The sequence below is a fragment of the Cyrtonyx montezumae genome, unplaced genomic scaffold, assembly GCF_038088225.1.
Source record: "Cyrtonyx montezumae isolate F1298 unplaced genomic scaffold, pur_monq_1.0 scaffold_25, whole genome shotgun sequence".
NCBI classification, from domain to species: Eukaryota; Metazoa; Chordata; class Aves; order Galliformes; family Odontophoridae; genus Cyrtonyx; species Cyrtonyx montezumae.
In genome coordinates, this window is record NW_027071992.1 from 7,065,470 (window position 1) to 7,353,827 (window position 288,358).

General features: G+C 39.5%; 11 protein-coding genes across 14 annotated transcripts; 7 read left to right on the forward strand and 4 right to left on the reverse strand.

Moving 5' to 3' along the window:
* Positions 1-759: 759 nt before the first annotated feature.
* Positions 760-21,689, reverse strand: DDX4 (DEAD-box helicase 4). Its single transcript, XM_065739736.1, has 15 exons — positions 21,618-21,689; positions 20,874-21,000; positions 18,550-18,582; positions 15,138-15,224; positions 14,434-14,517; positions 13,751-13,893; positions 12,895-13,047; positions 11,559-11,713; positions 9,162-9,291; positions 7,933-8,099; positions 5,097-5,242; positions 4,271-4,370; positions 3,083-3,353; positions 2,849-2,929; positions 760-846 (listed from the first exon to the last, which is right to left on the reverse strand). The coding sequence occupies exons 1-15, from the start codon at positions 21,687-21,689 to the stop codon at positions 760-762; spliced, it is 1,836 nt and encodes a 611-aa protein (XP_065595808.1).
* A 3,743-nt stretch (positions 21,690-25,432) lies between these two features.
* Positions 25,433-69,550, forward strand: SLC38A9 (solute carrier family 38 member 9). Its single transcript, XM_065739874.1, has 15 exons — positions 25,433-25,464; positions 31,498-31,644; positions 37,989-38,121; positions 39,976-40,097; positions 40,230-40,293; positions 40,405-40,498; positions 41,298-41,468; positions 44,952-45,011; positions 47,035-47,232; positions 49,300-49,407; positions 51,581-51,687; positions 57,986-58,099; positions 59,314-59,462; positions 66,766-66,855; positions 68,928-69,550. The coding sequence occupies exons 2-15, from the start codon at positions 31,541-31,543 to the stop codon at positions 69,091-69,093; spliced, it is 1,680 nt and encodes a 559-aa protein (XP_065595946.1). The 5' UTR covers positions 25,433-25,464; positions 31,498-31,540; the 3' UTR covers positions 69,094-69,550.
* A 21,793-nt stretch (positions 69,551-91,343) lies between these two features.
* On the forward strand, positions 91,344-141,891 carry PLPP1 (phospholipid phosphatase 1). Of its 2 annotated transcripts, none has more exons than XM_065739882.1 (6): positions 91,344-91,629; positions 105,272-105,426; positions 115,211-115,491; positions 128,891-128,948; positions 140,750-140,926; positions 141,544-141,891. In XM_065739882.1, exons 1-6 carry the CDS (start codon positions 91,572-91,574, stop codon positions 141,667-141,669), a joined length of 855 nt encoding a protein of 284 aa, XP_065595954.1. In that variant the 5' UTR covers positions 91,344-91,571; the 3' UTR covers positions 141,670-141,891. The 2 variants fall into 2 exon arrangements, with proteins under 2 accessions (XP_065595954.1, XP_065595955.1); XM_065739883.1 differs by lacking the exon at positions 105,272-105,426 and adding an exon at positions 111,715-111,866.
* Positions 141,892-141,910: 19 nt separating this feature from the next.
* MTREX (Mtr4 exosome RNA helicase) lies at positions 141,911-182,649 on the reverse strand. Its single transcript, XM_065739888.1, has 27 exons — positions 182,513-182,649; positions 182,227-182,358; positions 181,377-181,443; positions 178,028-178,090; positions 177,082-177,194; positions 176,275-176,449; positions 175,940-176,030; positions 175,266-175,390; positions 172,387-172,485; positions 170,584-170,686; positions 170,296-170,427; positions 169,134-169,213; positions 168,377-168,487; positions 167,542-167,643; positions 166,249-166,374; positions 156,895-157,045; positions 154,873-155,045; positions 154,514-154,582; positions 150,380-150,508; positions 148,962-149,072; positions 148,450-148,638; positions 147,101-147,264; positions 145,666-145,771; positions 144,744-144,800; positions 144,270-144,432; positions 142,470-142,574; positions 141,911-142,112 (listed from the first exon to the last, which is right to left on the reverse strand). Exons 1-27 carry the CDS (start codon positions 182,611-182,613, stop codon positions 142,060-142,062), a joined length of 3,090 nt encoding a protein of 1,029 aa, XP_065595960.1. The 5' UTR covers positions 182,614-182,649; the 3' UTR covers positions 141,911-142,059.
* Positions 182,650-182,758: 109 nt separating this feature from the next.
* Positions 182,759-207,352, forward strand: DHX29 (DExH-box helicase 29). 2 transcript variants are annotated; one of them, XM_065739884.1, is made up of 27 exons: positions 182,759-182,953; positions 184,672-184,751; positions 185,506-185,619; positions 185,979-186,108; positions 186,470-186,612; positions 187,014-187,139; positions 187,580-187,706; positions 187,986-188,147; positions 188,814-188,979; positions 190,001-190,124; positions 190,528-191,124; positions 191,883-192,026; positions 193,398-193,574; positions 194,240-194,380; positions 195,210-195,354; positions 195,578-195,698; positions 196,413-196,497; positions 197,506-197,594; positions 198,191-198,319; positions 199,146-199,221; positions 199,937-200,161; positions 200,983-201,119; positions 201,483-201,576; positions 202,757-203,059; positions 203,621-203,752; positions 204,700-204,796; positions 205,547-207,352. In XM_065739884.1, exons 1-27 carry the CDS (start codon positions 182,764-182,766, stop codon positions 205,600-205,602), a joined length of 4,110 nt encoding a protein of 1,369 aa, XP_065595956.1. In that variant the 5' UTR covers positions 182,759-182,763; the 3' UTR covers positions 205,603-207,352. The 2 variants fall into 2 exon arrangements, with proteins under 2 accessions (XP_065595956.1, XP_065595957.1); XM_065739885.1 differs by lacking the exon at positions 205,547-207,352 and having other exon boundaries at positions 203,700-203,752; positions 204,700-204,782.
* Positions 207,353-211,996: 4,644 nt separating this feature from the next.
* Positions 211,997-213,240, forward strand: CCNO (cyclin O). Its single transcript, XM_065740131.1, has 3 exons — positions 211,997-212,413; positions 212,486-212,671; positions 212,749-213,240. Exons 1-3 carry the CDS (start codon positions 211,997-211,999, stop codon positions 213,238-213,240), a joined length of 1,095 nt encoding a protein of 364 aa, XP_065596203.1.
* Positions 213,241-214,764: 1,524 nt separating this feature from the next.
* Positions 214,765-215,974, forward strand: MCIDAS (multiciliate differentiation and DNA synthesis associated cell cycle protein). Its single transcript, XM_065740132.1, has 4 exons — positions 214,765-215,002; positions 215,061-215,245; positions 215,352-215,462; positions 215,594-215,974. The coding sequence occupies exons 1-4, from the start codon at positions 214,765-214,767 to the stop codon at positions 215,972-215,974; spliced, it is 915 nt and encodes a 304-aa protein (XP_065596204.1).
* A 20,831-nt stretch (positions 215,975-236,805) lies between these two features.
* GPX8 (glutathione peroxidase 8 (putative)) lies at positions 236,806-240,687 on the reverse strand. 2 transcript variants are annotated; one of them, XM_065739862.1, is made up of 3 exons: positions 240,475-240,687; positions 239,633-239,894; positions 236,806-237,073 (listed from the first exon to the last, which is right to left on the reverse strand). In XM_065739862.1, the coding sequence occupies exons 1-3, from the start codon at positions 240,679-240,681 to the stop codon at positions 236,910-236,912; spliced, it is 633 nt and encodes a 210-aa protein (XP_065595934.1). In that variant the 5' UTR covers positions 240,682-240,687; the 3' UTR covers positions 236,806-236,909. The 2 variants fall into 2 exon arrangements, with proteins under 2 accessions (XP_065595934.1, XP_065595935.1); XM_065739863.1 differs by lacking the exon at positions 239,633-239,894 and having other exon boundaries at positions 236,937-237,073.
* Positions 240,688-242,335: 1,648 nt separating this feature from the next.
* Positions 242,336-261,330, forward strand: CDC20B (cell division cycle 20B). The gene is given in 11 exon segments (XM_065740133.1): positions 242,336-242,362; positions 242,513-242,726; positions 243,755-243,876; positions 246,727-246,811; positions 249,483-249,593; positions 251,253-251,449; positions 252,194-252,288; positions 255,747-255,975; positions 257,088-257,213; positions 257,939-258,056; positions 261,194-261,330. Coding segments are annotated over 11 exon segments (1,461 nt in total).
* A 5,309-nt stretch (positions 261,331-266,639) lies between these two features.
* On the reverse strand, positions 266,640-271,022 carry GZMA (granzyme A). Its single transcript, XM_065739889.1, has 5 exons — positions 270,943-271,022; positions 270,058-270,199; positions 268,670-268,808; positions 267,683-267,955; positions 266,640-267,231 (listed from the first exon to the last, which is right to left on the reverse strand). Exons 1-5 carry the CDS (start codon positions 271,001-271,003, stop codon positions 267,073-267,075), a joined length of 774 nt encoding a protein of 257 aa, XP_065595961.1. The 5' UTR covers positions 271,004-271,022; the 3' UTR covers positions 266,640-267,072.
* A 3,943-nt stretch (positions 271,023-274,965) lies between these two features.
* Positions 274,966-280,690, forward strand: LOC136050672 (granzyme K-like). The gene is given in 8 exon segments (XM_065739708.1): positions 274,966-274,995; positions 274,997-275,027; positions 275,119-275,260; positions 276,439-276,461; positions 277,581-277,726; positions 279,551-279,630; positions 279,632-279,831; positions 280,539-280,690. Coding segments are annotated over 8 exon segments (804 nt in total).
* Positions 280,691-288,358: the final 7,668 nt, after the last annotated feature.

Genomic DNA, 288,358 nt, shown 5'->3' on the forward strand with positions numbered 1-288,358 from the left:
AGGGGAAATGGCCACAAACTGAGGCATAGGGAGTTACACACAAATGTGTGTGGGAACTTCTTCCCAGTGCAGTGGCGGAGCAGTGGCACAGCTGCACAGAGAGGTGGTGGAGTCTCCTTCTCTGGAGACGTTCCAGACCCGCCTGGACGCCTACCTGTGCAACCTGGGCTAGGGAGCTGCTTTGGCAGGGGGTTGGACTCCATTATCTCTAGAGGTCCCTTCCAACCACTACAATTCTGTAATTCCTCCAGAACTCATATGCATTCTTGCAGCTAGCAAGTCAAGAAAACCAAATTTCAGACCTGACGGTCATAATAGATACAGAAATCCTCAAGAATTGTCAAGAAAATGTCCGGGGCATTAAACACATACACCGCTTCCAAGTTGCAATTTAACTGAATTTTATTAACGAAGTATTAAGGTCAAGTGATATGCTATTTTTCATTTGCAAGCAAGAAACGGATGACAACATACTCGTTAATAGCAACACATTACTTACAGCAACATACGAGCAACAGCAAACATCTTCTGACTGAAACATTGAACACTTTGTATCAGGCTTTTTTCCCTGAAATTGGCTTTTGCCTTCCTACACTGAACAAACAATGGGTTAACTTTTCATTGTATCTTATGATGCTTTCCAAAAAGTAGCTTGTAAACAAACACAAAGCACTTCATAAAGCTTAACAGTAATTAAACATTAACTGCAATGGTTCTTTAATCCACAACAGAATACAACAGTTTAGAACTGCATTTTCTTTACTCCCATGACTCAAGCTCAAATGCTTTTTCAGAGTATGACACCCTCTTTTGTTCTAGGTTCATTCCTCTGCTGCCTGCGTTATTCTAGGAAAGAGAACAGGTATTAGTTTAGAATTGTTAACAGTATCAAGCTTTTAACAACAAAAGCTGCTACAAAACAACAGGCACTCATAACTCTCAATGTTACCTGAACATTATTTATTAAAACTAAGGATGAAGTTTTCCATGACTGTTTTAAGACTCCAGGTTAAAATGAACACGCTTTCAGCAACATCAGTTTTTATCAGGTATGTGAGTAATCCTTTTCGAAGTTTAAAGCTCAACTTTTTCCCCTACATAACACAAATTGGTTCACACACTGTCAAGGAAAAGCCTTCTTTTTCTTAAGGATGACTGCCTACACTATCTTCCCAATAAAATCCTCTTCCCTCAGAGAAGCCTAGTCAACTGCAAGACTGTTCAAAAATTGCCAGATAAAAGCCTCCAACAGACTGCAGGTCCAAATTAATCATTTTATTATCAAATGACCTTTTCACTCATTCTACTTCAAAGAAAAAGTGAATAGTACATACAGATGAAGATGTTATCTTTCTTCCCCAGGATAAAGGACATCAGCATCCTTACAATGCCTGTGTTACTACAGAAGCCTGCTCCAACTGACAGTTATATTGGCACTGTAACAAAATACTAGATACAGGTCTACATCACGGTGAGAAAAGCAGTGGGGGAAAAAAATAGAATTACTAGGTTATTTCAAGAAAAAAAATGCTGACAGGAACGTGCTATTTCTTGGAATTATTTCTTGGAATTACTGTTTTCAGGCGGGCTCAAAGCAGGCATTAGAATTTGACAATCTCCAACTCCAGAGTTCATGCACTGCACATGTTATGATTAAGAGGGCAGCATTCTCAAGCCGTATCAGTAAGTATGCTTCCTCTGAAGCTTCTCTACTCACAAGAGGGTGGAATAAAAATCTCAGGTTTTTTTTAATTCAGACACTGCAAAGGTCATGAAAGACTGACTTTAGATCTAGAAATTACAAGTTTCAGGAAGTACTGGGAAAATCTAAACGTCTATGAGCATATGGAAGTCAATCAGAAAAACTGATGAGATCTGCATTTGGAAGCATAGTGTCCTTGAATGTAATGACATATAATTACAGACTAAGGCTTCAACCATAAGAAGTTAACTAGTGTTCCAAAGAAGACCCAAAGTAATAAATAAATAAATAAATAAACCATTCAGATCTGACCAAGGAATTGGACGGGCAGATGGATACACCCAAAATAACACATTTTCACCCATTACGTGGGGCAAAAATATGAATCATGAGATCTGAAATATGAATCAGGGAGATCTGAACTTAGAATTCTAGCTTCAGACATTTCATTAACACAAAACGAGTAATTTCTCTTGAGGTCTCTGACAGTGTATCAGTATTTGGAGTGCAACTGAGATGAAATAAAATTTCTTATGAAAACAAGAAATCAAGGAACAGATTTTGTTGACATCAAAACAGAAGTAATAACTGAAGTAGTAAGAATTATCAAACATCAATTTAAAAAAAAATTCAAGTATGCATAGAACAGCAGATTTGACAGAGTTATGCCATAGAGACTGCCTCATTTACTCAAGTTGTATTTTAATATCTGGTAGCAGCAACATCAAGAAGCTGTAAGGCTCCTTGCCATAAGCACTGCAAAAAATTTTGACATTAACCAGATTAGGGCATTCATTTAGCTACAATTACCTTATGTTGTCACCAAATGAGTTATTTAACTTAGTGAAATGAATATGCAGTACAGGAATTTTTGAAACTACAGCCTTTATGCATATTTGCACAAACATTTACGTTCATTTTTGATACTGCAGATAAAGACTAACGCAGCTAGTGAGGCTATGATGCAAACATTCAAACTTAAGTTATCCAAACTGAGATTCAGGAACATTAAGAATTTTTTAAGATGCAGAACTAAGATAAGGGACTCCAGTCCAAAACTTTCATCAGTACATACTTTGGAGATAAAGTGCTAACCACACTTTCATTCTGACAAAGAATTCCAACAGCAAACACTTCCAGACTTACCCTTCGGGTACAAAACAATCCAGCAACATTTGGTCTTTGGCTAGCCACTTCTTCCAGCCAAACTGGAACTTCCTGCTGAGCCTACAATTAGAAAGGGAAATACACAAACCTTGACTACTTTGCCAATTAATGTTAGAAGTTAAACAACCATGATAAAGTTAGAATTCTTATTTAGTACACTAAAGTGAGATCCTAAAGAAACAAAGAGGTTGAGCACTAAGATTTAGAGCTTACTTCTGAAAGCACTTTAAGTAGAGATTGTGCAAGACGGCCATCTGAGTGACAATCAAAGAATGAAACTGCTTTGCCAGTATGTCCACAACGACCAGTTCTTCCAATTCGATGTACATAATCTTCAATGGTGTCAGGGAGATCAAAATTAATAACCTGCTGAACATTTTCAATATCCAAGCCTCTTGCTGCTATCGAAGTTGCCACAAGAATTTCACATTTTCCAGAACGGAAATCATTGAGAGCTATCTCTCTCTCTCTCTGTTCCCTGTTGCTGCCAAGAGAACAATAATTAGAATATCTCTGCAATATGCAGTACTAATATGCAAGTTAAAAGTCTCACATACAGAAGCAGTTCTTGAATAAACAGTCATGCTCCCCATTTAAGTTTCCTGAATTTTTAAACAGATCAGCAGTAAGACTTGTCTGTTTTTACTTGAAACTTCAGAGACCTGCATTTTTTCAGAGAATAATACATATTAGGACTACTTCAACAGTGTACCTATGGTCTACTTCAAGGTAAAATAATCTCAAAGCTAAGCACAGAAAGGTAAATAGGGAAAGAAGGGTGCCAGGACAATTTCAAGAGGGTTTTTTCAAGAGGGTTTAGAGAAGGTGAGAGGACAAAAGGATGCACAACAAAAATGATTAGACTGCAAGAGAACAGGAGAAAAATCTTTTTACACCAATTTCTATAAAAATACTATTTAAAAGTCCATCATGCATTGAAGGCAGAAACAACAGCATCAGAAACCTCTCTGGTACACAACTTAAACACTTCGGGGAATCTTGTAATACAGACAGAAAGATCCACAACTGCCACTTCATTAATATAATCTCACCACTAATACCAAGAAGTCTTTTTTTGTTTATATGCGTGTCTCTGTCATTCATGTTACAACAGCTGAGTCTACTGAATTTATTAAATACAATTTTCTTGTTTAGCAGCAGATGTAAGATTTTCTCTTCTCACTAAGCATCTGAAATGTGATCAACCACAAAGATACATACTCATCGAAAAAAGTGATCAAACATCTTTAGAAATGAGACATTTTCAACAGGATAGAGCTGCTGAAAATTACGAGGCAAACTAAACCAATACAAGCTTATTTCAAGACAAGCTTCTCCTCATACATTTTACTACTGACTTTCACTTACTAAACACTTCAACAACTTCTACTTAATACTCACCCATGAATGCTGGTGGATGGCAAGTTCATCTGACAAAGAAAGGCAGCAAGGAAATCTGCTTTTTTCTTTGTGTCCACAAATACGATGGTTCGCTCACCACCTACATTGAATAGAGTACAGATCTACTGGAGTAAATTCACTATTCAGAGCTGCAGTTAAGAACATCTAATCAGAGAAATGGTTTCAAATTAAGTCTTTATGGCATGGCTCTAACTCCTTGCCTGTTCTGAACAAATTCAGTCCATCTATTTCTGGATCAACACAGAAACCCAGGTGAATAGTCACACACTACATTTTTCTCCTCATTAAATAAGGTGGAAGATCAATTTTGATCTGTGGTAAGCCCCAGCACGTTGCCTCTTCCTACAGCACATAGCTAGACATGGGACACCATTCTGAGTGCTGAAAACCAAGGTATACACATCAAACTCCTCTACAGTTCTGAGCATTAGAAGGTAAGAAACATGGAGAGCATAATCAACAAAATTCTAGCCTCTGAAGAAAATACAAGCCCAAAGGTTTGCTTATATTTAATAGACCTACACCCTGGTGAATATTATCAGGTGCTAAAGAAGTTACTAATTGTCTCTGCAAAGAAATTAACCATCTTGGAATTTTCATCGCTTTTACTCCAAGGTGAGACCTTGACTAATACCCATAACATGAACTTCTCTAAAACCTATGACTCCCTGGGAAATGCTTTAAGCTTCCATCAGTAGTCTTGTATGCAAGAGAACACAACCATGACTTGATCAACAGCAAGAGCTCAAGTTTAAAAGTAAGTGACTATCTCTTCTGAAATACAATTAGTAATAAGGAAAGTTACCTGTGCATTGTAGAATTTCTAATAGTTTATCCCTCTTGGAGAGCCGGGGAACCTGGAGAATATTTTGCTGAACATCACTGCAGGCTCCACAGGTATTTCCAATAACAACAAATATATAGTTAGTTTTCAAAAATGCAGAAGCCAGCCTTGAAGAGAAACAAACAAACACTATTAAGCATTATTAAGCACTATTAATACGCCTTATTTCTGCTTTAAGATCAAGCAGCCATCCCAACAGTTACTCATACAATTTGTCAGCAGGCAGAGAATATAATGTTCTTCCTTTCCAAAAAAAAAAAAAACCTGAAAACTTTGTATTGTTTCCTAAGCAGTACAAAAAGTGATTTCTGCACAGACGTAGTCACACTTTTTTCAAAATATGAATACTGCCTCTCTTAGTCATCTCAAGAAGTTCTACATAAATGACTGAAATATGTTCCTGACACATATGCCCAAAGAACCTTTCTTGGGGTACTATTTCATCACTGTCTGGAAGGAATAAGGGAAAATCCTACACAACCCAGAACTCAAAATTAGTCTTCCAAGAGACAGCACCATTCTTTCTGACTGTTGAACAAAAGTGCCACTTAAAAACATACAGCTTATCCCACTGCATCTATTTAACAGACCCCTTAGTTGAAACACAGCTTTTGCTCTGGTCTCAGATTTTCATCTGAGAGATCAAATTTGGCAAAATCAGTATCACCAAGGAATGCCCTGTAATAGTTGAGAATTTTTATTGAATTGTGTTAACCTATGAGCGTGCTTTATACCCAGTGTACACAATGCACGCAGATTCCACTGCGCTAGAATTTGTATCACAAACAAGTTAACCTTTAACTGAAAATGGCAGCCTCAACTAAACTTTAGATTAGACTCCTAAAAAACATCAAGCCTTAAAGATGTTAAAGACCTGACTTAAGGACTTGAATCTCACACCTAATTTTACAGCGGTAATCACCACTTACAGTGTTTTTCATAGCAAACGCACGGATTACTAGACGCATCTGGTCTTACGTAATTGTAACGTATTGTAATGTCAGAGAAACAGTTTTAAATTGAAAGTCAAGGGTAGTTTAAGGTATCTGAAAAATAACCAATAAATAATAAGCCAGAAGGGAAAGAAGACACCTTACACTTTAATGAAAGATATAAAGCCTGAAATTGCTAAGCGAAATGTCTCATGTCAGCTAGGAAAACCACGGCGCTCAACTCTCCTACATAACAGAAGTCAGATCAAAGTCTGTCACAGCTCAAGAACAAAACTAAGCAGTATGTTTAAACTAAATCTGACTACACAATAAAAAGCCTGAAGAGAAATACTGGAGAATCTGAAATGAGAGAAGACAAAGAAAGCATCACATTCTACACTACCTGAAGTGGTTTTGACAGCAGAATAAGGAAAAATCATCAGCTTTTCTGACTCCAGAACATGAAAAAAGAAACCAACTCCGGAAAAAAAAACCCACCGTTTCACTCTCTGAAATGAGAGTATCACCTTTAGGCATTTTATTTTCAAGAGGCTGTAATAACATTATGACATTTCCAAACTGTGATTAAAGCACTCATGTAAAGTCTTCTACTAGCACCTGAAAACTCTGTAAAACTCACAGTACCAACGTAGGCTTGTTTTCTTCCATCAAGAGGAAGCAGTCAGTACGTACCTCACATACACTGAACTGAAGGCAATTTCCATGCTGATGCTGGTAGTTAACGTATTCTCAACTCATCCTACGTTAATCAATTGACTGAGGAAACAAAGCCACACCAGACAACATAAGACTGCCTGAAGTGACTTCAATCCTACTTGACAAATTGCAGTCCATCTCACCAGAAGTCATATTAACTGATCACGTGGCAGAAGGCAGTCCATCCCCATTAGATGGAGGACAGCAAACTACCGAAGATATCCTTCTCATTTCCCAAGAATAGCCTCTGGGCTTGTTGAAAGGACAGAACAAAGCTCTCAGGATCTGACCCACTGAAGTATTACACCTGAACAGTCTGATCAGTTTACATACTATCAAATTATAATATGCTTACTGGTTTTTTTGTTTGTTTTTATCATTAACACAAGAGCTGCCACAATTATGTCATCTGCTCAACTAAAGTTTAGACTCCTCTGATTTAAAACAGGATCTTTAGATGCTAGCCTCTTTAAAAGTGGAAATACTGAAAAATATTCATCTGCCTACAGGGAAAGGGATGCTTTGTTCTGTTACTTCTAGGCTCAACAGCACCATTTCCATTTGCCTTTGCTGGAAAATAAAACAACGCGTAGTGAGTGGCAGAGATGTAAGATGCATCTAAAATCCATTATTGAAAGTTTCAGAACTACTGAAACCAAACAGCATTCATACATGTAAAGAAGGATGCTATATGAGTAAGGCTGGTAAGCTGAAAAATAGTTGAGCTGCCTGTTTAAATTATGCCCAGTACCTAAGACTACCGGTGCTGCTTGATGAAGAGCAAGATGACTGCTTTAAAGCTCAAACAAAAGTATGAAGCAGCACAGACAAGAAAAAAAAAATCAAGGGCGCTATGAGGACCTTGGCAGAAGTAGAATTCATGAGCTTTTAAACTTCACAGAATTCTCGCTTGAGAATCTTATGAAAAAGTAAGCAATTCATCATTCATCTAAGTTAGATATACATATGTAGATTCGCTGCTGAGAAAACAAAAGGCAAGTGTTCAGCAAGGAATATTAACAGCACAGCTTTTCAGTACACCCTAGCAAGTTCGTAAGACTTAAGAAAAAAAAGAGTATCCTTAACCCTTCAGGCATTTAAACCTATACAAGTGTACTTTCAGATATTCCCATCTTTGTTTAGCTCACCTTTGAACTCCTTCAGGAAAAGTAGCACTAAACATTAGTGTTTGACGTCTGTCTTTAGATGGCATGTCTGGATAAGAAATCAGCTTCTTCATTTCTAATCCAAAACCCATATCAAGCATGCGGTCTGCCTCATCTAGCACCAAATACTTCAAATCCACCAAACTAATCTGTAAATATTTCCATGAAAGAAAAATTGCATCATTTCACCGATAGTATACACAAAACTGTCAAAATCCATCTTCTAAGTATTTCTTTCTAGTTTAAGTTAATTGGCAAATAAAAACCCAGGTACTTCTCAAATATAGTATCTTGTTTGTACCTTGGTCTCTAACATTATTAATCTGCATCAATTCTAATCATAAGCTGAAACCAAAATGCTTCAGAACTTGGTTCCAGAATGCAAATCAAGATGGCAGCGCCTACTGTAGGTCAACTGTAATTCAGCACAACTGTTCTCAAATCACATCCAAGTCTTAGAAAGGTTCCCTCATATAACCCTAACACATTCTCGATAACTGCTTGTTCTAGAAAATGTAGATGTCATTATCCTTTACGTGCTTCCTGACATAAGTATACACTGTTGACAAAGATTAACTGTGACTTAGAAGCTCAACTACCAGAAAAAGCCAATCTCCAGTTTATTACCAACAACATTCTTTACAAACCTTACTTGTCCAGCAGAACATCAGTGAGGCACCAATATATAACAATTTCAATTTGAATCTATAATGCCTCAAATACAACATCACACCTAAAATTTACTGTATTTTGAATGAAACTAGCATCAAAAAGTTTAAAGAATGATAGTATAGTACCATACATAAAAACTACTGTAACAGAAAAAGAATATGACATGAAGAGAAAATATGCTATGAGATTCTCCACGAAAGTTAACTAACACAAAACATTTCACATATTTAACTGTAAAATTTAATTGTCAAGAACTTTACAGCCAATTTGATCTAAAATGGTATTCTCCATGTAACCTAACAAGGATTGAAGACTGGATGCACCACACTTCCAAAAGCATCAGGGTATTCAGTTACTCCAAGAAAAGCTCACTTGCACTTCAAGAGCATGTTCAAAGGCAACATACTGACTGGTTTTCATGGCTGCATTTCTGCTTCTAATAAATCTGAATAACGAACATCATTGTACCACATTAGCACCAGCGTACATAAGAGGCTAAAAGAGCTTACAACAACTCAGACTAAGTTTTAAAAGCTTACCTTCTCATTTTCAATAACGTCAAGAAGCCTTCCTGGAGTGGCACATAATATATTACAGCCTTGCATTATTTGATGGATTGAATGGCCTGTTTGCGTACCTCCATAGATCACAACAGGCCTTATATGAGTTCTATTGTACAGAAAAAACAATTATCTACATATGTAAACTACATAATTACATGAAAATATGCAAATATAGTCAGATTTACCAGAAACCAATTCAAATGCTTTAATCCCTTTATCATATTACTCAGTGTTTATGAAAGAGCAGAATCCAAAACCAAAGATTCAATTGCTGCAAGCTTGAGGTTCCCATTCAGACTACATACTAGAGGATGTTTTGGATATCAGTTATCACAGTAACTTTGTGTCTCTACCATATTCTTCCCTCTCCCTTCAACAGAGGTACAACACAGCATAAGAACTGAAATAGTGTTAGATACTGCTCCCTTTATACTGTAGACTCATCAGAAAAAAAAGAGAGGATCAGAAAATATATTAAAGCTTCAGAGGTAAGCTTTGCATATCAATGGTATAATGCAGACCATTCACAAGGGAAGATTTCTGAAAAGCAAAGAGTGCTACTCAAGCATGGAGCTGCAAACATGTTCCATCACCGAACCAATTCAGTACTCTCCCAAATTAGACTTTTTGGTTATATCTATCAAGAAAGCTAAATCAGATTTTTTTCCTCTGTAGAAAAAACACACCTATTAACAAGAACTACCTTGTTAAAGCTTCTATGTGTATACAGTAAGAATTTTCATACTTGAATTCTAACTTTACATTCCTGAAGATACTAATTCAGCTTCATACACAACAAGGTTCAATCAGATAAAACTAAGCTTTTTTCTGTGTACCTGGAGCTGTTAAAAAAAATCTTGGTCATAAATATAAACAGGACAGCCTGGTAATATTTCAGCTTATGTCTATTATCAGATAATTGTCCTATTTTATATTCCTATAAGTGATCTAAAGCAAAGTGCAGGGAATACCTCAGAGGCAACAGGTTCATAACCTGATACTGTTTAACTGGCTGTACACTGTATTTTGCTTCTACTATTGAAAGACACCTGCAGCAGAAACTACCTGAATTCAAAAGTGAGTTTATTGGAAAGTACTCTTTGTGTAGTTTAAAACAGCACTACCCAGTACAACTATCTACACAAGTAGAACAGTTTTCAATAGTAGGAAGCTATTCTTGGTAATCTGAGTATTAAACAGCCATACAAGTATGACTACCTCCCAAGATCAAAGAACAGTCTTCAAGTGTAAGTTCACTTGAACAACCAGTGAAAAGCCTAATTTAGCCCCTCATATTTTCGTATTGAAAGTGATGTTCTCCATTCCACTTTTAAGTGAAACAGAGACAACATCTTTACTTATTTTCAAGCATACATGAAAACCTAAGATTTCCAGTGACCTTTTTGCTGCAAATACAAATGTACTGTTATAAAACATCCACAGGCCCACCAAGTTAAAACATTTTTAGTTCTGCTTCTTCAAAACAAAAGATAGCTTTCCTGAACTGCAAAATATTTGTTCATGACCAGCAACACTGGAAAGTGTACTACAAACCATCACTGAAAATTAATTAAAGCACATAACACATATCTCTGTTTTCACCAAGATGAAAATAAAAGCAAACAAGCAATAAAACGAAGTAGATTTAAGTTATTTCATTTGTTTCTTCACTAAAGATGATGTGATGGGAAGACAAAACATTTAAACTCCTAAGCATACAGAATCATACAATCACTAAGGTTGTAGAGACCAATAAGAATACCTAGTCCAACCATCAATCTGTGAATTCTTCAGATGATAGCATTCAATGTCATATCGACCCTTTCCATGAACATCTCCAGTGATGACTCCACCACCTCCCTGGGCAGCCTGTTCCAATACTTCACCACTCTTTCTGATAAGAAATTTTTCCTAATATCCACCATGAGCCTCCTCTGAAACAATTTAAGGCCACTACCTCTTGTGCTATGGCTAGTCACCAGGAAAAAGAGGCCAATCTCCACCTCTCTACAACCTCCCTTCAGGTAGCTGTAGAGAGCAGTAAGATCTCTCCTGACCCTCCACTACTCCAGACCGAACAATCTCAGTTACCTCAGCCACTTCTCCTAAGACTTACACTCCAGACTCCTCACCAGCTTCGTTGCCTTTCTCTGGACGTGCTCCAGGGCCTCAATGTCTTTCTTACACAGTTAAAAATATATTAAAATATAAAATACATTAAATACATAAAACCCCATATAGTAATAAACTTGCTAACCAGTATCACCCACCTAAACTCCAGTGTTTGTAGTAATTTAACTGGCACAGAAAATTTTGAAAGTTTGTGAGGAAATATTATTGCTGATAAAGTAAAAAGCAAGTGCAGAAACTTACCCATACACAAACTTCCTTGCTACTAAGAAGATCTGATTTATCAGTTCTCTAGTTGGTGCAACAATAATGCACTGTGGTTCTTGTTGCTTTCTGAAGGCACTTGCAGTTACACCATTTTTCATCATCTGGTCCACAATTGGTAGAAGAAAAGCTGCCTAAAAAACAGCATCGATGTGATCTGTTTAGATTTAAAGCATTAATTAGTCACACTAAAGCTGTGTATCAGTCTTAAAAATAGAATGGTATAAAACATTATAAACCTCAAGAAAAACACTGCAAAAAGGTTGAGCCCAACACATCACCGATGGTCAAAACTTTCTCCCTGATTAACAAGTATGAAAACATTTCTCTAGTCCTTAAGATTTCGGTACTTCAGGAACATCACCAATACTACCTTATTTCTGAGTTCTTCAGGCAGTTCCACACATCATCCTGACATAGAGTAATAGTTAAGCATCCTAGGATCAAATACTGTCCTGAAACACATACTTTAAAGGCTTTACATTATTGTCAGTAGATTTTTAAGTTAACAATGTATTATAAGCCTCTGGATGACTACAACAGCTGATCAATTTGTGACATATGCATCAGCATTCTTCCTTCCAAATAAGTTTAGTGACACCCAAAATATAATCTTTGTAGTCCTTCAAAAAAGCACTCAGAATACTTGTAACCTAAGGTTTGCACATTTCACCTTCTACTTTCCACAAACAGAAGATTTGTTTTTCAAAACAGTAACTAATAACATATATTGAAGCTGGAATTTCACACAACAGTAAACTCCAAAATGGTATGCTTAATGACCAAATACACAGAACTGCCTGTGGTTAGATTCGTGTACATTCAACAGTTTAACAATTTCAGACAACTGTCAGCTTCTTAACTCTAGTCACTGTATGATTATAATGAATCTCCTAAAGCTAAGTCAGGTGCAAATCAGACTTAGTCACACTAAGGACAACAAACCACAGCAACATACAGTTGTAATCCAACATAAGATAAAAAAAAAAACATCTCTCAACATACTATTCTTTTCCTAATAAACAGCTCCCACAGTGGCCTATCTTCAGTACCTCTGCGTTCTCAATGACTGCTTTAGTCATAAGATCACTCAGGATTCAAAAAGAAACTAAACTGAGAATGACTCTCAAGCCACCCTAAGTTTAACGTTACACTTGTCATTTCAGTACAAGTTAAACCATTTGACAAAATAAAACTGCATTACATGCTTACCATGTCATGTAACAGCTAATTTGAAAGACATTTCTGAGGCATCTAACTAAAATTTCAAAATCACACATTTACAGTACAAATGAATGCTGCAAAAAATTCTTACTGTTTTTCCTGATCCTGTCTGGGCACATGACATTAAATCCCGCCCTGCTTGTATAACAGGAATGCTGTACTTTTGCACTGGAGTAAGTCTGGAATACCCAGTTTTAGAGATATTATTCCTTAAAGTCTGAGAAAAGTTGGCTTCCTCAAAAGACTGCACAAGAAAAATAAAAAAAGTATTTTATAGTATCAAACCTATTTTACAGTATACAACCGTGCACATTTCAAAACATGAGACACTTACTGTAGTATACAGACACTAAAAAGGCAACTGAAGAGAAGTCCCACCGGTCGACCACATTAGCAAAGTTCCTACCACTGTAAGTCTCAAAATACTTCTCCAACCTACTCATGTTCCTGAAGTATTGAAGCGGGAAAGGACTTCAAATGGACTAATTCACTTTGAGAGAAAACTGCATAGAAGTCATACATTACATCTGGATTCAAGCAGGAAACACACACCATGGTACGCTATGAAGATTGAGCACAACTCCGTTTTGTTTCCTGTAGTAGATTAACTCTGATGTACACTTAATGCCCGAGCTAAAACTGCTCAAGGGGGCTAAAGAAATACCCCTAATCTGGGAGCAAAAAGCACCATACAGTAACTTTGGTGAAAATACACTCTCACTTCCCAAATCACCCACCCACAATCCTCTCACCCCTCCCTCTGCCCTGCTTCCTTATCCTTTCTCCTAGAAGGAAGGAGAGCCTCCCCCCCCCCTTTTTTTTTTTAAGGAAAAAAAAAAGTTAGCCACCTTGTGTTATGTGGAGGCAAAATTATGTATTACTTTTTAAACGTCAGGAAACCACAGAATCACACTCAACACAATACTTGAGAATAAATGATCACTAACCACTAACGGTGCTGGAGTGTCAGTTCCTGATACCTCAACAGTGCATTTGTCATACTTGTCAAAATTAATCCCTGACTGATAACACGCAAAGATGGATTCTTCATCCTCAGGTGGAGGAGGGGGCACGTAAGTCACCCCTGGACCTTAAGAACATAAGAATAAACAGTGAAAAGAAAATTTAGATTGCTCTAAGTATTGCACTACTGAAGTCACCAGTATCTGCTTTCACTTTACTGACACTGGGGCACAGAGTATACTCTCAAGCACACAACTATGCTTAGAAATTCCCCCCTCCAATACCCAACTGTAAATCTCTTACAAACCTTGCCACTCTTAGATCTTAAACTAAGTTGCTGTATTTGACTGTAGTAAATTGCTGAACCACTAGGTTAAACTGACTAACAATTAAGCGCTCATCAAGTGTTACTAAGAATCATACAACCTAAGTTCATCATTCATCATTAAAGTATTAATAATTCCAACACTGATGCTAAATCAGTTCAGCAAAAATCTGTTCACAACAGCATGTAAGCAAGCCATGTAACTGTTGCAACAGGTCTTTAATACACACTGGAGGAAAAACTAAGCTAACAGCACTTAGCTAAGCTCTAAAGGTAATGAACTGCTATGAATTAGCACTGAGAAAATCCAAGACATTGATGATGCTACTAAAAACATCTCACCTGCAGGACATCTAAGTGATCCTCTTCCCCTTCCGGAAAAAGGGTTGCCACACAGACAACTGTTTCTTTCCCCACTGTTAACGCCTGTAAGAAATACAATGCATGGTATAGTTTGGTATACAACCAACATTAGCTCTATTAAGTATTATGCTCAAAGGTAGTATTACAGAATCACAAAATATCCAGAGCTGGAAGGGATCCAACAAGGATCAAATCCCCAGACTCCACACAGTACTACCCAAAATTCCAACTCTTTGATTGATTACACTGTCCAAACGCACCTTGAACATGAGCAATACTGTGTTATGTCCACTGCCTTGGGGGACGCTGTTCCAGTGCCTGAATGTCCACCCCCTGACCAAGAGCCTTTTCCTAACACCCAGCCTGACCATCCACTGACACAGCTCTGTGCCATTCGCTTGGGTCCTGCTGCCTTCACAGGTCAGCATCCACCCCTCTGCTTCCCCTTGTGAAGAGAAATGCCCTATACTACTTATGACAAAATCCATGGTGCAATATCCCCAGGAGATTCTTTACAACTTTTACCTTATTCCCAGTGATATGATCTTGCAAAAAAGGTACTCATAACACATCTGAAGAATGCTATTTCACAGCCTTGTACTTTTAGTTCTCAGAGAGTAATCAGATCAGAAAGAATGACTTAAAGGTACAGATCCACGCAAACCAGTCAATATAAATCTTACTCTCTCTTCGTCCAAAGATGCCAGGAGCTCTTCTAAAACGTTGCTCTTGCATGCCACGATCACTTCCAAAGTTCATCTCTTGAAAATCTGCAGTACATCATAGCACACAAGACCTTAGCTTGTCCTATTTTGCAAGTACACATCAAGTGACCTTTACTTGATTATTCTGTGAAGTCCCTGCTATATTATACATTTTATTGGAATTAACAGAACTACATGATTTGCATAAACATGAAGAATGAAGGTTTGTTAGTTTGTTTTTTTTTTGCCAAAAACACAAAGCGAAGTCTAATGCCCTCTTGTAGTACTGCTTCTTGCCAGAAGGAAACACTAAATCTCTGCAAGTTAAACCCCCTGGCCAGGGGAGAAAATACTCCCTGGGACTGGCTGGACACCAGGCGGTAACAAATTGCACTGTGAATCACTTCTTCGTAAATATTTATGTATTATTATCTTTACTATTATTTCTCTGTTCCTTCTCTGCCGCCTTAGTAATTAGTTTATCTCAACCTATGAGTTCTATCTCTCTTCTTTTTCTCCAGTTATCTTCTCCATCCCACTGGCAGATGAGAGTAAGGGAAAGACTGTGTGATCTTTAGCTTATGATTCTTCTAGATGAGACCAACAAGTTCTCCTTTAATGTCTGTAGCTCCTTCACCAATGCTCAGTGCATGCTAACTCATAAATGCCCACCACCTGAATTTTGTAAAACAAAATTTGCATTTTAAAGGAGATAGGCTAAGTATTCAACCAAATGCAAAACAACAATTGCATTTTAAAGGAGATAGGCTAAGTATAAGCACTCTTAACTATTACAGACCTTAAATATAGGTTTAATTACTTTCTCTAGTGTTAGTATTAGCCCTCAAGTTGTAAACACTCATTTGGGTCTGATACAGTCAAAATGAGTATAGAAATAAGGAAAACAATTTATGAAATTCAGAGAGTCACAGAATAAAACACTCCAGGAAGTAACCTCTGTTTCCGAATCTCCATCCTCTACCACGCCCACTCACTGGTTCATCTTCATTGTTCTGACACACAACAGAATCTACAAGTAGGAAAATAAATCAATAACCAAAATCATCTCTGTCTTCAGGGTAGCTGGTTGTTTTATCCTGTTAATTAACTCCACACTAAAATTAGAGAATCATTCAGGCTGAATAAGACCTCATGTCTTTGATCTGCTCCCCCACTCAAAAACAATCAACATGTAATTCTCACCACGGTGCTCAAAACTTTGTTCAGGCAGACCTTGAAAACCTCTCAGCCCAAAGTCCCTCAGCTTCTACTGCCTCCCTGGGGCCCTGGCCAGGGACATTACTAGGAAGCTCCCTGGATTTGCATATACCTTTGATTATTACCTGCTTCCTGTAGCCCAGGTTGGCAGCAGTGAAACTGATGGGAGAAGCCCAAGAGTGATCAAAAGGTACCTAAGGGCATGGGGGCAGATAGTTGAAGGGGCACAACTCGGGTGGTGTATCCCTCAACTCCTTTAGTAGCAGGGAAGAATACTGAGAGGAACAGGTAAACCAACACGATCAACACATGGCTAAGGGGCTTGTGCCACGAAAGGAATTTTTTTTCAGTCATGGAGTGGATTTTATGGCACCAGGCCTGCTGCATAAGACAGGGTTTCACCTGTCTCAAAGAGGGAAAAGGATTCTAGCTCAGGAGTTGGCAGGGATTGTTAAAAGGGCTTTCAACTAAATTTTAATGGGGAAGAAGATGAGTTATTAACATTCCTTGGGAAACTGCTTTTGAAGGCATTTATGTCTCAGCATTGGCTACTCTAAGTACCACCTCCCAGGTGCACAGGAACCAGGCAATTCCACCATGTCAGAAGTCAAGCAGATGGGGTAGAATGCCAGCCTAGCTCAACAGGAAACTTCTTCTACAGCTTTGGCAGAAAAGAAAGCACACGGCTGCTGGAAGCAAAAACGAGCTACTTGTGATGAGTACAAGAACGCTGTTCACGTTTCCAGGGAGAAGATTTATACAGCCAAAGCTATTAAGAGTTGAAGCTGGTAAATACTGTGGTAAAAAACAAGAAGGTTTTGTTTTTTTAAATACATTAACAACAAAAAGAAGACCAGAGTGAACACAGGTTTGTTACTTGATAAGAATGGTAACCTCACAAACAGAAAGACAAAGCAAGAGACATTTAGTGCCTTCTCTGCCTCTGTCTTCAACACTGATTATGAATTTCACTGAAGTTAAAATATCCACGTACAGTTTCAACAAAGAAAATTTAGATTGCTCAAAGTATTGCACTACTGAAGTCACCAGTATCTCCTTTCACTTTACAGGAAACAAAGATATTCCATAAATGAATTCTACTGAATTTAGTTTTATGCTACAAGACCTAAAACTCACTTGCAGATGAAATAAGACTTTTGGAAGGCCATTTCATAATGCATTCTCACATTTGCTCATGGATTGCTCACTGAAGAGATACTACCAAAAAGTACATTAGTTCCTACAAAACTACAAGAAGAATTCATTATACTATAAATTGTCTCTATCTTACAACAATGAAATTATCAATGTTAAAAATATAATTCATTTGTCCATGGTAGTTCATTCATACTTCATCGTTCTTTAAGGAACTTTTCAAGCTAATCAACTTAAAAATAATTTATTTGATGTTCACTAAAAGGTCTGCAACGTAAGTCTTTTCAAACAAACCTCAAATAAGGAAGAATTAGAAAACAAAATTATTCATATAGAGTTAAGGAATTCATTATTTGTCCTTCCACAATTCAGAAGTACAAGACAGCCAAATAATGCCAGAATCAACTGTAAACACACTCAAGGTAAGTAGACATTAAGAAAGATGTTTTCAACCAACACATTTAATACATGCTAGAAAGTCATTATCTGTTAAATACTTCAACATGATTTCCTGCATACAGAAATCATGACATTCTATTTACCAACCTCAACTTAGTAAAACGCATCAAGTCTGCCTTTTGTAGATAGCATGCTGAAAGTGACATCTTAAATGAATAACCTAGTGCTTCCTTAGCATTTTGCTGTAACAACTAATCATCACTTACATGCTTAGACTATAGCAAATTAATTTCTAACAGCTGTGTCTCAAGCAGGTAACAATTACCATTAGGAAGAAGATAAAATTCATGCCATAGAGGAATTCTACAGAAGTCCATTCCAAATTTAACCACCTTTATTCAGCTGAGAACAACAGTATTGCCCAAAAATGAAGTTACTCTGTTAAACAGAGTTTAATAGTACATGGTTGACAATTCACAATTCAATGTTATACTGTTTAGGAGGTAAAAATTTGCACAAATCACTACCTTCTGTTTTAGGAACTGAATTCCAGCAATCTTAAGAGAATGAGGAGTCAAAAGCAAATTAAAATTGACATGTAATTTATGAAGATGCTTACCTTTTCCAGATTCTATTCCTTCATTGCTTTCTCCTGTTAAACAAAGCAGTCAAAAGTTAGCTTCTTTTAGATAATACTCAAGAGAAGTTTTAAGAACTTTAATGAAAAATACCCCAAACACTTCGAAAACTCAGCAGTATATCCTGATATGATTGGCAGATTGCACTTAAGTATTTAGCTAAGCACTGAAAATTTAATCATGAAAAGACAAAATATACCAAAAAGATGTTTTTTAAATCTTGAAACCTATCCTCAAATTTATTAAAACCGAAAGCACAAATGCATATTTTTCAAACTGTTGACACAACTGTGTTTAGCCAACGTATTTAAATGCATTATATATTATAAATGTTTATCTCATTTAAGTAAGCAGTCAAATCCACAAAAAATGCTAAATTAGCATGTCACTCTTTATCTTCACATTCTGGGACAAATTTTCCTTTCAGTTCCATACATGACTTGATTTCACTTTGCAGTCATTTTAGCATTTTCCCCTGACTTAGCCACCTTTCTTCAGAAAAGTAAACTACAACCCCATCATCAGCGTCCACACTTTTAAGGAACTCCTGGAACTGGCAATTATTCAGACCCTCAAACATAGTAAAATTCATGGCTTTGATGACAATTTGCATGACATTATCCTTTCCTAAAGCTTTTGCACATAGATTATCCTCATGTGTGACATAGTGATATTTCATCAAGCATGAGTTACCAGTGGTAACTGCACCATGTCCTATTACTTTTTAAGTCCCTCTTTTTTACCATCCATCTCCAGGACGGGTGGCCACTACATCAGTGGTGACACCAGACTTGTTGACAAAGGTTAAAGAAAACTGCCCATGGATTGGGCATGCCTGCTGTAATGCATGATTTTTCCATGGCTCTTATTCTCTTCTAATGCAAAACCTACTAATATACCAGAATACCCAATTTCTGCTGCAGCAAGGGATAGAATTTCTGAAGTTATAGAAAGGACATTCTGTCAGTTTTTAGCCAGATTAGGAAGCAGGTTTTGCTTATGGACCATCACTCCAAGAAAGTGCTGGGACAAACTGTTTCTAGCAACACCAGCAAGGCTTGCTATAACAGAAACTTCTGTTCAAGTTTAAAAAGGTAGAATCTTCATGAAACTTGGTGGAAACATACAAAATGAAAATTACATCAATGTCTTGTCTTGTTTAGGTTAATGCTTCAACAGCTTCTTGTGATCTTTTCTTTCTCTCAGTACAACTGTCAGGAAGTACCTTGATAGGACTGCTCAATACTCATGTAGTATTTAATCATTTTCAGTACTGTTTAACAGTGTTTTCTGCATTTGTAGAAACGGCTACCCAGCTGTCATCTATTCACTTCAAATTATACACTGTATTCAACACCAACTATGGTAAACAAAGGAGTGAGAGACAAAAGAAAATCTTACTCCTTACGTTACCTGTATAATTTGATGTTGCTTATTGCAGGGATGGGGAACACGTGAAAATACTAGAAAAAACTAGAGTACCACGTTACATCTTCTCAACTTTTCAAGTCATCAACTTCCTCAGATGTCATTAAAACCGTAAGTACTTCATAGATTCATAGAATCATAGGGGTTGGAAAGGCACCTCAAGAGACCATCAAGTCCAACCCCCCTGCCAAAGCAGGTTCCCTACACTAGGTTGCACAGGTAGGCACGTTCAGGCGGGTCTTGAATATCTCCAGAGAAGGAGACCCCACAAGCCCCCCTGTGCAGTCTGTGCCAGTGCTCCGTCACCCTCACCGTAAAGAAGTTCTTGCTCACATTTGTGTGGAACCTCCTGTGCTGCAGTTTCTGTCCGTTCCCCCTTGTCCTGTCTACACACACTGCTGAAAAGAGTCTGGCCTCGACACTTTGTCCCCACACCTCAGATATTTATAAACCTGGATCAGGTCCCCTTTCAGTCTTCTTCTCTCAAGGCTGAACAGACCCAGTTCACTCCGCCTTTCTTCATAGGGGAGATCCTCCAGGCCCTTCACCATCTTTGTGGCCTTCCGCTGGACTCTTTCCAAGAGATCCCTGTCTTTTTTATACTGGGGAGCCCAGAACTGGACACAGTACTCCAGATGAGGCCTCACCAGGGCAGAGTAGAGGGAGAGGATCTCCTCCTTTGACCTGCTGGCCACGCTCTTTTTAATGCATCCCAGAATGCCATTGGCCCTCTTGGCCACAAGAGCACACTGCTGGCTCAAGATCAACCTGTCGTCCACCAGGACATCCAGGTCCCTCTCTAAAGAGCTCCTCTCCAGCAGCTCATCCCCCAGCCTGTACTGGTGCATGCAATTATACCTCCCTACTTTCTGCATACCATGTAAGCCTTTATTCTGATTAAAGCCAAAAAAGGGGCTGTTTGGTCTACCTGAGAAGCGAGACAAGGGGCTGTTTGATCTGCTGGAGAAGTAGAAGGAAAGGCTGTTTGGTCTGCCAGAGCTAGCCTAAAAAAGAAAAGGATGTTACCTTCAGGCCAAGCAAAATATACATAAACTAAAGGTGTTGTTAACTAAAGTTGTTAAGTCTTCCATTTGAAATAAATTGCCTTTGGCACCCATGTGCAGTCTTTCAAATCCTGCTGTTCAAAGTTTCTTAAACATCAGTACACTGAAGTGCATAATGCTCATAAACAAATGCCACCAAAACCAAGCTATACACAACTGATACGAAGACAGATTTATCTTGCCTCCTGCCAGATTTGTGGAGGCATCAACCTCCGTTTGCTAACCAGCATTTAATACCCTTTAAAATCAGGTGTAGCCCAAAGTAACAGTGCAATTTTTTGAGGAATTTTTCTTTCCCAACTTAGGCTTAGATAAGCTTCAGGCTGCTAGTAGCAGAAATAAAACTATTTCCATCAGTTTCACAACTGCACTTCTAGAGCTTTTCTACAGCATGCTTACAATATTTTTAGGACGCCAGTCCCTTTTAGTTTACTCGAAGATTCAGACACAGTTCAGCATACCACCTATTTTCAAGCTGTACCATTGCCCATCGTAGCGTTTTACCTCCATCAAAGCTCCACTCCGCGCTGCACCATGCTCCCCAGGGCACTACTCACCATCCACGCCCGCCCCTCGGAGCGCTGCTGGGATGCCGCTGCCGCCCCCTTCTCGTCGCAGCACTCCGCCATAGCGAATGCCACCAGCTCACCTGCAGGACCGGGAGCAATTAGAAGCACCTCCCACCCACACGCGACGGAGCCCTTCCCGGCACGCAACGCCCTTATCCTCACGTCCAGCTCCACTGTGGTTCATGATCCGGCGCGGCGCGGCGCGCCCCTGTCGGCCCCGGCCCCAGCCGCCGTCACCCTCCTCTCCAGAAAACATGGCGCTGCATCCCGAGACGTCTTCTATAGCCGCGACCGCGTGCACCGGCCGCTCCAACACCGCGAGCCGACGCAGCGCGAGCTGCCACAAGGCGCATGCGCGGCAGCGGTCGGGGCCGCTACGGGAGCGGGGTGAGATGGTGGCACCTGGGAGACCTTGCTGCTCTCAAAGGGAGCTGACCAAGAGGCCACTTCTCTGCTTTTGTGTGTTCCGGTTGTAGTCACAGCATCAGCAGGTGGTGTTTCCATTGCTTTTCAAACTCATGTGATAGCATGTGGCCAGACTTGTGACTTAAACGACCAATATCCAAAAGCCACAGAGCACTCTCTAAGGCGCTAAAGATGAGCATGAAGGAAGGACAGCAGGAAGCAGAGTTTGGTGTGGCTTGGATTGCTCATAACTGAGAGTCAGGGTGACAAGTGGTTCATAGGTTCACAAGGTTGGAAAGGACCTACAAGATCATCTAGTCCAACCATCCTCCTATCACTATCCCTACCCACTGAACTACTAAATCAAATCCCTTAGCACCTCATCTAAACGCTTCTTGAACAGCGCTAGGGACGGTGCCTCAACCACCTCCCTAGGCAGGCCATTCCAGTGCCTGACCACTCTTTCAGAGACAAAATGTTCCCTCAGGTCTAATCTAAATCTTCCCCGGTGTAACTTGTGGCCATTCCCTCTCGTCCTGTCATTATTTATCAGGGAGAAGAGGCCTACCCCCTCCTCACCACAACCCCCCTTCAGGAAGTGGTAGAGTGCAATAAGGTCTCCTCTGAGCCTCCTCTTCTCCAGACTAAACAATCCCAGCTCCCTCAGCCGCTCCTCAGAAGACTTGTGCTCCAGACCCCTCACCAGTTTTGTTGCCCTTCTCTGAACACGCTCCAGGGCCTCAATGTCCTTCTTGTAGTGAGGGGCCCAAAACTGAACACAGTACTCAAGGTGCGGCCGCTCAAGAGCTGAGTACAGGGGGATGATCACCTCCCTGCTCCTGCTGGCTACACTATTTCTAATATAGGCCAGGATGCCGTTGGCCTTCTTGGCCACCTGGGCACACTGCCGGCTCATGTTAAGCCGAGCATCAACCAACACCCCCAGGTCCTTTTCCTCTCTACATTCTTCAAGCCGTTCTGCCCCAAGCCTATAGCATTGCATGGGGTTATTGTGGCCAAAGTGCAGGACCCAGCACTTGGTCTTATTGAACCTCATCCCATTGAGCTCAGCCCAGCTGTTCAGCCTATCCAAATCCCTCTGTAGGGCCTCCCTACCCTCAGGCAGTTTGACACATCCTCCCAACTTGGTGTCATCTGCAAACTTTCTGAGGGTACACTCAATCCCCTCATCTAGGTCATCAATAAAGATATTAAACAAGATGGGCCCCAAAATTGACCCTTGGGGGACACCACTCGTAACAGGATGCCAGCTGGACTTAACTCCATTAACCACTACCCTCTGGGCACAGCCCTCCAGCCAGTTCTCCACCCAGAGAAGAGTGAACCTGTCCACACCACGGGCTGCCAGTTTCCCCAGGAGAATACTGTGGGACAGTGTCAAAGGCCTTGCTGAAGTCCAGATAGACTACATCAACAGCCTTTCCCTCATCTACCTGTCTGGTCACCCAGTCATAGAAGGAGATGAGGTTGGACAAGCACGACCTGCCCTTGGTGAACCCATGCTAGCTGGGTCTGATCCCCTGGTTGCCATGCACATGTCGTGTGATCTCCTTCAAGATCATCTGCTCCATAACTTTACCTGATACCGAGGTCAGGCTGACAGGCCTGTAGTTCCCTGGGTCTTCCTTACGGCCTTTCTTGTAGATGGGAGGTGCTTAGTTTGCAGTCTCGTTTCCTCCTGCAGTCTGAAATTTAGATTATGCAGCAGTTTCCTTGAAGGAGCAGTCCTGCTGCTTGGCCTTACTATCTGCTTTGGGCTGTGTTTGAGGATGTACAGATTAGGATATGTGCTGAGCATGTTTTGAAATATCTTTCTCATGTGGAAAAGCTGTCTCAGTGCTGGAACAAAGAAAGTAACCTTACCAACCCACGATTTTTTATGAGCTGCAGTGCTACAACTGTTCTTGAGCAACCTATTATAGGGAGCATACTTTCACAGGTGGTTGGATCTGATGGTCCCCAGAGGTCCCTTCCAACCTCTACAATGAAACTTTAATTATGGCAAACTCAAGTTATAGCAGTCCTGTGACCACTGAAAATCATACAACTGTGCTTTTTGTTCCAATAAAGGAATTAGGGAATAGGTTTCAAGACAGAAAGGAAGGAAGAAAGTCATTGATGTTTTGGTGTATTTTTGACTCCACTTTCAGTCAACATAAATACATTACCTGCAGACTCTCAAAGGGTACATATAGTGCTGCAATCAGATATTCAACTGAAAAAAAAAATTGATTGTGGCTCTTTACCAGACTTTCTAAGGGACGTAGAAAAACATTCTCAACTTCACAACCACTCATCATTCATGCCACCACTTTTTGGCAGTACGCACATTTGTGGACAACTGTTTTCAAGGATGAAACAAAGGAAGAGCAAAATTCCATCAAAACCCACACCTTGAGAACTAACAACTGCAGCCACTGCCATGCAACTGTGCTGGTGCCCTCATTTCACAAAAACAAGGCCAAATATCCCACTAGTTGTACCTTTTCACTGCTCTCTGTTTTTCTACATTTTAAATGCATATGTAAGTTTTGTTACTTGTATTCATTAACTATATTTTATATGTGACTCAAGACAATTCCTCTTCACTGAATCGTCCAGGCAAGCCAAAACACTCTAGCCAGTGCCTCTGAAGTGCTGACATTGCTGATAGAAAAAAGAGGGGGAAGGGAAGGGAAGGGAAGGGAAGGGAAGGGAAGGGAAGGGAAGGGAAGGGAAGGGAAGGGAAGGGAAGGGAAGGGAAGGGAAGGGAAGGGAAGGGAAGGGAAGGGAAGGGAAGGGAAGGGAAGGGAAGGGAAGGGAAGGGAAGGGAAGGGAAGGGAAGGGAAGGGAAGGGAAGGGAAGGGAAGGGAAGGGAAGGGAAGGGAAGGGAAGGGAAGAAGGGAAGAGAAGAGAAGAGAAGAGAAGAGAAGAGAAGAGAAGAGAAGAGAAGAGAAGAGAAGAGAAGAGAAGAGAAGAGAAGAGAAGAGAAGAGAAGAGAAGAGAAGAGAAGAGAAGAGAAGAGAAGAGAAGAGAAAAGAGAGAAGAGAAAAGAGAGAAGAGAAAAGGAGAAAAGGAGAAAAGGGAGAAAAAAAAGGAAAAGGAAAAGGAAAAGGAAAAGGAAAAGGAAAAGGAAAAGGAAAAGGAAAAGGAAAAGGAAAAGGAAAAGGAAAAGGAAAAGGAAAAGGAAAAGGAAAGAAAGAAAAGAAGAAAGTCAAAGCGCGCGGCTTTGCACCGTTGCAAAAGTTGCAAAGCGGAGGGAAAAGGCGAGAGGTGCGACGGAGCAGCTCCCCGCCTCCAGCATCCCTATCCCAGGCCTGCGGCGCGGGGCGGCGCCGCGCGGCTCGCTGGGAAGCGTAGTCCCGGGCTCTGCGCTCGGGGTCGCTTCCTGTTGTCGGCGCCGAGCGCTGCCGGAGCCGCGCTGCCGCAGGTAGGAGGCCGCGCCGGCACGGAGGTCCCGGCGGCAGCGCAGCGGAGCAGTCCGTGTGGAGGGTCGGGGTGCCGCCGCCCGCGGGCGCTCACCGGCGGCGGGCACGGCCGGGAAGCCCCGTGCGCCGCGGGCCGCTTCGCTCCGCCGGCCGGGGCTGGCCGAGCCGCGCCCTGCGTGCCGCCGACAGAGCGGGGTCCGCGCGCCGGGGGAAGGCCGGCCCGAGCTAGTTGCCGAGTCCCGCCGGCTGCCGGCCTGAGTCTTCCATGCGGGGTAACCGAGCGGAACGGGGGAGCTCGGCTTCCATGCGAGTCGCGGGGGAGCTTGGCTTAGTTCTGACAGCCCGCAGCCCTGCTCCCGTTAAAAATGGTGGCGAAAACTCAGCCGGTGAGATGTTTAGCTTCTTCACGTTCTGGTAATTGTTTCTTTAGAATCTGCACAAACGTGTATGTGCGCACAAATGATGGACTTTTTATCTGTCGAAGGTGATTTCCTTTAATTTCTTCTAAATTTTGCTTAGACACCGTCTGTTCACAGCCATATGCCTGTTGATTCAGCATGAGGTGCTTACAGAGGTTGCTCCGAAAGAACTGCCTCCCATTTATTTCCATGGAGACTACAACAGATGAGTACAATAACACTGTTTGAGAGAGGAAGTTCCCAGCTACGGAAGACAATTTTTTTCAACAGTCACCACATGTAGATGTGCATTTTTGCTTATGATGAACAAGGGTCTGCATCCCACATTCATAAAAATCTGCACCAGCAGAGGTGACGCACTATCACTGTCACCACTGCTGAAATGGAGCACCCACTGCCTCACTGTGCTCACATCCACTGCTTGGGCACCAGGATCATTCAGCAAGTGCCAATGAATGACAGTGAATGCCATTTTTTCCACATGGAAGAATTCGCTGCCACATCTTTGCTTCTGATACTTTCTTCCATGGCAGGCACCATGATGTCAGAATGCCCCCTCTGCTGCCATCCATCACACAGCAACAAAATGTAAAGGAATGTTGGTGGTAAGGTTCATCCACTACTGCCATACCACCACCACCTGCATCTGACATCATGGGCCAAGATCATAAAATAGGAGGCATTACTTTTGGAACCCCCCTTGTAGCAGCTTAGCAGCACAGCTTGTATGTACAAGCAATGTTACCAAAGCAGACATTAACACTGTTTTTATGTTTTAATTATTTTCAGCCATTACAGTCCTATGAAAACATTGACAAGCTGATTCTTGGCAAGTTGTCTCTGTTTTAAGGAGCTCTGAATATATACCATTACTTTTACTTCTTCAGCCCCTTCTAACCTAGGGATACTTACCCCGTAAAAAGGAACCTGGAAGCTCTTCTGTTCTTTGAAGTTCCCATTTTTCAGTGTGGAGCCTGCTTATTTCTCACAGTGTCTTTGTGTATATCCTGCAGTGTACTTGAGACTTAATTCAACCTTTCATCAGTTTAGAATTTAGGAGATGTTCACCTTGCAGCACTTCTTTAATCATTTTTCTTGTTTCAACTAAGTACTTCAATTAATAGATTGTAGTACTTAAAACATGAATGTGAGATGTAGTTTTAATTTAAATAAGAAGAGAAATAAACTGCGTCCACAGGCTTCCTTGCCACATTTTCATTGGAGAAATCTAGTTGATTGATATCTGTAGTTAGAAGTACCACAACAAATCGCAAAACATAGAGAACTGCTGTTGCACATAAGCTTAACAATCTCGGGTGCAACTTTTGTGTGTAAGACTGTTGTTGTGATTAAGCGAGTTAAAGAGAAACAAATTACATTTATTTGATCATCTGTTGTAACATGCATGACTTCACAACTGAAGCACGGCTTTATATGTGGTGGTTTGTTAGTTGAGTATCTTCCTACACTAAGAAATTATCCCACAACCACTGTTAGCATAGCACATCAGCTTTGCATTTAGTAACATGGAGCTGTTGTGTGAACAGATGTCAGAAGTATATGTTCTGTTTTTCCAGCACCCATTTCCAACTGCAAAGACACTGGATGGCACACTGGAGGCTGTCGTAGTGGCTCCCCTCCCTGCCTTTTTCCCCTCACCCTCCCAGGAGAGAGCTCTGCTGAAGAAGAGTCCTACAAACAAATTCTGCATGGTCTGAGCTCGTGGGATAACCAGAATAACTGACTAACAATGCAGTTCTGTGCCTGATGTGGTGTAAACCTGTTTGGTAATCCCTTTCCACGGCCTAGGCAGAAAGTGTGCTCTGATGTCCAGATGGGTGTCTCATTTTAAGTTGTTGACACATGTACCTGTAGCAGAATTGAGTGCTGGTGTAGATTCACAGTACAAACAATTTGTACTGTGTGTTTGTGGTCCAGCTAGGATGAGAGTTCTCAATCTGATTCATTCTTTTCACTTCTTGAAGCTTTTCAGGCTTTGTAACTAGGAAAGAAGGAGAACCTGGGAGGTGGAGAAAACATAAATTTGTAGGAGTAAACCATTAATGAAGGCTTATCTCGGTTTTGAATACTACCTGGAAGCCATCCAGAGTGTAGCCTGGTGTGAGACGTGGAAAAGCATCTCGTGTACCTGTAGGTATTGTTTCACAGTTTCTTCACCAGCAACAGAATACCTGGATTAGTAAATCCTTATTTGCTTGTTACCTGTTTCTGTCTTTCTGATACAGTGCTTCAGATGTTTGTGGGAAAATTATAAACAGGACAAGAGGGCTTCCTATGACAGCTACATCACATGCAATCAGTGAAAGTTATATTCAGAAAAGGGAGGATGGGGTGGAAGGTCTCTGCAGACTTAACACCATTCAAGATGTCATTATTGGTGTTTGAATATGTAGATCATTAGATCTTAATGATGGGACTGTGTTGGTAGCATATGGCTGTTGTGATTTGAAGATCATGTACAGAATTTTGACAGTCATGTTTTTTGAAAATAAGTCTCCAAAACTGGGTTAGCTTAGGTCAGATTCCTACTATAAAAGCTTAAGGTATCTACAACTCCAGCAAAGTAAGCTGGTGAGAAGAAGTTGTAGTGGAAACTGTCAGGCAATTAGACTGGATATTCCAACCATCTTAATCCCATGTATTAAAAATGTTTAGTGGCAATTCAATCCAGGCAAGAAGGAGTAGGCATTAGATGAAAAGATAGTTAATCAGGTTAATTCCTGTGTATTTTTTTCTTTTGCCTGTGGTTGTCTTTTAAGCTGCATTGATTCTGGCTACCATTTTCATATCACACAGTTTTGATGTTAAACAGTTTTCGTATCTGCATCTATTTCACAGAATCACAGAATTATAGGGGTTGGAAGAGACCTCTAGAGATCATCTAGGCCAACTCCCCTATCTTTATAAAGTAATCAATTGGCTGGTCATGAGCTTCACTTATGTGTTCTGAACAATAAGCTAGACTCTTGAAAAGACTTTATTTTTAAGTAGGCCTGTATGAGACAAATAAATGATGCTGTAACTCCAAACTGTGCTTTCAAGACTAAGTGGATGCCATATCTTGGAAGGGCTATTTTTCTTTATATTCAAAAATATGGGTTCTCTGTAGCCATAGTGTAGATAAAGTCTTACCAGTAATCATTGTTTTTTGCATTTTTCAGATTGAATTGCAAAGCACAAATACATTATTTTCATAGGCTTTAAGGAAATGGTGCAGTGATACTTAATCCACACCATAAACAGAGTCCTCAGGAAGGACAAGATTGCAGTCACATCTCAGTCACTCCGTCATTGGGAAGTTCTGACTAAATTCACTGCTGAGTTGTTGAGGTTTGAATTTATTTCCAATACCATTCCATCCATTAGAAATTTAAATATTATTCTGTGTTGTTTTGGCTAAATCTAGAAAGCGATTTAAACTCAAAAGCAGTTGCAAAATGTGGGAGGAGGAATTTCAGTTTCTGAGGTAAAGGTGTACCTGTTTTGGAAAAGTATGCAGGATGTTAAACTGGAAAACACAATAGGACAGAATAAATAAAAACAGTTAATAGTGGATTATTGGTCTTCCTCTTGAGTCTCTTGGTAAGGTTTTACACAGAAAGAAATAAGCTGTAAGCTGTAGAGATGACCATTAAGCTCAACAAAAAAAAATAATCCATAAAGACTATTTTCTTGAGGTGCCATCAGAGGGATGCAGAAGGGCTTAGGAATGGCAGAACGAGTGGATAGTGGTAGCAGTAGGTGAAGTCTAATCCCATGGTTTTCTCTCAAAAGTGTTGAGCTGGTGGAAGAAATGCATTGAGTTAAACTGGGAGTATGGAGGTCATAATGATAATTGGTAGGGAGAGAAGAGGTGGCCTAGAGCTATAGAAGACTGTATAGGAGAAATCAGTAGACGATAAATGATCAAGAGGGAAGCTATAAATGGGATTTAGAAAGAAACAGTGTCACGTGAAAGGAAGTTAGAATACTGCTGTCAATTAAGGAATCTCTTTGTAAACGGTGGCTGTTAAAGGCAAGATGGAAAGCGGTTCTGACAGTGTGTAGGAGAGGCAGAAAATAGAGAAGAAATGAGCATAAATGCAAAGGTGAGAGTCACCAGAAGACTATAAAACAAAAAGAAAACTTAAGACATTCCAACTGAGGCCAAAGAACTAATAATGATGATGGAGAAGGAAAGGACTGGAGTAAAGGAGAGTGTGACAGCGAAAAATGAAGGGAAAGAAAAAGGTAGTGCTATCATGGACTGCAAAGAGGGTTTGTATAATTGTCTTGTTATAACTGATCACTTGTTGTGATCTATTGCAGAAATGAGCAAGATGAAATCATGCCTTTAAACTTAAAAAAACTTTTTTATATAATGAGTTGTAGTGTCATGGATGCTGGAGGCATAAGGGAAGTGGCAGCCTTAAGAGATGAAATGGCATAGTGTCTAAACCTTCGCACAAGCATGCATGTATGTTCAGGTAGACAACAAACCTCAAGCTCAAAACTGATCTAGATTTGAAACACCTCATTCTATTGTACCATTCAGTGCCATCCTTTTTTATCTTTTGGTATCTCTAGTTCCAATTTATCTTTCCATCAGCCTGTCTAACATACAAAATATCAGGAAATTGCACTGGAAAAGCAGATACCTCTACCATTTTTGTTTGAAAAATATGTCCTGGCAGAGGAATTCTTCAGCAGGTAGGAGAGTGAGAGCTGTTAAGCCATTATGTTCAGCTGAATGTTAGACTGCAGCAAGTCCCATGTGAGGACTGTGATTCAGTTGAAGAAAATATTCCATTTGCTTAAAAGTGATCTATTTCCTGTTGTTTGGCTTGGAGAGTTCTGAATGCATGCAATAGATAATTATTAGTGCATTATTAAGCCAGTTGTTGTCTTTAATTCAAACAACCTGGACATGATACACTGCTATACTTCAATCTTTATTCTTATTCTGGGAAATACACTGGAAAATTGTATATGTATTTGTTGTAAAGTTTAAAGAAGTAATTCATTGTAACAGTGGTCTCTAATAATTCAGAGAAATTGTTCTTAGCTGTTCTGTTGCTGATTGCAGATGCTGCTCTTCTAAAAATCACAGGGGTGTTAGGGTGGAATAGTGAAGACTGGAAGGGAGTCTTATGCTGTGAAAGCCATAGGATACTTACCCTTAAAAATACTTAACGTTACTTTCCACATAGTGAATTTGTTTTTAGCTCTGGTAGCTCAAAAAAAAAAAAAAAAAAAAAAAAAAGAAAAAACCAAGATTTTATGCCTCACTTTTTACAGACTTTTTTTCATTTTCAGTGTAAAAGCATCGTCCATCACAGTGCTTTAATTTATATTGGCTGTTGCTGTAGTAGAAGAATATAAGGACAACAATTTACTGAACACTTAAGTGTGGAAGTTGTTTTGAAATTGTTAGGCCTGCTGTACTTGACCATTGATGTTTACATTATGAAATGAGAATTCCCAGCAGCAAATTGAAGGGGTTTTCTGCTTTCACGTCAAGGGCTTATGAAGCTGTGGAGCTCTGCCAGTATGAAATTCATAGCAGATATGTAGCTCACTTAAATGCATTTGTCTTGTTTTCTTCCTTTTATTCAGAGTAACTGTCAGAATCTGAAAGAAAGAAGCATACTCATCAGGTATGGAGGAAGATATCAAACCTCTCTTAATTCCTGTGGGAGGTGATGAAAGTAATTATGGAATCATGAATATACAGTTTGATCCAGAAGATTTTAAATGCAAAAGGTAAGAGGAATGCTGTGCACACAGATTGATTCCATAATGGTTTGCTGTCTGATCTTTGCTTCCAGCAACAATTCTATGAAGTCAGAAAACTAATACTTGGAAACTAGGGTCTAAGTGCAAACAGTTCCTATTTTGTCTCTATGCTATGTTTTCTGTAACCACCAGATGAAGAAATGTGCTTATTATTTTGTATATAAGATGAAGAATTTCCTGCAGACATCATTTAAAGGAGTGTGGTCCAATTAGAATTCAGCTCTTCAAACTCTGAATGAATAGTGCATATACCAAATTGTGATGATGTTTATTTAGCACAACAAAGTGAAATGTTGAAACTGTGAGAAAGCTTGCCAGATGCAGTAGGTGAATGGCTGTCGACATGTGTGAATGGCTGCATGTGCATCCTGAAAGTGAAATGGGGAAGAATTTATTATTTGTTTGTATTGAGAAAATATTTTGTAGTGTGGTTTGTCTTTTTTTTTTTTTTTTAGAGCAAATATGAAGAATAGAGCAGTTTCCTCTTTTTGCTTTGGCTGCAAAATAATATTTATCTAGCTAAGCAGTAATTCTGTATGTTCTCATACATTTAATAGCTCTATTCGTTGAAGGAGCTCAGAGTGAGAGGATTCCTCTGCTTTTGCAGTTAAGATTATTTTGAGCTGTTGTTTGTTGTTAAATCAGAACTGAGATCAGAACGGGAACTGCCTTTCTTATGTTAACTGGAGACGCCAGCTCCAGTTTTTTACATAAAAGAATAGCCCTATGCTTTAGGACCGTGGTTTTACTACTTTGCTTCATTTTTTTTTTCTATTTCCATTAAGCATAATATTTCAGTATTGCAGTCTTACAGTAGAAGCTGAAGATGGCACTGTTGTATACAAACTCCTTTTACTTCAATTTCAGCTAGAGTTCAGGAGGTTAGCAAATTCCTTTTGTCTCAGCCTGGACCTGTAGCTTTAGAAAGCCTTAACAGACTATACATACATTTGCTAGGGCAGAATAACTTCTCATCTATGTGAGGGAAACGGGAGGAAGACTGAAGACAAAGGTAGGAGTTAGCGTGGGCATGTGCAGAACAGTGTATATAAAGATTAGATAACAGTAGAGTTGGGAAAAGGAGTTGTGCAAACCAGATTTTTAGTTCCTCTCCTTCCTGAGGAATGCCTGAGCCCCTCATGGCTCCTCTGACAGTGAAAGACTGCTAATTTTTATGCATGTTTTGGGGAGCTCCTTGTGTTGAAAATTGTGTTTGTTGTTTTAGAAACAAGCAATGAGTTCCAAGCGCTACAGTGATGCAGAAGTAATGGGAGAAGTTTGCTCCCTTGCGTTACATCAAAAAGCCAAGATCCACTTTCAAAAGTGAAGTTATGTATTGGTTCCTTATTGTGTTTTTTATTTTCCATGTGATTTCTTAAATTTGACGATTCAACTTCATAAAATGTCATAGCACACATGGTGTTCAGTTCTCTCTCCAAAAGCAGTAAATCTTCTTGGATTATGTTTTCACCTCCACAACCTCCAGCTTTGCAGATCCATTATGTATGTCCTTATTATTCCTCCCTTAAGTTATTTCTTCTATTTAGAACATCCTAGTCTTTTGTCTTAGAAGCATGCAGAGGCACAAAGACGAGGGGCATCAGACTTGGGATATCAGAAGGATCTGGAAATCATTGTGGTGCCAAAAAGGTTGAACTCACATCTTTGCGTTATCAGAAGAGGTAGCACATTTCTGGTTGGATATTGGTAAAGGCTTCTCCAAAAGAATGGTTGAGCATTGTAACAGGCTGCCTGGGGAAGCTTTGGAATCACCATCTCAGGAGGTGTTCAGAAAACATATAGATGATGGTTTAGTGGGAAGCACTGGTCATAGATGGATGGACTAGATGGTCTTGGAGATCTTTTCCAACCTGAATGATGCTATGATTCTATGATCTTTAGAACAAGAATGAGGAAGAAGCAGACCATCAGGATCTGCCTTCTGACATGGTCAGAACAATACTGGGGACACAGTGGTCATGGGAATGTGACTGGAAAGGCTTGCTGTTTTGATCTTTAGGAAGATGTAGCCAAAGGGAGAGAGGTTTATCATCCGAAAAGATCAAATGGTGCAAATGCAATAATAGTATGTGATGTGCTCTGCTTAGTTGCTCCTTTTTCTGACTTGATGTTCAGATACTATTATCAGACAATTTCAGAGTCACTATTAGTTTTGAGATTGCCCTGTTTTATGTGACCTGTTTGTATTCAGTTTATCCTTTTTTAATGCTGTTCTGTTCCTTTGCACAGCAGCTTTGGTTTCTGCATTCATGCTTTTACTTCTCCTAATCCACATGAATATTTTACTCCATTGCTTGGTTTTCATTTCTCTGTATCACTAACATTTCTGCTAATTCCTAATCTTACTACTTCCTCACAAGAACCCTTTATGAACCTTCTTACATGTTGTGAGAGAGGTATAGAATATCTTTACTTTTGACAGAGTAAAGGCAATATGCTTGAGATGTGGTGTGACAAAGCTTGTGATTCTTTATTTGCTAGACTAGTGTGCATCCTGCAAAGGATTATTTTGGTTCTTCTTCAGTCACTTATTTTCAGACAGTTGTATGGTCATGCTCTGATCATTCTAAATACAGTGGTAGATATGACCCTGTAGGATTCACCATAAGCATATGACTTAAAATTTTACAATTCAGACAGCTTGCATGGTAGAAGTTAAGTCACCGAGTTGTTTGGAACTGGTTTCTTCAAAGTAAATACAATAACGTCTGTAGTGATCTTATGCAGATAGGCAGAAGAAATAGCAACCTATGAATCTGTAGTCACTACCTGTATCTGTAGTTTGCCTAACCACTTTTACCCCTTACTTTAATTTCCATGACAGTGAAGCAGTTCATTTCTTAGTTTCTTCTATGCACTATTCAGTAATCCTGTAACAATTTGATGACTCAATAAAACAGCAGAGGAACTTGCTAGTTTTATTTCTGTACAGTAATCCTTTCAAACTCCTGAAAATTAGCTAACAGATGTGGGGTTTGTTAATTTAATCTGTGTAATAAGCTTCTTTTGGTCATTTTGGAGGGGAAGAAATGAATTGTGTTATTCCTGTTATTCAGTTACGAAAAGTTTGTTGTTATTAATACCATCACGTAGATCTAAAACACATGCAGTGGCATAAAAAATTACATTGTAAGGGCTTAGTCCTCTGAAATCTACCTTTTGATCAAACAACCAGAAACAGTTGTTTGCTATTTAAAAATATTTCAGAAAGGTAAGGTAGGTATTTGCATACTGCTTCACTGCTCTGCAACATAAAATACATTTCTGAAAATACCCAGAAATGAATTGTGTCACTTTACAGGTGCTAGCGGCTATGAGATTATACGTAGTTTGCAAAACAAAGGTACTTGTTCTGTTCTTCCCCTAACCTTCCAAAATCCAACATTTCAGGTTTACATAGCTTAATTCTTGGAAACAGCTCTAATTACTAGCGTCTTTTTTCATTTTCTTTGCTACCCAAATTCATAACGTGAGGAAGTTTGGAAGCACTAGATTTTCATTAACTGTGTTCCTTTGTGAGAGAAATAACTAGCAGATGGGCATAGTTTCAGGTTTGCAGGGAATGGATTTTGAAGTACATGTGCAGGGGGTAATGTATGGGAGGTATGGACCTCCTGTATGTTGTCTCTTCTCACACTGTTGTGGAAAACAGCTGTGTTTCACTGGTGTGCTTGTCCTGATAAAAAAAGAAACATTGGTTTTCATGCTGACTATTGAAATACAAGTTGTAATTGTGTTTGTTGGTGTGGATATGATACATCTGTGGACACTGTCATCTGTCTCAGTGCACAGTAATTGCACTGTTCTGCATTAATGGTCACACACTTTTCTCATGTAACCGCTCCCCCTCCCTCAAATCACATTGTCCCACATTCTTCTCGTGTTTGTTTTGCCACCTGATAGTGAGATTATAAATCAGGAAGTTTTCTAGGAATCTGTTGCAACTGCAGATGCTTGAATGTACAGACTGCTTGGCTACTAAACTTAAGATCTCTAAGAGATTTTTGTAAGTGCAGCCCAAATGCGTCCTACCTCCTTTGGGCTTTGAAAATCTTAAGGTACACTCTGAGAGCTTCTTGGACATGCCTCATTATGCCCTACAGCCAGTCTTTGATCTGAGTATGACAGGGGACTGGGTAATGGCCTTGATCCTAAACAAGAGTGCTACCTACACCCAGTGAGATCAAAGAGGAAGATTATATCCCAGTCTGCCTACCTAACTTGCAAGCATTTTCAAGGAGACCTGCAGCAACTGTAAAACTGATGTCAGATCAGTCTGTTTTATCGTAGTCACGTACTCAGTAAGACTGGATGTGCAGTGGTATCCTGAGGGGAAAATAAGAAATAATGAATTACTGGTTTAGATTGTTATCAGTCTCAGATGATGCACACCAGAAGGCAGTGACAGGGGAAGTCACTCATTAGTGACTTATGTGGTTAATGTGGACATAAGTCCACATTAACCACATACTCCTCTAAGCAGAAAGCAGCAGCCTATACAGAATTTCTTTGGGGTTATTTTTTTTGTTTCCATCACCCACATGTTTAATCCTAATCATGCTATTCTGTTTTACAGTGGTCTACAAATTGCTCATTCAATCCAGACTATGTTCAAAATACAGAAGAAAATTAAATTTAAAGAATTTCCTACCTACTGAAAGCTACATTTTTGCAGTACATCCCCATAAAATAGGACGTTGTATTCATGTTTTCTGTTGAGGCAAAGCAAGATAATCTGTGGCTTTAACTTGAGTTCCCTTAGAAAATAATCTCCTATTGTATTCCAATCTGGAATAACTTCCTTTAGTGGCTGTGTCAACAGTTGTTGAACACTGGTGAAAAAAATAATTGTCATAGGTCTGTCTGCTTTAAAGCAGAATGTAGACTTAGTCTCAGTGTAACTTTTTCACAGTATCAGTGAAAGATTTAGGGAATGTACTAATAATACTAACTTGACTTGGAGCAAGAATAGTCTTCATGAAGCTCTCTGTTCTGTGCAGCAACTGCGTAATTAGCGAAGTGTAATTACAGTGTTATTTTGGGTTTTAATAAAAAAAAATAGCTCACTTGGGGCATTCAGACATACTGTGTTTCCTGTTTTCATAGCAATAATCTTTATTTTACAGATCTTCTAATTAAATATTTTTTCAGCACTGTTCAATGATTGGATCAACCCAGTAAATTTGGAGCTAAAAAAAATTAAGTCCTTTAAAGCTGACAATCCATAAGTATTTTTGTTCGTGAAGTAACACCCGTGGAATTAGGTAGTTATGTGCACTTCAGGCTCAATCATTAAAAACTATTCCTTAAAATTTCTTTCTTATTAGTTAGATGTAGAACGTAAATCTTAATTGTTTATAGGAACATTCTAGAAGTCCATACACAAAATCAGCGTTTTCCCCTTCATTTTCTGAAGCCTTTTCAAAAAAAAAAAGAGAAAAGATAAAAAAAAGCCAGTGCGGAATGCTTTAAGAGCTGTAAGTGTGTTAATTGCTCCTTGTGTAGGTACAGGTAGAGAAAACTTTGGTGGGGGTGGGTGCATTCTCCTTTGGTGGCTGTGGCCATACCTGCAGTATCTGTATAACTAGAGAAGAGGGAAAGGGAGGCCACCTGCCTGTTCTATACATCCGTTCAAGAGGGTATGCCTGAACTGTGGGGCATCTGTTGTTGGGAGTCTTGATCTCTGTAATTACTGTAAATTTGGAAGAAAATCTGAAGGTGATTCAGAACTGAAAATGGACATATACTGTTCAGAGGCAAATTCTAGTCCCGGTGTCTTTGGCTTAAAAATAATATGATCACATTGACTTATTTGGGCTTGGTTCCATGTGCATTAACGTGATTTTATGCAGTTTTTGGCTCAGTTTATTAGTTCCCAGCCTCTTTTTAGCCGATTCTCATTACCTCTGCTCATTTCTCTTTTTCTCTTTCTGTATTACTCGCACCATCTGTTTCTAGCTCTATTCCTCATTGCTGGTTCTGGCAACACAAGTTATAAATGCTGCTATGCTTGGCCAAGCTCATTAACGCTGGATTTCTATGTGACTCATTGCTGAGAACTAACAGACTGGATATTAGGTCTGAATTTTGATGTTAGGTTGCTGTGCAGAATCTGAGCAATGTAGATTATATATTGATTTGATAGTTTCTCTCACAGTGTTTGTTTTGTGTCAGTGAACGGCAGACATGACCTGAGTTATTCTAAGCTGTTCTCTGAATTATGTTATCTCTCACAGTACAGGATTGCTAAAAGTTTCCCTTTATTTTCATTTTTCATCCCTCTCCTTTAGGCCATTTCATGTGGAGCCTACAAACATAGTCAGCACCAATGATGACATGCAAAGAGTCTCTGACGAAGCTTCAGCAATGAATAAGCGGATTCATTACTATAGCAGACTCACATCTCCTGCAGACAAGGCATTGGTGAGACAAAAGACAGGGCCAGATTAACTGAATGCTGGGTCTTCCACAGCCTAGGTATATAAAAGAAGTACAAACAATGGTGGAAGGGAAATATATCTGTAGTTTGCTTTGAAGTAGATATCTCCTAGCTAAATGCCTTAACAAGGTTTCCTGTTATCACAAGTCATGATCAAATTCTTATGTCTTTACCATCTGTGAAAATATACAGTTTTAATTTTGGAAGAGTGGTCCCTCGGTATCAGGGAAAGTTATGGAGCAGATGATCTTGAGGGAGATCACACAACACGTGCATGGCAACCAGGGGATCAGACCCAACCAGCACAGGTTCACCAAGGGCAGGTCGTGCTTGTCCAACTTCATCTCCTTCTATGACTGGGTGACCAGACTGGTAGATGAGGGAAAGGCTGTTGATGTAGTCTATCTGGACTTCAGCAAGGCCTTTGACACGGTCTCCCACAGTATTCCCCGTGGTGTGGACAGGTTCACTCTTCTCTGGGTGGAGAACTGGCTGGAGGGCTGTGCCCAGAGGGTAGTGGTTAATGGAGTTAAGTCCAGCTGGTGTCCTGTTACGAGTGGTGTCCCCCAAGGGTCAGTTTTGGGGCCCATCTTGTTTAATATCTTTATTGATGACCTAGATGAGGGGATTGAGTGTACCCTCAGAAAGTTTGCAGATGACACCAAGTTGGGAGGATGTGTCAATCTGCCTGAGGGTAGGGAGGCCCTTCAGAGGGATCTGGATAGGCTGAATAGCTGGGCTGAGCTCAATGGGATGAGGTTCAATAAGACCAAGTGCTGGGTCCTGCACTTTGGCCACAATAACCCCATGCAATGCTATAGGCTTGGGGCAGAATGGCTTGAAGAATGCATAGAGGAAAAGGACCTGGGGGTGTTGGTTGATGCTCGGCTTAACATGAGCCGGCAGTGTGCCCAGGTGGCCAAGAAGGCCAACGGCATCCTGGCCTGTATTAGAAATAGTGTAGCCAGCAGGAGCAGGGAGGTGATCATCCCCCTGTACTCAGCTCTGGTACGGCCGCACCTCGAGTACTGTGTTCAGTTTTGGGCCCCTCACTACAAGAAGGACATTGAGGCCCTGGAGCGTGTTCAGAGAAGGGCAACAAAACTGGTGAGGGGCCTGGAGCACAAGTCTTATGAGGAGCGGCTGAGGGAGTTGGGATTGTTTAGACTGAGAAGAGGAGGCTCAGAGGAGACCTTACTGTAGTCTACCACTTACTGAAGGGGGGTTGTGGTGAGGAGGGGGTGGGCCTCTTCTCCCTGATAAATAATGACAGGACGAGAGGGAACGGCCACAAGTTGCGCCGGGGAAGATTTAGATTAGACCTGAGGAAACACTTTTTCTCTGAAAGAGTGGTCAGGCACTGGAATGGCCTGCCTAGGGAGGTGGTTGAGGCACCATCCCTAGCGCTGTTCAAGAAGCGTTTAGATGAGGTGCTAAAGGATTTTATTTAGTAGTTGGGTAGGGATAGTGATAGGAGGATGGTTGGACTAGATGATCTTGTAGGTCCTTTCCAACGTAATGAACCTATGAACGTAGGCTGCTCAGACATGTACTTATCTCCTCTGTAAGAAGGATTTAAGCACCGATCATCTGCAGTGATTGAGTTTTGTATGTTACCAGTCTCTTTCAAAAGAAAATCTGTTTTTCTGCTGCTTAGCTAAGAATCCAGTAGATTTAATGCTCTTAATGCTCTAAAAATAAAAAATGTCCACCTTTTTCTTTTTTGCAAAGTATGCTTTTTATGGAAAGATTGTGTTTTACAACAGTTGACTTGTTGTATTTGGGGTAATGCTTATTGTGATGCTACTAATAATTGTTCCTTTGTATTCATTTTTTAGGTTGCTCCTGATCATGTACTTCCAGCTCCCGATGAAATCTATGTATATAGTCCATTAGGAACTGCTTTTAAAGTTGACAGTTGCACAGATGGCTATGGTAAAAACTCCAGTATAGTGACAATGTATGTCAAGCACCTTCTCATACAGTAGCCATAAAATGCATTTTTTTAGTGTTCCATATTTTATTTAAGAAAATATTATGGAATAGAAGTATTTATTAAATCATTCTCTGACTAACTAACTTTTCTTCCTAGATTTGTGATATGGAATACAATGATGGGTACATCTATATTAAGTATCCCATGGGGAATAAAACAGGTAAGAATACGGAAAATATATTACGAAAATGTTTTTGGCAACATGGCTTGCTCTTCATTTTTCTGTAGTGTTATTGATACAGATAGTGTGTTTTTTTTTCCCGCTAAACAGGCAGGATTTACTTCTGGAATCATTCTGATCATACTGATGGGCATTTTGACACTTTATTGCTGTTACAGAGTTGTGAAATCACGGAAAATGATACGTAAGCTTTGTAATGCAAATATTTCCACAAAGTGTGAAATACAGAGCTCTAATATTTGAGCATTTGTTGTATGCCTGTACTACCCAAATATTTGTCTATTAAAAATACACTGGTTCTGATTAGAAAGGAATGAAGTACTTTACTATCATTTAGCCATCTGAGAGCTGCAGTTCTGCTGTCTCTAAAATACACACAACTGAAGGCACTTATGTACTCCGCATTTTGTGATGGATGCAATTTATGTATTATTGTGTCACTGACAGTATATCTACTTTGAATGTACTTCTGTTGTTGAAAACTCGTGTCTCCTTCAAATGAAGGCAGTTAAGATTTACTGCTCCAATTTGCAACAGCTCATTTCCAAGTATTGTGGAAGACCAGTTCATGGTATGGCGTACTCTACTGTAACTCCTACAGAAAGATTTAGCTGCAAACAGAAGCATGCATTTTTTTTGTTCTTACTGCCACTGCTTCTAGAAGTACTCAAAGTAGTAGTATTACTGCAGTTCTTCAGGCTAAAGCCTCTAACTCTTCAGGCTGCCTGTGTGGAATAAGCAACATTAATGATGTAGTCTATTTGGAGAACAGTGTTCTGAGTGTTATACTTAAAATTTAATAGCAATTTTCTTAGCCCTTGGGAACCCTATGAATTTGTGTCAGAATTCAGAAGAATTATTCTGAAGAATTCTGTAGAATTATGAAGAATTCTAGTGATCCTAATATAATAAAACATTTTGTTTAGATTTCTAATCTGTTTTTGTTTGTTTGTTTGTTTGTTTTTGGTTTTAATCTTCTTCAGCTTTAATAGACACCTCGAACTGGGAATTCCCAGATGTTTGCAAGTATTACTTTGGATCTTTTGGTCAATGGTCAAGCCTCTTATTTTCAATGGTATCTCTTGTTGGAGCCATGGTTGTTTATTGGGTGCTTATGTCCAACTTTCTGTTCAACACAGGAAAGTTTATATACAGTAAGTATTAATCTTCAGTTAAATAGCTGTCTTATTTAAAGACTTTGATTGAAGGATTGTCAGAAAGGATTGTCCCATATACTCAGTCTTGCTTTTGTTATATTCTGTGTAAAGTCAAGTGAATATAAGCAAGTGTAGAGTTATGAGCATAGTCACTTTGATATTTTTAAAGCCATTTTCTCAAAATTGTGTTTCTCATGAATGACAATGTACTAGTTAGCAGGCTTGGAAGCGAGTACAGGCTTCTTGATGTAGTTTAAAAAATGTTTTTTCATTGGTGAACTGTAAAAAAAAGTAATTCCCTAACTCAATCCTAACTTCTTGTTTTTTCCACTTCATATGTTCACCCCCTCGTTTGTGCCGATATAACTATTCAAAATAATCCCGGTTTACAAAAAAGATTCCACTTAAGTATTGTAGAATCATAGAATTGCTCAGGTTGGAAAAGGCCTTCATGATCATCGAGTTCAACCATAACCAAGCCATACTGCTTTAACTCTAACAACCCACAGCTAAATCATGTCCCTGAGCACCACACCCAGACAGATTTTAAACACATCCAGGGATGGTGACTCAACCACCTCCATGGAGAGCCTAGTCTAGTGCTTAGCAACCATTTCTGTAAAGAAGTTTTCCCTAATATCCAATCTAAACCTCACCTGGCACAGCTTGAGGCCATTTCCCCTTGTCCTGTCACCTGTCACCAGTGAGAAGAGACTAACCAACCCCACTCCCACTGCAATTACCTTTCAGATATTCAAGAGAGCAATAATATCTCCCCTCAGCCTCCTCTTCATCAGGCTAAACAGCCCTGGTTCCTTCAGCCACTCCTCACAGGGCATATTCTCCAGGCCCTTCACAAGCCTTGCTGCCCTTCTTTGGACCTGCTCCAGCATCTTAGTGTCCTTTCTGTACTGCAGTGCCCAAAACTGAACCCAGTACTCAAGGTGGGGCCTCACCAGTGATAAGTACAGGGAGAGGATTACTTCCCTAACCCTTATCACCACACCATTCTTGATACAAGTCAGGATGCCATTGCCCTTCTTGGCCACCTGAGAACACGGCTGGTTCATATTCAGCCGATTGCCCATCAAGGTCCCTTTCTGTCAGGCAAAAAAAAAAAGTTTAATTCTAGATTTCAGTAAATTAAGCATATACATATGTATATAGCCATGTAGACTCCTAGTGGAGTTATTATGATCAATAGCATAGTGAAAGAATAATTTTTAGTCTGGCAGTAACTAATATTCATTAGTTTCACATGCAGAGACTTTTGTGGTTACAATCGACGTGTGTAGAGTTGTGGGAATAAAGGATGGAATTGTGAGTTTTGCAAATATGCATAGTGTTGAACAGCATGACTGAGTTTTAAGACTTTCTGTTACAAATGTAATTAACAAATCTCTTTTGAGGCATATAACAGCAGAGATGCTTATGCCCCCTAAGCAAAGTTTTAATTAAGAGTACTCACCATCCCTGAAGGACACACATTACTTTATTGAATAATGAATGCTGACTTGCATTACTGGCACAGGCTGCCCAGAGAAGTTGTGGAGTCTCCTTCTCTGGAGATGTTCAAAACCCACCTGAACACCTACCTGTGCAGCCTGAGCTAGGGAGCCTGTTAATCACTGGACTCGATGATCTCTAGAGATCCCTTCCCACCCCTACAATTATATGATTCTGTGATATGTTCTTAAGGCCATTTCATAATTCAATTTGTTTTTCTTAATAAGGTTGGCATTTGTTATGGTTCTATGATTTTTGTTGTATTATTAATATTCCACATCATAACATCATGTGGAGTACTGGGAGTTACTTTCTTGCCTTCAAGAAAGCCTCACTTCAGTATCATCCCCCCTTCCCAACACTCCAGTAACATGTCACTGAAGGCAAGAGCACAAATATTAATAATATTAATAATATTAATAATACAACAAAAATCATAGAACCATAACAGCATTTTAATCTTAAGTTATTCTAAGCCATAAAATGTGTATTCTATTAAGTAAATTAGAGAATGATCACATAGGTCCTTTTCTAGGAAAAGAAATTCTGCTATTTCACAAGCATGGCATGTTATTTTCTCACCTATATTGAAAGTTTTTTACTCAAGTTATTTGCTCTGTGGCAGTCACACTCATTTGATTTTTGTGTTAAATTTATTTATGTTGATTTAATTAATAATTTAAATAAGTTTTAGGTTTAGTCCAGTGACATGTTCCAGTAATGCATTTCCAAGTTATCTTAGGGCAGGGTACTGCACATTCAGATTACCTTTTTTTTGTTTTTAACCCTGGTGACCCACTTTTGACTTCTGTTCATGTTTTCAAAGCAGAAATTCACAAATGCAATTGGTAGTTTTAAAGCACCTTTATGTATGGAGGAAACATAATTAGTCTGTCTGTAACTAATTTTAAAATGATCTAATTCTGTAAGAGTTACAATATCATTTGATGGCTTCACACTGGATACTTTCTTTAAGTAGCATCACAAAACACTAGCAAAGTGATGAGGTGATAGATGTTTTTAATTGCATCTTCTTTTTGTTTTGTGTATTGAAGTGATATCAGTAAGTATGAAACTCAGTAGTGATTCAGGGCGTAATAAATAAAAGAAAGTAACATAAAATACAGTTTTCTTACCATGAGAGTTTTTGCTTTCTGCATGAGAAATGAGCTGCTCTTAATTGCTTTAAAAATTGGAAGCCTTTTACCCTATCTGATTTTCTTTGTGCATAATACACCCACACGCAGCAGAAGCAAATTTTAACCAAAGATATACTGATTAAATTTCCAGCCTGATGGGCATTTTCTACATGCATCTGCATTTACATAGATATAAGGAGATTGAGCACTCTTCTGCTGGCCAAGTTGGAGGAACCTGAAAATATCTTTACTTGCAGTAAAGTAGCACAGGAAAACAGTTGAAATAAAATACTATGAGAGATGACTGTAGACACTGAGACTTAAACCTTTTTCCAGAAATATCCTTATTTAAAGAACAATATGGAAAAAAAAGCATCCTTCAGGATCTGAAAAAAAGATGGGAAAAAATGAGTAGGGGAAGCTTTTTCCATATAATATTTTATGGACTTATGGACTAAGGTCGTAGTTGAGTGCACCTTTTTCTTTTTTTTACTGACTTGAAAGAAGCACATTTTTAAGATTTATCTCCTCAGTAATCGACTGTGCAGCTCTGCAGACAAAGGAGCTAGGACATGTACAAGTGTGCTGGAGGAACATGAATGAGTAGTTGGAAGGGTGTGCTTGGGTACTTTGTAGATGGATAGAGAACTGCTGAGAACGAACTAGTACAATGATCCTTAAAAATACCCATCTGAAAGTGGGGAGTGCTAATTGCATCTCTGATGTAGTTTTTTTCAAAATGTTTCCTTAAAATTTTTGTTAAGTAAACAGGTAAAAGCCTAATAGAAGGATCAGAACATTGTTAATAAGACTTTTTTTTTTATTTTCTTTTCAGACTTTGTTCATGATATCAATGTAACAGATATTGTTCCAGGAACAAATGGAAGTAACAAAGGTAAGAAGCACATAGTAGTTTAGAGGGGAGGGAGTTTCAAGCCAGTTTTCAGGAATATATTTTAACCCCTTTTCAGTTATAAAATGTATAAACTAAGTTCTGACTACATTTTTAAAAAACTAATGTTTTCTGTCTGGTTTTTGCTTCCACAATTAACCACACTTGGAAAGATTAATGACTGAAGATAAAACAACAGTGGAGGAGCAGGGCAAGGCGTAAGAAACAAATCACAAGTTAGTGTATACCCAGCTAGGTAAGCCACAAATGTTAGATCACTTAGCAGTTGTGTGATGAGGAGTTGCCTTAAGGAATTTCAACTTTTGCACCCTGAAACTGAGGCACAGAAAGTCTGTTTGCTGTTGAAAATTCTTAGCTGGGGCATCCTTGTTCCTCAATAACTCCGCAAGATTGATTGATTGATTGATTTTTTTGATCGCTGAACACAGAAAGAAACAGGTGTCCAGCACAACTAAGGCAAGAAACTGCATTCAAGAGCGAAGATCTGTTGAGAGTTTTCGAGTGGGCAGAATATAACACAGTGAAAGCAGATAATCACCTTCAGATCCTTCTGTCTTTATGTACTAAATAGCTTGATCTGTAGTTCCATTTTATGAAGCAGAAAATTTTATTTATTCTAAGCTCTCACAGGGATATGGAAACATTTCAGAACCAACCACACAGCTGTGTCATGCTAGCTGTAATCATATTTCTGGAGAGCAGCTATTCGGAGTCAGGCAAAGGAACTGAGAAGTAATTCAGAAAACCAGTTCATTTGCGTTTAAGCTGGTGTTGAATTCTGTTTCTCCTTAAGTCCTCATCAAGGCACCTGAAGCAGCTGATGTGTTTTTTTCTCTTATGCTCTCTCCTGCTTCTCCTTTTTCATCCCATTTTCTGTCAGTAGAAGGTGTAACGTAAAGTTAGAAAACCGTATTCCACTATTCCACAGCATCCTCCACTTTCTGGAAGATTCAGTGCAGATGCTACACAGAGTTAAGAGCTGCCAGATTGTCAGATGACTCTTGACAGGTTATTTGGGGGTAGCAAGGAGACAGCAAAAAAAAAAAAGCATTTTTCAAGGTCTGTGAAATGATCCTCTTATAAGTAATGCAGTGGAAGTAAGAATACTGAAAGTTACATAATGGTCTCAAGAAACTAGAACGCTTCATACACCTTTGCCTTTGTAACAAAATATTTATGAGGGCAGTGTGGGAGGCAGGCTACAAAACACTGTGGGATGGCAAGATTAGAAAGGAGAAATTATGAGAACTGTAAGGCAGGTTCATATTTCAACACATAACTTTGTAGATGTGTGTTAGAAAGAAACACCAATATTAAACAAAAGCAGACATGCATATTTTGTCCAGGGTATCTTTTTTGCCTGTTTGGTTTTGTTGACATTTGTTTTTCACAGAATTGTGCGTATGTTTCTTAAATTACTTCTGTTGTCTAGAAGTGACTTACTTACAACCTGATATGTCACCAAGAGGACAGTATCTTTGCTTTGGTACACAAGTTTTAGACTATGACTACCTGCCACTGGTAGTCATAGCTTTCTTGTCATGCTGTTTGTTTATTCCCAGAGCAACATGTGGTAATGCAGGTTCTTTTGTAGATAGATGTGTTTGTATTTGCTCATATGATATTAAGAGTCCAAGGACAGATCACAGTGCTAAGGATGCAGTCAAATGTAGAGGTGTGTTGCTCTGTCTGAATTCAGGCAGATGTGTGCAGGCACAGGATATAGTTCCAGGTAGGTGATCTTGAATCTGTGTGTTAAAACTCAGGCTACAAACAGATGAGTGTCTCTGTTTTGCTCAGCTTATAGTACAAGGTGCATAGCAGGGAAGTTGTAGCACTGAGCAGCTGATAACAAACAGAAAATAAGACATGAGTTGTTGAACTTTGCTTTTGGCTCTTGTCCCTAGAGGTAAAGCACACTCCAGAAATTATGGGCTCTTAGCTGTGAAAATTATGTGCAAGTGAAATCCTTTTCATCTGGGTATATTTTTATTTTCCTTTCTAGTCATTTGTCCAAATGCTGCTAGTGATCACCCACCACAGAATGGGAGTGTGATGTTCTCTTCTGGCAACAGTACAGGTTTTCAGCTCTTCGAGGAGTGGTGGAGCAAATCACAAACAGTGCCATTTTACTTGATCGCTGTTCTTCTACCCTTGCTAAATCTGAAGTCTCCATCCTTCTTTGCAAAGTTTAATGTCCTAGGTAGGTAATGAAGTACTATTAAAGCACTGATTTATTGTGATTAAAGTATGTAGAAAACAGTGAAAGATACTCTAGTGAGTAGCTTGCCAGCAGCATCCTATCTTAGGCAGTTCATAGGTTGATTTGTTAATCATCTTCAGACTTTTCCCCCTGCTTTGCTTGAGCCTTGTGGTTAGGAGGAAATATTTTTTCCCTTCACTCCCTTGATAATCCTGTATAATAAGTTCCAGTGTAATTGCAACAAATTTTCCCAAACTGTGGGACATCCTGCAATGCAGTGTGTGATGTGTACTGCTTTGGTACAACCAGTCAGATATACCCTTCCTCATCTGGTAAATATTTTAACACAGGCAGTTATTTCCAAAGAGTAATTACTTCAGACCTGAAATAATTTGCTACTGGTCAGTGTATTAATTGGCAACACCATCAGTCAGTCAGTCCTTGTAACTTGCTGCCACGCTTTGCTTCAGCTCAGCTTCTGGCCTATTCTGTGCTACAAGTACAGAAACTGTGACTTCTCCTTGCTTTTGTGCATTGAGATTGAAGAACAAAGCAGATGGGATTGGTAAAGTAGATAAAGTGCATAAGTGATGAGTGTGGGCAGTGACTTTTCATGATGTTGGAAGGCATAGCATTGAAGCCTGTCCTGAAGAGGATGGGGAAGAAACAGATGTGAGGCACAGAACTGTTTGCAAAAGATGGAGGTGTATTGTAAATAAGGTAATAATCATTATTTAGCCATAGCAACACTGAATTAAGAGCTTGTCACTGCTACTGCTGGATCTAGTAAGTGGTGATACAATAGGAATTTGAGTTAAGTGATAGGGCTTCTTCGTAAAAAGTAACCTGTTAATACAGAATACCAATTTGAGGGTTAAGAAAATAATTTTCAGTTGAGACATGGCCGTAAATATATGTACTTTTAAAATAAGCACTGCATCACAGGCAGCTATTTTTCACTTGAGAGCTACCCTGGGTATTAAAGTATGAATTTTCTCATAACTCCAGTCACTTATTATCTAATGCAGAGATGTTCAAAGCTGCTTTAGCTTCTATAAGCCTTGTAAATTTTTCAGACAAGAATTGGAAGGGTATTTTTGATGTGCTAAAATGATTCTTGGTAGAAAACTCTTGCTTGCCTTCATGCTTATGGAAACCTAAGTTGTGTGGAAACTATGGAGAATTTCAGCTGTTAAGTATACCCTAAAGAGCAGAACCTTTTCTCTACTTGGTCCTTGACTGTATTTTTGTAATTTATCACAGAGATAATACAGTATTATTGACCTGGAGGTTGCATCACAATAGCCTTAACTACTGGTGCAAGGTTTCCTTCAAATTTTGAGTAGTTATTATTCTGCCTTTCTTCTACCCCTCTCTTTTAAGTGTCAAAAACCAAGTTCATACTCTGTCTAACAGGCAGCCACAGTGAGGCATTTATACTGTCTGTAGTCTTATTCATAATCCTTTAGCAGTGCAGATTGTTGCTGGATGACACTGGACCAATGAGATGGAGTTCAAATCCTGCATTATGACCAAAGTTCTCCGAGGTTGTGATCATGACAAAGTTTAAAGCAGCAGTCATCAAATGTGGTTATCAAACTTTTATCTGCCAGTATAAAGTTGACAGCTGTAGTAAGCATTAATTCATCTCTCCCTGGTCTATTCAGTCAAGGACTGAATGAGTGGACATTGAGATAGCTCTGCTATCTGTGGCCAGCTAAGTCTCATGTCAGATTAGAATCCTGACAGCTGAATCTGGAATCCATCTGTTATGGTCTAGAGGAATCCCCACCTAACCAACAAGAGGGATTGCTGGTTCACTGTGACTAGTGCAGCATTTGGAGAACATTGGAACATGCTTGCATTCAATGCAAGTGCACTGCTCTTTCTCTCTGACTTAGAAAAAAAGAAAAGAAACAAAAAAGAAAATTTATAACTATTTTGTATTTTTAAGAATGAATACCACCTATAAGGGTTTCAGCTAAAGGTAACTAGTTGAATGGAGCAAGAAAAAGCACTGCAAGAATACTTTCTATTGCCTCTTGGTATTTGTTTGGTCTTTTCTAGGTACAGTTTCAGTTATCTACTTAGTTCTTTTGGTTACTGTAAAGGCTGCTCACCTGGGAATCCACTTAGAATTCATCTGGTTTACAGAGAATGAATTTTTTGTACCAGGTAAGATAGTTAAGATATAGTAATGAAACATATATGATGGGCTTAAGACTTTCTAAAATGATTTATAAATGTCTGTCTTGTGCACCTTTTAAAATCTTTTTGAGGTAAGCAGAGTAAGGGGATGCTGTATGAAGTTGCATCTAGAGGTTCAGGAATCTTCACTTTCTAACAGCTGTTAGCTTTCCAGTATATTTCTTTTCTTTCTTGAATGTTGTGTTGCTTTTCCGCCCCCCTCTTTCACAGTAACATTACAGATCACCTATATATGTATAAAGAGTTGTACTGAATGAACAGATAGTCTAAAGAAACCAGTTTCTTGGTTTATGAGACCTCTGAAGAGAGATCAGGACTGGGTCTTAAGCTCTTTTTCCCCACTCTTTACAGGAGTTGTGTCTTCTAATGTTATCATAGAATCATAGAATGATTGAGAGTTGGAAGGAACTTTAAAGTCCAGCCAGTTCCTGCTCTGCTGTCACGGGCAGTGCTGCCACCCACTAGATCAGGTTGCCCTATACTGAAGTGAATCACTCCTCTGATTTACAGCATTACATTTGTAAGAAGTCAGTGGTTAGACTATTTTGGCAACATTACTAACACTGTTAGAAGATAGACAAAGCATGTAGGTGATGCATACAAATCCAGCTAGAGCAGGTTGTTGTAGAGATGGGGAAGACAATGCTGAGAGAAATTCTGAATCTGGTTCAATTTTTACTACTGACATTAAAGTAGTGGATGGAAAGCAAGTCCAGAGCTTGACTGCACCTGAATTCTGTTGATAGCACATTGTGCGAGTTAGATACTGAAAATACAGTGAATCCAGCCTTATGGAAAATCTGTTCTGTCAACCTTGTTGAGCTGTTAGTTAATTGCTTGAAGTGTTTTTAACTTGCTCACTTCATAGCAGTTTAGAGGAGACTGGTTTAGATACATTTGCATAAAGGTCTTTGTGATCTGTAGAGATTTTTGAGCATCTGATGAGTGTTTTGGTATAGTACTGGTTGTTTTCCAGAAGCTGAACTAACTCTGGGATCTCCAATTCCTGTAACTCTCTCAAGTATATATATCCTTTTACAGTACCAACAGAGATGGTGCTTTAGTCATGTTATGGCACTGGTAAACTCTTAGATCAGTTGCAGCACTTCCAGGAAGAGTACTGTGGACATGACCACAGAATTGCACAGGTTGGAAGGGACCTCCATAAATCACTGAGTCCAGCCCCTCTGCTAAAGCTGTTTCCCTGCAGGAGGTTGTACATGTAGGCATCCAGATGAATCTTGATTATCTCCAAAGAAGGAGACTCCACAACGTCTTGGGCAGCCTGTTCCAGTGCTCTGTCACCCTCACTGTAAAGAAGTTCTTCCATCTATTTGTGTGGAACTTTCAATGTTCCAGTTTTGACTGTTTGGGACTCTTTGTTCTGTCATGATACAACACTGAAAAGAGTGGCCTTGTCCAATTACTTCCTACACTTCAGGTATTCATAAACATTGATCAGATCCTCTCTCAGTTTTGTCTTCTCTAGGCTGAACAGACCCTTCAGGTATTCAGCATAACATAATCCTTCAAGTATTCAAAGAAACAACACAGTGCTGTTTCCATGGAGACCCAAGAGGGAAAAAAAAGGCACCATGGATGCTGCAAAGAGTTAGAGAAGGGGCCTGTACCCTGGTTTTGATGCAGCATGTCATTAACATCTGCATATGGTAGTTTTATTCTAGAAGCATAACCAACTTGCTAATCGTCATCATATTCAAAAACAAAGGAAGCTCACAAAGCATATAATAGCTTTCCGCTCATTTCCATTTTTGGGGAACAGAACATCTACAGCTGCAGTGGAACCAGTTCCTGCCTCAGAAATGCTCTGCATTTACACTGTTGAGAAGCAGAAAAGAAAAGCTTGTGTTTTAAGTCCTAGATTGATCTGATAGTCTTTAGTGGCTGGGGTCATGATAGAAATCTTCCTGAAGACTGTGTAATATAGTAACCACTAGCTTCACACGTTTTTTACTTCCTTATTAAATATTTGTGTTGGCTATGGTCAAGGACAGATCATCCCTTTTTAACATGATTGTTCTTGTTTTTACCAGTTGACTCCACCGCAGTGTATGTCATTTGCATATTGACATTGTTTGATTCACAAAAGCAAGATACTAACACTTTTTCTCCCCTCTAGAATTTAGAGTTCTGTTCCCTCAGCTCACAGGGGTTCTAACACTTGCCTTCTTCATCCATAATTGTGTCATCACTCTTCTACAAAATAACAAGAATCAAGAAAACAACGTAAGTAATTCCACAAGGCTTTGCTGATTTGAAACTTAATGTAGTTATAATGCAACACTTTTCAACACGTTACATGCAACACTTATCTTTTTCTTGTCTGTTTCTCTTGAAATTAATCCAGAGACTGTAATTGCTTCAGAATACATAAATAAGTTTTGTGATCTGATAAGAAACCAGTTATACATTCTGGCTATCAATGAGTAACAGATGAATGACAAATTTATTCAAATGAAAGTCTTGAGGAACATCCAAAGCTTATTTGTGATCAGGCTGGCATTAAGTGGCCAGATTACACAGAAGCAGCAGAAAAACTGGCAAGGTTGCTGTAGAAAAGGTCATAGATTTTGAAACAAAAAAGAGGAGAAAATCAAGCACAGAACTGATTCAGAGTCCTGAGCAATAATATTGTGTTCTTGATAATGTCTCTTAGGAGAGTTCCTTCAGTAGATTTGTGTCACAACTGAAGTTAAGGTTTGTAGAGAAAGCTGACCCTGTTTAGGAAATCCTCAGAGCTGAAGTCTGGATTGAGAACTTGTGTGGTACCTAGTCTATGGGCTGGACTTTTAACCGGTGTTTTGTATTGCTTATCAAGTTGAAACTGCACTCTTTCTTCATGTCTTCCAGTCTTAAAAAGTGAGTAAGCATGGTGTTAAGTGTTAAGAGTTTCAGATACGTTTAGTTGATTTCTTTTTCTCACTTACATTTTGGATTTTCTGTCCAGCTTCTTTAAAATCTTGGCTGGAAAGTTAACTGTAATAACATAAAAATATTTTTAAGTATTAGATGGGTCAAAAACTAGTACATCATTTTGATTACTCACTTCAAGTGCAGTTTATAGACCAACACGTGTGAAATGACATGACTTATTGCTTTGATAAGTCTTCACAGTTAGATTTTTAGTCCCTGTGAGACAAGATAGCTATGCCCCTCTGAAAAAGAGTTGTGAATCCTTTAGGAAGGCTTCTTGTATTTTACAGCTATTTTTGAAAGTAGTCTAACAACTAAAGAGTAGGTTAGCAATTATCTAGAGAAAGGAAATATGTATATTATTCTCAGTGAGTTATAAGAAAACCTTACAGTACACAAGAGGGCAATATTATGTTTTTCTTAGCTGTGGATTTTATGTTCAAAGGCACTGTCATTTCTGCAGTCAACTTTGTATGCAGGGAAAGTCTGCTGCCTCCTTGCTGCTTTAAAACCTTTCTTGTGGCTTCACCTCTTCCATTTATATTGGAGGAAGCAATAAGAACTGTGAAGAGCGGCACCTGGAATATTCTCCAGCTTGCTATTCTTGTGTTAAAGAGGAAGAAACTGTTGCCTGCTTTTGAATCAGGTTTTCTGAACACCCTCCCTAGGATTTCAGTTGGGTTTTGAGGTCAGCATGCATCTCAGCAGTAATCAGTCCTCAGTAATACTTGCACTGCAGAAGTGTGTTTAAACTGATCAGAAAGAATACCTTTTCTTGTAGCGTAAAAAGCTTGTAATAGGAAGCCAGATCTGTGCATTGTTCTACTAGGAGTTACATTTGGCTAGGGATTTTTTTGCCTTTTTTTTCAGTTTGTAACCCTACAGAAGCTTTTCACCTAGGTCTGCAAAGTGCTTTGCAAATATTCATGAAGTACTGACACTGCTTAAGAGCTATTTTGTGATTTTTTCACTGATCTGCTGGACTTGTTGGAAAGCAGAAAGTTTATGTGTGTATATGGACCTCAACCTCTGTGATTGGTCACAAATAGGGGGTAACTTCTTCCTGTGTTTTTGTATTGACAAGATGCATTCTTATGCCAGTATCTCACAAGGATCAAATGGAGACTGCTGCTTAATGAATGGATCCAGCTATTAGTATATCATATCCATGAGTGTTCTGTGAAAAGACATAGACCTTGAGAAGCTGCAAAAGTACAACTTGCTAAAACTAGTGGTCATAAGAACTACTTTGGAGAGGTGGAAAAAGAGTAAGAAAAACAATATGTGCCTTTTACGGAGTCATAAATCCAAAACAATAGCAGTTTCCATTCTAGTCAAAGGCATGTGTCAGTGCCCAAAGTTTAAAACACACATGGGAAGAGGATTCCTCCAGCTACTATTCCTGTACAGTGCTGTGGGTGTGAGAGGAGCAGTGAACTGAAGTAAGCCAAGTGTCAGCAGCACATCCTGGAGAAGCCCTGTGAGCATAGTTTTTCATTTACAGCTCTGTGTTGAGTAATCCCCCCAGGTAAATGCTCGCTGCTCCTGTCTCCCACTGTTTCCATCTTGTATATATATCATTAAGTTTGTGCAACTGCACAGTGAACTGCATTGGAAACTGAGTGCACACAAAACTAATAATCCCGAGAGAGATTATTTGTTGGGTTTCTTTGTTTTTGTATCTGGTTCACTTCTGTGAACTGGTTCCCTGAGCGACCAGGGAAACCAGTTGTTTGTACAAGCCCAGTGCAGGAGCTACAGGTATGTATAGGGGACATGCTCTTTGTGCAAGTGCTGTCTCCTAACAATTGTTTGTGGACATACCTGGGGAAAGGCTAGGCACAGGAGAGTGCTTTTTATCCAGATAGTATCTTTGGAAGGCACAGAGCTTAGGGTTCTGCATATTTTCTGCAGTATTGGAACACTGTTTATTCCCCAAGAACAGAGTGAGCTTGCATGATAATACTCTACCATCAGTTTCTCTTTCCAGCCAAGATTATGCACAGCATTATGAGTCTTTGTGAAGTACTTTTGTCATCCTGTTGTATGTTATCACTTGAACAGGTTAAGTCTGTTTATAAGCTATAGATTGGAATCTAGATAAAGTATTACAGAATTAGCATCTGCCTTTTGAGAAGTGAACAATCTGAAATGCATCAGTTAAAAGGTGCTGTTTCTAATATAGTAATCATTACTACACAGTGATGCAGGATTCTCTATCTTAAAACTGGCTGCAAACTAGTTTTCACTGTATTACTGAGGAAAAAATAAGCTGTTTTCTCCAGGTCTCGTGACAGGGAAAAGAAGGCCTGAAAGTTGTCTTCTCTTTTCACCTTCACAGAGAAAATACCTGTGGAGCCACGGAGCTTTCACTGAGCTGCACACAGCCTGTAATTGGGTATTCATCCATGGCTTATAATATAATGTCTTGTACTATGAAAGCTCTCCTTAATAGCTTCACCTCATCTGTCAGAGTTTTCTTTCTTTTAGGAAGCCATTTTCTGGGTCTCTTCTGTGACTGCTGCCAGCCCTTAGTCCCCCAGTTTTCTGTGAATCCAGAGACACTTTTAACGCATCGTTCTGTGTATCTTGACCAGAAAAACTCCTAGTCAGCAGTAACTGCAGCTGAAGTATTGCCCAGGTTCCACCTCTGCAGCTGCTTGTTATTTCAGGTGTACACAAGGAGGGCTTGGCAGGTGGCAAGCTGTCTGTCCTTATGGACTGTGACCTGCTTATTATCTGTGACACTTCCCTTCCTCTCTGATCCCCCATGTACTTCTTTCTTTCAACCATCTGTCCCACAGTTAATTTTGAGATTATAAACTCTAGTTGCAAAGACAGCTGTATTTATGTTTAGGCAGCTTCCACCTGAGTGGAAAAGAAAAGCTATCAATATCTTAATATTAAATTTAAAATAGACAGATGAGATTATTGCTCTGTTATTTAAAAATAATCCTTTTATCTCTACCCATGTGTCCTTTAGTTTTATCTGTATTTATGCTGTCTAAACAGTATTTATAGTCAAGGTCTTTAGAGAGTGAACTCAGGTATCCTGAATAGTAGTCAGAAGGTGTTGCTGTCACATAAACATGCTTGTATGAAGATAACCCTCTTAGTGGCTTTTTCCATACTAAGAAGCAGATATTTGCAATGCAGTTGATGTGTGTGAGGAAAGATAAAATCTGTTTTTTGATCACCACTATAACTTTTTTTATTGCTTACAGAAATCGAACTTTGAATACTGTTTGTGTTGTGACTGCACCTGGAGTCAAGGCTATATTGTGTCATACACTATAAAAGTACATTATAAAAATTATCACAGCATTTAGTTTTAGGTTATATTAAAGCAAGCATTCTTTAGAAACTCTAGGAGCACAAACTAGTTAACATGACAGGTAATAGCACACCTGCTAGTGACTCTTAATCAAGTGTAGTCCAGAGAAATGAATTTGCCTAGATTTGTTTTCAGATCACATGGCCTAACAACTGCAAGTACTTGTCACAGCAAAAATTATTTGATATTTGTTTATAGAGATTGTATGTAAGCCAAGTACAAATAGCAACTGATAGTAACTGTGCTATCTTTATGCATGGGGAATGAACATAAAATAGCAAGTTTAAAGCAACTTTAAACAAATTCTGTGATAATGTGCCTTTAGAAGGTCTTTGGTGAATTTTGGAAAATTGTCCAAGCACTGTTTTCAAGAGATGAGGATCCATATCTATCTGCAAAGCCACCCTGGCTGTGAACGTGTCTAGCACCTGCAATTAATGGAAGTTACTCACAAATAGCTGTAAGAAATCAGGATGACTATGTTTAGTAATTTAAAAACAACTTCTTATGATTGGCTCTGGTGCTACTGAAGTTGTAGTTGGTATCTAAAAGCCTGTACACTTTCCTCTGTCAACGTGAAGAAGCTCTGGGAATAATTTAAATAGAACTGTATTATTCAGCCTCTGCTGAAGCTTGCAGTCCTTACTCAGCAACAAGCATGAGAACAGTAGAGGCTACAGAAGCATCTTCCAGCTGTGTAGATCTGACCAGCAACAGAAAGAGGTTGCAGATGTTGGGGGGACAGTGCCCCTTATGCCCCCGTATGGGGTAAGGAGTATGCATTACCCTGTGTTGCAAGCTGATGATAAAAAAAGGCTTTGATCTGACAAAATGAACATGAGAACTGGTTTTCTTCTGAATGTTTCTCAGAACAACTGTGTGTGTATTTTCACTGGGCACTGCCTGCCTTCAAAAGATTACACAAGGGTGTAAGATACACTTCTTTCCTTAAGGAACGAGTGTGGAGAAACACTGGGAGAAGCATTTCCGAGCAGAAATGTGAGTGAGAAATGCTTCCTGAGCTGGCTGGATGCCATAAAATCCTGGTCTGCAAGCCATATGGCCCTAATAATTCCGTGCTGTGCCTAGGTTAATAAGATTTGCTAATCAGTCATAGGAAAATAGGGCCATATATTGAAACATAAGTGATAATCCTCTAAGATGCTGATAGTTAGCAGCAGCTGAACAAATGGTTTGCTGTAAGATAATGACAGTCTTGTAGTGTAGCATATGCTTATACAGAATACAGTTCATTAATTACTAAAAAAAATAAAAATGTTGTTATTTCTAAAAAAGAAAAGGAGTTTGTGAAGAGAAAATTCCAGGTACACTGCTATAAAGTCAGTGCACTGTGCATGTGAATTCTGCAATTTCATGAAGTACTTGAGTAAATTTGCTCCTTGTATTCCAGTACTAAATATTGCTAACACATTTGAATGCATTTTTTGTATCTTACTAGGTAAACCAGAAATACTGTCAAATTTTTCAGAAGTTAACTTATGTTAACTTAAATATGGATTTATCTCCTTAATTCTAAAACTGTCTTCAGAAATTGTCTGACTATTATTTAGTGCACTTACCTGGAGCATTTATAGAAATTTAAGTAATGAAGCAGATGGGCAAATTTAAAGAGAAAAGGCATTATGTCATAAAATAATAAGCTAAAGAACATATATACCTCTGTGCCTACCCGTGCTTTTGGTTTATTGTGGTTGCATTTGTATTTTTTAATTAACTGTGAACCGGGTGCTTCCATTATCATAGTATTCATACAGATATCCAATGTATTTGTTTCTATTTTGCAGTGCATCATCCTCCGTTATATCTGGGTAGGCCTATCTCTTTAAATGTAGAATTTTAATGCCAATTAGGGTGTTTACGAGCTTTGTATTTGACAACCTTCTCTGCTCCCCGAGGCTCTAATAGCAACAGGTGAACGTAAGAAAGGAGTGTTTTCAGTTTGTATGTTTTAATGACTCATGGTTTTTACATCCAGCAATAGTGTGCTACTTATATTGGAATATCTTTTTCTTGTATACTTTGCATATCTAGATAAATGTGTGATACTTGTCAGTCTCCTCTTTGAGCTACCTTGCACTTTCTGGTCTGATTCAGGACCAGATTTGAAGTCTCTGTTCAAGCAATAGTAAGGGACAGTAAAAATAGTAAAAAAATATTGTAAAATAATAATTAAAATATAAAATATAAAAGCAACAGCAGTGAATGCAATAGAAATCTATCGAGTTTTGGCCAAAATAAGGTTTTATTTTTCCTTAGGTGAGAGACCTCTCCATTGCTTACTTCCTGGTGGGATTAACATATTTGTATGTTGGAGTGATAATTTTTGCATCTTTTCCTTCACCACCACTATCCAAAGAATGTATTGAACAGGTAAGATATTTACTGCAGTACATGTTCATCCTTGACCTTTAATTGTGTTTTAAAAAAAGAATTGCTTCTGCTGCTTGCTTCATGATTCACCCTGGCAGGCGCATCTGTTCTTCACTCTGGTCAGTTGGCTGATGCTTCATGGGCACTACCACAAGCAGATGAGTAATGCTTTTGTTATCTCATTAGCATTCGTGTCTGGTTGCCAGTAGTTCTCTCAAAACAAACATTAAATAAATCCTCTGTGAAAGTGAAGACCAAAAGGAGCAATTCGGATTTGGATTTTTAGCTTATTCATTTCCAAAAAGTATCACGTTTATATTTAATTGTGTTTGCAATGACAAATCCTGCCCACTGGGGCAAGTTTCAAGTAGTCTGAAAAAAAAAAAATACAGCCACCACAAAACATAAAAGGAAATGCAAGCATATTCATACTTGGGTCCTTGCTATGGATCAGTTTGCAGTCTAGTAATGTGGTGGGCCTTCCCTACAAAGTTATTTGGGTAACACATAGCACCTCTGTAAAGGCTATTGAACTCTTCCCTGCCTATAGGCAGGGCTGATTCTCACAACCTTGACTACTTCAAAGATAGAAATTGTAAACTGATGATGCATTTTATGCAAAGTGATCCACATCACCTGCATAGTAGGAAGCAATAAAGAAGCTTTTAAAGGTTTCCTCTGACTATAGATTAGTTAGAACTGGAACGACTGCTTCACCAGGAAATGATTTTTTTTAAGCCTATTAGTAACTTAATGGGATAAAATCCATAGTTAATAGATGACAGCAGTTTTTCTTACGGTTTACAGTGTTATTTTTCTTATGATAATGATTCAATTTTACTGAATAAATATCTTTTTTTTTTTTCACTTTTAGATATGATATGACAGGTAATAAGAGCACATGAATTAATTTGTCTAAGAAGTCAGGTAGCTGCCCCATAGACTTGATTATTTTTGAGTGCTGAGATCAGAACATAATTCTTTACTGTTAACATTGAAAGTGACATCATGTCTTTAATAGTAAAAAAAAAAAAGGTGGTATTTGGTTATGTAACAATTTCAAAAGGAAGAAAGGGTATTTTATGTTATGGGGTTGATCTACATTTAGAGTTGCTTGCCTTTTACCATCTTCTTTCTTGAACAGAGCTATTAAAAATCAGCACATAAATGTAATCGAGACATATTGGTAAATGTAACATTATTCGTCTGCTTAGAATTTTCTAGATAACTTTCCCAGCGACGACATCATGTCTTTTATTGCAAGAATATTTCTGCTGTTCCAGATGATTACTGTGTACCCTCTGTTGGGCTATCTGGCACGGGTACAGCTATTAAGACAGGTTTTTGGAAATGCTTACCCAAGGTAAGAAAGGCTGTTCTTTGACTAGAGAGCTTGGCACACTGTGCTTAACTAGCCTTTTGTATGTGGTCAGAAAGTTGGCTGAGCTTTCAGGAGTTTCCTTTGATGCCTTAGTACATTTCAAAAGCTAATTTCAAAATGTTTGCAGAGGCAAAGGTTGAATAGGCATGGAGAGGAAACGAGTCTGTGACCAGGGCTGCTACAGCTTGGCCGTGCGGAACGGGAGGGAGCCGTGTCTTTTGTTTTAGCTCCTTATTTTGTCAGTCCAGTTCCTTTGTCGTGAATTTATATAACAAAAAAAGAAGCTGTGTGGGAAAATATTACTTTACTCCAGAAGATTTTTACCAAGTGGTCTTTCAGTTTTGAAGGCTATGCACCTTGCATTAACCATTCAGGGTTCAGTATAAATTTTGATCGTGCATAGCTAGTAATCATCCATCTGTTTTTAAAGGAGCTCATAGCTAACTGAGTTGTTAGCCATGTTACCTTGACTGCTGTTATGCTTATAAAAATAGCTTTTCAGATGCTAATTTCAGAGATGTGCCACACCCTTGCACTTGTACCCTGACTGAACTCCGGGGAAGAGCTGACCCAGAACTCAGTTTTAGTTCTGTTAGTTTGTTGTTCTGTTGTTGCTGTTGCTGTTTTAAATATAACCTAGGACATTTATATTTGGAGTATTGTCTGAATTTGTCACAGCTGAGAAGTTGGTATTTTTCTTTGAGTTTCTTATTTTATGTTGTGAATTACTGCTGATGGAGCTTAGGAAAAAATATCACAGGAAGCCATGTGTATTTCTTCTGTGGCATCAGCAGTAGCATGCAGGTCTGGGAAGATACTGTTAAAAGCTTTAGGTTTCTTCTGGGTCTTAAAATAGGTATGGAAAGGTCTAGAAACTGGATGTCTAAATTAGGACGCGAAATAAATGCCTGCTTTTTTTTATGCTAAATTGTACTCAATTCAAAGTAGAGGAGATTTTTAGGAACTGCTGCAAGCTACTATTGGAAACAAGGCCATTGATTTAAGTGCTAAACGTGGATTTCACAGCCATTGGGAAATAGCCTATGCTTAGTATTACGTAAATCTACCTCTTCCTATCTCTTCTCCCAGGTCACTCCCTGAATGGTTCTACATTTCCTTTCTGGCCTCTCGTAAAATCTTCATACAAGGCTCTGCTTAGGTTAGCTCAAGCTTGCTGTTTTTAAGCTTTTGTGGTGTGACCGATGTGATAATGCAAATTCTTTGTTCCTGTCTCCGGGAAGTCCTGTGGGTAGCTTCAGTCTCTCTTTTTTCTTAAAGGTCTCCGTAGGGGGAGGTATTTAACATTTCTAAGAAGTCAGAAATCGTTTCCAGGAAGGCACTTGTTCTCTTGTTCACCTATGGAGACAAGACAGTACATTCTTACTGTATGTGTCTCTCTTTGGTATCTCTTTTTTAGGGAGAATTTACTATTCTGTTACTATTACTACTTTCTACCATCAAGTAGTCTGGAAAAAATTAGAACTGTGGTCCCAATGTTGTGAGAGCCTGTGAATGCAGTGCTCTACCTGTCATCATCACCTTACTGATGAACTTCTACTATGGTCATTGCAGAGCTTTCGTGGGCCCTCTGAATCAGAGAATCACCAAGATTATCCAGTCCAACCATCCACCTGCCACCGTGTCCCCACTAAGCTATATCCCTCAGTAAAACATCTACATGTTTCTTGAGCACCTCCAGCAATGGTGACTCAGCCACCTCCCTGGGCTGCCTTTCCCGGTTCCTCACCACTCTTGGAGAAGAAATGTTTCCATTTTTGCTAGAATTTCGTGTTACTGCTTCCAGAAGGACTTGGAAGATGTTTTCATATTCCTGTGATCTCCCTGCTTTTCTGTTATGCTGAGAGAACTATGTTTAAAAAGAGGTTTGGGAGAGCTGATGTGTGGGGACACAAAATGATAGCTCTTACTGATGTTAAACTGATAGCTCACTGTAAATCCCACTGATCCACCCTGAAAAACTTAGCTGGAAATGCTAGGTTGTTTGCTTTTACATAGGAAAATGATAGATTATATGTACCTGGCTTTTACCAAAATATTCATTGTCAATGGCTATCAGTTTCCAGGTGGAAAAGAAGACTGATCGACGAAAGAAAAACTCTAGCTCTTAGGTGTGTACATAAGGTGTGTGTTATGTAGGGGAATATTCCCAGTCACTTAACTGGTGAAAATTGTTTGTCACCAAGGAATCAGAAAAATGAAGCAGGATTAAAAACCAGAGCAGGTGACTTTCTGTGCCATTTGTCTAAAAAGATTTAATACAAATTAAAACCGCAAAAATCTTGGGGTTTTGTGACTGATTCTATAGTTTATGTGATTTTTTTCTACATTTTCCTGTATTTATTTCCAAGCTGTGGATGTTCCCTGATGGTATATCCATCCACATGTATATACAATGCGTCTGTTAGTGTGCCAGATTCATGCTGATGGTGCATCTGAAGATCTGTGTTGGCCACCTAGCCTCATTTAACTCTGCTGTGATTTAATATGCTAAGTTAGACATATTTCCGTAGTTGTATCCTTCCTTTATTAAATTTCCTTTGCAGCTGACAGAATATAATAAATTACATTGTCTGTAATTGTCCTGTTTTCTCAAAAAAAAAAAAAAAATCCCACAAAATACAAAACCTATTCTTATTTGAGATCAGGGTTACTGCATGTGGATGTGCTGCAGATTTCACAATGAACTGGAAGCTCCCTGATCTTAAAATCCAAAATTCTTGAACTCTGGATGGCTGCATCTAAATCTGGCTGTTGACTGAGCAGCCTGATGGCACCCTTGCTTCAGGGCTGCAAAATAGTTTTTATTTTCTAGTGGTGGCTTTATTGCAATTATATCAATTCAGTTATTTGCTTTAATTTCTTTTCTATTTGTCTGTCACTGGTTATGATGAAGCATCAAGGTATTCGTTTACTAATTTGTAGATTTTAGTCTTGACCATTGGTCTAATCTAATTTCTACCAGAAACAGCCTCCTTTTTGTGTCTTAGCTTTTGTTAGCAGGGTGTGAGTTATGACTAGATTATAATGAGGAACCTTTTAGTCAGCTTTAGAGGTGCTTGTCTGAAGACTAACCCCCATGTCTCTGTCCCACATTCTTTAGATATCTTGCAGTGCTACTTTTTTTTTTCTGCTAATGCTTAGCCGTGGGAGTATGCTAATAACCTGTGGTTTACATGACAAAGAAACTCATCCTCCTGAAACTTCAAAGCTTAGGCCGAGGACAGGTACCTTTTGATTCTGCCGGGTTTCCCACAGGATATACTGAGCAGTGACAGCTTGCTTTTCTGAAGCATAGGGGTAAATAAATAGCATCATATGTCACAGAATCACAGAATTGCAGGGGTTGGAAGGGATCACAAGAGGTCATTGAGTCCAATGCCCCAGCTGAAGCAGGTATCCTACAGTAGATCGCATAGGTAGGGGTCATCCAACAATAAGCCTGTGACACTGTTTTCTAAAAGCCAGACTGGTCTAAATTCTACCTTTTGAAAAAGTATCAACCTTACCTTTGGAGAGCTAAAATACACATTGACTCTAAATTGGAGGACACTGCTTGTCTACCAGTTTCAGACACCTGTGCCACTACTAGTCTTAAATACATGTGTAGATCTGCTAGACACAGTGGTCTGATGACAGGCACCATCACAAAGCCTTGAGCCTTCCTGTGCTTCCCACAAAAGATTTAGTGACAGTAGAACACATCCTTATTTCATCTTTTATTGAACAAAAGATACGTCAGTGTACAAACAGCAACACAGAAAGGAACATACTGGGAGAAAATCCAAGGAAATCTTTCTTCTCCCTCGTGCTGTAAAAGAAAGCCAAAATGCTGTGATTTGGGAAATTACTTTGTTTTCTAAAGTGAGATGTATTTACAATGGAATCGTTTAATGAGTGACTTATGTCTAGAGGCATGTGGTTTATCTGCTGCCGCTGATGTGATTCTGGATCTTCCTGCATGTATAGGAAGATAATTTTTTTTAGTGTTACTTTTGGCTTGTGGCTACAGTGATAGTTGTGACAGAGAATTCCCTTGATTAATTATATGCTGTGCATAAAATACTTTGTACATTCATCAAATTTTAGGGTTTTTTTTTAAAACCTTTCTTGCTCTGAGAGGTTAAATGAACTGATGGACATACTGTCCTCCCTTCACTCCATGGCAGCCCAGCAGACCTGCCAGTTCTCTGACAGATGTGTGTCTTCTGATGCAATGAGTTTCTGCTGTTTGCATGCACATTTAGTAATCTGCTCTTCATCTAGCTTCTTCTTTGTGTCTAAACTACAGTAATTCATAGTCTTTTGACTGGTGTCACTTGAGTGAGACTTCTGGGAAGAAAATGCAGGTTTTAGATTCAGTAACCTTTCAAAAATCTTTACTTAAATTATCATTGTTTTGCTTTCTTTCCTTGCTTTCTTTATTATTTAAATGTGTGCGTTCCTGTTGTGACTGCACTGAGTGCAGCACTTTTAATTTCTGTGCTTCTGACCTGTCAGGATTTTTAACCAGTTTCTAATTTAGTTTCTTTAATATTACCTGCCATAGGGTTTGTCTTCACTTTTTTTTGTGTGTGTGTGTGTGTGTGATTCGTACTTCTAGGATGCTAAAGTTAGTGAAATAGATATGGACACCATTATTGACAAGGTTAACTGCAGCCACCACTTCCCCAGGGAAGGAATTGATGCAGTGTATCTACTGAATTTTTTTCCTATAGTTCTAAAAAAAACAGAAGCAGTGTTATTATACTGCCGAAAAATACTGCTAATACTGCTTTTCTGACTGCCTTGTGTGATCTGTGGTGGCCATTAAGTGTGCTGCAAGCTACTGGTGGACTGAGGCTGTGCCACTTAGAGCCTGTTGAAACATAACTGGCTATGGGGAATGTTTGTCCTTTCTGGTGTGTGCCTGCATAAACTTTGGAATCTTATTTAAAAAAATGTACTGTCTGAAGTAATACAGCTATTGGTAGCTGTAAATGTCAGATCCTTACTTGAAGAAAAGTATTGTTCTCAAAATGTCAGTGTCTTTCTCAGCACTTAAAATGTGACTTAACCTGTGAGTATTTCTACAGATAAAAAACCCAAACATACAGGTGTGGAGGGGGTGTTTTGCTGTGATTTAAATACACAGTCCGTTTTATTGGAGAACTGGAAACATGGTTATAATGTGAGCTGTTACTGAAATGGTAGAAAGGGGTGCAGAAATGTTCCAAGGAGAGATAGTGTCACCTTTTCCCTTGAAGTGACTGGATTAAAATCCTTTCCAGGCTTTTTGGTTTTGTTACTTTTCTAGAGGTTGCTGCTTAATTGTGGTAAGAACTGTGAAACGGTCTCTGCAAGCACTGCATTGTTTTGGAGGTTGCAGCGTTTTCAGGCAGTTGTTTTCACTTGAGTAAAAACACATCCTTCCTTGCCCTGACGTTTTTTCCCAGATGAAGAACTGGAATAATGCTTCATTTCAAAGTACACATGCACACACACGCACCCGCACACACATACGTTTGCGCTTGAAGTTGTAAGAAGCTTGAATTAATTTTTAAAAGAGCAATAACTTTGAACTACAAAATCATGTCTGTTTTAAAGCATGTCAAATTGAAATATCCCCAGCTTTCGTCAGTTTTCTTGCAAAAAAAAATCAGTAACAAAGCACAACTTGAAAAACATTTCCTAATTGTATGGCCTGCAGTCTGTTTAATCTTGCTCGCTGAGAATTTATCTCATTGAAAAGGAAATAAAAGAACTGCCACCATTTTCTGTGTTCATAAGCTTTTGACTTCATTTGTGTTATCTCACAGTGAGATTTATCATCTGCCATGTGTGCGAGGTGAGAGAAAGAAAATGTTAACAAAAAGTTTTGTGAACTCTGTAGTTAATTAGATTTTTTTTAAGGAATTTTTGAGGAGCAGTGGACATTTATTCCATCTTTTATTTGTAGTCTGACTGTAGGAAGTTGATGCTATCCTGGGGGTTTTAACAGGCTTATATGGGACGATGTTTCTCTTAAAATGTCAGCTGTTGTGTTCCCATTGCTGACTTCAGTCTCTGAAGTGTACCTCTTTGTGCACTGCTGTTCAAACGCCACACAGAGAGTTAAGGATGTTATTTCTGTTTTGAGATCCTTTTTTAGAGCAAATCTTAGAAATTGTGTGCATCTTCGATTATGTCTTTGCTTGTGAATTACCACCATTCCCCTACACGTGAACGACACTCTGCCGCTCCAGTCTCTCTTCCACACCTGGGAGGCAGCAGCCAGTCTTTCAAGCAATGAAGGTGGTGACCTTTACCATTTCAGCTGTAACCTACTTGAGAAGATTGTTCTTTAGTGACTTTCTGTTAGCACAGATACTTTCTATGGTTCAGATAGTTAGCATCAGCTTACAAGTTTGATTATTTTAAGAAATCAAACCATTCTGAATCAGCAGAAACTCTTAAGTGTGTCTGTGCTTCCTGTGTGCACATTCTTCTTTCCCTTCATAGAAGCAGCTGTGTGACCAAAATATCCCAGAGTTTTTTCTTATATTTCCTGACTTCACCTCATGCTGGAATATGCCAGTATTTTATATCCTTCAAAGAAAAGTGATACTCTCCTGAGTGTTAGCTATATGCATAACGCCTGCACTAAGGTAGTGTCACGCATTAAAAGCTGCTTGTGGACAGCAGAAAACTCCAGTTTCTTCATACTTACGGCAAAAAGGAAATCAACAGGAAATTATTTGTAGAAACAAAATAGATTTTAAAGAGTCTAGTAGAAGCAGTGTGCATGTCCTATATTAAATTAGGTCCAACATCTCAAGCATTTGTTCTGTATCAAAATACATTAGAGCTAAGCATTAAGGTGCTTGTTTGTTTGTTTGTTGTACTATTTTGTGTAATGTTTTCCATTCAGTGATTTATCTCTACTTTTTGTTTCCATAGCTCACTCTGAGCAATCTCTGAACAAGCGAATTCTTTCTTGTGGGTTTCTTCAGAATTTGAATATTTATCTGAAATACTTGAATGCTGAGTGCCATATATGATGTTTTCAGAAGAACTGCCTGATTACAGATACTTACTCCTTAAGAATATTTCAAATCAAAACAGTAGATATTTAGAATTTTGTGTTCTGAATTTTCAGTAAATTTTATTTTTACTGTGAAATTAATTAGCTTTCATAGCATGAGTCATGCAAATTAAAATACCATCCATGTACTTGTTAAATATTGGTTTAAATTAAAGGTAATGGTGTGGCATAGATTTTAATACCTTTTTTCTCACTTCCCTGTAGTGTTTTCCATGTGCTTGTTCTGAACATAGCAATTGTAGGAGCTGGAGTAGCAATGGCAAGATTTTATCCAAATATCGGAGGTATCATAAGGTAAACACTGCTTTGCACATTAAACTTGCCTATGATGTTGATGTATTTATGTCTTAATTTTGAAAAAAAGCCAAGAGCATAAGTAATTGTAACTTTATATTTTGTGGTCTCAAGCTTTTGTAAGTTGTACAAAGCAGATTTAGAACTGTGAGCAATCTGCATCTGCTTTTTTAAAGAGCTCTGGTATCCATAATTGTACCTTTGTATCTGTGGTGACTGGGATGATTCCCCAAGTTTTGTTAGAGCTATACCTGGTCACCATGTAACTATGCACATCAAAGAATATTATGTCAGCATAAAAGTTCCTTGCTTATTGTGTGATTTCTCTTAATTTTTATGTTAAGACAGTTTGAAGCAAATTTGAAAGTCTATGATAAAAATCAAAGAATGCAAATAACTTAAAAGGAAAAAGAAACATAAAAATTGTACTTCTGAATTCCGTATGTTTATCACATGAATTTAATATGTATTTCTGTAATTCTCCAATGAAGAAAGAATGAAAGGCAGAGAGAGCTGGGCTTGTTCATTCTGGAGAAGACTTAAGGGAGACTTCTTTGTTACCTTATGTTTCTTAAAGGAGCTGATAAACAAGAGGGAGATGAACTTTTTACATGGTCTCATAGTGACAGGACAAGGGAAAACAGCTTTGAACTAAAAGAGGGGAAATTTAGGTGAGATATCAGGAGGAAATTCTTTACTCATACAGCGGTGAGGCCCTTGCACAGCCTCCCCAGAGAAGCTGTGGTGCCCCCTTCCCTCCCTGGAGGTGTTCAAGGCCAGGCAGGATGGGGCTCCAGGCAGCCTGAGCTGTTGAGGGGGAGCCTGCTCATGGCAGGAGTTGGGACTGGGAGGATTTAAGGTCCTTTCCGATCCAAACCATTCTGTCATTCTGTATACATAGTCATTGTCATTCATTCCTCGTTTGCATTTTTCCTACAGCAACCAGGAGATGGAGATGTTTAAAAATACAGAAATTTGCAGTTATAAAACTAGTATGACAGGCTCAGGTTGGTTAGTATAACAAAATAACTTACTTTTGCTCACTAGCTGATCTTTGAGGTATCCCTTTTTTTCATTTTTCTTTCGTTTTTAATTCTCATTTTAGTGAAAATGTTCTGATTCCAGTGATAGAGACACTTTGGTTATTAACTGAAAATAAATATCGTGTAGTACATGTCTCTGTTTGCAAACTGATCTTGACTTCTGCTGACGCATTCACTGTGCGTGGCAATTAAGCATTTGGAACAGTGCATTTCTATCTGATAAGTTTTCTACATACAATCAAACATATATTTACAAGTTTTGTTTTGCAGGTTTACTTTATGTAGCAGTATTTCCACTGCCTAAAGGGCATGATCAAATCTTTGAAATAAAATATGTTGCTAGTTAATAATTTACATTTGGCTGCACTATTGCTTAGTAGGTGAAAATTCACAGCAGAGGAAAAGAATGATAAAGGTTTGATAGGTGAGGGAATGGTTAGACAAAGTTAAATGTTTCAGTTGCTGAGATTGATTGTGCTTCCAGAAGGGCATTTAGTTATTTTTGGGTCTGGAGAATAACATTTCCATCTCATTAAGTTATTTAAAATAAAAGTTGCAGATGCAGGAGCATTTCTAAATTCATACGTTAACATGCATTCTCAGGTGGCTGGGAATCAGTGAGATTTGCAGTTTCGTAAGTAAAAGATGCTTAACAAAGTATGCACTGTTGGTATTTTTATGTTGTGAGTCAACGAATTTCCCCAGAAAAAGCAAAAACACCCGTATCGAGCCTGTCCCCAGAATCATGTGGGAATGTGACTGGACCATCAGGAGCATGTCAGAGTGCAGGTATGGAGAGTCAGGAGACTGAGAGACACATCATTAAGTGCCACTGCAGGGCAACAGCAAACAGAAGTCAGTGTTTAATAACGTCAGATAGCCATTGTGTGATCAGACTGTTCACTAGTTTGAGTGGGGAAAAAAAAAAAAAGACAACAAAAACATGAGTTAACACAAAGCATTTTGTTCTCTTCCCCTCCCCCCCCCTTTTGTTCCCCTCTTCTCTCCTTCTCTCCCCCCTTTCTTCAGATACTCCGGAGCAACGTGTGGTCTGGCCTTTGTATTTGTGTATCCATCGCTCATCTACGTGATCTCCCTGCATCGTGCTGGGCAGCTGACGTGGCCAGCACTGATCATTCACATCTTTATAATCCTCCTTGGACTGGCTAATCTGATTGCACAATTCCTATTATGAAAAAAACCTTCTCCCTGTGGCAGTCACAAGTGGTTCTGTGACATTTGGCCACAGCCTTGAGCAACATTATCACACATGATAATGTGATCTTCTTGAGAAAAGCTGCACCTTTGAAATTAAATTCGAAACACATCTTTCAGGCACTTGAAAGAAAACCTGTTTTGTTCCACTAAAAACGCAATTTTGAGATATGTGAAGAAGTACAAATATGAGTGGGGTGGTTCTGTTGTTGCTGAATATACATCAAGGCTCAAATATTTTAATTTTTTACAACTCGTTTGTCAAAACACTTTCAGCCTTAAGCTGTAGAACTCCTCTTTCCTCTAAGAGGACTGTCGTTCCCTTAAATCTAAACATGCTTTTACTATTGTTCACTAGCTGTTTGAAATGTTCTTCTGTTGCAAATCTTTTACTGTTTTGTTTGGAAAATGGAAAAAATATTTTCTTCCTTTTTTTTTTTTTTAAGAAAGTTTTAAAGAAAACATATTCAAAATGCGCTCTTAATTTTGAATATGCTATTAAACTGTTTTGGCAACATTGCTCCTGTAAAAAAATTCCAACTACAAGAAACAATAAACTCATATCCCAGTGTTTTATTCAGAACCAGTATATATGCACATTATTTATGATCGCAAAATGAAAAACATCAGAAGGATTGAAAAAGAAAATTAGAATAAGACTCAATTAAAATCAGAATTCCAAGCTTGACCTCATTTCAACTCTTTTAACTAAGTGAAGTTGTCTTGTCAGGAGTTATTATGTAGTTCTATGGATGCAATATTCTTTGCAGGCTTGTTTCTTACTCCCATGTAGTGTTTTAATCTAGTGAACTCTCTCCGTGCTCTTCACCAACATTCACTGCTGTAGATATTTCAGACCTGAACAGAGAAATCACAGGCAAAGCTAGCGTGCTTTCAAGTTGTGCAGTAAAGGAAATAATATCTGTTTTAGCTGATTCTTAAAAGAAACTGGAAGAATCTGTGAAAAGAGGTGGAGTCTTGTTATTACAATTTTGTTATTATTGTTGACTTTTTTTCTTTTTAACTTCTTGTTTACCAACCAAGAGAGTGTACATGTGTATGTAAGCACCTTCCTTTACCCGAGAGTCTGAGTCCTAAACTTAAGTACATGTTGATTAGGTTGGTGGACATTAGTGGCAAAAGAGAGAATAAAAACTTCTCATTGTACAGAGTTTCAGTGTATTAAAAGAGTCAACAAATGTTGAATAATTAAGAGAAGTGTAAACAGTACTCAGCTCAGAAGTGAAAGAGTAAAAGGGTTGGAGAGTAATACGATGTTTGTGAAGGAAGAGTTGAATTGGGAAAGGCATTTCAGGGTAAGAGTTCCTTTTGTTATCAGAAAGATAATGAAAATCATAACCTAGATAATCTGTCATGTTTCTCCAGGGAATAATGTGAATTTTCGTAGTGGTGATGCAGATCCATTTGTCTAACATGGATTCTTTAAGCTTTACAAAGGACACCGTCTTCCATAAGTGCCCTTTGATTTGCATGAAGTAACATGTAATTATTTCAGATTCTCTTCTTTTTGTCTGTTGGACAGTTTTCTGCCTTTAAATCAAAATTGAAGAGTGCACCCACTGTCTGTTCTGTACTGGAATTATTTACACAATCCTGGTAATCTTCCTTATGTATTCGTACTGTCTAATACATGATTTCCCTGTTGTATGTGGCTTATCAGTCCACCCTTTTCACTGCCTCACCATGAGTTCACCTGCTGCTGCTGACACCATTAGCACTGGCCTGCACATTTGCTCTGCAGGAACTGGGTCTGACTTTTTCTGTGAAATTTCAGTTAAGCTTCTTACTTGAATGTCTAGGCAGTCATCACTGTATGTAACTTGGTGACGTGCTCCTTTGACATTCTCACTAGTCTGTTTCACAAATTAAAACCTTTTTTGTTTTTTTTCCTACTTAACAAACCCTTCCTTCTGACTAATTTTGCATTTTTACAGTTCCTCAACTTTAATGTTGCTAAACCTCTGGAGTTACTTGGTATGGAAGAGAACTCAAACACCAAAATGAGAGTAAAAAAATGTAGAATCTCAGGCATCGTTGTCCTGATCCACAAGAAGCTCAAGTGCTTATTTATTTTAGATAACAGTGCTTAATCTTGGTACAAACCTGGATGACTGCAGCTACTTCCTTTGATTATATTCTTCCATGTTCCATCCAGATTTACTTCCATGAGTTAAATCCTTGCTATTGAGGTTAATAGTAAATGTCTGTTGATACCAGCAAGACTGATTTCCATTATGGTCTAGTAGTTCAGCAGATATTCTTAAGTAAGAGTTCACATTGATGCATCTTAATTGTGTCTTCTGTTTGTCTCTTTTACAATCATCTAATTTGATTAAAATTCAGAAGGAAATTATCTGTACCTTCCTGAAAGCCTGTTTTAGATCCGGGTTGCACAGAGGTTCTTGCTGCGCTTTAATACCTTAATTTTTAATTATAGGTTAATAAGTATTAAAGTGATAGGAAATAATTTATTAGACTTATCTGAAGTGAAATACATTTTATTATGAAAAGTATATATGTTTTTCACTTTACTGCATGCAGCTGGGATATTCACAAATGTCAGAGTCAGTTTGGGAGTAAGCAGAATGAAATTTTGATTTTTTTTCTCCTTTGACAGCATGTCATAAGTTAAAAAGTAAGATTTTAAAATTTGACAGCAAGTTTACTCACTTAAGAAGAAAAAAGCAGAGATAGATTGCAATGTCTCTTTTCATGCAGGCACAGAAAGCTGCAGATTTTATCCTGTGTACCCATGTGACCTGCAGTGATGGCCACTAATTCTAGTTCCTTGTGTTTTCTATTCCAGCAAATCATTGTGTGCTTTAACAGATCAGAAAAAAATACTGACTTGATGGTGCATTCTGTTTTATTATTATCTTTCCATAGAAGATGAATAAACTTTGATGGAAATATTAATTCTGTCTTTACGTTTGAATTTGCTGGGATAGGCTGAGAAGTGAAAGCTGTCTGTCAGCTCTGGCAAGCACAAAGCCTTAAGAGTCTAAAGCATTCTTCACAGTGCTACTAGGCTTTGTGTTTGGCAGCATCCCTACTTCATTGCACTCTGAAAATCCAGCCCTCCGTATTGATGTGGTGACTCTGTGACGCAGACTCAAGTTTTCATTGCGTGAGGTTCAGGCAGCTGCGATCACGTGGCTGATATCATCAAGCTCAAATCCAGATCTCAAGCAATAGAAGAAATTAACCCAGCATGACCTTTAGGCATTGCCAAAGCCAGCAGTAAACAGGGAAATTCCCAGAAAGCTCCAAGAGCAGTTGTGAATATGTGTGTGTACAGTGGGGGCTGAGTGATTACATGTGTTCTGAACACCTTGAGCAAGAATTAGTGTTACAGTGGAAAATCCACATTAAACAGAAATGGTTTTACTTTCCAAGGGCAAGGACAGATGGCAGGGCTTTAGGTCTGCCTTTTGCCACGATGAAAGAGAAAATTACCTTCTCTATATCCAAGCTTATACAAACCTTCTCTATAATGGCCTAGCATTATCTGTTCCGCTTGTTTAGTGTTGCCCTGGTCCAGATTATTCCTTGTCTAGAAGCCTTCAAAATCTCTCCTTTACTTACTAGCTTTCACTTTTGTCTCGCTTGTGCCAATCACAGCTGTATCTGCTTCTGCAAGTCCATTTTTTCCTGTTCTATTTGTATTCATGTGTGCCTGGATGCCAGTAAATATATTAAATCCAGTAGTTCAAACAATTTTTGCAGCAAAAATGAGCATTCAGGATTCAAATGCTGCATTGTTTAGACAGGGGTTTAGGGGAAGCATGTTACATAACCTTTTCTCTTAGAGAAGTTCAAATGTTTAGGCTTCATATAATGAAAAATATGTAAGGATAATGGCATTTGATTGCAATGCCAAAGGCCTTATTGGTTTTACAGCTTGCCCTTTCAGCTCGTGGATTGCTCCCTTCTCTGCCTTCTAGGTTTCTGCACAAGAGTTAGCTTTCAATTACATGGTCATATCACCTTTTTCAGAAAGCATCGTCAAGAGTGCAAAGGTTGCAGTGCTGACAAGTTTTCTGTCAGGCCTGGTGTCTCATAGCTTTGAGTACTGGCAATTTTTAACATGCAAGAGTGTGCTGTCAGCCCTGAAGTTAGAAAATTCCTCTGTGACCCTCATTCACAAATGCCCCCCAAACCAAGTGTAGCACAGCGGTGCTGAGACACAGTGGGGCTGTAACTGAATGAATGCAGAATCCGCTGCAGGAAGGAGAGACTCCTGAAAAGTTTATGATGATCTAATCTTTGAGATAGAGTCTGCGTTCTGGGAAGTGCCAGGGATTCCTGTGTCCTTCCCAATTACTGCTATGATGGCAATGCCCTGCTGTAGCACAGGGAAGTGAGATACAGTGACCTCTGGAGAGCACGGTTTTGCTTTTCAGGACATTTTACTTCCTAATAGGAAATAAGATATTAGTAACACTCAAAGCATCAAGGAATTTGTTTTAGCTGATTGTACCATTCCTCACTGGATGTATGGTGTAAGATCTTCCCTCTTAGTTGGTATTCTGTGAGGCTGGAGCTATGATCAGCATATTTAATTTATCCTGCAGCTGAGAACACCATTAAACTTTCCTTGGAAAGGAGCAGGACTCAGTTTGCCAGATCCTCTTGCCTCTCACTCCTGTAATTTCAGATGGTGGAACCAGAGCTACGTAACTGTTGCTTTGTGGTTTGTGTTTCCAAAAATCAACAGAGAGATATGAGGGGGGCAGGAAGGGTCTTCTACTTTTTCTGGACTAACCTAGTGGTGGTATTTCCCCTATATCTCATTTTTGTAATTTTGAAGTGGATTAAACAGTCCAGATGAAAAATGCAGCTTTATATAAAACATTTTTCAATCCCTTCTTAGTATGTTTATGTTTCAGCTTGGCTAAAGCTCACTGAATTATTTCCAATAGTCCAAAGACTGTTTAAAAACTGCTGTCCATGTGTTTCTTTTCATCATTGTTTGAATGGTCTTTTTTCAATTCCATGGACCTTGTTCACTTCTGACATTTAATTAAACTGTTAGAGGAAGTTGAGATTAGTCAGGTCATTTCAAATCAACACAGCAGAATCATTCAGCTGCAGTATGAGGGGCGAAGAAATGCCTACACATTTGAGTTCCAGGCTAGATAGTAAATGCCACACCAAACAGAGACATTGTCCCAGCAAAATTAGTCTGTGTTAGAAAATTACCACAAAGGACTCAAATTACAGACCAGTTGCAGGGGCAGAGAGGAGAATGCTTTGCATTGAAACTTAATTTTTCTATTTCTACCTTTGTTGAGTCCCTAGTTGTCTTCATACAAGACTTATAATAAGGAGCCTAGGTACCCTGTATGAAATTATCATAAGCAACTTCAGAGAGATCTCCTTACCCTCCTGTGAAGAGTTCAAGCATTCTGGGCTGCTACATGTTGGATACGGGTTGCTGGGGCTTTGAGGATAATTCCTGTTTCTTTGTGCTGGTGTTGTGCATTGGAGAAGGCTGTGTTCACATGTTATTTCTTCTAGTGGAGTGCAATGCTCTTTAGACTTAACCTATCTCGGTCTTTCAGTTTGAGAGGGAGAATTTACTCCTCCCATGTTACAGAAGTACAGCTACTTACAGGTGCAGCCACGTGAACAACGAGCAAAAGATCATGCCCTGCCTCTGCTGAAGTTACTGCAAGCCTTTTACTCTTGCCTAGGAAATTGCTATCTTCTTTTTGTAACTACATTTACTAAATTATGTCTTTGTGGTTCTACCAACACCCTAAGTAGATTTTCAGTGTTGCTTCAGGTTCAAATGTTATCTTCTCTGCCCTTGGTATGACATAAACAAGAGGAGTGAGAGGTGAGGTGTAACCTCTGATCCAGGTAGCTGTAATTTGCTATTCTGAGAGGTTGGTTTGGAATTTTTTTTTTTTATTATTTAAATATCTGAAGTCTGGCCTGAAACTATATACTCCAGAAGAAGAAAGCAAGTTAATTAAAGACAGCAGAAAGTAGTCTTTGCACTGAGTGTGTTTATATATAAGTACTTCTTTTCTGCAGGTAGGCAGTTACCTCATCATAGCAATTGCAATCAATGATGGGCTAGATCTCCAGAAATAAATTCTTACCTACAACGTGCATTTTTTTTCCTTTCCTGTCTTGTTTCGTAAGTAACTCAGATGCCCTAATGAACCCCTTTCAGACAGGTTTGTTCACCCGATTTGCATCTGGGTAATAAATTTCCATTTAGTGGCATCAAAGGAGCACGTCCATTACCACAGGCTCTCACACCTTCCCTGGGAGCTTATGAGACCTGAGACCATTCTAGTTCCTTACACAGCGACATCTTCCTTGATCTCCATCTGCACTGAGATGTCAATACTTATCTCCTAAGCCAGACTGCAAGAAAGCTTCAGCCACAGGGTAATAAATTTGTTAAACACCTGGCTTCTGTGGTTTTATTGTGAGGGCATTAATACTGTTTTCTTTAGCTTTTGTCTTCACCCCATGTGTTCAGGCTGAAAAAGGCTACTGAACAGCATAATGTTTTAACATAGTGTATGCTTCTCAGAGCACCCTGACTCAAGTCCGTAAGAATTAATCTGATAAAATGATCTGTGCTGAATCAGGGACAGAACCTCATCAACTCCTTTTTATCCAGAGTATGAAAAGTCTGGAAAAAATTCACTGAAAAGTATGCTCCATAAGAAAGTAAAGTACAAAAACGAAGCTTTAAAAGTCATCAAAACAAAATTTCCTGGCAAAGGCAGCCTAGACCTTTGGCTTATTTGGGCCTACTGCCATCAATAGGAATCCTTTCCTTTCAATGGGCACTGATTCAGGCCTTGAAGAAATTGCTCCTGAAAAGATTCTAGCAGTGTCAAGATGATTCCATCAGTGACAGCAGTATTGGGCTTTCCGTGCAAGAAGGTGAGTGTACTTCAGCAGCTTTGATTCAGGTGAGGTCAGACCTGCAGTCTAAATCACATGTTGCATTGTGTGGCATAACAGGTTTCATGCTTAAAAAGGTGCTGGAAAAGTGAATACCAGACTCAAACACGGTATAAGTGAGAAGTACATTTCTAATTTTCAATGTGGATTTGTCGCACTTTTTTTTTTCTTGTAAAGATAATCTACACAGGAAGAACTGTAATACCTTTAACCCACTCTGAGCTGGATAATTCATCCCCGGGTGTATCTTGCCTTTCTCTGACTCTTTGGGCAAAAAGTACGTAAGAACTCTGGGATCCCCTGTGTGCTTGTTCAGTTATAGTTATCACCAGCATTACTCTGTGGAGTGTTCAAGTGTAGTACTTGAACCACTCTAAAGCTGCTGCTTTAGTGCCTGAAGTACACACTGCATCCGTTTGTCACAAAGTTTGGCCCTGCCAGTCTGTGAACAGTTGCCCCATGCTTCCACCTTGATGTTCAGTCTACCAAGAGGATGAGTATATGACAGCTAACAGGAACAATAAAGCATCATGCAACAGCTGTAAGGATTTTGGTTTGAGTTACTCATTAGCTATGCTAACTTGAATGAGTTCAAGAGGCATGCTTTCTGCTGACAGTAAAAGAGGAGAGAGCAATCACAGGTTTGCTGGTGTCATACAGGTATGCACAGCTGCATCTGCTCCAGGCCACATCCAGTTTCTAGCCATTCACAGCTGAGGGAGGTGCCCTGAAACTGGCAAGTTGCATCATCACTGCTAAGCTTGATATAACTGAGGATTGCTTTGCTGTTCTTACTTGAGGAACTCTCAAAAGCGTTAAAATGTGTTGTGATGTCCTACTGATTCACGCCAAAGCTGTAGAAGAAATAATACAAAATGGTCAATAGAAAGTCAGAAATAAAACTCCCCAACTCCACTCAGGCATTAGAAAGCAGGCATTCTTAATTTCATTATATGTACCAGGTGACTTGGGCAACCAAGTCCAGGTTATTTACGCATTTATGCAGTTAAAATATACATACACAATACATTTCCCAAGAACAGCATACATATTCATTTTTTTCCAAGAACTCATTAATATTGCTAATGTCCTTCGAGCATGCACTGTGTGGCTTTCTGGTGGTCTTTATCCCCTTTATTCCATTTTCTCTTAATTTGGCAAACTTCTATTTCTCATTATGCCATGATGAACAACTTTTTATCTTATGACACTGTAACTAAATTCATATTAAACCTAAGAAGAATCCTTGCATCTGATGGATACAAAGCTCCTAGTACATACCAAATTGATAATGAGTCCTCTTTTGGTGTCAAAATGAATGTAAAAATGGCATGCAATGGCCAAAGCTGCTTAAGGACATGTGAAGTTCCACCCAGAAACCTAAAGACACAGAGGAAAGCATTGCGTAGTTGTTTCCATCCTTAGAACTCAGAGGAGTATTAGTAGGATAGTTCTGAGTTTCACTGAGCAGATACTGCAGGCAGATACTCAAAAGCAGTCAGCTTGTTATCCCTAATCAATGGTGCTCCATGGGAGCCAGATTAACACTGTACAGCTGCAAGTAAATGACCTCCGCCCAGAATTTATTTGAAAGTCTTCAGTTAACTTTCAAACATGCAAATACATCAGTGCGTTGGTGTAGCTGATGCAAAAGCCTGTGCAACCTCTTAACTTTCCTTATTCAACTATAAACCTCATGAAACAAATGGAGAATTTTACTTAGTAAAAGCTGTAAGCAATAACTATGAAAAGCCATTCTTAACACCTTGCTTCTATGCTTTTCAATGTTCATCTTCTACAGTATATATGTATTTTTGCTAAGAGTAAAACAATCTCTGAATCTTTCACAAAAGCAGTCCTGTTAGCAGGCCCACCTTACAGTTCTAAGGACATTAAATGGCATTAAATGAACTCAAATAATTCAAACTTAATAGTTCTTTTTTTTTTTTTTCTGCTGCAAGACATCTTATTACAGAAACTGCATTTAAGAGTGTTGCTTTTTTTGCCTTGAAGAGATTTTGGAGAAAGTCTCCTTTTTCAGTTTCAAGATGACCAAATAGTTCCAGTAATTCTTGATGTCCTTGCCAGTTTATTATTAGTGCAGTTGGCTACAAACCAGCTGCCTGATGTCAGTTTCATCATAAAGAATGACAAAGCTAGACATCGGTCCCAAGAGAAGCTGAAGGAGGACAATCAAACACAATTATAAATCTGTGTAAGAGACTTCAAGGTTTCTGGCAGAAGTTTTACCGCTTTTTATAGCAATACTTATTCAACAGGTTTTCTTTCCCTTTCACAGGCATGTGCCTATTGCATTGTTCTCTGTTTTCTCTTTTGTTTAATGTATCATGTAATGGAATATGTGAATATTCTAACTGCACAGAAATGAACATGTAACTGTGAAGAAAAAAGTGTGTTTTCCAAGGCAGCAGCAGCAATTTTTCCTGCTATTGTATTGCACAGGAGCGTGACTGCACTCACCCAGTCATCTCCAGACATCAGTAAAGCTTATGGATCCAGTCAGCTGTTAGTGTGAGAGCCATCCATGTCCCTCCTCCATCTGTCAGTAGCTCTCTTACTGACTCGTTTTTGCAATGAAGTATTTCTAAGAGTAATGTTTTAAAAAGATTGTTCCAAAGAAAAGGGCAAATTGCAAGATATCTATCTGGATTATTGGAGGACTGAAATAGATTCTGAACTTCTCAGTTTAGAATTTAAAAAAGATGTTTAAAAAGATGTTGGAATTGCTGTTAATTACTATGAATGTTTTTTACTGCCGTGCCATCTGAGAGAAATTACTGGAGTGAGAGTTATGTCCCTAAGAGCAAGATTTATGGAAACTGTCGTTGCTAAAAAATGGACTGTGATCTAGCCAGCAGTAGCTCTGTAGGGAAGGAAATGCTGTCGGAAATGCTGCAATAAGAAAATTCACCTTAGTCTTAGCTGCAGGGACATTCCCAGTCATTCTCATTACAAACAAGAAAAGCTGTTGCATTTGCCCTATTTGCATTTAAAGTCCAACTGGGAAGCATACTGTGCTTATCTGAGCTGTCTCTGGGATCCAGTAAAGCATAATCTGATAATCAGTACTTCTCCACAAAAGATATCTGCACTTCTGCATTCAAAGAAGTGTTTTGAAGAGAACTTTAATCTCAGCAACTGTTTTCATCTCATTTTCCATTGCCTGAACTGTATCTTTACTGTCATCTGTGCTACTCTGCCGGTGATAAAAAGTTTCCAACCTTCAGGCTATATGAATATGTAAAACATTCCAACAGATTCAAATACCATCTTGCCTCAGTGCAGATCTACAAAGGTGGTTTTCCAGCATGCATTAGGCAACACCTAACCGTGAAAAATTCACTCAATTTCAGCTGACAAGGATCGTGCTCTGGGAAAAACTCAAACTTGATTCCTTAAAACCAAACTATCAGTTCAATTATATTGTCTTCAGGATATAATTTCCTGTGTACATACTTCCACATGGTATGAAGTAGGCAAATTTGTAGAGGACAGAAGTTTTATTAGAAAGGCACATAGAGCCTTATACTCTCTTCTGTTCAGTGTAACTACGTCAACAGTTTATGATTCAGGCTGGTTCTGTGACTATTTAGGCAGGGGGACCCATGGACCCACACCTCAGGAAAGGGAAAGGGGGAAAAGGGAAAGGGCAGGAAGATGGGAGCTGGGCCTAAAAACAAAACAGCAGCAATGATCTGAGCAGAAACAAACCAATTAACTAAATTAGATATTGGAATGCAAGATAACACAATGTAATACATTGTAATTGGAATTGAAGCTAATAAATCAAATTAAATGAGAGAGAGAGTGTCCAAAACTGTCCAAATGCCTGACTAATGCTGAAGGAGAGACAGCAAGGAGCACACACACTGCAGAGATGAGCAGAAAGGGAAAAAAAGGGGATATCTTACAACCTACAAATAATTTTAACTTTTCCTCTGAGTGGAAAATGGAAACAGAACAGTGAACAGTCCTCTGAGGTATGTACTTCTTCCTTCTTCTCTTCTGAGACAGGCATACCTTATCGATGGACCATGGAGCTGGAGCATTAACTCTTTAAATCCCAGTGCACTACATGATGCTATGGTGTGGAATGCCGATAACAAAAAATCATTAAACCACGACAAACTACTAGTACATTAATCAGAAAGGAGAAAAAGCATAGTGAAGGGAGGGGAAGAAAAAAGAAAGAAAAGGAGACTTGCTATTTATTGCATGTGGCAATGGCATCTGATAATTGGAGAAGGGCCCAAATTTTGCATTGCAGTCTGTTTTGTTGCTTTATGCAATTTCAGAAGGTTTGCGTATGATTGTTTCTGTTCAAGCTCAATGCTGCTAATACTTAATTATTGACTCTACTTTGTTTACTGGCTGTACTGAGTCTCTTGTAGATGGGTCAGTGATTCCAAAGGCTGCAGTGTCTGTTAGCAGTAAAGCTGCTAATAGAAAAAGAAAATGGAAACAACAAAATGGAGAAATTCCCATGGAACATTAAGCAAATTGTAAGCAAGGATTAAGTAAGTTGTCTTGCTTCTGGCATCTTTGAATCCTTTCATATCCATATGGGTGAGACTGTTGCTTTTAATTCCCCGTACCTTCCTCCCTTCCTCTCCCCATGTTTTCCTGTGCCTGAAAGAGGCTGTCAGACACTGCAAGGAGGATCCATGGGAAAGGTCACATAGTATTAAGGACATAATAGCTTTGTATCTGGTACTTAAAAAAAAGATTAATAGAACTCTGCCATCTGGAAGGGGACACAGTTGTCTACATGGAACTGGGACATTTGTTTTACATCTATTTGTACTGACAGAAGCTCCAGCAGCACAGTGGTCACCTAACTGAACTAGGGCATTGGTTCAATAGTGACTCAGAGGGAAGCATGCCAGCAGCACCACTGAAAGTGCATTACATATAATAGGAAATTTGGACAGCTACTTGTTATAAGGCTGTTTTGGAAATGCATGACTCACTATGTTTCTGGAGTCCAAACCTTTCTCAGCATGTTTTTTTAGATACTCTCTCATGCTTAAAAAAATAATAAAAAAAAAAGCCTGAAGGACTGATGCTGAGTTAGTTTATCAGAGATCTTCCTATTGGAATACTGTAATCTGTGTCACCTTCCTGTTACAAAAACAGAATTCAGTCCACAATCGTCTTCCACTGCGAAATATTCACAATAATTTTGTAACTGACACTTATCTAATATAATGTGGATTAATGGAGCCTTTTACCTCAGCTGATACAGTCATTGGCAAGTCTGATGCTTTCAGGTGAGGCTCCTCCACTTCTTTGAACCACCATGCATACAGCAATCCTTCACCCTTGTATTTAAAAATGTTCCTTACAAGACTGAGCACTAACAACACAGGTGCTCTTCATTAATGGAATGTGCCAGGGATGCCTCTGTGTTTCCTTCACTTCCTTTCTTCTCCTGCTGACAGCTCTGTTAGTCTCCTGAGCTGCACCTCCATCTCCACAGCCTTTGAATCTGTGGACAACTTTGAACTGATGGCCAAAGGTCCTTCCCTCTAACACATATGAGAGTTTCTCTACAGCATTTTGGCTTTTTTTCTCTACTGCTCACCATAAAACCTACTGCTGAACTGAATTACAAATTAAACACTTTTATTTAATGTGACAAATACAGCTACCTGTGCACCTATTTTTATGAGATTGATTGTTTTCCAAATGATCAGAGAACAAGAAAAGTCAATGATACATTTCAGCTGGAAGCACTCTAGAGAAAAGGGAGGCTTCCCATGTTGTGAACATGTGTTTTACAAATCATTTCTTCAAACAAGCCCCAGCAATGAGTAAAATTAAAGAAATGTGTTTAAAAAGGGTCTGCACTGTAGACATAGAGTGCAGTACCCATTATGGTTCAGATTATTGAAGTTTTAAATGACTAATAGACTTTATAGAACTTGGTACTTAAGTGTATTCTCAGTGTGTGTGTGGTCACCTGTGACCTAACCCTACACTCATCTGGAGTCAACTCCAAAGCCACAAGAAGAGCTAAGCACCCACCTCACACATGAGGGCAAAGAAGATGCAAAAAACAAGAGTTCTCTGCCCTCTTTTGACCAGTTAATCCTGGCCTAGCTTATCTCTCCCTAACAAGACCCAGCAGTTATATTGTGTCCTACCCACATTTGTCAGTAGAAACACACAGTAGGGATTTGGGAGACCTGGGGAGCTGATTTCCCCCTTCTTTTCCATAACACGTGTAGCAGAATTACAGCAAACTCTGCGTCCTCTCAGAGATTTCCTTACTCACCAGCCTTCTGGGACCACTGATTTCAATTGTGCTAAAATGTGATTAAACCGATAGGGTTCTTTTCCACATAGTGTTGATTGATAAACAAGTCTCATTAACAAACAAACAAACAGATTTTTTTTTAAGCAAGGGTAGTACAAAAGGCTTAATAGAAAGCAAACAACACCATGGGCATGGGCATACTTAGCAGATACAATATAACAGTTGTACAGTGCACTGTGTCACACATAAATCCAGAGAAGCGAACATATTTTGTAGATGTGCATTCAGCTGGCTACGCCATGCCCCCTCGCACTCTCATTTCTAGCTTTCCTTTTAGCTTTTATTCTGAAAGCAAAGTAACATAGTGGTGAAATGCAACTGCATTTATGAGTCATTCCTGTTGACTCATAGTTGGCTTTTTAATTTTTTTTTTTTAAGACTACAGGTAACTGGGCTGTAAAAAACAGGTTCAGTTGTGGATGCCTTTGCCAGCCTGTCATGGTTGCTCCAACATGTTTATTTATCACATGCTTCACAGACTCTTAAGCAAACAAAGACCAGGCTTATAACAAATGACTGCAACACCTATCCTCTGCCAAGTGCTGAGTCTGGGATGGGATACTCCCCTGTGGCCTATTTTTAGCAACTGTGTGGCCTGCTTTTTATGCTTTTAATTGCTTCAGTCATACAAGGTACTTAGGCAGTGAGCCAGGTTTTGCCCTGTTGATTCATGTAAAGATTCTATGAGGAGGCAGTTCTGCTTTTGCATTTCTTTCCAGACAACCAATACTGTACAAGATAGCTACCACACTGGCTTACACTTGCATTGATCTGCATAATTTATGAGTTCTACAGGAAGCTGTTTGCAGGAAGATACATCATGGCTGCTTATTGTTCGTGTTGACGCAGTATTAACTTGGCGGATCTTATCTAAAATAATTTGTGTTTACATCTGAAGTCTAGCAGTTGTGTTCATCCTATGATTAACTGAATGAAAACTACTATCTAAGCCCCAAACATATAATTATTAGTTGTAAATTTTACATTAATACCAGTTGCATTAGAGAAAGGAAAATCTGTACCGTAAGTTTATATCCATGACATGTATATCCGAGACTTCTGTCATTTCTGCCTTGTTTACCTTCACAATATCCAGCTGCAGTACAGCAGTGTTATCTTCCCCACCTGAGAGAGGGAAACAGAGGCACACTGTGTATGTAAGCACGTGGTGTGTATAAGCACGAAGCCTGTATTCCTGTTCAAGACCAAACTCCTTGAAAGCCCATGGCATGTGGTGCCTGTAAGCACGTGGTGTGTGTAAGCTCATGGCTTGTATTCCGATAAAAGACCCAACTCCTTTAAAGTCCACATCTCCTGTTTATTGACTTAAACTCTGACACAAGCTAGTATATGCACCAGGAAGGGCAATTCAAAAACACTGCAGTACCTTTTGTGCCTGCAAATGATCCCTTCCCTCCCAGCCAGCTCTTATTCCCTGTGGTATTACACACTGAAGTCCTCATTGCAACTTGGCTAAAAAAATACAGATGGAGAGACATTAATAATTTATCCAGGTTCCCCAGAAGTCTTGGGAAGTGCTAGCTTGAAGAATTGCAATAATCTTCCTCACTTCTGGGTAACACAAAGCACAGCAAGGATCAGTATAATGTATCACTACTATAGTCTTTAATAGCGAGGGTGGTAATCTTTGGGTATCATGCCACATTTTCTTCTTTTTTCACAACATCTGAAGGTATGGATTTCTTTAGGATAATTTCTCTTTTCCCTTCCAAAAACTTTAAAAGGCTAAAAAGTTAAAATAACATTGGCTGGTTTTAGTTTAGTACACCACACGTTGTTTCTATCATGTGAGAATTGCTTAACTGCAGTATGCTTCAGCAGCACAACTTATTACAAACCTTGGAAGTCATTTCAGGAGCCCAAGGACCTTGTGGACCTTGGACCAAGTTTCAGCAGGCTGCTCAGATGTGCAGTAACATTGCAGATGTCTAGAAACTTGTTCTTGCACATTTATCTGGTAACGCAAACGTCCCAGTGCTAGTATTAACACTAGAGAATTATGTGGATTTGAAACAATCCCTGGAAGAGTTGGGTCCCATAAAAGTTATTCTGACAGATACAGTTCTTTCTCCTCTCTTGTGCCAAGTGTCTGCTCTGACTATGGGAGCCCGAGCTCAAGAAAGACTCTTGCCTGCTTTCAGTGCTTCTGGTGCTCCAGACACTACGGCATCCCTGCCCAGTGCTGACTTCACTGTTATTTTTATCACTATTATTCTTGCTGGGAAAGAAGCACAGTGTCATAGGGAAAGATAAAATAGGAGATAGAAGGATATTTGTATGCTTTCATCTGCTCAGACTATTCATACAGTACAGGTTTATTCCTCGTCTCTCAGGAATTATGCCTCAAGGAGACCAGCAGCAAAATTGAGGCTCGTTTTGCTTCTGTGGAAAATAATACTTTCTTTCTCTCTCCCTGCTCTGATGCAATTGCTGTGAGCGTGTACAGCACATAGCACAATTGGCTCCAATCTTGCTGAGGCCTGTTGGTATTAGTGTAATAAAAGTAAACACCAAGTGGTCAGAGCTTAATTCGAATCTGGACATTCTGTGCTCTGGCAGTAGATTACGGGACCGTTGACTTGTACTTCAAGACTCTGAATCTACTGTTGGCAAAAAGGATGAATCCATGTAAAGGGACAAGACAGCAAAGCGAAATTCCACATTTCCTACCCTGTGTGTAGGACGCAAACTAAGAGGAAGTGATTTCAGTAACTGAACTCTCTGCACGTTGGAAAAGCTCCAGTTGTGGCTTTCTGTGAACTCTGATGACTATTTCAAGGAGTTGAGTATCATTTATAGAGGATGGGGACACAAAAGCTCTCATTAGATAATGATAGTGTTAAAACTCAAATCCTAATAATTCTTTGAAGAGCAATACTAAATAATAAATATTGCAATTATCTGTTGATTTCTTCTCCTCCACCATTAATTTTGTTTTGAGCAGGAACTGATCCTGATTATGATCTGGGAAGAATAATTCAGGGATGCAAGAAATAAACACGTTCCACAATTGATGCTGAAGTGTGTTTCTTTTTGCATTATTTGACTCCACCAGCTTGAGGTTTTTGGTGATGGTTTGCCTATTGTTATTTCACCTTCAAAGCCTGCTTGTAATTTATTTCTGTAGTTGCAGTAGTTTATGTGCTAGGCTATTGTAATTGTGTTGCATTAGCTCAGGAAATTATGTTCAAGGTTTATGATGTCTTAAGAAAACAACAACAAAATGTTATATATATATTTTTTTGTTTGATAGCACTAGGAAAAAAAAATCAACAAATCAGTGGATCTCAAGCAAAAGCAATGCTGTTAACAGCACAATGCCATTACTAGAAATGTTGCAAAATGCCCCCTGCAGACCTATTCCCATAGCCATGCTGGCTGTATTAGCCTTGTCTTAGGTTTGGCTCATAATTTTGCCTGAATTTGAGTATTGTGGTAACATCTACAGGCAAAACACATTGTGTTAGGTAACGCACATAGCAAGGGACCGTTGCTGTTCTGAAGATTTCCAGTATAAATAAGAACATGCAGGGCTGGAAGGGCAGCATTGGGCTGCCTACCCACCTAGCAGGAGTAAAACAACTAGCCTGGGAAAAACAAAAAACAAAAAACAAACAAACAAAAAAAACCAACACCTCAACTCTGCTTCTCCGTGCATCTCTCTGGTTTTGTTTCTTCCTGAACTTTAGAGCATATGGCTCTGGGATTGCTGCCTGTTTAATGCATGGAATGTAAGAGGTGTGACTGCTGTGGCCAAGCAGGGATGAACAACAGGAGCAGATACTTCCACAGCTGCACTCTAAATGTGTAACTTTGGTCAGCCAGTGAAACATGAGATGTACCTGGTAGAGCTGCACTGACGTATTTCCCTTCAAGCTTATTTTCTTGTGTCTGTTGAAGTTGGTGTGTGGATATGCGAAGATAAAAGAAACCAGCCACAGGAGGCTGAGTGTAATGGGTCAAAATGGATCACTTCTAATACTTAGTTGCAAAATTCTTTACTGTGCAACCAGTGTGTCCTGTTGAAGTTAATCTCCTGAGATTCCTAATCCCGCTTCTGATTTGGTTGCTGGTTTAAAAGTGGAGTATGATCAGGAAGAGAAGAGGGAAGGAAAAGCAGTAGCTGGAGGACACAAGTCCTGCAGCCTCTAAATCACTCTGACTTGCAATATTATTAAGATTTTTTTTAATAAAAGTTTCACTCAGCCACGGACATTTTATGAGTGCCCTGAGGACGTTCTTCCCTTCAGAATCTATTATTGCTCCAGAGCAACATTTGAAATTGAAACAAACAATAAAAATCCAATAAAGAGCAAACAGGGACAGTTGCTTAGGTCAACTGGTAATGGTGTAGCTGACGTCCCCACAGCTGAATTTTCTTTCTTTTTAAAGTGGTATGTGTGAGTGCAAGCTTGCCATGGGAAACGGTCCCTTACTTGTACTAACCTCAGCCCATGCCCAGAAATGATTTGGAAGCATGCTACATAGTTCCAAGCAACACTGTGTGTGAGATAACAAATAAATAGTGTGGAAATAATCTGCCAGTACCTGTTTTGTGTATGCTTAATTAACCCGCTTAATTAACTTATGTAAGGCACAGCCTGAAGTGTTTTCATGGAATATACTATATGATCTTCTGAGGCTGTATGGTATATGTTACTAAAATATGTATAAACAAAGGTAGGTAATTGGGATTTAATTAATTTTAGTTCATTACACAAGCATGAATGTTAATTTTCTATTATCAGATTGTTGTGTTAGTTCTATGGCTAATATTTATAAATAACTCATAATTTCTGTAAGAACAGGTCTCATCACTCTTACAGAAATGCTGTTCATGAGAGTTCAGTATAAAGCTGAGTGTGCAGAATCCTACAAGGATCCTAACTTGCTCAGGAATGAAGGAGCAGAGCACCACAGGTATCAATCCCATCAATCCCATGTCACTGACCTGCAAGTTGGAGATTTTAGTGAGTGCAGGTCAAAAGAGGTGCTGGGGGTGAGGTATCCAAACTGGCATCGCCTGTGTTTAATGGGAAAAGTATTAAGGGAGAGAATGCAGGGGACTCCTCTTGCTTTATTCATTAGGAATACAAAGGTTCTTTATTGCTCACAGCTCCCTGATTAAAAAAACGAACATGAGACATAGGAGCAAAGAGAAGAAAACAATTGAATGATCAGACCAAACAAAAGATGTGAGGTTAAGACATGTTGATGGAGTCTAAATTCTGCTTTCTGGCAACTGACTTCAGGGGTCATGGTCTCAGAACTAACCATGTGCCTTTTCATGAGGGCCAAATCCCACTTCCTTGACAAATGACATAGGAGAATTCAAGGTGGCCACCTCAGCACACTTCTTCCTTGCTTCTCTTCTGCAGGCCTTATTCAAGAGTGTCATTTTGGCAATTAAATTAGAAATAACCACACAAAATTATGTCAGTTTAACACAGTATTACTAAGAAGTCTAAACTATTTCATCCCTGCTAATTATGTTTTGCAGTGTTACGCTACAACCCATGGGCTTTGAGCTTAACTAAAACCTGTTTTGGATTATGTCCATCCAGCCCAATACTGCCCAACAGCACCAAGCAGCAGAAGTTTAAGGAATTCAGGAAGAAGTCTATCTGGTACTTGTTTCCAGCACACCTTTCCAAATGTAGGAAATCAGAAGTTCTAACACTTCCTAAACTACAGAGATCCACTGTTCAGCAGTGGGCCCATCCTCTAAAAAAGCTCACCTCATGCCTTTTGGCCCCTATGTGATGTTGTGCCCCACGGCAACCTGAGGCAAGGAATTCCACAATATTCCCATCTTAACAAGAAGGGTTCAACACCTTGCTTAGTTTCTCACTAGTTCTCATCGGATGCAGATTAGTGAATACTTCCTATGTTTTCATCTTCTTCACACATCTCATGATATTTAGTTCTGTTCCTATAAAGCCTTGTACAGGTTACCTTATAAAGCCTTTTCCCCTCCCATGTCTTCCTTTCCGTGTTGAAAATTCCTATTTGTATGTTTATATTTCTTATATACAGTTGTACAAATATTCTAATAATCTTTTTTTTTTTTTTTTTTCCCTTCACTTGAGTTTTTTTTCTATTTCAACTAAATGCATTTTGACGTGGGATTGCCAGTATTGAGGAATGTGCTGTAATGACAAGTGTGCGGGTTGCCATCAGTTTCTTCCCTGGCAGCTCCCACATGCCAGTTGAGGCGGTGATCTCAGTCGAGCACCGACCCGATAGCTCCCCAGAACTACCCAGGACGATCCTGCAATCTCGTTCCTTCCTGAGTGATAGCAGCTCGTTTAGGGCTCTTGACTCCTGCCACAGATCAAGCTGCAGAGAAATAAGCCTTGGAAAGTCCCCTCATTTACCACAGTTACTGATCTATATGAATGTTAATTGCACTTAAGGGTCCTGTTGGGCCGGTGCTACTCAATTAGCATACAAATACCTCTAGAGGCTAATGACGAACTTCCTGAGGGTTTAATCCTAGCAAAATCTTGGCAAAACTTCTAAGGAGGATGGGAAAAATACTGAAGATCTGTTATTTCTGGAAGAAATAGAAAAAAAAATCAAAGAAATTAACAGGGCTTTCACTTGGCTTTAGGGTTTTCTCAATTATAGGAAGAGGGAAATAAAACAACGAAATAAGCTTACCATACAAGAAGTGAGAGGTTAAAATATTTCAGTGAGTCTAAATTCAAGAGAATAATACTAAACTATTTAATGAAGGCATGAAATATTGCTTATAGCCTTTGTCTGTCGCCTTCGTTTTACTCATAGCCCAGCTCAAAAATGTTTTTTAGCATAAACCTTGTCAAACATATGAGCAGATCTGCTCTGACACCAGTGCCTTACAGTCGACAGAATGGTAGACATCCAGGAGCTTTGCTGCTAGGGACAGGCATGTGCTACTCTGAGCATTGTTGTTGAGAGATATATTTTATATTAAAGGTAATTAAGCTTTTTTTATTATTTTACTTCTACACAGCTGCATACCCAAGGATAAAGTATTTGCACTAACACAACCTGTCCAATAATTTTGACTGGAAGGGTTTGTATTGGTGTGTTTCCATCACTGATACTAACCACAGAGGAAGGCCCAGAAAAGCCTTCTGAATGCTTGGTAGAGTGCAAGGTTGACCTGATCCCTACACTCTGCTTGGCTGGGGATTTCCAGGACATCTGCCAGCCCAGTGATGGGAATATGGTTGCGACAGCAAGGAACATATCCCTTGTGCAATGGAAAGTTTGGAGAGGAACTCTGTGACCAGTTTTGTCCCTGAATTGTCAGAAGATTTGCTCTTCCCTCAGGCAAACTATCAGGGGTGAAACAGATGTAGTAACTGCAAGGCAGTTAAAAACGATGAGTTCCTTTGCTTGGGAACGCTGTGTTGCTACAGCTCAATTTCCAGGTGTTTTAAGTGTCCTGACTGTAGCACACCATCTTCTGGGAAGCGTTCCACTTTAATTAGCCAGTGCAATCTCTTTGGTCTCTAATTTACTGCACAGGGGTGTGGGTTGTGAGAGCTGTTTGGTATTCAGTCTCAGCAAGATTAGCATGATGCTTTGGGGCTGAAGAAAGCAACTACAGCAGTTGTGCATGGAACTGTTGCATTAATTCCCTGCCCTCCCCCCCCCCCCCGCCAAAAAAAAAAAAAAAAAAAAAAAAGCTCTTGCTATTTTGGGTAAGTTTTCTCCTGCTACTTTCAGGATCAGCAGATCTCACAGATGATCCCTCTGTGTGAAGGGCAGGCTGAACACTTCCCTTCAGGAGCATTCACAAACAGACACAGGTCTTGCCACTGTCTGACTGTGCTACAGCCTATGGTGATCTGTATTTCCAGACAACTCTTCTGCCTTGTGAGATTACCGTAGAGCACCTGCAAAAGAAAATGATAGATTAGATGTTAGGTGTGAAATGATGCACTCAGAGGAGGTGTAGATGCTCCATCCCTGGAGGCATTCAAGGTAGTATGGAGCAGCCTGATCTGGTGAGGGGCAGCCATGCCCATGATAGAGGGGTTGGAACTGGGTGCACTTCAAGGTCCCCTCCAACTTAAGCCATTTTTGATTGACTGATTCTGTGACTCCTGTCAATAATGTGGAAAAACTTGCACTTGTGGAAAAACAAAGGAATTTGTAATTTCCAAAGACACACAACATGACTTGCGGCTCGCATGCTTCTTGGATGTTGAGGTGAAATCAGGAAGTCTTTCCTATGTTGCTGTATAGAACTTTATGTATAGAATCTCCACGGAGAGCTGCTTATGTAACATATTCAGATGGTGTGCTTGAGCTGTAGGTACGGCGCGCTGAGGGGCATTTCCGTCTCCAGTGCTCATTCCTCTCTCTGATGCCCCAAACCTGTTGCTCAACCTATGACCTCAAGAGAAGCCATCTACAGACCTTGGTGCTGGAAAGGGCATAAGACGTTGCGCCCGATGCTGGGAGCATGGATCGCCCCAAGCAGGAGCAGCAACGGTGGGAACAACCGAGTGTGGGCATCAGGACATTTGTAACCTGGGTCGCTGTTATTTTCAGAACGAAAGCTTTCTGTAAGGAAAGAAGCGTCGAGCTGGGCCGGAGACCGGGGTTTCCCCATAGCCACTTCATTTGCGCACTTTCCCGCCGGCAGGCGACGAGGCTCCGGCGCTGGGACCCCGCCGTGCCCCCGTGTGGCCGTGCCCTCGCTCATCCCCTCGTAGCCGGCCGCCGCCTCTCCCAGCGTCGGGAGAAGGGCCGCGCCGCACCGGCAAAGGCGAGGCGAGGCGGGGCCAGGCAGGACGCGCACGCCCGAGCCGCAAAGCCCGCCCCCGGCGGAGCCGCCGTGTGGGGCGGAGCGAGGCGGGCGCCATCGGCGGGCCGGGCCGGGCCGGGTGGGGCGTCCCCGCGGCGTGCGGAGGTCGGGCGGTGCTCCTCCGCGCCCGCCGCCCCTCCCTCCGACCTCCCCCCCCCCGCCCGCCTTAAAGCGCGGTGGGCGCCGCAGTGGAGGCAGTAGCGCAGTGCGGGTGTAGGGCGGCGGGGGGCGGGCGCCATCGGCTCGGGCGCGGCTGAGCTTCCCTGCCCGCCTCCGCTCCGCTCCCGCCCCTCGGGCTCGGGCTGTCACCGCGTGAGGAGGAGCCGCCACCGCCAGCATGTTTGACAGGACGCGACTGCCCTTCGTGGCGCTGGACGTGGTCTGCGTGGTGCTGGGTAGGTCGGCGGGAGGGGCGGGGGCGCTCCGTGCCCCGCAGCGCTGCGTCCCGCACGGCCCCGCGCTGACCGCATGCACGGCGCTCCCTCCCGCTGCCTCTGTTTGCTCCGCTCCTCTCCTCCTCCTCCTCACTTCACTGCCACCGGAGAGCACGCGCAGCAATCTTGTCCCTGGCTCTTGTCGCGGCGGGGTCGGGTGTGACAGCGCGCGGGGCTGGCTGAGGGCTCGGCAGCTCCTGCCTGTTGTTCTCCTCTGTTGCTTGCCGCACCTCCCAGGCTGGCTCCTGGCGGAGCTCCCTGTGGGGAGGGGAGAAAGGGGTCCGCGGGCTGAGAGCGGCTGCGCTGGGTGGCTCAGTGCTGCCGACGAGTAAGAGCCGGGGGCGGCAGTGGGGAACTCCTCGTGCTGCTGTCAGAAGTGGCACAGTAGGTGTTTTGCGGCGAAGATCCGCGGCACTTCAAGCTCTGGGTTGTGCTGGCGGGTTGAGGTCTGAAGTGAAACGTATTGGTCAGGGCTGTGCTCTCGCCGCTGAGCAGCCGGCGTGGGGCATGGCGAAGAGCCGGTCCGAGCAGCAGCGCCCTGTTCGCTTTTCTCTGTCAGCCTCTCTTCTCCTTCTCTTAGATCTGTGCCCTGTCAGTTGTCATTCTCTTCTCTGTAATCACACGGCGTAAGCAGTGACATTATTGATCAGCCTAGGGGATTTGTAGCGCTGTGACTCTGCTGGACCTTTGGGTGTTTGGAACCAGGGAAGCATCTTTGTGTCCGGCAGACTGCTTCTTGGTGACTTGGAGGGAGCATTCATAAGGTGTTTTTTTTTTTTTTTTGCTGTTGTCCTTAATCGTTACTTTATAATCAAGAGTTCTGCACTTCGGTGATAAAGCTGGGCATGCTCTTGTCGTGTTCAGCAGACAGGTCTGGCTCATCTATGTCTTGCTTGGAGATATCTGTAGCATCAGTATAAAACACAAGCCATGTTATTGCTTGCTTAGGCTGGTGATAGGTTCTAGATGCAAGTTGTTAGCCTTCCCTACTGAAGGAAGTAGATGGCATTTGATATCAAAATCCATGGTTGACAGGGTGGTTTTTTTTTTTTTTGCTCTACACTTCCTTGGTAAGGGAAGATGTATAATATAAGGGAAGTGCATAATAGGAAACTCCTTGACATTTGTGACTTCAAACATGACAAATTAAACAGTTTTAGTGAAGTTCCATTTGAGACAAAGTAATAGGAATGAAGGAATTTGATGGATGCTAGATAAAGGACCAAGTTCTTGTTTCTTCCTCTTCTCCTTGGCTCCTTAGAACCTTCTTGGGATCCTTAGAACATGGGGTTTAATCTGTGTGTAGAAGGGGGAGCTGTTTTAATTTTTCAGTTTAAGAAAACTGGTTCCTTTTTGTCCTACTTTGCCCTTCCCCCTACTCATGCATTTTGATTATCTGATCAACTGGCCTAGGTAACTGCCCAGATAAAGTATCTTGCGTCTAACCTAATACATTATATCTCTACTGAAGAGACCGTGAAGCCTCCAAGACAAAACTTCTGTAACTGTGTAGTAAACTAGCTTCAGTTAAGGACTGAGTTCTGTCTTGGTGTAATAGCCTTCTGTGCTTTGAAGAGGGCTCCCAGTGCTGTGCTTGTGACCTACTAAAGTGACTTACTAGTGACTACTGACTTAAGGTGACTTACTAAAGTGCAATTTGACTTGCCTCTTTTTTTTCCCTGTCCCATTCTTGCTTTCTCTCTATCAGTGAAGATAGGTAAGAGAACAGACTGTTGCCTTGGTATTGCAGGGCAGGAAAAAAAAAAGAGTATTGCTTCAAGTAATGGTGACCTGACTTGTGAGGTCACTGTGAGTGTGGATGACTGGCTGTATGTTGTGTGACTTGTTGTTCTTCCAGCCATTCCTCGTGCAGGTTAATTTTCCCAACCTCTCAGAATGTAAGTGTTGCAGAAGGGGAGGAAGAGATGAAGAACCTCCTGGTGAGATTTTGTGTGGTTATTTTTAAATTATTTGAAAGGTCTGGCAAGTGCTGAAGAAGGAGTAGGGGGAAGAAATAAAATTGCAAAGTTTAGGTCACGAAAGAGCAGGCAGGTTAGAGTCTCCAGGTTAATTTAGTGTCAAGCCATTGGATTTAGGTTTCAGGCAACTAAACTGACCCAGAGTTGCTCTTAACTGGTCTTAAAGGAAGCTTCCTCCCTGTCCACCTTCCTACCTGGTATGGGGGAGAGAGTTCTGGGATGGTGATATTGAACGTTCTGATAAGAATAGCTTATTTTCTCTTAATAAGCGTGAAACCATTATCTACTGTAAAAGAACCAAACAGGCTGCAGACTTCTGCAGTGCTTGCTGTTAGGAGCCAGAGCAGTGAGGAGGCTGTGTGCTGCATGGCTGTGCACAGGTCTGCAGTGGTGCTGGGAGAAGTTCCCTTACTCTGTGTGGTCCTCTAGACAGCAGTCAGCAACTATTCCCTTCTCTGGAAAGCATAATGGCCAGGGTCACAGAGTTCCTTCTTCCTGAATGGTGAGGTTTACTGATTGTTCCTCCTTATTTTGTTGATGGAAAGGCATTTCATATGGCATAGCATAAATGTCTGGGACTTGGATTTAAACAGTAAAGCTGTTTTAAACTGATACTGAGGGTAGGGCTTTCTCTTGTTTATAAGCTGCTATCTATCTGTGTGATCATATAATAAGAATGAATTAATTCTGCTTACTGATGTCTTCAACAGGGCTATTATTTGACTGAATTAGGCTCCTTCTTATGGCAGCTGGAAAATACCTTTACAGATAGGAATCATCCCAGAATGAGTATTAAGTATGTTTACTTTTAGACCAAACCCATTAAGAATAAATCAGGCTAGTATTGGAAAAATGTAATCTATTTAATTTAGAACTAAGTTCTGCAGAATGTGACTAGGAAGTAAGGAAAACATTCTCTTTGAAGCTAGATTCTAGGACGACTCAGTTCAGGTCTGTGTTTGGTGCAGTTCTTATTTAACTTCATTGCAAGGATCAGGTTCGACAGAACTGTTTCCCATCCTCTTTTCTGATTTGTCAGTGATGCTGTAGCTATTGTTAGCAAGGAGTGTGCTTGTCACTGTGATTCTTGCTGAAGAATTCTTGCAAGAATATGTTCAACATGAAATTAGGAAACATTATTTTTTAATTAATAAATAGTTCAGGGATTCACTCTTCTGATCCTTCTGCAGTAGGCTTGAAATAGTGATGAACTACTTAAGTATTCAGTAGTGGTTTCAAGATGCCAGCTGAAAGCTTACCTGCTGCCTGTTTTGCAGTGGGATTGCCTGCTTCTCAAGTATTTAAGTTCTCTGAACTGCAAATAGTAAATGCAAAAAGAGAAGGGATCTTTAGGCTGGAGATGGTGGTAAGAGAAGGGAACTTCTATTCTTCTGAAGAAAAACATATGAACAAAAATAAAATACAAACTGCTTACATGGCTTTCACTAATCCTTGACTGTTTAGATTACAGGGATATGCTGTAATACAGGGCAGTGTGGTAAATACCAAATGTGTATAGGACAGGCATATTTTGTTTCGCAGTATGTGCTGTAGGGGAGTGAGGTGGGTGACCCACTCTCTGCTACCTATACCATGTTCTTGATTTAAGTACTGTTATTCTTTTCTGAGACCATTTGTTGATGAAGGAAGGCAACCTTGTGCAAGACTGTAGGCTTGTTCAGTGAAGAAAGGTCTGCTTCTGTGTGGGTTAGAACTTCCTGATAGATTGCCCTAATTCCAATAAAGCCACCTCCTCCCTTGCTTCTGACTCACAGATACATGGGTCACCACTCTTATTTTCCACATTGTGTATATGCTTAACCTTGTGTTGTTTTTTTTACTCTAGTGTGTGAATTCATAGTTAAGCTGTAACAGTTTCATGTCAAAGAGCAGCTTGTCTTCGAGTGATGCTGTCCACTAAGTACCACAGGATGTTAATCAGTAGGACTTGTTATTGGAAACACACTTGTCACCTGAAACTCATAAAGCCTTCGTTCTCACACAGAGCTTTCTTGAACTTGTAAGACTGAATTTTCCAATCGAGGCACTGTTCCTTGCTACTTGATATGGAGACCCTCTCTTGCTAGGAATCCTATGGAAGAGCTAGTTAATGAACACTTCAAAGTCAGTAGTCAGGTTCTTGCTTTGCCAGGTATTGCTACTAAGTGTTATCTTGTCCTCTGGCCACCCCCTGTTCCCACAAGAGAAGTTCTTGCACTTGCTGTGTAAATCTCAATTCACCTTCCAGTGACTTTCTGTGAACCAAATCTCAAACTTAGCATTGCACTCTTCATTCTTGGCAGAACATAGGAAAACGCTTCTCGGCAAATGCTCAAGTCCTGGTGTGTTTTATCTGAAACAGGTGGAAGGGTGTTTGCAATGTGCTAGTATAACAATTGTGGCCTTTGTTCAAGGGCGCAGGAGAAAAGGTATTCCTGTTTCTGTGTTCTATAGAAAATGAAGTACTGCACTACAGCTAGATGGTAAAATAGTGCATCCCTCATTGTAGAAGTGATCCTGCCTCATCTTTATAGCTGCTCTGATGGAAGCTTGAGCCTGTGCTGACTCAACACAGTGGCATGACTTTGAGCTTATGGGATCCAAGACTTCATGCTAAAGAGAAGAACCTTTGTTTGGCACCTGCAAAATCATAGCCCTGGTCTAAGGGGGCAAAATGCTGAATGACTGTTGATGCTTAGTAGTATGTAGGAGCACTATCATGCTGACCAGACACCAAAGATCAGGTAAAACTGTGATAGCCTACTGTCTGTGAACATTCCTGAAGCCATGGAAAGGGGGTTGCATGACAGTGATGTGAATCTGATAGGTACTAGATACTGAGAGAACTCGCACTCAGCAGCCTTCTGACTAACTTAGATTTATGCCAGATGACTGAACACTGCTTTCAGAGCTAAACCAGGAGGATTTAAAATCTTATTGGTTGTAAAAATATACTACCCCTAGGAAGGTGGCTGTGAACCCTGTTGGGGGTTCATTGGTGGGGGCCTAGTTACTGCTATGTCTGTTCTTGAATGGGTGGTAGGCACTTTTCCCTATTCTTTATCCCCCCCCCCCCCCCCCCTTTTTACCCCTTACCACAGAGGAAGTCTGTCCTTTCTGGGGACTAATCACATAAAACAGATCTTGAGGGGTGGCTTTAAGATGTTAGCTAGCCCTCCCTGGTATTGAGGAAAGGGATCAGGTGCCGAAGAGCTGTGACTCTTCTTAGGGAGGGCTGAAGTATGAGCTGTAGCGAACCAGATCTTTGCCTAGTCTTTTCCCTAAGCATAGAAGTGATTATGTATCAAATTTCAGCATCTGTGTTCTGCCTTCCTCTTTGAATGAGTTGGATTTTTCTCTTTTATAGAGGAAAAAGAATGCATAATAACTTGGTCCTTTTGTCGCTGACAGTTGGTCTGTTACTGATTCTTAGATAACTGAGTACTGGGATGTTAAAGAATACATATAAAAGAATATAGGTACATATGCATCTATAACTATAGCTTCCTTACTTTCAGGTATCTAAAGGGCAGTGGATTCAGGTTACCTGAAGCTGTGATGGGGCTGTTTTGGCAGCTAGTGAGGTGAGAGAATAGCTTCAGTCAGGAACTGTTCTCTATTAAATAACCCCAGAATGACTTCGCAGTCAGCTTATCCCACGTGCATTTACTTGGTGTTTCTTGAGTGAGCTCTGCAGCGTTTTCCTGAGTCAGTTCCAAAGTCTTCAGTGAGTCTATACTGTGGTGGTAGTAACCAGTTGAAATATTCCAGCCCAGTGTGGTGGCTGGCTCCAGAGCTAATGAGATTTCTGGGGAATGGAAGTACAATTATTTCTGCTTGTGTGCTTGCTTCCCATCACTTCTTTAATGCTAGGATTCTAATCATTAGACCTGGAAAATGCAACTGCTAATAATTAATGCGTGGGAACTTAGATCACAGATAAAACAGTGGTGACTTTTTGCTAGAACTGGGAGGCTACTCCTGTTCCATTATATGAGCTTTGGAAGATTTCTCTGCACTGTGACAATATTAATCATTCAAGAATCAAGAGCGGTATTATATATAAGTAGCTACAAGTTCCGGTTAAATGAATATTGTGTTCTCCTGAATCAATACAAAGCAAGTGCTCTGATAACCCAAAAGTACATGGAATGCTATTTGATGCTTTTCCCTTCTTAATTTTTAGTTCTAGCTTAATACATATTTTGTTCTTTAAGTGGCTGCGTGCTCTATGAACATTAAGAGTATCATGGAAGGAAGAAAACCCAACTTAATGACAAAAAGCCCACTGTCCAGAAATGTTCATTTTAAGCAAAATGGCATGAAACAGTGTGTATGTGTGAAGTCCTGGTAGATGACAAAGAATACATTTTATGGGAATTTCAAGTCCCTTTGTAGCTCTGCCATTGTAGAACTGTAGTTTGTTAAAGCATGTTTAAACATTATGTTTGTAAGCCTCAGTGAGGAAAAGAGCATTTATATTCCAAACAAATAATTTCCCGTTTTTCTAGAGTTTGAATGATATTTTAGATCAGGATGTATGTGGAAATCATCTGAAAGCCTCTTGTTGTTCACCACCTTAAAACAAAGATTAAAATGGAAGAATCCTTTAAACTCCAGGAGTTGTAACTAACCCTGGTCTTAAATGACACTTGAAGTTCATGTCAACTGCAACTTAAAAAAATGAAAATAAAAATTTCTTCCCTGTCTTGCTAGTGGCCAAATTTGAAATTTCAGTTTCCTTTGCTATATTGTGTTCACTGTAAGTGTATTACTTCAGGTAGATTGTTTGTAGAAGATTGTGATTTTAGGGAGTGTGTATGTGGTTTTATATCTGTGGGCTTTTGAATTTTCTATGCAATACAGTTATACCCTACAATAGGGCACATAATACAGTGATGAATATTTAATTTCACCTCAGTAGGAAGGGTTACAGTGGGAGAACTCGTTCTCCCTTCTGTCTGCAGCCAGCTCACTTCGAGTACTGCAATACAGGAAGCTACTGGTGTTTCCATTCCCATTCCTTTCCCACTCTTACCTTAATCTTTTTTTCAGTTTTAGTGATTAATCTGTTGGTCTTTATTCTTTGTCAGGTGTCAGTTGCAACAGAAACTAGCCTTTCCCTGCTGGGTGAACTACTGATGAATTCTGTGGTTGTCTCTGGGCTTCCTTAGCTTGGTCCTCCTCCACCTGCTGATCAGAGGCAGAGCCCAGGGCACAGCCCTTGCTTGTGTCCTCCAACAGGATCACTTGAGCTGTTTGGTTTTCTCTGCACTGGATAGAGCAGTGAAGAGATGAGAGAGTAATATATCCTAGCTCTTATTTTGTACTTGTACTTCACTGAAAGCTCACAGTGAAGACAGCTGTGGGTTTTTGCACTCCCAACAGGTGCTTCTAAAAGTTTTTTTTTTAAGTTGACTGTACCATCTTCTTTGAGAGTGAAATGTAAATAAGAGAACACAGTTCAGTTGTTTAAAGAAAAGTCAGGTGGACAAATATTGTGTAATGCAGATAAATGAATTAATATTGCCATGCAGTACTAAACAGTTGAATGCAGGGAAACTGTTGATTCTACTGTAGCTTACTGCTAGTAATTGACTGGACTGCTTTTAGGTTGCCGTAGCTCAGAGTGAAATTTCCTTTGCCTTCTGCCTCCACCACCATTGCCATTTCTTAACTAAAGCACAAGGCACAGGGAGGTAGTCCCTTAATTAAATTATTACTAGCTGACCCAGGCTGCTCATCTGGCTTTTCTGTGAGACAATTTGCATATAAGAAAATAATTCAAAATGTGTCCATCCAGTTGCAGGTTTATTTCTGATAACACTGCAGAAATTCAAATGTAGTTTGGTCTTTACAGTGTGTCTTCCTTGATTACTGAAGTCTAGCACAGCTTCTGGTGTCACCAGAATAATTGGTGTGTGGGTGTTAAAAATATTTTTCATTCTTTGCATTAAAAATTTAAGATTAAATCTGCTGGGAAGGCTTCTTACACCTCACAAGGAGGCTACTCTTGGATCTCCTATAATGAATATAACTTATTTGCTTTCTTTTGTCTATCCCTCACGTTTGTCTAAACGCTTATTTTTCTTTATTTTCCTCCTTTCTCTAGTAGCTTTCTATATTCCTGTTGCATTGTCCCTTTAGAACTCTTGACTATGTATCTCTTAACTGTTCACTGAAGAAACTTTTTTCAGAACTATTGCTTTTCTGCAGAGAATAGTTTCTTTTGTTTCTTTTACAGGTGCTCCAAAATTCACTCTAGTAGCATGAGGTTGACCTGTCTCTAAATCCCTTACATACCTCCTTGCTTTAGACTGTATATTCCAAAATGAGCAGGAATGCAAACATATCTGTCCTGGCTGAAAATAAAAGCACAAAAACATATGTTGGCATGGGAAAAAGTCTAATCTCTCCCTTGTTTGCAATAGTGGTTAACAACTATAGAGGTTCATTTCAGAATGACGCCTACCTGTGCAGCCTGGTCTAGGGAGCTGCTTTGGCTGGGGGGTTGGACTCTTCCAACCCCTACAGTTCTGTGATTTATGTGGTTGTGGGGTTATCTGACATAGAATTACTGTGGTAACTTTTGTTATTAAGTAGCTGATAACAAATCAGTTTTGAAGATAGCATTTGCAATGTTCTGTGGAGATTTTTCCAGTGCACCCTGAATTCCTATTTGACACTTCATTCCCCCAGTTCAGATGTAAATTGGGGATTTTTTTTTCAGAAGCCGAAGCTTCACCATCAGAATAGAGTGATCCTATTTTCAGAATAACTGAAGATAAATATGAAAACTAGTCTTGCATTATTTCAGTACAGTTTCTTTTAAATATCATTTTTGAGCTCAGTATAGCAAGACTAGAACTTAGTTAATAATCAAGTTAGAATATTCTCATTTTCCATAATTACTTGAAGGTAACTTCAAGTCTTCTGTGTCATGGAGAACTAGAGTCCACAATTTGCAGAAGCTTTTAAGATGTCACAGATCCTAAAATGAAGATTATCTTCATCCTGTGATAAGCAGGCCGTCAGGTTAATTAAAGGATGTTTACAAAAAGTAGTTAATTACTCTCCTTCCCAATTTTAAGTACTTCAAAGTACCTTCTAGCTAGAGATGATATCTCATTAGGTGCTTAAGCTGATCAGAGACTATGGGTAGCCTTCATTCCATAGTCTTTCATGGGTATTTGTTTCTATTTTGTACCTTATACTGGTTTTAAGCTCAGCACTGTGCTGGATTAGTAAGATCAATGTTAGATGGATTTTCATTTTTTTTAAATTATTATTATTTTTGAGTGGGGAGGCAGGTTAGTGTCAAATGCTGTCAGTGTTATGGTAGCAGGGTAGCTGGTTAGGACAGTCTAGGCTGCCTTGAGTTGCTCTTAAAAACATGACCAGAAACTTATGGAACTTCAAGAACAACACTCTTGATTCTGAATGAGATAATACAGTATATACTGAGAGCAAAATCACACAGTATTTTCCATTTCTGAAGCTGTTTCCTGTCACATGGTATTCTTTCAAATATTGATCTTAAATATTATGGCAACTGTCAGCTGTAACAGAAGCTATCTCATATATAAATGCTAGAATATTTTTTGTATGTTTAAATAAAGATACCTGAATGTGAGTCAGCAGTGTGCCCTTGCTGCTAAGAGAGCTAATGGTGTTCTTGGCTGCATTAGGTGAAGTACTGCCAGCAGGTCAACAAAGGGGATCCTTCCCCTGTACTTGGCATTGGTGAGGATGCATCTGGAGTCCTGTGTCCAGTTCTGATCCCCAGTACCTGGACACACTGAAATGAGTCCAGTGGAGGTCTGTCTAAGATGATGCGGGATACGGAGCACCTCATCTGCAAGATGGTGAGGGGTACCTCTTCTACAGGGAGAAACTGAGAAAGCTGGGACTGCTTTTTCTGGAGAGGGGGAGGCTCAGATCAATCTCACTGGTGTCTATAAATACCTGAAGGAGGGGTACCAAGAGGACAGAGCCAGGCTATTTTTAGTGGTGCTCAGTGCCAGGACAAGAGGTAGTGGGCACAGACTCCCACCCTTTTCAACATTCTTCCTTCCTTGTAGGCTTTTTTCATCTCATATTGTTTCACCAGATATGGATCAATAAATGCAAGATCCTTAAATACTACTTATATTACTCTGTGTTGTCTATATGTTCCCTTGTAAACTAGGCTGCAAGTGGCTTTAAGCTAGAGCTTGTATCTTCTTGTGAGTTCTGTGTAGTCCAGCATAACTATTTTGGGTGGCTTAGCTTTGTACTATTGCCTTGTTCTTAGCAGGTCTAGTCATAAATGTAAAAGCTGTTTCTCTCCTTTATCTCCTGCTTGGTCATTCCAAAGTCTTGGGAGTCTTGCCACCCTCAGTGTCCATCCTGTGTTCTTTGCTACTCAAGTCCATTTGTTTCAAGCTTTTTTTAATACTATTCTGTCACAGTCAAAGGCTTCAAATTTCTAAGGTACTTTCTCCTGTTCAACTTCTGGGGTTAGTTTGTATGTCAGAACTAGAACAGTGATTCAAAAGTGCTGTAGTTCCTTGCTACTATTAAAACATCCTAAAATCTGTTGGTCACTGGCAGATGACTAGTTCAACTTAAGTTTCCCTTTCCCATTAAGTGAACTTTAATGGGAAAGGGAAACTTCAATTCTGAGGCTGAAGCATGTGGAGTTTCAAGAAGCAATTGTTCCCCATATTTCAGGGGAGATAGGTAGTATCTTTAGAAGTCACAATGGTTCAGTTGTCTTAACTTGATCAGAAGTACACCCTTGGAAGTTATTCCTTCTTCCTAGGAAAGGAGAAAGAAGAGGTACCTTGTGAAGAAGGTAAGGTATGAGCATTGGTCTACAAGATTGCCATTCAGCTTTTTAATCTTTCATTTAATTGTGGTCATCCTTTCCTCCAGTTAAATAAAGCTAATGGATCTGAACACATGCACATTCATTAAAGTTCAGTGTGCAGTCAGCTTGCTTAAAGGTCATGGAGAAGTTTGGCACCTGTAACGGTAGTACTGGTCTGTTATGTACATTAATATTACTTTCTATTGTGAAAACTTTTTAGGACTGTTTGTCTGTGGCGTGTCTTCCTATAAGATAACCAGCAGTAAAAATACTGCTACTATTTTGACATTGGAAAATAATATTTAATAGAAAGTTAACCAAAGTCTATTAACCCCCTGCTGGAAAATGCATATTATTTAGATTGCAGTGATAATTTTAACAGTAGTGTAAGAAATGATTATTGGCAGCTAGTGTTAAATGTATAACCAGCTTCTTCATGTTCTTTTACTTTGGAGTGCATGGATGAATTTTGCAGTTGCTTTATGAAACTGTCCTCATCTGACTCACTGGTTTTGCTCCCCATTTTTTCAACTTCCCAGTCTTAATTTAAACCTCCTTTTCTTATTTTCAACTCTAAATTATGTACTTTATTTGCTTTTAATAATGTAGCCAAGTAACTTTGTTTTAACAAAAATATGCATCCTTTTTGGATAACTTTGTTATGCATAGCTTCTCGCAAACTAGTGTTATTTTTCTTCGTTCAATTTGTTTATGAGAAGGTTATTTCATGGTAAGAAAAGGAAACTTATATAGTTTACTCATAATTTAGTGAAAACTGGCCTCTTAAATAAAAATTGAGCACAACAGGGTCAGAGGCTTTCCTTCCTTGGAAAAAAACAAAGTGCCCTCAAGCTTCTTTCTTAACTAGGTTACAGAATGAGTAATTCTCTCCTGTTGCAGTTGCACAACAAAAAGCCTCTTTATATTCAAATGAAAAGTTACTTTGCTGGTAGGCTTAAAATGTTGCTTGTCAAACTCTTAAGGTACTTTCTTTTTTACTCAGTTAATGGCTGTCTTCCAATTCCTAAATAAATCTTTCGGGGGGGGAGGGGGGGAGCATGACCCAGAACTGTGAACCTGTGTACATTAATGCCAAGAAACCTGAAATCTGTGAGTTAAGAACTGTGTGATATTTGCAAGGGCTGATGTGTCTTCCAGCTTCTGACTAGGACACTTGGAGAACATATTTTGGCAGATGACAGAATGAAATAGAGTACTCCATCTCCCATTGGGATGGGCTGAAAGAAAAGCCAAGCAAAACACAACAGAATCTTTTTGTAAAAAAGCAGGCAATGCTGGTTTAAAAAAAAAAAATTGAGCTAGAAATGTCATGGACAGGTACTTGGGATGGGACGGAGGGAACCTGTAAACCTCTTGGTGTTGTAGCAGCTTTTTTTGTGGGGAAAAAAAGCGTGTCTTGAGTAGTCACCTTCTGAAGAGCACCAGTTCCATTAACGGATAACATGAGGATGTGATTGTTTCCATGCGTGATCTACTTGGTAGTATTTTGGCAACCTGTTAGAGAAGGTAATGCTATTGCCTATTTTGTATAGCACTGGCAACCCCCCCCAGTCCTGACCCTAGATATGGAGTACCAGAGATGAAAACCAGGAATTTGGTCTGCTACTTAACATGCTACTTAACATTAGTGTGATCTTACCTTGGAGAGCTGAAAACTAGCTCCACGCTTGCTAACACACAGCAGCCTCATTTGATCCTATCTGACTGAATTTTGAGTTCTTCAGCATGGCTGCCTTCTTCTCAAAGGCCTGAGAATCTTGATCAAGGGAAAAGAGGAAAGAGGAAATGAAATGGCAAACTTGGATTTTCCAAGCTCATTGCTCCTGCAAATGTCTATTCTCAAGTTGATTCTCACTTTGAGAGAAACAGGGTCTGGGCAAACGTATTTAAGAAGCCACTGTTGGCTTATTTAGGGCATTATGACAGTGTAATGGAGTGAACTTTGAGAAAAGGAAGTATATTGGTATGTTGGGTGGTATATGTTCAGAGAGCTATCATTTGGTCCATAGTTTCTGTTTTCATGTTAACTTACTGGTATTTGCATGCAGAAATCTTTTGAAGTGTATGAAAGCTGAGTAAATGCAGCTTTTAAAACTAAAAGTCATTGCCAGTCCTAAGTGTCCCTGTTTCCTTTTGGTGCTTCTGAGGCTCTCATGTTCTTCTTACCTGCATGAAACATACTTGCATGAAATCTTCCTCTACCTTACCCAAAAGAGAGATAGGGGGGGAAAAAAAAGCACACACAAACCCCACAAAAAATACGAACTGTATGTATCTTTTTTTTCCCTTGTTTCTTGTAAACACTGGCCAGATTAGTTTGTAGTACTGGGCTGGTAATTCAGATACAAGACAACGTCATGGGTTGGTGAAGGAGGCAGCATGAAAGGGCATATAGAAGGCAGCCTGCCCTCAATAGCTGGCTGGTCAGGTGAGTGGCAAATACAGTTCTTAAGGATAATCTTGGTTCAGTATGGGGGAGCTCTCCTTTCTGATGAAAGGACTTTGAACTCTACACTAAAATTCTGCATCTGGTGGGTAATACCAGAATCTTTCTGAGACTAACTTAAACATATTATATATTTCTACAAAAAAGGTTTGGTGAATGTGTATTGTTGCATGATCTTTTTCTGTGACCTGGGAAATTTGAGTTTTGCATGTTTGGTATCTTCCGTACATGTTTAAAAATGTTTTTTTTATTTAACCACATTGTTTTTTGTTTTTGTTGTTTTTGTTTTTTTCCTTCCCCCAACAGCTGGCTTACCCCTTGGTGTTCTAAACTTGGCCAAAATAAAACCGTATCAGAGAGGCTTTTTCTGTAATGATGACAGCATCAAGTATCCGTTCCATGACAGTACCGTCACATCCACTGTCCTCTACACAGTGGGGTTCACCTTGCCCATTTTATCTGTAAGTAGCTAATATATAGGGAGCATTGGTAATGTGAGTAAAATGAATACCTTCCAAGATGAAAACACTGTGATTTTACTAAGTTGAAGCCAATAGAGAGTTTATAAAGGAAAATCCTAAGTATATGGGATCTTATTCATAAATAGCCATATGCAAATGAAAGATGCAGTTAGCTACTTCTCTGTGCAATTGTCTGCACAGAAAATCTTGTAATAATCTGTAACTGCTAGTAACTCCAATCTTATTTGCTTCAGGAACAACAACAACAAAAAAGTGAGGGTTTGCTGTAACAGTGAGCCTAGTTCATTATCTTTGGGGGAGAAAAATACTGCAGACTTCCAGAGTTCTGAGTTGTGATCAGTCTTTTGTTTGCAATGAGTTTGTGTGAATGTTTGTGGTGGTAAGATTTCCACTTCATTGGAGTACAGATATGTAATTAATGAGTCTTGCTTCCATATACTTTTACTGAAAGTAATATAATTTGAAAACTGTGGATTATATTTAAAAAGTGTGATCAGACTGGGAACAGGAAAATCAGATGTTCAAACTGATTTATTGTATTGGACAGTCTCATTGGAGGCTTGAGACTTGATTCCAAAGCTGTTTATGTTTTTGGAAGTAGTATGTTAATCAACATCTTAAGCAAGGGGAGGGCTGACTCACAAAAGTAAATTGGGAGTAGCTCTGATTATCTACATCTAGTCCAAGTCTTATCCTGGCAATAAGACTTTTGTGAAGGGATCTGACTTATAAAGAAATTAACCAATAACAGCATTAAATGTTAAGCAAGGAGAAACTGATAAATTGCACTTCTGTGCAGTCTTTGTCCTAATATCAGACTTGAACAGGACACTTATTCTTTAGATGGACTTAACCTCAGCTTTGTCCCTTCACAGCATAAACAGAAGAACTTGTGGTAAGAAAACTATGTATGTAGTCTTTTTCATAGGAGGATTTGATCTTTTCAGTTTATAGCTATACTAATGAAGTTTACATTAGATTATAGGATCAAGTGGTTGTGGCTTTGCTATCTTTCTTCTTTTTCTCAGCCCATTGAGACAAATCCTTTATTTCTCTTCTCTTTCTCTAGAGGAAGACTATCCAGTGCTCATGCATAGACTCAGAAACCTGATCAAGATTAGGAACATGAAAAGAGTAGACTTTTACTTTTCTCTAAATATTCTGTAGAAATACAGTCAGTCAGAAATTGTAACAGCTTGAGTGGAATTCTAAACCATTGGATTGGATGAGTCAGACTATACTGGACAAGAGAAGCATGTGATGTAACTTTAATAAATATTTAGTCTTATCAGTTAAGTTTAACTCTTGGTTTTTGATAGATCAGTATTATTATTTTTCTTTAGACTCTGTTGCCAGTGCGGGTAGCTGATTTACAGCCCCCATGTTCCGTTGCACTATGCAAATTCCAACTTTTTTCATTTTTGAGATAAGAGTGTACTTTAGGAGTCTTGTCATCATGTAAAACTGATAAATTAAAACAAATTATATTTGCACATGGTTTGAATGCTATTGCAGAAACAAGTTCAGTTGTTGGTTAGCTAATTAGGTTTTCCAATTTTCTCATATCTGCGCTATTACAATAGTTGCAACAGCCATAAGAAAGTTTTCTCCCCCCTTGTCATTTCAATGTATGAGTAATTTAACTTCTATGTGCATAACTCTGAAAATACTAATGCACAAATATCCTTATGTTCCCTTGTCCTTACTGTAGTTTTCCAAGAGAAAACTGAAAGACCTTGATCTTCCACTGAATCAAAGAATTGTCAGCCAGAATCATCAATGAATTATATGCTGCATAACACTAGCTATCATGACTTGATCCCTGGTATTACCCTACTGGTAACCTTTTCCCAACCTTATAATTTTTCTTAGCATAGCTGTTGTCATATTCCTTTTAGGCAGCTTCCTCACCATGTTACAATTGACTTGGAAAATGAAGTATGTATAAAAGATGCTTTTTAGTATTATTCTATGAGAAGTATTTGATAGAGAGCCTTTAATGATTCTTTGCAATCTCTGCTTTATACTTAAAAGATATTATTGTTTTACTTTCATGTGAAACTCTGAACCCAATTGATTCTTTTTTTAGTAGTTTTGTAGTATGCCAGACTTCCCTTTGAAATTGTAGCTTTTTTTGAGGAAAAACTGATATCTACAGAGAAAGCAGGGCTTTTCCTTTAATGTAGTGTGTTAATGTGCAAGCATGCAAGATGAGTAGTTTCTGGTGGTTTTTTTTGTGTTCCCTCAGTGATCCACTGTTGAGTCTCTACTCCTTTTTACTTTAGAAACAAATTTTATATCTTTTAGGTGGATCAGTCTCCTGACTAGGAAGCATAACAGCTCTATACCTTTTAACATTTGTTCTGTGGTTCTATTTGAGAAGATCATGATGTTAATGATAACTCTGTTATGAAGACAGTGTCACTTAATCTTCAGCCATTTCTAGTCATCCTCCTCTGCAGGTTTCGTACTTTGGAAATTGCTGCCATAAAGGGAAAGCTTGTTCCTGTTTCATGTGTATTTAAAGGAAGAAATTAGATTAAATATGCTGTATGGATCACTTTCTGAGGGAACAGCTACTGATGTTGGACAGTACTTTAACCAAAAAGACCTTGAAAACCAGTATGATCAGGGTGCTCCAGGCTAGGTAGTATCTTGGACTAGATATGTAGTAAATAACTATGGTTGTGTGACTAGGTTTAAGTTTCATCATGTTAAATCAGTCTGATCAATCTTCTGGTTGTAACCTCATTAAAAAACTTATCAAGATTGAAGCTTTTTACTTCAAGTTTTCATGGAGGCACTGAATGTGCTGGAACAAATGCACTTCTTAAATCAGCTACATGGGCAGAAGAAACTGAAAATAATACTTTGTGAAGTTAATTGTATAAGCTTTTTTAACTACATTGTATTTCCAACCAGAACCCTTCAAATTAGTTCCAGGTAGGTATCTAGAACTTCTAAGGCTGTCCTCAATGAAATAGTGCTGTCCTATGCAAATTTTACTGGCTTTGTTTTTTGAAAAAGAGATTTTTGTGCTAAATAGGATTTCTTTTCCAAATACTTAGTGATCTTCAGCTGTAGAAGAGCTTCCTTAAGGCTCTGTGGAGAATTCATCCTGTAGATTGGTACCTAGATCTGGTTTTTCAGTAGTCCACTCAAACTGGAAAGTACCAGTGACTGTTTAATACTCGATGCTACGTATTTTGTCTCAGTAATGTTGCTTGAATTTCTCAGAATCCAGAAAAATCAGTGGGTTTTTTGGTGTAGAAGGAAGTTTGGGTGCTGGAGTGAATGAAATAGAAGTTCTTTAACCATGCTTTTTATTCTGGTAGTCTAAGAGTCTGGTAAACTCAAGTGGTGGAACATTTAAACTGATGAAAATGTTTCTCGGGCACTCAACTGAGGGAAAATAAGTTAAAATGTCTTCTCTTTCATAGCTTAATTTTGTTGGTTCCTACTTGCTTAAAGAGCAAAACAAACACAAACTTTTGAGTTCTTCAGTTAAGATAACGTACACAGAGCAGTTGATATAGGATGATGCTGCAAGCAGATACTGACTAATTACTTCATAAACTCAGTATTGCTGAAGAGTGAGCACACATTTCAGACACTTTTTCTTTGCAAGGAAGAATGCACTTTCAAAACATAACAATGCAAATATAACCCAAGCTCTCTGGAAGTTTGCTTTCTTCATGCTAATGAAAAACTGTAACACCGAAGTGGGGAGGAAATAATAAGTCAGCTTGATTTTTCATTAAGCATATTTTTAACAAGAGTAGTACATAGCTGGTGACCTGACGCTAGTGACAACACCTGACTTAGGAGAACAGATGGTAGGTTTTGATAGCCATCCAGAAAAGTTCCTGGGTACCCTGCTCTAGGTGTCCTTCCTCAGGAGTTGAACCACATGGACCCAGAGGTCCCTCAGACATTGTGATCTATGGTTTTTAGTCTGAACTCAGTTTGTGAGAACCACTTTACTGTGTTTGAATCCAATCAAAAAGAGTAAACCTGTAAAAATCACTCAGTGAAAATGAGCCTTTTCTTTAAATCTCATGCCTTTTTAGATCTAAAAAAAGTGTTGAATCTTTGTATTAGTATGTGTGCAGAGCAAAAACAAAATTTTCACTCCATCATTTGTCATGTTGGCAATCAGCAGGTTCACTCATGTCACACAATGTTGCTAATTACCAAACAGCTGATGATATGTACAGGTATGCTGTTGTAATACCAGCATGGGGGAGGGCAGAAATGAGGGCTGAGTTGTGGTGCCTTCCAAATCCATTTTGTCCTTATTATTAGGATGAATTGACAGGGTTCTTTTTTTCTGACAGAAAGGCTATATTTGCACTGCACAGTACAGACAGGCTCTCAGGGCTCTCTGCTGGCAGGTATCTGAATGGTTCGGTGTTTTGGGGAAGCTTGGGCTTGGCTCAGCTCTTATGCTCCTGTCCTTTTTCTGCTCCACTAGAGTGATGGCTTCTAGCACTAGGTCAGTCAGTCTCTGGCATGGAACTGGAAATAACCCCTTTTCACAGTTCCAGATTTTCTGTTCCCTGGAAGTAGCAGGAGGATCTGCATGCTATTGAATTCTGTAATTGTAGTACAGGACATGGTTGATTGTGATGTGCTCAAGTATCCAAGCTGGGTACTACCAGGAGCTGTGAACTACAGAGCTGTGGCCTGTGTTGCATCACACTCATCAGGGATCACTTCAAGGAGGTTTTCATCTTATGACTCATTAGCTTGTTGTTTATTGTTCTGTTTTTAAAGTGAAGTGTTTATTTAAAAGAGTTTATTTAAAAGAGTCTCTTCAATGTGATGTAAAGAGCAGGATGTGAAGCAAATCACTGGTGTAGCTAAAGTGCTCCTCATCTGTGCCTGGCCCAGGAGTCAGTCTTAATTTGGAGGACTGTGCTGGGGGAAATTAAAAGAAAGAATTTTGAAAAGGATCTTAAGTCTTTATTTTTATAAAATCTTGCTGTGTAATTTAGTGTACCCCAGCACTTCCTACCACTCAATTCTTTTACTACTTGATCACCGTGTTTCTTATATCCTTTTTTTTTTTCCCCTGTTGTTGTTGTTCTTTTTATATTTACATTAGTTTGTAGATACTTGGAGGTGATTTATCTTTATATAGAAAGAAAGAGCTGGACTGATTCCTCAGAACCTGTTACGGCAGATCTGACTACAGAACCATCTTTCTGGCAGGCAGAAAGGAGGCTGCTTTTCATCCTTGTGATAAGGATGCTAGATTGGTAGATAAGGAACACTTATTTCTTTAACTCTAAGCTGTATGCATTTTGTATGTGATACTACTGAGTTCTGAGCAAGTGCTCTTAAGCACTAAGTTTAGCTATGTTGTACATCCCTAAGTTACAAAAGACTGTTTTGTAGAATGTTCTTGGTAGCCTCATACTTCTTTTCTTTCTGAGGTTATTCATGCCTGTAGAGTCTGTGTGTCAAGTCTGGAAGATCAGGCTTAAAAAATGCAACTCTACTTGTTTGTGGGAATTTTTTACTCTATTTTGAGCTTCTTGTGAACTTTGCTTTCAAATGACTGGTTTTAGTTAGTATTGCAGGTCTCCTGAGCTGCAGACCATTTCATCTTCATCTTGTGCTTAGGATGAGTCGGAAGCTTCTTTTGTGGAAGATGGGAATAAAATTTCCAGGCCTGAGGCTGCTGGACTTGTGTAGTGACCACATTACATTGTTCCTTGGGCCTATCCAGTGTGTGTGTGAAGTGAGGAGGCTTTGTGCATGTACAAGCAGTCAACCTTTGCCCTCTTCCTAAAAATTCCTTCTGCTCTTTCACTCCCTGAGGAGCACCTATTTTCTGCTTTTTATGAAGTGCAGTTTTTGCTGTCCTAATTTCTAAAGATGGACAGAGAAGATGGAAAGGGACAGCTGTTGCTTGCTGCAATATTAATGAATAGTGGATAATTGTTGCAGTAGCAGCAAATTGAGTACTCAGTGTTTGCCACGGAACTGTTTACTCATTCATGGTTTCAGAATGCTTTCAGGCTTGATGTGCCATAAATGCAAAGGTGAAAGAAATTCTATTCTCCTTCCTTGTGTATATGATTTCCCAGTCTTTCATGGGAGCTGCAAAGACAAGAAGGCACTCATTGGGCAAAGTGCATAACCTTCTGACTTGCTGCATGCCTCTTTCTCTTTATGCACTTCTCTTTGCATATGTGGGGGTGTAATAATCACTGGAGATTAAATGTTGCTTTTGTAATGTATTTTTTTCCTTTTTGCTAGCTGGCTTGCCTTTTGCAATTCTCAATTCAAGACGTATCCCCTTCCAGAGAGGAGTTTTCTGTAGTGATGAATCCATCCGGTATCCATACAAAGAGGACACCATTTCTTATAAGTTGTTAGCAGGAATAATTGTTCCTTTCAGTATAATTGTTGTAAGTTAAACTTTTTTTCATTGCATTTGATTTCAATGGGGGTGGGAAGGAGGGGGAATCTGTTAATACGGATCTCTAAAACTGTATTCTGTAGGACTTCTGAGCTTCAAAATAATGCCCTTAAACTAGGTGTTAAAGCAGCAGTAATGGTGTTCTAAAAAAGATAATTTAAAACATTTTCTGTGATTTGAAGCCAGTCAAATAGAATTGGAGAAGCAGAAAAAGATCATGAAACTATGATGATAGTCGTTTTTAGTGACTCAATTCTGTATGTTTTGAGATTTTTTTGTGTTGATTTAGTTATTTAAAGCACATCTGTCTTACTGTCTCAAGCATTCCTGTTTTGGGACTGCTCTTTTCAGAAGACAATTTAGGATAACGTATTAGTCAACTTTCCTATCTGCTGCAGTCATTGGAAGTTCTTCTGTATGTGGAATTATAACACAAGTATGAACTTCTTGAATAAGCTAATAATAATAACACTTAACATTCTGACATCAATCAGAACTGACCACAGACAACCTTAGAATAATAGGCATGAGTAGCCAGGGAAGTTTATCCTGAACTTGCACCTTCGCACAGTCCATTTATATTTCACTTAATGCTAGGGTTTACTTTCATTCTATCCCTTTTATGATTCAACTGAGTTTCAGTTGAAAATAAGGTTGTCTTCTCCTTCCTTTCACTTTCATACTAGACCAATGAACTGGAAGTATTCCCTCTGCAATGCTACTGTCTGTGCAGGGCATGAGGCAATTTAGGATCTCCCTGTTTGATTGCAGCTCCTAGATTAGTTTGAACTGATTCAAGCATATTTAAATTCTGTCCTTTTAGACTTTAATGGTATACTGCCAGGTAAGCTAATCTAATAGCTCCTTCTTGGAAAAAAAGGAAGGTCTCACTGTCTTTTGCAACCTACAATGTCTTGTTTGAGACGTATAAGCTCTTGGGATTCCTTAAACCTGAATGAATATAGCTTTTAACCTTTATGATAGGTTGAAAAGTCTCTTGGAAGGTAAGAGAAGTACCAGTGTTGATGCACAAAGTGGCATGAACATGTCATTGGTTGAGGGTGAAGCTGTACCTCACCAGTTAACCATTCTGTATTTTATATCTTGTGTGACTGCATTTAAATTTACACAGTGACCCTTCAGCTGAGGTTTCATCTGCAGTCCAGATCTATCAGAAAGCTTTTACGCTCAGCTTGACATATCTTTTTGCTGATTGTCATCAGAGTTGATCACACTACAATTTGAGTAGAACTGAAACTTTCATGTGAGGCAAGGTCTTTAGATGTATAAGAATTTATCCAGGTATATATCAGAAACTGGGAAAGAAGCAGCTTAATGTAAAGCAGAATATCGGGTAACAGCTTTCCTGGGCTAATAGGGTACAATAAGGGGATACTGTGTCAATCTGACTCTTTGTATGAATACTGAATACTGTAGACAGGGATTTTTAACTAGGTTCCAACATGTTGACATGAAGCTTGTGTGCTCCTGGATGGAATTTTTTCCTTATCTGTAGAAATGTGAGGACTGGGAAGCAGAACTGGCTTGTCTTGTTGTTTTTTGAGGGATGTAAGGGGGAAGCCTATAGTTCAAGCTCTTAAAAGAAATACAGCAGAAACTTTTTTTCCCTGTTTGCTCAGTTAACTGGCAAGAGGTCTGTGCTGGAAGATCTTGCCTTTTAAGGTAGGACTATTTCTTTCAGTCTGTGCTCACACTAGTAGCTGGTATTTTGCAAGAGCAGCCGTACTTGGTCACAGCTGAGGTCCATCTAGCTTAAATATTTAATTTCATCAATGGTTTAAACAGAAGTAGGAAGGAAGAGAAGAATAGAGCAAAGTACTTTCCTACCAGTTGTAGCTGAGCACCTGTGTGAGTCAGAACAAGGGTTCAAAGAACTTAGAAAATTTTAAAGAATGTATTTCCTTTTATTCAATCTCCATATGAGTCTGTACACATTGGCTAATGAAACTGCCTTAAGAACATTAGGGATCTTCTTTTAATGGTGAAATAAAAGCATTCTTTCCAGAAAATGAAGTCAGATGCCAGAAAATGATGAAGTCAGATGCAAATGGTAGTGTCTTATCCTCGTTGCTTTTGCAGACCATTGAAGATGGATACTGTGAGTCCGATCAAGTAGCTATAGGGACGTCACTTTTTTGTTACCTCACCTGAGATGAGTTACTTTCTTTAAGCTTTTCAGCCATGTTCTTTTAAAGGGATTAATTGTGGCTGTGATACGTTGTTTCAGTTTACCTCATTCATTAAGAGGATACTCTATGGGACTGGTAGTCTTTGCAAAGCTTTTTTTTTTTTGGTGTTTTTCTCCTTCACTCCCATGTTCTGGTAGGGTGCAGAATGCAAGAAATTGTTAGTGTCATACACCAATCAACTTCTGCCTGCTTTCATGTGCAGAGCTACTGACAGCAACTTTGTTTGCTCAGGTGTCAATGCTTTTTGAACAGCTTAATTCACACGATCTCTGCCTTTCTGGTATCATGGATATGTCAGTCTTGCAAGTGATGGAGCTATCATTTAGTCCTTTTTGGAAATTGCTATATGCATATCTTCCACTACTGTAGAACAGCCTTTCTAAATCAAATGGGGCTGGCTGACTCATATCCAGCCTCTCTGGGATGAAGTAGTAATATCAGAAGTTAATCTGAAAATTTATATACTTATTCTAAGAAAAACATGCTTTCTGCAAAAGGCAGAAGTTACAGAAGATCTCCTTTCCTATCAACACCTAATGCATTCATGATGCACACATACTTTAAACATTCAAGATGAAAAATCATTTGAAAGTCCTCGTAATACCTCTCTTTCCTTATTCATGAGCTTTTTCTCCCCTAAAGATAACATTTTCTTGAGGACTAGGAGGTTACTTTGTTTAAATAACTGGCTATCTGGAAATCAAATATGGACCCTCTAGAGTGGTTTCTGGCTTCACCAAAAAACAAAATATGGAAAAAAACTGTCAAGACAAAAAATCTGTTAGCAGAAACTTAACTAATGAAAAGCCAGTGCAGGATGGAACATAAAACTGGAGAGAATAGTTTTCATCAGGTCTATGTCAAGTAGTATGGATAAGTGTCTCTCAGAGAGAGTTTTGTTTTAATAAATATTCTGAAAATGTATTCTTATAGAGAGCAACATGATGCACAGCAGGGCAAAAAATTTGATTGTTTTAATGTTCTAAAGTTTTAGAAATGATTGCTATCAACTCGTAGGGAACTCAAATTTTGCCAGTCAGTTGTTTTTAATTGGAAATGATATGCTTGATTTTTAACAATAGTATTTTTAAGTGATTAACTGTTGTCCTTCTTTCTCTTTCAGATAATCTTAGGAGAGACTCTCTCTGTCTTTTATAACCATTTGCACTCAAACTCATTTGTCAGAAATAACTACGTAGCCACTATTTACAAAGCCATTGGAACCTTCATTTTTGGAGCAGCTGCTAGCCAGTCGTTGACGGACATTGCCAAGTACTCCATAGGCAGACTGCGTCCTCACTTCCTTGCGGTGTGCCAGCCTGACTGGACACGAATCAACTGCAGTCTGGGTTACATTGAGAACTTCCCTTGCCAAGGAGACAAGGCAAAAATCAATGAAGGAAGGTGAGTCTGACTGATCTTGTAGACCTGGTTTTGAGACCTCTTTCTTGACTTGGTAATATCTTGGGATGATGTGTTCACAGTATACAAAAATCACAGGTTCTGAACTGAACACGTTTTCTCAGTAGTAAAATAAGTCAGTCTATTTTCAGAGACTGATACTCAAGGAGAAATCTAAACTTGTACTATTTCTTTTTTAATTGATAGTGAGAAAACCACTCCAGAACAAAAACCAAGAGTGTACTTAAACAGTGTCTGTTGTACTGTTCTGTTCTCTCTTCTCATCTTCTAAGCTGGTTGAAAGCTTAGTGATTTGTGCAAGCATCACTGCATGCTTTGTTGCAAACATCAGATGTGCTTGAAATAGTAGTGCAACTTCTAGAATCCTGCTGTATTACAGGAGATCTTGAGGAAAGATAAATATGTGCACAAATATATTTCAGTCTAGTTTTGTATGAAGATAAAGCAATGGACTTCTGCTTGGTTGTCTGCATTGGTTAAGGTGGCAGTGGATTTTAGTTAAGAGTGTAAAAATTTCAGTTGAACTAATCTAAACCTGATTATGCTAATTCTTTAAATTAATGTCTTATTTTACTCTGAAAACAGTCATCTTCAGCATCAGGTTGCTTTAGCTTTTCCTTGACAACTTTTGTTGTATACTTGCACTTTAGTTTGAAGACTGTGATACTGGTAGTACTGTTGGTTAAGGTAAACTGAAGATCAAAACGACTAAGTTTACAGATGTAGATATCTTTCATATCTTGGATATCTTGTTGAAAACTGCATGTAGAAGTTGACATTACATGAAAGTATAGACTTCTTGCAGATCTATAAAATAGGCATGGAAAAAGCTACTTAAATTAGAAATTCTTAAATTTAAGGAGTATTGGTATTAAAAACTAGTGTTTCTTTGTACCTGTTTGTAGGAGAACCCTTTCTTAAGGTATTCTCTGGTATTTCTGATTTGATACAGAAGCTGGTATGAAGTATGTGCTCTGAAACTTTTAGAAAAGTATTACGTTCAATCCAACTAGTCATGTCAGAGATTCTAGTATTAATTCAGGTGGAAGATTGCAATGAGTAACTCAATGGGCACAGTGGCCTGTAAAGTTCTGCATATCAAAATATCAAATCTTTCCTTAGTTGAAGACATACCTAACATGGTTGAGTAAAATGTATATGCATTTTTAAATGTGGAATTATTTTTCCCAGTGCAACTACATTGTGTAGGTTTGTCACTGGTAATACTGCTTGTTTGTAGTCTTTTAGAAAAGAAACTAGTCTGCAAATGTGGAGGGGGGAATAAAGAAAAGATGTTCTCCTGTCACTGGTGCTAGTAATTGATATGTCACTTCCCTTATATCAGAATATACCTTTGTACTGTTTGATTGCCTTACATGTGCTTTCTTCAGTATTTGTAAAGATAGTGACTTGCCAAATGGCTGTTTTGTTCTCTCAGTTCAACAAAGCAGTATCCAGTAGAACAGGGTAGATGTGTGCTGGGTTATAAATGTGATAGTGGGGAAGTGTGCGAGCAGTCTCTGCCACTTTCAAATTTATCAATCCTTCTACAACTTCCTTATCTTCTGGCTTTCTACAGCTTATTTTTACTTGGCTTTGAGTGGATAGGCAGTTTACCTGAATTCCTAAAAGAGTAGGCGTAGAGAATTCAGGAAGGACACATTATGACTTCTCCATTCTTTGTTAGTTGTAAGGTGTGTTCCCCTAACTAGTCTGTGGCAGATTAACAAGATGCATGAACAGTGTTCACACATTGGAAGGAGTTAATAGAAACCATAGGTACTCAGCAGTAGGAGCTGTAAGCAAATATTTTGCTGTTCTTAAGTATATTTTACTGCATTTGCTGGTTCTGCTTGTCCAAAATGAGTTTATAAGCTTGAATGCCTAGTGTAGTTATAAAATTATAGAGCTTCTGTTTTCTTATAGCATATGAATTACAGGATGAGTCTTCAACACTCTCCTAAAAGGAAACTGCCAAATAACAGAAAAACCCACCTTTCTAATGAGTATGTTGAACACTGAGGAAAAATTGAGTGTTATGCTAGAGGTAAAAGAAACTTCAGGTTCTGTTAGTGTAGTTCTGCTTAAATGTATTGTACTTGGTGGCTTCAAGATGGTGGTCTTCAACCTGTATTTCTAGACTGTACCAATACCTTGTGTGAAGACATTAACTGCTGCTCCTGGCTTATGTTGTTGGTTAGGAGTCACTAATTCTCTTGGTCACACTTTGTGTTGAAGTGCATTGGTAACCCTTAGGTAGCAGTATCTAAAATTCTTCAAACAAACTTAACTATGCTAGCCAGAAGCTGGAAAGCGTCAGCTGTTAACAGTTGTCAACCCAGAGCGTTGTCTTAAGCTAAGATTTCTTCTTGTTTGTGAATCTAATCCTGAAGGTAATAAGCATAGCTTAAATAAAGTTTGTGAGTTCTCGGTAGAATGTGTAAGCATAGTAGAAAGGAAAAAGCTATGGGCTTTTTTTCCGTTTTTAACATTCTTTCAATAAATAGGTAAAAACTCACCATAAATTCAGAGTCAAGATGCTCAAGGTTGCAAACAAAAAAGACAGAACCAACTTAAGGTACTGAAGAGCTGTGAATAATTTTTAGTTCTCAAAGAATGTAGTAGCTGCTATGTACAGTTTAAAGTATTTTTACTATTTCATTGAGGATTATGCTGTCACCTGTTCATCATGTTACAAACTTGGTAGCACAGACAGCACACTACACCTGACCTTTACAAAAGGCTTAACTGTGAAACTGGTACTATTTGAACTCTATCCAGAGTGTTAAGAGTAAACAATGTAGTATGAAGTATGCAGTATTACTATTCATTGTCTCCTGAGTAATATCACAGGGTAACGTCACTGGGACACTAATAGCCCTATGGAGGAAAGAAATGCAAATTCTATTTGATTCTATTTGCATGTGTACATATGGTGCAAATGGTACCTCCCTAGAACTTAAAGCTAGAAACTATTCTTTAAAAATAGAAAAAAAAGTGGGCTTGTAGCACCAAAACTTGATTAGCAAGAGTTTCACAATCCTTATGTAGTATCCAACTTCTTAGAATATTTGAAAGCAATGGGCTCCTAACTGTTAAAGCTGACATTTATTCTAACTTTCTCACATGTTCAGTGAAGTGAGTTGCATTGTTGTGTGAGTGGACACAAGCCTCAAAAGTGAGTTAAGTATGACCAATCAATTTAATGTATAGAAGCTTAAGATCAATTCAGGTACTCCAGGACTGTAGAGAAGAATTGGCAGCTGGGTTATGAAGGTATTGCAGTTTTGTATTTTTAATACTTATCTTGGTTTGGTTGTTACTTTGAATGGCATTTTTTGTGACATCTCACCTGGAGGATTGAAACACTACAGAAAACAAATATGATGGCTTAAAAAAAAAAAAAAACCTGAAATCTTCCATCATTCATAATATAATGTAGAGTTCTGTCCATATAGAGTTCTGCTGCTTTCATTTAATTTACTTCTCTGCTGAATAGAGTAGGCATTTCAGCTCCAGCTGTGGCCAGTCTAATTCCTTTGCAGCATGCTTCTATGATGCTTCAGTACTTGTCCCTGATAGTCTGTTTCTACCACCCCTGTTTTTTTTGTCTGCACCATCAGGTGGTACTTACTGAATCAAAATGATCTTTTGCTATTCCTATTTTTCTTGTACAAGGGGATGAAAGGTTCTTATGCTCTGATTTTTGTCCCTTAAATCCTATTATCCCATGGTCACTGCGTCCAGTGCCACTGATGTGCCCAACAAGTTCAGTATGCTTGCTGAACGACATTCAGCAAAGCACCTTTCCTGTGAGGCCTGTCCAGCAGCAGTGTCAAAAATAAAATAAGCTGTTGAACTGCTTGTACCTGCCACACTGCCTTTCCAGAAGATATTTCGAGGCTGCTGGCGTTCCCTAGGAAGAACTTCTGGACATGAGGCATCTGGATTGCTACACCCAATATGACGAGTGGGTTCTGAGATGTTTTGATCTTTTTTTTGCTTTGTTTGTAAAATGAATTTGCTTATAAGCCTGAAAAGAATACTTAATTTTGCATATTTCTTGTGCCCTGGGAATGGCTTGATCATTGGCCTCCAAATGTTGAGATGCTCTTAATGACTTTGCTTTTCCTTTTGTGTCTTTAGCTGTACCCTGTGGGTGTGCTGTAAAAAGAGAAGGGGCACCACATATTGCAGTTTCTTGAACTCGTTGATCTGTTAATTTTATTCATTTATTGTGCATTTGATTAAGGTGTAGATTTAGAGGTGTCCTATTTTCGTCTTTCAAAATTTCTGCTGTTAAAGTATTGACTTGTTTCTGGTCTCTTACTGAAACAGAGGGTATAAGGGGTTTTGTCTTGTTTGTATATCAAATCTGTTCCAAACTGGATTTCACAATTGCCAGATGTGCCCTTTGTGATGGGATTTATTGACCATGTGGACTGCATCTGAAAAATCTGGATTGAATTTCAAATCTGGGTGACTGCTGGGGTTTGGGTTTTTTTTTTAAGTTTTATGTATTTACACATTTTGGTATATAAAAACATATAGTCATTTAGCTTCATTGCCCAGAAGTAGGTGAGAATGTAATTCTAAACATTCTCTTGACAGATTAACCCCTTAAGCAAAAATTTTAGCATTGCTTGCAGGTCCCTAAGTAAGCTGGTGTATGTATTATGCATGTGCATGAACAGTGTCTTTCATAACTTCTGCTTCTTAGCAAATAAAAGATACTGCAGGTGATCCACAAGTGGATGCAGACAGTGGTTGTATTTAAACATCTGATTCTGCATAAAATCATTGCCATATTTTTGTTGCACAGTGTATATTAAAAAAGACTATCGTTAAGGCTCTTGCTTTTTTTCTTTGAGTTCAAATCTAATACGGTGCATGCTTTAATCCTGAGCACATGCTTTAGTTTTTCAGAGCTCCCTTTATTTTTTTTTTTTAAGGAAACTTAAAATTGAAACAAATAATTTTTCGTAAGTTTTTGTGAAATCCATGCTACCACTTAACAAGGTGGCTGAATACAGAGGGGGGGATGCAACATTGCCATGAATATTTAAGAGATACACTGAACACCTGCAAGTTCATTTAAACTGCAAATGCTGACTTCTTGTAGCTATGCTAAATTTGGTTGCAGTGAGCAGTGCAGTTGGCTGGTTTATTCTCTTGATTTGACTGGTTAAACTAGTTCCCATCTGCACACCTTCTTGCACAGTGGGGAGTATTTCCCCCCCACTCCCATGTAATCATCCTGGGTGTGTGCAAAAATGGTCTTAGTCTACTTGTTCTGGCTTCCTGTGTTTACTCCCAAGGCTTTTTGCATGTTGTGCTTATTACGTTTAAGATGAGCAGTGCAGATTTTTCCCAGTGTTGTAAGCACTGACTTCTAAATACTTAAGTCAGTGGAAAAAAAAAACAACAACAAGACTCTGAAGTGATATCTGAGGATGGTGGTGGTTGGAACCTGAAAGTTCAGAGTCCTGGATTTGCAGGACCAGGGGAACCTGATGACTAGGCAAGTCCAAGAAGTTCTCCTTACTGGTTTATTCGTCTGCTCACTGAACATATACACACAACTAAAACCTTTGAACTTTAGGTGGTAGGTACTAAACCACGTTGCACAAGGCTAGCTACTTCAGAGACAGTCTGTGCAATCTGAACTGTTTGCCTCAAAAGCAGACTAGCAGGGTATGTCTGTGTGTGAGAAACACTTCCTATGAAGTTCAATTTACCGTTGGATAGTTAAAACTCTCTAGTTTCAGTATGTCATTTAGTTCTGTTAGTAGTAACAGATAGTCATGAACGTTAACAGCTGTGCTATGATTGTACTGCTGATGTGTGGATTTATATCAGAACTTGTAAGTCCGTGGCGAAAAAAACAGCTACCTATTCCTGTTGATATATTGCTGCATGCTCTTGGAATAAGCTGTGTAGTCTGCTATTGCAAACTCAAAATGTAATCTACAAAGAGGTCTTTAGGAAATTAGAGCTGGCTGCTTTGACCTTTATAATTTATTTCAGCACAATTGCCAAGGTGGTGCCCTTGACTAATCATTTGCCAGGAATTTTACTTTCTCTTTGTTTAGAGTTGGCTGTTGGAGCTCTTTCACAGGTGGTGTGGTATACATGCATGCTAGTGAGTACTGTTAAACTTGCACAGAACAGTTCCCAGGAGCTAAGTACCCATGTCAGACAGCTGGCATGGGGCTAACCTGCTTCAAAGTTCAGTTGAGAAAAAAGTTGGAAAACTCTTACATTGTTTCTTCATGATGAGAACACCTTCAAAACTTTTTTTTAAAGTAAAAATCAGACCATACTTATTAAAATGCAAGTGGCTAATGTTTTCCCTGTTTCATTAGATAGCCTTTGCAATTTGCTTGCTGTGGATTTCTTTAAGCCTAACCCAGAAGACTGGACAGTTGCTTCAGATTAATCTGTCTTCAGTAAACAATTATTCTTTGTGCTTTATCTTTCTTGATATTGAGGGCATTTCTAAGATGAAGCATTACTTTGTACTAAAATAACTTCATACTAGAATACTTCATAAAAGCTTTGTTTGGAAACTGAAAAGCTTTGTCAAAAATCAAACCATGCTTAATCATTCAAGCATAACTAAATAGTTTACTTATCTAATCAGTTTGTAATAACATAATTAATCAGAAATGTCTCTAAAGCTTGTCCAAACATTAACTACATGTTTGCTGGAGCTCTACTGGTATGTTGTATATAGCATTCTGATTACTTCTGTAACAGAGCTTTTAACATACGAGCTGTTACACTGTACTGAAGCTTCAGTGGTTTTCATCAGAATCTAATCAGTAGCTTTCACTACTGAACCATGGGCCTTCTGCATGGTGATGGGTAACATTCACTATCAAAACTGAAAGTACAACGCTTCACTGCTTAATTTTCAGAAAAAGCTGTTCTTGCTGTTTTCAGCATTATGATTTGAACTGGGCGTACAGCGACTTCTGCCGCACAGTGGTTCACTAGAACAGAGCCTACGTTTTAGCTTTAAAGAGAATTACTTTCTATCTTTTGATCTAGTCATGTAACTGGTTTGTTAAACGTATAAAATGTTTTTCAAGCTTAAGAATTCAAAAATGTCAGCCAGAAAAAAAACCCTTAAGTTTTATCTGCTAGTTCAGTTGCTTGTTACCACAGTTAAGTTCATTATTCATCAGAATAATTCAGAATTTGTAGTTTATTTTTCAGCACATCCTGATATTTTTTTCAGAGGTTGGCATTTGCTATTCATGCAGGCATCTTATGCCTGGCAGAAATTCATTGACTTACAAAGCTTAAGTTGAAGTCGATAGGAAGGAAATGATTTCTTTGAGACACAACTTCAGATTAATGTGACTATCAGGTCACCTGGCAGCCTTCTCTTCTCCAGGGTGAACAGCCCCAGCTCTGTCTGTCCTTGTAGGAGAGATGTTCCATTCCATGGGCCATTTTTGTGGCCCTCCTCTGGATGTACTCCAACAGGTCTGTGTCTCTCCTGTACTGAGGATTCCACATCTGGATGCAGCACTCCAGGTGAGGCCTCACCAGTGTAGAGCAGAGGGTCTTGATCACCTCTTGTCCTGTTGGCCATGCTTCTTTTGATGCAGCTCAGGATACTGGGTAAGATAAGCATGAAACTTCCATTTGTGTGAGGTAAGAACATGATGATACTGTTCTGCTTTTCTGAAAACAGTTGATTACACTTTTTTTCTTTTGCACGTTTAGTCTCTTGGCATGCTTTGTCTGTATTGGCAAAGTTTGCTTATTATCTGCTATCACTTAAAATACAGCTGAGTGGCTCTGTGTTCTTGTCTCACATATGATTGTAAAAGGCAGTCAGTGGAAGTTTCACTTAGAAGTGCCTTTGTCAATAAAATTGCTGAAGTGAGGCTTATGGAACTAGAAAGATTCTGGCAACTCTTCCCTCGAGTGTGAGGTTTTTTACTTCAGTCTGCATTTAACCAGTGGCAGAGAAGGGAGAAAGTTGTGAAACTGAATAATACTGTCTTTTTAAAGTGGATTTCTGTCTTCTAAGTAGGCTTGTATATTGTTAAATAGATGACTTGGTCATACATTTAATTCATTTCTCTGCAGTGAAGTGCCAAGTACTTGAAGATTTCAGCCCCCGCTGATGTGCTTGGAATTTGTTTTGCACAAGTCTGTAACTCTTAAAGAGAGTGGGTGCTGTGAGAACATGTTGATCACTGAATTCAGAGCTGATTGTTTTTAAAGAATGTGATACTTCAGCTTATGTGTAGCCCTATCACCTTATTAAACCAAGTCCTCAGTGCATTAAAATTCTAGGAATATTTCCCTGCCAAGTGTGAAGAGCTGTCTGGCTTATTTGAAAACGACGTGCTGGCCTGCAGCTCTCTTGGACATTTTATTCCACTCCATATCGATGAAATGCGTAGCACAAATGTCAGAAGTCAGTGGAGAGTCTGAAGAACCTGAGGATATAAATGATTTGCCAACTAGCTTAGTGAGTGTTTTTGTGTTGATGTGGGAGTAGATAGGTCTCCTGTTTTTGTTATTGAATAATTCCATAATTCAGCACTTATATTGGAAAGATTTCCTCATTCAAATTTATACGATTTTTATGTGGGACCACAAAATGTTCATGCTTCTTAGATATGGGTCTACCCTTTTTATTTGTCATTTCTAAAGCTTCCGTTTAGATTCTTACTATTTGATTCTTACTATTCTATTCAGTACTTTATTGTACTGTACTTACTTATCTCTTTCCTAGTATCCATCTTCACTGATGCTGTTAACTTCTGTCAGACTCTTGTAGAAGTGTACTTTGCATAGTATTTCTATACATTATGTTCTCCATACAGACACTATATGGAGACATGACTTCAGCTGGTTCACTAACTTCCAGTGTTAAGTAATTTGTTTATTAAATAATGTACTTTAGGTAATAAGTTCTGCTTGATAGTATTTTGTAAAACATGCCTTTTGTGATTGTAAAACAATGTTCCTTTTACTTGGAGTGTGCTATACTCCACTTTCTGCTGATCCCTGTACAAATGTGTAACTTTAAGGGTACCTTAGGTCTGTTAAATTGTTTACATGAAAAAAGTTAAGTTTGGGGTATTTAGGTAATTGCTCTAATTGGAAGCCATAAAATGCAGTAGCTACCATGACTAATCAAAATCCTATCTCTAATACTTGGAGAGAACTGATGAGTGATTTTGTGATACTTAGGGCTCTGTACAGCTCTGGTAGATAGGCCAGCTGCACTACTACCTTGTTAGGAATGTCTTGTCCTCAAACTATACCATGTTTCCTTACAGAAGCCATGAATAAAGGGGGCAGCATTTTAGTTTATGTACTGTCAGGTTTACTATATTGTTGGGATGATTTTGAGAAATACTGCCTTCAGTCAGATCATATTCTGTGAACTAAGTTGTCCTGTATGCGCAAAAAGGAATAGACCAGAATTAAGCTGCTGTAAATATCAAAGCCAATAAGGTATTCTTTCTTAGACTTGATTATCTGTAATTAGAAATCCTGGGTAAACCTATTAAATGATTTGATATTCACTGTAGTTACTTCCCTGCAGGAATTGCTCATACTTAAATTACTTTTCAAAGTAATCTTCAAAAATGTAGGCTTACAATAACAGACTGTAGATACGGTCATAATCACTTCTGTGGTAATCATTTTTAGGAAGTACAACTACATTTCATATTTTATCATATAATATGTAAACCTGGGGAAAAACTAAACTTCAGGAAAGCTATCCAGCCCTGAAGCTACTTTGTTTTAAGACCCTTTTGAGATAGTGAACTGCAGTGTACACTATGAACTAAGTATGTTTTAGTTATCAATTGATACGTTAAATTGGTTTGATGTTACTGCTTAAGGTACTCTTCTGTCTTGGTGGTAATAATTGCCCAAGTGGGAACAGTTGCTTTTTTGTGATTAAATGAAGGAGTTGGTTGAAGTAAATATGGATGTCAGAAACATTTGAGATAATTTTCACCAGAGATCCTGTCTCCAAAAAAAAAATCCTGCCAACAGGAGTACCTCTATGGAGCACCACTACATTTTATACTTTTTCCCCCCACAAACTTACCATCTTCCCTGTTTTCCTATTGGATGGGTATTCCAGGTTTGTAATCTTACCAAATTTGTTTGTTAATTACATTCTGAGACTTACTGATTTGTATTCTACCTTGTGCCAGCGAAGGTTTACATTTGTAAATTACATTGATTCTTACTCTATTTTGCCACCTGCCAGTATCCATCCTATTATTTCCAAGGTGTCCCAGAACTCTTACTGTATTTATGTGGTGATTCTCTCCAAGACCTCTTCCCTTCTGTCCGAGTGGTGTTTCTTAAAGAGCACCCAGGGGTGTCAGGTCTTTCTGATGCCTGTACAGACTGTCCAGTTCCAGCTTGCCCCCACTTCCTTGGGCATGTCATATGACAAGTCATTACATATATATATTCATACTGGCTAAACATAAATTGTTACTAGCTATACCTGTGTATTGCTAATCAATTTACAGTGATGCTAGATGGCCTCAGAGACCATGAACTAATTTTTTATCTTGTTTCACGGCAGAAACAACATTCTGTTCCATTCTATTCCCACACTGAGTGAAAGGCGTAGATTGCAGATCTGTTCTTTTGACTTCAGACTTGCTTGTCCTAGCTTTACACTTACCAGCATTATTTCATGACATGGAAACAATATACCATGAAATCATTTGAATGTTCATGAAATCTGAGATGTGAATTCCTATAGGGATAATATGCCCCCTCCTTCGTTTGCCAGAAGTAGTTTTTCAAGGTTGCCTGTAGGATTTTTGTCTGCAAATATTCTGATGCTTTGGGGTTCTTAGATCTAGTAAATGCTGTTTTTTTTTAAATTACTTCTATTTCTTAATTGTTATTTACTTGTAAGTTCTGGCTCATGCAAGCCAGCACTTGCAGTATGCTCACAAGGAAGCCTGGGCTGTGAAGCAGCTTGGCTTGTTCAGTAGACAGGATGTTCTGCTGTCTTTGGGAAGGTATTTGTGTGCTGAGGAATGGTTGTGAAAACTTTTCAAAATATTTTAACTGAAACAATGGAAAAGCATTAAGATTTTTAACAACTTTTGTTTTATTTTTAATAAGTCCAGAGACAGCAGTATTGCCAAAGAACTTTAACTGAGATTGCACAATGTACAAATTGGATCAGTATTTTGTCCCTGCTGTATTTTTTGGCAATACTTCATGTGCTAAGCTGTAAGTTTTCAGTCATGTACAGTTTATTTAATCTGTGTCTGATGAGAATGTACTTAAATTTTGTAATCTTCAACCTGAAACAAGGTATTCTTAATGTCACACTGTTTGTTTATCTAACACCAAGAATGCCTGTAGGCAGTAACATATTTAAAATACCACTTCAAAAACAAATGTAAGAAATTGGATTTATTCCTTCTCTCATTCGGTAGTATTCTGAATTCTTTCAGCTGGCAGTGTGTTGCCCTCAGGAGTTATAGGAAAAGGTCTTATGTACAACAGCAATAACCTAAATAAATGGTGGTGGATAAAATATTAGCATAGAATCCAGGAGTTCATTATTGGCACATCAAGAGTACTTTGGCTCAGACATATCTGTCAGAAGGGTTCTGTCTTTCAAAGTTCTTGTCATAAGTTCTTGTCATATAGACTTTCACAGCAGAGTTCTATACAGGGATGGAAAAGAGTTGAGAAGTACTAAAGTAGAGGAAGATTGTCTAGAAAAACTGCAGTTCTAAGTGTTTTTAAACATCTGAATATATCAGTTTTTATACTGAAGAGCATCTGTGATACCTACATGTAAAAAGTATCTTTTGGAGCTCTTTCCAGTTTCTCTGAAACAAGCTATTTGTAGTGCTTTGAAATAGCTCAAAAATAGCTATTTTTGAGTAGCTTGAAAACTATTGATAGTTCTTGGTTTACATTTGACTACAGAGAACACTTGTGAGTTTTCTTACCACTCTGCAGTGCATTTCTGTGTTCTCTGCATGAAAACTAATCAAGCAGTATTGGGAGTTTCACTTGTGCATGAGATTGCTTTATTGCCTCCCTTGTGGTATTTCTGTGGTAAACACAAATACCCTAGTGCATATTATTACTCTTTGATGGGAGGAGCAGAGGTGTTTTTGACTGACTTGGATTTTCTGCTGATCCCTGGCTCAGGCTCTCAGGTGCAGTGACCAGCTGGAACACCTGCTGGAGGTGGCAGGGAGCTGCCTGGGAAGCCAGAAAACTTCCTATCAACCAGTGCATAAGTGAGCAGTGTAACACAGCACCCTTCAATTACACAGAAGCTTGGTTGAGACCTGGTAGATAACCTGTGAAATGACTTGAAAATTTTTCTACGCTACGTGGTAAAGTGTGGAAGATAGCTGAAATACAGTCTCATTTCCCCATTTAAGATTGGATCAGATATCTTTTATAATTTTGCTGTCTCTTCTCCACCAAGAAGTAGCTGGGTCTTCTCCACCAAGAAGTAGCTTGGCATTGTTCTGTGCATTCCTTGTCTCAGAGACAGTAGGCCTGTCAGGGATCTGCTTTTTTTTTTTTACTCTCTGTAGCTTCCCCCGAGCTGAGGTCAATGATGAAGGCACTCCTCAGAGTCCTTAGGACTGCCATTATTGGCCCCTTACAGCCTGGGCCTTCTTGAAGCTGTTAGAAGTCAGAGGCAGTGTTGCCTTTCCCTAAAGGAAGTAGCCAAGTGTAAAGCTGTTTCTACAAACACAAGGTTAGGTCTCATCTTTTGCACTTGGTCAACTGATGAACTTCCTGTGTCTCTTACTTGCTCTTCAGTATAAGATGGTCATGCTCTATATGAACTGGTACATTTCACAAGTATACACATTTAAAATTAGTAGTTTAATGTTATCTCTTGATGGTGACCTAGAGTAACTACTCTATTTATTCTTATATGCATGTTGTGATTTTCTGATAAACACTTTTTTTTTTAATGGGGGAATTTACAGTCTTTTTGTTCTGATACTTGCGAACAATGCTAAACAACTATTTTGCTCTAATATACACTTAGTTTCTAGTTTTAGGATGTGCTTGCTTACTGGTCAAACTTGAGTTGAAGGACAGGCCGTTACTGCCTGTATTTAGTTTATATCTGATATATATATCATATATATCAATTTTTACTTTATTTTATGTGTGTATATGTATCTATTTTCTTGAAATAGTGAAGCCAGTACTATTTGTCAGAAGCTATTGACCCAAGCAATGTCTGTTATGCCTTGATAGCAGTCTTGAAACAGCATGGGAGTGTTTGCTCTTTTTCCTGTTCACTTGTGTAAGATAACATCAGTGTGACAAATACATGGAAAAATAATGTCTATTGTTTTTCTTCCAGACTGTCATTTTACTCTGGCCACTCCTCGTTCTCCATGTACTGCATGCTCTTCCTAGCAGTAAGTATGTTTTTTTCCATATATATAGAAGCAAAAAAAAAACAAACTTATTTACCTAAAGCAAAACAATACAGTAAGAAATATTTGACTTAATTAGGCGTTATATGATTCATTAAAGAAAGAAACTAACTAAAACAAAACCCTAGGCTTGAACTCTTAAACATGAGTGGATCCATAAGCACAAAACAGGAGACCAACTTCATTTTTCAAACTTTCTACTTTTTTGCACCTCCTCTTGTTCCCCACTCCCCAGCAAGAGAAATGTTGAAGGGCACAGGAAGCAAGGGGAGAAGTTTGTCTGTAGGAATAAAAACAAGACTGTAATTTTTCTGATAGTTTCTTCTGTATGAGGGTTTGAAGCTTCTTCCTTGAGTATTAATTTTCAATTTCAAATCTCCCAAACCTCATACACTTCAGTTCACATACGTTAAAGTCAGTAAACTCCTCAAAGAATAAGCTTCATAACACTAAATGTTTGATACTTAGATGAGGAACATGTACAGCTGTATGTCACCTGTTTAAAAAAGTGTTTTTCCTTGTTCATTATCACTAGCAGTCTTCAAAATCATATAGTTGTACTTGTGATGTATTTCCAAAAAGTGGAATACATGGATCAAAACCACCCTTTCCATGATGTGATGAAGCAATTACTGTTACGTAGCAAGCTAATGCTGACTTATTCTGTTGTGTTCAGTTTCCTTGCATGGTTTCCTTAATCCATGTGGGAATATGATATTGCAACCCTTGAGAAGCATGAATTTAGATAAGAGAAAATTGTCTGTGGATGGTAATGAGTCTAGTTTATAGTTTGTACTGATTGAATGGCAGTCATTGGTCATGGATATGAGTCTGTCTGAACTTTTGTCTGTTACTTGTGTGAATGAGTCCTGTTTGCTGTAGTTTGTGGGAAATGAAGTTGTGGTCAGGAGGACTTCTCAGCCACTGTAGACTTAAAGCTCTTTTGAAATCTTGTCTAGTAATGAAAACTCCTCCTAGTCATGCTTCACCTTCCTAATGCCCTAGTTATTTGCTGTAACATTGAAACAACATATAAATGATGAGAATGCTGTATAATGGCATTTGTGCTTCAATGTTCAGGCTCTGTTTAATTTGCTAGGATTTTAGGAAAAGAACTACAACATTTGGCAAAAAGAACAAGTTTTTTTTTGCTGTTCTTTTGAAAACTGAAGTCTATGTTGGACCTGTCTGCTCACACATTCAGCCTTGTGGAGGCTGCTGCTGAAGTTTTGGAACACGGGAGATGGTGCAAGAAACTGCTGCTGTAACCCTCAGTGTTCAGATATTGTGTGCTCAGAAAGTGGGGCACTCATAGTCATTGAAGGAGTTCATCATCTTCCCATGTTTCCTTCTAAACTATATCCTGAATTCACACAGTCCAATTTTGATAAGCTTTTTTTATAGTTATGCCTGAAGGAGGTGTTCCTTTTCTTTTCCTCTGTCTCTGCTTCTTGTTTTACTTCTCTGTTTGAGCAGTACAGACAGTGTGAGACTTTGAGGAGATTAGACTTGTTTCGTTGTTAGAACATCTGAAGAGGGTTAACAAGTCCTGTGCAGGATGTTGTGGGTGTTTTAATTCCGCTAATTAATATGGTATCATTGTACACCAACCTCTGTACTGACTGTGGTCTTTGTAATTTTTTTAAAAAAGCAAACCACAGAACACATGTATTCAAGCAGGCAGCTACTGCAGGAAGATGAGGCAAGTGCTTTCTCTTGCTCCTCCTTGCCCATGTGGCGAGACAGAGCGCTGCTGCTGGCTCTAACCCAAGCATGTGGCATTTGATAACCTGTTTGTTAACTGCACTCTGATGCTGGCTTCATCTGCTCTTTGCACACTTATTCCAGCTGCAGTCTGAGTCATGAGCGGGACAGAATTGTGAACATGTGGCATTACTCATAGACAGTGTTAATCATAACCACATGCTAACATGCTAGTTTCCTAAGGACTGGAGGAAGAATGGTTGACGCACCAGAAGGCTGTGCTGCCGTTCAGCAAGACCTGGACAGGCTGGAGAGCTGGGCAGAAAGGAACCAGATGAGGTTTAACAAGAGCAAGTGTAGAGTCTTGTATCTAGGGAGGAATAACTGTATGCAATGGTACAGGCTGGGGGATGAGCTGCTGGAGAAGAGCTCTGATGAGAAGGACCTGGGTGTCCTGGTGGACGACAGGTTGGCCATGAGCCAGCAGTGTGCCCTGGTGGCCAAGAAGGTCAGTGGGATCCTGGGGCACATAAAAAAAAAAACATGGCCAGCAGGTCAAGGGAGGTGATCCTCCCCCTCTGCTCTGTCCTGGTGAGACCACATGTGGAGTACTGTGTCCAGTTCTGGGCTCCCCAGTATAAAAAAGGGATCTCCTGGGAAAGAGTTCAGTGGAGGGCTGCAAAGATGGTAAAGGGCGTGGAACACCTCCCTTATGAGGAAAGGCTGAGAGACCTGGGGCTGTTCAGCCTTGAGAGAAGAGGTCAGTGGGAATTCCATCAGGTAGATGGTAGGGAGAGAGGTTTGAGATGTGGTGACTGGAGAGTTACGCTGTTTATGGGGATATAGGACTTTTCAGGGAACCCTGTTGAAACTATTGGTGACAAGAAAAATTCCACAAGTCTGTGGAAGCTGTGGTGACTTGAGTTGCAACTGCATAATTCCTGATAGTGGGAGAAAAAATTGCAGGTTCAAACATGCTTCTTTGAGTGTCCTATCTCCAAGTGAGGGAAGGATATGTGAAAATGGCATGCAGTTCAATCTTTATACTTGATAGGAAGGACATGTTTTATTTTTTGTTCTTAGACACACTGCAGCTTTAATGTCTATGTGTTCGGGAGGCTTCATTACCCTGGAAGCAGGGGTTATGAATAGAAGGTCTCAATTTTCTTGCTTCAGGGATCCCAGAAGAAAATCTGATTTAAGTATCTATAGAGACTCATGCCTAGGGATCACTGACAAGAGCAGAAGTGCTAGCTGAAAGCCATGGCCATCTGAACAAAATGGAAAGGATAAGGGCTGGAAAGTACACTTCCAAACTGAAAATACGTAAATTACACTTGGGAAGAGCTAGGGAAACATGAATGAATACAGTGTCCTGTGAACTGTTCAAAATGAATAGTCTTAAGTAAATAATATCTGGGAATTCGAAGTATTTCTCCTTAGTTTGTCTTCTGGTTTGTGGAGAGCAGGGATTGAACTTTTAACTTCAGGAGTGGAAATATTTACTTGTATGTAATTTGAACATATGCATTTTTGGGAGGCTTTGCTCCCTGGTATTTACAGCTACTTAATATTACCTTTCAAAGTTCCTTCTGTGAGCTGCGTTTGCCTTCCTAACATCTGGCAGTTAGGCTTAAAAGGTTATCTAAGTAAAAGGAATGAGCCTTTGATACCAGACCAAGTGAAATAAATCCATAATGGATAGCAACCTCATGAAGTTAGTACCTAGTTAAAGCCTTCTGTAGAAGCCTCTAGTAAGCCTAAATTGCTGTGTCTGTGCCTGAATTTCCTGTGTGTTTATGTGCAAAATAGTGATCTGAACTGATCACATGTAGCTTGCTGTGTGTGACTGCATGGCATGGAAGTAGGTCTGAATGAGATTTCCCACTGGGAAAGAAAGTCTGTTCATCCCTTGGAGAAAGGGGAAGAACGCACTAATTATGTTTCATAAAGCATTTATCATTATTTAACATCTTTATTCTGTATTACCTTTCTTCTAGATATATCATAGTATGAATAATCTGCCTATTTAAATATCATACATCACTTTTAATGTTCTGGCACGGAGATCACTGCTGCATTTTTTTTAACTGGATATTATAATGCCATGTTCCTATCAAAAAGTTGTGGTGTCTAGCAGACCAATTTAAGGCCTGAGTTTTTAGGCTAGACTTGTTTGCTTCTTTTTATTTGTCAGCTTATGGAATGAGTTGTGGAGTGTCAGACCAGTAAGCAGTGATGGTGAATGTGTTTTGGGATTCATTTGGCAGAACTAGATGGATCAGTGTAGGTTTAGACTGAACTGTTATCTCTGGGATGCTTTTACCAGCAGCAGCTTCATGTGGAATATATGGGGAGTTTGAGCAGCAGCAGCACCTGGGAGCCTAGTGATTTAGTAACAGATGCTGGAACCCAAGAAGTTGTCATCCCCTCCCCTTGCTGCTCCTTTCCTTTCATCATTAAACAGCTGACACATTCTGTCTTGCATCAACAAAACCATCTCATTGGCTTGGAAATGGGATGACTGAATGCCTTTTCTAGTGATGTCCCTGCTATTAAAATGATTCCTGCCTTGGAAGCAAGTACTGCTGTCTATCAACATTTCAGACCAGATTCTTTTTAAATGGTTTTAAATGTTCTATCTGAAAGATACCTAAATTGTTAAATGTGTGCTCTGTCTTCAGTAGCCAGAATAACTTGCAACCACTGCTGTTGGCAGCAATCGGTGCAGCCCTGAGGGTCAAATTGCTGTAACAGAGTCAGACTTGGCTACAGGTGGCCTGGGCATGTTGCTGGCTGCTCCTAACTTGGGTGAGGAGCTGTGCTATTCCAGGGAGAGTAATATGGGATGGAGGGGTGAAGAATCTCTGCAAAATGTAACCTGAGTTGCACATAAGCTCTCCCAAAGCTCACTGGGAGAGAACATCTTATGTGCTCACGGCAGCAGGACATTATAGTAGAGAACTAGAGGGTGACTGGTATTTCAGTGGCCTGGGCTGGCAGCCTGTGTCTTGTGTGGAGAGATGGCATGGTAGACACAAATGAAAGCTGGGTTTATGCTGTTTTTTTTTTGTGTGTGTGTATTTATAATCCTAAGTGTGCCAGTCAGGCTTTGCTCTTGAAATCTTGTTTATGTTGGGATTGAAGCAGTGAAGCAATACCCAAATAAGGGCCTGGGAGCCTTTACCACAGTATCTTACATACATCTGCATGGCAGTGTTTCTTTGCTTTCCCAAATAGTTCTGAACTGAGCTACATAAATCCTTGGTATGTTCTCTGCCCATGTCAAAGTTGGGGACTAGCTGGCCTTCAGAAACAAATAGGAGGGCGTTTCTTTCTAAGAGTATTTCAGCTGTAGCTTTGGGAGGATTCAAGCACATTACTTGAAGCACAGATAAAATAATAAGGGATAACTGGTAACTGATAAAAGGAGATACTGTGAGACTCAAGCATGGAGATGCTTGTTTTTCTCCTACCTGTATACTCTCCTAGTACTCATTTAGTGCCAGTGTTTGAACTTCTCAGTAGCAAGCAAATGAAGAAAAATGACTTCTCTGTAGTGCACTTGGGAATTGCAGCTGTCGGTACTGCTAAACTTATTGTGAACTAGCTGCTGCAGCACAAAGATTAAAGCAATTCCTTGCAATGCTCACCTTCTGTTGAGGGCTTCTGTAATCTGCTGCACATAAGAGAAATGGAAGCAAATACTTTTCTCATCAGAAAAGGACAAGTGTTAGCTTCTGGAGTAAAATAGAGTTATAGTTTTCCCTGCTTTATGGTAAAAAATGATGACAGTAAACAATTATTTCTGCAGTGTACAGCTAGGCTGCAGCTGGAGGATTAATAAGCAAAACAACTGAAAATCTATTACTGTCTGATGGAAATGTCTGTGTGGGATGGATTGACTCTGCTTTCAGTTTGCCTTCTAAACTAGTATATGACAGGAGGTTTCCCTGTTGCATGGGAAGCAGCTGTTACAGTATCAGATGCCTTCTGATGGCAGCATGCAGCTGTCTTAGGCCAGGCTAGCATGTACACTTCCTTTTTGCCCTCCTCTGGCCAACTTTGTTTCCTTTATCCATCTGTCCAGTGGAGCAGCTTCCTGAGCAGCACACCATGTTCGAACATCAGAGGTGGCTCAGGTGTCAGGAGGGACGCCTTGTTGGAGTGTATGCAGTCCATGTGCATCTCCACTTGGAACTAAGTATAAAACCTGTATTCTTTTCCTTCTCTAAAATGGGAAAAATATTTCTGAACTGTGGCTTTTTTCTTCTTTTCTTCCCACTTATAAGTTCATAAGTTCATAAGGTTGGAAAGGACCTATAAAATCATCTAGTCCAACCATCCTCCTATCACTATCTCTACCCAACTACTAAATCAAATCCCTTAGCACCTCATCTAAACGCTTCTTGAACAGCGCTAGGGACGGTGCCTCAACCACCTCCCTAGGCAGGCCATTCCAGTGCCTGACCACTCTTTCAGAAAAGAAATTTTTTTCACTTAAAAGAAAATGGAGACGTAGATAAAACAGGGATTGTAAGTATGTGTTAATTTAAGAAAACAAAATCTCATTACGAAGGTGAAACAGACTTTTAAGTCCCTAAGCTTTTTTTTATTTTGAGGAATCCAGCTCATGATTTACTCTTCAATACCTCCGTGGTTCGTAAGTTAGTAAGCTTTCTGTTTGGATATAAGTCTGTCTTTAAAATTATTTTAGATAGGCACTACACGTATTGACATCAAGCTTCACATCAAACAGACTGCACACTGTATTCCTGGTTTGCTGGCAGTGTCTGGCTGGTTGATGCCTAGAGCCCCGTGTTTATAAATTGTGCTTTGGGAATGAAAGGAGCTCTTGCACTTGTAATTAATGGTTGCAGAGTGCAGGCTCCTGTGTGACTGCTATGCTATTTCTCAGCATTTCTTGTCACTGTTGGGACACTTGTGCTGAGAATTCATGATTTTTTTTTGCTATGTTTTCTATATTTCCTATACTGCTTGGAATTCCAGAGCAGAAATACAAATAGATGCCATAAAACACAGCTTTATATAAAAGAACCTCTTAAGTTTCCTCAAACATGCAGAAGGGAAGAGTTAATCTCCATACATTCACAGAAGTGAAAAGCTTGGAAGATGTGATGGGGACCTTTTTCTTCCAGATTGCCTGTTGCAAGCAGAGCAGAGAAGTCTTGGTGCGTGGTACTGGATTACTGAGCAGGAATGGGGCAGAAAGGTGGCAGGTCATCATATGCTGTAATGCCTTCTGTTGCTTCATAATGTTATGAAAGAAACCAGGGCCTTCCATTCTTTTTCAGGAGCACGTTGTATAACTGCTTGCATTGAAAATACTCAGGTGCAATATTTGCCTCGTATGAGCTTGTATTAACAGTGTTAGTGGATTGTACCCTCCCTGTAGAAAGGCCGTGCTTATTAACTGCTAGAGATGGAGGATGGATAGCTACTTTGGCTGTCAGTGCATATGCAGCTTTTTAATGGAAGACCTTATCATATGAGCACAAGAGGATTGTGTCCTGAAAGCATGTCCTAGAGAGAGGTCCATAAAAACACAGTTGTCCTGCAGTGTGCCTAGATTCTTAGCCTTCATTCTTACATTCTCATCCTGAAGTCTTCTGGGGGACTTCTGTTACAGTAATTACTAGGGTTGGCTGTTCTTTCTGAAGTCTGAAGGGCAGTGCTGGTGCCTCCTGTCCTTTTCATTCTTCCTGTCACCCCTTCCTCATTAACAAGATTAAAACCCCAAACACATTACTTCTGTACCCCCTCTTTTCAACCCCAGAAGCCACAATGCTACTACATATGTGTATGCACACTTGAAGTGGCTTTTACGCATTACTAGTTCAGAGCTTCTTGGTTTGGGAAAAAAAAAAAATCTTTATGGTGGGTTTCCACAGCACTGACTATTCCTCGTGGCTCCTGGGACTTCCTAGGTTAAGTTTCTCTAACTGTAGTCATTAATGGATTCAGATACCAATTATAACCACAGTAGGAATCTCGTGTTCATTAAAACAGCAGATTAGCAGTCTGTGAGCTGTCTTGATGCTCAGATAGATACCAAGAGACCAAAGATAGACCATGACCAAAAATTGACCAGGTACAAAGTTTGCATTGGACCACTTTGATACCTCTAAGTAGGGCTTAATAGGAAGACTGATCTCTTGCTCTTTTCTTCTTTCTACAGACCTTTACCTTTTTTATTTGGGCAAATTCAGAAGTGTTCTGATTCTTCCATGTCTTGAGGAGTTTTCACAAAGAAAACAATTTTACTTTTCTTGCTTGCTATTAATTTTAGAATGCAATGAATGTAGTAGGATTGAGACAAAAATGGAGTGGGGAAAATAGGTGCATCTCCAGAGGACAACTGATCTTCCCATTCCTTAAGACAGAATAGGACACATGTCAAAGGGCCTTGTTAGTTACATTCTCTACATCAGGATATTTAAACATAATGTTAAATAAGCAATTTTCAAATGATGACAGGACAGATGAATAGGTATAAGAATTAAGTCTTCATGGGGTAACGGAAGAGGGAAAGAACTCAATGTTTTCCTCATTTTCCTTCCCTTCTTGAAGGAAGACTGGCATTGTGAGAGGATTTTCTGTACCTTAATGGAAAATATGTTTTGCAGTGCAGAAGACTTCTGTTTTTCTTTCCAGAAGCCTTTTACATAAGATAGGTATTAAATGAAAAATGTTGTAGAAGTTCTAGGTATTAAAAGTAAGTATCTGAAAAGTCACCTTGCTTAGTGGAATGAATGAGGTCTAGCACTTTTATGATTCTGCCCCTTATGGTAGGGGTATGAGATGTTGGCTGTTGGGAAATTCTCATGTGAAGCCACATGGATTGCACCCCAAATGTCTGTCTAGGAAATAGTCACCCGACTTTAAAATTAGGCAGGCAGGTATGTGTAGTGTGTATTAATACTGCCTTGATGAAAGAGCAGATACTTGAAAATTATGCTAGAAATGTTGAGTAGCAAATAATTCTCTAGTTGCAGAGACCCTTCCATTCATGTCTGTGGCTTCTTGCAAGAAGCCACAAAGTGGCTGTGAGTTTCTCTTCATTCCTTTGTATATTTTTAGAAATGAAGTACCAGACCATAGATTAAGAAGGAACTTGTGTTCAGGATGTGTGTGGTGTAGGGAACATATTTTCATTATACAGTAAGCATTAGCCACTGAAATAAATGCTGGTGATTACTTAATCCTATCACAGGAATGTTTCTGAAACCTATGTGTGCAGTTAAAAACAAAAACATGAGAAACTGAAGGAGGGAAGAGAAATGGATCATAGCTGACGGGTGCTTCTGAAAGATCAGAGATGCTCAGGATGGTGGGGAAGATAGATGGTGTGGTAAATAACTGCTTCTCACAGGAGCAAAATAGCTCTGGATGCCGTACTCTGTTCAGGCCCCCAAATATTTATCAGCAACAAGGGAAACACTGCAAGGCACTTACAGTCCTATTAGCAAGATGAAGTTTCCTAACATTCCTCCCACTTCTACTGGTGAAAAAGAAAGCTGTTTCCTTTCCAGCAATTGAACTGGGAGGGAGGAGAGGCAGGGATTTTTTTCTGTCTCACTTCTGTTGTGGCTTGAAAGAGGAGAAAAACCAGGTTCAAAAAACCCAGAGGCATTCTGTCTATACAGGGAGGGGTTCTGTAAACAATCAGTGTAAACAGTGTTAGTCAACAAGGACAAAATAGCCCCGTTAGTGTAGTGCAATGCCAGGAAATACATGCATTTTGCACGTAGTGCTATGTGCTGCACTCACGGGCAGCTTCTGGTGTGAAGCTTTTTGTGCTAAGTGGAGTTACAAGGTAAAAGCTCCTCTCTCTTTTGAGCGCTTTATTTTCTGGTATGGTGTTGCTGACCTGCTTCAGACCAGATCTGCTGCTCTTGTCTTTCTGAGTCATGGTAGTAGTAATAGTCTTTGTTGGGGAGCGTGACTGTCCGAGCCCATTAAAAGTAATGTGCATGTGAAGTTACCTGTTTAAAAATAACATGGAATCTGCCATTGCAGCAGCTGACTTACAGAAGAAATGACTCTCAATCTAATGGGCAGGATTGGAAAATCCAATTGTAACCAGAAGAGCAGCTGTCACTTCTGAAACTAAACACATCCACTGTCAGTCACTCTGCTTCTCTGTGGTGTGATTTCTTACCCTTTTTTTGGAGCAGTGTAAATCCATCATCCCTCACTTCAGAAATGAAATCTTCATGTAGATGGCCTTTCTTGTTTGCTGCTTTGTCGTGCAGAAGGAAAATCAGAAATGTGATCTGAATACATGCTACTTAAGGGAGATTCAAACACTACTTTATTAGAAGCTTGATGTTGCGGGCTAGCGTGGAAAAAAAGAAAGCTTGCTTCTTGTGAGCTTGCCTCCTTTTATTCCTTCTGAAGTAGAAACAATTTCCCACCTATCTGCAGTTACATAACTGCTAATAACTGTATGTCTGCCAACTACCAGAAATGCTTACATGGGGAAAAAAATTATTACAGCAAGCTAATTCTTGCTGTCTTCAGCAGAATTCAGTGGGAAAGGGGAAAGAGCAGCCAGTGTCGCAGCCTCAGCCAGCTCCTTGCAGACTACCAGTGTGTTCTCCCTGGACCCACCTCTGCTCTGCCTGACCTGGGGAGAGTGCTGGTCTGCTGTTGGTAAATCCGGGTATTGTTACTACAGGAACTGTTAACACCTCTTGTTAGAAGAACACTGTGACAACTAACTGCTCAAGTGGCTCAACTATTTTCCCTTTATTCCCTTGTGGTAAAATTAAGGTCCCCAGAAATCTGCTGAGTGCTGCTACTTAAAAGAAAAAAAGAATATTTTCCAGTTCAGGCTTAGCTGTAACTTCCTCTGAGTCTGATTTCATCCTGACCTTGCTATTAAAGAGAAGTAGTTATGGATAGCATTGATCTTTCTGACAGCCCATTTATAGCTGAAAAAGTCATCATGCCAAAGACATGATGCAAAGTTACTCAGAGAAACCAACCAACCATTCCTCAAATGTTGAACTTTGGAAAGTAGCACCTTTGTTATCTACAGCGCATGCTCTGTGCTGGTATTTACATTGTGAAAGCAATGCTTCTAAAAGGCTTTCGAAGCTGTCAGCTGAGGGATTTGCTGGGAGCTTAGGATGTTGTCTCAGAGCCTGAAGTCTTGTGTTTTAGTTTTTCAGAATCACAGAAGCTGTCGCTAGGGTTTGTGCTGGACCTGGAGTTCCTAGGTGGTACTGGATGTTAAATATAATTTCCAGATGTATAATTCTTCTCAGAAGATGCAGAACTCTATGCTACTTTTCTTTTTTGATGGGATCAGTGATGTTTACAGGGTGGGCCGTTAGGTCTTGTCCAAGGTAGAACAGACAAAGAAACTGAAGCAGGGTCTTTGCTGCCTTTGGGGTGTCACAGCATAAGCCTGAGGCAATGCAACAACAGCAGAGATGCACACGAGGAAGGGGAGCTGGATGCATCCATTTGTATCTGGTAACGTGGTCAGTACGCAGGTAGAAGGGACTTGAATAGATTAAGTGAAATAAACTGGTGACAGCTGAGGAATGTGATTGAGAACAAATCTTAAAAATTGGTCATAGATCATGTAAACTTAGCTCAAGGTGCTAACGTGCTTTCCACTTGGACTGAGACGAGGTTTCCTACTTTTGAAAGATGATAGTACAGATGGCAGCTACTCTTCTGGATAAGAAACTCACTTGTAATCACTGCAGGAATTAAATTACCATTTCCACAGGATTCTTTCTAAGCCTTAAATGGCTGTTATTTCCAATACCTTAATCCTGAAAATGGTCATTTGTCACATCATTGGAAATACAGTAAGTTTGTTTTTCTGTGTCAGTGTAGTTTACACACTTCATATAAATCGAGAACACCAACAACCAAACTTCTGCCATAGTACCTGAGGGTGCAGCACCAGGCAGCATTTCTGGATGTTTAAATGTCTCCACAGGTGGTTTCAGCTCAACACTTTAAACAAATCTGAGACAATTTTCTGTGGCTGCTTCTGTGTACACAGTATTTTACAACCATTTATTTTCATTTCTTAGCTTTATCTTCAGGCCAGAATGAAAGGAGATTGGGCAAGACTTGTACGTCCTACCATACAGTTTGGTCTGATTGCTGCATCCATTTATGTGGGTCTGTCCCGTGTTTCTGACTACAAGCATCATTGGAGTGATGTTTTAACAGGGCTCATCCAAGGAGCACTGGTAGCTATACTCATTGTAAGTAACTCCTAAAGTGTGTATGTGTGTGTGTTATATGTTTATGGTGGAACCTTAAGAATGGTGGGCAGCTGTGTTTGGAGGAAAGCATGCCTGTCCTTCCTTTTGAAAACTGCTAGAGAAGGAGAACAACTTGAACTGGATGACTTCTTGAACAGTGCAGCAACAGTACTGTGTATAGTGAGGCCATATATGTGCCAGTGATGAGATGGGGCTGTTCTATCTGTTACACAAAATACAGTTGTGCCAGCCCAAGAGCTTTTCAGCCAGCTAGGATGGAAACAGACAACCACAGTAATGTAACATGGTGTGTATGTTTAAAGCAACTCGGAAAAAAGTAACAGAGGCAGAGTTGGTCCAACAGGCACAGGGCTGCAGGTGAGATGTGCATCAGGGAGGGAGTTGCTGTGAGCTGCTTTAACCAACTTCTGGAGAAATGTGGCCTGAGTGACACTAAAGAGAAAAGCAGTGCCTACCTGTTGAACCACCTCTTTGACGCTTAAATCTGTTTAGATTGTTTTTTAGTACTGAGCATGGAATTTATCTTCCTGTTAATGGGCAAAGGTAGGTAAATACTTTGTTTCAAAGAGGAGATTAACACTACTTTATCCATTTAGGTTGTGTACGTGTCTGACTTCTTCAAAGTGAGAGGATGTACATTTCAACCAAAAGAAGATTCCCATACAACCCTGCATGAGACACCAACAAATGGAAATCACTTTGGCAGCAATCATCAACCATAAGGAATGATTCACTTCAACTGTCTTGGTCTCTGAAAGGAAAACAGTTTCACCAGTCTAATTATGTAATATAAGTAAATGCCTTTAAAGGACTGCTGCTGCTGCTCTCAGATGCTCACTTTACCTGTATATAAGTAACACTTACTTCAGTTCTGTATATCTAAACTTTACAATGCTGTTGGTTCAAGCTCTTGCTTAAAAAAACCCAAAAAAATAGAACAGAAACAAACCAACAATACCGAAAGATAGTCAAACTGTAAATTTTTATTATGAATGTGGTAACACTTATTGCATATACTGCTGTTTGTACATGCCTTGTTGAAATTATTGTGGTTTAAATACGAATAAAACAATGTCTTGACTCAAGATGGCATGTGAAGCTGATGACCTTTGTTACAGGTAAAGGCTTGCAGCAAACACAATGTCTCTCTTTATTTTTGTAATACCTACAAAAAAAGCCCAGAAACAGTATGTTACCACAACTCAAACAATTGTGTATTTCGATACAAACACTGTTACAGCCTCCAGTACCACAGAAAGTGACTTAAGGCTTAAGTGAAAGAAGCATGGTATGTTCGGTTTCAGTCAGACATTTAGAAAGCTTGACATCTTACACAGTACTAGGTTAGTGTATGTGCCAACAGATATCATTACAGACAGGGAGCAGTGCTGCTCCTTACCTTGAAGTCAATACCAGAGGTTTATGTTCCCAAATAAGTGGTGGAAAAGCCCCCAGAGCAAAGAACATGGAAGCTTGCCTTATACTTGCCTTATATTGCTTATATAGGAAGCAAAATACCTACCCTCTGCGAACTTATTTTCCAGCTCTGTGTTTCCAATTGCTTTTGCTGCCTGACACATTTGGCGAAGCAATTCCTCTAGTCTTCTCATACAACGAATTATGCTACCTGTGTATCAAGAGTGACAGATCACTTTGCATGTCCTGAGCAACACATCACCAAATGAACAGTTCCTACACCATAACCTCATATCCACATTAATGTTCAGAAAGATTTGCCTCAAAAGCAATTTCTTCTCACTGTCACATCGTCTCACGAAGCTGCACAAAACATCCCACTCGTGCAGTGTGCTATCTAGTCCCTTCTTCCAGCATCATCCAGCCGTTTGTAAACCCAGTGCAGTGACACGATGGGCAAAAGCAGACAGAGGCTGCTGGGCACACAGCAGGCACCTCCCCTGAGCACAGCCATGCTGTGTTCCTGCACACCTCCCATTGTGGCTGCTCATCTCCATTTACAAGAATGATCCTTACAGCCCTTCCAGGGAACATGCATCTACTAGCACCATTATAGGGGATGCTTTTTGGTGTAAAAAAAATCCCTGCAGTTTGGGAATAAATGACTATTGTCTTATAAAAAACAAAAGTCAATCTGGAGCTGATTAGCAGGGTACATGGTTCAGTCTCTAGCCTCTATTATTTCTTTCCAAAACACACATTTCAGTTTAATGACAACTCATTTTCATTAACCCATCACTGCAGCTCTGAGTTGTGGCAAACACATTTGGGCTCGTGCTGTAGCATTTACTTCTTACCACAAATACAAGCATTCACATTTGGTGACTGCAGCCAAAGCTGAGATGTGACCATCAGTACTGATAAAATAACAAAAGGCAATCTGTTTTTTAAGGCTTCCTCTGTGGCTGAGAATAGTGGAAGTGTACCAAAAACTCAAGCTTTCTGTGTAGAAAGTTCCACACGTGACTGTAAGCCTGGGTAGGCCCAGCTCAACAGGAATCGCTCACACATAAAGAACACAGAAAACACTTTGAGCTTGTCTTGTCCCAACAGGCCCTGCTAAAAAGTCTGACCCTGCTTTCCTGCAGCTCCCGTGTAGGCTCTGAAAGGCTGCTCTCTGCTCGCCTCACAGACTTCTCTTCCCCAGGCTGAACAGCCCCAGCTCCCTCACTCTGCTCTCATAGGAGAGGTGTTCCACTCTGTGGATCACTTTTGTAGCCTTCCTCTGGAGGCAGTCCAGCAGCTCCATGTCTCTCCTTACAGATCCATGTCTCTCCTGTCTCTCCTAACAGGCCTATGTCTCCCCTCTTTCATCTCATTGAAGTCACTACAGCAACTTGGATCATGAGTGCAAACACTCCTGTGATTGCATTTAAGATGGGTGACAGGAGATTAGTGATGTGCTTTCCATCCTTTTGGACAATGCATCATGACATGCTGACAGCTGTCATCATTAACACAGTGCGAGGAACTTTCAGCTTAACAGGCAAATCTTCCTAAATGAGCTGAAGTGCAAGAGTGGTACTTTTGTTAAAAAAGCAAGCATTTGGAATATGGTATTTTGCTCCAGGTGGCAAAGGGAAGCACTACCACTTCTCGCAGTGCTTGGAATTCCTGCAACGTGTTAGAGATATCTCTCTTTTAAAGGTGTATTCTTAATTACTAGCAGGGTAACTATAAATTAATATATATTGTAGAAAGTTTTTTCCCACTTGGTCTAGCCACACAGATACTTGAATGGATCAGAGTTCAAACAGTTAATGAGCTATTATAAGGAAATTGAGAGCCCAGAAATAGACATTCTTGTGTATCTGTAACCAGCCCAAAGGAGAACGGGTTCGCCTACCTTCAAAGACATCAGTCATTTTGCAAATGTGAGCAAAGCTAGCTCCATTTGCCCACGTGTATACAACATCCATGAGATTGGGTCTGAAAGAATTTAAGTAATTTTCCTCATCAATTTCCAGTTTTGCTTCTGCTGATACCCTGGCGATTCTTTTAGCACACTCCTGTAAGATAACATATTCAAAATTTACAAGCTTAAACAGAGTGTTTAACAAATAGAGTAAACCACTGATCACGTTACTATTTAGATCTGCCTGCACCAATAGATTACAGTGTTGTAAGCAAGCTTAGACAAAGCTTCTAAAACGCATGTTCTAAGTTAGCATCAAGGTTGACTGCAACAAGGGAAGTCACTACAGCACATGCAGTCAGTGCTCACTGATGATCCAGCAGCACGGCTCCCTGTGCACATGTTGCACACGTTTTACTCACACGGCGCTGATCCTGAGGAGCTCAGGCAGATGTCAGACATTACCTGCATTTGTCGAAGCGGTCCCGCCAGCTGCTCTGTCAGTTTTGGCATTTCGTTGGACTGAAAAACATGTATGAAATAAATAACTTCACGCACTCCACTGTATTTCCTCTAAACCAAATCAGATGCAAAAATAAAAGCTACAATGTGTGTTAATGCCATCCTAAATGATTTCTGTGACTTCCCAACACTCTATCTACTGAATTCCCTCAGTTCTCCTTTTCCAAACCAAATCAGAAAACAAATCTTTCTTGTGTGTGACAAGTACTTGCTTTCTGAGCAGGGACGGAATTTCTGCAACGTCCAAACATACAGCTGTAAATTACAGCTACATTTATTGTCCTACCTGTTCAGTACTACTGCTGAGTGAACCTCAGTTATGGATTCTATCCATCTTTTAATTTTCTGCTGTTAATGAGCAATGGCTTACACTGGCATCTCTTCTACTAATAATTTATTGTCATCTGCTACTTTCTATCTTTAGAGTCAACCTGAGCAATAAATCTTGCCAGCTATCTGCAGTGAGAAGTTTATTTTTCAGTAGCACTGGAAAAATACAGTAAGCTTCAACATAGCTTGGAGGCAGGAAAACAAAGGTATCGGGTACTAAATGTCCACGGTCTTGCTTTTCACTTGTACCAATTCAAAGTGACACTGCCATTTCCACCAACAGACCAAGGGTACTGTCCAAATAACACAGCCCAGGCAAGGCTCTGTTAAAAATAACTGCGCCCCAGAGCTGAAGAAACAGGTACTGCTAAAATGTTGGTGTGTGTTTAAAGGCAGGTCGTGCCAAAACAACTTAAAACAAGATAAAAGGATGCAATGGATTGTACTGTTACCACCGATTTCTGGAACTGAATTAAAAGCACTACTGTTGGTAGATGAGAATGCTTAGAAGCCATAAACTCAAGAACTGACTCACATTCTCTTGAAACACAAAACAGCTTAGCAGTGCAGTTGCCTGCTCTGCAGATAAATCATTGAAGAGTCCATTGAACATCATTTCTGTCAGGAGAAGTTCATCGGCACTAAAAAACAAAGAGAAGAAAGCTTAGACAAAAGACATTATAAACTGCTATTTTTAAACAAAGTATTATTAACTGTTTAGCGAAGCAACTATCTAAAGAAATAGCTAAATAACAAACACTTCTTGATTTCGCTTACCCAAACACAAAACAGTAATGAGGCTTTTTGAGAGGGACTCCCATTAATAAGATGTTAATGTAAAGTAACTAAAAGCTCTAACTGGTCTAGAGATAACATCTGATAGGTCATGAAAGTTCATGTTAACAGTTGCTTTTATCACGTTAACAGTTTTTATCAGATAGCACATCAAGAGATTGGAAATAGCAAGGCAAACATGGGAACTGGTACTGCTGCTCCTCAAAAAAAAAAAAAAAGAAACAGATTCAACCAGGTATTTCCAGGATACTGAGAGGAGGAAAAAATGTGCTTCAACTTCCTTGTAGAATAAAGACTCCATTGTAAATTCTGCAAGAAAATGCACAAGTCCAATACAAAATCCAAACCTACTGCTTGGATAAAACATTTAACTCTTGAAAAGACTGCATCTCTATTTAAAGTTTATCAGATGATGTGCATGATGACAGGAGAAATAACTAGATTTTTTTTTAAACAACAAAAACTGAAACCCATCAGAAAACAAATCCTGAAAGTGAGGAGTGATAAAACGCTGCTGCAGCTTGCCCATTCATTGTCAAATTTTGCAGGACAGATAATACAGGCAGTACCTCTCAAGAGTATGTCTGGGGCAAGGAGTACAGTAGTCATTCTAACTTCTAAAAATACACAGCTCTATCAATGTCTGAGTTACACCCTGAAGCACCGAGTCCACTTCATGAGTTTCCATGGAATCTTTATGGTATGTTTCAATATATCTGTACCTGCTAGATGCATTACAGTAAAATGCATCACTTCTATAGATTTATTCCAACTGCCCTATGGAACCAATTAAGCTGCGTTCTAAACGTGTTACTGACTTGGTAATGGCTGACACTCACTGGGTGTAACGTGAGTGGCTCTGTGCTAAGGAACTGCCCTCTCATGTAACATACAGCATTAAACAACAAGGCATACTACTGCCCAAGCTGTGTAGGAAACTAGCCATTGTTCTGCCACTGTAACACCCATGTTTTACTTTTAGCATCTGCTGTAGTTTGTCCTTCAGGTGCCACATTCACTGCTTTAATTCACATATTCCCTTTACGACACACCTCACGCAGCCTCAGAAGAATCTTTCAACCTCTGGTCCCAGAGTATTAAAATGTGACACACTAATTTCTGTGAGGCCAGCAAAGTGTGCACGCATGACCAACACCCGGCACAGAAGCAATTACCTGCTGATTTCACAAGCAACACGCCCCTTCATCTCAATGACATCAGAAGACGTGGCAAACCCCAGCCTCCTCAAAACACGCTTGCGGCATTTGAGTTCATCCATTTGTAAGACAGTTCTGGCCTTCTTCAGCTCTCGCTTTGCTGCTTTAATATCCATAGCAACCTAGGGGTGTGTCAGAAGGAAAGAAATTAAACGTGGCTTTGTTAACAGACACAACTGTCTGGAGATGTCTGATATGCATGGAAGCCTCAGAACTACGGTATATGGGCACAGCCTTGGTAACTGACTCCAATAACTTTATTAAGAAGACAGAAGTTACAAATAAAGTGAAAAACATGAAAAAGCAGAGTTGGTACATTCACCCAGAGGGAACTCTAGCATGTTTGGGAAATTCAGCTATATATTCAGAAGGAAAAATATAAATTCAAAAAAAATCACGGAAGAGATCTTTGTTTCTGAGCTGACACTTCATCTGAGATCGATACTACATCCCATTACCACCTCTTTCATTGAATACAAGCCAACAGCATCATTTTGTGTAATTACAGCTTCTCCAGTTCATCAGATCACAGCATGTCACCATCCCAACAGCAGCATGCACAGTGCAGACGCCTTTGTGGAAGTTTGCTTTATCCATTAAGTCTTAACAAATACAACCTTGTGCCTTTCACAACAGAAATAAACTCACTTCTGTGAAGAGTATCCCAGAGAATTTCTTCTCTGGAGCAGCACAGAAACTAAGGAGGAGATGTTCAAGACCTGCTTGGATGCCTACCTGTGCAACCTGGGCTAAGGAGCTGCTTTGGCATGGGGTTGGGACTCGATGAACTCTGGAGGTCCCTTCCAACCCCTACAATTCTGTGACTCTGTGACTTTTATGTGCAACTAGTTTCAGTTTAGCAGGAGGCAACCCTATACAAAACAGGTATACTCTTTCCAGCCTACGAGTCAGGAAAAAGCAGCACAATGGTTTGTATGGCAATCTCTCTAAGCTAGCAAGTCCCATCACTTCACCTTAGCTGTGCACAAGCATAGTATGAATGAGAAGTTTTAATAATCTGTGATCATGATGTGGTGTGCCATGCCTATTGAGTGACAAGAACTCCAGTGGCACCTCTGTGACCTTTTAATCCCTACTGACTTTTTCTGAAAAGCTTTCTTCTCAGACACAATTCTCACCTTTAACAATAAAGGTCACAGCACAGCCCCTAGCAGTTTGTTAATGAGATTCAGTAATTTTTACTTTGTTTAGAATAGAATTGTGATTTGAAAAGAAAAAGGAAAGCAATTAAGTCTCTCTTCCAGTAGATATTGATGTAGGATATAGCTTCTTGTTTTATATTTTACCTGTGCTTTTCTTTCACAAAGTTTGTATATAGTTTCCAAATTGGGATCATTATGAAGAGGATGAGAATACATCCTATGCTCAAATGCTTCTACTTTCTGGATGACCTTTTTCAGCCCTTGATCTTTGATACCCATGTCATCAATAGGATCTAATAACGGTACCCCATCGGGAAATCGCTTCTGTACTTCCTTGAATGGAAAAAGAAAAAGACAAAACAAGTTTTTCCTCTAATACTGTAACAGCACAACAAAATACATTTTTTAAAATAATCTGGCACAGTTGTGGGGGATGTGAAAGGAGGAGGTGAAAGTTTGGTACGTGATATCACAGCAGCCCTCAAAGTCAGTCTGAAAGGGGATACAACTGACATACACCCCCAGTTTCCAATCCCTTTTAAAACGGATTCTGACATGACTCAAATTTAGACGAAGTTATTTCAAGCTAACTGTCCTCTATTCAAGGGTACCCCTCTAATCAAAGCAGACAGCTTTCACAGCTTCGTGCAACTTACTTGTATGGATTTCAGCACGCTCTGCCTGTTGTCAATAGGCCTCAGGTCTTTCGGTATGTAAAGTCGGACGCTGCTGATGGCAGAGAGAAGGTGAACCAGAACAGGAACGACCTACCACACAGAGTGCAGCATCCACTCAGTAAAATACACACTATGACTTCTGCCTTCTAAAACTTCACAAAGGAAAAGGGAACTTCAGTAAACAAGGATGCAGAAGTGGATAAAGGAGTATGAGGAAGAAGCAAATATGAATAACGAGGCAAAGCACCTGTAGGTCAGCCTGGCCAAATGGGAAAATTCTGTATCATGTTCAGTCTGGAGAGAGGCTCGAGCAAAATAAAGAAAATAAACCACATTTCCCCATTGCTTGTATTCCAGTGCTGCAAGAAGTAGATATAACTACTGAATATGTACTCTCATTCAATATTTATATTAATTAAGACCAAACTGAAACATACTCCTGAACTATATTTCACTGAAATACACAGAATAAAGCAACAAACCACCCTGCATTAAGAACTCTTCTTGTGTGTATTTAGCTTTTACAAGATAATGATCCCTAGTCACTTTTGACACTTTTTTTTCCTTGTCTTTTTTCTACTGAAATACCTCTTATGATCCAAAACTGACAAGTTACTATCATAAATACAACTAGAAATAATAACGGAAAGGAAATATGTATTAATTAGTAACAAAACCACAAAGAGTGGTATAAAAAGTATCAAAATCATCAGTAGTGTATCTGAAGCTTAAAACAGAATTTGTGAAAAAAACATCTAGACAAACTGGACAGTTGTATCTGACCTGTAATTATAATGGCTTGTCTTGATACAGGGTGCTAAAACTGAAAACTTTATGTGATGCAAACTTTTTCACAAAAACTATTTTTGCCTGAGATAGACTTGCGAATCTGAAGGAATTTGAAAGGGATAAAAACAGAAAGAAAAGAAATAAAAAAAGATTACCAGTTTTCAATCCACAGCTGAAGAGACTTGTAAGAAAGTATCTGTCAAATATCACTGCTAAAATTGATTGCTCAATGACTACTAGCATACTAAATTCTCAAATTTAATGTAATTAAGGCAGATTAGCCAAAAAATCCTGCACAAATACTGGAGAGAAAACAGCTTACAGACATACTTAACACGAACAGGTCATTTTAATAACAATGTTCACATAGCAGCTATCATCTTTCCTGCTCTGATTTCAAACACTTAAGGGGACAGAACTAAGTTTCAAAGCATTCCTTGACATGGTAACAAATAGACTCAAGTCATTGTTCACTCTTGAAACACGTTTCCTCTTCAGTGCTATCAGCAAGCATTTAAGAAAGGCCTACAGCTCCCTCCTACAGTTTGCAAATGCTTCGGAAAGAGACAATGACATGAAATCGGTGAGAATAAATACTTATAACAAACCTGCATCTCTCCTTTCTCATCCGGCCTTGCTGGCTTTGCAGCCTCAGTAGCAGAATTTTTCAGACTCTCTTTGCTGCAGTGCAGGAGCACTTCGACTACATATAATGGGTCCAATTCACCAGAATTAGGCTGTTGAGAGCAGAGAAAACAAATCCACATCAGTTATTTAAAATGATAACAGAAAGTTATCTCAACAATGATAACAGAAGGAAAAAACATGATTTTATTCGGTATTAAAGGTATGAGGCGAGCAGCTGCTCATCTCTCTTAGCAGAGTATCAGTTCAGTGATGCAGTACACTTGTTCTGAAAACTACTGAATTTGCATCCATTACAAGATCCATCACACAGAAAAATACACTTGAAAAAAAAATTCTGTTCTCTCAATCCACACTTCCCAATGTAACCTGCAGTGTAACAGCAGCTCTGGGTGCCTCTGTCTTTCCTTCTAGACATAGCTCTTTCCCAGTAAGACAGTATCTTTTGAACTGTAATGAAAAATGTCCAGTAACACGGAGCTTTGTAGTTTAGTCTTTAAAAAGAAAAAGGAAAATTGTGGGGTCTGTTTCATCTGCAGGTTTCCAAGTTCAAGTTCTTCCCCACAATAAGGATAAAATAAAAATCCTTACAGCGTAACAGATTTTACCTGCAGCTGACAGAATTGAGCATCTTGCAGGCCAAGAATTTATACATCCCATACTGCACAGTTGTCATTTGATATCTACTTAGAGAGCACAAACATACTGAGATGGCAGTTAAACAGTACTGCTCATAAAACCATAACCTTAATTTCATATTCCTTTAAAGGCAAAAATATATACATCAGTTATTAGACCAGACTGATACTCACTAAGGTTGTTCAAATGAACACTTCCTACCAGTAAATACTTTCATGACTTCTAGTAAAATGAAATTACAGGCCTAAAACTGTATAGGCATTGTGTTTTGAACTTATACACACAAGCCCTTCCCCTTCCAATTACAGGTCTGGGGGAGAGGTCTTCATAAAATGTTGTATTTACTATGCTTGATTCTACTGGGTGCCATGCAATACATGATTTTGCTTTCACTGTGTGCAAAGGATGGAGGGATCCAACATTCCTATGAGATTCTCAGAAATTCACAAGAAACCATCATAATAACAAAACAGAAAAACAGAGTTTGCCTGCTCTACAGGCTAGGTTATTTCGTAATAACCCATTTATTTGCTGGGGATGAAATTGAACTGTGTCCTACATTTGCAAAAAGCACTCACAGCAGCCACGTACAACACTGACAGAACACGGCTGTACTCGGTTATTTGAAAGCAATGTCTACATAGATTGGAAGCAGTTTCCAGCCACAGCCAAGGAAAGAATAATGCTGACTTGAAATAAGAGACTGAAGCAAAACAAGCACCTATATGCTACAGAAAATGCCAGAACTGGGGATGTGTAGAAAATGAGTGTTTTTAACTATACTGATATTAACTGTACTAAACCTACTAAGAAAGGAGTGTAAGTGTCACAAACATCTACTGTTAATATTGCACTCTAAGTTTAGGTACACCAGTGAATTTAGATCATGCTGACCAGACGTGATCTAGAACTGCTAGAACACATTTCCTCTTCTGTAACTACAACATCTTTGGTATTTAAAACTTGAAAATGCACAGCCAGATTTTTACATGTAAGAGCAAAAATAAAACTAGGACACGATGTAAAAGCTAGTTAGTCACAGAAGTCTCTGTCATGCCAAGTGGAATGCCCCCTTTGCACGATGTGATGCATCCCAGGGACTTGCCCTTAAACATCTATTGCATCATCTGCCTGGAAACAAAGCAAGATTAGTCTTGATCTTTGAATCAATAAATATGTCACAAATAACAAATTCAGATTCCTGATTGAGTAACATGAGATCTCCAGAAAATTCAGTGACTGTGACAGAGAACTCTAAATACTACACCACATACACTCTAAACATTATAGTCCCCACCAATTAAAATCTAAACATTACAAACATTACACATAAACATACACAGATAACTACGGAAATTTAATAAACAAGAAGTGAAAAATCTATGCAAGGAGAATTAAATTATGCCATCTCAAATTTCAATAGTAATGGCTAACAGACAGAAAATTGATGTCTACAATTAAGCATCAGAAGATAATATGGACTATATCCAGTGTAACAATAAAATAAGCATGCTGCCAGCACAATATTGTGGAAATAAACTGTCTTGCAAAGAAGTATTTTTATTTATAATAAATTCTTAAGCAAATACTTTGCTTTTGTATACACTGCAGTTCAGAATAAAGTGCCATTTGCATCTGCATCTTGAAATCATGTTAGAAAAAACAACAAAATGTAATTAACTGTAATGACTAATGATAGACATACTGTACCCTTAATTATATTTATTCCACACTAGAAAAATGAAAGATACATTAGAAATTTAGATGCAACAAAAAAACTGACTACTGAGGGAAAACTAGTAACACACATTGAATTCAAAGTTACTTGTGAAAGCAAATCGAAGAAGCGTAATGGCTTGAAGACAGATGAAAGTTTAAAAATACAGCATACTGATCACGTATTTTCAGTACTCGTTAAGTAAAATATGACATTAAAGAGTAATGGGGGACTGCATCTATACTGTAGGACAGATGCTAAGATAAGACACATGAAAATAAGAAAACAGCATCTTCTTGATGTGGTCATTTATTATGTCTCTGCTCATAGACATCATTTTTCCACACTGATTTTAAATTTACAGAACTTTAAGGCTACTCCACAATTTTTCAGCACCTACTGTCATTCTTTCCATACAACTCAGAGGAAAAATTCAAGCCAGCTGCTAGAGCGACTTGACTAAACTAAAAACTAGATCTGCAGCCAGAGCCATCACCTTCAGAAGACACTGTAATTTCAAAGCTAATGTTCAAATCTGATGGCTTTACACAACAGTGAGATAGGCCACATAAGGCAGGCAAAACACACAAGTAGATCCAACGCTGGCAGAAATGCCTTCAGTGACACAGAAGCTGGTATTTTTACATAAAAGGCTGGAGTCAGGGAAATTTGTTTTACTGCTCATGTGGTTCTATGAAAAAAAACAGCCCAGAAGCACAGCTGAAGCAATAGCAGAAACAGACTAGTTTTCCAGCTTCAAGAAATGAAATTAGACTTTCAAAAGGAAGATGGAAATAAAAAACAAAATCTCTTCTAACAAGTCCTGCATGCACATATTTTTCTTATTTCCCTCCTAATGAATATATATATTAGAAAAGCACCAAAACGTGCCACAATAGAGGCACAACTGGAGCCTGACTTCATGTTTAGCACTAATTAATGCCAAAGCTCTACTGCCAAAAATTACAGCAAAAACACTACCACATAAAAATATACTTAAAACTTAGTTTTCAGTTTAGTCAGTAGAGTAGCCCATCAAAACAGTTCTAAAAGGGAAACAAAAATATGGCCTCTGGGGTTATGCAGAGACCAACTATAAAAAAGGATTTGGGGAAGGAAAAAATAAATCTGGCTTCAATTTCATTACTGCATTCCGTATTTTCTTGCACATTTCCCCAAATCCATTTCTACTTTTTTTGCTTTGATTGTATTTTAACTTTCCAACCCTTAACCTACAGCAATAAATCAGGGTGTAAACAATCTCACATCTCAGCTACTAGCTTAGAACTGAAAATAACAGTTGCTGATTTTAACATAACCTTCTACACAGTGGTGGATGTCAGCCTCTCTGTGCTCTCAACACTCACAGCTTCTAAACATTTTCTGAGATTAAATAACATGGCACAGGATACCAACACTAGGGACACCTCAGAAAGAAACGTAGTAATTTTGTAGTGTCAACTGCACTTCTGAGTTAGTTATCTCAGACAAATGAGCTTCTCCTCCACAAGCATCTCAACAGTTTTGAAACGAACATACGATTGAGTGTTTGTCCTAACTGCCATAATTTTTTTCCTTAGACATTCACTTTGGGGGAGGCCTGAACTTTTTCTATATTTGAGGTGAAAGAGCAAAGTTTTTGTCTTTGACAGCCATAAAGAAAACAGGAAATTTGTCTTATTTTAAGAGAGTTTAAACAGTAAGGTGGACATTTTTCTAACAGAGAGAACGCATATTTTACCTTAACATTGGATTTCTTTGAGAAATTAACAACTACTCCCCATCCAAAGTCATCATCTTCATTTTTCACCTGAAAATATTAGAAGATACTGTAACACATCCTCTGCATAACTACATCACAGCGAGCATGTATTTTCTTTTGTTATTTACAACAGCAGTCATGGACTACTAATTCACCCTGAAAAAAGCATTTATTTTTCTTTCATTGTTGACTGTTTAACAGAAAGTCTCGTAACAAAAAGTTACTTAGTAGGATGCACGAAGACGGTAAAGAAGACAAATGAGCACTGCAAATGTCACATGAAGACGAGAGTTGAGACACAACCAAAACAAACAAAAAGGAAAAAAAAAAACATTTACCTTGACCAGTCTTCCCGGCTGTAGAAAGGGCAAGCAATACTTTGGCTTGTGAATATATTCTTCAATCTCTTTACCCAGTTTTGCAAGCTGCTGTCGGATTTTGTAGTATATAACCACATTTTCTTCATTGGGAATTGCTATTTTGTTGTACTGTTCTTCCAATTTATTCACCTCTATAATAAAAAGCAAAATCTCACGGATATGAATGATTTCAAACTGAGAAGTCAATCTTTCCCTTTCAGATCTACAAAACCAGTGTTTTCAACACACGTTTTCTGTGTTCAATAATCCATTCTCTGAAAAAATAGACATTTCTAAGAGTGTCCAATAAACTTCATTTATAGTAAATTAAATATAGTACTTAATATAATTTATTTGTTGATTTTTAAAACCCAAACAAACTATAGCACATTTTATAAATGAGCCTGAGAATGGAGAAGCCTGGGCCACCAATGTCCAGGAATCGCTGACTTAGTGTTGAGAGAAATCCCATAAAAACCTGCACTCATTTGTAAGAAGGGATTTACTTCATACCATAGCTCTCTGACCTTTTCCTATGCAAAAACAGCTGCGCATAGACATCTTCTAATGATTCTCATGAGAATCAGCATTTTACTTTATATGCATATAGCTCTGAATTCACTGCTTCTTCAACTGTTTTCCCATCTTATTTAGGCAAATCAGTTTTTATTTTAAGCAACAGGCTTCCTTCTCTCACACTGGAAATACAAGTTAACATAAACAGAAGACCTACTATAAAGATCACCATCCTCTCCACCAATTTACCTTCTTGCATGCTATTTGTAAGCATATGAGTGACTCAGAAATCCCACTTCAGTCAGGCCAGGGACACAATTCAGGGAAGTGCTCCCTATTTTTAGCTGCCAAGTTTTCTTTTTTTCTAGATAAAAAAAGCTAGCAATTCATATTGGTGACATGATTTGCACCTTGACCTAAAAAAAACATTTATTTGCTTTGTATTTTAGGCTGCAGCTGAAATGATTACAAAATTCTAAACACTCACTATAGTGCTTACACACACACACACACACACACAAGAAAAAACAGTGAAAAAGTGTTCAGCTTCATTTCTTTATTCAATTAGTATTGCTGGAATGCCAGAATGAAGATTTAGGCATGCCAATTGGAACTGGCAGGTTCTCAGGAAATACGTACTATGCTTGACTACTACTGCCCTAAATACTGCACTTGCAAACTTTAAAACTCTGCAAAAGGGAATCAGGACAAAAATGAACCTCTGCATGTTTATCATATAACATGCACATATAACGCACACAAGCATATTCTGTCTCTCAATATTCAGTTAACAGTCAAATAGATGAGCTGCTCATTTATGGGTGGAAAAGGAAGCAGTTATCTTGTGTTAAATTTTGGGTTAAGTTTTCAGAGGTCTCATTCCCAAGCACTGGCTGAGATCTTAGGAAACTGACTCTGGCTCATGAAAACACACTATTTAAAGATCACAGCTCAAAATTTAATTAACTAAACAGAGTGCAGATAAAGTCTCAGTCCTCTCTGAATTTTGTTCTGTGTTGCAACTTAATTTTTTCCCCCCACTACTACTCTGAATACAGCATACCCTAGTTCCTTTCAGTGATTGTAATGAGACTTAAAATTACAATTATTTTAGCTAAACTCTACACATCACTAAGAAACAAAACTTTTCTTCTCTGTCCCTCTTGCAACCTGAAAGAATTTTTGAATTATTTTCCGTCTTCCTGCCCCAGAGATTACCAATGGGGCAACAATTTTTCTTTAAACCTCAGGAGAATGCACTCCTTCTACACTGACTATGCAGGTCAGCATAGGACATAAGCAGGAGAGGAAATTCTTCCTGAAACTGTAACAAAATAGCAAACAGTACACTGGCAACTGCTGATAGAGAAAACAAGAACTACATGGGTTCACACAAGGACAACAAAGCTCAACTGTCCAACATTACTGTTACAGTAGTTTTTATGTTGTGTCTCATAATTGAGAATAACATACAAGAATACTTACTTTCTACCACTCCTGGAATAGCTCTGTAATGTTGAAATTGATAGAATGATTTTTCTAACATGTATTCAGGGTTAATCTCTTCTACTCGAAGCAAGTTCAATACCATGTTGTAGGTCAGGTGGAATGCACTGTTTAGGGGATCAGCTGAACCCTGAAAAAGATCCAAGAACATTGTCCAGCTAGTAAATAAATTAACTGCAGCATAAAAGAGCACACCGAACAAATCATGATACAGTATTTTATACAAAGAGCTGCTTTAAAGGGTAGCATAATTTGTCTTGAATTTAATTACTTCTCTTGTGAAATCCTAAGCAATTTTTTATGCCCTACATGTAACAATATTTGTATTTCTTGCTGTATTTATATTCATACTGCCACGTCATAAACTAAAAGTTTAGATGAAATATTTCACATTTCCTGAAACCACTATTTGGATTCTATTGTTTTAACTTTAAAGTTAACAGACATTTGACTACTAAAAGGAAACCATTATTATAATATTCTGGAAAAACTTACTCCCACACCCTTTCCTCTCTAAGGAGACTCATTGGTCACATTGAAGTTTGTTCAAAAATAGGTGGTCTGCAACTTCTTTAACCTATACTATGTCTCATTCTAAAATTATTCATAAGTTGTTCCATAGAGGCTGCGGACTCTCCATTTCTGAAGATACACAAAGCCACCTGTACATTGGCCGGGGCAGCCTGCTCTGGGTTCACTTGCTTGGGATTGGAGCAGATAGGCCCAGAGGTGCCCACCTACTTCAGCCCTTCTGGAATGCTGCGAAGCTGCTAAGAATGGAGGAGATCTCATTTTTCTATAGATAGCTGGAGATCAGAAAATTTCTACTGCCGATGCTAAAGAACATACAACACAGCTATTTTTTTGAAGACCTGAAACCAGGATTACATGCCTCTTGTCCATTATTCTAAATATATCCATTTTCCAGGAAAGAGAAAGCACCACTCCCTAAAAGCTTGATTCCCTGAGAGTGCCATTTACAGAATGGCATTTACTAAAGAACGACATAGTGATTATACCAGTACCAGTTCAGAAGGGCTCAGATTGTTTCCAACACCAACGTTTATGACTCTATTAAGGCATCAACCAAAGCAGCTGGATTACATGCACTAGCTAGCTATGGTCATAGCTGTGCAGGCCTTGGGGAGATCTGGGAAAACGTCACTGTGATCACTTTGACTGCACTGTGAATCTCATCCTTCACTCTGTGTGCTGCACTGCTTTAAAATGTAATTTAACTGCATGCTTATAAGATTATCGACTATTCGAAGGAATACAATCAGAAGCAGCACACTCTCACTAGTATCATCAGAAAGTGAAAAAACTGTATTCTTAACAAGTACAACATATGCACAGAACATTCCACAGAAAACCAAACAATTCCTGCAAATTCACTTTGAAGGTTTTTTAAAATCAGTACAACTGTAAGAAGGAAGAATTTAAAAACAAAATGAAAGAAACTCTAGGTATTTAAAAGGCTGTATAAAGCACACATATCTGAAAGGCAGCACCACTGCTGATGTGGAACCAGCTCTTCCTGGCAAATAACGAGGATAGGCATGGTCGCTGAAAAGGCAATTGGTGGTTACATAGAGTCACTTGTCATACACATGGTGGAGGGAACAATAGGAGATGGGTAAATTAATAAGTAAAGGTGGCCTTTCCTTTCCTAAATTGCTCTGGAAGAGCTTATGCAGAATGAAGTGTTCAACCATCCTGGAGCTTGCTTGGAACTAAAGTTAAAGGAAGCAAACAAATATAAGTTAGATTTTCTTTGTCATGCTTTTGCTCCTCTTTAAATCCTTTTCTCTGGTAAAGCTTAATGTCACCAGCTTCCTTACTATTCTTTATTACTTTCTTTAAAATACTGTGAAGAATATGCATGACATTTAGATGATCTGCTACCATAGATACCGATTAATTGCTTTCCTCTTCAACAGGCTAAGGTATGCAATCATCTGCCTCATGCCCCATGGATCTGTGTGGAAATCCATTCCACACTTCCAGAGAAAAGGCTCTATATTAGAGAAGGGAAGAAGCACCAAGCACTCACACAAAAGTCCAACTGCGTTTAAACTTGATGAGAAAGAATGCCTTGAACAGTCACCTCCAAACAAATCCCACATCTACAAATTTATCATTGGAGAACTACCTTCCAGGTACATCTATTACCTTCCTGCAAGGAACCCTCTCACTTCAAAGAGCCTCGAGTCTTCAACAGACAGAAGCAACAAATCTCTTTCTGAATAATCAATCAATAAATAAATAAATAATAAATAGAGGAGAGTGAACAATTTTGCAAGGATTTTTATCTCTCCAAATAGGAATGGTCTGGATAAATGAGAACAGCCTAGGTACACCAATTAAAGTCCTCAAAAATTAACAGCCTACTTGGTGTTCTTGTAAACATTCCAGTTCTTAATAAGTTTTAAGTCAACTTAAAAGGAGTGCTCTTTCAAGATTTGGGTTGGAACAGATTGATAGGCTTCAGCTGATCACATTAGAACATGGGCACAAACAATTCTCTACAGAAATAATTTAGTCAGTAATTAACTGAAAATTAGAGCAAACACACACTGCATCCTGTTTCACTGGTCAATGATTTCAGAATGGAATATCTTCTTACACAATCAAATAATCAAAGAGGTCACTAGTCATACATTTCTTGCTCACATCTATTAGAAAAACAAAACAAGAGGTGAAGATGGACATTAATGGATATCAGAATTGGCACTCACAGTTACTTTCTATTTTTTATTTTCCTTGATCTTAAAATAGGAAACTTTGCCTAGCTGGAGACGTGGGGCTGTCATTACTGCCTAACGGCATGTGCTTTTGAGCAAGACTGACATTTGGTAAGGGTTACTCCCCCTGCTCTCTTACAACAGGAAAAAATGCTTACATTTTCAAAACTGTTTCAGTGCAGGAAGATGAACAAATTTTGCACTGAACTTCTTGCTCTTCAACCTGTCATGGAAAACATGTGCAAAGCTTTCGCAAGGAACATAAGACAGCAAATACTGCCTACGTCACAGGGACACTAAGAGCTAATGAAGATAAAAGAGGTAATTATGTATTTTTAAGCAACAACAACAAAAAAAGTATTCCATAATGAGGAAAAATAGATGCACAGCAGGACATATTTTAGGCCACTGTGTCCAGTGATTATTTCATTTATCGAAATTTCCACAAATAAGCATTCATTCAGATGAATGTCCAAAAAGGAAATGAGGAACAGTTTTTTTTACAGAAAAGTTCATAACAGAACACATTGATATTTAAAAGGTCTATCACTTCTTTCCTTACAAGTTGGAAAGAGTTATACTTAGCTGTATTAGTCATCATTATAATTCACAAGGAAAAAAAGACTTCGTTAAGTAAAGTGACTGCTTCATACATCCATAAGACACAAACAGTGAAATAGTGACAGCATGCTTTTTTCCACACAGCAACTCCTTAGTTATCACATGAATAATAAGCTCCCAGAAATACAAAACGATGCACAGTTATACTGATCACAGAATTATCTTCAGCTAAGTTAGTATGACTGCTAAAATCACATAAGAGTCTCTGGGAGAGTAATTTTTAACAGACAACAGTAAACAGCTATCTTATGCACAAACTTATTGCCAATCTGGCTCACTCTTTTGCCCCCAAAACAGTCGTACCAATGCAAACAGAAGCCACTGTGGGTGGCAGAAGACTTCTTTTCACAGGTTTTGCTAATAAGAAACATTCAGATTTTACTTTCACAAAAAGTCCAACTGTAATAAAAGACTTAAAGAAAAAAAAAACAGAAAAACACATTATCAGTTTCTCTTCCACAGAACTTATTTCTCTCATACCCAACCATCTACATTAGCTTCAGCTGACAGAATTTTCTCTCTTACCATTATAGGAGAGAAACATCCTTTATTTTACCTCAGGCTGCTAACACCAATTCCTCAACTGATCACATTAAAAACAGAAGAGAGAAAAAAATCCTACACACTTCTACTGAAATATACTTAAACTCTCAAGTAGATCTCTAAAATGAAATATTTTATATACTACAATTACTGTACATTAACTTTAAAATTTCAAATACTTACTACTTTGATACACGATCATATGATGACATATTAATTGTTCTGCACAGAATATACATTAATTAGAAAAAAAAAGCAGTAACTTTCAAGTGTTCAGCTACATACTATGCAATGATTACAAAGGATCTGGGTTAATGACTCTATACCTGTATTTGCATAACATCTAAGAAATTAATTTTGCTCCATTTGAATTAGATGTACTCAAAGGATACTCTAATGTAAATCAGCAAATAGTATCTGTATCGGCACACGAAAGCTAATTCACTTACTCAATGCATCCTGGTTTCAGAGTCACTAGTGCTGAATTTTGTCAGGTCAATGATGTGACAATCTACAGTTTCAGTAAAAATACATTATTTTGAAGTTAAAAAAAAAAAGTGGTCTTAAATTCAGCAAATCTCTACCAAAAAAAAAGAAAAAAAAAATCTTGTCCTCATAACACACCTTTTTAGCTTTAAGAGTAAGAAGGCAAAGATAACATGTAGCTTAGCCATTCAAAATGTATTTAAATATTCAACAGACAGTGATAAGTTGACCATAATAAAAGCAAATTTCCAAAACAATATGTCAGCTGGGGGCAAAATGCTTTCCACACAGGTCAAAAAAATTCAGGTAACTTCTGGTATTAACAAGCAGAAATCACAATTAATAAATAATAGCAGTGAGGTTAGTTCACTTGGCTCTGGAAGAGCATCAAATGTAGTCCAATAGTGACTAACTATTTTATATGCCATATGATAAGTATACTCTCCCCACATTCTGACTGTAAATGTCAGAAGAGAAGAGCAAGTAGTTCTTTCTATTTGCTGGCTTGTCTATAAAATTGTAAGGCTGTATAGAATGGTCTTTGAATATCTGTCCCCTTTGAATAGTTCAATTCCTTCCACAATTTCACACTGAAGTCTTGTTGACTAAAAGTAGATTCTAAAACTAAGGTTGGAAGTTAAGTGTCTTCCTAAACTAGAGCCTGGAAAATTTCTGCAGTCTAAGCTCTTTAAGAAGAAAGAAGTCTTCCAGTTTAAAATAAAAGTAAAAAACACTTATTTTTACAGTAAATTTTGACCAAGTATCCAAAGCTTCTGTGTTTAATTGAGAGTCTCACTTATGTTGCAACTCTGAATTACAAGGAAGGAAGATTATGCAGTGCTCGAACTACTAGTGACAATGCATTTCTTTAGATTTTTTAATGGCTTTTCCTGCAAGTGTTACTGTCAAAACCCAGGCTATTTCTCTCCCAAGCTAGGCTTGGGTAAGTTTTTCAAATGCTAATGCTCTTTTTTCCCCACCTTTTTCCATATGAGTAAGCTTACAGTCAAAGAAAAGCACAATACTATGATTAAGTTGGAATGTTAAGCTGATACTTGGCAAGAGACTGAACGCTAAGGGAATGACAGTCACATTGGAGTATATAACCTGTTGGGCTACATACACACTCCCAAATCAGAGAAATTTTTGAACTGGAAGGCACATTTAAAATTAATCTTGTCCAACTCCCCTGCAGTGAACATGGACACTTTACAGTATCATATTGCTCAGACTCCCATCAGCCTGACCTTGAGTGTCTCCAACAATGGGGCATCCACCACCTCTCTGGTCAATCTGTTCCAGTGCTTCACTACCCTTATTGTAAAAATCTTTACTTACACCCAATCTAAATTTCCTGCTTTTTAGTTTGAAGCTATTTCCCCCTGTCCAACCACAAACGCCCCTGCCGCCTTCCTTCTTATAGCCACTCTGTACATACTGAAAGGCCACTCTCAGGTCACCTGGCAGCCTTCTCTTCTCCAGGCTGAACAGCCCCAGCTCTCGGCCTATCCTTGTAGGGAAGATGATCCAGCCCTTGGATCATTTCTGTGGCCCTCCTCTGAAGGCACTCCAACAGGTCCATGTCTCTCCTGCACTGAGGACTCCACATCTGGATGCTGAGGCCTCACCAGCACAGAGATGGTGAGGATGGGCAAGATCACCTCCCTCGCCCTGCTGGCCACACTTCTTTTGTTGCAACCCAGGATAATTTTAGCTTTCTGGGCTGTGCGGGCACAGTGCTGGCTCATGCCTACCTTCCCATCCACCAGTACCCTCAGGTCTCTTCCCACAAGGCTGCACTCAATCCTTTCATCCCCCAGCTTGTATTGGTAGTGAAGGCTGTCTGACCCAGGTGCAAGATCCTGCACGATCTTATGGAAAAACTAATGCTTCCCAAAAACATTATCAGATCCCTTGTATTCCAGAAAATTTGTTTCAATGATCACAATGTCCCCTCAATATCTCATGACTTTCAGTCCTACATTTACTCCTGACCAGCAGAAATCTACTTATTTAAGTGTTGTTTTTCACACAAAAGAGAATTTTCTTTTATAATTGTGAGACTGAGCTGTATGCAATAAGGAACAGAACACAGAATCTAATAATGCTGCATCAACAATTAAAGAACGACAATTTGGGCTCTCGCAACTCTGAGAAACTTTCCAATGCATTACAATGCACAGTGGTCATAAAATAGGCAGGAAGCTAAAGTGAAAAGTATTAAACCCTATGACCTGCTGTCCTATCAATTTGGCTACTACAGTAAAACAGCCTAAGAAACAAAATGAAGCACAAAAAGATCAGATGGATCTCTCATTGCAGCATAGCAAGCACAGTGCTGCCAACTCCATCAACGAAGGCCCTGCCAAAGAGCCAGATACTACCAGTGGAATACCTCCTGCAGCTTGGCACTGGAGTATTTCATGTTCCATACACAAATGACAAGGAGTTCATAATACTACATTTTACCTTGTTATATTAAAGCTTTCTTTCAATTGATCAGTCCACCCAATCTCTTCTGTGAAGGAGTAAGCAGAAGCAAAGCAGTGATAAATTCAAGTCTCTGAAACCTACCTATATTAGCACATTTTCTTCTATTATACAAATTACTCATTTCCGTAATTTTAGGCATAGGATTTTTGACTCTTAGAGAAATAACAGATAACATCAGTTCAGGACCTCAACTGTCTGATGACAAATGACAACCAGAGAGAAGCTGCTCCAGTTTCAAAGGCCATCTAGTGTCAAGAAGAAGCATTTCACTTCTCATCTAAACTGAGAATTTCTCATCCAGACTCCCCTCTCTCAGTCAAAAATTCACGTAAAATATTTAATTTTATGCAAAAGTAAAATATAATTTATTGTCTTCAGAAAGCTCTCCAACAGTACTGCAAGCATTTAGTTTTATGGATTTGTGCAAGTCATCACTTTACAAATATGCAACGGTCAAACAAATGCTAAGGATAAACAAAAAACCTAGTAACACTGCAGAAGACAAATGTATGTCAATGAGTTTAAGAAATATTTACAAATATCCTACATAAGAACACCATCTAAGACTTGAACTTTGGATTTCAAGCTTGAAGTACTGTAAATAACATTGCAAAAAACAGTGTCATAGCCAAACAGCACAGCTGCAGTATTACTGCTGGTAGATACACAAAGCCCTTACTTCACTGATCACAATGCTAAGCAGCTTATAACTATTTCTTAGATGTTTTACTTTAGCATTCAGGAAACGCTTTGGATCAGATATACAAAAGGGTTAATGAGCTACTATATACATTTTGTTATGTAAGTGTCCTATCATTCTCAATAAGGTTCTTTAATCTGAATTTCTCCTTATAAATCTTTAGCTTATCCTGGAGTAAAGACATAAAATTTGATGTGGCAGCAAAATACCACCACAAAACACAGTCATTGTCTTCCCACAGATAAACACTGGTCATCACTAAGTAAATTCTAATCTAAATCCACTTAACGTCGAGTACAGAACGCGAATATAGTTTGCATGCATCCCTGGCCTGTTCTGGCATGAAATTTATCCAAAGTATTGACCAGTGTGAGAAATCAATGAAATATAAATTTAGGTAGATCAGTGGAGAATTACCAAGACATAATACAGACATGGAAGAAGTCTGCAGTATTTTCCCCTTCTTTGTTTTCTTACAATTCAAAAGGGAAAAAAAAATAAAGGTTGTTGATTCAATAATGGAAATGTGTCTTATTATTCCCTTGAAATCTAGAGAAAAATACAGATGGTAATAAAATTGTAAGTAATTTATGATTTCCTTATATTTTATAATATTTTCCTTATATTTTATATTGACTTCTATAGTTCCCAAACAAGTGAAATTACAAATGTAAAAAAAAAAATTTTCTTCTCTCATTTTGTTTCTCCTGACATTTGTTTTTTCAGTGGTGAAAACCTTTAGGTATGCCACAAAATGACACATAAAAAATAATTAAAAATTAAAAACTCAAAAATGTATTTAAACTAGTCTTCACATACTGCTGAGACGTACACATGCTTTAAGGGTACAAACACATGCCACAAGTAAATTCTACAGAGACAACAAACCAAAATTAAGAAATAAATTCAGAGATTAATTCTAAATTAATGAAGTATTTTTCAAAATTTATATGTAACTAACACCCATCACGTGCATGTTTTAGCTTGCTCTTAAATCTCCCTGAACAGAACAGCTTCTGACACTTTTTCCAGTACAAGACCTACAAATACGAGCTTTTGATTAGTATATTCTGATGTTGTTTTCAGGATGATTTCCACAATTTATACAAACACTAAAAATATTCTAAATGCATTTTGAGCACAAATGAGCTGCTATTTTTATATTTCCAGTCAGCATGCTGAGCAAGTCCTCCACTACTCAATTTTTAGACATTTGCACAAGTATTGTAAGTAGTCCATGACTGTCAATACGCACAGCAGAGTATTTTGATTCACTACAGTCATTATGGCCACGGCTTTTTAAATAAAAGTGAGAAGAATGAGAGCAATGTCTCATTTCCTAATTATAAAGGAAAATAAACTTGCAATTAACTATAACAACATCCATTATAAATTGGAGGAGCCCTATAATCTAATGGCCATAGTTTAGTCAACCTTTTTTTTAGTCATCTTATGCACCTTATTTTTCTGCTTCTGCTTAATTTCAACTAGCTTGTCTGCTGCACTGAAAAGTTCATTAACAATCCTTTATTTCATCACAGAACCAGTACTTTTATTATTCTTGGGAGCTCAGCCTTTACAGGTCACCAATACTTTTGAATCAACTATGGTCAGCAAGAAACAACAGTTCACTGCAGTGAACTAGAAAACAGAATACAGTTCTATCTCTGCTAAGATCGCTGAAATATTAAAACCAACAGTAACAGAAAAAAAAAAAACCAACAAAAAAGTTAGCTTCACTCCTACCTTTAAAAGTTGCTTGCCAATTGTTGGACTCATTTTTTCATCCACCATAAGAATCACTATTCCTCTGTCATCCATGCCTCGGCGTCCTGCACGACCTGACATTTGAATGTATTCGCCTGAGGAGATCTAATATAAAAGAGAAAAGTAACAAACATTACAAAAACAGCAAGAATATATACAGAGCAATTTACAGTTACACACATAGTACATGTTTGTGATGCATAAAAACTAAAGACATTTATATAAGATACAGAGATTTCACAGATAAAATTTATTACTCATCACAACTGACCACTAAGCTGCTCAAACAAATCAATCCTTATGAGTGGTATGTATCAACAGGATAACCTGACCAGCGCTCTCACAGCTACATTTACTGATATGTAACTACACTAATTTTCCTATCACTGCTTTACTAAGCAAAAAAAACTATTTTACTCATGCCTAACACTACAGAATGTTGCTACATATGGTAGAGATTATTCTATCTTCAACAACAGATTAATAAAACTGTGCTACAACATTGTAAAAGCAGCTGTTGCCACAAAGATAGCTAATTTCTGGCATATTCCTTCAGAACATCCAATCAGACTGAATTAAACAACCCAAATTGAGACCAAAGAAATACATTTATTTTAAAACACATTCTCACTTGTCCCACTGAGCTCTGTTTCCCATCTTTGAAAGAGGAACTCTTAACGCTTACAATGTGTGCATTTGTAATTGTATTTGTGCATTTGTACAACTTTACTACTATTTACACGTGAATAGGACATCTGGTTTAAATGTTGAAAACATTCAAGTAACTTCCGTTTCAGCCGTTTAAGAACTTGGCCCTTTTTTCTCACATCTCTCTCCTTTTACAGGATACCCAAAACAATCCGCTATAACAGAACAATCAATACTCTCCTGAAGAAAATCATCTATTCTCTGGGGTCTGTTAAAACCTAGTTATCATAATGACACAATGTTAAGCCTATATATTATACAAATTCCTCTGACATGGATGAAAAGATATTCATATTTTAGGACAAATTTTGCACAAGTCTTAGGCTAGACCAATATTCAGCACTAGCTTGTGTTTGATGTTCTTTTGCTGTTATCTACTGAATAAATTTAAGTGTACTCTGGACAACCTTGTCTTCAGAAAAAGGAGTAGCAGACAAACATATTTTTGAAAAAAAAAAGAACTCTACTACTCTGAAGTGGATATGTCAACAGTAAATTTTGTCTTAGTAGAAGTTTAAATAACTTGATTAAGTAATCCTCCCATAGAACCTCTTTTTCACATACCCATCGGAAATCTTTCCCATCAAATTTGGAGGCGCTTGTAAACAGCACAGTCCTTGCTGGCATATTAATTCCCATAGCAAAAGTTTCAGTTGCAAATAAGGCCTAGATAAACAGACCAAAGTTAAGCAAGCAAAAACAGACTCTTAAGCAAATATAAATAGTCTAACATTGCAAAAACTCCAGACTGTACTTCTTACATACTGTCAACATAGGAACACAGAAGCATTTAATATTTAAAAACTACAACAAAAACATTCTTTCCCTCTTCCTTTATTTCTTCTAGGAAAACAAGAGGAATAGTTACATGAGACTATGTGCCAAAAGTAAATACAAGGTCTGCAAATGCATTAAATGTTAGAAGCACTTGCGGGATTTCAAAAACCACTCCTGCCTCTTAAACTTGCTTTTTCATAAGCATATATCATACAATAGACACAAATTTTGGACTTTTTTTTTTCAGATTAACAGGGAGGTATTTATGCAAATACATGCATTTCTCAAGGGAAGGGAGATGCAACTAATTACATCACTGCGATATCTACAGACTTCCAGAGTGATTATGGACACTCGTAGGGCTTAATATTTAGATCCACAAAACAGAGCCCTTCCCTCTAAACGTATGTAGCTCTTTTGAGAACTGCTTACTTACTATATTGCATTTAAAAAAACCACCCTAATTCTACACAGAAGCATACTCAAAGCACAAGGCATTTTTAAGTTTGGCATTTGCAATGACCTTTTCACTCAAGAAACAGATTCCCACCACATATTACACAATCTTAGCTAAGACATATTTAGTTTGTCTGGATGATCAACTGTATGCAATAAAACATACCTTTATTAGACCCTCTGAGAAAAGAATTTCTATGGTTTCTTTTAAGATAGGAAGCAGACCGCCATGATGGATACCTATTCCACGCTTTAGAAGAGGAAGTACATGCTCGACCTGGGAAGAAACATATTAACACTAGTAAACAAATTTTAATATGCTTTGCAGAAACAAAAAGCCTGTACAGAAAAACTTTTCAAGTCTATATAGCCCACCATTTCCTGATTTTAACTACCCTAAAGACCCCTTCAATGTTATTTTCTAATTAGAATTAGGAATGATAAGAACTGCAAAGCCAGTAGTCAATCTTTTCAGTACTGGAGTAGTTCTTCAACAGGCTAAGGTCAACTGTGTAGCCACACTCCAATTCACATTTGCAGTCAGTCTTTGTCTATGTATAAAGAACTTCTTGAGAGATTCAGGAGTTAATATCTGATAAAGTGCATACTGCATCTGTGGTTAAACTCTTTTCAGACAGTTTTAGCCCACACATATGCCCTTATATGTATTTAAAAACATAGCTTAAAAAAGACATGAAACAAAATACTCCCTGTTCGATTTTGCCGCATGTAATTTGCTAGAATCCCAACAGGAAGGAATCCTGATCACAGAGTTCTATTTCACAAAGCCAAAGAACAGTGCAAGAAACAGTAAATTCAGTGAGATCAGTTTAATATTTCTGAGCCCATTATACACAATCCACAGCCACAGAAGTCACAGAGAACAGGTAACCAGCAGCTCCCCCTATTCAGTCTTCGCTCACCTGAGGAAGCTTTTTGTCTTCATCAGACAGACAGTCAATTGCATTATTGAACACTTCTTCAACCATCTTTTTTTCTTCGTCTGAGAAAGCAATTTGCAATTTGTTACAAGATCTAAAAGGTCAACAACCTATTTAAATAAAGCAATTGTGACTTTCTAAGATCTATAAAATTTAGTAATAGAAGTTGTGCAGAAGGCAATAAAATCTATACAAAACCACCCATATCCATGTCAGACAATTAATGAATATGGGCCTTAAAGAGTCCGAACAGTAATTATAAGCCTAGGGAAAGGCTAGGACAAACCTGGATAAGTAAACCAAACTACAGCTATTATCAATCTTGAAATTTCTCACTTTACATATTATCTGTTTCATGAATCTCCCTATTTCCCTTCTACGTAATAGACCCTGAATGCCCTCTTCCCCATTAATTCTTAAAGGTTATGTCTACCCTACACAAGTACTGTAAATATCAAGAATATGTATTTAAAGGTATGAACAAAGAAAGCACAGAAATACGTATCTCTACAATGATGCAAATCTTTACATATTCAGACTGAAATGGCTGCACATTTTTGCAACACTGACACAGAATGCAACATGATTGGAACAAGTGAGCAAGCAAGAACCCTAAACAGTTCACAAACATTAACTGATATTCTGATTTAAAACATCTCTCTTATATTTTTGTTACTGCTCTGAAAATTTACAGGCCATGAACTAAAGCTCATTTTCCAAACCTTGTCTTAATAAACAAACAAAAAAAAAAGAGAACTTTAGTTTACCATTTCAATTTCTATTTAAGTGGATGAAAGAGGAAGTCATGAAAGAAAAGTGGATTGAACAGTTGAGAAAGAACAGTGTCAAGCATTTTAACTTGGTGAGAATATTCAGATCTGCAGACAGAATTTTCTAGAAACTCCTGCACTATTATCACAGTGAAGAGAATTTTTGAGAAATAAAAGATTCAAATAGAATACATTTAAACGTTGTGATGACCAAAAACTACTTTATGTATCAATACATTCCTATTGAAAATAGGCTGGTGCACTGGAATAAGAAAGCAGTATGTTTTTACATAAATGAAATATAAATATCTATCTAGAATAATATTTGAAGCCGAATTACAATTTGGAATAAGCTGTGTTTTACTTAGTATTACCTGTATTGAAATCTAACTTTGTCATCTGAAGAGCGTAGGCTTCACAATCCTTTTTACTGAAGCTGAAAATGATTACAGGCTGGAAATTCCTTTCCATAATCATCTTCACAATCTTAAATACATTCGAAGGGCCTGCAGAGAGATGTCACAAATTTCATTTTAGCAAAAAAAAAAATCTTATAGAAGACTTAAAATAGAAGCACAACTTAGGTGCAACTTTTTTCTTTTAAATAAATAAAAAAAGAAAACTTATGTAAGAAGTCAGTTAAGAATGGGGTCCAAACTCACCTTTTGTTCCTCCTTTTCTGCCCTTCTGGTCTCCTTTTGCTAAGTCTCCTGCATCTCTAAGCACCTGCATTGCCGTATTAAAATTATCTTCTCTGAAATCTCCCTAGATACAGAAGACAACCTTTGTGAACAACTACTTCTTACAACAGTCCACTGAAAAAGTTTATAGTGCTTCACATACACAGTACTACATATTTATAGGTTCAAGTATAAACAACGCATAAAGCCAGCAAGAGACATTACTAAGTCAGTGGCACAGCTCAGAATTACATTTGTGTCTGGTTATTTCACACTGTTCCAACCACTACACTGTCTACTACAATACACAAGCTGAATGATTGCAGTAGTTTAATACTGATCGCCAGCTAAACACCATTAACTGCTTTCTCATACCCTCTCCCTAAATTAATGGGGTGAGAAAATATGATGAAAAAGGGCTCAAGGGTTAACATATAGACAGGGAGATTAATCACCAGCTACCATAGGAAACAAAGCAGACTCAGCCTAGGGAAATTAATGTAATTTGTTGTTACTAACAGATTAGAGTACTGAGAAACTAAATGCATAGTAAAAACACCTTCCCCACAGCCAACAGAGTAGTGCAAGAAAATGGGGGCAGGGATCATCCAATAATGGTTCATCTTTTCCACTTCTTCATGGCCACTCCCTGTCCCTGCTTCATGTAGAGTTCCTCCCTCCCATGGAATGCCATCCTTCCCCAGCTGATCCTGCAAGGTCTTGCAGCTCTCCAAGAACTGTTTCAACACAGTTCTATACCGCATGACTCATCCTTCATGATTGCACTGCTTGAACATGGGGCCCCATGACTGACAGATCCCTCAGACCTCCTGCTCCACTGTGGGCAGCTATGCATGGGCTGCAGCTCTGGCCTGGAGCCTGCTTCTGCAGGGGCTCTCCACAGGCTGCAGCTTCCCTCACACCACATCCCTCTATGAGTTGCACGTGCAGATCTGCTCTATGTGGTGTTCACAGGCTACAAGCGGACAGCCTGCTCCACCATGGCCCTCTCCACGGGTGCAGGGAGCTGGAGTATCTTTTGCCATCCCACACTGACCTTAGTGGCTGGAGGTTTGCTTCTCTCCCATTTTCTCACTCCCCTCTCTCAGCTACTTGCACACAGCTTTTTTCCCTTAATTTTCCCAGGGCACATCCAGCACCACTTGTGACCCAGCTCTGGCAGCAGTAGGTCTTCAGAGCTGCTGGAGCTGGCTTTGATCTGCCACAGGACAGCTGCAGGGCTCTGCTCAAAGAGGCCACCCCTGCAGCACTACTGCTACCAAAACCTTGACACATATACCCAGTACAATAACACAATAGCAGAACTGACTTTCTGGAATGTATTTATGAAAAGATGCTGCCCAATGAAGATCCCCTATTTATGGGATAAGATACTACTGTGCAAGTCACTAATGAACTTCAAACATATTGCTATTTCCCAGTCACCTAAAGATACAAACATCTTGCCTCCTTAACTGATGTCAATTTGAAAGAGAACTATCATTTTAGAAAATAAATGAAAATTAAGTAAGAAACAGTAAAAGAAGTGCCAGAAAGCAAGGATGAGGATACTTAACACACCCTAGCAAATTATTTCTCAGCTGAAAACGTGACATTAGATAATAAAATCTACTATATGACTTCAAAAACTTATCAGCCACTCAGAGACCACCATTACCCACTTGTACTTCATATTATTAACACGCATACCCTTTGCAAACACAAATTCTGCAAAACATGAAGCTCATTACTGATATGTGAGGAAAAAGGCTTCTGAAAACTTACATTTTCATCAACAACAAGACGCAGTCCATCTCCTCCTGCTGGGAATATATAATGCTGCAGTGGAGTAGGTCGGTAGTCTGTATATATCACATGGCAAGGCTACAACAAAGAATGATATACATACTATTTTATGTTTCTAATCTTATTAGATATACAAACTTGCTTAATGAAAAATCTAATGCATTACTAATGCATTTTTAAAAGACAGATTCTAAACTCAAAGAAATTAAGTTGAAATGATGCTACTTAAATACATGAATAGGACACAAGTTGATAACAAAACTTCTCTCTCATGAAACAGAAAAATACAGGTAACATTCTCTTTTGCATTACTACACAGACTCGACATGCCCTAACATCTTTTAAAAGCAAAGGAGGAACTATTTATTTTAATTTCATAAAATCATCTGCATTTCTTTTTTGCACCATCTGGAAAAGGCATATTGTATATTTTTTAAAGCGTCAAAGAGTTTAATAGATGGAGAAAGCTTACTAAGAAAAAAAACAAACGTTTCATTTAAAACATTAAAAACTGCATAAATCTACTTTAAGTCCATTCAGCACTCTGCAAAAGAAAATCAAAGCTTTGTGACAATTTTGTGTAGACTTTTATGTTAACACTCTTTGCAACATAAGCCATATGAGAATTAAATCTTTGGGTTATTTTTCAGATCAGAGCAACCTCTAGTGGATAATAACTTCCCCAACTCTAACTCACACAATCTTTTCTGCAAAACCACCTCTGTAAAAGATAGAATAAAAATTAGCTGAATGTTTAAGGGACAGGTTATATTTGTCACATTCCTACTTTGTCATTTTGTTTGCATGCTTACATAATTATTTCCTATGGTTTAATGATTCACTTTTGATTCCTCATGTGCTTTTCAAGAGAGCTTCAAATACATACTCTGAAGTATACTCTTGTCTAGCGGTCATGTAAAAGCAGGACTGGCATTGCTAGTAGCAAGGCTATATAACTTTTACTGACTGCGCTAGATTAATTGAGCAAGGAAGCAGTGCTGGCCTTAAACTAATTTCCAGAATTTGCTGTGAGAGCCTGAGCTGTAATTGACAAGTAAAACCTTTGTGTGAGGTAATATCAAGGGCCCTAAATATGGGAAGAGGTGGAGCACAGAAATCTCAGAACAGTGATAGCTACTAGTCACAGAAAATACGCAACTTTGTCAGCTGGGAAAAAAAACTCCTCTAATGATAAAGAAGCAAACAAAGCAGCAGCACCTAAGAAAAGGGCGTGATAAGGAACCCGCCTAGCTCCTGAGACTATATTGCATTATATACAATGTAGTCCAGGGACTAAAAAACACCTAGAGACCAAAAATCTTCAATTCAGAAAGGACTATCATGATGGGAATCACTATTGAGAAACAGGTATCTGCTTTCTCTGTCTGTTCAAAGGACCTATGCACTGCCTCCCTATATTCTTCTGCACTGTCTGACTGTTTCCAGGACCCTGCCCCTCAGCCTACCTGTTCCAAGTTCTTCAGCTTTGCCTCTCTCTAACCAACTGTTCCAGGAACTCTGACTTTCTGAAGACCTTTTGACGTGACAGTGAGCTGATCAGTACTGCAAATGTGTGCTTTTTCCTGGAATTTTTCCTTTAACACTGTAAACTCTTAATAAACACTTTCTGCACCCTGCTTTACAGCAACTGAATTCATTGATCATTCAAAGAAATCACCCCATAACCAATATACAACCCTAAGAGAACAAGCAGTAAGATAATAGTTATGAATTCAGATGAATTTTGCAAGCATATCTAGGCTATAACTGAGAACTTACAAAAATGGATGATGAACACATGTCACGCTGCCTCATGCCCACTGACAAGTATACACCTATTTTAATCCGAATTGTGAAAGAAAAGTTTATTTTTCTTGAAACAGAGATGAATATGATGTTCATCAACTGCAAACATAAACGCTTTAAAGTCTCCATGGCCCTGAAAAGGCCTGCCTCTGAAAATCATAGTACTGTCACAGTGTTTCATAATTCATAGTGTTTGCTGAAACCAAGCTTGTGTCGTGATTTTATGATTTTTGTTACTAGTATTCTACATCATAACACCATGTGAGGCACTGGGAGTTAATGCTCCAGATCCATGGACTGCTGAATATCTGGGTACCTGGCTCTCAGAAGAAAAGAACCACATACCCCAGAGGACTCTGTGTTCCATTTTCTGCCCAGAGGGAAAGACCAAAGTGCACGCAAGTCCTGAGACTTTTTTTGCTGTTCATCTCAGCAATGCATGCTCCCCGGCCATCTTGCCTTTGGCTTTAGAGTAAGTCCTGTGGTTTTGGACACCCTCTCTCTCATTTTATTTGATCTATTAGCTTGAATTCCAATTATACTATACTATATTGTGTTATTTTACATTCCAATATCTTATTTAGTAAATTAGTTTCCACCTCAGATCACTGCTGCTGTTTTGCTTTTAGGCCCATCTCCCTACCCTCTCCCTTCTCCCTCTTCCCCTTTTCTGGGGCATGGGTTCCCCACCCCATTAGTCATGGAACCAGGCCAAACCAGCCCTTAAACCATTGACATCTGGATGTTGCGTTGAGGGACATGGTTTAGTGGGAGCTATTGGTGATAGGTGAACAGTTGGACTGAATGATCTTGTAGTCTTTTCCAACCCTGGTGATTCTATGATTCTACGGTTCTATGACATTAAATAAACACTGAAAATTGCCTTTAAAACCAATAGCTTTAACGTTCCTACGCAGAACCAACAGTCCATACAGATTAAAGGCTAAAAGTACATTAATACTATACCTTATAGGCTGTAACAACATGACTAAACAGAGGCTCATACATCCACAAAATCACCAGTATGAAGGTATATTGCCTCAAAAAATTACCTGTTTGTGGAGATGGCAAATCCACTCAGCAAACTGACGAGCATTTGGAATAGTTGCGGAAAGGAACACATAATGAACATTGTCAGGGAGCAAAATAATTGTTTCTTCCCAAACCACACCACGTTCTGAAAGTAAAAAAAGGTCACATGGAAAATCTGTAGTTAAATCAAAGATTTGAAGCCAATCATAATTATGACAAAGTAAAATAAAAACTAAAAAAAAAATCAGGTACAGTTGTCTAGGACAAGGGGCAACAGTTATAAACTAAAAGAAGGCAGATTTAGATTGGGAGGATGATTTAGATGCTAGGAGGATGTTTTTTATACAGCGGGTGGTGAGGCACTGGAACAGGTTGCAAAGGGTAGTACTAGATGACCCATCCCATGTGGCATTCAAGCTTAGGTTGGACAGAACCTTGAACAGCTCATCTGGTGGGAGGCAACATTGTCCATTGCAGAGGGGATTGAACTGGGTGAGCTGAGGTCCCTTCCAACCCAAACCATTGTGTGATTCCACAATGCAGACGCTATACAAATGTTTTCAAAGTTACCCTTCTCTCAGCAAAGAAAATGTAAATTGATGACTGATGTAAGAGATAATAAACTTTCAGTTTTTCAAAGGAAACAGTCTTTGTTTTTTGAACAATAAAGATTTGAAAAGAAGGAAGAAGATACCTGAGTCTCTCATGTAATGGATTTCATCAAAAATAACCCATGCAACTTCTCGCATAACCTCAGAACCTCTATACAGCATACTTCTCAAGATCTAGAAAAGGTGAGAAAAAATGGAGATATACCAAAAATTCAAATTGAAAGCTCATGAATAAAAACTTGAATTTACAGAGATTCACTTTTTTCAGTAACAAGAAGTCGAATCAGAGCAAAGGGTGAAATTATGAATTTTGTATTTTTTTTCTTTTTAATCTCTGCTTCTCCTGATAATGTTAATCTAATATCAGACCTTATCAATCAAAAAGGTAAAAAGATCAAGAATTCATGTTTGATCCTACCTCTGTTGTCATCACCAGACAAGAAGCTGTGGGATTAATGGTGACATCTCCAGTCATCAAACCAACGTCCTGGAACTCTTCATACATCTCACGGTACTTCTGATTACTCAAAGCTTTAATTGGACTTGTAAATATCACACGCTGTTTTTCTCTCAATGCCAAGGCAATTGCATACCTACATTCAAATGTTGTACGTATTAAAAGTTGCCAGGAAGAAGTTAACATCATCTTAGTTTTCTCTGATCTTCTGGTTTACAAAATAAACAAAAATTTAGAACAGTACTTCTGCCCCTCCGGAGAGCAACCAATCACTGACAAGTTAACTGATTTATATGGAATATAGAGCACATCTCATTTTAATAAAAAATCTAACTACTGCTATTTGAACATGTCCTAACATATTTACATGTATATCTCACTACTCATCTCAGGTTAGCAAAGCAATTGCACTACCAGACCAAACCCTGACAAACTTTCGCTCTGATATACAGCAAGATGCAAATTAAACTCATATTTCTAACAAAGGCTAGAAAACAAATCTGTATTGCAGAATTTTTCTTCTCATTATACATAAAAAATACCTCAACAAGAACAGATTGTTTAAACAGTAAAAGATAAACTTGAACATTAATAAAGCCACTACCTATTAAGAAAGATGAAACAAAGAACTGGTATATTGAAATTTAATCAATTCAATTCCTAACTTTGCACCAAGGAACTGGCCAGAACAGCTACTAATGGCTGAATAAGAAGACAAAAGAAAACATCACACCTATCTGACACCCAGATTGACAGAAAGTTACTTACTCTGCACATACAGTTTTACCAGCTGATGTATGAGCTGATACCAATACAGACTGGTTGTTATCTACACAGAGAATAGCTTCTCTCTGAAAGGCATCAAGACTAAATGGGTATTCCTGAAAAAAAACCCAACATATTTTTATCATAGATTAATATCTACATCTAATTATTCTCTGACTAAGCATGCAGATTACAGGCAGAAATCATGCAACAGTTGTAATTTCAATAAATCTTAAAAGTTAGGAAAATATAGTGCACCAGTGTAATCACTGTCTGATTTCGCTCAACAGATACAAACCATAACAATCTATTTACTCCATTCAACCACTTCATTTTACTCTATCAAATTTAAAATATAGATACCAATCTTACTCATGGCAAGCCATCTTTCTGGGCCACTGTAAAGACTTACTGACAAAGTAAAACTTCTTTCTTCTACTTATCCCAAAATAATAACAGATGTAATTTAACATATCGTTGCATTGCTAGTATAGTTTTCGCTTCACCTGCCAGTCTCCAAGAACAGTTTCATAAAGTCATTAGATGACATCTGCCTGCCAGAGTGCCTCCCAGAAGCTTTCAATGAACAGGTTCACAAATGCCTGCCTGCGAAAATCTGCCAAGACATTCACTGCACAGTTTCACAATGTGTGGATAAAGAGTTGAGTACTACAGGCATGTAAGTTTAGCATTATATTCTAATGTTAAATATAATATTAAATTCACAGTTTCAATCAAGAAGTCTCACTCCTTGCCTTTGAGACTCTGCTGAAAGCACTTATCTGCTTATTCCTGCAACTTTCACGCAAAACAGGGCCATTCTGCTATTGCAAGACTCCCTCCTTCAAGTGCTTTTCATGCTAACCTTGCAAAGCACAATGCCCTTTATACAAGAAATAAGTGGACAACAGTGTTTTTAACCCCTTACATACAAATCCCACACACATACTTTTGCAGGTTTTCCAGTTCTTGGCTTCAGACCTGTAAATTCTTCATCTGCTGGAAGCGCAACCTATAAAATGCATTTAAACAAAAAGTTAGAGAATCCTGAGTCTGCTCCAGTGACAAGTAAAGCTATGAAATGCTGTGGCAGGAGATTAAGAATTCATTAAAACTTATTTAAATTTCTATTGTCCTGGTTCTCTGAGCTTATGATCCAGTGAGCTTGTTTCCTTCCTCTCACCATCTCTACTCTCCTGTATCAACTATTTTTCTTACTTCTGACACTCCCTGCTGCTTGACGTGAAATGTTTCTGCTTCAGCTAGCTTGAAACATGAGCTTTTCAGGCCAAGATGCAGTCAGCACTTCTGTCCACCAGAGGTTATAGGCAATCACTCAACTCACGTTGATTTCACTCTCTTTCCAAGGAAAATATGTTTATACACATAATTTCCCATTCCTGGGTAATATATAACATTCATTCATATTATATACCCTGGGTGAGATAACCAAGAGGACAAGAAACAAGGGATGTGATGAAGGATCGTTGGGCACCTCATGGTCAGGTATTGCTTTGTTATGTGCATAGTGGAAAAGTACTGTCTGTAGGCAAAAAGGTATAAAAAGAGACCCTGTTCACAGTAAAAAAAATTTCTATCTCTGGCTCCTTGACTGAACCTGTCCATGTGGTCTCCCCAAAAGAATTGGCGCCCAAACAGGGACAAGCTTGAAGAAGGGACAGCTTCGAACAGGACAAGCTTGAGACAGGAACTTGACCTGACTTGAAACCTGACTTGCCTCAAAGACTGCTCGAAAGAGAGACATGACTTGATTTGACTTAAACAGCGACTCCTTGAAACAGTGACGAGAAATCAGGAGCTGACTTTTATATCTCTTGAAGGCAGCTTCGGACAAACTTAATCACTGAAAGGAAGTGATTTATTCGCTGAGAGAAGTGAGAGTTTCACCTTAATGAGTGAAACCTGGGCTGCAAGGAGGTCAACTTAAAAGCCACTAAAGAAAAAGCGGGCCCTTCACCATGAAAAAACGAAAAATTACACTGAAAGGAAGCATAAGTGTGCCACTGAGAATGACCGACCCCACAGCAACGAGTGAGACAATTTACAACTTGGGCACATGGGACTGAATTGGAATCAGGCTCTGGGACTCTGTGACCAGAAATGATAAGATTCTGACTGGGATGCTTGGCACCTGGCAAGCATTTTTCAAAGCCCTGAAGGGTTGTGAGGGATCACAGTCAGAAACACCTGAACTGACAAATAGTAAGGAATTGGCAGGTTTATCTACCAATCTGCTTGTTACACCGACCACGCACCCCTCACAGCCCTGCTATGCCCTCTGGCAACCCAGACAAACCTCTTGATCCAGGGCCCATGACAGGAATGTGTTAACCAGGCAGAGTGACTTTGTTGCTCACACAAGGACAAAGATGTGCAGACTGAAGGAATGTGTTGCATGCACTTATCAGACCACTCCACAGCCACTCATCAGAGCATCCAGCAGCTACAGGAAGATGTGCAAAAGCTGAAAACAGCAGACCCACATGCCAATTCTGGCAAGCCTGACAGGAGGCGTTCTGCCTGGCTGCAAGACCAGCTCAGTGTGGGGACTTGTTTGGTATGCCCCAAGATCTCTCAGAAGGGCTTCCTCCCCTCACTCAATCTCTGCAGGGGTAGGCAAGAACAATCAGTGGACCTGGCATGTTAAGGTGGAGGGGAACCCGTAAGTCATGAGGAGACATCCCATGCAAGGTGTTAAAGGGCAGTATTGCCCCCCTTCTCAGCAAAAGGGTCCGGAAAGGTATCACTTAAGTATTTAAAATGCAAGGCAAGTGGGACTGTGTGGAAACAGTAAATGTCTGAACAGGTTTTCTATTTTTTGTTTACGGAAACTGTGTTAGTCTTTGTCACCATCTGTGTAATTGTTAAATGTTTGTGTTATAATAGTGTTTTTTTGGAATTCCATTTCTTATTTAAACATTCATCCAATATATAAGGTCAGTCAAAATATAAAAGATTGTTATGGGACACGGGATGTCTAAAGAAATACTGAAAAAGTCCAGCTGGATTGGATTTTGGCACACTGGAAAGGCGTCACTGGTGAACCAGAGGGAACACTGAATAAGAAATCAGTAACATAAATGAAGTAGATACCCATTTTTACAAATGAGTATTCTAATTGTGAGACTAAGTACTGGGTGTTTGTGGAAGATGAAGAACTGTATTATTTGACTGGTGGGTTTCGAAAGGAGTTGGACAAACTGTTTTGACGGCACGTGGAAGTGTAATTGAGGATAAGAATTGTGTAATTGTGGAAAGAACAGCAAAAGGGTTATGGAGAACAGTGAGTTTATGATCTTAGAGCTTGTGTCGGCACCAGAACAGCTGCCCTGCTGGGGCATCCCTGCTGAAACAGCGTGTTACTTGCAAAGGGGGGGGAGGAAGGGGGCAGGCCCATGGTACCCTAAAAAATATGCTTTAAAAACTAAAAAAAAAGGAGTATGGATACGAACTCTGCGTTCTGAGTATTTTAAATTGCTGGATGGAGGACAGTCTTCCAACGCACTACAACTGAAGTGTCTGTTATTCTGATTTGGTTAAAGAAAGGGCTCATGTTATGGTGAAGAATTCAAATACTATTCATTGAGAAGGCCCTTACCCCCTAATAACCTGGGGTTGAGGTTATGCTTGTGCCTCAATAGGAACTGGTTCAAGATGGGTTCCAGCTTGACAGGTCAGACCATCCATCTCCTTGTGTGCTGTGATGTTGGCGTTTGCCTCAGCAGTTTGGATTCTATCTCAAAATGGGGGCCCTACCTGCAGCAAAGTGGCTTCAAGCCATAAGAACTGGAACTGTTAGGGTCTATTAAAATGGATTACTGTATATATTTCAATTATAGTGGACAGAATTATCATTAATCCAATGTGTTAATTCTAGCCTGACTGTTTATAAGAATCCTGTTAAAGTTAGGAATTATGTGTTCAGTAGTTTTTCTTTGTGTTTTGATTTGTGTTCCTTGCTTGCTACAGTGTCTATAGAAAAAAAAAAAAGGCAGAGGTGTGGGAATGCTGCCCAGGGACTTATCAAGTACTTTCTGTGGGCAAAAAGGTGTATGAAGAGACCCTGTTCACAATAAAAATAACTTGTATCTCTCTGACTCCTTGACTGAATTCAAGCGCCAGTGTGGCCCCCCCCACCACAGATCACTATTTTAAGTGTGGAATCAAATAATATATAATCAATACAATAACAAGCATAGGCAATATTATAATACTGACATAACTATGTATGATTCTAAAAAGCCTAGACTTTCCATATTCGTTTGCACTGTACTCACCTCATGCGTGCAACCTTCAACAGTTTCTACAGCTTGTACCTTTACATGTGGCATCAGGTCTGCCAAACTAAAAACACATTAGTTAGGACTGTCAGAAATGTATTTGAAAATCCTGTTTTCCTTATATATAGGATAAAGATGAACTTCACCTCTATTTTAACTGCAACATAAAGAAAAAAAAAAGCCCAAAAGATGCACAAACTTCAGTTGGATAGTTGGTAGAAATTACTACCAGTGCAAAGATCGCTTGATAGTTCAATTTTTACTACAGTGTAACTGTACTTTAGCTACCATGCTTCCTGATATTTAACATTTCAAAAACATCTTTTGGATAAGGGTTATAAAACTTAACTTCAGGCATGGCTTTTTTTTTTACTAAAGGTAAAAGTTTCCTGCCTCTCAATATGCAAAAGCAAAACCTGCATTTGTGCTACTAGTCATGTCTCTGAATACCAGCAGCCTGAAACAACTCCAGCTGCTGCCTTCAGACAAGAATCCTCTTTTTCTTTACCCCTCTCACACAGTCACAAGCAGCTAGTATCTCACTATGAGAAATGATGGTTTTCTCAGACAGTATTAACTCACTTATTTCAGAGAGCTGTTGTGGGCAAGCACACACTTCAGTGACATCAGTAATTGTGAAACTGTCTTAAAATAGTAACTCTGGATCTGTTTTCCTTCTGCACAAGCACCTTTTGATACAGTGCTGCACCTCATTAGAACATTCTCACACAAATACACCAGTTTTGTATCTGAATTCATACTCATACACACTCACCCATCACAACAGGTGTTCAGTTTAACAATGTGCCTAGCTACAGTTCTCTTACACAGGGACCTGGGTGCTTACTTATTATCTTCTGATGCGACATCTTCCAGTTTCAGCTTCTTTCCCGAAATCACACCTTCTGTGCTGTCGACCTCAGCGTCCCTCCTAGCCTTCCCCAGCCCAGCTACTGACGGTTTCTCCTCCGGCCGCTTTCTGCGAACACAAAGGGAGCAAACCGGGAAACCATTCAGGAAATGCCTCACGAGGACAGCGCTTCCCGATGAACCCACGCCAGGCATCAGACGCTAACCAACCCAAGGCCTGCCGAATCGGCCCAACTCCCCCAGCCTCATCACCACCGCCTCACCCCGGTCTCCTGGCTGCCTCAGCAGCACTCGTTTTACTCCTGGCGGCGGCTGCGTCGCCCTCAAACACGCTGAAGAGCTCATCCCCAAACGCGTCCGCCATCTTGCCCCGCTCCGACAAGGCCCCGCGCGGCACAGCCCCTCCCACCACCACTCCGCGGGTGCCGCCAATAGGGGTACCCAGACCCTCCTCCCCGCTTCCGTTCCTGCCCTCTTCCTGTTCCGCCCGCTTCCGCTTCCTATACAGGGCGTCATGGGCGGCCGCAACAAGAAACATCGGGGCGGCAGTGGGGCTCATGCCGCCTCTGCTGCTGCTGCAGCCACCGCTGCTGCCCGATCGCGAGCCGCTGCCGAGGCCGGTGTCGCCGCTACCAATGAGGTGGCGTCCAACAGGGCGGCCCCGAGGCCGCCACCCGCCTGCAAGGAGCCCCGCGTCAAGCAAGGTAGAGGGGCCCAGCCGCGGAGGGGAGGGGCCTGGCGGGCGGCGTGTTCGGACCTCCTCGTACGGTGGATCTGTCAGGGAGAGGGGGTGGGGTAGGAGCTGGCCTGAAGAGGGTGGGCCTGAAGAGGGCATAGCCCAGAGCCCATCCTGCGTGAAGCTGCTGGACCTGGAGCTGGGCCATCACATCCCGGGGAGTTCCAGTGTGGCCTTCTGCCTGCGTTCCGCTGAGAAGTTCACGGACACCTCCCTCGCGAGGTTGTCAGCCCTGCTCGTGAAGGCATGGCATTTTTTCCTCATGTGCACAGAGTCGAATTAGCGTGGACTGTGTTTTATTTATGTGTGGTGTGACTTTCACAGTGATATCAACTACAGGACAAGCAGCACCCCAGCTGGGCTAGGGGAGCAACAGGGCAGATTGCTGGGAACAGTACCCCTCAGCGCTGCCAGCTTCTTTCAACACACAGGTCCATCAAACATACTTGGTAATGTCAGCAGTGACCTGTACTGCTGCTGTCTATGAGATGGCCATGTAGTGGTATGGCTGTTGGAGGTCACTGCCTGTTAAAATGTGAAGTCCTGCAGTACCTTCTGCTTGCTCTATTTTAAACTCCCTGAGCCTCTTTATACGCACTCTGTTTTCTCAAATCTTGCTTCTGATACCTTTCCTGTCTCATATCCTCAATACCATAATTCTATGTTGTTCTCAGAAACTCAGAGTGGTCAGGTGCTGGAGTGGGCTTTGCAGAGAGATGGTTGAGTCACCACCCCTGGAAGCGTTTGAGAAATATTTAGGTGTTGTACTAAAGGATGTGGTTTAATGGGAATATTGGTGGTAGGCAGACAATTGGACTGGATGATCTTGGCACTCCAATCTTGGTGATTCTATCTCATTTATATGCTGTGATGGAAAACAAGTTGGTTTAAGTGAAGAGTAAGTTAGTAACCTTAGTACTGTAGAGCTGCACAGTGTAGCAGCAGTTAGCCTGTCAGTGCTTTACTGCTGTCTGTAGCTCCTGACCAGAGTTGACTGCTGTTTTCTGAGCACCCAATCCTGACCAAACAACGAACTGTCTTTATGCACCTTTGCAGGCTGTCCAGTGCTGGCATGCTGTCCTGCCTTCCTAGAGGCTGGGAGGCAGTGTAGTACCTCCCGGAGATCCCCACTATGCCCACTGTGCCATGTGATCTGTAGGGAAGCTGTAAGGCTATTTGGTAGTAGTTGCATAATACCAGAAACAGCATGTGCATTTCCAAAAAGGATGATATCAAGCTGTGCTGTGAGGGCCTGAGTGATTTCAGTGACGCTAATTAGCGCTGCAATAAGAAGCATTGTAAAGCTGACCATTAACAGGTCAAACCAAAGGCCTCTAACCAAGGCCCCTCTCCTAGACAGGGTCTGAAAACATGCCATGTAGGTAACAACAGGTCAGGCATGCAGTGATATTTCCAGAGAGTGCTCTTACATTGTCCTGCACCAATTGGAGCTGAGCAGCCTAGCCAGATAGCATTTCTACTCAGTATCCTCCTCAACTTAGTTCATTACTTGGTAGAAAATCCTTCGGTACCATTGACCTTACAGTCATTATGTATGTGCATGTTACAGGCATAATTGTGTAATCCTTCCCTGTGCTAACCTGCCACATGTTAGGTCTGCTTTAAAGCTGTAAAGAATCTTTTCTATGCTCTGCTTATGTAATTGTTGATTACTGCATTTTGCAGGTCCAAAAACATATAGTTTTAATTCACCAATCGACTCCAGTGCTGCTGCAGCTGCAAATCTAGATAAATCTATTCTTAAGGTAAGTATTTTAGGTAAGACACCTTTGTTTTTATATGATACTATTATTTTTTTACTCACTGTTATGCAAGTAAGCTATGTTCATGTATTAGACTGGTTCTTGAGCCGCTTGAGGTTTTGAGTGTGCCTTGAGAAATAGTGTAAACTAGTAGGGCAGGAGAACACCTGTATTTGTTTGATTAACAAAAGATATGTTACCTGCAGAGCTGTGAAGAACTGGATTTGAGTCTGCATATAAGTTTTTCTTCCTTGGTGAGGGAAAATACAGATTTCTATATGGCAATCTCAGTGGTAACTGAAGGTTCATTCATGTTTTAGGAATGCTGAGGATAATTGAATTACTATTATTATTACTTATTTTTGTAAGCCAGATAAGAAAGACAGTCTCAAAAGATTGCCTTAATGATCAAATTATTTTATATCCATTCTTCAAGCAAAAAAAGAAAGGCCTTGTTCATTATAGTAGATTTTTTTTTTCCTTACACCATAACAAAGGAAACAGTGTATCACTCAGAGGCGTAAATGGTCATTCTCTTGATAGGGAATGAATTCTTCTATTTCAGGTAAACATATACTATTAAAAAAATGAAAGAATAATCTGTCCTACTTGCATGAAAGTTTTACCCTATTCATGGAAAACTGGAGAAGGATGTATTTGAATGTCTGTATTTCCGTTACTCTAGTCATGAAGAGCATTGAAATGTAATGAAAACTAGTAATGCTTTGCTTTGTATTGACTAGTTTTCCTTATGCAGGTAGTGATAAGCAGTAATTTGGAGAAAAGGATTATTGATGTAATCAATGACCATAAAAAACAAAACAATGACAAAGGAATGATTTCCAGAAGACTGACTGCTAAGAAACTACAGGTAGAGTTTAAAACGGTGCCCTCTGACCTTGCTTATTTTGACAGTTTGTTTTTTATCATTTATAGTCCAGTGTGTAGCGTGGACAGTGCTGTGTTTTCCATTAATTTCTAGTGGGAAAATAAGTACTCTGTACCAGGGATTATTTCTGGCTTTATTTCTATGTATGTGTATCTATTTACAATTAACATTATTATGGGCTTTGTACTCAAAATGGGATTTTCTACTTCATCTTTTGATAAGTTACTTTATGATTTTAACATCCATTCAATATAAATTATTTAGAAAGTGGGGAAATAAGAGTGTGAGCCTATCACAATAGTTTAAATCTTAACATCTTTAACCTTCTTTAATACTTGTAGGATGTATACATGGCTTTACAAAGGTTTTCTTTTAAGACTGAGCACATTGAAGAAGCAATGAAAAATACACTTTTATATGGTGGTGATCTTCACTCTGCACTTGACTGGCTTTGTTTAAACCTTCCTGATGGTAAGTATGGTGGGAGATAACTGACTATAGTAATATGACCTGCTCTGATGTGAGAATACTAGACAGTAGCAGTCAAATTTCACTAAGACCAGTAGTCATAACAGTATTCTTAGTAGTATTGCTGACTGTTTTTGTGACTTTTTATAGTCTTCTAGTCCTTTTCTTCCCACTTGTAGAGTTCTGTGAAAGTCCAGAAAGCAAATACTGACCTACCTAAGTGTTAAAGCTCAACTTTTGTTTCAGGCATATTGTTTTTGTTTTACGTTCTGATTGGTACTCAACTTGCTTTAAGTGATTATTTCATTAGTTGTTATTGACATTCTTTAACTTGCTTTGTATTTTTTTCCAATTTATTTTGAAGATGCCTTGCCTGAAGGCTTTAGCCAGCAGTTTGAAGAGCAGCAACATAAACCTAGAGCAAAATTTTGTTCTCCTGTGTCACAACGTGAACATCCACCTCACTTAACAGATAAGAAAAAGAAAGAGAATAACCCTGAAACCAAGGTAATTGATCAATTTTATTTGTATATGGTGGTAAGGGAGCACAAAACTTTCCAAAGCAGGGAATTTGCAACAACGTCAGCACTGATCTGTCAAAATTCTGAAAATATGTTGTGCTTAATAGTTGTCTCATTATTTTAACTACAATGGAGCAGTCATGTGAAAGTGAACTTTTATTCCACGTTAAGTCTTTCAAATTCTGTAGTTCATTGTTTGTTTTATCTAATTATAAATCATACCTTACTTTTTTTCCTGGAATGAGTTCATTTTCTTCATGGCATTAAAGACTGATGTTTGTACATGAATGAAATCAAGTTATAATAATCTTTAACAGTTCTCTTAATACTGAGATAAATGTCAGTGCTTTTGCTTACTATTATTGTAATTTTGGTTGTTCTCCCTAGGAGGCAAATATGGAGAAACAGAAAGAAATGAGTATGAAGGAGTGGATTTTGCGGTATGCTGAGCAGCAGAGTGATGAAGAGAAAAATGAATCTGTGAAAGAGACAGATGAAGAAAAGTTTGACCCAGTAAGATAGAATTTCATGAAAAAAATTTCATGAGAAGTCCTTCAAAAACTGATGTAATAAACATCTGCAACTTGTGGACCTGTTAAAAACTGCAGTGTGCTTTTAAGTTATTTTAAGATTTTACATCATTAAAGGCAGCTTAGTGGGAATACATTGGGAGTGTTCCTAAGTTGTTTTTTCTCTTTCTTTTTTGGACTGGGCTCAAAATATTGAATGCATTTTGCTGGGAAGGAAGAATTCCTGAAATAAATCTCAGTGAAACCAGAAAAGTAGCTGTAGAATGGAGCAGTTCCAACTGTATATTATTTACATAGCGAGGAACAACTAGTTTTTCAGCTTGATATAAGTAATAGTGTGTAGCTTTCACTGATCTAAAAAAAAAAAAACAACACAAAAGGATGTGATATTAAACTTGTACTTAATAATTTTGCCTGAAATAGAATGAAAGGTATGTACATCTGGCTGCAAAGCTTTCAGAAATGAAGGAACAAGCAAGCATCTCCAAGCAAGACAAAGACAAGCAAGGTCAAAAGGTGGCACAAGAGAAAATAAGAAGAATTCAGCAAGGTAGAACTAAGCAAATTAATGTTTTAGTTTGTGGTCTGTGTGTCTCCTAGTTAAATTGTTTCGTTGGTTGCTTGAGTAGGGTGACATTGATTTCATCATGTTTTGCACCACTGTAAACTTATTCTTTTCATGTAGATTAAATTAGAAAAGAAGTCAGTATTATTTCATTAATTTGGCTTTTTGGGTTTTTGGTATGAATCAATGTAGTCCTTTTTTTTTTTTTTTTAAGAACTGATACTTCTCAATTGATGAGAATAAGTTATATTATCCCTTTGACAGAAATGGCAACGCTTGAAGAGCATCCTGTATTTGATCCAGCTATAAAGACATCAAACCAACAGCAGAAGGAAAAGAAAAGAGCTCCCCGACCTCAACCTTCAGAAACTACTTTGAATTTGAGTTTGCTTGAAAAACCTGATGGTGCTCCAAAGGAAGAGAAAGGTTTGAAAGTTGTTCAGTATAAGCCTGGCATGTACAACAGATAAACCTTAAAAAAATGATACTGTTAATATGACATTTCAGTGTGCAATTGTGAAGCTCTGACTGTGGAGAAGGCAGGTGGGCATCTTGCCAACCTAGCTGATCTGATAGGCTCTGTATTTGTTTTTTTTTTTTATGCCTGATGTCAAACTATTTCTGCCATACTATTATTTTGAAGTCTTGCTTTTTTTTTTTTCCACTGCTGTGGGACTCATGACTATTGCCATTAATCATCACCCTCTCAAATTTCTGCACTATTTTCATATTAAACCTTCAAACTGTTATATTATTTTTGGACAGAACAGTGCGAAAAGCTCTTAAAGTACTAAGCTATCAATGATGACAAAAAGAATATTGCAGTTAATTTCCTGCTAGATTCCTCTTTTTGAAGAAGCAGAGATTTCTCTTGGGTATCAGCACTAGTATTTCATATTTATTTTATAGACCTGTATTTTATAGACCTGTATTTTATATTATAGACCCATATTTTATAGAAGTGTAGAACACTTCAGAAAAATGTATGGTTCAATAAAAACATGTTTGAACTAAAGTTTAAAAATTCTTGTTTGTAATAATAGTAAAGTAAGCTTTAGGAAAATTAAAATATGTATTGTTCTACTCTTATAGCCAAAAAGAAAGAACCACTAGATGTAAGAAATTTTGATTATAGTGCTCGAAGCTGGACTGGTAAATCACCAAAACAATTTTTAATTGACTGGTGCAGGAAGAATTTTCCCAAGAGCCCAAATCCTGCTTTTGAAAAGGTTCCAGTTGGAAGATACTGGAAATGTAGGTATGTATTCCCCGTGATCTTTTATGGTTTCCTTTTGGTTCATTTAAATATAGAAGTGCTGGCAACTTGTGTTACGTCAGGTTGGTCTGGATTTAAGTGGATATAGGGGGTTTGACTAAAATGACTTGCCTGGATATGTTTTACTCCGGATGGTTCTACAAAAGTAGTTCTAAGACTGGACACTATTACAAACATAAAACTGATTCCTTAAAGAGGTTAGCTTATCAAGCTTCAAATTCTGTTCTGAAGCAAATTTTTGAAGATAATTTTGGACAACTGACTTCTAGAATTCTCTTTCAAAGCAACATGTCAAACCTTTGGTTTCACTCATATGAGGTTTTTCTTTTTTGGTATTCCCCTTTTGGGATTTCTTTTAAAGTGGGGGTTAGAGAGTTGTGTGAAAGCTACCATTAATCTGTAACCAAAACATTCAGTTTCTTTTTGAATGTGAATCTATAATACTTTGCTATGAAGTAGAATGTTTTATATGTACCTTATGTACAGATAAGGTAGACATGGCATTACAAAGTAGTATTCCTTGAATGAACTAAATAAAATGAAAATTTCATCTTCTTGCTCAATGTGGGAGCCATAAACTCTTGAAATATACCGCTCCACTGAGAATATATTAAATTTGACTGCTGCCGTGTCTGGCATATGTCAGCAAACAATCTGCTGAGATGCTAACGTCTGTTTAAATATCCTTTCGGTATCTAATCTGTTTTAAGTAATTATACAGGTACTTAGTCCTTACTCCAAAACAACTAACCTTAATGGTGGTCTATATGCGTATAAATACTTCTGATTTTAAAGGGGGATGAAGACAACGTAAGAGCAGGGAGCACAAATTGACTGCTGAAATCTGAAACTTTTCTGTAATTCAGTCAAGGTTGATAAGTAATAGTGAACTTGCTTAGTTTCTCCATTTTATTTTCACTCCTATTTTAAATAAAAAACATTAAGGTGTGTTGTTTATATAACTAACAAAAAAGAGAAATGCCTGTATGAATCTGTCTTTAAGGGTCAGGGTTACCAAATCATCAGATGATGTAATGACAATGTGTCCTACAATTGTAACAGAAGACAGTATGCAAGCACAACATTTAGCTGCTACTTTGGCACTATATCATCTAACCAAGGGACAGGTAAGACAATAATGTTTGTTTTCAACATGGAATCTCTCTTTGCGCTTTTACAGTAAAGTATCTTTAGTTAAATTCTAGAAACAGTTTACTGAAATGTTACCTGTTACATTATTTGCTTGAATTATACATTAGTTTGCTTTTATTCATAATCACACATGTCACAGCACACAGAGAAGTTAATTTGTAGTAAAATTGTTCTTCCCACGTTATGAAGAACACAAACAAGTTAAGACTTTGAAGTATTGTTGATACCTGTATTACTGTTTTCATAGCTTCTGTTTTTAGAATAGCTCTGTATTTCATTTTTTATCATTTCTTCTGATATTCAAGTTCATTTATGCATAACATTAGTGATGTGTGAATAGTATATGCAGAGTAACTCTTTTTTTTTTTTATCCTGAAGTCAGTTCATCAGTTGCTACCTCCTACCTATCGAGATGTCTGGCTAGAATGGAGTGATATTGAAAAGAAAAAGGAAGAAGAAAACAAAATAGAAACTAACAAGCCTCGTGATAACTTTATTGCTAAACTATTAAACAAACTAAAACAACAGCAGCAACTACAATCTGAAAAGCAGCCAAAAGTGTCTGAAGGTCCTGAAGATTCCTGGGAGAACCTAGTTTCTGATGAGGACTTCAACAGTCTTTCCCTTGAGACTGTAGTTACAGATAATTTGGAACCTTCAAGAAATTTGTTCAGAAAGCTGCAAAGTTCCTCCAGATACCATCAGTTTCTGAAAGAAAGACAGGAATTACCTGTATTTAAGCACAGGCATTCAATTGTAGAAACTCTTAAAAAACATCGAGTTGTTGTTGTAGCTGGTGAAACAGGCAGTGGGAAGAGTACCCAGGTGCCCCATTTCTTGTTAGAAGACTTGTTGCTAGATGAAGGAACAAGTAAATGTAATATTGTTTGCACACAACCCCGGAGAATCTCGGCAGTGAGCTTGGCCACAAGGGTTTGTGAAGAGCTAGGCTGTGAATCCGGACCTGGTGGAAAAGTAAGAAGTATCTTCATTCCTATTTCTAATTTTGATGAAGTGTAGGAGCTGTTACAAAGTAAAAAAAAAATTAAAAAAAATAACCCAACCCACAATGTAATTATTGTATAAGGAATAGTAAAACGTATTTTTTCTTATTTTTCTTATGTCTGCTGTCTTTTATAGATTGTCATCTGTAGACCTATGGGTATCCATACATGATTTCTTGAAGGAAAACAAGTTAACAAAAGTGACTAAAAGCAAGTGCTTAATGATGGGGATTGTCAAACACTAGTGCAGGTTGTCGTGGGAGGTCTCATCTCCATCATGGGGAGACAATTGTGCTGGATAAGGCTGAGCAAGCAAATCTGTCTTCAAGTCTTGAGGTCCTTTCCTAATAAGTTGTTATTTATTTGTAGAAAAGCAAAGTCCTGTATGTTATGTCATAGTCTTTGTGTGAAATTCCTAGAGGGACTCCATAATTACATTATAAAAAAATATTTTTGAGAACTGATAAGAACCCTAAAAAAGAATACTGAGATTAAAACTCTCCAGGGCAGTAAAGAGATGCTACTGTCTTCTAATATACGCTTTCCCTTTTGTAACAAAGACTAGTGTGTATGGAAAAAGCAACGTGGTAATCATTTAACATGCCAATTACATAGTAACTTGTATAGTATCTGATTCTAACAGCGCTTAAATTTAATTTTCAGAATACGTTGCTTGCTTGCTATTTTAAATTATTGCTATTTTTTAACATCTTGTTATTTCTCTTCAAGAACTCCCTGTGTGGGTATCAAATCCGTATGGAATCAAGAACAGGAGAAGCCACCAGGCTGCTATACTGTACAACCGGTGTTTTGCTTCGGAAACTTCAAGAAGATGGTCTTCTCTCAAGTATATCTCATGTTATTGTAGATGAGGTTGTCAGCTCTTTTTGCTCTACAGTAACTATAGTTATTCTGGGCCTTCTAACATCTTTCTATAGATGATCTCTACAAGAAAGATTGTAAGAAGGATCTGGGGAACTACAGGCCTGTGAGCCTGACCTTAGTGCCAAGGAAAGTTATGGAACAGATCACCATGAGTGAGGTCACACAGCATGTGTGGGACAGTGGGGGAATCAGGCCCAGCCAGAGTGGATTCATGAAAGACAGATCCTGCTTTTGACCAATTTGGTCTCCTATGATTAAGTGACCTGCCTGGTGGGTCAGGGAAAAGTTGCTTAGACTTCAGCAAAGCTCTTGACACTGTGTCCCACAGTATTCTAGAGAAGCTGACAGCTGTGGACAGGTAACACTCTTTGCTGGGTAAAGAACAGGCCAGGTCCAGAGAGTGGTTGTGAATGGAGTCACATACCGCTGCCAGCTGGTCACTAACAGTGTTTGCCAGGGGTTGGTACTGGGGCCTGTCCTGTCTAATATCTTTACTGATGACCTGGAAAGTGGACAGAGTGCACCCTCAGTAAGTTTGCAGGTGACACCAAGATGGGAAAAAGTGTTGATTTGCCTAAGGGTAGGAAGGCCCTGCAGAAGGATCTGGACAGACTGATAGCTGGGCTGAGGCCAATAGGATGAAGTTCAACAAGACCAAGTGCTGTGTCCTGCACTTTGATCTCAATAACCCCAGGCAATGCTATCGGCTTGGGGCAGAATAGATGGAAGACTGCAGAAGAAATGGACCTGGGAGTGCTGCTCAACACTTGGCTGAATAATGTGTGCCCATTGGCATCCTGTCTTATGTCAGAAATTGTCAGCAGGAGCAGGGGAGTAATTGTCCCTCTGTATACTTGGCTCTGGTGTTTGGTTTAGACTCCTTCACTACAAGAAAGACATCGAGCTCTTGGAGCCTGTCTAGAGAAGGGCACTGGGGCTGGTGAGGGCAGTTGTAAGTAGAGCAGCTGAGTGAACTGAGACTGTATAGTCTGGAGGAGTCTCAGGGGAGACTTTAACGCTGTCTACAACTATCTGAAAAGACACTGTGGTAACGTGGGGGTCATGTAACTGTCAACAGAATTAGTGGGAATGGCTTAAAGTTGCACCAGAGGAGATTCATTTGGGGCATTAGGAAAACTTTCTTCTCTGAAAGAGTGGTCAGGCACAAGAATGGGCTGCCCAGGGAGGTGGTAGAGTCACTGTTCCTGAAGGTACTCAAGAAATGTTTAGATGTTGTACTAAGGGACATGATTTAATGGGGAAATATTGGTAGATAGGTGGTTGGACTGGGTGATCTTGAAGGTATTTTCCAACCTTTATGGTTCTATGCTTCTGTATGTTTGGTTTTTTTTCTTCTAGGTACATGAAAGAAGTGTCCAGTCTGATTTCTTACTAGTTATCCTGAAAGAGATCTTGCATAAGCGTTCAGACCTGCATCTGATTTTGATGAGTGCTACTGTAGACAGTGAGAAGTTTTCCAGCTATTTCTCACACTGTCCCATTTTAAGGATCTCAGGGAGGAGTTACCCTGTTGAGGTAGGTGAATGTAAAAGCACTCTTTATGTAACTTATACAGTGTTTGCCTAGTTAGCATCTACAGTAAATGTAACTATGTAATTTTTGTAAGAAAAATAGCTTAAGTTTTTGAAATCTTAAAATTGCTTCAGTGCTTTGAATTGTAATGTTGTATGGTTTTTGTTTTTTTCTGATGTAACAGAACAGCAGGAGTTGGAAGGGAGGGATCTCTGAAGTTTATCTAGTCCAACCTCCTTCGTTCCTGATTGTAGGTTGCACAAGAAAGCATCCAGACAGGTTTTGAATCTCTAGAGAAGGAGATGTAAAATCAGTTCTAGTCTGAAGGCAGAGACATTTCTGTTTTTCTCTGTTCATCCTAGGTAGTACAAAAAGGAGAGAGGTTGATTTCTCTGGTGCTTTCTATATACACAAGTGGATACTTCTACATACACCAGTGTAATGACAAAGTTGTACATTTCTCGTGCATATTACAGGATATGGTAAAAACAATGTTGATTATTAAGTTTTCAAAAATCATGAGAAATTAAGCCAAAGTTGCCAAATCTATTACAGCATTACAACAGGAAAAGATGCTCTGTCCAGTTTTGTATGTAAGCCTTAAAGAACAAAGAAGCTGCTAAATAGTAGGTTTTGATTTACCTTTCTTTTGGGATTTTTTACTGAAGGTTTTCCATGTTGAAGATGTAATTGAAGCAACTGGCTATGTTCTGGAAAAAGACTCAGAATATTGTCAGAAATTCTTGGAGGAAGAGGAAGAAATAATGATGAATGTAACAACTAAGGGAGGAGGCACTACAAAGTATCAGGTATAATAGGCACTTCTATTTTCAGATTTGGATTTTTATTTTTTACTTTTATGTACACTTAAATGTAATGGCTTGCATAAAACCAAACTTATTTTGTCTGTTGATTCATGACAGGCACAGCAGCTCTTCTACAGTGGAAATAAAGTATTTACTAAATTTGTCTTTGTTTGTCTTCCAGTTTCTTCAGATAGCTGTCATGACTTTCATATACATGATACTGAGTTCCGTTGTTTCTCTTGTACAAACTCCCAGCTCTAGACTGAAAGCAGCATCAGGGAAAAGCATTTCAGTTAGTTCTCCCAAAGAATTATTCTCATTAGTGATCTGAAAAACAAATTACAAAGCCACATCCTCTCAAGATCCTCCAGCTTGTCATGCCAAATAAGATGATTTCTGTAAGACAGTAGAGCTTTTTCGATCAACAAGCTATGATTAATACTGTGACTCCTCTACAGTGACAGTTGTACATGCTGTTGAATTAAAACTCCTTGAAGGAAAAAGATTGCAAATTTTGACTTGGGGCTTCTTTCTGAAATGATTTGATTAACAGTGAAATAACTTATGTCAGTACCACCTAATTTTGAGGCCTGCAAGTATGTATCCCTGAGATATTTATAGGCAATATGTAGTTAGCAGAACTAACATCCTGTATGTATACACTGGTTATGGAGATGTCTTTGATTAAATCTCTCACTCATGTCCATGTGAAGTTAGGCAATTAATTATCATTATCAGAGTATCTACTTCAAGGAGCCTATAGTGAGTGACAAATTGACATTCTCTTCTTGTTTTCTAAAACACCAAACGTATCATTTTTCTTCCTTTCTAGGAGTATGTCCCAGTCCAATCTGCATCTGGTATTGATTTGGCTCCTTATTATCAGAAGTATAGCAGTCGTACACAGCAAGCAGTCTTCTATATGAATCCTTACAAAATCAACCTTGAGCTTATTTTGGAGTTGCTCGCATACTTAGGTACTTCTTAAGATTATTATGTACTTGTGACTACACTTTGTACTTCCTTCCCTGTGTTTAATAGTAATAAGTATGCTTGTATTCATTTTTATATAAAATGTCCTAAAAAAGGTAATAAAAGTAAAACATTTACTGTAGGGCTCAAAATTATTTCCTGCTACCAGATGAAGCTGTTTGCAGCTACATGTTTGTCTTAACCATTGTCTGTATTTTAACTTTCCAGATAGAAGTCCTCAGTTCAGGAACACTGAAGGTGCTGTGCTGATCTTTTTACCAGGCCTTGCTCATATCCAGCAGTTGTATGATCTCATTTCAACAGACAGAAGATTTAGCTTGTGTGATAGGTAATTTAGATATTTTCTATAAATTAGCTGATTAACTTGACTAATGTATTCATCTTGTTTTTTATGGCCTGTACCTACCATTCCTGAAAAGTGGTGATATTTGCACCTTTGAGCCTACCTTACACCTACACATTTTTTTCATTTTTATTATGCAAAAATGACTAGTGCTTAGAAATGGTACAGTTGAAACTTATTTTATGGGTAAATAAAGGGTAGCAAAGCTATAACATACAATTAATATTTGCAGTCAAATCCTAAAGATTTGTAGATGTACTTAAGGTCTGGAAGAGAAGAAAGTATACATATGTGACTCTTTCTGAAGACCTTTCTTGTGCTAAAAGCTGCATGTTTATAGTTACATACAAAACTTCAGTGACAGTCCTTATCTCAGAAGCATAATGTAAAGAACTCAGACTTGAAGACACCTAATTCCTTTTTTTGCTGTGCTATTTACATGTATTTGTCTGGAGTTCTACAGTAGTACTAGTACGTTTGTATTATTGATAAAGAGAACATCTCTATGAACTAATGGTGTTTGTACTATTATTAAAATAGTAGTAAAATATGGAAGAATGTTTTCATGCCTTACCATACAAAGTTTTTACACTTTCTAACGTCCATTCTAGTTGCTTTCTTCAACTTTTTTCTCTTTGTTCTGATCTCATTTTATTGTGTGGCAGTATGCATACTGATTAGTATAATTTCTTATTTTAGGCACAGATTGATAGCTTTGCATTCTGTTCTTTCAACACAAGATCAAGCAGCTGCATTTACAATACCTCCTCTTGGTGTTAGAAAGGTATGATATAGTTAAAAAGGCAAAGTAGTCCACGGAAAGAAATAACTTCTTAAAATTAAATCATACGAACCCACATGACAACCAGTTGTTCCTAGAACTTTCTCACTAGAAAGAGACAGTTCTTTCCTTCAGCAGAGGGACACAAAGATGTTGAGGTTGTAGAGCATCTCTTGTATGAGGAAAGGCTGAGTAACCTAGGTCTGTTCAACCTGAGGAAAAGAAGATTGAGAGGGGATCTGACGAATGTTAATGAATATCTAAATGGAGGTGGGAGGCAAATGGTGATGTGTAGTAATAGGACCAGGTGTAAAAGTCTGAAACTTGGACATACGAATTTGCATGCTAATATGTAGAACTTATTTACAGTAGGAGTGACAGAACACTGCAATGGGTTGCCCAGGGATTGTGGAGTTCTCTCCTATGGAGATACTCAAGCCTGAGTGGACACCTACCTGTGTGACCTATTGTAGGGAACCTGCTTTAGCAGGGCAACTGGACTTGGCAGTCTCTTGAGGTCCCTTCCAACCCCTGTGATGCTGTGATTCTAAGATGATGCTGTGTAGCAGATGGAAGTTAACATGCTATGAAAACCTTGACAGTAATCAGACATACTCTAGACCTAGTATTTTTTTAAAGAGCATTTTTTAATTACTGCTTTCATACAATTTAAATACAACTGTAACTTTTTGTTGCAGAAATAGTATTTTGGTTACTGCCAGTCTAGTCATATTGACTATTTTTAGCAAGTAGTAGCTGCTAGTAATCTTGAAGGATTATTTGAAAAAAAAAAAAAAAAAAAAAAAGCAATTGTGAAATTCTTACAACTTCTAATTCCTTGTCAATTGGGGAAAACGGAATCATTTTCCAACTCATTTATTTTTTAATGCTTTGTCAGATTATTTAAGAAAATAATTCTGGGTAACAAAACAACTTTTTTTTTTTAAATATTGATTTCAAAGATGAAAACAGATATTCCTTAATTCTTATATTTATACTACCTAATTTCAGATTGTTTTGGCAACCAATATAGCAGAGACAGGTATTACAATACCAGATGTTGTCTTCGTAATTGATACTGGGAGAACAAAAGAAAACAGGTGAGGGTTTTTTTTTCCCCATAAATCACATAACTGATATTACTGTTACTGTTTGCAGGCTAGAACTGTGGGAGTTCTGTAGCATTCTTATTAACGTACAGATAAAGAACATATTAGACTCACATAATGGCATGCAATTTAGGTGCAAGACTGGGGTGAAGTTTTGGATTTAGAAATGACATGAAGACCAATAAGGGGAGCTTTTTATAGATAAGAATAATCATGATTAAATAATGCTTTAGAAGTAAAGTAGAACTTTTTTTTTTACTATCCCAGGTTCTAAGAGAGAATGTTTTTCTAGCTTAAATGTGTAAAGCTTTATAAAATATGAACCAGTTCTAAACTGTCAGGGAGATGAACTTGATGAATTAATGCTACAACTCTTCCCCAGTTTTTACACTATCATTAATCAGCTGTATACAAGGTTCTATAATATGCAACTTTCCCCAGGTATGCTTAGTTTGAAAACTTCATCATATTCTCAAATAAATATTACTAAATATAGTCTCAATAGACTGTTATTTTTAGACAATTATTAAATATGCATCACTTTTAACTCTGAAATCTGAACTGCCACTTGCTTTGTAATTTTTAAGGTATCATGAAAGCAGTCAGATGAGTTCCTTGGAGGAGACTTTCGTTAGCAAAGCTAGTGCTCTGCAACGCCAAGGGAGAGCTGGGCGTGTTAGGGATGGATTCTGCTTCCGAATGTACACAAGAGACAGGTACTGTACACTTGTTTTGGTAAATCACAAATAACATTGTCTTTGTTCTGTGAAAAAAACAAAAGTCTTAATGAAATTCGTTCATGCAAACTATAAAGTCTACTAAAAGTACAGTAAGTTGAAGATCTTCGATAAAGTATTAACTAGTCTTAATTTTGGATTCCTTTTTTTATAGTAAATTGTATTCCTTACATCTTTAATGTAAATGTCTTCTAGCTTTAAAAAAAATGAAAGTAGAAGCATGGAATTATGGAATTTTAGAAATCATCTGCTGCCCTGCAGCAAATATATACAAGTGTTACCTCTTGAACATTGAATTTGTTTCATCTTACCAGGCAGATCTGTAAGCTTCTGAAATGGAGCCTGCATGGTTAAGAGAAGGGGAAAAAGCCTAATTATGTGGCATAAGAAGTTAGTGTTACTGCAGTGGAATAATGTTTTTCCTGCTACTCTGGAGCAGCAAGGGCCCTTACTTTACTGTAACTTTACCTTAACCTAAATTTCAGTTGAAGGTATTCTGAAATCATCAGTGAATTGTGTATTTTAGCCACATAAGACTTAAGTTTCAGTTTGAGAGCAATGCATTTTAAGAATTTGTTTGAAAATTGAATCTTTACTTTTTTTTTTTGCTTTTTTCACTAAAGCTTTGCCTTTGAGGATACCACATGCCTTTATTTAATGAGAAGTTTATCCATGTGTTAGATTACATGACCTCAACACCCTCCAAAAGAATATTCTTAGGGAATGCGTGTCTGAAACCTGAGGCTACAGCTTGAATTCTAATGTCTAACTGCATGTCCTTGATTCTTTGTTTTTAACATTATAGGTTTGAAAGTTTCATGGAGTATTCAGTTCCAGAAATACTACGTGTGCCTTTGGAGGAATTATGCCTTCATATTATGGTATGGTCTTAGTTCTGAAATTACTGACTTGTTAGCTAAAATGAGGCTTTCTAAGACTGCCTTAATCTGGTATAGTTAGTGGAGTTTCTCCTACTCCTGTGTCATGAAAAATCCAGAACATGCTGCTGAGAGAGAATTGCATCTGATAGTACTCCATTTAACCTCTGAATGGGAACTCAAATTCAGTTAAATATCCTTTGAACTGGTATCTGCTGAAAGAAATAATTCCATGCCCATTCCCTTCATCCGGAGTGAGAACATGGGAAAACTGCTGCAGAGGAATTTTTTTTTTCCTCACTGTTTTCTATTTGAAAATTGTATTGCCAAGCTTTTGTAAGGTGCTTGCATTTAGAATGCTAGGTTGTAGCAAACAGTTTCACTTTGTTTGCAAATTAGAGCCCAGATGTTGAATTGGATCACTGCATGTTTGTCGATCTGCTACTTGTGACCACTGATAACACTTCTCTGATCAGCCTTCATGCCATACTAAGTCCTTCTGTACAGTGAAGTTAGGTAAATTTAGTGTAGAGAGCATCTTCGTTTCTGTAACCAAGAGATTAGTTAAGAGAAGGAACATGGGATTTTGGCTGCAAGAACAAATTTTCCAGTCCCCTTTGTGGCTGCTATAGAAGTTTGTTTAATTACTGTCTTTGTTTTCACCTGACTTTTGGAAAAGTAGACTTTGTTCTGAAGTTTATGCCTATTTGCTCTGTAGAAATGCAACCTTGGCTCTCCTGAAGACTTCCTTTCTAGAGCATTAGATCCACCACAACCACAAGTAATTGGTAATGCAATGAACCTGTTAAGGAAGATAGGGGCTTGTCAGTTAAATGAGCCCAAACTGACTCCATTGGGCCAGCACCTTGCAGCTCTTCCTGTCAACGTAAAAATTGGCAAAATGCTTATATTTGGTGCTATATTTGGCTGCTTGGATCCTGTGGTGAGTAAACAAATATTGCCGTTCTTATCTAAGTTATTTCCATTCTAGTATTCTAGAGTTGTGTTTTTTGTTTTTGTTTTTTAGAAAATGTTAACTGTTATGTCCAGTTTATTACAAAATGGTTTGCTGAAAGGATGAAGTATGAAGCTTAAAATATGTTATTTAAGGTGAAGGAACCCGAATATCCTGAAGGGAGCATATAATGTAAATGTTCTTAAATTCCAGTTACCATTCATAGGAGAGTAGTCAAGCTTGGTCTGCATTTCTTACAGTTATGATACCAGGAGGTATCTGTATCTATTTAAGATATCTTCAACAAGTATAGACACTTGTTGAAGAAGCTCTTAAATATGAGTGATACCAGTCTGGATTTCCTTGCAGCTGATGCAGGCTAAGAATGTTTAAACAGAAAGTTATTGCAAATTAACTTGACATGGTAACTTAAAATGTGAGGACTGTGACGTAGTTTACACTTTCAGCTAATCCTGAATGCATGCAAATTAGGAGAATGCATGAGTATGTTAGGTGCTGAAATATGAAAATCAAAATTATTGTTCTCAGTGTCTCCTGGTAATATGGTATAATGTAAGCCACTGTTGATTGTCACTGTATCACATTGGATATTCCTGTCACATGACAAATCAATTCATGTGAATTTTGAGACTTAATGCATTATATATAAGAGTGTAAGGTGTCCTTAATGTAAATAAATTAATCAGGACTCATTAAATGCTAATGTAAAAGAAAACTTAGTTATTTGTGTAGTACATCTGTATGTTACATAGAATACTCAGAACTGTTGTATGCTTTACTGACTGCAGGCAACTTTAGCTGCTGTCATGACAGAAAAATCACCATTTACTACACCAATTGGTCGAAAAGATGAAGCAGATCTTGCAAAATCATCTATGGCACTGGCAGTCTCAGATCATATAACGATCTACAATGCTTATCTGGGGTAAGTGATATTTTCTTGTTCTTTTAACAAAATGCTAGTAATACAAGTGAAGTGATTCTGTAAATAATCTTTATGAAGCATCTTCATTTGAATGGTTGCACCTGAAGTTTTTCTCATCAGAATAACAATAGATTGTCAGATACAGCAACACAAAAGATAATTTGCTTGGTACCATATCCTTCAAAGCATGCCTGCTCATATACCATTGGCATACTGTTTCTCTTTATCCTAGGTTTAAAGGTTTTGCTTTTTTTTCCTCAGTGCTGTGTTGATCTGAATGTTGAGTATCTTAGTGCAAATATGGAGGGAGTATTATTGTACTCAGTGTGATCCTTTTTGCTGTAGATGGATTTTTTTCCTTAGATGGAAAAAGGCTCGGCTAGAAGGAGGACATCGTGCTGAAATGACTTACTGTCGAAGAAATTTCCTTAATAGAACTTCAATGTTAACTCTGGAGGTAAATGAAATAATTATGCTCCACACTTGATTCCTCTGAAAACATCCTACCTTTTTAAGTCATGTATCACAGTTCTTATTTTACATAGTTGTATGCTGTACTCTCATAGTTATTTATGCTGTTTTACTCTGAAAGTAATGCTTCCTGTTGATTTCCATGAAAACTAGAACAGATGCAAAGAGAACAATAATATGATTTGATAGAGCACATTCTCAGCTACAGAACCCTTATTTTTCACCATACACCACTGTTAACTGCACGTTTCCACCAGTTATGAACAGCAGCCTGCATTCTGTGCTTGTAAAGATCTGAACCAGTGGAGGTAACCCGTTGTCATCACTACTGAAATTCACCAACTCACTGTGCTCACATCCCCTGTTTGGTCTCCATAAATGTTAAGCAAGCACTGTTGCATGGAAACAGAATTAATGGAATATTGGTGGGAATCTCTACTGCTTTACCACCACCATCTGCCTCTATTGTGGGCCAACATAATAAAACAGGAGGCATTACTTTCAGAGTAGTTGTAGTTAAAACCAAAGAAGACCAAAACAAGTCAACTTGCTAGCGACTTGTGAAAACACTTCCTCTCAATTCAGGTAGCTGTGTCTGTACTGGCATGCTTTGATAGGTGCTCGTTGTCAGTGTACATCTTTGCAGTTACTTACATTGGAAAAGTTCATCCTTATTTCCATGAGAAAATAAAAGTTTATGAATTAAAATAGTAGCACTGTCTCATTCTTAGATGAGATCTCTCACACAGTTTGAAAGAAAAGGCACAGTCTTAAATGACGTTTTAGTGCGAAAATACTCTAATCAGTCTAAACATACTAAGTTTGGTTGACTGAGCTGCATCAAGCAGAAGTGAATGCTGGGTGTAAATATATTGCTTTAACCCTTTTTTTTTTAAATGACTGATGGAAGATCTAGTATTTGCTATATAGTATTACAGTATTTCTTACTGTATATGCAGTAGCCTATCTAATCCTGTATTCTAGATACTGTTTGTTTCTGTGATAAAAACGCTATTTATAGTGGCTACAGAAAACACAGGTGCTTTTTCTAAATAGTAAATTTTCCCCTGGAGTACATGAGTAATTGAGATGGAGTGGAACTGCTTTTTGGCAGATTTCAACATGTACCTGTTCAAAGTTCGGAGTTTTACTGTTACTTATTTCAGGATGTGAAGCAAGAACTCATAAGGGTGGTCAGAGCAGCAGGGTTCACAGCACCTACAACCCAACATCGATCGGATGGAAATGGAGCCACACAATCCCTGTCTCTTCATGAAATTGCTCTTCTTAAAGCTGTGTTGACTGCAGGGCTGTATGACAGTGTAGGAAAAATAATATATACAAAATCTGTGGACATCACGGAGAAGCTGGCGTGCCTGGTAGAAACTGCTCAGGGTAAAGCACAAGTGCATCCTTCTTCAGTAAATCGAGACTTACAGGTATATGGATGGCTGCTGTACCAGGAGAAGGTAACATGGCTCTATCAAACAGTTAACTAGGAAAATAGTGAATGTGGCTGATGGTGTAGTAGTGGCATTGCAATTCTAGGGTTAAATAACATACGCTAGTGTAAAAATATATGTGAATATCTGGTTCATCTTTTAAAGAGTACTTAATATCTAATGTTCCCAATGACTGTTGTTTTGTAAACAGTGAAACAAAGCTCACTCCTCTGTGTGAAAGCATACCCTTCCTGTTTCAGTTCTTTCTTCCCACTTGGAGAGGCTCCAAAGCCAGAAGTAACGTATAATGTAACATTATAAGAGCCTTAACCAGAAGAGAGACATGAAGTTTAAAATCAAGTTTTAAAAAAAAAAAAAGAAAGCTGTGGTACTTACCAATTTCCCAGCCACTCAGAATCAATGTTACATCTTCTGTGTTATAGAGGGAATAAATTGCCACCAACTAATGTGTTCAATAATTAGTTTTGATTGGGTTATTAAAGGAAAAATAAGTACTTAAATTTGATTATGTAGATCTTAGGGATTTCTGTTTGGTTGGTTTTAATTCTTGTGTTTGTTTATAAACAGGTGAGGTATGCAAAAGTGTACTTGAGGGAGACTACTTTAATATCACCCTTTCCCATTTTGCTTTTTGGTGGGGATATAGAAGTCCAGCATCGGGAACGTCTTCTGACAGTTGATGGCTGGATCCATTTTCAGGTGTGTTAACTATGTTTTATGGTTCCCATGACTTCTGTGTTACACAGTTAATGCTCAGTCTTAAAAGTCCTGCTTTCAGACGCTATTTATGTAGGATGAAAGGAGGGAAGGGAAAATTTAAGGGAATGATGGGAAACTGTGTGTGTGTAGTGAAATCTTCACAGCCAGCATGAGAAAGAGTAGTCTAGTAATCATTAGCTTATTACAAATCAGTTCCCTGTTTTCAGGAAGAAATTTAAGTGTTCTTGCAAAGAAGGTATTTGAAATAGAAACTAAACCTTGCTTTCATGGAGCAACTCTGTGCTGTTATATATTGCACTTCCCCGCAGTCTTGCAAGTATTTAGGCTTATCTTTAAAACACTGCTTATTTTGCTTTCTGTAGTTCAAAGAAAAAATCAAAATGGAAAATACCTGTTTGCTTGGGTTTGGCATAGGTTTTTCTTCCAATTTAAGATTTATTTTGAGATAAATCTTATTTGGAAATGGAAAAACTGCATGCATTTTCTTACTGTATTTTTTGTAGACAAACTAAAATAAGTCACAGGCCCAAAATCCTTTGTGTTCTGTTAAACAGCAAATGTTAGTTACTTGATTACAATATTCTATGCTCTTGTGGGCCCTATGCTACACTCAAAAAGACCTGTAATCTACAAGTGCTTTCAGATTAAGCCTGGGGGAAAAAACAACAACAAAACAATTTAGAAAAAGGAGGCTATATGGATATCAGTTAATAAATTCATTGTATGATGGTGTTTGATGTTTATGGGAATGTATTCTGCTATTCTTTCAGCTGTGACACTGCAGGCAGATTAGAAGGCACTGTGTAAGCCTACTTAGTTTGTAGGAATGTTGTTACAAACTTCTGTGTAGGTAGTCCTGTTTATCTGTTTTTGTACAAAACAACTTTGGCAGTACTGTAAATATTTGTCTTCTCTGTTTTTTATAGGCTCCTGTAAAGATTGCGGTGATTTTCAAACAACTGAGAGTTCTCATAGAGTCTGTCTTACAGAAGAAGCTTGAAAATCCTAAGATGTCACTTGAAGGTAACTTTTTTACTGCTCTGCTGTTAACTAAATGGACCATGTGGCAGATCTGATAAAGTGTTAGGTACTCCACACCCTCAACAAGAATAGTGTAACTTGAACGTAATTCCACTGTCTTTAGAGAAATTCTTAAGTTCAGTACAGTTACTACATATTATTAAGCTCATCCAAAGATGCATGGTGATCTGCACAACTGTTACTTTAAACTTATATCAAGATGGTGGTAGTACATGGTAAAATGTACTTCTCAGAAGAGAAATAAAGTGACGTGTGATGGATGCATTTTGAATGTTATGTGAGTTACCTCACAATTTAGGATGACGGTGAAATTTAGTGCCTGTGCCTTGAATTAAGGAATGGAAGAGCACAGCTGAAGCTTTTGAATACTAGCTGTTCAGAAGAATATTGTAAGATGAGGAGGAAGTGAGCTGCAGTATGCTAATGTATCTGGAGTTGTGCAGTCATTTTCTCAGTTTCTTTTGTGAAATACTGAAATGACCATGACAACCAGCTCCTGGATTTTTTTTTTAATCAACTTGCTATTTGCACCCTGTGGACAGAATTTGATATATTGCTAACTAGGCTGTTAATTCTTGTCTTACAAGAAAGTCCACCAAACCTAAAAAATAAAAATTTTTCTTCAATTTTCTGGTAGCTAGATTCATCTTCTGAGTTTCTTGGCTTTCTAGGAGGAATATGTTCTGAAGTTTATTCTCTTTTACTTACACTTGTTTGTGTTCTCTTTCCTAGATGATAAGGTTTTACACATCATCAAAGAACTGATAAAAACAGAGAATGGTAACTGAAACTGGACATAAATAACAATCAGAGCTTTTATAACGCCAGGAGAAACACTCACTCCAACACTAAATGGAACTATTTAAATGATTAATGTGCTTAATACCAGTTACAACATGGGAAGACTGCATGATTTCTACATGGAACTTACATTTCTGTATCATCTTTTAGATGAATGTGTACAGATTAATATGTTTATCCTTCCATGCCAGCACCATTTATCAGAATGTATGAATGACCATGGAATCACAGAATGGCTTGGGTTGGAAGGGACTTTAGAGTTAACTAGTTCCAACTCCCCTCTCTTGGGCAGGGTTGCCTCACATTAGATCACACTGCCCAGAGCCCTGATTCATCCAACCAGGTATGAAGCATTCACAGTTTCTCTGGGCAGTCTGTTCCAGTGCCTCATCAGCTTCTGAGTAAAGAATTTCCTCTTAGATCCCCTCAAACTTAAATCTTATTTTAGTATAAAAACCATTCTCTATTGTCCTGTCATTATCAGACTCTGTTTAAAAACAAACAAAAAAACCATTTGCTTTCCCTCCTGTTTATAAGCTCCCTTTAAGTACCAGAAGGCTGCAGTGAGGTCTCTCCAGAATGTTCTCTTCTCTAGGCTGTTGAGCTCCTTCAGCCTTTATTTGTAGGAAGGGTGCTCCAGTCCTCTGATTATCTTTGTGGTCCTCCTTTGGGTCTACTCCAACAGTTCATATATTTCTTCTGCTGGGGGCTCCAGATCTCAATGCCATGCTGTAGGCGGTGCCTTAAAAGGGCAGAGCAGAGGGAGGCAGTCACCTCCCTCACCCTGCTGGCTACCCCTCTTTTGATGCAGCCCAGGATATAGTTGGCCTTGTCTGCAAGTACACAGTCACAGAACTGTGGGAGTTGGAAGGGACCCTTAGAGATATCTAGTCCAATCCCCCTGCCAGAGCAAGCTCCCTAGACCAGGTTGCACAGTGATGGCTTGCCTCAAACTTTTCAACCACCAGAACCCCCAAGTCCTTTTTTTCAGAACTGATCTTAATGAGTTCTTCTCCCAGTCTGTACATGTGTTTAGGATTCCCCTGAACTATGTGTAGCACTTTGCATGTGTGGAAACTCAGGTTCATGTGGGCCCACTTCTTATGCTTGTCCAGATCCCTTTGAATTACAGGTAGATCTGGCACGATCTGCCCTTGATTAAGCTGTGCTGGCTGTCTCATACCACATCCTTGTGTTGTATGTGCCTTAACATAGCTTCCAGGAGGATCTGTTTAATGATCTTCCCAGGCACAGATATGAAGCTCACTGACCTGTAGTTCCCCAGCTCTTACTTTCCACCTTTAAAAATGAGAGATGTTTCCTCTTTGCAGTTGCAAGGGACAGCCATGACTTTTCAAAGATAAGGGAGTGTGGCTTGGCAGCTACATCAACCAGTTCCTTCAGGACTGGATACCAAAGAATTTTCCAGTTTTATTGGTTGGTCTTGGACTTGCACTTGAAGTGTAAGGGACTGCGTTCCCTGCTAAGAGGTTCAGGGATGTCAGGAATATGGGAAGGCTGACTACCAGTGTAGACTGAAGCAAATAAGTTGAGTACATTAGCCTTCTTCCATATCTGTTGTTGCCAGTTATTCCTTCTTATTTATCGGAGGGGGTATGCTGTCCTTATTAGCCTTTCTCTTCTGACAAATATACCTACAGAATCCTTGTTATTTTTCACATCCCTTGCCAAGTTCATTTCCATCTCTGCCTTGGTTTTCCTGGTGTTACATCCATGCTTAGATGGACAACATCCATGCCTTTGTTTCCACTGCTTGTATGTTTCCTTTTTATCCCTTGGTTTGACCAGCAGGTCTTTTTTCATAAGATTCATGGGTGCATTAGGTTGGAAAGGGCCTACAAGATCATCTAGTCCAACCATCCTCCTATCACCGTCCCTACCCACTGAACTACTAAATCAAATCCTTTAGCACCTCATCTAAACGCTTCTTGAACAGCGCTAGGGATGGTGCCTCAACCACCTCCCTAGGCAGGCCATTCCCCTTTCAGCCATGCTGGTTTCCTGCCTCCTTGGTTTGACTTCTTATGCTTGGGGATGGCAAGCTCTTGTGCTCTCAGAAAAGCATTCTTAAAAACTGATGGCTCTGTTCCATTCCTTTGCCCCTAAGGAAAGATTAGGGACAGGGGATTCCCAGGGGATCCCATCCAATAATTCCGTAAACAGATGGAATTTTGCTTTTCTGAAGTTCAGGATCTTGACTGTGCTCTTTGTCAGGCTGATGTTCCTCAAGAAACTCAATCAGGGCATGGTCACTACAGCCCAGACCTCCTTTCACTCTTAATGCTATCCTCTGCACCGGGTAGAGTAGAGAGTCATTGATTTGTCTAAAACCTGGTCCAGAAAGTTCAACAGACTTCTCTTGATCAGGTGGCCTGATGTCCTTTATTATTGCAGCCCTGTATTTTTGCCTTCAACCTCTTAATCTGATCCCGGCTGTTTCTCAGAGGCAGCTTCTTGCAGTCTGTCCATTTGTTGACACAGAGGCCATCTCTCCTTCCTTCTTCCTTGACTATCTTTTCTAAAAACCTTGCAGGTCTTGAATTGCAATGTTCCAGTTGTGCAGTTTGTCCCACTGCATTTCCATGGCAGCAATCAGGTCATCATTTTCTAATTACAGTATGACTTCCATTTCCTGCTTGTTTTCCGTGCTGCATGCATTGGTGTAGCCAGGCTTTTAGTCACATTACTTTCTAAGAGGAGCCTCCTGAATTCCTTTAGGGCAAATCTGAGTTTTTTCACTACTTCTTAGAGTGACAGCATACCCTGGGTCTTCCCCATTACTCAGAACTGCCATTCACTTCTGCTGCTGAATCTAGTTTAAAGCTCTGTTAACAAGTTCAGCCAGCTTGCTGCCCAGAACATTCTTGCCCCACCTGATACTTACATTCTTTGTCCCTTGAGGATGTGACTGAAGTCAAAGAACCCGCGTGTGGCACCATGCATGTAGTCATTCATTCACCTGATCGATTCACTGCTTTGTTCCTGGGTCCCAATCTCCGAGCAGGAGATGAATGATGAAAGCAGGTTCTTTTATATAAAAATGACTGTGGCCAACTCCAGTTTTTTTTTGCTCCTGTTATGCTGATCATACCATTAATGGTGATGTAGACTGTCCTTGTAATTCAAAACTGTGTCTCTGTAGGGCAAATCACCCCAAAGAATGGTACTCAGAAAGAATAGTGCGGAGGGTGGTATATTTTTGTTAGGCTTATATGGATGGTAAACAGACAACTGGTAAATAAAGAGTGGCTCACCTTTCCAGATCATTGAGGCTCAACAATGACTCCACATGGGAGTGATCTCCAACAAGAGATCCTTCCCTGGTGGTGGTCAGCCCTTAAATGGGGTCTGGGAGAGGTGGAGCCAGACTCCACCCCTTCTGGTCACACTGCATTGCCTTCACCTGTGCCCCTGTAGCTGACTCAGTGCTTGCTTCAGGTGACCAATCAGTGGTTCAGGCCGTGATTCAACAGTTCCCATACAGTCTCAAATCTCAGTAGGGTAGTACTCCAGTAGACATATACCAGCAGAAGACAAATATTCCTTATATTGGTTTTGCAAGCTTAAAAAAATTACTATGAATACACGGTAGTAAAGCAGTATGTCTTACGGATGCCTTCTTTTTTTCTGTATGGTTTATAATTCAAAAATTGTTGTAACAGGAAGATAGCGTACCATGTTCAGGTGCAGGGCTTAGCCAACCACATGTAGTGACTACCAGCCCATCTCTCCTTCTTGTTTTCTCACACTTGTTCTTTCCCATCCACCTGCGTTCTTGTTTCTTCCTGCCTTTGGCCTGCTCTTGGGGGGCAGTAGAATAAGTTTTGCTTTCCCACAAGCCCACTCTCTTATCCTATAATGAGCTCTGTACAGTCTCACAAGCCCCTTTAAATCTCATAATGCTTACAATGACTGTGTTTAGCACTTACTGGTTAATAAAGTTCTGCTTGACTCTCTATAGTGCTACATTGGAGCAGTTCCTTAAATGGCTGGAAAAAAAAAAACAGTGGTCTTCATTATTCTGTTAACTTGATCCTTAATTTGTAGTGCATCTGCATGTTTGACTCCATAGAATCATAGAATATCCAAAGTTGGAAGGGACCCAGAAATATCGAGTCCCACTCCTGGACACCCAAAAGTCAAACCCCATGTCTGAGAGTGTTGTCCAGACATTCCTTGAACGTGGTCAGCTTGGTGCCATGACCACTGCCCTGGGCAGCCTGCCAGGACCTAACTGCCCTCTGTGAAAAACCTTTGCTTAATTCCCATCCTTACTCTTCCCTGGCTCAAGTTCTGTTTTTCTTGCTTTAACACTTAGTAGTCCTTAACCAGATAGCGTGATGAAACAAATGCTCTTACATTATTTACAACAAGGAAGTGAGAATTTCAGATCAGGACCACCGCTCTTAGAGTAGAAAAACTTACCTTGTACTGTGCAGCAGCTGCACCGTAAACAGTAACTCTATGTACAGACAGGTGCATCCTACAGAAGATGTCTTTCATTTGATAAATACAGGTTCTGTGCAGCAGGTTACTGGTGTCATCTTCTTAAGGAGACAATGATTTGAAAGAGAGCAAGGAAAGTGTACAGAGATGCCCAGGTAGGTGATGATAGGAGAACTGGTAGTGCTGTGCTAGCAGAAGCCATGAGCTGAGCTGTGAACATTAGCTTATGCTTCATCCTGGAAAGGAGAAAGTTGTAATGCTTTCCTAGGGCCTCTGAGGTACAAGTAATCAGTCTGCTAGCCTTCTATGAATTGTGATAAGCTAGGAGTGTTGCAGCTTTCCTGGAAAAGGCAGGGACTGTGTTATTTTTTTATTGTAAGGTCTATGACACTCAAGTACTTTTAACTGCTTAAGTTTGATCTTCAAGCCTCAATTTTGCACTCTGTTCCTTAGATTCATTCTTTTTCACAGTAGAAGTATAGGTATATAAAAAAAAAAAAAAATAACCCTATAAATTGCATTCCTGGAAGATGAAATTAAATCTGCATCCCACATAGCCAAATTTCAAGCAAATCATTTCCTAGGTTTTGTTCTGGTTTAAGTCTTTTATTTCGCTCCTTTGGAAATGTGAACTGGGGATATGCTTCAGTAGTTGGACAACTGTTAATCTCCTGTTTCCTTTGAATTTCAGAAATCAAATGGTATCTTAAGATTGGTTGAATTCTTGTAAGGCTGTTAATTGTCCTTGAGGTTTTTTCTCCTTTATTTAATCATGGTGAATACAGACTTTTAATTCCATTTATGTATGGTAATGTTGAAGCTGACAGGATTTCTTTGCATTTCTCCAGCATGCCCTGCTTTGTAATCTCTTCTTCAGTTGTTAATGAAAGGATTTACTGTAATAGCTAGGGAGTTGGTCACTGCATTTGGAGTGATCAACAGTTCCTGCAAAACAGATGAGACAGGTCAATCTGTGGTTCTGCAGATAGCTCTGCTTATCTCAAAATTTAATGGGGATTTAAAAACAAAGTATCACAGTGGCTTTCTGCTTATGCAGAGTATGCGAGCAACTTTGTGCCTGTGCTCTTTTGAATGGATATTGTTCCATTTATTTAATAAATACTTGTAATACATTGCTGTTATTTTACCTCAAAGCACTTGTCAGACACAGAACAGCTCTTGCTGTATCCTTCTCCCTGAGGTCACAACAGCGCTCATAGAGTCACAGACTGCCTTGGAATGGAAGGGTCCTTAAGTCCCAGTCCCAGCTGGCTGCCCACCCAGCCCGGCCTCAAGTGCCTCCAGGGATGGGCACCCACAGCTTCTCTGGGCAGCTGTGCCTGTCCCTCACTGCCCTCTGAGTAAAAATTTCCCCCAACATGCAATCTGAATCTCCTCTTTTTTCCCTTAAAACGATTTCCCTTTGTCCTATTGCTGTTACACTGTGTAGAAAGTATTTAGAAAGTATTTTTTTAGGCTGTGCTTTTTTTCTTTTTAAAGGTACATCCTCTGCTTTGAGGGTGTATCTCCCTCAAACTGACGCTGCAGTTCCTATCTCCTCTCTGCTGCTGTTGGACTGGGGGCTGCTTGAATCTCCATTTCCCATTGCCTTTGAGCAGAAAGGAGACTTTGCAGGCACTTTGCAGCGCTCTGCATCCTTCCCGATACGTCCTCTTTTCTATTTGTGCTGCACTTCCTGGTAACATCAAACGTAAAACATTTCTGTTGTGATCTATCGAAGCACACCGTGCTCTCAGTGTAGACGCTGGGACTCACAGTATCGATAATTTCAATAGCGGCGAAAAGTCCCAAGGCGCTAGGCATGGGCTGCGACATCAGCGGACATCCGTCCGTTGGGGGGACTGAGCCCGCGCGGCGCCGCGCGGATACCGATCCTCGGAAGCTGCGAGAAGCATGGAGCTGAGGCTGGCCGACTCCTCCTCGGCCGTGTTGTGGGTTTCGTTTTGGAGACCGATTTCCCGGTGCTGCCCGCCCTTCCCGCCTCCCGGCGCTCAAATACCGTCGGCGCAGAGCCTCTGCTCGGACACCGGCGCTCCGCCCGCGAATCGCGGCGCTCCGCCCATGGTGGCGGCGGCGGCGGCGGCGGCGGCGGCGGGTAAACGACGGGCGGCAGAGAGCAGCCCCGGTCATGAGCTGGGCCCGCCGCTCCCGAAGCAGCGGCGGTGGAGGCTGCCGGAGGAGGCGACTGCGGCCGGGGAAAGACTCGTGGAGCTGCAGGTCTTCCGCGAGTACGGGGACAGCTGGTACCGCTCCCACAAGGGGATGGAGAGCCGCTTCCAGCCGTGGAAGCCGCTCGCCCGGCAGCTGCAGGTGAGTGCTGTGGGGATTGCGGAGCCCCGGCAGGCTCCGGGCGGCCCGCTCATCCCACTTCCCCCGGTGCAGGTAACGGCGGAGACGCGCTGCCAGCTGGTCGGCTGGCTCATCCTCGTGCGCCGCCACCTGGGGCTCTCCTTCGAGGCGCTCTGCCTGGCCGTCAACACCCTCGACCGCTTCCTCGCCACCACGCCGGTGGCCGCCGACTGCTTCCAGCTGCTTGGGGTGACCGCGCTGCTCCTCGCTTGCAAGCAGGTAACGGCCGAGCGGCTGGGAGCCGGCCTCCCTCCCGGCCCGGAGCCTCTCTCATCCCTCGGTTCTCCCCCCCACAGGTGGAGGTGCACCCCCCTACCATCAAGCAGGCCCTCGCCCTCTGCTGCGGCACCTTCAGCCGGCGTCAGCTCTGCAACCTGGAGCGCATCGTCCTGCGTAAGCTGGGCTTCAACCTGTCGGCGCCCACCGTCTGCTTCTTCCTGGAGCACTTCACCCAGGTGCGGCTGGAAGTGCCGGGCGCAGACCCCGAAGAGGTGGCAGACGCGGGGAGCCTGGCGCAGAGCATGGCGGAGCTCAGCCTGGCCGACTACACCTTCACCAAGTACGCGCCGTCGCTGCTGGCGGCGGGCAGCCTGTTGCTGGCGGACAGTCTGCTGCGGCGCTGGCCCCCTCTGGACCTGCGAGTCAGCGGCTACCAGCAGCAGCACCTGCGGGACTGCATTGCCGAGCTGCGGCTGTTCGTGTTGCTCAACGAGGAGTGGCTGTCCTCGGTGCTGCCCGCGGAGGTGGCGGTGAAGTGCCCGTGGCTGCGCGGCGGCGGCGGCGGCTGACGGTGGGGATGCGGGAGCGCCGCGCATTGCGTGGCCGTGGGTCGGGCAGTGACCTAGTGGGGTGCCGCGGGGGGATGTTCCCGTGGTCGCGTGCCGTACAGCGGTTGTTTTGTGTTTCTGCATCCCGCGCTTAAATAACACACGCATTCCCCGGTGCCGCCTTATTTATTCGGAGGACGAACCATAGGGTAGCGGCACCCAAGCGAGTGAGCGCGAAATAAACTCTGTTCTTGCACATCGCCTGCTCGTGTTTATTGCCTGGGGTGGACAGGGGGAGTGAAGGGAGGTGCACGGACAAAGCGGGGATCACGTTGACGCTCAGGTCCCGGTAGCTCATTAGCAATTAACCCCTTAGTGTAATCTCCCATTTCGCCGCACTCTGTGTGCTGTCTCCGTGATGTTCGTGGAAAGGAAGGAAAAAGCAGACGAGCTCAGCGCAACGTAAGAAAACACGACAGTATATAGACAGCAAGGTGCTGTTACCCTCTCTGCCAGCCCGTGACCCCGGGGCGCACACTCAGCCGCTAAGCTGGTGGGAAAAAAAAAAAAGAGAAAAAATAGAGTAAATTTAAAAAGTCAACAGCAGCGACGCGACGTCGCACAACGGAGACCTTTCCTTATTTCGTTGCCCGTCCGCGCACAGAGCTCTGTACCTGAGGGTCCCCCTACCCGCCCCACTCGGCGCGCGCGGTGCCGCGGGCCAGGCTGCCTGCCCCCATCGTGCGCTCTGTTGGCGGAAAGCCCCGACCCCTCGCAGAGCCTCATCGCGCAGTCCCGCCAGCACCCGCGGCGGCGGTCCGGGGATCGGGGCCGTGCGGGGTTCGGGGCGGGAGCTCCGCGCATCGGTTCCGCTCCGCCCCGACGGCCCGGCGGCAGCGGCATCGCGGGCGCGGGCTCCGCGGGCGCGGGCGCGGGGTTGGCGGGACGGTTCCGCTCCCCGACGGAGGGAGGCGGACGAGCGAGGGTGCATCCCGCGGGCTGGCCCCGACCCCGCGCGCCCCCGCTGCGCGCCCGCGGGGCGGCACCGAGCCGGGCGGCGGAGCAGAAGCGCCGGCCGGGCTGGGGGCGACGCGGCAGCATGGAGCAGGGCGGCCGCCGGGCTTTCGGCAGCATCTGCCCCAACCGAGCGGCGGGCCCGCCCGCCCGCGGAGCCAGGAAGCCAGCACGGACCGGCAGAGCGGCGGCTGGGACAGCTCTGGCGCCGCTGAGCCCCCGCAACCCCGCGCCCCGGCCCCGCCGCGGCCCCACCGGCCCGGCCCCGACCCTCCCTCACCGCCGTCTCTCGCCGCCCTCAGCGCACGTCGCCCGCGACTGGCAGGAGCTGGCAGCCCGCGGTCCCATCCTCCCCGCCGCTCCGATCGGCCCCGCCGCCGCGCCGCAGGTAACCCCCGGGCTCTGCACGTCCCCGGCGGTGCGAGGGCTCTGCGGGTTTCGGGGCCGACGCCGCCTCTTCACCGCGCTTCATTCGTCGCCAGGGCCCATGCCTGCAGGATGAGCCCGAGTTCGAGTTCCAGGAGTTCGGAGATGCCGTCGATGATTTTATATCTGGCAAGTAGACATCCGTCCTCGCCTGGCCAGATGTGGAATGACACAGTGTCTGGGTGCTGCGTTCGGTCTCCCTCTGTTTTTACTTTCTCGCGTGTTTGGATGCTCGTGACGGTCGACACCGCAGCGCGTCTCCTTGGGGGTAGAACTGAAACCCAGGTGGGGCCAGGGCGCGCAGCGGGGACCCGGGCACCGGGGAATGCTCAGAAGGGGGACGGTGAGTCAGGGTCTGTACCCCCAGCCCTGTGCCATCACCCTCGGTGTTTCCTCTCCAGATGCCTCCACCTGGGTGCCCCCACCGCCGGATTGTGCTGACTTCGACTTCTCCCTCGGCGAGGACGTGTCCTTCGGCACCTGTGCGGTGTGCCCGCAGCCCCCGGAGTCCCCGCGGCCCTGCTGGCGGGACGCGGCCGAGCAGCACCGACAGGCGCTGGGGGATGCTCTGGAGGAAAACAGCCAGGTAGGGCGCAGGGCGGGCTGTCATCCCGCTGGGGACCCTGACACGTCCCCGCGCTCCTCGGGTGCTGGGGCTATCCCCAGCGCCCAGTGCCCGCTCGTGCCCGCAGCTTCAGGAGGCCCTGGCACAGAGGCAGGAGGAGCTGGCGACGCTACAGGAGAGCAACATGCAGCTGAAGGAGCTGGCGAGCCAGGCCCGGCAGCTGGCCACGGTGCTCGACGTGAGTGCTGCCGCCCTGCGGGAGCGGGACGAGCGGGCATCGCGGGGCGCGAGCCGCACGGAGGGTGCCAGGACGTAGGCGCCGCGGGGCCACGGGGCGGTGCGCTGAAGCCTCTCTCTCCCCTCCGGCAGAAGCTGATGCTTCCGCAGCGCCCCGACGGCGCGGCTCTTCCTCCTCCCGCTCCTACCGCCCCCGCCGAGAGCTGCGGCCGCGCGGAGGCGGCGGGCGTGGGCGGCATGCTGCGGGCGGTGTCGGCGCAGTGCCGCGCGGCTCTGCGCAGCCTGGCGGGCAGTCCCGCCGCCAAGCGCCCGCGCCTGCACGGAGCCTTCCGCGGGCTGCGCACCGCGCCCGTCCCGCGGAGCCCCGGCGGCGCGGAGCTGGAAGACGGCGGCAGCCTGCGGGCGGCCCTCGGCGAGCAGGCCGGCATCCGTACGTTGACCTTCCCGCAGGGTAACGCCTTCACCCTGCGCACCGCCGGCGGAGGGTACCGCTTCCGATGGGTACCGCGCTGAGAGCCCGCGGGTGCCCGCCCGGCAGCGCTGCTCTCTGGGACGGCGGGAGCGGACTTTTCCGAAGCCCGAGGCCGGAGGAGGGCTTCGCGCTGCGGAGGGACGGGAGGAGAGAGCGCCGTGCGCTCGCGTGGCCGCTGCCTGCCCTCGGGAGGTGCTGCGACGCTGGGATTTAGGGAGAGAGAGCTGCGTGAGCGCGGCTCACGGCTCGCCGTCAGTACGCGTGCTCGTGGAAGCGGAGCCACCATACGACGAAATCTGCTCGGCTTGTGCAGTGTACGACAGAACCGCCTCTGGACGGCAGCTGAAAACTACAGCTGCGACAGGAGCAGCGACTGCAGACTGCCTGTGCTGCTACACGCGTGCCATCTGGTGTGTTTGGATGTGGGTGCACCGTGGTGATTTAAATCCACAGTGTTTACAAACTGCAGCTTGTCATTCATGTGTGCAACTGTCCGTGTGTGTTTGCACTCAGTGTGACTATTAAACGGTGCCCAAAGTTGCCATTGGTTTGTACTGATATAACACTGCAACATTTTGCATTACACGTGCGTGTTTGCTTTCATCAGAGCAAATCCAGCAGCAAGCTTCACGTCTGCGTGGAGCTCCTTTGCTCCCTGTACCCAAGCAGAAGGCTTCAGGATGGAACACACTGCTGTCAGCGCTCAGCACTGTTGCCTGTAGCAAGGAGAGGTGCCGGTGACAGTCTCCTGAGTGGATGTGTGTCACTTGCCCCTGTCACTGGAAAGCGGAAACACCAACACCACGCACAAAATCACTCGCCCACTCTGAGGTTTTGATTCCTGTGGCATGTGAATGAATGAAGGCACTGTGCTCTGCCCGGGTGGAAATTTGACAGCTGTGAAACCATCAGTTCTTCCACTTCCCAACACTTGGATTTCCCAACACGCAACGCAGGCTGGCAACAAGCCAGCAGTGCTGCGTGGTACCACTGTGATGGTGGCAGAGTTCTGAGGTCTCAGTGGAACATTTCTTAGGGCAGCCGTGGCTCTGCCCTCAGTACTGCAGTACTTCCTCCAGTACTGCAGCTCTTCAGCAGCAATGGCCCTGCTCTCTGGCAGTGGCAACTCATCAGGGCTGGTGCTGAAATACTGCTTGAGATGCTGAGGGCTTGTCCCTGGGTGAAGTCCAGAATGGTTCTGAGGAGAGGGCCTTTACCACCATGGCAGAAATGCTGCATGAGAGCAGTGGGCAGGAGGGACAAAACCTGTGCTGACCTGTGCCCAGGGACTAAACTGATAACACAAGGCAGCTTGTACAGGTATTTCTTCTGTATATAGATATACAAGGTATATATATACAGATACATACATGCATTTTATAAAGTTAAACATAAAATGTGTAGTGTCCAAGGCTTTGTAATTCTCATAGACATTCCTAGACTCATGAGAAATGCAGAATTCTGGAGGATGCAACAACAAAGTGATGACTTTTTGCTGCTAACAATGTTCTTGCAGTTGCTTTGTCTTTCCAGAATCAAAGGTACATACTTTTGCAGTTAACCTGTTTAAAAGTTTTTCCTGACTTTTAAAGCAGATGGCAACAGATGCTGTTTGGTTGTTGCTTTTGTTTTTATCCCCATCAGCTGGACAGTTGTTAATTGGCTAATGAGACTGAATCACTTCCCACTGTGACTCCAGGGACTGTCATCAGACACTGACTCCTCTGGCATGTAACAGCATATGGTTATGATGATACACCATAAACATTGTTACGTTGCTGTAGTGTTACCCTTTGAAATTACCATTAAACTACAGAGATGTTACTTTAAGTTCACTGCCATGCAGGAACCCCAATAAAGGAGGACAAACACGTGGCCACGCAACTGCTTTCCTCTGCTCTGCCATGGAAGGACCCCTGTGCTCTTTGTCTTTCTAGCAGGCAGTAGTGTGTGGGATAAAAGAGGATGGAGCTTGGATGGATGCTCTGGAGGGAAGAATCTATGTGCTCTTTGTCTTTCTAGCAGTCAACATAGGTTTACACACACCTTCAAACTCCACATAGCGACAGATCTTTAAGACAACAAAGGAAAAAGGGGCCTTCAGGCATATTTTTTACTTGTGAGAGCTCTTTTTATTGGCACTATTGCCTATTTCCCGCTCTAGAGGTGATACTCAAGGCTGTGTTTCATCATGGCATTTTCCTTGGGGGTTGCTAGGGCATAAAGGGGAAACACTGCCTGTCCATGAAGCTAAGCTACTCTCTACATGAATACAAATACACTTTATTTGGTGTGAACTCATACATAAGCACAGACTCATGCCAGAGAAGGAATCCTTTACTTGGAAGGTGGTGAGGCTGCCCAGAGAAGCTGTGGGTGCCCCAACCCTGGAGGTGTTCAAGGCCAGGTTGGATGAGGCCCTGATCTGGTGGGTGGTAACCCTGCCAATACAGAGGGTCTTCAAGTCCCCTTCCAACCCAAACCATCTGTTGATCCATTTCTTCAGACTGGCTGCTGCTGTTGAAGGACGGGTTCCTACAGCTGTCCCTCACATGGAGTTAATTCCCACAGAATCCTTCCCACTGCTCCCATGAGTTTTCCTTGTTGGTGACAGGGCCATGGGTGCTTTGCTGCTGGGTTGAGGTCAGGCTGTACTGCAACCTCAGTGCTATGGTAGGAGGAGCAAACCTCTGCTGCATGGCTCAGCTCTTCTATGTGGCGATTGCAGAGAAGTGGAATTTTGCTGACTTTTCTAAACTTGTTTCTTGAATATTTTATAATGAATAAAATTGCACTCATATCTAACTTGAGAGGGAATGCAAACATTTTGCAGTGAGGTTTACATGACAGCAGCAGCCCCCTTTATCTTTCCAGACATTGACTTAACCCTTTGCTGTCCCAACACCTAAAGCTGTGAGGTCAGAAGAGGCTGCAGTTTGCTTTGGCACAATGTCTTTGTAGGTGTACTTTCTTTTTCTTCTTTTTCTTTTTCTTTTTCCTTTTCTTTTTCTTTTTCTTTTTCTTTTTCTTTTTCCTTTTCTTTTTCTTTTTCTTTTTCTTTTTCTTTTTCTTTTTCTTTTCCTTTTCCTTTTCCTTTTCCTTTTCCTTTTTTTTTCTTTCTTTTTTTTTCTTATTTTTTTTTAGTGTAAAAACATTCAAAACTGTACAAAAACATTCTTTACAATGTATTGAAGTGTATTTAGCTGTTTAAATAAAGCAATCACAGAATTGTAGGGCTTGGAAGGGACCTCTAGAGATCATGAAGTCCAACCCTCCTTGCCAAAGCAGCTCCCTAGACCAGGTTGCACAGGTAGGCATCATCCCTAACCTCTTTCCATGTTAATGAAAGATTAAGCCAGATTCACCTGTGTATTGTTCATGGACACATCTCAGTACTGTCACATTATTTTCAGTCAGCAGTTACAACACAGATCCTGGGATCCTATGAAAGTATTTGAATATTATCCAACAAAGGATGGGCACTCAATCAAAGTTACAGAGCTTGAATTTCAGCTTCTGACATGTGTGGAGTTGCCAGATAAGCAAAGGTCATCTCAGAGATATATGCTTTTATTCTTGTATGAAATTTAAGCACTTCAAAAGCTAAAAGAAAGATAATTCAAGTATAGAAATGTTCTAGAAATGTCCCATTTTGATTTGTAACATCAACATTTTTGCAAAATTAAAAACCTGCAACTTATGAAGCATGAACTTAGACAGAGGATAAAAATGTCAGAAAAATGGGCAAATCTTTGTACATTGCTTTTTATATTTTGACTGGGCATCATCCTTACAATCTGCCACACTACAATCTGCTCTTGAAAATCCAATGTACCAGTTGTCAGAAAGCCCCAAGACACCACCCCTTCCTGCACATACCTGTGATTGTAATTTGGGGCTAATATATTCTGGAAATGATTCAACTTGACTAAAAAACGATTCAACCAGCAAATCTCCTGTGGCACTTATCTGTACAGAATTTCCATTCAATGTTTCATTTTTCCTCATTTAGAAACCTGATCAAAAATAGATTTTTTAACCCAAGATATTTTTTCTCTATCTGCAATCATTGTTTCCCTTGAAATCCAGTTTCTCTGGAAACTTCCAGACTTCTGGTGAAGGATCCACAAAGACAAAATCATCAATGGAGGCAAAATAGACAACAGATTTAGGTGTTAACAGGAAAAGAGCACGCATTCCCTGTGTGACTGCTCTGGCAAGAATGGAGAATGCCTGCTCTCTAAGAACATTGGATAATGATCGTTTTAGACAGCTCCTACACTATGGTGGTGGTGGGTGCCTGTGCAGCACTTTAGGCAGAGAGATGAGACTTTACATACTCATACTGATTTATGTGAACACAGCACCTTGCAGTAAATTTTAATCTGGTTTATCAAGTCACCAGCTGAAAAATGCATGAAATGATTCCTGCTGGTCAAAGCATATATAACTTCAAGTTAAACTACATGAAAAAAATGCTCAGTGGTGTATTTATATGTCATCATCTTCCTCCCTTTTTCAAGTCTGCTTCTCTGCCTGCCTTCTACTACACTGGCTATTCAGAAGTGCCCAGAGCCCCCATAACAGAGACCTGGCGCTGCATGCTCCATAAACCTACAGTCTCTGTCCAAAGATATTTTTTGAAAGTGTCTATCCTGGCTTATTTGTGTGCACCTTCTGGTTGCAGAAAACTCACATAATTTCATGTCCAAATACCTAAAAGAGAAAAAGAACATATTTTAACAGAGTTAACTATACTAAATGACTTCCTCCCCTCCCTCCTCCAAATGAATCTTAGGGGAATCAGATGCTTTTGAAAACAGTGCCATAAGCTAATCAAGTCACTTGAGTTAAACAAAACACTTCCACACATGTTCAATTGCAAAGCAAATATACTAGTTTAACCCAAGGGGAATTTTATTAGCATACGGTACAATACAAATTAGAAAGCGGGTCATAAATTCAAGAGAATTAGTGTTTGTTCCACATGTTTACATTACAATAAGTACACATGGTCTAGGTTTAGAAGTGATTTTGACTACAAGCAAAAGTTCATCAGTGAAAATTAAGACAGAAGCTAAACAACCTGTGAATATTGGTACTGACAGATTTGCACTATTTATTAATGCTTATATTCAACATTTTTCAATAAGAAAACACTGAAATCACAGAACAAAGAATTAGTAGCAAAGAGAGATGACATACAATAAGCAAGAAACATAGTGGTATTTCCAGCCAAGGCAAAAAATGTGATGAAAAAGTCAGGAGCAATTAAGAAGGTAACAAGCATGCAGTAAGGTATCATATTTACAAGATTAAAAATAGAGGCAGTAACTGCATTTGCTATTTTAGAAGATGTATGGGAACTGCTGAATCACAGCCTGAACCACTGATTGGTCACCTGAGGTGAGTACCGAGTCAGCCATGGGGGCACAGGTGAAGGTGATATACCTGTGTGAGTGGAAGGGGTGGAGCCTGGTTCCACCTCTCCCAAACCCCATTTAAGGGCTGAACACCACCAGGGAAGGATCTCTTCTTGGAGATCCCTCCCATGTGGAGTCCCCTGTGAGCCTTGTCATCCTAAAGGTGAGCCATCTTCTCTTTTGTATTATCTGTATACTGTTTATATAAAACTACTTAAAATATACCATCTCCTATACTATCTGGTATTGCGGAATACCATCATTGGGAGTTATTTACCTTATGGAAGATTACTACTCTTACTCTTCTATGTCACATACTCTTAAAGGAACTGCAAAGGGCTTGTAATTAGATTTGATTATCTCTACTCATCAGAGGTAGACAACACAAAGTGATTTCACATATGTTCCAGCTTGCACCTGTTACCCTTGGTCCTATCATTGGATGTTGCTGAGATGAGGGCACAAAGGAGAAAAAAACACACCATTTCAAAACTGATGCTAAAGTTGCTAATTAGTAATGCCCTCCAACTAATGACCTCCAGTTTTCTATTCCTCTGTGATACTTGTAAATTCAGAGTAAAAGTAATAGGAAAAGAATTTTTTAAAAGACAAGATTGAAACACTGTTTTTGAAGAGACATGACAGTTGTTTTTTAACATGTCTATTAAAGCATATATTCTCTTTTCTGGGAAAGGATGTTAGAAACCTCATTCCTGTCTCATAGAGATGCCTGAGAAAAGTCACCTACGACAAGTTCCTCAAGTCTTGGAGATACTGCAATTGACATTTATGCAAAGTTGTAATTTGGTTTTTACATAACATAATTTGATCACAATTTTTTGCTTGCTTATTTATTTATCTATCTATCTATGCATTCATTCATTTTGCATGTATCTATCTATTTTTTATTTTGCAGTACCATAGCAAGTACTGTGCTACCAATAGAAGTTGCTAGAAACACTTTGGAAATAAATGGATATTGGTGGCATTTTGGCATTCCAGGTTGAAATATTATTTAGGCACACAGCTGGCAACAAACCCAGGTGTTCTGATGTTGGGATAGAGTTCAGCCAAGGTAAACAAACTGTAATATGCTGTGTGCAGCCCTCAAAGCAAGCACAGGACTCCATTCTTCTGGGAGCCTTAAATAAGACAGTCTTTGCATCAATGTCTCACCAAAATGGATTCTTAGTGTTACAGAAAAAAAAAAGAGTATAAAATGAAGGGAGAAACTTATGAGAAAGGCCTGGAAAGGTATGACCTAGCATCTGCCAGATGAACAGAGAGGAGAGGCAATTACTATAGTGTGCTGCTGAAGAAACTGATTGCAAATTGTATTGTTTTATGAAAGCTAAAGGTCACATTAAAACCAGAAATCCTGATAGTCAACAGCATGCTGCAATAAAGGCCAAACACCTTGTTAAAATGCACCCCTCCAAGCATTATTGCTTCGTACAGGGTCTCTAGGTTTCTTTTTTTTATTTCTTGTATCTTTTATCTCCCATTTTCAAAACAATAAAAACCTTGCACAAGCCACAGTCTGTCAGCTGATACAAAATCATAAATTACTCCTTGAACTAACAGAGATCTTTGTTTACTTGTGAAATTCGTCAACTAGGATAGTACTTATTATTAAATTTAATATTGGAAATAACAGAAGTTTAAGTCAGTGTGTGGCACAAATGCAGAAAGAACAGAAGAATGTAAAGATGGTACACCATCTTTCACAGGTCTGTTTTTATAGAAAATGCAGCATACTTGCAGGGACAGAATGCAGCACATAAGGAACAGCTTCAGAAACAGGTTTTTTTTGTTTTATTTTCTTTCTTGCCTGTGTAGGGGATGAAATTTTCCTTAATTCCTGAATTGTTGTGGTTCAACTGAGGAAGAAGAATGGATAATCATTTCTAGAGCTCTCTCTCCATTTGCTCACAAACAATTTCACTGTGTTGGGAAAGATCAGTGAGAGTGAAATTTTTTAACGAGCAGAATGTGTAACTGAGATGTGAAGTACATGGCTGATAGAAAGCCCCAGCAAAGGAACAGAAACTTCTGTTCACATTGTATTCTGAAGGAAATATTAATTACCCAGGCTTTATTTAGCTAAACCAAAGCTGTGGGTTCACTGCCAGAATATTCCAGTTGCAAGGTCAATAATATTTCATCTGGAATCTTAACAATGACTACTCATGGCAGTGTGAAATGAACAGCTATATGAACTGCCAGTCCTTTCCCTTTCCTGAATCCTTTCTTCACCACTTTCTCTGCTTGCCATGGCTGTCAGAAACACCTGACAATCAAAGCTGCCCTTTGCAAATGGAAACTAATTGTCTACGTCTATTGTCAGCCTTTAGAGTTTGCTCTGTACTACACTAAGAACCATTCCTTTAATCTACTCACAAGTACCTTATCACTGACATTTCTGAACATTCAAGAAGACTGGGATCTTCCTGGGACAGTGGTTGAAGACTAGGGAGAACCATGAATAAACACAGGAAGAAAAATCTTTCAGTTCCTCAAGATCTCTGTGAGCTTCTAACAAAGCGAAGACTTCCTTTTCAAGCTGTAAGGATGTCTGAAGCCTCACTTACCAGAAATTTCTCATCACTTTGCAACTGCAGATGGAAATGAAATTTTCATCAAAACGGGTTCAACATTTTGCTGTACCTAGTTCAAAGAGCAACACAAAATTTTGATAAGTCCTATTCAGATTTACCTCTTCAATTTCCAAAAAAAGGCACTTTTTTCTTAGCACAATTAGTACACTTCTTTTAGTTTCTCCACTTCGATGTCATAGACATGACCACATTCTCTTTGGAAAACCATCTGTATTGGTTTAGACCAGTATGTACTCCATGTTCACTGTGCTCAGAAATGTGTCAGAAATGTTTCTTGAACTTTTGGAAATCTTGTTTCTGTTTATCTTTCACTGAAATGGAGACAACCTCTGATGTATTACTTTAAGACAGTTTTCAATGATGAGATCTTCTGACTTTTCTACTTGTTTGTTCTTAGGGTAGGCTATCATCACCTCTGTCATTTAGCATCCCTATTATCACATACTGAGACACATGGGCCCTATATGTCCTAAATCTACTTATTCAGTCCTTTATATGTGATAAACTCAACTTTTCCTGAATGTGGTGCCTAAGCCACAGCATAATTGTCAGATAACATTGAGAAGCTTGCTGTTCATGTTCACATCTCACCTTCAAAAGAAAAAATGGTGTTTTATCTTGGAGTCTGCTGAAGCTGATAGAATGGTAGAAACATTTAAATTGGATGGGATTTTTAAAGGTCATCCAGTCAAAATCCACAGGAATGAGAAGAGACAGTTACAGCAAGGTCAGGCCATTCAGATCTTGGTGTAGCCTGGTCTTGAAGGTCTCCAGGGATGGGGCACCCACCACCTTTCTGGGCAATCAGGTCTATTGCCCCACCACCCTTATTGAAACAAAGATTTCTCTTATTTTCAATCTAAATCTCCCCTCTATTAGGCTGAAATTATTTTCCCTTGTCCTGTCACCACAGACACTGTTAATGTGTCTGCTGTGCTACTGTATCTTTAGATCATGAAACTTAAGGTATTGAAAGGCCACTCTCAGGTCTCCCAGGAGCCTCTTCTTCTCCATGATGAACAGCTCCACCTGTCTTCACAGGGGAAGTGTTCCATCTCTTGGATCATTTTTTTTGTCTCTCCTCTGGATGCGCTCCAACAGGTCCATGTCTCTGCTGTACTGAGGACTCCATATCTGGACATAGTACTCAAAGTGAGGTCTCACCAGCACAGAGTAGAGGAGCAGGATGTCCTGCTTCACCCTGATGGCTGTTATTCTTTTGAAGCAGCCCAGGATGTGGTTGGCTTGCTGAGCTGAGCTGAGCTGTCATACTGCTGACTCATGTCCAGCTTCCCATCCACTGGCACTGCCAGGTTCTTTACAGCAGGGCTGTGCTCCATCCTTTTGTCCTCCAACTTGTATTGATAGTGGGGCGTTGCCACAATCCAAATGCAAGACTTTGCACTTGGCTTTGTTGAACCTCAAGGGTTCTTCTGTGTCCACTGCTTGAGCCTGTCTAGGACTCTGCATGGCATCCTACCCCTCGAGCATTTGACCAGACCACACAGCCTGGTGTCACTTACAAACTTGCTGAGGGTGCACTTGATCCCATTGTCAGTGTCTCTGATGAGGACACTAAAGATCATCGATTCCAGCACTGCGCCCCAGGGGACTCTGCTTGCCACTGATCTCCATCCATCCATGGTGCCATTGACCACCACTCTCTGGGTATGACCGCACAACCATTTCCTTGTCCATCAAACAGTCTACCCGTCAAATCATTCTCTCTCCAGTTTAGAGAGAAGGATGTTGTAGAGAACTGTGTCAAAGGCCTGACTGAAGTGCACATGGATGACTTCAGTGGCTCTTCCCTTGTCCATTAACAGAGTTACACCATCACAGGAGACCACTTGGTTGGTCAGGCAGGACCTAACCTTGGTGAAGCCATGCTGGTTCTCCCACATCACCTCTGTATCTTCCAAGTGCTTTAACAAAGCTTCCAGGAGAATCTGTTCCATGATTTTCCTCAGCACAGATGTGAGGCTAACAGCTTGGTAGTTCTGTGCATCATCCTTTCTACTATTCTTAAGAATGGATGTGACAACTATGTCATGGTTTTATAGTAGCATGATGGCTTCCAACTCCTTTTTTTTCCCTAAGCTGCGTACTTTATGTAGAGGAACTCCAACTGGGCAGCTGGCCTTGTTGACTTCTTTTAGGATAACTTTTTAATTCTTCTGAAGTGTTTCCCCTGAATTTCCTTGTTGCCTTCTCCTAATATCTCTATGGTCCCTGGCTCATTGTCATAAGACTTCAGGTGTGCTGCAATGTTGCAACCCAGTGTGGAGGTTAGGGACCCTGCGAACACGCTGTTTCTCTAATCTAGCAATGCAGCCACATACCTTTTCATGAACAGGTTTGCTATTACACACCTCTGCATTCAAACACAGTTTATAGCCCTGCCAATGAACACTGCTAGCTTTTCCCCAAGGACCCCCTTCCCATTTTGAGAGAAGTGAAACCCCTCTGGTGACTGCAAGCCCAATGCCATATAGTCCATCCTGTTGCTGAAAACTCCCAAACTGTGAAGTGTTTAGAAACACTTGGCTTGGATCCTTCCATTATTTTCACTGTCTTTACCCACTACAGGAATTATCAGACCATGATGACAAATAAGAATGAAGAGACATCAGGTATAGCTGGATGAGAAAAAAAGTTACTGCGTGATTGAGAACCTACTCCTCATCTTCACCGGCATACAAACACCAAAGCACCATCTGCTGCCAAAAAGACAAATTACACAGTTTCTACACACCGTTATGAAGGGAATGTGCTTAACCATGAGCTACAAATTGAACATTGCAAACATACATTTCCAGTATGTAAGTAAAATAAAGTAACAATTGGCTGCATGCATTCCATAATGTGGAGCTTAAAAGAAGAAAAAGTGTGAGAGAAATAAAGAGATTTAATCATTTAATTTCATTTTAAAGAAATCTGGAAGAAACCTTTCCATAAGTTTCAGAAAGCTAAAGCTTCAATAGAGGCCCAGAATGCAGTCTAGTAGGTAACTGTTGGATACACTTTGCCTGAGTTTTGCTGATGGATGATGTGTTATCATGAGCTGGTTCTGCACTGCTTGCCAGTGCTGCCGCTAGGCAGTGACCATACAGAGAAGCACTGGCTGAGCAATGTTTGCTTAAGTATTACTTTGGTAAGAAATGTTCATCTTCAGTTAAACGAACACCTGAAATGTTGCAAACAAGTCTTTGCAGAGGAAGTCCTGCAATGCTTTGCGTATTGTTTGTTTTACACTGAGTATTACAATGATTCTGAGTGACTCAGCCACTTTGTAGCCTGCATATCTTTGCTGTGTCCTTACCAATTGCAGTAAGATCACAAAATTACACTCCCGAAGCAGTTATACACTGATCTGGCATAGCAGCTTTACAGTCTCACATCTAAGTTTTGCTGAGAACTGGGGGATTAATAAATATATTCTCCCCACTCATCTTGTTTGTATGATCTCCTCATCCAGATGTTACATAGAACTGACACAGAAAGCAAGACGTGACATGGGGAGATTTTCAGGGAAAATCTTTCTTTTGTCAAAAAACATTTCTGATTAGAAAGAAAGGTGTTTTTTGGTTTTTTTTTTTTTTCCTTCTGGAAGGAAGAAGAGTGAAAATATAAATAAGGAAACTTTGAGTTCATTTTTATATGTGGCACTATACTCCTAACTCCTAGAAAATAACATTTTAATGGAGACATGGAGATCTGGACTTGTTGGAGTGTGTCCAGAGAAGGGCCACAAAAACGATCCAAGGGAGGGAACACCTCCACACAAGATCAGGTTGAGAGAGCTGTAGCTGTTCATCCTGGAGAAGAGAAGGCTGCAGGGAGACCTAAGAGCAGCCTTTCAGTATCTACAGGGGAGAAAGGAGGGGTCAGACTCTTTAGCAGGGTCTGTGGTGATAGGACAAGGGGAGATGCTTTCAGACTAAAAGAGGGGAGATTCAGATTGGGTATAAGAAAGAAGTTTTTTACAGTGAAGGTTCTGAGGCACTGGAACAGATTCCCTGGAGAGGTGTTAGATGCCTCATATCTCTGGAGACCTTCTAGGCCAGGCTGGATCGGGCTCTGAGCTACCTGACCTAGGTGTGGGTGTCCCTGTTCATTGCAGTGCAGTTGGACTGGGTGACCTTTAAAGGTTCCTTCCAACTCCAATGGTTCAACAATTCCATGATTTGAATGTTATTTCTGAATCTTAGAATGAGGAAAAATAGGTTCTTTGACATGCTGTGTGTCTCCCAGCTCCTTGATTGAAAACTCAAGTGGTGTAACTGCACAAACTGGAGCCTACTACAGAAGCAGACAAACTACTGCCCCGAACTAATTCTGAATAAAATGCAGAAGAACTGTGCGGTGCTGACTGCTCTTTTGCCCTGCTATCTCTACGGATTCCATTAAACCCTGCGGTCCCGAGCTGCCAGCACCGAGGAGCAGCCCCGCGGGCTGCCGTGCCTGCACGAGGCCCCATGTCCCGCTGTCCCCAGAGCAGATGCCGCCCGCCCCGCTGCCCGTTGCCGCGCCGCGCGGCGCTGCGCTCCTTTGCCGCCGCCGCCGCTCCTTGGCGCCGCCACGCAGCCCGGGCGCGCCGCGTCCCGCCGGCGGGCGGCGCCGGGCCGGGCCGGGCCAGGACAGCCGCGGGTTCCCGCCTCGCCGGCCGCGCCCGCGGACACTTAAAGAGCGCCGGGGGCCGGCGGGGAGTGCGAAGCGGCCGGGTGGCACCGCCGCCCCGGGGCCGGCTGCCTACAAGGGCCGTGCCTGGAGGCGGAATCCCCACGCTTGCCCGACGTCTGGGCTGTCCCACTGCGGGAACCCCGGGGTCAGATCACTCTCAGCCAGGTCTGCAGGGATGGACTGGGAAGTTAGGAAAGTCTGCCGGGAGGTGGGTGAGGGAGGAGCAGCACCGATTGCGGGAGACGGCGCCTGGGTCCCGGTGCCCTGTGAGGATGCGGGACTGCCGGTGCCCGAGGAACGCACCTGGACGGGGATGGACGGATGGAGGGATGGAGGGAGGGATGGGGGGATGGAGGGATGGAGGGTGAGCTCCCTCTGGGAACCCCGCATCCTCTCAGTGCTGTGTCTGTTTTCTTTCAAGGGAAGAGTCATGAATGTGCTTGGAAAGGACCTTGAGCGGAGCAGGGAGCAAAACCTACACATAGTGGGTGAGGTAAGGGCAAAACAGATGTTTGCTCTTGGCTGCTTGTGCAGGAACACTCCCTTTCTGTATTTCTGCGGGAGGGAAAGGAGGGTCTAGAATGTGATTTTGAAAAACAGGGATTATAGGTTTTTTACTTCCTTGTTAATGCTTACACCTTATTAACTGCAGTATCAGAAATGGTAAAAAACACAAACTATGGTAAAGCTGTTGAGAGGAGGATTCAGGACCACCACCAAAGTGCAGGATGCAAAGTGCAGCTACCTGGTGTGTGAAAGCACCAGTCACAAAACCTGGTGAGGCTGAAACAAAGTGGTGGAGTGGGTGGCCATGTAACATACAACGACCATGCTGGAAGTGCTGAAGCAGGAGATGAGCAATATGCCCACAGGTTGGGACAAGGTACAGAAGCGTTGCCATCAGCATGCTGAGAATGTCACTCCAAAATAAATACTGTTTGCAGGTGACACCACAGGAAAAGCTGTGCTGTGGAAGTGAGCAGAGGTGGGTCTCCAAGAGAAGGGTCTGGAGGCAGCTGGAGGCTGACATGGAGCAGAACGCTGCAGCCTGGCAGTGCATGTTAGCTGGCTGTTGTCCCGAGGTGCCAACAGCTGCTCATGACACTCCAGTCTGCCTCGCTCAAGAGCATCGTGAAAAGGCAGAGGTGGCCCTACACTGCAGAACCAGCAAAAGTCTGTTAGCCAGCACTATTCTGCACCTCTGATAGCAGAACTCAGGCAAGTGAATATTATGGTATTTTGTGTTCAGAATTTAGGACTGGTGCTTATTTATTTTGAACCATCTAGGGCTGTTTTTAAAGAAGCAAGGGAAAGGCTTAACATCTGTTATCTCTTCAGTTTGATATAAAATGTCTAATTCAGTGGCTGGCCTCAGCACGGCCTCAAAAAGCATTCCATCAACATGAATGCTTGGGTTAACGCATTAACCTCCACCCAGCCCGAGTCCCTGAGTGGAGTCTTGGGGTCTTTAGGCATTCCTCAGAACTGTAAATGGAAGCACATTGTGCCTCAACACCTGAAGTTTATTTGTACTATGAAGCAACCAGCAATAATAGTTCCTTTGGAATAAGAAAATAAGACTCTAGTGAGTTAGACTCCAGACTCATTTAGCGCCAGGCCTGGGCTCCTGTAATGGCCAATGTGGTTGCCCAAAGAGAAGGGCAGAAACAAGTGTGTGTAATACAAACTAACTAGCAGAGATAACACAATCACTGCTTGTGTGAATCTGTTTGCAACAATTTCCTGTTCCTTTTTTTGACATCCTGGGGCCTGGTTGTTGTCACACTCTGATTGGGTTTTGTGCTATTACTGTAACTGAAGTCTTACCAAGTCAGAAATGTATATGAGCCATGAAGGCATTTACTGCTTGAATATGCATGTGTATGTATTCATACATTCTAGCATGAATCTCAAAAGAGGTAGTAGTACTGATTTTAGGTAGGTAATAGGGTTTATCTTCCAGGCACGTGCATTTCATGAGAAATCTCACTCTGCACAGACCCTGTGTCAGGAAGGCAGTGAGCTGTTAGCGGCTGCTGAGCTGAGTGGAGCAGTCCCTACCGCACTGCCACCTGCTGCAGGGACAGCCTACTGCTGTTTGGAGGCGGGCACTTGGGTCGGAGTTAGGGATCTGATTTACAGAAGCGCAGGTGGTGCCTCTGTGTGCAGTGGGATGGCAGTGTATGTTAGCTGGTTGAAACTCTGACATCAGCTAACATGCAGTTGCTATCCTGCTCCACATATCTTTAGCATCAAACTGGAGAGCTGCTACTTTTATGTACAGGATCTTTTGCATCATCTTGACTGCTTCTTACTGTTCTTTGTTTAATTTTATATGTATTGCTTGGCTCGCTTTTGGTATAATACTTGTATTTTGTATTCCTGCTATCCCAAGAGCTGAGAAAATTTTGGATTGGTTCATTCTCTGGTTTTCATCTGCATTTAGATACCAAGGCAGTAGGAAGCTTAGAAATGCTTAAAACAGATAGGCAATTAGTTCATTAGTTATTTCAGGTTTGAAATCATTTCAGATAACTTAAAACTCTCTGGAAGTTTTCTTAAAGCTGTAGAATCACAACTGAAAACTACATGAGTTTTAAAAGTTTGGTTTAAATGATGTTTGATGTTATTTGGCAAATGCAATGTGATTTTTTTTTTCTTTTTTTGAGTAATTAGAGGTTTTCACTAACTACCTGAAGGCTATATCTGAAAAAGTTGTTACCTTTCCATTCTATAAAAAAAAGAGAAGTCAATTTTAAAGGTTTTTTTTCCCACCGTTTGCTTCACAAAATAACTTGATTTGTGACCATGGATGTCCTAAAAGTCTGCACATAGTCTCATCAGGAAGCACAGTTTGAGTAGGATGTAGTATTATTCCTCAGTAGGATGTGGGCTGGGAGCATATTGATCCTTTTGATTTATATTACACTGCAAACTTCTATCACACATACTGCCACAGGCAACAAAATGCTACCTTACTTGCAAACCCTCTAAATGAAAATCTGTGAAAAGAAATAGGAGCCGTGTTTGTGAAGCTCTGTGGAGTTGGTGTCCTCCTAGTTCTGTGTGTGGTGATTAGGCAGTGTATTGTTAGTTAGCTGCTCTTTATACACCAGCAATTAACTACACTGCCACATTAGCACATCACTTTATCACTATTGAGACAGGAACTTAAAGACTGTAATTACAAGTATCTCACCAGGTACTTAACTGGTTTGGGGCCCTATGCCAGCTGAAAGAAGGTGTGCTAGGTTATGCAAACGGGAAATGGATAAAGTATGTTTAACAGTGTTTTTTTTTTTTGCAAGTATACAGCTAATTCAATTGATTTCTAACAATTCTGCTATCTTAAGTGAGTAAATTCAGTAACTTTAGTAAAAACTTCATGTTTGGGTCCCATGTGGATGTTTTTTTATGTCTCTTAGTCTTTGGAACATTCATCAAAATGAGGGCAGTAGAACCACAGATATGATTTGACTTTTCCTTCACTGCTGTTGGCCCTACTTCAGATGTCTTCAGAAGTGTGTGGCTCCAGCTCAGGCTAAACTAACTTAAATGGGAACTGGCAGAAATATAGTGGTTCTGATTTTCTGAAACTTACTTTAAGAAAAAAAAAAAAAAAAAAGACTGAAAATGTGTAGAAGTGGATAGGGAAAGAAATACCTGATGAACTATAGGCTCTTGGATGTTAGTGAATTCCACACTGACCTTTCAGGTTACACTTAGGTATAAATAAAACAATCTTAAAGTCATCTAGTGCACTGAAGTAGGTGACATACTGTAGTATGGCCTCACTTCCTAGAATCTGTGGCCCTGAAATCAGTCCTGCTTGCTCTAAGGGCACATTGTTTGTTCTGAGGAATAGGACATAAAGAGACAAAGAACCAGCAGAGAAGAGGAAAACAGGAGTAAACATCACATAACTAGAGTGCTGAGATGATAAAAGGCTAAAACCAGGACATAAATTCAGTTGGAAGTAGGAAAAGGAGACAGAGCCATAGCAGGGAAATAAATTAGTGCTGGTTTGATGACACTAAGCAGTCTGCAAAGAAAACTGTGTATTGCTTTGTAAATTAGAAAGTCATGATGCTAGGATTTCTGATCATGCATGAAGGATGTTTCTGATCGACAGAAACAATGTCCAGAAAAGTAAGCTGCCCACAGACAGAGTTCAAAATTTGTACAGTACTTTGCACATTTTTTTTCATGACTGCAACTGGTAAGGTGATAGCATGGACCATAGTCTGTTCCCTGTAAGAAGTGCAAATAATGCCTTTGTCTTTGATTGGAGACATGAGCATGAGAAAAGGAGTTCTGGCCTTATTTACTAATATAATTTTTGTTCAGAAACTCATGCTACAATTTCTGATATCACTTGAATTATCAAGGAGTTGTCCAACCAGTGACAGAGCTGGATTTAGAACATATCTACTCCTAGGTAGATTTTTGGCAATAGGAGTTGTCAGGTAAATAATATCCATTGGAAATAAAAAGCATATGTCAGATTTAAGGAGTGAGGGAGGGATAGAATAGGATATTGTAGATGAAATTTAATAAACCTTAGCACTCATGGGCTGGGCTTTGTTAATCTTCTAAGGAAGTTGAAGTTGGTGGGATTATTTGAGAATCTGGCAGGCAGTTTTTAATCTGTTTATAGTGCTTGTAATATAGTGTATAGTTTTATAAACAGTATACTATATAAATCACAAATGGATAATTATACAAACGCTTTCAGATAATTGTACTGAATTTTGAACATTATCTATAAACATGTTCTTGTATAACAGTGCTCTAATTTGCATCCTATTTATTTTTCTTCTCAAATCTGTGCAAATCTTACAGCTAAAGATGCTTTATTTTCACCATGGAGTAACTTGGCTTTAAGAATGAATCACAGTATTGTTTGAACTGGAAGGGACCTTCAAAAGTCATCTAGTCCAATTCCCCTGCAATGAACACAGACTCTTACAAATGGATCAAGCTATCAGAGCCTGGTGTAGTCTGACCTTGTCTGACCTTGAATGTCACCAAGGATGTGGCTTCCACCACTTCTCTGGGCAACCTGTTCCAGTACTTCACTGACCTTACTGTAAAAAACTTCTTCCTTACATCCAATCAAAACCTCCCCTGTTTTAGTTTGAAGTAATTTCCCCTAGTTCTATCACCTCAGATACAGCTAAAGAGGGTCCCTGTCCCCTTCTTTTTTGCAGCCCCCCCTTTAGATGCTCCCATTCTCAGGACTCCCCTTCTTTTCTCCAGGATGAACAGCCAGTCCTCACGGGAGTGGTGCTCCATCTCTTGGATCATTTTTTTGTCTCTCCTCTGGATGCGCTCCAACAGGTCCATATCTCTTCCGTACTGAGGACTCCATATCTGGACATAGTACTCAAAGTGAGGTCTCACCAGCACAGAGTAGAGGAGCAGGATGTCCTGCTTCACCCTGATGGCTGTTATTCTTTTGAAGCAGCCCAGGATGTGGTTGGCTTGCTGAGCTGAGCTGAGCTGAGCTGTCATACTGCTGACTCATGTCCAGCTTCCCATCCACTGGCACTGCCAGGTTCTTTACAGCAGGGCTGTGCTCCATCCTTTTGTCCTCCAACTTGTATTGATAGTGGGGCATTGCCACAATCCAAATGCAAGACTTTGCACTTGGCTTTGTTGAACCTCAAGGGTTCTTCTGTGTCCACTGCTTGAGCCTGTCTAGGACTCTGCATGGCATCCTACCCCTTGAGCATTTGACCAGACCACACAGCCTGGTGTCACTTACAAACTTGCTAAGGGTGCACTTGATCCCATTGTCAGTGTCTCTGATGAGGACACTAAAGATCATCGATTCCAGCACTGCGCCCCAGGGGACTCTGCTTGCCACTGATCTCCATCCATCCATGGTGCCATTGACCACCACTCTCTGGGTATGACCGCACAACCATTTCCTTGTCCATCAAACAGTCTACCCGTCAAATCATTCTCTCTCCAGTTTAGAGAGAAGGATGTTGTAGAGAACTGTGTCAAAGGCCTGACTGAAGTGTACATGGATGACTTCAGTGGCTCTTCCCTTGTCCATTAACAGAGTTACACCATCACAGGAGACCACTTGGTTGGTCAGGCAGGACCTAACCTTGGTGAAGCCATGCTGGTTCTCCCACATCACCTCTGTATCTTCCATGCAACTTAGCATGGCTTCCAGGAGAATCTGTTTCATCATCTTCTTAAATGAGATCTTTATGATCTCAGCACAGAGGTGAGGCTGACAGTTTGGTAGTTCTGTGGGTCATCCTTTTCTACTGTGATATTACTTTTCTTCTGTTCAACAGGGACTTCACCTGACTGCCATGATTTTTCAAATATCATTGAGATTTGCTTGGTGACTATATCAGCCAATTCCCTCAGGAACCTGGGATGCATCTTGTCAAGACCCATAGACTTCTGGATGTTCAGGTTCCTCAGGTGGTTGGTTACAAACATTATCTTCACTTAGAATGGGGCTGGGGTCATTGCTCCCAAATTTCCCACCTAACAAACCTCTGCTTGAGCATTCTGTATAAAGCAGTTGCAAGTGAAGAGGGAGGCAGAAAATCTGCATACTTCAGCCTTCTCCTTGTTACTTGTATTGCTTGCTAGAGAGGGTATGCCCTCCTGGACTCTCCTTTCCCAGTCAATGTACCTATTGTAGCTTTCTTGTTCTTTGCACTCCCTGCCAAGTCCAGTTGGACCTCTGACCCCATCCCTACACAACCTAGGAGCATTCTTATACTCCTCCCAAGCTACCCATCCCTGCTTCTACAATTTTTTTTCAGAGGCATATAGACATATAATTTATCACTGTTCTGCCCTAAGTATAATACTGAAAGAGCTGACATATGTCATGAACCTATGAACCTATGAACCTATGAAGAATAATTTATACAAACATAGTGAATTTTTTGAGGAACAGTAATTAAACAGTAAACCTTGAAAAAACTGAAATCCTGTTCAGATTCAGGATTGAATGTACCTTTATTCAAATGGTCCCTATATTCACATTTCTACAGATAGATAGATGTATCATGTATCAGATTCTGACCAAGGAGTAAGAAATTAATGTCCATTTTCATACATAAAAGTTCTGAGATGCTGTTTTCTCTTATTTCTATTCTCTCAGCTCTCCTTTAAGACTTAAACAGTTGGAATAGCATTCTTTATGCCAATTTACACTCTCCCTCAATTAATTTATTTCAATTTACTCTTTCAGATAAAACATTTGACAATCTGAACTAGAGCAATAGAATAGAACTTGAAATGGCTTTGCAGTTACAAGCTGGAGTGGAGAAATTCACAGTGAGAAGAGAAGGCATGAATCTCTGTCCCTCTTCTCAGCTCCTGTTTGGAGGTTTATTATAATAGGTGGCTGGAGAGCACTGCATTGGACATTTTCAGAAAGCTGTGCTGGCAGATGTCTTTTAGGATGCTGCACTGTTGATTTTTGTTGCCCTTTGAATCCTGCTATAAGCACTCATATATGTGCACAAAGGCCCTACCTCCGTCCAGGTCAGAAAGTTGGAAATCCAGCAGATGAGCTAATAGCCAAGGCCCTATACTGCAGTGCATATATACGGAGAAAGCTAAAGAAGGCAAATGTATTGCTGAAAAGGTGAAATGAATCAAAATACATACAAAGCAGGCAAGGAAATATTTTTGCAACTTTTCATTACTTCTAATAATATTATTGTGTATGTACATTTTTTTACAACTAAGTTGACAGCTTCACAATTCAGACATTTTCATCTGTCAGTATTACAAGGCTGCTACGGTCAGATGCATTTGTCTCTATAAACCCTGACATGATGGCTCTCAGTCCCACATCTTTCAGTCAAAATAGTTATGTGTTAATGGAGTATCAAAACTGATTTTCACTTGTAGATGGAAAATGACATTTTCTGGTGCAAATACTGAGTAATTTATCACCAACCCCCTTCCTTCTAGCTATTTGCCTGCTGATAACAATAGTAATTAGCTCGTTAACAATTTAAAGAACTGTATGTAAATTGAAGGTCCATTCCTACAATGTTCTGATTGCCTTGCCTTCTCAGTAATCTCAGTTGCTTTCAAAATGGTTACAGAAGTCATCCCAACATTAACTGACATAGAATAGCTGAAAATATCAAAAAGGAAAAAAAAATCCCCTGACTGTTCATCTTCTAGCAGCATTTCCCAGGAATGTAATAAGGCTGTGCATCTGTGCCACTGAATGGATTCACAGAGTGAATGGTTTTTCAGAGGTCTTCTCTTTTTTTCATTATGATCTGTCTGATTAATGATGTTATTTCTGGCTTGATACTTTCTATGGGCTCTTCAGGTCTCCAGAATTTTACAACTTTACCCTCAGGGCTTACAAGGTACTTCCAGAAATTCCAGCGAGGTTCTTTCTTTGAAGAATCTGAAAGAACAGCGTAAGTTAATTTTAGTGACTCCTTTTCTCTTGTAATTGTTTCATTATCCTCCAGCGATTCTTCATCTATTCATTTTGAAGTAATCCCACCTTGCTCTTTGCTAGAACATTCAACAAAGTTTTATTCAATAATGTTAATGAAGTGAAAAGTTGGAAGCAAATGATATTGTCCTCTTCAGGTAAAACTATTCAAATGATTCTACTTTTACTATGCTTTGTTTTACAGGGAGAAGGATATTGGGTTACACACTCATTGGGGAATCCTCATTTTTATGTCGGTTTAAAGAAAGTGAAATGGCATCAGGAAACCATAATGTTGATGGTGAAATAATTCAGCTCCTTCCATACCATGAAATTAAACCTAATAATATTAATGATAATGATAATGTTCCTGCCATGAATATCTGACAGAGATAATTTCAGATTTCAAGGGGCTGTAGGAAAACTCTATGTCTCCTAGGGGAGCCAGAAGTAGTATACTGACTCTGGCTTTTTCTATGAGAGTCTCAGAGGTTTTAAGTGAAGTCTGTTCTGAGAGAAGAAATAGGAGAAAAATATGAGATTTTTATTAGGTAACAGGAATAGTTGTGAATTTTGCCCTTGGACTACATTAGTAATGTTACGATTGCAAGAGGACTCCATGACAATCAGTGAGTATAACGGAGATTCTGATTCAACTAGTAACCACATCTTTGAAGACTCATTTAATCAAGAGTAAGTCTTTAGGTGGCATAATCCCAACTCTAAATACTCTTTCAGTAGGTGCTATAATTCCAACTCTAAATACTATTTCAGTGTTTATTAATGTATGTGAATATCTTGAGTACAAATAAATAGGGGACGAAAAGATGATGCTACATGTTTCACTGGCCCAGCAAAATGTCTTGCTGCTGCTATGAAGGTAACAAGAAGTAGCTGTGTGAAGGCTCTGACACCTTATTCTACTGCTAGTGAATTCCCTTTTGCACTGAGCTATCTGGCAGTGCTGGAAAAACACTAGATGACAGTCACAGAAGTGGATGTAGCATGAAGATGTTCAGTCTTCTGACTGTCAAAACAAGCAAATGAAGGACAGTTTCCTTTTTAACTGAGGATGAACAGTAATTTAATATGAACCAATATAATTCAGGAAGAAGGAAGATGTTATTTCAAAAAGTGTGAGTATCAGATTATCTTTCTCCCTGTATTTAAATGAATACTGAATGTGTGAATATAGCGGTCCTGTTTCTATGTAGGTATTAATGTCTGACACTGGGAGTTAGTCCAGTGCCTGGATTCACCTCACTCAACTATGGTACCTAATTGCACTAGTCTTCTTTGTAATGAACAGAGAGGCATCACCAGAGTGCAGTCAGCAATTACACTGGATGATGGGGCAACTCAGAACAGTGACGGTTTGCCTGATATTTTTAGTGACATGCCTAAGAGGAGAAAAGAAGAAACGCAGTTCACTTGACAGCAGCTACCACTTCAGAGTCTCTTAAACAGAGGCACATGATAGTAATTTTCTGGAGTATAAACAAAGAATATAAGAGGAAATAGGCTGAAGTGGTTTAAGATATTTCATTTACATGTTGATACAGTTTTCTGACAAGAGAAGCTGTGAAAAACTGGAATAGATGAGAGAAGTACAGAGTCTCTCATAGGACTACTGTAATTATTTGGAGAAGCACCTGTAGCATTGTCTTAGATAGCTGTGATCCCATTTGTGGGCAGGAAGATGGAATACACATTTGGGCATCCTCCTTCCTCATTTTCTAGTTAAAAAGATTTAAAAATTTTGTTCTAAATATCCTTCCTTTCACAGTAGTGGAGATTAGTAATAGTCAAAGACATGGTCAAAACTCAGGAAAATTCAGAGCTGATTTTAAACTGGTTTTGTGAGGTTCTTGGTCAACTGAGCAAAATTTCATTTTTCTTGTGAGAGTGTGAGGCTCTAAGTCAGCAAATTTCTTCTGTAACAATACTTTGTAGTGTTTTTTCAAGTGGGATTTACAGGTTGGGCCCTGAAGCTCACAAGACACAATAATGCAAAGTAGTGATTATATATTGTACAGTATGTTCCTGGTTTACAAAACTTATAAGTGAGACATAGGATTCTTTGCTAAAGGAGGATTTCCTCATCTGTATATTTTTAAGTTTCCCAGTAATATTAAAGTGTCTTTAGTTATATTTTTCTCTGTAAAATATAAAATGCTTTCTAACAAAAGTCACATAATCTGAAGTAGAATTTTGTAGGTGTCTCAGACCTTTGAACTAAGGTTTATATGTTCATCATTGCATGTTTCTGTCTGGGCTGGTTACAGTAAGATGCTTTCATTGTCAGTGAGGAGAAGTAAATGCTTTCAGGGTACAGCATTTTTTACCTTTTTTTTTTTTTTAATAATCACATTAAAATGAGATAAGTAGTGTGCAAAGAATGCCTTTTTTTTCTCCATAGACTATGAAGACAAATAACGTATGCTCAGACTGGGCCTGTTAAACTCTGACTGGAGTTGAAGAATATCATGCTTATAGGCAGCTCAATAAAGGAAATAAAATAGTTACCTATTAAAAATTTAAAAGCGGGCTCTGCTTCTGATCCCAGGATCTTGATTTTGTGGAAAACAGGGAAGGTTACTCCGTAGTTCCCTTTGGCAAAAGCCTCTATTTCCTGGCTTGAGCCAGGCTCTGATTCTCCAAACTGATTGCAGGGGAAGGCCAGTACAGTGAAGTGGGAGGGACCAAACTCCCTGTGTAGATCTTGCAGAGCGATGTAATTTTTGTCTGTGTGTTGGCAGTAACTCGCCACGTTTACAACCAAAGTTGCCTTTGGAGAAATAAAGGGAGAATACTGAGAAAGAATCTGGAGATGGCACAGAGATTTCATTAAGCCTTAACATGATATCCCCCTACTAGTATTGTTCCTGCCTGGGAGCTAGACATCATTTCTCTGATTGATATTTTATTAAGCTGATAAGAATGACAGCAGCTGAAGCATTTACTTTGAGATATCCTGCTTTAAACATTCAGTAAATGGATAAACTCAAAGCTTACAGTTTTAAACGTGTAAAAAACCTGTATATTTAGAACAGACATTAAAAATAGATTTCTCAGACTTCTAAAATTTATCTGAACATATTACCATTCTTAACTAAGATTAAAGTGCACAAATGCAATTGCAAGACCATTAAATTATAATTAAATTTTGTTTGTTTGTTTGTTCTAATAGTTTACTCTGAAAGCAGGCCTAGAAAAAATAATTTTTTCTCTAGCTTACTATTTTACATAATAGGAATTTAGCACAAAACTGCCTAAGTTCCCACAACAAACTGTTTTGTTTATCTGGAAATGGATGCCTGCTTTTCAGTGAGGAATCAAGGAAAACATATAAACAAGTTGTAACTTACTTTCCCTCTGTACTTCTCCAAGGAAACAATTCTTCCCCGTGAATCCTTGATTTCAAAAGAATAAAAATCTTTAGTTTTAGGTTTAAAAAATCTGAGTTGCAGTAGGCAGAGGACTGCCGTACAAAAAAACATTGACAGAAAAACAAGAAAGACTCTAGCTTTGGGAACTGAATATTTCAGAGGATAAGGAGTTGTGAGAGGCTCCATTTTCGAGAAGATCAGAGCCAGGGCAGGCCTGGAATGTGAAGGAGGAGCTGAAATATGAAACTCACAACTCAGACTAAAAAGGACAAGCTGCTCGTTTTGTCAGTTTCAGAAGCAGCTGTTTCACTTCACAATGCCTCTGCTGGCCTTCAGAGTGCTTGGTAAAGTATGGAAAGGCCCCTTGTTAGGGAAAAATAAATAAAAAGCACGTTCCCATTATTTAAGATGCTGATTTCTCTGGCCAACCTATGTGGAGCACTATAACATCAGCTAGCACACTGGCCTGAGGAGTTGCTGAGGGCTTGTTTGTGTGTCTGTAATGCATCTCTGGCACCCTTTGTGCTCCTCAGGTGCCCTTGACACAGTTGCAGGCTTGGGGAAGCAGTCTGTGGACCAGTCATGTAGGTAGGCAAGTATAACTGTAGAAGCCTGTCTGCAGCCTCTCTGCTTTGCCTCTTAACAGCTGCTGTGTGACAGTGACAGATTTGTATGATTTTTACAGGTAGGCAGAGGAGCTTGTTTATAGTCTGGCATAAGGAAAGAAAATCAAATGATTCTTCTTGTAATTGAAGCAACACAAAATTGTTGACTTTTTTTTTCTTTTTATTAAATTGCTACAGCCTACTTGGCTGCTAGCTACGTGGAGATAAGAAGATGGAAGACTTCACGGGAGCAGAATGAGTTTGCTGAGTTTCAGACCTAAGCTCTGTAGCTTGAGAAATGTTTGCTGAGGCAATTGTGAAATGCACTATAAAGACTGAAGCTATATATGTCTGCTGTATTTTCTGTCTGTCTTTTACTGTTTCTTGTTTCAAAGACATTTTCTTCTTGCTCTTGATGTCTCAGTGCTCACCAACATTTATCAGTGACAACTCTGTTACAGAAAAGAATTTTCAGCCTTTTTTTGTATCTGCCCCTTGTTTAGCTATCCTGTCCTTCCTTCTGTACATTCACTTTCTTCCCTTGCTCTCATTTTGCAGGATTTTTCTCCTCATGCTCCAGTTCTTGGACTTTTTGAAGTATCATCATCTTTCATCCCCTGTTGCTTTGTCAGTCCCTGCTAACTTTCTTTTTTCTTTCTTTTCCGAACTACCACTGAAGAATGATTTCTAACTCCTGTTTAGCTCTTCACTCTGCTCTTTTATTTTTATTTTTATTTCTTTATTTTTTTCAAGCACTCAAATGCTGCCTTTATAGGGATGAGGAGAGAATAGGAGTTTTCAAAAGATGAAACTGAGTGCGTCTGTTGCTGTTCAGTGGCTTTGGAGTCACTTCAACTTCACTTGATTTGTACAATATCATAGTGGCATGATGAACAATTTCTATCATGCTCTCTTGAGCACGATAGAAGAAATAAGCAGCATGTTTCTCAGCAGACAAGAGCCTGCTGAGATTTTCATACTGTTCTGTATGACAGGGAGATGCTTCAGAGACAACAATACTATAATTCAGTATTTGTATGGGTTTTTCCTGTAACATAAGGATACAGGAGGCCTGAAGTCAGCCTGGCAGTCAGCCTTAAATGCATGCTGTTTTAGTGAAGAGGACAGTAGAAGTGCAGAAATATGTACTGAAGTGAACAAAACTGTATAATCTGAAAGTAAAGAGGTGACATTGCCAACTTTAAAAGCAAGTTTGAATGTGCTTGATTTCAGCAATGGAGAATGCAACAGGCAGGATGCTGGTATTTATGTCTCAAAAGCTTGTAATTTTCACTGAACATGATATCAAAAATATATAGTGGAATATCTAACAACGATTAAAATGTGTGGAGGGACAGAACAATATTACGTGATGACTGATTCTGGTGTTTTGCCTCCCTTCACTTTTGCAGGCCCTGGGTTCAGAAAGTACCACATACTCTGTGTTTAAGAGCTCCATCAAGAGGAAGCTGGCGGCCAGGGCTCAGGTGGCGAGCAGCCCTATTGTCACGAGGTGGCAGCAGCGACATGCGGGAGACCTCGCAGCGGAGCCTCGCCGGGCCCGCAGCGCGTACCTTTGTGCCCTCCGGGGTACCCGGCTCGCCAGCACACGCAGCAGGACCCCAGGTCAGACAAGAGACAACGGAACGTTTTCACAGTGGGGAAATCATCGTGAAGGGACTTCTGAAATAAGCAGGAGCAGGCAGTTAGCGCTAGGCGTGCTACTGTGGCTGTAGTCTGTGCGGACCTTTGCAGGCGCAGTGAGTGCAGAGGCAGCTTTCCTTCAGCTGAATTACACTGCAAGAAAGCCAGGCCTAAGGTTCTGGCTACTAGTGCGCAGACAGATAGGATAGCTAGCTGTACAGCTGACATCAGGGGTGGGAGTAAAATAAAAGACAAGCCAAAGCCTAATTTCTGTTTCAGATCAACTTTTTTGCCTCTGCAATGGGGTCCCTTGTTGCTGCATTTTTGCATATGGAGTAGCTAACAATAGGGAAGAGAATTCTTGCAGAAGATCTTTCCCTTCTGCTTCTCCTTTGCCATGTACCTGGGTACTGCTGACCTGGGCATTACTGCACAACTTTGACCTGTCTGCTTGCCTGGATATGGTGTAGTGCACAATTATAGACAACACACTGATGGAGAAACTTGCCCTGTTTTAGTCTCCCCTCTGATGCCTAAGGCTTCAGGTATTGATAAAATTCCTGTCTGCCAGGGAATGCTTGCCTACAGTTCATCTTAGGAAAGAGGCTAGTCTGAAAGGCATTCAGAGCACAGACTGAACTTCCCAGACTTTGGCTTGGTCTGAAGAACTGACCCTGGAGGAAGTTATTTTTCTCCATCCCACAACAGAGGGAGCTGAAGAAAGACTTAAGTAAGCCTTTAAACAAACTCACTCCTAGTTCCAGTAATGGTAAGGGAAGGTGGAGAAGGGTTTACACCCTCAATGTACAAGAAGAGCTTCCTGGAATAATAAGGGAAATAAACAAGGCACATTCCCTGATTAGTGATGGAAACCTTTAAGACAGCAAATAAAAGATGCTCTTTAATGTTCTTGATGTGTTCCCATGAGTCTATGGCCATTGGAGACAAACTGAAATTCTATCTTATACAGACAAGAATTGTTACCATTAAAATTGTTTGTTTGTTTTCAGTGACAAATCAAGTGCTTATGAAACCCTCCATCATGAAAAGTGTTGTGACTCTACCTAGCAGGCACACTGCAGCAAGCTTGGAAGGGAGAAATGACAGGAAAACTGAAATACAGAAGAAAAAGGTAAATGAGCCAGTAGGATATTTGCTTTCCTGGTATGTTTTCTTATCTTATCTCTGTTGTGCAGATGCTACCTTATTTATATGTAGAACAGTAATGAGAAGTGATCAGTTTAGGAAATGACCACTAGAAAAATTTCAGGAACAATTGCTGCATCATTTGCTTGATTTAGTTTCTTTCTCCTTCTGAGTAAAACTAAAATTGAAACCAAGCTAAAGAAGCCCTTGAGATGTATTTTTTTACCTCTGTGGATAACCAATGTTATAAAAAATACATTTAAAGACCACGAGTGACTCAGTTTTCCACATGATTCAAAACTGTGGTGAAGAAGATCATTTATGCAGTCACACAGGATGTAGTAGTTCATTTTGTCACGTAGACAGAATGAGCTACTATAAAAATTTTGCCAAAAAGTAGCTGTGAATAGTTTTTTGTCATGACTAGAAACTCAAAAGTAGGTAGGTTTAGTAATGATTGGCAAAAGACAAAGGGACACATGGAATCTATACTAAGTGAAATAATGACTTCAGATCTCCTCCCACTCTGTTGCTGCTTTTTTATTGCTGATCACTTTATCCCTTAATTTTTGCTAGTGGACACTGACTCAATTTCTTTTTTCTTTTTAGGCTTTATTTATTGCCTTTTAGTCATCTAGAATAAACGTGCACCAGTCACCCACCCATTTTTGTTAACTTACTGAAAATTGTCTTCTCATATAAATGATGGTGATACTTATCTGTGTTAATAAAAGTTATTACCATAACATTATACTCCACGTCCATATTTCCATGCTATCTTCTGTGACAGTTTGTTTATATTAAGTTGTAAACTTGTAGTCATGGAGCATGCTTTGTCTTGACTTCCACTTTTCTTTCCTGAATCACACCAATTGTAAGGTCAATGGTGAAGACAGTGATAGGTGTTTTCAAGTGATTACTCTTTTTGACTGCAACTCTTGAGTGAGGGAACTTAATAGCTGCACACCTTTGTACAGATTTACAATTTTTAATCAATATTGTTGATAAATTCCCGTGAGGATGTCAAGATAAACTTTAAAGAAAAAGAGATAGTGTCAAGATAGTTGGGATAGAAATCTTGTTGGTTGTTGTCTTTTAGTACTTGTACTCTTGAAGATCATTGAAGGACCCATGAATTTACAACATCTTGTGAAACCCAGATTTGGTGACAGTCACTTTTCTTTCTAACTGAACAAATCAGTGCGAAAAAATCTCATGTCAAAAAAAGTCATTTTCTGCCTTTTCCCACACTGTGATCTTACTGGAGAGTCTGAATTTTAAGACTGTTAAAATACACAACTCACTGGGTTTAGTAATCTTAGTTGTATATACCCCACAAAGAAATTAAAGAAAACCTTTTTGTTAGTTAAATATTTTCTATGATATAATATTGGTAAAATATACTTCTTTTAGTTAAATCTTTATGTGATTTTAAAGGTGATTGCATTGTCTTTACTATTCTCAGTATTAGTCTTTCATATCTCATTCTTGTATTCAGAGTTCTCTATCAAGGACCACAACATCCTGTAAATTTGTTGTGGGGATCTTCAAAATAACATTGTGGAATAATATCTTTCACATTCCAGTGAATGTGTGTGGTCTCCTTGTGGGCCAGAAGATTAATTCCCTGTACACACCATAGGTTTTCCATAGAAAAATCTGCACTTATTTTAGAGGCACGCAGATCCAAGCAATCAGATTCACTTTCTGCCAAGTTGTCTAGATAAATCATGCAAAAAGTTTATGTCAAAGCTGAAGGCTTGCTACAGAACAGCTGTGATGTATGAAAAGAACTTTTTCCAGTTATATTTTTGTAAGACATTTCTTATCGAGATTACAACAGGGTTTTGAAGAATAGTAGCAGTTTATGTGTTTGTAAGGGTAGACTTAAGAGACAATGGAAAAAGTACATATTAAGAGGCTGGTTAAAACATCAGTGACATTTCCACCTGACTGTAAATATATAATTACAGACCAAACAGACAACTAACTTCAGAGCATTCAACTATGTGAAAAAAATTATGAAGAAGTACATATTATTGAGGATTAGTGTAGATATTCATACAGCCTTACCCGATGTTCTCAGCCTTACCTGAATTTGTCTGAAGACCTAACATAAATTTTTGAAGAAGGAAAATGTTATAATAATCACTTCAGCTCTTCCTTTTCTTTTCTTTTGCATCGTCAGTTTCTTTGACACCTGAGGAAGGGGTAATAAAATAAAAAATTCTTAGTCCTGTAGGACACTTTGCATACATTTTTATCACCTGTGACTTCATAATGCAGTACTGTTTTAACAAATGGGATCGTGAGTCCAGACACTTGCACTCTGGCCTGAGTGAGGGCTACAGTAGGTTTCATGCTGGTATCAATGACTATGCTCTGCAGTGTATGCACCACAGAACTGATTAGCAGACCAGAGGCATTACATATATTGCCTGCAAAGAAACTTGGCATTGTAAGCTAATAAAATTAACACAAATACCAATTCAAAGGAAGGCAAGAAGACACTAAAACTCAGCAGGTGACACATAGATTTGCAAGGCCTAGGATCTCCTCCAGTGATAGGACAGCCTTGTTCAAACAGCTTTGTTAAAGTCTTTATGATCATTAGCAGTGAATTGGTATTTTATGAAAGCAAATATGATTACTATAGATGAAGCATATGATTTGGACTCTGATATTCTGTATCTTTTGCTGAATTTCCATGCAAGAGTCTTCATGTTTTAAAACTTCTCTGTAAAGAAAGTTGAGTACTTTAAAGGTAGTTATGCGATACTTAAATGTGTTATTGACAGATTTCTTCATTCATATTTTCACTTCTATGCACGGGCAGAAACATACTACTCAGCAAGGGATTGGATATAGCATGGCAGAAAGTGACATGAAGGTCTGTGAAAATACCAGTTGTGTCTGGAAAGGTATGTTGCACTGAAGCAAAAATACACCTTGCACAATGAATCATAAGATAGAACAGGCTGCATCTATGCTGAGAAAATCAAAAGTTCCAGCAAGTGTTACAGAATAGTTCAAGGTGGCTGAGATGTGTAAACTGCTTGGATCCATTTCCCCTGCAGTTCCCACAGCCTCTGATGAGATGTATCTCCACCTCTTCCGTTCTAGTTAAACACCAAGTTTATCACCTGGCTTGCCTTTCATCTCCACCAGACATATTGGTGACCCTAAAAACATTAATTTCTTTTGGCTTTCCAATTTCAGATATGTGAAATGAGGGATTTTGCTGCAGACTGGGCCCAGGGTGTCTATTAAATGGAATGTTGGGTACATGAGAGTGCAAGACATGCAAAGGTGGCTGGTCTTGTCACACCTACCAGTAAGGAAAGGTAGCTAGAACAAACTACTCGTGGTTTCATCTGACCAGGAGTTGATTGGTTTCCTCCCAAAATGTCCTAGGAATGAGTGAATCTGTAGAGATTGTGAATGAGTGGACTGTAAGCCAAGTGGGACATGAGAAGCTGATCTGTAAAATAATGCACAAGTCTTTTCGGATGTGAGGCAGTTCATTAGGCATCAGATCAATATTTTGTTTTGTTCTGTCTTAGGTCTTCCTTTTTTATTTTTTTTTTTTCTGTGTGTGTGTGTGTGTGTGTGTGTGTGTGTGTGTGTGTGATCTGGCTATTTCTGTGTGTGCTGAATTCTTTCTAGTCATGGTCATGTAAGAGCAGTGAAAAACAACCTCTATATGAGCCTGAAGTTCAGCTCCTGTGGAATAAGTTGTGGAGTATGTGATAGAGGGGTATATATTTGTTACTGTACAAATAAACCTTAATTCAGAGTCTTCAAAAGCAGCAACATAGGTATTAGTCATAGTATTTTTTTCCTGATGGTAAGTGAATACATGTGTCAAGAATATTGGGTTTTATTCCACCCACCTACTTGTTGATTGAGTGGCCTTGCGTTACAATACTATTTACCACTTTTAACCTTATTTTGGGAACTGACTCAGGCACGTGAAAGCCCAAATCCTGTCAAACGCCAGTGTTAATCTTCCAGTACTCAGGTAAAATAACACAAAATGTGGTAGTGAAGCTTAATTTCCACTGATAAAAAAAATTTATAAAGCATATTCATATGTTCATGAAATACGTGAAGAGAGCTGAAAGTGTGATCTGTATGAATTTGGAAAGGATTACTCAAGAGAAACCTGAAATGGGTTATACAGATTATTTAATTATTTCTCAATCTTAAACCCAGCTACCAGTATTAAAGATAATTTTCGGAGTATCTCAAAAGTGTTGTCATTCTCCAACTGTTGTAACTAAATGCTTTAGTTTTCCTGAACTGTCCTGCATGGCTGGGTTTGGAAATTGTTTATAAGGTTTTTTAAAAATAACCAAAATGTAGGTGTTAGAAACACGTATTTTTTCTGTACAGACAAATCACACAGTGATACTGGACTTTTTTAGGGTTAGAATAGACTGTTATGTATTGCACTGGGCAGGTGATGACTTACACCCAGTAATTCCTGCAAGTCTTTATTTTTTTAATTCCATAGACTTTTAGAGGAAAATCATTCTGGCCAGTTTCTTGCTTATCTTCTATTTTAATTTGTGTGGGGGAAGATTACCACAGCTGAATGGAGAAACAGTTGTTTTTTTTTGACAGAAATTCATTTTTGGCTAGAGGATAAGACTGGGGTGGAATAACTGTGAAGTAAAGTTCTCCACAATTTGTCATTGATAAGATTTCTGCATAGGATTATAATGTATGTATTTACATTACAGTGTGCAAAAATTAAGTCAGTATTGATTTTTATTAAAAAAAAGATTGGTTGTCAAGGTAGATAATGTCTTCTGCCTGTGAAGTTTTGGCATTCATTCTAAGTGCTCTTCTCTGGGGAATATTTCAAAAATGAAGGCAAAACACGAAGTGCAGAAATGTCTCCAGATCTCTATGCTGCATTTTACAGCTAGATAATTTCATACACTTAAAAATGTAGCTTTAAATGATTAATGGTGATCCTTTTTTTCTATGATGCTTCGCAGTTGTTGCAGAATCACGTAGACAATGACCACAACGGCTGACTCTTCTGCTTGCTCATACTTGAAGTTTACTGTTAATTGCTTTAGTTTCTCAGTTTTGTGTGGTCACAAGCTTAGAATACTGTCATCAAAGTGGGTTTAAAAACCTTTCTCTGTGGTTAGATGTCGATAAAGAAGACTGTTGAAGAGAAATTGACATCAGAAAGAAAAAGGTTAATAGCTGTTTGAGGGGGTTTTGAGGTGGGAGAGCCCATGTGAACTGCTTTTAGGTACTTCTTACAGAAGCTAACCTGACAAAGACATCAAATGTGTTCTGCACTAAGTGTGATACAATTTAAGCAAAATACTGTGAATCCTATTCTCCCCTGTAGCTGAGTACACCCATGGAGATAGTATTAGAGCTAGTAAAAGGTGGCTTTCACTTAATTTACTGTGCAGTGTTTTAGCCTAACCAAGGTAAGTTAGACCCATCTAGACATCTGTGGGCCGTAGACAGAGACTAATGTAGTGAGTGTAAAAGGCTTAGGTATGAGGAAAACTGATGCTATTTTGCATGATTGAACTGTGTGTGATGAATCTTCAAATACAGGATGCCGAGCAGGGACCCAGAATCAGTTCAGAACTGCTCCCATCATGAAGCCGTCAATGATATTGGAGCCAGAACTGAGGCTTCATGTTGCTGGTTTGCGCAATGATTACTGTAAGTTATTTTCTTCTGACTGAGGCTTTTGCAGAGGTTGAGGATGCTTATGTGTACTTTAAGAAAGATGGCAAGGTTGTGTGTTCCCTTCAGATCAAATGGGAATTCTCCAAGACTTATGCATGATGTCATTTTTTCTTAAAAATGTGCAGCTTTGAAAATTTCCTGTCCCAGGATGTAGAGACTGCCGATCAAACCCCAGCATCATTATCACCTAACTCTCATGTGGCTTTCTTCAGCAATAAGTCTGAATTCAAATTTAAATTCAGACCAATGAACATGCCCCCTCTGCTAAGGACATTTAATCTGTTGGCTCTCGATATTTAGCAGCCTGTCAACACAGCAGCAACTTTATTCAACAGACTTCAAAATCACTGGTTTTGGGAGAAATTAGTGATTTTATTTATGGTTTAGATGATAGAATTCTCACCTACATCTTCCGTGTAAAATTAAACATGCACATGAAAATGCATGAATTTCTGGGCTACATCAGCAAATATGTTAAAACACTTCTGAAGTGCTAAGCAACTCTACATGTGAAGGTGTTAGAAATTGTTCCTGTGCTTTGATTTTTGTTTGTGTTTTGTTTTCTTTATTCTTTTATTCCTAACCGGTACTTGTAAGTGTTCTTTAAATGTAAGTCAATGAGCAAGGTGAAAGTTTGTTTGTATCTAGATTAAGGCTGGATTTCTGTGTGGATGATTTTTTTCACTGATTACGCACAAAGTGTATCCGCAAAATAATTAGTAGCATTAGTAGCAATCTTTGGAAGTTATTTCCTAGTGTATATTTCTGACTGTAAGAATCAGGACTCTAATCAAACAGCTGACTGAAAGATTAAGCTGTTCTTCAGAGTGATATTAGTTGTTGAAATATAGCATCAGACCTTGGCCTGTGCTAACCATTTGCTTCAGGGATCATTTAAAATGATAATTACGCTGTCATAAATGCAACAGCCGAGGATTTCCATTGATGTCATAGAGTACTGTGTCAGTATTAAATGTTGTATACCAACTCATTCTGGCCTTCTGAAATAGCAGGCTGTTCTTAGGCTAACTGGTGTAATGACTTTGCCAGGGTCTGTAATGCATCCAGCATCAGTGAAAACAGTATTTCTTGCATTCGCTTACTGAGCAAACTCTGCAGAAGAAATGCAGAATTTATCTGATTCCTTTCTGCATTTTTCTTTTATCACATGGAGAGTAAACTTTAACACTAGCTTAAGGAAGAGCTGTAGCATATACTTTCCTACGTCTTTCCTGATAACATGAATTATGTTGGAATGAGAATGTTTTTGGAATTCCAGCTGGTACTGGAGAATCATTTATGGTGGCAGAAAGAAGAGTGATGTGGCCATCCAAGATTATAGGCGATAGACAAAAAACTTTTAGTGAGAAATCTCTAAGTCATATTCCTCTGTACAAACATACAGGTTTGTGATAATTGACCTAATGAAGACCTTATCTTGTTAGAAATGCTCTCCTTCATTTAGTTCTCATTTATGTGCTCATACAATATGAGCTAGTAATGGCTTCATTGAAGCAATGTCGTGAATTTTTTCTGTATCTATTAAAAGAAAGCCTGTCCCCCAGTCGTACACCCTTCCCCCAATTATAACTTCTGACCTTCTTTGAGTAACTTTTAGTAGCTTTTTTCTAGATCTAAACATACTGGACTGGAACCTTGAAAATCTCATTGCTGTTGCTCTAGGATCTGCTGCATACATTTGGAATGGAAGAACTCTTCAAGGCATTAAATGCATTGATTTAAATTCCAGTTCCAAATACATTTCATCTCTAGCTTGGATAAAAGAAGGAACTTGCCTTGCTGTTGGCACTAGTGATGGAGAAGTGCAAGTACTAAATATTTTACTTTTTTTGTCTTTCTCAGTTTTTAGCTGAAAAATCCACAAGACAATCTTCTTTGTTTGATGAAACAAAACAAGAAGGTTGCCTAAAATACAGGAAAACTCTGCTGTAGTCACTGTATAACAATTGTTATTTTCCTTCGTGTTATTGAATAACTCCACAGATTGGGTTAGATTTACTTTTCAACTGTAAGAGGAACTCTTTAATTATTTTTCTCAGCATAGGCTAGTCTTGTATCTGTTCTGCTAAGATCACTCTAGTAGAGACAAATACCTTTAGAAGTTGAGAAGAAGTTCTCCTCATAGATTCACACCCTAGAATTTCACTTCAGTCTGATTATACATGTAAAACTCTGTCTGCTGTTGTAGAACAGTACTGTTGTTTAAAGGTCTTAGTTGGATATTGGCTGAGATGCTGGATAATAAGGGAATCTATCTGGTAGAGTTCTGAGTCAGGAGGTCAGTGCACTGAAACACAGACTTCCAAATACTGACACATAAATAGCTTTAAATTCAGAGATGTGTGCTCACTTAAAATAAAGTGAAATATAATGTGAAATATAGTGTGAAAAAAAAGTGTGACATGTATGAGCCTGAAGTTGTCTGTATGTCATATCAGAACTGAGTAGTTGTTTACCTGCACACAGATTAAGAAAACTAAAATATTTCTTTCTCTCACTCTCTTTTTCTGTTAAATTTACATTTCTTCTCTGTGTTTGTTTTGTATTGGCAGCTGTGGGACATTGAAAGGAAAAGGAGGTTAAGAAATATGTTTGGTCACCTGTCTGTAGTTGGAGCTCTGAGCTGGAATCATTATATTCTGAGCAGGTGAGTGGTATAGTCTGTTCACAGATATAGTCCTGATACTTTCATGTAGACAGGTGTCCCATTCATTTGATTTGTTTTTGTTGGCTTTGCTTAAAGGTTTGCTTACAATTTACCAGCCACAGAAGTAGTAGTAGGTTTCCTTTATGTCAGAAAAGCAGATAAAGGGAATTTAGCCTGCCTCTTTAGTCTCTGTTTCTTACAGTACTTCACAAAATCTGTCAACGCTTCTAGAATTTGTCTACGATGTGGAGACTATAGCTGTAGTTTCTGCAAACTTAAGCTTAAATAGTGTTACCTCCAGTGGGTCCAGACTCCAAAAATCATAGCCTACTCAGTGCCAGGGAGAGGCAATGTAGCTTAGGCTGTCCCTGTGCTGGCTTTTCAGATGCGTAGCAAAGCACAACTGTCAGAATGATATGCTTCCCTAGCTGTGTATCTTTGAGGAAAGGCCAGCTCAGTGCTAGCCACAGTCTGAACACTATTTTGAGGAAGGATTAAAGTGGTTGACTTTGGCTCTGCCAATGGTGCCTATTTTTATCTTTTGGCATAATTTCAATATGCGGTTTCAGATGAGAAGGATAAAGCATCCTATTTTTTGTGTTTTTTTTTTTTTCTCTCACTTTTCTGTTCAGATCTTTGTCTTGTCAAAGGGGAAACTTGTATACTTGTATATAAAAGATGTTTTTGCTTTTTTAAAATCATGTGGTAATCTTCAGTTTTATTTAAAAAGAAATAACACCCAACATTGACTGATTATATTGTTAAACTCAAAATGAAAGTTTCTATCTATTGATGAGATCACGAGATAGTTTTGTTTTCAATTCACAAGGTGTGGTGGCTTTTGATTCTGTTGGATCTGCTAGGCAGAGTAAGACACAGTGCTGCCAACTGATGAACAGCTAACAAAATGCTGTGGCTCTTGCAGAAATAGCTACATTGTGTGGGTTACTTTACAAGCACACATCTTTAACATCTACTTGGTATATCCTTATCACAGTCGGTGTTAGATTCTGTTTCCATTTCAGCTTAGCCAAAGAAGTGAAAACAATAGAAACTTACTTTACAAATCTCCCTGAATAGAAATTGATTATAAAATTCAACATGAAATATGAATTACATTTTTTGTTGATGTATTAAGTATAGATAACATTTATTTCTCTTTCTGTGTTTCAAACTAGCCAATTAATTGCCAGTTAAAATATCAGTATAACCAGACATAGAGTTAATATTCATTACTACTAAACTAAAATCGACATTCTTATAGAGAATATATGCAGTTGATACTTTGGAATAACATAATAATTTCTGTGGTTAAAAATAGACTGACAGCATATCCTCATGGATCTCTAAGTGCATTTAAGTACAGGAGATTAATTTGTCCAAGCTTTTTATTAGCTTTTATTTGTCTTTAGCAAAATAGATGCAATCTTTTGTGTCAAAAGAAAAGAATATTAACTTCTTCATTTAGCAAACAAAAACATTTATTTTCAAACAGTATTCTCTGGAGCCAAGGTCCTTCACACTCTGTCACTGAAAATCTCAGTGTATGTGACACTGGCAAATCAGTCCATTTCTGTTGGTTAGATTTTCTGCTTACTATTAGGAGGAAAAGCCTATATAATTTTTCAGAAGGCAAATGATGATGCCTCCGTATGTAATGCACATAATAACATGTATCTTCCTAGTTATTTTCCATAAATATGTGCTTAATATTCACTGGTGCACTGCTTGGATGGAATCTTATTAGTTTTTGTGGACTTCAGGAGTTTGGGAAGTCCATAATTTAAGCACACTGAATAACATTTCTTACAATCAGTCACTTAGTGTGTGTGTTTTCAGTGCTTCCAAATTAATCAATTGCAACTGAAGATTCTTTAAGAGGTGGTGTGGGAAAGTCTCCAATAAAGATAGCCTTAAATGAGTCCATTTCAGTAATGTCATATATGTGTTTTTCAGTTACTCAGATACTATAGTACAAGCTGGGGGATGTGAAAATGAAGCACAGCCCTGCCACAAAGGACTTGGGAGTATTAGTGGATGGCAAGCTGGACATGAGCAAGCAGAATGCCCTTGCAGCTCAGAAAGCCAACCATATCCTGGGCTGCATCAACAGAAGTGTGGCCAGCAGGGTGAGGGAGGTGATCCTGCCCCTCTACTCTCTGCTGTTGAGAATGTAGACTCCTCAATACAGGGGAAACATGGACCTGTTGTAGTGTGTCCACAGGTGGGCAGCCTGGAGATGAGAAGACTGTGGAGACCTGATTATGTCCTTTCAATATCTAAAGGGAGGCTGTAAGAAAGACTTGTTAGAATGGTCTGTTGTGAAAGGACAAGGGAAAATGGTTTAAAACTGAAGGAGGAGAGATTTAAACTGGATAGAAGAGAGAATTTTTTTACAATAAAGCTGGTGGGTTACTGAAACAGGCTGTCTAGAGAGTGGTGGATGCCTCATCCTTGGAGGCATTCAAGGTCAGTCTGGACCAGGCTCTGAGCAACCTGATCTAGCTGTAGGTATCCCTGTTCATTGCAGGGGAGCTAGAATGGATGACCTTTAAGAGTCTCTTCCAACTCTAAGGATTCTATGATTCTATGGTTCTCTGAAAATATATATAGAGGTGTAGTGCTTGCAGATTATCTCAGTGCCATCAGAATAGGTGGAAGAATCAATTTCCAGGTTTCTGCTGGCATGTCCTTAGAAAATCAGGGAGAAGAAAATGAACTGTAAGGTATTTTCAATATTTTCAATTCAGTTCTACTATCGGTGAGTAAAAACTATATCCAGAACAGTAACAGAAGCCATGCTTCCAAAATGAGCATTTCTTCTTAAAAAATTGACATAACTGTCCAAGGTAAGAGTGGGAGAGCACAGTCTGAGAGAGTGGTTCCTCAGGACAGATAAAGGTGTGCATCCATTTCCTACATTAGTAGAGCAACAGTGTCAAGATGAGAGGGCAAGTAAGCTGTGACAAGTAGAGGTGATTAAAGCAGATTTTCTTTCAGTTTGGAAGTGGGAAGGAGAAAGGGGAGAAGGTGAGGGATAGAACTGAAGAGCACAGTGTTAATCAGCACTACTGGTAAACCCTTTCCCAGGCCAGTGCAGTTTTACTTTGTACCTGTCATATCAGGCCTTGGTAAAACTCATTTTGCAAAACTTCTTTTCTTGAAGTAAAGGAAAGAGTTTACATTAACTGGTTAACTGTTGAACAAGGTGCAGATTGGTGGTGTACATTGCAGTATGTCTTCAGGAAAATGAAAACTGTGATGGAAAGCAGGTATTTTGCCTGGCTTGTACTGAGCAGCTGCTTTGCTGCTTTCCATTGTCAGTCACCCCTCTATTGTTGCTCTGCAGGCGTGCTTCACTGATGTGGTTTGCTGCTGAAACCACTGAAGCAAATCAGTATGATGATGTAGCATCTTGTCTTTAATATTAAACACATGCTGTCTTTTCTCAATTACAGTGGTTCAAGACTAGGATCTATTCATCACCATGATGTTCGAGTGGCTCAGCACCACACTGGGACTCTTTGCCAAAACAAACAAAGCATTTGCAGCCTGAAATGGTCACTAACAAATCAGTTGCTTGCAAGTGGGTCTAGTGATGGTACACTGAATATCTGGCCCAGTGATCCCGGCGTGAAACTGCAGTCACAACCATTGAAAACCATACCTCATTCTTCAGCTGTTAAGGTATATGGAGGAGGAAAAAAATACATATATTTATTAATTCTCATTAAATTGTGTTGCTGATGCAAACTATTGTGGAATTTTTCAGATTTTCTCAGTTTATTCAGATTTTCATTAGTATCTTCTCTCCTGATTATTATGCAGGTAATTTTAATACCAGTTCTCCTGATGCAGATAAATATGATAATGCTTTGATGGATTATGAAATTTTACAGGATTAGTAGGCCTTTACGAATCCAGTACAAATCAGAAGTAAAATCTAAGATCTCCTCCTCCTCTCTCCATCCTGCACAATAAAATTCAGTGGCACAATGGTTAAAAATTATCAAACAGAATCTTTCTGTTGTTGGTATTCTGGAAAATTGTCTGTGAAATTCCCTCTGCTTTAAAAGCTTTCCATGTGAAGATTCTTTTGCCCTCCTGCCTATTTCAAGTTATGATTGCTGATAATGTATGATCTGAAGTGTGAAACTGGAAATGAAAAACAACTTAGATTCTTTATTAAGTCCCAGTCTGGGAAGGAGAGGTCAGATACCAGCAGCAAGGAGTAATCTAGCATATAAGCTTATCCTCTCATAGAGGTCTGAGGTTGGCCTGAAGCACTGATGTTAAAGGATCAGAGAAATTTACTGAAACAGAGAGAAATCAGTTCTTGGTAACTTTTCTTCAGATGGAGTCAGGATCTTAGGCACATTGAAGAATTAAAGAATCTATCTTTGTTTAAAAAAGTCCTGCAGGTCACATTGCTCAAGCTTCTGCAATGGCTTAATTTAGACAGAAATCTAGCAGCATTCTGTTGGGTTCTTCTGGTACTGAGGTGTGAATCTGGGACCTGTGAAGAGTGAGCAGAGAAGCTGGAATTTTATGAGCTTAAGAAAGGCACTATAGGCTAGTGTAAAGAAATAGCAAAGGGAGTAGTAATTGGAGTTTTGAGATACTACATTCTGTATGCATATGGCAGGAAGAGCATTGAGGAATCATGGAAAAAAAGCAAGAGATACATTCTGGGTGCTTGTTGCAGTTCATTTTTCCAACTAGGCTTCTAAGCAAAGTCTATTCCCTGTTTTCCAGCTAACCTCCTAGTCTGTTTCAGTGTCTGATTTCTTTTTTTTAAGGCTATGAACTGGTGTCCTTGGCAGTCCAGTGTCCTTGCTACAGGAGGTGGAATGAAAGATGGGATTCTGCGCGTCTGGGACATAAACAGTGAGAAACTCCTTCAGAGTGCTGCTACAGATTCTCAGGTGAAATGCTGAAATGTCTACATACTCCAGCTTTGCTTGTCTTACATAGCTGTGCTCATTTGGCAACGTCCCACTGACTTTGAGGGTGGTTCTGTGGGCAGGAGAACAGCAGGATTTTTCTCTGGATCTGCAGTTGTGCTACATTCAGCACTGCAGTGTGTGGCTGGAATCAGAAGTAATTTGTTTTTCATTTACAACTTCACACAGAAATGCTCAAAGGGAAGGTGGTCTCATGGCCAGACACTTTTCATCATCTTTGTATTTGTGGCAATGATGGTTTTGGACAAAATTCTTATGAAGAGAGAACACTGGGAAGAAAACAACCCAGATTTCTTGGGGGTGGGGGGGTGAGGGGATGAAGAGGTCTAAGAGTCAGAGGGCAAACATCAGTCTCTTGAGTTAGAATACTAGGAGACAGAGAAACAAATTATTGGCTGGAATGAAGCAGTGTAACTGATGATTTTCCTGGAGCTGTGACAACTCAGATGAAGATATGCTTAGAGGACCTTGGTTTTACACTGATAGGCTATTAACACATTTAGTCTATAGGGCAGCTGTACACTGAAGTATTGCAAGACATGAAAGAATCCTTCTAAATAAGTAAATATTCTGTTGGGGTTATTTCTCAGTAACTTATTTAAATTCTGTAGGTAACATTTCAGATCTACTGAATGGCCTATGTTGACTCTTTCTGAAAACTAAAATAGAATTTTAAACTTCAATAGATTTGTTCATTGCTCTGGTTACCCAAAACCAGTGAACTGATGACTGGACAAGGTCTTCCTGGAAATCAAATGAAAATATGGGAGCATCCAGCACTTATCAATTCATCAGAACTCTATGGCAAGTATATCAGTTCATTGTTTTAGCTATTTCAATTACTTATTTTTCTCTCTGACCAGTATGCTTTTTTTTTTTTTTTTGCAAATGCATACATTATAAATTTAAGTAAAATAAAGAGCACTCACCTATACATCTTTACCTACATGCAGGTATTTGTTCATACAGTCTTGATGCATGGGATTGTAAAGGTTTACTTAGTAAGATGATGTAAATTTCTTCTGTAAAATTCTTTAGTTCTAATGGTGATCTCTTACCATTTCTAAAGCTGTCCTAGGTTCAGACTATGGATTTCCATTTCTCCCTAAGGATTACAGAGTCTGGACTGAGTGTGCTGGTGTCAGCTTGCTTCCAATGCATTGCAGGCTGATGGCCTTCTTGATAACACAGACTAGATATGATTCTTCAGTTTTGCAGCTCATTGCACTATGATATTGTACCAGCTTCCAAATTAAGTTTGAATATGAAAAATCTCTGTGTTATCAAGAACTGTCTGAGTGTTAACAAATGCTTTTGGCTGTGAAGCAGTGCAGTGCATTATGTTGTCCTTGTACCATGCTGACAGCTAGAGGAATGGAGTCTCCTTACAGTTCTGTTTCAGTCCATGAAGCTGTAGCGCTAGACTATATGTCCCAGCTGTGTCTTGTAGTTAAGCCTTCTTGTTGCTGGTGCTTGCTGTCACTCTGATGCACTGAGTTTTACTTGTTTCTGTGTTAAATGAAGTGAGCCAGTGGATGCATCTGGAGTTAAAGGAAAACAAATTATTTGCAGATTGTCTGCATTTTCACATGCATTGACAATGTACAACCAAAGAAGCTCTGGATTTTTAGCATGACAGATGTAGCTGGTATTTACAAATTCTTACACGGATAAGACTTCTGTTTACAACCTTATTTTAAACAAGTGAATATTAAAAAAAAGGCAATGTTTCAAAAACTACTCAGAAAAAATACTCTGATGGGTGATTGTGAGGTGGTTCTAAACACCTGAGTTCTGTAACCAGTAAGTTAATAATAAATGTAACTGAATTTTGTTGTTGTATCCTGTGAAATGCTGAACATTCTGAAAACACTCAGCAGGAATGAAGTTCATCAGCCATCGATGATTACTTGAGTAATCAACTGGGATTGCCTATTGCTGAGCATAATTACAACAGAATTGTGACTGATACTTTTTTACAGCAGAGTCCAATTTTTTGGTAGTAGGTAGGACTATTAGAGCAATTTACTAGAAGGAGAGATTCATTTTTGATGCAAAAGTAATCCCCTTAGAACTTAGAGAAGTTGTTTTGTCAAAGAAAATACATAATAAAACAAAATATGCCATTTCCTTGAAAAGAAAAGAAAAGGAAAAGAAAAGGAAAAGAAAAGGAAAAGGAAAGGAAAAGGAAAGGAAAAGGAAAGGAAAAGAAAAGGAAAAGGAAAAGAAAAGGAAAAGGAAAGGAAAAGGGAAGGGAAGGGAAGGGAAGGGAAGGGAAGGGAAGGGAAGGGAAGGGAAGGGAAGGGAAGGGAAGGGAAGGGAAGGGAAGGGAAGGGAAGGGAAGGGAAGGGAAGGGAAGGGAAGGGAAGGGAAGGGAAGGGAAGGGAAGGGAAGGGAAGGGAAGGGAAGGGAAGGGAAGAAAAGCACTTTGATATGATCTTGACACAGTGGAATAAAACTTCATCTTTCTCCACTCAGAATGTATGGAAATTAGTAATTTTGACTTTTCTGATTTCTTCTGATCCCTAACTTTTTGACTGAAACTAGGAGTAAGTTTTTCAGTCAGTGTTATGGCCCAAAGACACATCTACAATTCCTCCTTGAAAACTGTTGAGGACACAGAATGGAACAAGTATATAAGGAATTTGCTGTCTTTGTAAATTCATGGTTTTTGATATTGACAAAGATCCTGTGATCTTCAATAGCTTGAGAAGGATCGAAGCTTCAAAATAATACCTGCTGAAATAATCTAATGATAGTACCAAAATTCTAGTAACAAAGTTCAGGTGGGGGATGTTTCTCAGCACCAGTACAGCAGAACTTGATTTTGGTCTGCAATCTTAACGCTTCTTTGTGAAGTACTACTGTGAGAAATCCTACAGTTTCAGAAGGCCATACAGTTCTTCACATGCTTATCTTCATAATACTCTCTCAGCTAGAGAAATGCTCCATTGTGTTCATGGATAACTCAGGTGCAGAGGCTAAGAACACAAATCATCTATATTCATTCAAAATGGTCACCCGAGAGTTTCTTCATAATTTCACTTCTTTTCAGAATATGACTCACCTTGTCTGTTTTAGATGAGGGATGCTACATCTCAAAAACCTCATTTATTTCTCCTAGGTGTTTATGTCAGCTATATGATTGTCAATGACTCATCCACCAAATAAGCTAATGGACAGTAAATTGCAGTAAAAACGTGTCTAGTTTCCTGTGCCTCCATGTGCCTAAAACCCCTTTAGGACTGACATTGTGCAGGAGGTCTCTGCCAGAGTAGTGAAGCAAATCTCAGCAGCCTCAGTTTCATATCAAACAATTTCTTTAGTTCAAAGTCAGTTGCTTCTGCTGTATAACTGAGTTAATGAGTTTTGTACATTATTTCTGTTGCTAGACTAGCTTCTGGACTTCAACTAGAGCTGCCAACATTTTCTCCAACTGCAGACAAAACTAATGTAAAATTCCAAAAATTGTTCATTAGGATCACTGTTTGAAGATCTTAACAGTAATGCAGCACTGGAACCACTATCTCATAACCGTTGGATCAGCTGGTAACTGTCTGTGAGGCATAAGCAGCCAGATGGGAAAGCTCAGCAGTCAGGCTTATTAGCAAACACAGATGAGACCTAAGTTATACATGCAGTGAAGAATCAAGAGTGTAGCTTTCATGTTCTCCTTTGGCAGAAGTGTCTTTTCAATGTGATTCAGTCCTGGAAGTTACAGCCTGATTCCTAAAAGGAAACTACTGCCTTCAGCTGTTTCTTAAAGTGAAAGTACTCTGTATAAAAGGCTATCTTTACACATCTTGCAGGGTGTTGACTTGGTGCAGTAAAAGTAGAACAATCTCTGCTGTAGATGTAGATAGAAAAAGTGATTGACAATCTCTGTGTAAAATTGTGATGTATTAATCTTTGCATTTTTATTAATGTATTTTATTTTTCAGGTCATAAGGGGAGAGTCCTGCATATAGCCTTGAGCCCAGATCAGAGGATGCTCTTTTCAGTTGCTGCTGATGGAATAGCTTGTCTGTGGAAGTGCCATGAGTATTAGGAAAGCAGTGAATTTTTTTTTTTCTACTGATTGTTAGAGCTCATTCTTATGTTTTCTTTTCCTTGAAAACAAATGACTTTATGTATTTCACTTATTCAGTAATTCAAAATATGTGTATTCCTTCCAACTGAAACATGGCAAAAGATAGTGTCATTTTTTCAAAAGTAAAGCAATTTTCCCTGTTAGTCCATCATATGAAATGTCAGTAGCTTGTCGTCTTACTTAGCCTAGAGGAAAAAAATCTTAACTCTGGAGAATAACATTGTAGTTGTTTTCATTAAACTAGCAAGCATGGATGGAATACACCCCATGCCTACATAAGGTCGCAGGTCCTGCTCTTAGCTATGATCCTTGTAATTTTACATTAGTGTCTATACTGGAATCCACAAACCAGGCTGTTTAAGTTGCCTTGAATAAATCATGGGCTGGGATTAGCAGATACCAGTCCAAGGGACTGGGTTGTTTCATGTATCACATAGCTCATAGTACAAAATCTGCCTAAATATTTCTAGAGATCCTAGCTAAATATATGGTGCTAACTGAAAAGAAATTATTTCTTGATAATCCTCTATCATTTCTGCAATAGAAATGATAAGTTTACTAGCTAAATAGTCTGTACTGGATTTTGATTTTTTTTCCTTATATTCACCTACTGTGTTTGTCAGATGTTTGAAAACACAAATAACTGCGTAATAATTCTATTAATATCTATAGGTTTTTTTTAATCAACTTGTTAGTAAGCCAAGACAGGCATAGTCAGAAAAGTTTATAGTTTGTTTATCCCTTAAGGGTAGCAATTTAGTTCTGGTTGTCAGCAAATCTGCCAGCTGTCACTCTTGTATGAATTTTATGTAGTGTTTACAAGGGCTGCATCTCTTCAGTAGGAGTTTGTCTGCAAAATACCTGTATACTATCAACAGCTAAGAAAGGATGTCAGAAACTGGTCTTCAGATGCTATTCAAACACTATTTTGTAGTGCCATTCAAAGCCATATTTTAGCAATAGGTGTCTCTAGAGCTTTGATTTCATTATTGGGAATGAAGAGAGGCGAGGATTCACTCTTGCATTTGTGTCTGAAAAGCCCTGTGAGCTCAGAAACGCATAAGGTTTTGTTTTCCCAGTTTGAAATATATTTAGTGTCTTTCCTGTAGCTGAACTGGGAGAAAATGGGATATTAGGGGAATAGATCAATGTCAGCTCATGGAAAATTAAGCTGTTGATCAAATGCTTGAAAAGATATAAGCAACATTAACACAGGCATCTCTGGAAAAGAATGTGAAACTCTCTTGTCTTTAGTTCTCATCATTTTAAAAACTTTATCTGATATTCATAAGTCACATGATCACTAATTTTAGATCTGGAAGGTTGCAACCACTCATATTTCTTACACTACAGGTTACTAATGTACAATAACCCTGCCACAAAGTTACTGTTTCTGTGGTTACCTTGTGTCATCTTCAGAAAAGGTTAGAAAATGAGAACAGTAATTATCAATTTAGAAATTACTAGGAAGAAACTGATGTCTAAGAAAGGAAATAACTTATACTGTGCCCGTCTTCTAATATATCTTGTAATATTTTATCAATTATTTATAATTTGATTTAAATATTCAAAATAGTTTTTTACAAAATTTTGATTTTTTTTTATGTTAAAAAACATTTTCTCTCTTTTGATTGAGGGAAAAGCTGTGGAATTCAGTTCTTTACTCATGTATTTCAGGAATTGCTCCAGAAATTCTCTCTGTCCTTTGATGGTACCTAAATGGTGTTGGTTTGACAAATAGGAGAAAAGAGAGTGGAGAACTGGTGGAGAAGGAGCTAGTCAACACTGAAATTAAGAATATTTTGTTAGATGTTTATCTGTCAAAATAATAAAAAAGTCCACTAATTTTCAAACTGAGAAGTGCACAGTACTTTATTATTCATTCATTATTGTGCTGTGAAGCTGTATTGGCCACAGAAATATTTAAACACAATATCTGACAGAGGAAGAAGTTGCTTATTTCTCCAGAACTAGCCAATAGCCCATGAAATTCTGTATGTGTGCACTGTAGCCTTATTCTAGACCATATCTGAGAAAACATTTAAACATATATTTAAATTCCAGTCTTTGTCTAATCTGTAGTCAAATTAAACATATACTTACGTGCCATTTCTTGTCAGTTTCTTGTTTTGCCTGTGCTGAGGTCTGAATATATGAAGGCCTGGGCAAAATCTGAGGTCTTCCCCTGTGTATAATGTGGCGTACTTTTAGTTCACTGTCTGCTACGTGCCTAGTCCATGGTTCACCGAATCAGAGAATTGCTGAGGTAGGCAGAGTCCTCTGGGTCTATGTACCCCAACTCTACTGGCTCAGGGCTGCCCAGAACAGGGTCTACAGAATGATATCCAAGCAGCCTGTGAAGATGTCCGAGGAGACCTCGCAACCTGTCTGGGTAGCCTGTACCTGTTCTCCATCACCTTCACAGCAGAGAAATGCTTCCTGATTTTCAGAAAAACTTCTGGTGTTCCAGCTTGTGCCCATTTCCTCTTGTTCTGACAGTGGCACTACTGAAAAGAGCCTGGTTCATATCCTCCCTTTAGGTATTTATGGACAATGGTGAAATCTTCTGAGCTTTCTTCAGAAAGAGCAGTCCCAGCTCTCTCACCTCATAGGAAAGGTACTGCACACCCTTCATCATCTTGAAGGCCCTCCATTGGGCTACTGTAGTGTAGGGCAGAACTGAACACAGCACTCCAGAGGTGACCTCATCAATTTTGAGTTGATGGGAAGGATCTCTTCTCTTGATCTGCTGATGGTACTTTGCCTAATGCTTACTTCTGTTTGGATCCAGACTGACACAGAGATTAGAATCTGTTTCTAGGAGGCCATCTTGTTCTGTACCTGAGGCCTGTTGTGCTAAAGACTGAGTCTCCATAAGTGATACAGATGATGAAGTGCAATTGGCTTAAACCTAGGCCACACAGTTCTGTCCAAAATAGACCATTTTACAACTCATATGGAATATAAACCTTCAGAACAGAAGAGGAAAGACTTACTGCCAATATAATAAAGTGGTTATCTGACTGTGATGCAGAGAAATAGACTATAGAAACTCATACTAGGAGATGCCTTTGTTTTGCACACAAATGCAGTCCTGCCACTACACCAATCTGACTTGTTGCTACTCAGATAAATATTACATTGCTTAACTTGATGCTGTTTATACCTATTCTCTTCCTGCTTCACAATGTGTAGAAACTGTTGCATGCTAGATATCAAAATGTGATCGACTGATCTTAACACTTAATCTGTCTGATACATGGGGTCTTAGTTGCTCCTGTGATTCCCTGTTACATAAAGTTGCAGGAGCTTCCTCAGTAGTGGTGGGGTTGTATTCAGCTTTGCTGCCTGTGACTTCCAGACTGGGGGAAGAAGCAGATCAAAAAGGAAGGAGTAAGCTGAAAATGCGATAGCATGATGGAAGTTGGACAGTGTAAAACTGGGCGAAGAGTGAAGTAATGAAGTAAGACTAATGCATGGGGAAAGTGCAGTAGCCCTGAATGATCAATTGTTTTGAAGATCAGCTGCAGATTTTTCACAAGACTTACAAGGGCTTTTTGTTTTCTGAAGGATTTTAGAATCAATTCTTTCCTAACTGAGGATTTGTTAGTTTGCGTGACAAGGAGGATAGAAAAAAATCTAGGTTGTTTTATTCACTTCCTAGATGTTTAAAACAGAAACTAAGTCACCACTTTGGGTGTTAGTATGTCAGTGAGCCAGCAGTCCTGTCAGCTTCACTGATACAGTTTTCGCTGGCTGAGAATCTTTGCTTTGCTTCTGTGCTTGTGCTCCTTTGTTTGTGCTTGTACATCTGTTTGCGTGTTCTGTCCATAACTCAAACATGTGTAAGTACTGTTTCAGAAGAACAATCAGAAATGTTAAAAGTTCTGACTGTGTAACATTTGTAATGGACAGAAAATATAAAAAAAAAGATGTTCAGCATCAGAACTTTCAGTAAGGATCCTGTAGACTAGGTATTCTCCCAGCTTAATAACTAGATATTGAGTGAAAGCAGCTGTGTTTTAATTCATATTTTCCAATAATGCGTTTATAAATTCTGTTCAATTATTCATAAAGAAGAGATATTGTTATTAAAATCATGCTAGATTTATCCACCTTATGAATACCCTCTGCTTTTTTTTTTTTTAAGTTAATATCAATTTCCAATTTGGAAACCTCAAAGAATCAAAACAAAACCACTGCCTTCTTGAGGCATTCACAGCATTGGAAATACCCAGTTGTCAACAGTTTACGGGCAGGTTTGGTCCGGTTCCATGACAATTGGTGCGGAGGACCCATGGACCCACGCCCCAGGAAAGGGGAAGGGGGAAAGGGAAAAGGGAAAAGGGAGATGGGCCTAGAAACAAAACAGCATCAACAATCTGAGGAGGAAAGCTGATTTACTAAATAAGATATCGGAAAGCAAAATAACACAATATAATACAATATAATTGGAATTGAAGCTAATAAATCAAATAAAATGAGCAACAGAGAGTGTCCGATAAACCGAAGGCCTTACGCTAACGCTGAAGGTGGACGGCAGCGAGCACCCACTGCTGAGTCCATCCCAAAGGAAAGAGAGTGTCCCGTGACCGCAGACAGTTTTTATCTTTCCCTCTGAGCAGGAAAATGTAAAAATATGAAGTGACGCAAAGTCCTCTGGGGAATGTAGTTCTTTTCTTCTGAGACAGGTACACCCAGAACTATCAGCGATCCACAGAGCTGGAGCATTAACTCTTCAACTCTTAATGCACTACATGATGTTATGATGTGGAATACCAGTACCAAAAATCATAAAACCATGACACCAATGCTGTTAATATAGAGGTGGGGAGAGAGATTTTTCACAGTTGATCTGTTTGCTGTTTGAAAAGTGGTTGTTGAAGCACTTAAAAATTCCACTGCATGTCTGTCAGTGGCAGTAGTGAAACCATGAGGGTATCTCAGTTGGAGTATTGATATGATGAAGAACTGTATTTAATGCAAAAACAAACAAAAGACCCATGGAATGGTAGGACCAACCTTAACGACTCTATGTATGTATGTATTTATTTTGTAATACAAACAACACTTTCTCATGTTGATAGCCCAGCTGAGACACTTTCTGTCATATCTTGGCTTTTCAGCTGTTTTTCTATCCCTTCCCTTTTTCTTGTCGTTCTTCTTTATTTCTTTAATATCATGTTGCTGATCTTGGAGTGTTCTTTAAACATCTCATGCATCCCAAATTTTATTGACATGGAATTTCTATACTGCAACAGACATGTTGTACCACATGAAGTGACAACTTTGAGCAATAGATTTTATTGCCATTTCTTTTATTTAATGCAGATTACATAGAGTTGACATGCAGAGATTTCAAATAAATGAAAGTTAGGAGTTACACTGGTTTGATTTGATTTGACACTTGGTCAGAAATACTCATCCATGTAAAGCTCAGTCTAAATGTGCAACATAAGGAGGCTGAAAGCCTGAGTCACAAATGGACTCCATAGCCGTGTAACCTACAAAAGTTGTTCTATCAGAGTGCTGTGTTCTGGCTCTGTTAAATTCATGTTTGCCCTGACAATGGATAAATGCAGTTTCATCTATAAGGACTTCAAGATACTAAAAGTCACTGTGGGAATAACTACATGGGAACCTCATGGGAGGATCATGAACCTACTTTCTAAAGCATGCTTCAAAGCTAGATTCTGTTGCACAATCACAGTAGTTTGGTCAGAACACAGTCTATAAGTCTCCACCTATGATTTTCTTTATCCACTGAAGGTATTCATCTGTGATAAGAGTGTAGACACCAGGACCGTCAGGAGTACCACACTTTGACTTCCCAAAAGCAGTGATGCCTCTCATCACATTCTTGCATATTAGAGGTCCACCTGAATCTCCCTGGAAAGAAAGGACAAAAAGTGTCATTCAGATTTACAAAAGCTAAAAAATCTGCCCCTTACATAAAACTTTCTCTAGTTTCATGTTAGAAATAAATATGTAGACAATGCCATTTTTCCCCCTCTTCCTTCTCACCACCCCTTCCTCCAAAAGATAATCTTATAATTAACAAAAAATTATAGTAATAAGAAAAGACTTCAGTGTGACCTTTTGTTTGTGAGTTATGTGAAATTAATCTAGATCCATGCTAAGATACATCTGGTATTTTTGAAGTTAAAATCCTTTTTTTTTTTTATTTTATTGTAAGGATTAGAAGAAGCAGCCCTGGTAAATTCACTGAGTGTGGTATTAATCCTTCTTGAACTGTAGATAGGAAGATACCATGTTTTTAAAAGCTAGTGCTTTATATTTTATTTGTAATATCATTGATGTGGATAATGCCAGTACTTACTTGACATGAGTCCTTTCCTCCTCTCTCAGATCCTGCGCATATCATATTATCTTTTATAGGAGGATTTTTTCTGTAATGGTTCTTGTCATTGCAGATTTTTCTGCTGATGACAGTAACATTAACTTCCCTCAGGGTATCAGATGAACTTTTCTTATTATTTGTGGTTTGTCCCCATCCTGCTACTCTACAAGTTGTTCCTGGTTTGACGTCACCACCAGAGGTAGGCAGGGGAATGACATTCACAGCTTTGTTAATTGTTGCTCTCTTCTTAAGCTGTAGAAGATATGGAAATTAATTTTTATGACAGGGTCTGACAGAGATTTCTGCATGGTAATCATTGGTCTTTTCCATTGTGGTAATGCAAACTGCAAACTTTTTTGAGATATCATGGTAGTTGTTATGAAATTTATGTAATCAGTGTGGTAGCGTAGAAATAAGGAAAATGAGTATTCACTTTCTCATGAAAATCCACTCAACTGCTGAAATATTTGCTCCAAAAAGACCTAGTTTCTCTTCTGTGGCAACCACAACCAGTGGGAGTTATCTATGAATGGGGAATGTTAACCTTTTATTCCTAGGACAAAATAACAGCAATAACTGATACTAGCAAAAATGAGAATCAGTGAAGTTATAAATTCTTAATGGAACTATCTTTCAGTTAGAATATGATGTTTTAACCCAATTATTTTTAAATCTGAAATATGCTGCTTTCTGTGAGCATTTATTATTTCATTGAAAAGACAGAAAAGCTTGGCTAAGCTGCAGAGTTTTCCTGCTTCTAATATTGGCATATGTTACAAGAATTGCAGAGTGTTGGTCCCCAGTGCATCCCCAATTCCTCAGTCAGCTGGATTTGTAGAGCAGTGTATATCTCCCAAGAAACAATGTTCATAGAAACTCCCTTGGCTCATCTCTCTTCTTCACGAGAATGAAAAAACTAGTGCATCATGGGAGATGTGTATTCCTTAAGTGTAAATAAATTTATACCTGCAGCAGCATAATGTCATGTTCCTTTTCTTTGGGACAGTAGCACGGGTAGCGAATCTCTTTTGCAATCTCAATAACCTGTTTTTCTTTTTCATTTTTCCTCACTGAATGAGCTCCAAGGGTAACAGTGCCTCCTTCCCTGAGAAGATAACATGGTTAGTGGGATTCACCTGCTGTGAGTCTGTAATTCCTCACTGTGGTGGTGCTGTGAGACTCTTCTTTCATGCCTGAAAAGCACAGGTAATTTAGAAAAATGTGGAAGATTATCCTGTTTTCTCAAGTAGTTGAGAAAATTTAAGAAAATTGTCAGAGTGAATCACAGTTGATCCTATTCTAATTTCAGCCTTTCAGTAACAGACAGGTTTGGGTCCTTGACTTGGAAGCTGCCATTGCTGTTTCCCTTGGGAGCTGGTTGTCTACCACGGCTGGATGGTGAAACTTGTCTGAGTAGCTGTGCAGGCTGCTCCTCAGTTGCCTCTTACTACAGCAATCAAAATCCTGAGAATGTAATTGCTGTGGCTCCTTCAGCTGTGAAGAGTTGCCTGAGTTCTGCCTGAGCAATATTAAGTTAATTATTTAATGTATTTTTTTCTTAAATGAGATCTCATTCAGAATCACTGTCCTCTTGGCAACAGCATCTCTATAAATGACATCTCTATATTGTTGATTCTACAGTTTTTGGACCTTGTGCATTCTCTGTAGTAGATTCAAGTTATCTATCTGTTTGTCTAATGGAAGGAGAAATGATTACAAGACTGATGTACGCAGTCCAGTGATTCACTGGCCCTGGGCAGGCTGTTGACAGAGCCTGTGTGAGGTCTGGCTCAGCAGCAGCTTTTGTCCTCCCAGTAAAGGCAGTGGGTGGGATGTGAGATTTAAAATTCACATCTTGCCTGATGGGGAATGTGGAAGGCCAAACAGCCATCCATATTTGAGTCAGACAGGAAGACGCTAACATAAAGCAGAGGTCTCCTGTCATCTGGAGGATTTTTGCTCCTTTATAACCACGTGCTGTCTCTTTCTGTGATGAACTATGTGCAAAATGACAAGAACTTTTTTCTGTTTTCTGAGCAGCTATCTAGACTTACCAGTCTTCTGTCCAAGTGTACTGTTTGACAGAACAGGCATAGATCTTTTCCCCAGATTCACAATTTCAGCATTGTTGTTCTTTTCTTTTCTGTGACTAGTGGCTTGTAAAATATCTCTTCAGAAACACTGAAGATCAATGTACCTTCTTATACTATTTTTTTACTCATCAAAACATGGTTTTCAGTGTAAGTTTTAAAACATAGTCACCAGCACATCGTCATGGTAATGCTAAATGCACTAGACTACTTGAAGAGAAAGACTGGGTACTCACTAGTCTCCAAATCAGAATGACAACTTACAATTTGCAGTGAGCAGCTGTTAACACCCAGCCTGGCTTGATCAAAGCTCCTCCACAAAAAATGTTGTGGCTTTTGAGAATGGCCATATAAGGTCTCGAGTGTGGTGCCACTTCATGTCCTCCGATGATATCCACGCACAAATCTAAAAATAGAAGTAAGCCACAATATGCACAACTGGGCTACAAAGCACTGTGGTCTCTTAGAAAAGTATATTTAACATAATTACGAAGTATACAGACACACAAGTTTCTATGTGTTACTATGCAGGTCTTCAGGATAGAGTTTAAAAAGTGCTCAGCAGTACTACTGTGTGTTTCAGAGGCATCAAAAGGTTAATGGTATGAATACTGAGAAAATAGTAATAATAATAATAATAATAGCAATAATAATAATAATAACAGCACCTGAGCATTATTGATCTTGCACAAGTTTCTTTTTCTAAAGTTCTCTGCTATGGTTAATGTCAGCTTTCCTTGTAAGAAACGCAGTCTTGCCACTAGATAAATGTTGTGCAATATCTGTCTTGTGTGGGCCCTTGGCAACTGGACTTTGTAAGATTAGTCACATTACATGAACATGCTTTTCAGGAAAATAAAAAAGCAAAAGAAATCATAAATGTATATGCCTGTAGAGAGATAAAAAATGGTTATATTAATTTCTATGAACTCTTCCAAACAGCTTGTACTCTGTGCACTTTTAATTACTACTATCCATTCAGAAATGATTTTATTTATGTGAATGATCAAAGACATACAGAGAGAGAAGAGGAGGTAATGATAATAACTCTAATACTAATTGCAGCTACTTTCCTTATGCTAATACACTCTGCTTAAATGGAAATATGTATCAGCGTTTACCTCCAAAAGGACCAAACTGTGCACTTACCTCCAGGAATCACCAGGAGAATGACAGCAGCAGAGGTGGACAAAGTGAGAAGAACACCCATGGTTTCTGCCTGGTGTCCTCCCCTGTTCAGTCTGTGATATATATCTAAACAAAAAGGATGTGGGTTTAATTTGTCCTCTTAAGGACATTTGACATCTATAACTGTGAAAAAAGTAAGACCTTCCTGAATATATTGCTCACAGCAGAAGTGTGAATGAGAAATCATCTGTTCTGGTGTGAAGACAATATTTCCTCCTTCCTGTTCACTCTATAGCATTAGCAGAGAGCTACTATTAGTGCTGGAGTGAAACCCTGAAAGCTCCTATGTTTGCTTACACAGTAGAACTCATCTTACATAAATTTGATTCTGTGGCTCACTTGGAGATCTTTAATTCCATTCTAGACACCTCAGGGTAATCTGCCTAACCTTGGGTACCTGTAGGATAAAGACCTCACAGGCGTCTGATGACCTATGGGAAACTATACCATCCTGCATCAGTTGATATGCCTTACCATCTACAGTTTAATCTTAAATACTAATTGCTGAAGTCCACCTGGTCAACATCTACGAAGTATAAACCTTAGATATTCCTATATCAGGTGGGATGTCTAGAAAGAGGAGGTTTGATGAGTACCATCTTAGTTTACCCTATCTATTCTCAAGAAAAATCTAGTTGGGAAGCACAGAATACCAAATGTTCCTAGATATTTTCAGGCTACTCTATGCCTACTACTGAAAAACATATCTTCAGGATTCTGTTCATGTTTTTTTCCAATCTATAAATGCACTCTTAAGTATTTCTATTTTTTTTAACTTCTTAATTATTTGCATAACAATGCTTTAAAAAAAATCCCATCTAATCCTGAGAGACTCTGTTTTAGAGTTAAAGGTATGCTATCTAGCCTTCTGTTTGATAAAAACTGACTGCTTTCTTCACAAGCTCTTACTCCTGGTGTTCACAGAATCACAGAACTGTAGGGGTTGGAAGGGACCAGTAGAGATCACCGAGTCCAACCCCCTGCCAAAGCAGCTCCCTAGCCCAGGTTGCACAGGTAGGTGTTCAGGTGGGTCTGGAATGTCTCCAGAGAAGGAGACTCCACCACCTCTCTGTGCAGCTGTGCCACTGCTCCGTCACTGCACTGGGAAGGAGTTCCCACATACATTTGTGTGGAACTTCCTATGCCTCAGTTTGTGGCCATTTCCCCTTGTTCTGTTGCCGCATACTGCTAATGTGGGGTTGATTGCATAGACATTAAAGATCAGATTGACAAATCAATCCAGCTGCTCTTTGTAGCCTTTGCCTCTGAGAAAGTTTCCCATGGGCATTAAGCATGAGTCAGTGGGTTGCTCCACACTGACTGTATCAAACACTTCTCTGACTCCTTTTTCATACATTGAGTTTCCCCAGTAACTATGCTCAGTTTTCATTCATTTCATTCAGTAACTATGCTTCAGTTTTCATTCACAGGCTGGGTAGAGACAGAAATATCCCAGTGCAAAGAAGATATAGATAGCAGTGCAGCTCTGCACCGTTCCCATCCAGTCCTGACTCACCTGCCCATACAGCCTGCAGCTCCTTCAGGCTTAGTGCAGTGGGATGTGCCTTGGGAGCTGACTCACTGACTCCCCCCCCTGCACTCCCTAAAAATTGCTCAGGGAAAATTCTGGAGTGGGAACTGTTAAGTAGAAAGTCTCGTTGGGTCATGATGTGGTAAAATATTGTTTATCTCATGCCTAGTTCAAGTTGGCAAATATTTAGAGGTGACATACATGGATATAGATCAGATATACCCAGAAGACTGTCCAGTTCCAACTCATATGGACCACACTAAGCTCTTCCTGAAGTACAGATAACAGCCCTTGTTGTATATAATGTCCCGTTTGTTAAAGCACTTCCCTAGGAATTGAGAGACTTTACTTCCCTTTTGCTTCAAAACCAGCCAGTCTCAGAAACAGAGCTCCATTTGTTTTTCTGGGATTGTTCCTTTGTGGAAAAAAATACAGGGGATCTAAATTTTCTCCTGCCCTTCTTCATACTTCTGGAGGATGTCAGCATGAGTGTTGCTCTAAACAGCTCCATCCTTCCTCTGGGTATATATGCAGTTTTTTCTTGGTCTACAGTCATACCTGAAGAGGGCAACACCAGATCTCTCTGTTCTGTGCCCAAGCTGAACAGTTCTTGCATATCACAAAGCATTACACAAAGTAGCCACCATATACTGCTGTCTCCCCCTGCAAACTTGTTATTTCTGCAGTATATTCTGAGGGAGTGCAGTATGAGCTACTGTTACTCTTAGCTGATTGTTGTGGCTGCTCCTGCTCTGGCACTGGGTCTTGGCAATATGGGGTCCTGTGTATGGGGCAAAGAGTTGAACTAAGAGAGTGAAGTTGGGATTTTTTTATCTTACCTTGAATGGAGTGATCTTCAGAACTGTCTCGAGTATTCTCCATGGCAGCTGAAATCTCAAATCATGAAAATGGGAGTTAGAATAGTCTAGGAAATCTGACATTTGCTTTGTTGTGTTTAGCCATACATTACTTACTGATCTTACTGTGCTACCCATTTTCAGTTTTATTCAGCTTGATGTTATTTCTTGCCCTTAACACACTTTTCTACTCATGATGCCAGTTTTTCCTCTCTGATTCCACAGTTGTCTTTTCTGCCTCAGCTGTGTAAAAGTAAAGGGTTATTTTTGTCTATTTGCTGTGCAGTATCACAGAATAATTTATCAGCATGGTAGAACTAGTTAATTTAGGGAGTCCTCAATCAGTGTCATTTTTCCAAAATTGTATGTACCTCGCAGAATACATCAAGTATTATGCAGTAGAAATATACAAATCTTCTGCTTGGTCAGAATATGAAGCTGCTATCTGTCACTTGGTGTCAGGGCAAGGCCATGAAAACTTGTAAGTCATCATGTCTTAAGGAGTCTGTGGGCAAAATAAATTATATGCAGAGGAAACCTCCATAATGTGAATAGCTCTAGGATTATTTTGAGGATGGTGAGTGATTTTAGTGTACCTAGAGCTGGCCCTTTTATGAAGGGGGTAAAGTAATGTGTTTTCACTTAGACGAGCTTGGGAAGAGTTTTCTGAAAAAAAAAAAAAGTAATATGTCATATGTGTAATGCTTTCAAATTTTACATTAAGATTCTCAATCTCAATTCTATACTCTCATTCAACAATAAAGAGCTGCTAGAGCTAGATAAGTTGTGTGGGTTACATTTCTGATTCTTTCTAATGGTGGTTAAGATGATAGCAGCTGTTTTTTTTTTTTCCTTCTTTGCGGGGTGATGTGCTGTTTCTTTTAGTGGTTTACCAGCAAGATATGCAAAGCATGGGTACAGACATAGGGGAGAGCAGTGCAGAAGTCTCTCTCACCACTGTGTCTTTTTTTTTTTTTTTTTTGGGGGGGGGAGGAGGGAGGAAACTACTGATTAGGTATTTTAGTTGCATTTGACTCCTGCACACTCTAGGAGTTTCTGTATCTGAACCCTGCTCCCTCAAAAATAATTGCTAAGAAAAAACTGCAGTGCCCTTAATATGCATAGTTCACATTTTGTATTAGGTGTTCCTATACTATCAGCTCTGGATTCCTGCCAGTTCCCAGTGAAGCTTTTTCATGTGACTCTTTTATTTGTTGTCTCATTCATTCATCTGTGCATATTTAGAGTTTAAGGAGCTGTTGAATTCTCTGATGTAGTTAGGCTTTATTATGCATTTATCACATATAATGTTCTTAGCCCTCATTTTCTCGAGTTAGCTGTGTGCACATCTGCTGAAGTTCCTGTGAGATATGACCTGATGAATGCTCTGGATTCAGACAGGCAGATTTTAAAGAAATCAGAAGACAGAACCTAAAAAAGAGGAGCAGAGCTACAGTTAATATAATACTATTGTGGGAGTAAAGGAGAACTTCAAGAGGAGGAGTTTCTCATCAAACCTCTTCACCATCATATGCTGTAGGAAACATTTGAATAGAAAGACATTGTCTTAACTTGCATTAGTAAGTAGCAACAGCCATGACCAGCTACCTGTCAGCTCTCCTTCTAAACTGCAATTGCTGTTATCCTACCCCTGAGATGTAAGTAGTCTTCAAAGAATAAAAATATCCTAATTCATGCTTCCTCTGGCTAACAGGGGGAGAGCATAACTGTTTTTCTGTTGCATTTCAGATGGCTGCAGTGACACTGTTGGAGGACACTGCATGTGTGCCCATTCCCAGCCTTTCATGGCTGCCATCCAGAGAAAGAATACAACTTTCTGTGGAGGGGCTTTTGTGGAAAAGCAGTGGGTTTTGACAGCAGCGCATTGCAAGTAAGTACCTTATACTGTGGTGATCATAGCTCTTGACTGAGGTGGGCCATGATATTTAAGCCTGTAAGTAAAGAAAGGTGGATCCTGATTTTTTTAAGGATTGGTACCTAAGAATTTTTATTCTGCTTTAAGTACCTAAGAATTTTTATTCTGCTTTAAGTTGTTTTGTAAATTACTGATCTGCTTAGTGTTCTGTTACCTGCATTAGTCAGACCTGCCAACACTGAAGGATACTGACTTTGCTGTTAGAAGTGCAAACTCATTATCTGTGCATGTGAAATAGCATTGTCTTAGAGAAAGAGACTTATTTTACAGTCCTTTAAACAAAGCTGTGTGCATGGAAATTGACCTCAGAACATCCTGAGCTGAAGCTAAGTTAGATGAAAACTCTATTCCCTTTCTAGTTTAAGTGTCCCTTCTGGGCTCATAAAAAAAACAGATGCTTGCAAAAAAATGCCAGAGCAGCAACTGTGACAAGGAACCACATCCTTCTGGTGATTCACATGTGGATTCGAGCACCCCTTCCCCAGGTGGATACCCTGAGGCAGGAACAGATGTTGGACAGCTGTCTCAGGGTGAGGACATCTAGTGTTCACGTTAGGATGTAAAATTCTCATGTTTCAGCTAAATCATGTTCTCTAAATCATGTTTTGCTCCCTAGCTATTTGTTCTGTATTTTAAATAACAGGAAGTGAGACAGTCATAGGAAAGCTGTGGAAACCTGACTTTCTCAAACACAGTGTGGGCAGCTTGGCCAGCCTTCCATCATTAGTCTGAAATAGGGGACAGGAGTTGCTTCTAATATTTAAAGGCCTTTTAATATTTAAATGGAGTTTATAAACAGGAGGGAAATCAAATTTTTACATGAATACGTAGTGATTGGATAAGGGGGAACGGCTTTAAACTAAAGGAGGGGAGAGTTAGATTAGATATCAGGAGGAAATTTTTCACGAACAGTGCAGTGAGGCATTGGCACAGGCTTCCCAGAGAGCTGTGGATATCCCATCCCTGGAGGTGTTGAAGACCAGGCTGGATGGGGCCCTGGGCAGCCTGAGCTGGTGCTTGATCTAGTGGTTGGCATCCTCACCCATGGCAAGGGGTTGGGACTAGATCTTTGAGGTTTCTTCAAACCCAAGCAATTCTGTGATTTGTCTGTGATTTGTCTATATATGCAGTAGTGGATTGCTTGATCTTTCTGCAAGTCTTGCAGTACTTCCAACACTGCAGCAAGTCACACTTTGGTGGGGTGTACTTGATAGAATCCCATGGAATTTTGAGACTCTAGTATAATTTCCACTGTGCAAGCCCGCTTTATAGATAAATACATATATATTTTTTCAGGCTCCATAATAATCTCTGCAGCTATTTCCACAAGCAAAAATTCACATGCAAATAAATGAATGGTATCTTTCAGTGAGGCGTGCAACGGGAATGAAGAAAAAAGCTCCTTTTGAATTGATAAACTCTATCTCAGATTATTTTTCCTGTGTGTAGTGAGTTTGTATTCTAAAGATGAAGTACAGGAAACTGGCAGTATGTCTCCTGACAGTGTCTTCTTACTGGACTGCATTAAGTTGAGAAGGGCAAAAAACAAGAAGGACATGTTTGAACAAATATGTTTCTGATGATACTCATAGTTTAACTTCTGCTATCTATTGGGAAAAAATAGGTTGTGAAATTCTCTCTGGGTTTTGGCAGTCTTCCTTTATAATATTCACTACAGGGATGTCTTGAGCTAGACAACATTCACTCTTCTTCCTTGGTGGATGGAATCCTGTATTTAGCGAAGTTAAGGACAACCTTTATTATTGATATTAACAGAGTTCACTTTATAAGGGCATTCATCTCTGTAAATGATGTTCAACATGGATACTGAGTATTGATGTGTATATTGACACCACACTGATGTCATTAAGACAACACGTAAGCTATTAGCCAGGCATGTTTCTGTCCTTTGCATGATTAGATCATATGTCCACAGGTATCCACGAAAATGTATTTGAAAGGCATCAGCACTACCAATCCCTCCATAAAAAGTCAGTAGGCTTTTTTGTAGTTTTAATTCCAAATGTGGAGTCCTCTGACAGTCAATTATGATAGTGTTATTTTATCAAATAATGTTTACAATAAAGAAATGTTACTGTGTAGAGGAAAACACAAGCTCATGTTAAAATGTCATAATAAACTATATCCTTCCCATGTTTAACAAAATTGTTACAAAATTAAATTGTTAATTTTGTGTTACACAACTTCTGTTTATCTTGAAAAACGTTGCTCTTGTTCTAGCAATGACCTGTTCCTGCACTTTCTTGAATTACAGGTTGAAAAAAAACGGATATTATTGTTCTTGGAGCCCATCTGCCATCTAAAGCTGAAAAAGAACAGCAGAGATTTAAGATTAAGCACTTATTTTCTTATCCCCAGCTTGACAGAGATTCAAAGGAAAATGATATAATGCTCCTCAAGGTATTGTTAATCACAACCGTATTATTACAAAAGAAATATCATTAATGGTTGTTTTGGCTATTCTATGATATTGAAACATACATTGTTTTGGTAGCTTAACAGCATCGCTGAGAGCTCTGTTTTTGGTTGCACAGATCTAGATAAAGTTACAAGATCCCTGGCACACTGAGCAGGGATGACATTTTAAGCCCATTCTGTTGTGAAGTTACATTTAACCACACACTGATACAACCCTTCTGAAAGCTCAAAATATGTTTATTATAAAATGGTCATGAAACATATTCTTAATTATTTAAGGTGACCACATGAAGCAGAATTATGTATAATAAAAACTTGGAATAGTTCAGCTCTAGGAACACAGACTGGTCACATTATGAAGAAGGCTCAGGATGCTGTGGAATGGAAAGATGCCCCAGATTGTGAAATCCTCATCCTGGGTGCCCTTGTGAGGCAGACATATACAAATTTCTTGCATACCAGCTTCTGGCTCAGGCTTGTCACATGGGGCAGGTATGGCTGTTTGAACAGGGAGAGGTATGAGTTTGTGCAGAAAATCTGCAGATTTTCTGGAGAGCTGGCTTTGGAAGAGCAGCTTCGTGTACCAGCAGTTTCAGTGCCAATCAAAAGCGTTCAAGAAAGAGGATTGCTGTACGTCATTTTGTCTGTATTTCTAGAAACTTCATGGCTTTGGTACAATGCCTAAGAAATCATGGATGGAATTTTATTCAAGCTGTGCTTTTATGTTATGTATCTGTTTATCAGGAACATCAGGTTATTTGATGAGGATGGACTCTATACTAAAATGGATCACTAGGAAGTATTATTTCTAGAGCTGAATACTACAGCTATGTTCCAGAATGACAAAGATACTTTAAAACTAATTGACTGACTGTGACACAGCAACAGAAATAATGTTGGAACCAGGGCTCACCTCCTGTCACTGCATTATTGCTCTAGTGGAGTGCTTAGTGACTCAGTGTAAACATTCCATCCTCAGAAATTCCTAACAGCAATGGAGTTGATAATCCATAGTGATTTTTTAGTTGAACATGTAATTAATTATACTATCTTTTAAAAGAATTATAAAGCCACAATCATGTAACTGATTCAGCAGAGCGTGTAAGCATCTGTGCAATTAATTTGTGGTGCAGTGACCATGTGTAAAATAGAAAGTAAGCTCAGTTCTGAAACTGCAAGTCCTTAACAAATGTGTTGGGTGTCTATGTTACTTTTTCGCAGTATTTTTGTTTACAGGCTAAAACTGACCTCTGCTGAAGGATGAATCTGTCAGATAAACGCCAACAATATACACCTAATTTGGATTCTTTCAGCCCTTACACTCTCACAATAAATCCTGGCACTCCAAAGAGTTCAAAACCTGTTTTCCCCAGTTGAGGCCTCTGTTGTCATGTCTAGTTGTTTACAATTTTTCTTTATGTCTGTGTTGCTGAGCATATTGCACTGTGCTTTGGGACTTTTCTGTTTGATAGTTAAGTCTGATTTCAACATAGCAGTTTAGTACAAATTAGGTTATTGAACATATGACTTCTGCGTAGGTTTCTAATTTTATACAGTAATTGGTGGAAAATCTGTACTTGAACTTATTAGTGCTGTCGTAGATGTGGAAGAGTTATACAACCATCAGGAAAATACTTCTGGATTTGCAGACGTGTAATTAAGTTCAGAATCAGTTCCTGAAGTGTTATTTTTGAAAAGAAAGTAGAGGTAAAAAGAGACTATAAAGCCACTTGAATTGGAGATTAAACTTCCCATCCTTCCTGAGTGAGAAAGATTTATTTATTTGTTTGTGTGTATGTTTTCCAGCTGGATCATATAGCAAAATTGAACAAGAATGTAACACTTTTGTCCCTTCCTGACACTGGCAAAGTTATCAAACCTGGCACTGTGCAGTGTGATTAGCTGGGAAGAAACATCTCCAGGAAAGCTGCTAAAATATCTTCAGAACACAACTGTTGAAATTGTTGATAGGAAAATCTACAAGAGAAAATGTAATAAAAACCAAAAGCTCTTGAATGTAACCAGGAACATGTGCGCAAGAGGGAAAATGAGGTTTTCAAAGAGAGATGCTTGCAAGGTAAGAAGCAGTTAAAAAGACAAGGGAATATGCTTTTAACTATCTTCTTTTCTCTATGAATAATGGTGACATACTTTAGAGACTGAACAGATTCTCAATCAGTTTTGTGCCACTTTTGCTTTCAATCACGTTTGTAAGAAAGAGACTTCACTGCTGTGAAAAAGCAGAGTTATAACTTTGGGTAGTTTTCATCACTGCACTGAACAAGATCTGAGCGTGGAACTTTGAGTCTGAGAATTACCTCAGTTCACATCAGGTACATCAGGAGAGAAAGAAGAACTCTCAGAGTTCTGAAGAGTCTGAATTATCTGACCCTCTCCGTATGTCTGTTTCTGAATAATACATAATTAACTGTACATTCAGAAGACTTGTTTGTATTTTGCTTCTGATGGTTTTTATACCTAATTCAGAAGGGTCAGTTGCTTCAGAAGTGTGAATGAAGTTACAGCAACAATTAAAAAACAACGACCTTTTGAAGTAGAACTGTGATAGCACTGTGTTGGCCTATCACACTTATGTCCAGGGCTCCCTCAGGCTTTACAAGTATTCCTCACCCAGCCCCCTCAGCATCATATGCCAGCTGACGCTTTTCATAGGTTAGAACAAGTCAGAAGCAACACCCCCAAACATGCTTATGTGTTGCTCATGGCACTGCGTGCTCTTCTGGTGAGAGATAACCAAAGTGATGCTTCTTTGTTTTGTTTTAAGGTTACTCAGGTGGGCCGTTAATCTGTGGCAGAAAATACAGCAGGATTGTTACTTTTGGAGAAAAATGTGGAATAGGAGACAAACTTGGAGTTTATATACAACTGACTAAAAAATATATTGAATGGTTTAAAAAAACTATGTATCTTAACAGAGAGGCATGAGACAGGTGAGACAGCCTTAATGAATAGTGTGATATACTTCAGAACTAGGTGCTGCCTTGGAGCACCAACTTTACAAAGTACCTCCCTGCATTACACCATTACAAACAATACCTCAGCTTTTTGAATTACGAAGTTAAAAATATTCCCTTCTGTACAGATAATATTTACATATCTTCAGTAGCAAATTGCCTTTTGGATAACTCAGTTTGTATTGGATTTCACCTAGATTTTTAGTGTGATTGGACAGTGCTAGTCACCTTTTTCATTGTGGCTGTGATAAGGCACTGTTTTTGAATGTGAAAAATTGGTGAAAAAGACTAAAATGTTCAAGTAATTCATTTTTACATTTTTCAAACCCAAACACTTTAATTATTACTAAATATTTATTTAAATAAATTAATTTTCAGAATTAAAATATTAAGCAAAAAAATGTTTTTCCAATTAAATGTTCATTGATAGCATGAAAAAATCTTTTTTTTTCCTTTGTTATTTTCCCTTTGTATTTTTTCCATGATCAAATTATCCATCCTATCTTTCTCACACCTTGGTTCAAAATATCACTCTGTCACTGAATGGTCGGTTGAAAAAAAATCTATCTATTACCATTATAATGGTTGTAATTATGCTTCTCTAATACCATCTCTTTCTAACATCTAAAAAGAGATTTTGTGATGGATTTCAACAGACTTCTAATACCAGATATACCTTCTGTGTTTCTGAATAAGCTTGTGGTTAGCTTGCTATTCCCATTGTCTTCTGAACATTCTTGAGTTTCTTTCTTACCAGTCATTTGGAAGGGACAATCTACGGAGCTTCTGCAGTTCTTTTGATACTATATTAATCTGTATTGTATGCTGTGAATTTTGGGATCTTTCAGCCATATGAATAAATAACAGTGTACTGTCCTTGGTTATCAGTCAGAAGCTGCACCACTGAGTGAGGAAAGATATCTTGAGAATAGTATGTAACAAATGGACCTCACAGATCCGTGTTGGTGATCTGTCTTGGTGTAATGAAACTTGCCTATATGGTTTATGGAGGCTTCATCCTGTTCTCACTGAAGGTCATTGGCAAGATGGTGAGAACTGGCTAAGGCCAGGAACACAGGAATTGGGAACAACTGGAACAAATGGGTAAATAAGATGAGAGTGCGAAGAATAACATGCTGCTGTTCGTACTTTTCACCTGAGAGGTCTCGAAGGATGCTACAAATAGAAATTCATCTCTTTGACTTAAATGACTGCAAGAATATCTTACTTCCTATCCTTACAAGAGACACTTCACACCCCACACCACAGTTATATTGGTGTTTCCCAAAGAGAAAGACTTTTCTCATTCTAGCTGTATCTCAGTAACTGGTAGGCAGTAATCCCAGTACAGATGAGGCTGGAAGGCAACTCTGGAGGACATCTGATCCAAGCAGGCTTCCAGAGTCATATATCATATATTCACAGAAGTGATGCAGTGTGAAAGCCACCATCCAGCAGTTAATTTCAACTGAGCTATTGTGTATGCAATCCTCTGCAGTGTTTTTACTTCATTAAGAGTGTCTCTTCCTCCTTTATGAGTGGTGCAGCAGGTGGAAGGACATTACTGCCAGGCCTCCAGGACTCTACTAGATCTAACTGCCTCAGGAGCCTGCCTCTTCATGGATCCCATGGCTGTGGGCATGGGTCCCATGCAGCCAGGCTCACACATGCGCCTATGTCCTGGCCTGGCATCAGCCTGTCCCAGGGAGATATCTGAGGTATGCATAGCATGACCAACAAACTTGCTGCTGTCTTCAGCCAGCCTCAACATGGAGCTCATGACAAACCACAGCCAGCTCAATCACACCATCCTACAAATGCTAGAACTCTAATCAGTAATAAACTGGACAAACTCTGTCATTCTTGGCTAGGATTTTGTTACCCCATACTTTCAAGTTAGGTCATTAAACTGATCATTTGTGGCAAAGCTGTACTAAGATCCAACAGAGGGAAATGATACCTCTTAAGTGGCTGTAAATGGTATGCAAAGTTTGTCAATAAAACAAGTCAGATGGATTTCTGCCCTGTAAGATGTATTGTACTGAAGTCTTCAGTACAATTTAGTGGCTGCAATTTGGAGATTATTGCCTTTTCTCAGAATGGAAGTCCCTAGTTCAGATACACCAAATCCATGGCCCCCATACTGCATGCGTCCCAGCCCAGCGTGTCCTTCTACATCACAGTGGCAGCTCTTCCCTGCTGCATGGCCCAGAGCCCATTGCTCACAGCAACCAAACATGAGTGCGTGTCTGGGCTGAAACCATGGCATTGGGAGGGCACAGTGCAATGCCAACTCACGGTATGCTAAATAGTATTAAGTATTTAAATACACTGGCTATACATGGTATTGTGAACAACAAAAATTATGCAACCTTGCTTTCCATTTTGATGAGGGAATTTGAGAATAGGTTTCACAGCTGCTGAAAAAAAATATTTGGTATAGCTCCAACTTCATTTTCAGTGAACATAAATAAATTTTCAAGTGGAATGTATGGAGTTACAATCAGACATCCAACTCAAAAATCATAATCTTGGGTCGTACCTTGCTTTTATATGCACCGCACTCACATGTGGCCACATGTGTAAAGTCAGACCTTGTCTTGCTTTCAAAAAGCAGGTTCTTCTGTAAAACTGAGAAATGCACGCTCCTGGTACCATACAGGTGGATAGATCAGTGCCTTGTCTTTCTGTGTAATAGGCATAAGGAGGAATCTTCACCTGTATCAGTACTAGCATCTCACATCAAAAAACCACATGTTCACATACATCCATCAGTCTGGTTCTCAAAATTGAATGTAATCATGCTAAAATTTTGTGGGCAGTTCACCCACCCAAGTAATAAACAGGGTCATAAATGTCTTTCTTGCAATAAAGTCTCAGCTTCTCAAGTCTGAGTGCTTGCCCAACAGCGTCTCTCGGTCACACGCTGTCTGTGCCAGGTAGTGTAGTGGGAGCTTTGAAGTAGGGGTGCAAAAAGCTCTGCAATTCTTCATCTTATTAACAACAGTGAAAGCACACAATGAAAGAACACACAGTTCTGTGACAAAGGATAGGTGCATGTCTAGGAAATGCGGAGTAATTCTGACTGTAGAGTTGACCACTACTGTCACTGCTGAAACAACTGCTGACTGGTTCTCAGAAATGTTCTGAAAACAGGAAAGCCACGGAAAGTAGCTCTGAACATATCACAGTTCTGTAATGACAGATACATATGAAGCCTGACAAAATTAAGCTCACATTCTCAAGAAACTGGGAGGAGCTCATCTTCAGCAGCTTGCAGTGGAATTTATTATACATTTATTGTTTCCAGCACAATATTAGTAGTTTTATTTTTCTTCAGAAGGAGAACTCTCTTTTTGACTTTTTTACCCTGTCACACTCCAACAGTAGCCTTGAGGTTTTTGTAAGGTGTTCCCTTTCATATTACTCTCCAGATTCAAAATACTGTTTCCTTGTGCAAGATGAGCTCCCTCATAATATAGTTTTTCAAAAATCTTTATTGGAAAATCTGAGTAGATTAATGGAGTCTTGTTGCAGGAATCTTTCTGTCCTAGGCCAGAGCTAGACTTCATCTACAGTTACATTTTGCAGCTTGCTCTTTAGCAACTCTTACTTATTTTTTGTCAAGGTGGACTTTGTTTTTATATTGCAACTATTTCTGTTTTTACTGAGGTCTAATAGCTAAAGGTATTTGTAAGGAGTACTTTCTGAGTGGTCTGATGCATTGCTCATGGTCTGTTACACAGGCACAAGGTGCATCCCTGAAGGCTGACCAGGCCTGATGTGGCACATAGCACTGACATATGATGTCTGGCAATGCGATGGAGCAAACAGTGCTGACATATGGCTCTCTCTCGTGTTCACATGTTGCACAGGGATGCAGATGCTGGTTATATTTAGTCCTTAGCCACTTCTGCCACCTTGCCTTTGTACAGGGCAGCAGCAACTGATGTTTTGTACTTGTTTTCCCTGGATATATAATGCACCATATGTCCAATGTGGGAGTCTTGTTTTTTTTAAAACAAATTTCTAATTGTCAATACAGAAGGTAGCATTATCCATTGTCAACAAATGTTGTTTCCTGAAAACATTTGTGTTTGGAGCATGGTTTGCTTTCACAAAGCTGTCAGCAAGCTGTGTAGGTAACTTTCCTTCTGGGGAACACAATCTAGCATAGGGAAGAAACATTTAGAGAACACGATTGAAATAAACCATCCGATTTTCAAGATAACTTTCTTGGATATTTACCAAAAAGAACTAAAGAGGACTATTTCATAGTCTAAATATGGCAGTTTACAAATGCTGGCAAATATAGCCAGGGATGTTAATATGCCTGATGTTAATATGCCTGTGTTGTCTTTTAACACCATATTACAGGTTCCAAAACTCATCCTCATGTAATTAAGAATTTGTCAGCTGGTTCAGATACTTCCTACAGTAATTTGAAAAAGCTCTTTTTGGATTTACTAATAATATGTATGTAGGTTGCTCTGAAAGTAATGCCTTCTGTTTACTTCCATGGAAACTACAACGGATTCAAAAAGCACAACAAAACTATACTACTTGATGGAGCAAATTCACAGCTCCAAAATACTATTTTCAGCCCTGTTAGCAGCATTAGCTATGCATTTTCACCAGTGACGAACAGGAGCCTGCATGCCATACTACATGGCCATTTGGAACATGTCTTTTCTTTCACACTGTTTTAACCACTGCTGAAATGCACCACCCACTGTCTCACTGCACTCACATCCACTGTTTGGTCTCCATAAATGTTCAGCGAGTGTCAATGAATGTCAGTGGGTGTAATTTTTTCAGCATTGAGGAATACAATGACACACCTTCTCTTCATATGCACTCCCATGTCAGATGTTGTTTTGTCAGTGTCCTTCTGCTGCCTTCTGTCACATGGCAACAACATGTAATGGGATATTGATGGGAAGGTTCAGCCTCTGCTGCCATACCACCAACATCTGCCTCTGATGTTGTGGGCCAACATCAGAAAATAGGAGGCATTACTTTCAGAGCAGCCATCTTCATAATCACTGTATAGAAAAATCCAACTAGTTTAAATTTATCTAGAATTCAATTCAGTATGACACAAGTTCTTCAAAATTATTGAAATCAGCTGTGAAACATGCATTGCAGATAGACCACCAATTAAAAAACATACTTGAATCTAAAATATAAGATCCACATCGTTGTCATGACAAGGGGAGAACTACATAAGCAGTATGAGAAATAATGCCCTTATTTTAATAAAAATAACACCATCATCTAATAGATCTTAGCAATTTTCAAATGAACAGATTAGATTCAATGCGTAAATGATTGAGTTTCACAAGTTTCATTTGTAACTACATTTGGTTGTTGAAAGGAAGAAGCCTTGCCCTATTAACACTCTTACAAAGCCTTTATCTCAATAAAATTTCAAGCCTCTTCACAGACACATAAAAAAATAAGATAAACAATAATTAAAACTGAGAAGATCAGCAAATGAAAAAAATTAATGTCACTTTAATCACTCCTGCCAAAAAAAAAAAAAAAAAAAAAAAGACAAGTCACGAGTAATTACTTATTTTCATTTGAATGAATAAATGACAAATGATTGTTCCACAAGTTATCCTGAAACCTTATAGGGGAGAAAATCGAAGTTTTAGGTTTCTTGGACCACTCACATCTCCAACTGTCATTGCCAACATTTTATCTTTGATAAAATGATAAAAGCTGATGATTAAAAGGAAGGATGAGTAGCTTGCATGCACAACACCTAACACCTTCAAACAACAATGAAATTGCCATCACGCTGACTGTGATGTGGCTTTTACCAGTTAAACTCCAGGGAATGTACACCTCATATGAAAAATCATAGCCCCGGTCCTGTACAATAGTTCAGAAAATAAAATGACAGAATAGTTATAGTGGTATGGAGAAATAACACATTCAGCCTGTTTTGTTCAGTATTTGTGAAATTAATTGTAGTTTTGAATCATTTAATCATTTTTTTTCCTAGCCATTTGTCTTACAGGATTAAGCTTCAGGGCTTTCGATTTTATGGATAAAATTTAAAATCAAATTTCTGATCAAAAATATAAAAACTGATCTATGAATAAAATGAGAAAAGCAATAAACTCTAGATGTTTTATTTCATCTTCTCAAGTATGTTGATGAGATATAAATGCTTCTAAATTACCAAATTTCTGAGAAGCCACATTTAAAATTGCCACATTTAAAATTGCTTAAATCCATTACTGCGTGTTTTACTTGTTGAATATTTGTTAAAGTTGGGCAATACTAAGGTTTTTTGTACATAAAATAATTCATTTCAAGGGGATTTGCTGCTTTGGATTCAAAATATAAATAGTTGTGTAATAAAAAGTGTCATTTTTAGGCCTATGCATACCTTATATACCAGCTTAACAGATTTTAGCTAGGCATACATTTACAAATGCAAGTCTGACCAAGGTGAAGCAGAAGGACAGTTTTTCTGAAAAAGAGTATCAGGTTGTACTCTGCACTTGCAAAACTGCACAGTGACAAGAGCATCTTTTCTTGTCGCAATATATTAGGAAAGCAGAAAGTAATGAGATCTGAGCTAAGATAGACTTGGAAGTGATGAGGCTATTGGTTAGAATTATGCTTCAGAGGCTTCAGGCTGGCTAAGTGAGATGGACAGAGTGTGAAGACTGTGAGCAAGAGACAGATGGGATGAAGAGTTATGTTCTTGTTCCACTTATTTTTATTAGATGATTTTTTTGTGTGTGGCAAAGGCAGACTAGTGAAAAACAAGTGTTTAGAAAACATTCAAATGAAGAGAAGATAATGTCAGCAATGAAGAAAAGCTCGTTAATGAGGGCTAAGATTGGGATTAAAAGATTGCAAAACAGAGAAGCAGGGATAAAAACTGCCAGTCATCCTAATGAAGGGAAATGCACGCAATGCTGTGGAAAATTCTGTAATAGCTCCCACTGCTGTTAGACTTTGGTTGCCCCTTCCCTGAAGTTTTATCAGCTAGGAGGCGCTGTACAGCCTTCCTGGGATCATCTTATTCTAGAAAGTATCTATGCTTCAAAGATGGGTACTTAGGAAAAGAAAGATTGATTTCTTGATAAAAAAAATAACAGTTGAAACAAAGTTGATAATTCTGTGTATCTAATTGAATTAGTTCTGATTATTTTTTTTTTCTCTACCAGTGGAAAGGCTATTACTTAGTCAATATGGCAAGAACAAATATAAATATAATCTCTTAAGGACATCTATCCCGAATTCAAATAATGACATCTTACATGTATGACTAGAGTCCTTGTTATCATCCCAAGGAGTACAACATGAGTTGAACTTCTAATAGCTTTCTCATTCATTACAGGAAACAGCTACTTAGTCAAGTCTCAACAATATACAAAGCATAGCGAAGTCTTTTGCAGGGACCTTGTAAAATAATTTTACTGCTATAATTGAAACAACATTTTCAAAAATGTATTTTAGTGCAGAAAATCACACTGATGTATAAGGTGTGGTTTTATTTTCATAATTATCAATAGAGATCTTATTTATTTATTTTTAACCAATGATCAAAATTAGTTAGGGCTACATGTAAACAGATACACCCCGTCAATTCTAAAATTTTTGCTTCTAAAAT

What these genes read in the sequence shown, in the direction of transcription:
- GPX8 (XM_065739862.1), bottom strand. Translation starts at nt 240,681, where the DNA reads ATGGAGCCTCTCACAACTCCTTATCCTCTGAAATATTCAGTTCCCAAA. An exon ending in TGGAGAAGTACAGAGGGAAA is followed by an intron (nt 239,895 to 240,474) that starts GTAAGTTACAAC and finishes ATTTCTCCAAAG; the next exon opens with GCAACTTTGGTTGTAAACGT. An exon ending in CGCTTTTAAATTTTTAATAG is followed by an intron (nt 237,074 to 239,632) that starts GTAACTATTTTA and finishes CTGTTCTTTCAG; the next exon opens with ATTCTTCAAAGAAAGAACCT.
- GZMA (XM_065739889.1), bottom strand. Translation starts at nt 271,003, where the DNA reads ATGGGTGTTCTTCTCACTTTGTCCACCTCTGCTGCTGTCATTCTCCTG. An exon ending in ATGACATTATGCTGCTGCAG is followed by an intron (nt 267,956 to 268,669) that starts GTATAAATTTAT and finishes TATCTTCTACAG; the next exon opens with CTTAAGAAGAGAGCAACAAT. An exon ending in GAGGAAAGGACTCATGTCAA is followed by an intron (nt 267,232 to 267,682) that starts GTAAGTACTGGC and finishes CTTTCTTTCCAG; the next exon opens with GGAGATTCAGGTGGACCTCT.
- CCNO (XM_065740131.1), top strand. Translation starts at nt 211,997, where the DNA reads ATGGAGCTGAGGCTGGCCGACTCCTCCTCGGCCGTGTTGTGGGTTTCG. An exon ending in CGCTCGCCCGGCAGCTGCAG is followed by an intron (nt 212,414 to 212,485) that starts GTGAGTGCTGTG and finishes CCCCCGGTGCAG; the next exon opens with GTAACGGCGGAGACGCGCTG. An exon ending in TGCTCCTCGCTTGCAAGCAG is followed by an intron (nt 212,672 to 212,748) that starts GTAACGGCCGAG and finishes TCCCCCCCACAG; the next exon opens with GTGGAGGTGCACCCCCCTAC.
- SLC38A9 (XM_065739874.1), top strand. Translation starts at nt 31,541, where the DNA reads ATGGAGGAAGATATCAAACCTCTCTTAATTCCTGTGGGAGGTGATGAA. An exon ending in AACTCCAGTATAGTGACAAT is followed by an intron (nt 40,098 to 40,229) that starts GTATGTCAAGCA and finishes TTTTCTTCCTAG; the next exon opens with ATTTGTGATATGGAATACAA. An exon ending in GAAATCACGGAAAATGATAC is followed by an intron (nt 40,499 to 41,297) that starts GTAAGCTTTGTA and finishes AATCTTCTTCAG; the next exon opens with CTTTAATAGACACCTCGAAC.
- PLPP1 (XM_065739882.1), top strand. Translation starts at nt 91,572, where the DNA reads ATGTTTGACAGGACGCGACTGCCCTTCGTGGCGCTGGACGTGGTCTGC. An exon ending in GCAAAAATCAATGAAGGAAG is followed by an intron (nt 115,492 to 128,890) that starts GTGAGTCTGACT and finishes TTTTTCTTCCAG; the next exon opens with ACTGTCATTTTACTCTGGCC. An exon ending in ACTGCATGCTCTTCCTAGCA is followed by an intron (nt 128,949 to 140,749) that starts GTAAGTATGTTT and finishes TTCATTTCTTAG; the next exon opens with CTTTATCTTCAGGCCAGAAT.
- DHX29 (XM_065739884.1), top strand. Translation starts at nt 182,764, where the DNA reads ATGGGCGGCCGCAACAAGAAACATCGGGGCGGCAGTGGGGCTCATGCC. An exon ending in TAGATAAATCTATTCTTAAG is followed by an intron (nt 184,752 to 185,505) that starts GTAAGTATTTTA and finishes TTCCTTATGCAG; the next exon opens with GTAGTGATAAGCAGTAATTT. An exon ending in AATAAGAAGAATTCAGCAAG is followed by an intron (nt 187,707 to 187,985) that starts GTAGAACTAAGC and finishes TCCCTTTGACAG; the next exon opens with AAATGGCAACGCTTGAAGAG.
- MTREX (XM_065739888.1), bottom strand. Translation starts at nt 182,613, where the DNA reads ATGGCGGACGCGTTTGGGGATGAGCTCTTCAGCGTGTTTGAGGGCGAC. An exon ending in GTCTTGTTGTTGATGAAAAT is followed by an intron (nt 170,687 to 172,386) that starts GTAAGTTTTCAG and finishes TTCTGTATCTAG; the next exon opens with GGAGATTTCAGAGAAGATAA. An exon ending in TCTCAGAGGGTCTAATAAAG is followed by an intron (nt 167,644 to 168,376) that starts GTATGTTTTATT and finishes CTGTTTATCTAG; the next exon opens with GCCTTATTTGCAACTGAAAC.
- MCIDAS (XM_065740132.1), top strand. Translation starts at nt 214,765, where the DNA reads ATGCCGTCGATGATTTTATATCTGGCAAGTAGACATCCGTCCTCGCCT. An exon ending in GAATGCTCAGAAGGGGGACG is followed by an intron (nt 215,003 to 215,060) that starts GTGAGTCAGGGT and finishes TTTCCTCTCCAG; the next exon opens with ATGCCTCCACCTGGGTGCCC. An exon ending in CTCTGGAGGAAAACAGCCAG is followed by an intron (nt 215,246 to 215,351) that starts GTAGGGCGCAGG and finishes TCGTGCCCGCAG; the next exon opens with CTTCAGGAGGCCCTGGCACA.
- DDX4 (XM_065739736.1), bottom strand. Translation starts at nt 21,689, where the DNA reads ATGGCGGAGTGCTGCGACGAGAAGGGGGCGGCAGCGGCATCCCAGCAG. An exon ending in TCAGAATAAAGGCTTACATG is followed by an intron (nt 18,583 to 20,873) that starts GTATGCAGAAAG and finishes TTTGTTTAACAG; the next exon opens with GAGAAAGCAATGAAGGAATA. An exon ending in GATTGTTTTGTACCCGAAGG is followed by an intron (nt 847 to 2,848) that starts GTAAGTCTGGAA and finishes TCTCTTTCCTAG; the next exon opens with AATAACGCAGGCAGCAGAGG.